The sequence below is a fragment of the Calypte anna genome, chromosome 1, assembly GCF_003957555.1.
Source record: "Calypte anna isolate BGI_N300 chromosome 1, bCalAnn1_v1.p, whole genome shotgun sequence".
In the NCBI taxonomy this organism is placed as follows: domain Eukaryota; kingdom Metazoa; phylum Chordata; class Aves; order Apodiformes; family Trochilidae; genus Calypte; species Calypte anna.
Genome location: NC_044244.1, coordinates 45,567,170 through 45,855,527, shown reverse-complemented (window position 1 = coordinate 45,855,527; position 288,358 = coordinate 45,567,170). Strand labels below are relative to the sequence as shown.

General features: G+C 37.6%; 1 protein-coding gene across 1 annotated transcript; it reads left to right on the top strand.

Moving 5' to 3' along the window:
- Window positions 1–111,015: 111,015 nt before the first annotated feature.
- PLEKHA5 (pleckstrin homology domain containing A5) lies at window positions 111,016–271,154 on the top strand. Its single transcript, XM_030450455.1, has 30 exons — window positions 111,016–111,113; window positions 111,252–111,328; window positions 114,410–114,467; window positions 204,777–204,860; window positions 206,274–206,394; window positions 212,680–212,784; window positions 214,700–214,772; window positions 218,018–218,118; window positions 218,924–219,039; window positions 227,295–227,762; window positions 232,423–232,891; window positions 234,387–234,470; window positions 237,102–237,221; window positions 237,901–237,954; window positions 244,311–244,391; window positions 250,107–250,169; window positions 251,300–251,380; window positions 251,515–251,664; window positions 253,054–253,155; window positions 254,197–254,308; window positions 254,530–254,576; window positions 255,476–255,664; window positions 256,228–256,345; window positions 259,645–259,760; window positions 261,254–261,463; window positions 264,058–264,216; window positions 265,433–265,560; window positions 266,362–266,507; window positions 267,708–267,792; window positions 270,738–271,154. Exons 1-30 carry the CDS (start codon window positions 111,016–111,018, stop codon window positions 270,754–270,756), a joined length of 3,834 nt encoding a protein of 1,277 aa, XP_030306315.1. The 3' UTR covers window positions 270,757–271,154.
- The last annotated feature ends 17,204 nt before the right edge of the window (window positions 271,155–288,358 follow it).

Here is a 288,358-nt window from a genome sequence, read left to right as displayed (position 1 = left end):
ACAATCTATCCCACACTAAAATACTACTATACTTAATCCAATTTGTTTATAAAAAGATGTAACTTATACAACTGAGGATATCTTTAGAAATAATATTTGATTAAAATTTTCATTTTTATTTATATTGAGTATATTTAAATGCTTCAATCATGTCAAAACCATGTGAAATATCTCTAAGAGTGAATGTCTGTTTCAAAAAACTGAGTAAAAGGTTGTGTATGTATGATTTTTGTAGTCATGACAATGCCTATTCAGAAACCTAGACAGAAGAGGGAATATAAATATTTATTACAGAGATGTTTATCCTGCTTATATATAGTAGTGCATATTCTCATAAATTCCCAAGAAGAAACTCTACTTATACCAGTACCATGCATCTTGTACCAAGCATCCATCTTATGGGAAGCCACATCTTAATAAATTAATATCATGGTATAGAAAACCTTGCAATTATATGCACAGATTTCTCAGAATAAAAATGTATAGGTAAAATATAATTTGGCTTCCTAACAAAGGACAAACAGCATCGGAAAAATCAGTTTCCACCTGCGAGGGGAATGAAATTGTAGCAAGTCATAACTCAGCCATAGGTAGGAAAAGCAGTAATCCCCTGGGGACAGAATCAAATCTGTCCAGAGAGATGAGGTGCAGTTAATAGTAGAGCTGTAGGTGCACAAATGCTGGAGGTTGCAGCAGGCTGCTCCTCAATGTGCCTTTTTTTTTAACACTTCACACTGTATGTACTGGACATGTGCTCTCACATGACAGAGAAGGAAACATCTGACTCTCAGGAGAAATGCTAGGAAAAGTATCCTGCTTTTATGAGAGCAATGTAACTGGCCTCCCTGAGGGATACTTGTAAACGAGCACAGAGTAAAAAAAAAACAACAGAGCCACAGCTTCTTCGGCCCCTGCTGCAGTGTTGGACCAACCTCGTGATAAAAACATTTTTTCTCATATGGAGTCAGAATTTCTCATGTTCCAAGTAATGCTCATCTTCTCTTGTACTTTTAGAGTGTGCTTCGAGGACACAGGACCTGTCCTCAACACAATCACCCACCAGGTAGCTGGAGGCAGCAATCACATCTCCACTTTGCCTTCTCTCTCTCTGTAGGGTTGAACAACTTCTGCCTCTCCTCGTACATCCTGTCCCTGAAACCAACCTGGAGAACCTTTGCTGGACTTGTTTCAGTCTGTCAGCATCTTTCTTGTACTGGGGAGCCCTTAACTGGGCACAGCACTAAAGATACTGTCTCACCAGTACTAACCAGAGTGGAGGGCTTCAGACTGTCATTACTGAGTAGGTTGCTTCCAAATTTATGAAGAACCTCCCTTGAAATTGCAGTTATATGTGGCTGAAAGCAGACAGACCATCTCTCCTTTGTTTTTACTGCTCTTATGACAGCAAAACAGGCAGCCTAGAAAAGCAGGAGTTAACTAGATTATAATGCAGAGAGCAAAAATTCCACAAAGTATAAAAGAGAGATGACAAGGGACGAGAAGTTAAAAAAAAATGGACCTGGATAAGGACTGGAAGCAAACAGGTTTTACAAGCAGCTTTCTCTAAAGCTCACAAATAATATTGGTTTATTTACATGCAGCTGAAATCTGATTTTTTTTCTACTGTTTGCATATAACTCTGAAATTCAATGCCAAACTATAACCTCATAGCTTATGGATAGCTTTCCATTTGCCAGTTTGCTATGATTTTTTTGTTTACTAACATGACAAACATGCACGCACCATGTAGATAAATGTTCCATTCTTGTGCAAGAGTGAACTTTTGATATTGTTTCAGATTTCAGAGTTCTTGGTTTGGTCAATGCAATATCTTGAAAGCAATTTGCTATATTCAGTTTGTTTGGCTGATGTGTTGTTTAGCTTCAGAGTTCTGTTTCATACCCTGTTAGATTCCCTTGGAAACCAGGGTTATAATTTAAATTTTCTCCTTTTCAACATGAAATGTTAAAATAAAAGAAGAACTTTACTTTGCAGTGAGCTATTTTAAAAAGATATTAAACCAAGATCTATTACTGCATAGAATGCAAAACAGAATGGTAGACTTTAGTAGCTCTGACTTTATCAGCAAACTATCAGCTCCAAATCACCATACATAAATGTTCATCTTATGTCTTTCCAAAAGTATATGAATGAACACTACAAATTGTCATTTCTGTCATAAATTAATTGAAATATTCTGGGTACAAAAGAAAGGCAGTTAAACCATTAGACCTTCAATGACATACACTTTCAGCTTTTCAGTGACTGGATGATTGTTCCCAGTCTCAAGAAGATGGATTACTTTCAGGAAATCGATTCTGTTCTCATTTAAGCTGAAGGATCTTGCTTTTGCTCCATATCCTGCTCTTTCTTCAAAGAGTTTTATTACAAAAGTTACAGAAATTCTAATGAGGCTCACTGAAAATTTAGATTCCCTGAAGGCAAAACCTGCAGCGCAAAGCCTCACTCTTGCAGTGGTGTCTTATCCCACAAGTCCCTAAAACGGGGGTCTTTTTTAGAGCACACAGGATTGTGAGGTAACCTCAAAGACAAGTCTTCCTCTGTACTGACTGCTGTTTTGAATAACCCCAGGCAAATTGATGTTTCACCCAGAGATTAAAATCAGAAGGATTTAAGATCAAAACATCTAATCTACATTGTGTTAAAAACATAAATAAACTTCTTAGATTGTTAGGTCATGCCCCAGAGCAAAGGAGGAATAACTTTTCTCTTTTAATAATGTGAGCTAACTAGAACAAATTAATCAGTAAAGTTTTCTTTGTTATTATTTCCAGATATATATATATAGTTAGGTGTAGGCATAGAGGGGAAATATAGATGAAATTGCATTCTTTTTGATAGCACAGCACTCTCTGGGCAAAAAATTATCACAAAGAAAACCAGGTTAGAATCACTCACCTTACTGTCTGCACTGCTATGGAACTCACTCTGAACTTGACCAGAAAGCTGAACATGTTCACCTTAGTGTACCTCTCCACTTTGCCAGCTCTTAAAGAGGGTAGAAAATGCATGAAGTCTAATTTAACTTTCTCTTTCTGCTGCTATTTGTCTTCTGAGAAAGCAAGCAGAGAATAATGAGTGGTAACAGAATTTCTCGATGTGATTTGATGCTATATGGGAGCTGAAAACTCAACTTATCTTTGAGGAAAGGCCACTACTAATAAAAGCTCAAAAGTTTTCAGGTAAGAATATATTAAGAGCAGTTACACTAATTGTAGGTTACCTTTACAAACTGAAAATATGTGACCTTTATTTCACCTGTTCTTTTGTGAATAAGGATTGCTTATGTTCTTGCTGTTTGTGAAAGCAGAAAGCTACCTTCCCCCAAAATATCAAACAAGTGTCGACATAAATAATTCTCATATTGGACTTCCTTGGACATTGTGAGCTAGAAAGTACAAGGCATGATGAGAACCTATAGAAAGCTTCAGAACATCAGCTCAGAGTTTTTTGCTACTAGGAATCTGGGAGAAAAGAGTTTTCGTCTTTAAGGAGACTTAAGTAATTAAACTGTGATTTTTAAACAAAATGCTGAAAAGTTGGTACCTTTGCTCATTTTGAAACCAACATTGGAGCAGAAGAAATTCAATCATTTCAATAGATGATAGCCCAGAATTCAATCCTTTATTCTTAAGTTTCAACCAGTCACCAAATCTTTTTAACTACAGGAATGGTCTTCAAGATCCCTTGTATCACCAGACAGAAGGGCACAAGACTTCTACAACAGTACAGGAATGCACACCAGGCAAGAAGATTGACAGATCTAACACAGAATCATCAAAAAAAAAAACCAAAAAAACCAAACCCTAAATCAAACCACTTCAACATAGCTACATTGCCCTAACCTGTGGTCTCCTGCTGGTCTCCCAGATCCCAATTCCTCTTCTTCTGTTCTACTAGTTCCATCTCTCTAGGTAGGGAAATTTACTTTGTAGAACTGATATCTTTAAGTTCTGCCATCCCTAGAAGGAACTGTGTTCTATGATCTGACTGATTGAAAAATCCACAAGGTCCAAGCGTCTGTTCTTAAAGCCATCTCAACAATTGCCTGTTGTCAGGCATGTGTTTATCCAAAAGTTGAATAGCTGTTTAACAGGCTGTTAAGAATAACACACCTTTTAGTATTTCCTATTTCAAGCCATCTTTTCATATTTTTGAGTCTTTATCAGAGATGAAGAAGATGTTATCTGATTGTTCTCTCATAAACAAATTCAATATATCTCATGAACAATGACAAGTTACTCTATTTTCCCTTGGTATGTCAGTGCTTTTTCCTGAAACTCTCAATATTTTTTAACAAAGATAGATTAACAATTCTTAAATTAATTTTCCTGGAACAATATTTATAGAGGTAACTTTCTGAGATACAAAGAAAAATAATGTAAGCTGATGGATAGGATGGGACATGGAACATTGTGGTTTTTTCCTCATGGCTACTGTTGGTAAGGCTGCTAATAAGCACTGATAAAAATATTAGAAAGATAATTGTCTTTTAATAGACAACCACAAGACAGCACTATATCAGGAATTGTGAAACAAAGGTGAGTTTTTTAATAGGTATCACTGGGACTGATTTGGGATTGAAGAGTGCTGGCAAGCTAATTTTCAGACACAGACCTGTGGGCAGACACATATGTCTATATGCTATGCTATTCTGGACAGAATAATCCTGGGTGTCAGTAGTTGATCGAGCTATGAAGTGGCAGTAAAGTTGATGCCTGAAGTTTAGTAAAATTTTTCTTTTTTGAAGGTGGCTGGCAAAGAAAACTTGCTTGCTGAATAGTTTGCTTTAAATTTTTTAAAAAGTGCTTGGCGATAGTTACCTGCATAATGAGTATGTGTACAAAAATACACTATTCTCTTGTCAATATAGTTAAAGATTTTATAGAAGACAGTATTTTTTTGTGTGTTTTGTAGGACCCTCAGACTTGTTTTACCATGCTGCATACTCTTACAACTAAAGTAACCATAAATTCTGCCTTCAAAACCATTGTCATTGAGATGGTATTTCTCATTATTTATCATAATTCATTTAGACTTGTCTTCATATGTGAAAAACAGTAAAAAAGGAAATCATGGAAAATATGTTCATATCAACCAAAAATTTCAATAAAATGTTTAGATATCCCAGTTTAAACAGTAATAGTTTAATGGCCTCATTGGCACAAGAGAGAAATTTAGTCTGATGTCTTATACACAAATTTAAACAGATGACCATAAATCTGCAGTATTATATTAGGAAATGAGAGCTCATGTATGAGGGAAAAGTCTCCTTGTTTTTCTATTTTTTAACAAAAGGGCAATGATTTCTGTAGCAATTTACCTACAATAAACCCACAGTAACTACCAAGAGTGCATTGTAAAACTTCTGAGTAGGTATTTGGGGAGAATTTAGCAAGTGTAAATACAACAGTTTTGTTTAAGTTTGATCTCTCTCTTCTTTGGTTTTCCTGCCTCATGAGATGTTGTTTTTTTACATCTTTTCTTCCTGTATTTCAGATGCTAGCATCAGATCTGAGGCCTATTTAAGCTGCTTCAGCGTAAATGCATAGAAGTAAATAATTTCCAGTTATGTAATTATTGTCACTCCAAATAGCTCTGTCTTTGTGGTTTGCTTTATAGCTGCTGTCACTTTTCAGTGACTACCAGGCATTCAAATACCAATAGTCTGGCTGAGAGCCATCATTAACAAAGCAAAGCAGATTTATTTGTATATTTTTTCTCCTCAGTCATCATAGTTCTCTGTATTGCTGCTACCTTAGCTTTCGGTTCCTGCCAAACCATTGGTGTCTTAGTAGCAGAAATGTTTTTGGCTCAATATTGAGATTTCTGAGCAAGTACTCTCCTCATAGTAGGGGCAGGATAGAATCATAGAATCACAGAATTATCTGGGTTGGAAGGGACCTCAGAGATCATCAAGTCCAACCCTTGATCCACTACTGCCATGGTTACCAGAACATGGCACTGAGTGCCACATCCAGTCTCTTTTTAAATATCTCTTAGGATGGAGAATCCACTACTTCCCTGGGCAGCCCATTCCAATGTCTGATCACCCTCTCCATAAAGAAATTCTTTCTAATATCCAACCTAAACCTCCCTTGGCACAACTGAAGTCCATACCCTCTTGTCTTGTTGAAAGTCGTCTGGCAAAAGAGACCAACGTCCACCTGGTTACAACCTCCTTTCAGGTAGTTGTAGAGAGTGATGAGGTCTCCCCTGAGCCTCCTCTTCTCCAGGCTGAACACCCCCAGCTCCCTCAGCCTCTCCTCATAGGATCTGTGCTGGAGTCCCTTCACCAGCCTGGCTGCCCTCCTTTGGACCTGCTCCAGGACCTCAATCTCCTTCCAGAACTGAGGGGCCCAGAACTGGACACAGGACTCGAGGTGTGGCCTCACCAGCGCTGAGTACAGGGGCAGAATCACTTCCTTGGACCTGCTGGCCATGCTGTTCCTGATACAGGCCAGGATGCCATTGTCCTTCTTGGCCACCTGGGCACACTGCTGGCTCATGTTCAGCTTCCTGTCAATCCAGACTCCCAGGTACCTTTCTGTCTGGCTGCTCTCAGCCACTCTGTCCCCAGCCTGGAGCTCCCCATGGGGTTGTTGTGGCCAAAGTGCAGGACCCGGCACTTGGCCTTGCTGAACCTCATCCCGTTGGAATCAGCCCAACTCTCCAGTCTGTCCAGGTCCCTCTGCAGAGCCCTCCTGCCTTCCAGCTGATCCACACTTCCCCCTAGCTTAGTGTCATCTGCGAATAAGAGTCTCTAGAATGGTTTTACATAGCCTTAAAGAAAGCCCCGTGGCAAAGCCATGATTCAGATAAATTTGACTGAGTTGGGTTCCTGCGAGACTGCTCATACCTGTTTCCTATTCCCTTGATTTCTTCCTGTGCCAAAAAGCCTTCCTTTCCCAGGTGCTGTCTAATCCTCAATCGAGGAACCACAGCACATTTACCCTCAGCAAAACCTGCTGTTTCCTACTAGGTTTTAGCTGTGAGTAGCTGGATTTTTTTTACTATGACACAAAATTTTCTTACAAAATTATTTTTTCCTTGTTTAGTCAGAATTTGCAGCAAGGAGATAGTATGATTAAGAGTTCTTGAGGTGAGATATATTAGATTCTTCACCAGACACTTGAGGAAATTACTCATAATTCGGGCCACAACTCTCTGTTGAATGAGGATGAAACACTGCTTTTCTTTTGCCCTTTTTTCATCTATTTGAACTGTAAGCCTCTTGGGCTGCAGGTGGTGCTTTACAAAGCATAAATCCTCATTTCACTTGGAGAACCTTCAGGACTCATTTCATCAAAAGGGCCAGGAAGAACAGGGACAGAGATTAAGCAGATTTAACATTGCAGAAGCACTAGTTATTGACAGAATGAACATATCCTAATAGCTAATTTTCACTGAAGAAACAAGAGAAATAAAAGCATTTTTCTGTGCAATCACAGCTCCTCGTTAACTCAGGAATAATCATATCTTCAGCTGGTGAACTCCTTGCAATTCAGACCTGCATTCACTCCTCTCTCTCCCCAGATTATTTTTAAAGTTCACTATAGCAATAAACCTAAAATAGGATGATTTTTGCATTATTCTATGGCCTTCATGCACTATGATCATCAAATCCATATCACTACTTTATTTCCTACCATAAATGCTGACATCTGGAGTGTGTAGATCACTAATATGTTTACTTTTTACATTAGAACAGGCACTTTTGCAATAAAAAACAAAGATGCAAGAAAAAACCCATCCTGATACTTTGGGAGGATATATTAAAAACCCAAATGCAATTTAGGGCATGATTTACTATAATATATATAGTAGCAATAACTCTGGATTTGGGGTTTTTAAAATACTTTTTCTGGTTCTGTTGCCTGCAGCTCCCATCAGCAAATAGTGTATATAGTTAAAATGTCTTAGTCTGGAATATGGAATAAGGTTCTTTGAAAAGTGAAACAGATTGGAAGAATATGGAATTTTATTTACTGAGGTAGTACTATTATTTTTAAAAGGCCAAATAACCTAATTTCAGTATGCGTTTTGGGAAAGGAAGGGAAAAGAAGGTGCTAAATAAGTAAAGAAAATATAATCCAGTCAGAAGAAAGATGATGAAAATCAAGAAAGGGCTAACAAAATCAAGGTGAGAAAAATAGTAAAAAAATTATTTCGTGGAATGACAACTTTTAATATGATTCATTGTTGTTCTGACTGCTTAAAATTACTCAGAATTTGTAAAGGGGCAGTTAAAATTTACAGGTAGCATTCAATAGTTACTGACTTTTACCAGAAAAGAAAATATTATCTCAATAATATTTTGGATGACCTTTTATGAAAACCTAATGCACTGTATATATATACAGGTCCTCTTGCCACTAAATGTGCCATTTAACAACATAAATGTTCTGTTTCTGAGTCCGACAAAAATGCCTTTTCAAAAAGACAATAAAATTGGAGAGGAAATACTTTTATTAGAGACTTGGGCATTGTAAAATTAGCTGCTCTTACTACATTGGCAATTCAAGAGGTTTGGAAAGCACTATAAAACATTCCTAATCTGCACTAATTGAAGGTACTGGGATTTTTACTATTGTTCCCTAGCTTGTCTTGTAAGGATATAAATTAAAATACTTGAAGGTGGCATAGTACAATATACTTTTGAGCAGAGTATAAAAGACAAAAGACTAAAATAATGGTCTGTAACACTTGATACCTAAGTACTGGGCACATAATGAATAACAGCCTCTGGACACAACATACATCTCAACTCCTTTTCTATAAATATGAGCAGCAGACAAAGCTCAGATTACTTAAAACTTCAGGCTTTGAGGAAGGGCAGTGCAACATCTGATGCAAATGTTCAGCAGACAGAGATGTGTCCCTCTGACTGTATTAGGACCATCCCTGCCTTGTGTGATACCTAAATTAGTGTTGAGGTGTCTCAGCTATTGTACCACCCACAATTCTTGCTGTTCATGTTTTAGGGATGATAAAATTGAAACACTGAGTCTGTAATCTTAAACTACCTGGTGTATTCAGCAGATTAAGCTAAGGACTCAAGAAAGGTCTCTCTTGTAACTAAATCTTAATTTTATTTTCCAGAAACACACTATGTCCTTCCTTATAACTGCTTTGATCTTAGCAAGTCTTTAAATAACTGTTATGAAGGGCTAAAGGAGATGATCACTGTTGGCATTTTTAGGGAGGAAAAAAAAAAAACAAAACACAGGTCACAAAGTATTCATACATAAAAGTTCTTGATAAAGTTTTTGGTGTTCGGCTATCCCAACAAATTCTGTACAGAGAAACTATATGATGACATACATATAGGTATATGATCTGCATACATAATGCTATACACAAATCTAGGCATCTGGGTAAGTAATCAATATAATACAAAATACATCTTCATTTCTCTTCAGTGCACGGGAGTTTGAAAGTATTGCACCTCAGGTCAGTCCCAGTGCAGTCCTTAAATGCTGAACTCTGAGTGCTCAGGAGTGTTCCTGCAGACAGCATAACACAACCCTAAGTGGTTTATTGAATTTAACATTTCATAGAACTGAATCAGATTTACACAAAACAAGTCCCTTGCTTTTAACTGGCATGCGATTATGATAAATGTATGTCACACATTGGAAGTAACTGAGCAATGGTAACAGGTAGGTTGTGAAAATCTCACTTCATGACATTGAGCTACTTTTGTGTTTTGATCGGTGAATATGATGGGAAGACTAACCATGAAATTCAAAGTAAACAGGTAGAGCCATGCAATATTCTATCTCTTATGGCAAGAAATACGAAGTACATAGACCATAGACCAGGCTCAGCAGAAAGAACTCAGATTATGTTGGGAGTTTGTATCTTTCAGTTTTCTAAGAGGCTACAAAGTGGCAGTGATAGGACATCTTCCAGCTGTCCTAGAAAGCAGAAATAGAGGAGTTTATTATCTGTTGAGTGTATAATAGTGAATGTGTCATTCATACTGCCATACAGAACATTGTAACATACTACTGGATAGACTAGCAACTAAATAACTTGCTCTCTGTTTTAAGCTACTAGGAAAGTAATGACTGCTGTGTATTCTTCATACAGATTTCATGCTCTAACAAAGCATGCATTATCTTTGTTTATAACAAATGAACACTGACAGCCACCATGAACAGGCCTAATAACTTGGATGTATACCTAGTGCCCTATTCACTGACTGACTGGAGGAAGCAAAATGATTCCCAGCTCATATCTGGTGGACTGCTTAAAAAAATTTCTGCTTTCTTGTTTTTTAAGCAGTTCATTTGAAGAAGTGAGGAAAATGCTCACCTGGCAGATATAGAGCACATCCTAACTAAATTGGGTCCTTTGTTGTTGGCTTTATTAATAAAATTACATTTTTGCAGTTACCTCAGTGAACATGATGCAATTGTTACGATTTGCCACTGTGAATGAACTACGTGCTGGTTAAAGAGGCTCAGCAGACAGTAAATGGAGGTGTTTGTTAGCAAATGCTGGGTTTTTGCTAGTGCTCTCAGAGTTCAAAAAAAAAAAAAAAATCATTACATGGATCAGAAAGGGTACTAAGTTAAAGAAAAGGAGGAAAGAGAGCAACTGTAGCAACACTTTTGTTGGAAACGAGTATGGCCTAGTAGAAAACCCATGGGAAATTAATAAACAAATCTTCCTGAGAAAGAAAGTCCCATCTTGCCCCTGGCAAGTCCATTTTGTCTTTATAAATAGCATCCAAAGGATGTAGGTCATGCATAGCAGTCTAGTTTAGCAGATTCTAATTCCAGGCATCTAAAATTTGAACACATTAGGTTGTGAATTAAGGTTCGTTGTGAGGATTACAGTGACTCCACTGGAGCAAGAGTACTGAGGAACAATCAAACAATAGTTCTCTCCCATCAAATTTCCTTGGGAGTGAAGAATAGACTGGGCCTTTCTTGTGTTTTTAGCCATTCATTACTTTAAATACGCCTGTTCAATCGAAAAGCAGGACTAATGGGAAAGGGAACAGTACAGTTTTATTTACTTCCATAGCTTGCACAGAAGGGAGACCACAGTCTGGGATTAAAATTATCTTGAGCTGTTTCTTTGAGTCACAAGAAGAATAAAACACCAGATTAATGAAATTTATTTCTCTTGTGGTGCCTTGTTCTCTGCTGTTTTCTTTCAGGTAGTTCAGCTAGTAATTTTAATATAGTCTTTATGTGAGCTATGCAACAGTAGTCAAAAAATAACTTCTGCAATGGAGTTCAAAGGGCCAAAAAGGTACAACTTTTTTCTTCATCAGACTTAACTTTCTTCCAGAGACTGCTTTCAGGGAGATAAACAAAGTTGTCCTTTTCTAAATCACTGTTGTCAGATTTTTTTCCTCAAAAATACTTATTTTGATTTTTAGATAACGAAGCTTGGTAAATTCTCTCAGCTCTGTCATCATTCATTTATATGAGTGTTAGCTATGTCACATCAGCTGTGGTCTTTATTCAGAACTGCACTCTTGCTGGAAATCAAGCTGGCAAGAACACAAACTGTCTTTTTGAAGAGACAGCAAACTTCCATCTGCTTTCAGATGATCAATGAGCTCTTCCTAAAGGCAGAATGGAAAAGGAAGGGTCCCTAGATGGCCACTGAAGAAACAGTGGCAGCAGAAACTAACCTCTCCAGGTTATCAGACAAATTACTGCATTTTCCCATTTAAAGGGCTGAGCCACATTAGTGGCAGCCAATATAATCCAGAGTGCCTGTCAGTGTTTATGTGACACTGTGTGTCCTGAATAATGGAGTGTGGTTTGTGTTTCTTACAGTGAGAGCTTGTCACAACATTTTTTGTAGCAGAATATCTATTTCTCCACTTCCTGACATTGTCAGTGTTGAGTGTAACTACTTCTCTGACTGTTCCTGACTCGGCTGTATCAGTCCATCCTCTGCTGATCTACCACCACAACTTTCAATTGGCTCCTATAACATTCTCTCACAGCCACCAACAAAAGCCAGTTGATAGAAAGACCAGACAGAAAGTTACTGAAGTGCCAGTGAGACTGGGCATGTGCTCCATAACTGATGTTAGAGTGATCTTGTTAGAGATTTTTAGGAAGATGGTAAACAGCATCTCAGATCCCAGCTAACAGAAAAGAGCAGTATTTTGCCAATTTTCTGTCAGGCATGATGGTTATTTTTGTTCCTTGTTAATTAATCATCTTTTGCCTGTCCAAAACTAAGAAAAGAAAAGAAAAAAACAAGAAACAAACAAAAAACCCAACATGGAATATTGCCTGTAATCCTTTGCGTAGAGGGTAATAAACTGCAGAGACAGTCTCTTCAGCTTGCTTTATTTTTCACTGTTTACTTGAAATGGTGATCAGTATTCTAAGTCAGGCCAACCATTAATTTTCTCACAGAAAATATGGATAAGACCTTTCAAAGAGCAGAAGAAACAAGCTGATTGTTGCCAGCCTTGATAAATTTTGCCTAATTGGACCTGGCAAAGGCACAGCAAACAGCACTGTGACGTGTGCCTAATATAGCATCTACTCTTAAAACGTCTGTAGTGCAATTGGCATAGCATATAAAAAGTTCTGCTCTCTAGAGTTAAAAGGGCTGCAATAGTTTATTCTAGAGATTCACAAAGGAATTCAATGGTTGTTTTTTTCTGGGGAGAAAAAAAAAAAAGAAAACAAAATACTCAAACCAAACCCCACATTTTAAACTAAGTTCCTATTTACCCTTTTCAGTCTGGTAAAAAATTGAGTGTCTGGGACTCTCCATTCTGGAGACATGACCCTGACTACTACTTCAACTGACCATTAGAAATCAGAAGAGCCTTTTGAGGCTTAAAGCTATTTCAGAACATTAGCACTTAGAGGACAGATGTAGATATTATTTGTTCCATTATAAATTTACAGTAGTGAGGGCTGAGCTGAGCAAGAGCAGATTCCTGTGTTACTGATCTGTACCAAACCAGCAGGATACAGCCTCTGTCTTATCATTAACCACTTCAAAAAGACAAAATGACACAATTGCTGTATTATTAGAGCTGTACAAGCATTTGACATGGTGCCAAACCAGGAATTAATCTTCAAATTTCTTTCACTTCTGGAACATGATACTCTGTGTACCACCTCATTCTGCAGCATAACAAAGTAAAGACTTCTGACAGCAACACAAGGGACTGCTGGGAGAGACATTTTACATCGTGTCAATTCTGTACAGAAATATTTTTTCCTTTTTTCTATTGTTTTTGTATTTATAAAGCTCTAATGGCTTCGTTCTTGCTCCTCTTGGAGCATTGCTGTTAAAAGGGAGAGACAGTTCTGAACTGGTTGTTAATATTTCTTCATAATCTGCTTCAAATTTTCTTGTAGCATACATTCAAAGATAAATAACATTTCAACATGTAAGAAATTAAAAGTTGTCTAGTTATCATATTCAGTGATAGCTTCAACTAATGCAGTTTCATTGATTTCTTTGAAATTTAGCTGGTTTATAAAAGCAGAATATTTGGCCCCACAGTCACAGAACAGCCATTCCACAACAGAGTGAATCCAATGTCTACCAAGACAGAGATCGTGAGCCTTAAATTGTGTTGGTTGTGTCACATTTATTTTCTCTGAGTGGTTCTGAGACTCTTGAGTTCACAGAGTTTTCTATTACTTACTTTGTCTTGCCTGCTCTCGCATCTTCATGCTAGGATGTCCAAGTACTAGATCATTTCTTCATAAATTTTACCCAAATCCTTGCTGGCAACAACCGCTTCAGACTAATTTGCTTTGACAGGAAAACTGTATGAAGGACTCATATTAAATAATTTAGTGGAAATGAGAAGCAAACATAGTGGCCTAAGGAAGACAAGTAGATTGTCCCTGAAAATGCTAGAATCACAAGTTTCCACAATGGTACATGAACTCTCTTCATGCAAGTTTCAGTATTACAAGGGGCCAGATTGAGAGACATTTGATTTAAATATAGATTTTGAAAATTTTTTGGCTTCTCTTTCAAGAACTTCTGGTTGTACAGTTGAAGAAAATATGTCCTTCTTCATCAGGTTTGCTAAATCCTGGACAACCTGGCTGGGATTTGTGCTTCATGATGAAAGAATCATATAACGCAGGAACTTATAGCTGCAGTCTTAGATAAAGATCCCTTGGGCAAAGGAGCTGTAAGAGACAATGTAATTTTTTAGGGGATTTTAAAGTGAGGGAGAAGGGATAAAGGATATACTTGACTTTGTGGAGTTTTTTTGGGGGCTTGGGGGGTTTTTTTGTTTGGTTGGGTTTCTTTGGTTTGGGTTGTTTTGTTTCTTTCTTTTGTGATAGAGTCTATGTTCTGCTTACCCCTTATTAAAAAAAAAAACAAACCAAAACTGGCATGCCAAAGGGTTATTCTGTGATCTATCTATCTCTGGTCAGTGCTTTGGGGAGAAATGGTCTTCAGAGAGCAGATTAATGGGAATAGGTAATAGCAAACCAGATTCGAAAGAACAAGTAACAGCAGACAGCACGGATCAGCAGCCCAGAACAGCAGCTTCATAGGCATTTTATAGGAAATGCTGACCACTAAATATGGGGTGAAAAGCAGCATTCTCAAGCCTGGATCCCAGCCCTTGGTGGAACAGACACCTCCTCTTGTAAATTGCTTTCATCAGTGTCTAGACACTGGTGAGCATGTAAGGTACTGTCAAGGATGACCAATAATTGGTTAGCTTTGCCCTCACTGAGTGCATTCAGAGGGTGATGGTCTTGCACATTTTGGGTTGTTTGCTTTTCCAAGTTGTTAGTTTTACTGAGTTTCCTTTTCATCTCTGTTCCCTGATACTGTTTTCTTCCTATAAACCAGTTTAACACATTGCTTGTAAATAGAGATACCCAAGTGTTTCTCACCAAGAACAAAGATTAAAAAATTTGTATTTGTGAAGAGCTCAAGCCATAGAAACATAGAACTGTTTGCGATGGAAAAGACCCTAAAGATCTTCTCCTTCCAAACCCCCCTGCATGGGCAGGGACACCTGCCACTAGACCAGGTTGCTCTAAGCCCCATCCAACCTGTCCTTGAACACTTCCAGGGATGAGACATCCACAATATCTCTGGACAACCTGTGCCAGTGTCTCACCATCCTCACAGGAAAGAATTTTTTCCTAATACCTAATCTAAATCTACCCTCTTCCAGTCTGAAACTGCTACAGCCTCACCAGTTTTCCTGTAGGTACCAGTCAAGTACTTGTTTTATGTTTTCTTTCATACAGTCTTCGGTAGTTTTCCAGTGAACCTGGCCATTGTTTTTGCCAGCTGGTGCCTGTCAAAAAGGTCATGACAGTTTGCAAAAATCTGGCTACCACTTTCCTGGCTGCAGATAGCTGGATTAGTGAATAAGAGATTTGCTGTACAATAACCACCTTTGTTTAGGGCTTTTGCAAAGTCTGGAAGTGCTGGCACTGTGCCTGGTTCAATGTAGCTATCAGACTCTTTTCATTGACTTTAATTGGAGCTGGATCAGGGCCTAATCATTAAAAAAATCTTCATCCTGCAGCGCACGATGGTCACATTTGACCTCAAAATTTCAACAGGAGGCATTGCTAGGGGGAAACTAGAACATCAAAGATAGAAAAATACAATTTTTCTGTCAAATGATAAGTGATAGATAACTACATGTAGTACAGTGACCATATGCCTCAAATTTGTCTTCAAGTCTCCAAATATTTTTCTACGTACGATCTGTCCAATTTTGATTTTTGGCAGATGCCAGAGCGCAGTGGATGAGAAGGCTGTTTGTCTGCCTTTAGCTGGTGTGGGATTTGCTGTTGGCAAGCAGAGATGACAAACACTTTGTTACCAAATGTCTTTGCCATTGTTTTTATGAGATTCTGTGATGTTTCGCCTCTTATGAGAAAACCTATTGCAGCATGATGAATGCATTATATATTAGATAGGAACATGTTTATCTATATCTGAGTATATTTTTATGTGTAAAAGTATGTTATACTCACTTGTGTGTTTATTCAGTATTCTGATAGCAAGAAATGGAAGCTGGTGCAAAGAAAATTTTTCTCTTTTCTTGTTTTGTGTTTTCCTTTTCTTTAAGGCAAATAATTCCAAGCTAATCTCTTTGATTCACGTAGTGATGGACAAATGTGTCAAAACTGCTGGAAGCAAATGCTGTAAGGAATGTGCTTTAAGAGGTTCTTGACTCATTTATGGACTTACAAGTTTTCTATTTTTATTCATGGCAAGCATACTTCACCACATCTGTCACACCAGCTCAGGGACTGAATTGAACTTTTCCTCTTTAATAGTTTTATCTTCTAAAATATCTGCAAAACATATTAGTTTCTTCTTTTTTAATTTAATCCCTACTGGATGCAGAGATACATATTTAGTTCACTATGACTACAGCACATCTTTTTCATCCTCAAATTTTTCTTCTCTTTATACCAGTTAGAGGTCCTTTGACATTTGAATAACAGAAACACAATTTTGACATCTGTTGTCTTCTACCTTCTTCAATTTTATCTGTTGTTTTCGGGGTTTTTTTAATACTGTCTTTATTAGCAGTTAAACAGACTCAAAACATCATCCTTACCTGCATGACAAACACGTTGCAATTCAGGCCAACTTTTAGGTGTCTAAATAAGAATTTCATTTACCAAATTCTTTAACTTTTTTTTTTTTTTGGGGGGGGAAGTTGGTAAAGTGTCCTAATTCTCATATTTATCTTAACAATACACTAGAAAACACAGGACTTATTTTAAGATTTAACTGTTGTTTGAAGCAAAAAAAATTATTGTTGGCTCAAGAAAAGTTGGTGAAGACCCTTGTGTTGTACACTAAGCATCTAAGGCTACAAAACTGTGGGTGTGGTGAAGAGTCCTTTTGGGGAAACAAAGTCATATACATCATTCTGGACACAGAAGGAAAAAGATTGTTTGTAAGAGACTTCAGGCAGTCAATAATAGAAAAGGAGACTGTGGGACAAGAAGAGTTGAGAAACACACAGCCATTCCTCATCTTAGAGCCTAGATATTTCTCTTATCTAACAAAAAAGCTTTGGAGATGAAAGGGACTGAACAGTTGAGCAAATACAGCGAAGTCTCAAGCCCTGCTCAGAGCTGGCCTTTCTCTCTCTGGTCTTTCTACTCTTGAAGCCAAGAGTAGAAAAATTAAAGAAGTGAGTGCCAGGAATTGTCAAGCTCTGGTAGACAGGGCTGGAAAATAACTTTTCAGGGAATGAGAAACTTGTGGGCTACTTTGGGTAGGGAAAAGAGCACTGCAGGCCCCTCCCAAAAAAAAAGCAAACATGAAAAAAAAAGAGGAACAGAAGCTCAGTCCCCAGAAGAGCTACGAATGCAAGGAAGCTCATTCACATAAAAATATATGCCGGGAGGGAACGTTCTTAATTATTTGTAATGTAGGAGAAGTAGGGTACCTGCAGATTTCTTCTAGACTTTGAAGTACTTCACTATGGTTTCCATGAAAAGCCCTGCAATTCTGAACTGGTGGTAATTGAAAATATGGAGTATATCACTCCATTTTGTTGCTTGCTTCTTGTTTACTACTTGCTACTTGATTACTTCAATGTTGACAGTTTCTGCTGTTTCTTCACCACATCATTTCTTAGTATCATTTCCTGTGTAGATGCTAAGGATGCTTCCTAGGATTGATAGGACTTGATAGAAATGTCATAAAAGCCAGAAGGAAACATTCCTCCAGTTTGTTGTGCAGCTTTGACTTTCAGCTATGGTTGTAGAAGACAATACATTCTGATACAAGCAAAATTTCTTTATGGATCATTTATTGCTATGTTCAGAAAGGCATTGCTAATTTTTCAGCTTTCAAAATAGGTGAATAAAGGGGAATTTAAGGTAACAAATCTGTGATATATAATAAAATGCATTATCTACCTTTTGTCATACAACTTTTCTGCCAAGATAAATTTTAGCCATCAGGATGTGGGCTGAACTTGTTTCTCTAAGCCAATATGATGGCCATTTGTCACAGTAAATCAATTCCTCTTTTTCCAATCACCACTCACAGCAAAATTCAGGTAGAGAACTGTTTTGTTAATGGAACTATTTGAAATTACAGCAGTGGTTTCTTTCTTTGTTAACTAAAGTAAAATGCACATGTTTCTCATATGGAAATTTGCAGTATTAATTGAGTGTATTATAGAACTCTATAAATATGTGTTTATTTGTTTTATTTGTCTCTGAAATGTCTGAAATTGTCTGAGCCTATCATCTTACTTCTAGTACATACGCAAGTCACGCCAACTTCAAAGAACCAGTACCACTGCCTCTTAAAAGCTTTAGTAGGACACAGTGATAGTAAAAATACACTCAACTATATTTTCAAAGGGATATTTTGAAAGCAGGCTCTAGTTTTACATGCCTAGTGAGCATAATATCCCAAGATCTCTGTGCACAAACAGGACAGGCATCACCAAACTCAAGCAAATAGCCACATCAGTGTGTGCACAAAATCATGTAATGAATGATGTAACATGCTTTATGTTTCTACTGTAGCACTCCATGACAGCCATTATGGTTATGTTTTGCAATCTTTCCAGAACCAGCTTCAGGCTTCTAAAAATTTGCTTCATCACAAAGCCAGGAGCTAGGGCTGGAGCTGCACTGCTGTTGTCATGGGAGGGAAAAATAAGATAAGGAGAAATGAAAATAAGATGAGGAGTACCCTGGGGCATTGAGCTTCCTGCTGCTGCCAACTGGAGACACTTCCAGCCAGGACCATGTTTGTAACCCTCAGACTCCCCCCAGCACAGCAGGAAGCAGGCTGGTGTGTCTTGTGAGATGGCAGAAAGAGGGGCTACGACCTTTGGCAAGCCCCATGCAGCCAGGAGTGTGAGCTGCTGCTCGGTGAGCCTGTGCCACAGTGTTCCTCCAGCTGACAAATGGGATTCTGTGATTATTTGACATCCCTCAATGTCCCATCGAGCAACAAAATCACTAAGTTTTGCTGCTTAATAAGTAGTTTTTGGCAGGTCATCGGACCAGATGTCAATGACAGTGGTGAATTTTTTTCCAGTAATTGTATCCAGATGTTAGCTTTTTAAAGCTTTCCTATGCATCCTTTTTAATGTTTCTGTTCAATTCCACTGTTGGCTCTGCTGACAACAGCAGTGCTGCTGGCAGCCTAGTGCAAGGACTGCAGCATTGCTGTGGTAGTACTTTGTCTTTCTGAATGTCCTCCTGCTTTTTATAGGGTGAAAAATCTGTGCTCTGTCATGCTGAGGTCAAATTTCTAAATTCTTCAGGAGCAGAAAAGTGTAAGACTTGAGCAGGTACTGACATACCCCATCCAGTCCCTGATGCTTTTCTTGTAACTGATGTTTGTCATTACAATAAAAGGTAGAATATGTTCCTGTAGAGGAGCTAATTGCAAACCACAATTTAAATAATGAGAAGCTGGTGACTACAAGTATGCACTGCAACAGACCATTTTTTAGCTGCCCAGAAACATGTTACAATGCACCTTTCCTCCCAGGCCACAGATTTTCACAAAATCACAGAATTGTCAATAGTTACCAGAATTTTCAGAGTTGGAAGGACACTAGAGATCACCTAGTTCAACTCTCCCACTAAAGCAGAGGAGATTCTATTACTCTATTTTTTCACTATTTTACTCTTGTCTACCCTCTATTTTTTTTGCTAGATGCCATTAGAAAGAGTTTCCCCTTCCCTTTGCCTATTGCTGCAGCCACCTGGAATTTTCAGTCACCACACAGAGGCAGAAGGTGATGGGGGGGAGGAAAGACCAATGGCTCCTCAAACCCTTTGGGAAGGTAAGAGGGACTACATAGAAAATGCAGACTTTTCCCTATTTCTTACTGTGATTTCCAAGTTGTAGGTTGAGAAATGTATAATGTGGTGCTATTGTGAATCATGTTGGAATAATATGATTCAGCATGTCCTGAAATATTCGGTTTCTATAAGTAAAAATAAATTAAGCCTCATTTCTTTAAATGAGACTGCTCCATATTTGTTATAGAAGTCCTCTAAAGGTGAGGAACCTAGGAGCCTGATAACTGCATGTGCTGTAACTGGATCCCACTGGGAAGTGATCAGGTCTCTATGTAAAAAGAGACATCTCAGGGAAAGATACCTTTTTTCTTTTCAGAAGATTCTAAAACTGGGGAACAAAATCTAAAGAATTTTTTAGAATAGGATAAACTAATGTGAATGCATTACACAGCTGAGTCATGGCATAGAAGGGGCAAGAAAATTAACAAAGTTGCTGTTTTGTTTCCAGGCACCTAGTTGGTATTTCTAGCATACATTTTGAACAGCATTTAAACTACTGATCTGCTACAATCTTTTGCTGTGTGTAAAATAATAATAAATTAAAAAAAAGCTCAATTCTCGTATAAGTCAGACACAGATATGCCAGTGCTGTTAGCTATAGCTTTATCTTTCTGACAGTAAATGTTGTGACAGAATGAGTCCTTGACAGATGTTCTGATTGCAGGCCACATCAGTAATAACAAATACACAGAACTCTTTTGCAGGTGTTTTCTCATGACTGTTCAAATATCTCCAAGTGCTTTGATTCTTCCCATGTTTGGAGGTTGCATAGTTGATTTTTTGTGTTACATGAAAGTAGAAGTGCTTTGAAAAGCTGTTTAATGTACAGTACTGTGTTTCAGTATGACTTAGAGAACTTCAGACTCCATTTAGCAGTCAGAAAATATGTACAGGTTATTCCTCTTAAAAAGAGTAGGTTTTTGAGAACCAATGCTAAGCTCTGCTCATGAATTCATGTGGTTATATTATTTTGCAAAACAGAAAATTACTAACCATGGTTTGGGCAGAGAAAAGTATATCAGAAACATGTAATTTCTTTACAGTAAATATATGAAAATCTGCATAATTCTATTCTTTTTTTTTCCTTCCTGACTTCTGCTTTATCCAAAGTAATGTATTTTCCAGTCATTCATCCTTTCATCTTCTATAGAGTTTAGCCTGAAAATGTAATGGCAGCATCTGTTCATTTCTCTTGTTTGCTGTGGTATTCTCACATTCTATCACAGACTAGAAATGCTTTAATAAACGAGAGGATTGATTGCTTATGTAGTAAAGATTCTATGACAAAGCAATAGCTGGAGGATAATGCATCTTCCTGGTCAGACTGATGGAGCTTTAAACTTTTACCTAAATCCACAAAGCCAACAGCTAATTATAAAGTTACAATTCACTTAGGTAAATCTTTGACACACATGCTGCATTTTATCACAAATCACAGCAATAATTCAGAGCTGTATCTTTTACTATTAAATTTAACACTCTTGTGCTCTGTGATAGAAAAGGCTACAACACTGTGCTGGGAAGTGAACAGCTACAGAAAAGGTTATCACATATATACAAAGGTAATCAGACAGGCAGACTAATTACTAAATTTTGCCAACAACACATCACCTGAGCTTTTATTAAAATAGTCTGTGAATGCCTTTGAAGGAACAGACAAACAGCCTCCCCTTCATCCTAAAAAACATGGTTAGGATTGTGGAGGTGGTAGCATTGGCAAGAAATGGTATTTATTTTTGTTGGAAATTTCCAACATATCCTGTCAAATGGTTTACTAGGCATAATATTTAAGGTTCCAATAATAATTCACGGGGGAAAAAAGTAGTATGCTGTTGTGGCTTCTGGAAGTGTAGTGGGTTCTGTATGCAGTGATCCAAGTACAGCCCTCAGAAAGAGTGAGGCATGATAAAATGAGCAAGATTCAAGTCAGGATGACAGCCAGAGACAGAATGATGAGTGACCATAAAGCACATACAATTAAGAGAGTTGGTAACAGCAGAAGCCTAGCACCAAGATGCTCTATAGCAGGTTTTGTAAATCCTAGGCTCTTTAGCCTGTACCTCATCCTTATCTTTATTCTTAATACCATATCAGAGAACATGATCCTCTCCTACAGTAAAGTGTAAGGTAATACCTGCCAGCAATGGATTTCTCAGATTTTGTTGTTCATTTGATGTTTAACACTAAACATTGTTTGTAGGTGCTACAGCCCTAAACCCTAACACCAATTTTAAGCCCTGTCATACCTCATAGTACATGGATATTTACAGGATCTATAACTAAACACTTAAGGTATTCAGTACTGCTGTAATTATCAATCCCTGTTGTTATATCTCAAAGCTAGGCCTAGAAATCCTAATTGTAGCCACAGCTCTATACCAGGACCTCCCCAAACACTCCACAAGGACTCAATTACACTGTGATAGAGAACTACAGTAGTGTATTCCCCACTATAACTAATGAAAAGTCACTTGTCTTTGTCTACACGAGTTCCCAATCTTGTCTTGCCTTGTTTAAACTCTGTACCACTTCAGTAACTCCTCTGTAACCCTACAGGGCTCAGCTGTGTAGTGAGAATCATTCACTGTGCTATTAATAAATGCGAATTAGGGGTAGATTCAGGAAATTGAGAGGACTTCACTTCTGAATGCAACTAGGTCCAGCATGTCTTGTGGTAAGGAAACTGCAATTTCGTCTTAAAGTTAATTCCAATAGGGATCCTTTTGGTTTATGTTGGACTGTTAGCTCAAAGTGGAGCCAGGCATCTGTGTCTGAAATAAAGAGTTTAAGACTTGGTCAGATTTGTACTTAAGAAAATACACACAGATTTTGCTAGATCTGTCTTCCAGAGAAGTGAAGCTGATGCTTTTTACCTTATGCTCCATCAATTCAGCTACAGGAGCACATGATGATTATCACAATACATACTTGCTTGTCCTCCCTTAAATTTCCTTCTCTATAGCAGGATAATGATAGAGGGAGATGTTTTTGTGATGTAAAAGATAAAAGCATTTGATATGCAATGAATTATTATTATGCCCAAGAGACAAATAGAGATGTTTTTGTCAGAAAGTAATTATAGCTCTACTGTAAGCACCTTAACTTCTAGCATCTAGCTAGTTATATAAGGTTTTGGGTCTGCTGGAAAGAATCCTTGAGGGAGACACTTAGCCCCCAGTTGCAATTTCTCTCACCTGACATCTCATTTCTATTTCAACAGAGAAAGGGAAGAGGTTGGCAAAGAGAGTGCCTCCTCATGTTCTGCACTCAGCCATGTTTGCAGCAATGTATTCTGGATGCATGTCCTTGCTTTCTTGAAATCCATTTTGGTCTTTCCCATTTTCCACTTGTTCAAATCTCATCTTTTTTTTTATTCAGCTGATTAAAGAGGTGTGTTTGGTCATAGACCTCAGTTTTCAGATCAGGGTGGCAGCAGAAGGTCACTGTTTAAAGAACCCCTACAAAATGCTACTCCCTCAGAGTACTTTTGCACTTTTACACTTTTTTAAAAAAGAAAAAAAAACCAACTGTTTTTGAAATGTTTTCTTTGTGGTGTTCAGTTGTCACAGCAATTAGACCAGTTAATTTTCCAAATAAAGGATGCACATTTGGGGTTAAATCTATATAGATGAAGAGAGAGGCTATATATGCCATGGCATAGGATACAGAGTATATCCTTTGGCACACACAGAAAATTTATGCCCTGATACATCATTGAAAGCCATTAGAATAAATATTTTGCCAGGTTACTGACTTCTGCAATATCAAATCACCCTGTGGGACTAGATATCCAGCACTTAGATCATGCTATTAGCCTACCATATGGTAATGAAATAATCATGAAATGCATGTTTAGGAATTCCTAAGTTAATGTAGAAGTGAAATAAAATGAAAACTGCACAAAAGTCCTCCTAGTGCAGTACATGTTGTGTAGTGGATTGGTTTAATGTTCTAAGCACCAAGATTTGACTCAAACTCAGACTGATTTAAAGACTTAACTGTGAGTAGAGCAAGTCCTGCTCATCTCAGAATGCTCTTAAAGTAGCTAAATTATGTATATAGCAGCTGTAGTTACCAGAAACCAGCTTCCCTAGTTCCATGGTATAATCTTTATTGACTGGATTACGACACAGGTGTGTAAGATTTTTGAATGTTTCTTGGTAAGGATAGTTCAAAGCCATCCACTTAATTTTTTACTATTCCAAAGAGGAGATAGAGGCCAGAAACTCCCTTAGTGATATTTGGCATCAATAAGTTTGCCTGAGATGTAATTTAAGCCAGAAACTCGGAGACAGGGCTAGTGTCTCTTGGGAGAGAGGAGGACTGCAGGGGTAGTTTAGACATCATCAGTTTTCATCTTATAATTCTCAAATACTGCTGTTTTAACACATCATCAGATCATCTATCAGTAGACCATTAAAGGAATTGTAATTTTATTCAGACGTAGGGAGTAAACCATAACTCTTGCAGTCTGTGAATGTATATATTCTTTAAATGAAACAACTACAACACCCAGGCACTGGGGAGAGGTGTCGGGGATGTGAATTCCTTGTTCTTCTAGCCAGCCAAATAAAGCCAGCCATAAACTGAGCAGCACATACATCTTACCTTAAATCACATTATACGACAACTATTTATGGTGTTTGGTCTGATGTGTCCTATTGCAGCGTTTCTGGGAATTTACTGGAGCAGACATTTTGGCATAATTAATCTTAACCTAAGTGCTCTGATTTGACAATTTAACAACTGCAGAGCAGGAGATAAGCTTTACAACTGTCTTTATCCTACTAATTCAGACCAGTATTATTGATAAGGTGAATGAGATTTACAGTAAGATTCTGGGAGATTTAAATTTAATAGCCAGGAAAACAAAATTTTGTTCACTCTAGGTTCACAGCAGAGAATCCTAGATTTTTTGTTTACTTTCCAATAAGCTACTTTGCACACAACACTGTAAATTTTATACTACAGCTTCAATTACCAAAGGCTTTAGACAGCTGAATAGAATAAGAAATTTGCATTCAGATAAATACACATAACATTCCTTTAAAACAAAGAAACAAAATGATTTACAATAAATAAAAGTCCAAGATCATCCATGGGTAAAATGTGCATCTCATACATATCGTAAGGAATATAAACAATACAAGGAAAAGGAACAATCTCATAAATTCTTTCCCAGGAATAAGTATGCAAGCATCAATAGCATCTTAGGGTTTTCAGTATTTATGGTATTTATATAATACCTTTCCCTCTCCCATTTCAAAGTGCTTTCTTTATATTAAGTTTCACAGAATACTTATGCAATAATATTATCATCATCCAGGTGATGGAAATGCAAAGGAAATATAACTGACACTTATTTTCTTCTACCAGCTCTTATATGCATACTCATTTTTGGTAGTGTCTATTCAAACACTTTTTTTTTTCTATTTTCACTTATCCTGAATTGTTTTAAGCATATATTCTTTCTGAAAAAAGTACAATCACCAAGTTTTTCTCTGTTAGCTCCAGTATATAGCAGTGTGTCTTTTTCATAGCCACATTAACACGACTAACACTAACTATTAATTATACAGGAAAATGGTTTTCTATTTGGGAAAGTATACCCAATACCTAAATACATTTTTCATTTAATTTGGTTTTGGTGTCACGTGGCATGGCTTGTGGCATAAAAATTTGGGGTCTTTGAGATCTGTATAGAGATGTAACCCCAAGATCAATATAAAAATCATGATATAATTTCTCTCTTGGAAATTTCACAGCAAGACAGAGATGTTCAGCATATTGAAAGTATAGCTGCATGCAGTACTCACTGAAGAATGAACATGTTACTACAATCTGAAATTTCCTTGGAAACCTTTCCTGAAGTTACTCTGGAGTATTTGCCTCACATGACCCTGTTATGTTTGAGAGATCACAGCTCAGAAATAAACAAGATACAGCAGCTTTAGGCATTGATCCTATGACTGCACTACTTTATAAGAAGGCACTATATAACTAATGCTGGCCTACAGTGTTGTTCCTACTACCAATATACCCTGGAGTGCTGGAAGCAACTATAAAAAAAAAAAAAGCTCAAAAATATCAGAAAGACTACAGAGAACAATTGCAGTTACAGATTGTGTCGATTCTTTCTGTCACCAGATCATCTAATTAGGAACTTGTGACATCACCAGACTTTATTTTGGCTGACATTTTCTGGAGTACTTGCCACAGGCAGATGTTGCTGTGGCTCAGTTTTCCATTGTAAATGGGAAGCCATAAGGCCATTTAGCTCACAGAAGTGTGAGGAACTAGTTTAATTAATATTGGTTAGGCACTGAGATATTGTAAGTACAAAAGTCCATGTGGAAATGGGAAAAAAAAATGTTTTCAGAACGTGGTTTGAATCACTGTAAGGCCCAGGGCTTTCAACTGAAGCAAATGTTGAAAATTCCTTAGGCAGCAAGCACCATACATTTGTGCATGACTGAGCCTGGAGTCTAGAGGAAAAATTAATATGGGATCATGTAATTAGACTGTAGAATAATTAATGTACACAGGGGAAGGATAACTTCAAACATAGGTAATCTTAATTCCTTTTTTTTCCTGTAGTCAATTTTGCAGCCTTTATTTTCTTTCACTCTGGGTTTTCCCTATGTGATATATGGTATAAAGGAAAGCAGAAGCTCACTACTATTAGCTTTTATTCCCCTGTATTAAATGTTAATGTAAAATCTGTAACAGAGAATGCAAAGGCCCATTTACTGTTCAACAACAGTTTAGCTCTCTTACAATCAAAAAGACCTTCTTGGCCACCTAACCAAAAAAACCCAAAGCCAGAATCTGCCAGGTTTCCAGCTCTTCTAAGTACTTGCTTGAACTCTGACATTCCTAGCACTGTATGCAGAAGCCACTATTTATTCCTAATTCACCAGGAAGGACACGTGTCTGTCACAAATATAGCTAAGTTAGGCTATTGCCTTACAACACTGTTACACCTTATCCTGATTTCTGCAGAAGATCTGTAGGGTGCTAGGAATTAGTTGTACTGTGACAAGACCAGAGAAACAAGTTTAAGAAAAGATAGTTTGCTTTTCCTAGGATATACTGCAACATATAGCATATCCCACTGAGAAAGCAGAATCATAAATATGCCTTTGAAGACAAAATAAGCAAGCACAAACATGAAGGTGTATTCATAGGGAAGGGTGTACCTCAATATAAAAAATACTACTTTTTCCTTATCTTTTAGTAGGCTTTTGTTCAGTGAAATTGCATTGAGAAATGCCCCAAAGCTATGTATTCAGTAAGTAACAAGCACTTGTTGCTTCTCAATCATGTTAGCTCCCATTTTATGCCTGGTTCTCAGACAGTTTCATGCTTCCCTGTATTTCCTAGAGCTCTGATCCTGCTGTTCATGCCCATGAACAAGTCTCATTAACATTTCTCTTCAAAGGCTGCTGGGAGAAAGCATTTGTGTGAATACTGCATAGTATGAATTCAGCAAACAGACTTGGCAGCAAAAGTAAATGTTCCAAAATACCCAAAGTATTGTCACAATGTCAACAGAACAGGTACAGCTGTCCTGGGGGAGTGGGGGATCCAATTCTACCTGCCCAGAAGTGAAATGCAGATTATATAAATGGATGTTTGCTCACATGCATTACAGACAAAGATAACACATTCATTTTAAGGATTTTTTGTTGTTGTTGTTTGGTTGTTTGGTTTGGTTTGGGTTTTTTTTTCTGGAGGCTTTAAATATAGAGATAGATGCTTATGGCTGCTTTCATTTTCCTGATCACCTTTTTCCCTTCTCACAGGACTGGAAATATGAGTCCACTGAAGCTGTAATTTCAGCTTCCAGTCCTGGCTAGCTCAGCTCAAAAAGGAACAGTTTGGCGTTTACTTTTCATGAAAGACATCAACACATCTATCAGAAGTCAACAGCAGATCTCTCACTGAATTAATTTATGCAATATGGAAAATACGGCAGATATATGCCAGTAACTGAGAGAAGAATTAGACCATTTAGGCAGACAACTTTGATGCTCTTATTTCTGTACTTCTATAATCAAAAGTAAGCCCTGTGGTCATTCTTGTGTTGGGCAAATAAATTATTTGCTTAGTAGCTTAAAAAAAATTAAAGTGTCCTCTTTTAAAAGTTGAAATTTAAGACCTAGAGCAGAAGTGTACTATTATAAAAGAGAGTAAAAAATAGTTTTCATAATTTTGAAGGGATTTGCTTTCGGTAACACAAAGAATACTTTTTTTAATTCCAGCTCTTTGTTCAATAAATTCACAAACTGTTTTTAAATCAGATGTAAACTCTAACTCTGTAGAAACCAAGTCATATGACTTAACCACCAATGCCACACTATTCTTCTGATATTGCATTGCAGCTAGAGATTGAGAAAACAAATCATATTAACTTCTTTTTCTGGGTCCATGTTTTTTACATTAGACAGAGAGTAGGGATGGCTAACATTCCTTGAAAGTCACTCATTTCACAGCAGTGTTTTCAAATATTTATTCTAAGTAATTGTTAATGTTTGAGCTATTTTGCTTGTTATTGTACACAAAGGCTACCTAAAATGACTCTCCTACAAGCTAAAGAAGTGCTGTAACATGTAAAAAAGTGAAGCCAATCTTTAAGGATTAAGGTCAGGAAAGTATATGTGCATGTGATATAACTGTTCATGTACTTAGAGCCTTTTTGCCTCATGATCTCTATCATTTTCATAGTTTACTTCAGAATACCTTTGTATTTTGCTGGAGACCATAACATCATCTTAAATGAGACTTTCAGGATTCTCAAAGGGAGACGTAATCATTGGAAAAATACAACTGATGAGAAGTCTCATAAAACATTAAGATTATATATTGATAGGAAAAGTATTGTGGTATCTGCCAGCTATCTTTGCACTGCAAAATCAGCATTCTGTAATGCAAATTGAGTCAATCAGTCAAATTTTTCTCTAAATGTAGTGCAAGCTCTTAACTTCACCCAAACCTCCTTGAAAATTCTCATTAAGCTTATTAAAACTAACATAGTTGTACTTTGGGGTTTGTAGCAAAATCTGAACCCAATGAATTTTCCTATCATTTGGGAATTCTAAGGAGAGAGTGGAACAAAACGGAATAGGGTTCAATTTTCATCGAGGATATAAAAGCAAAAATACTTGGACAGTTTAATTAAAACGGGTGAGACAATCGTTCTCATCATGGACAGCTATGGAATAATATCTGATCAAAAAAGAGACCAAGATTGTTCTCAGTCTCATTCAGAATTACAAGTTTACCATCACAATTTCTTCCCATGAAATAACTGAATGAAACCTAACAGGACATGGCCATAGACTGTGTTAGGAGCACAGCCTGAGTAGTCCCTGATGGTGTTGTCCTAGATACACAGTAAGTAATGTACCTTGCTGGACACACTTCATTTTTCTGGTGAAACTTACAGTTCTAAACATTCCAGCAGCTGATCGTCAGAGAAGTATTTACCAGTTAGAAAGAAACACCTAATTCATGCAATAAATTGTCAGATTATTACTTCGTGTCACTGAGACTTTATTAGCAAAGGTTTATTCCTGTTCTCTGCCATATGACAGGATTAGCAATTAAGGTCTTTGTTTAATTTCTTTAAAACATCATTCCCGTTTATACATCTTCTGCAATTCCATTTTCAAATGTGATTGCTTCTGAATCTCGGAGGATATTAATAGCTGTCTGAACTGATATGTTTTAATACTAAGAACTGTTATTTAAACTACTAATGCGAAAACTGAACAAAGCAAACTAGACATAATTCTAATCATGTTCTGGCAGCTGATTCTTTTTGTTTTCTATCTGTACCTCTGATTTTATTGCCTGAGATTCAGCTGAAGGTTTGCAGTTGCATAAGGCTACACTGTCTGCCTTCACAGGGGGCAATGTGACAACTTAACCAAGCCATTCTTCCATTAGAAGCCACCATTCCTTCACCTTTACATGAGAGTGAGGACACTTTCTGTTGACCAATCTACTGGAAATTGGATTGCATATTCCTGGTCATCTCATGTGTTTTTCTGGAGTGCTTTTCTGAGTGGGGAAGCTTGGTGCTACATCTGTAGATAGCTCTGTTCAACAGGAATTTAAGCAATTCATTTTTCAATGTCTGCTGTTAGAATTAAAGGACATGGCTCGTATGCAGATGCCCTAGAATGGCAGTGGAAGTTTCTTTCCTCCTTCACTGAGTCCAGTTTTCTGTTTTCTTCCCATCTACGTGGTGTAAAGGACTGTCTTTACCTTAGAAAATACCTGTAATATCATTCAAAAACTGAATAAATTTCTTATTCCAGAGAAAAAAAGAAATTTCATCCTCACCAGATTGGGGAAATTTTCCCCTGTTTTCTTTCTGTTTGAATAAATATCAGAAAGGCAGGCATGAACCCCCTGCATTTTGTGTATGTGTTTATTATCTCCAGCCCCATCATTTCTTGGAGCACAGTTCCTGCTCTATGTGAAGACACACAGGACACAATTCATATGGACACACCAGCGTAATCTTCAGAGAATGAATCTTGATACAGACAAAGATTATCAGTGATGTTTTAATAGCAGAATGATCCAAACAATCTTTTCCATACTCCAGCTACTGAAACTTCTATATTATCAGGCATTTTAGCAGTGGACCTCATTACATCCTCTCTTCAGTGCCTTGCAGTCAGGAAGCACAAATCTTTGAGGAGCTTTTGTGTATTGAGTCAGAGTTGTTATCTTTCTTGATTGATTTTTTTCCCATCCTTTTACTGTTCCATATAAAACACTGTCATTCTCATATGTCTGCAAGTATATGCATATATCATATGATAGATATTATTTTAATAGGGATGTTTTTCAAGGTTTTTTATGAAGTGTTCTGTACAGTAGGCAATCTCAAAGCATTTTGCAAATTGACTCCACCACCATGAAGACCTTGCTGGCGTCTGAATGATCAGATGAAAAGGCATTTATGTATTTTCTCTAAATGTTATTCTTTTTCAGTGAGCATTTCATGCTCACTGAGGAAAGTAACTATGACAAACAAACAAGAGCTGTATGTAGAGAAGCTCAAGAGTAGGTGGAGAGGCAGCAATAAACTGGTTGAACACTCCCTGTTGACAGATTAGAGCAGTCTCAGTAGCCCCTAATTGTGTGTAGCTGCCTATGGCTTGACTGAGTCATTTCATCAACCAGGGATCAGCCCTGGAGTACTTCACCTGCTGCTCTTTTCATGAGACTTATCCTCTTTTGCAGATTCTATAAAAAGACCGATATAAAAAGGTTTTGTCGTCTCTCCAGCATCTGTGACTATGGGCAAAGAATTTGCGCAACACCTGAGTCACAAGTTCTACTCCTTCTTTAGATATCTTTTTTTTTTTTTTTTCCCACTCCTATTAAAGTCTACAGCTACTTTCAGTCTCATATCTGTCCTGTCACTGTCTCTTCACTTGTCATCTAAATCCTTTTCTATGGCATTGCATTTTTATGCTTCCTGCTCTTTCACAAACATACAGCCCTTCAGAGCGCTGTCTCTTCTAGTTCCATCACAACCATTTGCTCACTTACATTTTTCCTTGGGTGATGGTTTTCTTCTGCACAGTCATTTTCTGATCTACTCTGCCTTACTGCATCCTGACTGTGCTTTCAGAATACAAATGCATTTTCTGTAAAGTGTTCTTGCTTTTCTTATGTTTCCAAATTTTTTGTCGTTTCCCACTGTTTGGGTCCTAGCTCAGCAATTTACATCCTATACCTATTGTCCAGTAGTCGTCTTAATTATGCCACACTAGGAACTTTGTTATAAAGCCTAGAATAACAAGATTTTGTAAGATGTGCCTATGTAGGCTAAGTGGAGCTGCTCCAGTGAATTACATGGGTGAAAATTTCCAGGTGGAAACACCCTCAGCTCCTCTGCCTAAGAGCTCAGGCACAAAGCTACATGACAGATGGTGCAAGTCTCAGATCAATAAGATCCTTCATTACCACACAAGGAGGCATTTAAGACATTCCTGACTTCCTTTGATTATAATGACCCTGGAGTTAACTCAAGAACAGAAATACTCCAGCTTTGACAGAATGGAGTTACATTTAGATTGATTTTCCCACTTGTTATTCACAGCTGTATGAGTTGTTTGCAGCCAGTGGTGTAAACACACCACTTTCCTTTCCAGGACTGATAATAAAGACACTCATGCAAAAACAGTTCTAAAATCCTGAGTGGGTATAAACAACCAGATTATACACCCACCTTCTTTTTACGTAGATCCATTACTTTCTCCACTGAATTCCACTGAGATGTTGTATTCAGTCTTCCTCAGTTAGGAGTGATGAGTTAGAAAAGTGATTTAACAACACTTGCATTAGCGGAGGCTTTGGGAAAAGGAAAACAACTAAGAGAAAAACTAATTTTTGCAACACTAGTGAGATATTTCATATAATTTGCATGTGACGGTGATAACCATTCTGAAAATCTACAATATCTTATGAAATACTCAATCAGAATTTATTGCAATTAAGTAACGAGTATTTGCAGAGGTGATTTGGGGATTATGATTAGAAAAGTCTCATTTCCCAGTATGAAGAATATTTTGGGAGGAAAATACATTTTTTTCAAATGCTCTTCCTTTTAGAAAAGCAGAAAAAATAAGGTCTTAGTTTTTCAATATGATTTATTTGAAAGCAAAAAAAAAAACCAAACAACTTTAAGCAGGATCCTTAGCTTTATATTAAATACACTAAATAGACCTCAGCATGACAACAAATGAAAATGAAATGAAGTGTGGGTAAAAGGGCAAATTAAGTAAGTAGTCCAGTGGTTTTGAATGTCATTTTGAGTATAAAAAAATCCATTAACAACTGACATTCTGTGTTTTTTATTACATTCATCAATACCCCCTGTGGTTCATGAGTTGGTATATCTTAAATAGCCAGTGATCCTTTTGGTTTGGACAAAAATTCTGTACATTTATCAAGAAAGCTAAGATTCTTTCAAAAGTTCAGGGTTGTTCTTTTTCTTTTTCCTTTTCTGCCTTTACTCCCAGCTCTCTGCAGTGTATCTTTTTTCTTACAGAGGTGTGTGTGATTATTTGGAAAATCTGGAAAGAAAACACTTCTCCAGTTCTCTTCTGAGTAATGTAGAGTTAGGAATGATGGCCATAGAATCACTTACATATATTACAGCTAACTAAAATGTTGCAGGGTGGGGAAAGAAGCCCTACTCAAAACACACAAAAAAAAGTGTGACAGTGAAAAAAAACATTCAGATAAACAGAAAATATTAGGAAAGCATATAGGTTACCTAAAGAGTAAATATATCTTTGATGTATCACTTCACTTCAAACCTGTTTTATTCTTTTGTTAACTGTTTTCTTTTTCTGTTTGGAAACTCTTCTCCAAATAGACATTGCTATTTTCTGAGTCCCTCTCAGCCAGAAAACATGCTCCAATGTTCATCCAGCACACTGCTAATTTATTCTATGGAATCCATTTTACTTCAAGTGTTCTGATTCAGCAAGTACACTTTCACAGCAAGTGGGGAAAAAAAGAACATTTTCATGCTCTCCAGTCTCCTCACTTCAGCTGGGGCTGTTCACAGAATTAATTTAGCAATCATTAAAGTGCATTTGAGGTCTTCAGACAGAAGTCACATTTGTTATAATCTCTGGAGCAGGAGACTTTAAAATTCCTTTTATGTCCCATAAGGTCATGACTTCAGTAGCAAATGTTGTTTCTTCCTGTGGTATACAATCTGTCCTGTCTGAGCAAACCTTTGTCAGTCTGTCTCCTATCTACAGCCTCACCCCAAAGCTATAATGCTGGTACTTCTCCCAGTGACATTTTTCTCCTGAGGCAGTTTCTTCTTCATAAGAGTGGTCAGAGCACTAACATTAGCTTGTAGCTTTTTGAAAAATTATGTCATATTTTCCAGGCTAGACACTTCACAGCATACTATATTTCATATGTGACTTAACATCTGACATGGCGTGAAGCCACTCAGTTCCTCTGCTTTAAATCCACCTTAAATCCACTTTTTAAATCCTGGATACCAAAAGGATAATTTCTGTAGTCTAATTCAGAGCATTTTCTGCTCAGACAAGAGACCCCCAAGGCTTCTGGAGACAGAAATTAGATAAATTGGATGCTGACATCAGGAAGCTCATTTGGTCCCTGTCTGTACCTGGCACCTGGCAGGTGCCACATTGCTGGGAGTCACTTGTGCTTGTGTGGAAAACAATATTGCACATTTAGCATGTCCACTGTCAGAGGATGTAGCAGGCTTGGTGCTCATATGTAACTGGACTGTTCTGAGGCCAGCTGGGTCTCCCAGGGAAGCAGCAGGAGAGCTGGCTTGTGAGTACAGTGAGTACAGTCCCTTACCACTACAGTAGCTTCAGCAGCCTAACCAAGAGGACTGGACATCACTGATGCAGCAGATGAAAAGGTAAATTCACATCAGTTATAAATGTGCCTCAAGAGGGGAACAGCTGGCAATGATTCAACCAAGCAAGGGTACAACAACCCATAAAAAAACACATGGCATTTCAGAAGCAGAAGAGCTGGGACAGCAGGAACACAAAGGGATACTTTTTTCTGTCATAATCTCAGTCACCTTGTAGAATTGAATATTCCCTCTTTTGCTTCCCTTCCCTTTTCTCTCCCTCTTCTGACTCAGATATTCTTTAATTATTTGTTTGGGGATCATCTTTTGGCCGCATGGCTGCTTGTTTGTTTTCCTTGCCTGATCTCCTGTGGGATCTGTCAGAAAGGGATTCTTATCTTCAGCCTATAATCTCTTCCAAATCTTTCCCAGCTCATAGAACTCTAGCGTGCTCCAGTCAAAGGAACCTATGAGCCATCTTAGGTCATTTGCTTTATTATAAGTTTATTATTCTTCATTAACTTCAGAAACCATTTCAAAAAACAACACTGAAAAAAAGAGAAAACACAAAATTATACAGGTATTATCTTATATTCAAGTCAACAAAATTCTGCCCTGTACCATAGTCTTATAAAAATGCTTTAAGTACATATCAAAGACAAAGCCATGAATAGCTCTGTATTTCAGAGTTTGATTGCAAATTGCTATTACTGCTGACTATTCTATCACTTTTATTCTAAACAAGGATCTTCAAAAAGAACTGAATATGTACCTACAGCCAGTTTAGACTCAGTTTTATTTGTGATCATAAATAATAATGACTTTTATCTTTGTGATTCTTTGAAAATCAGGTCAATATTTAAATATTGGAGGGGAGGCTGTCCCATATGAGTGGATTCTACTCCATTATATGCTCTGTTTGTGAGAACTGGGTTACACTTCCATTTTGCAAGCCGTTATGCATATTCTTTCATAAGAATATTTATGTCTAAATAAGTTAGGCCAAAACTATGACAGTCTTTGCTAATTCATTCCCATTGCAAAAAGGGAAATGGACACTCCTAGAAAGCAACAGTTTGAGGTTTTTAGCATGCCTGAAAATAACCATACAGAACAGTAAATATCTCAACTTTGTTGCTGCATTAGGCAAAGATAAGCCAAGAACAACAATAAAATTCAAATGCTGCTATTTTGATTCTTCAATTCAATAAGTCAGACATATTCCATGGCTTATAAATAGAATTTCATCCTTATTCCACCAGTAATAAATAAATAGCTGTTAGTCTGATCAGCAAATCCAGTTGTGGGCAAAATACAGTAATACAGAGATGTTTGCCAAATGGTATTTGGACACTGACTTCGTTCATGCAATTGTGCTAACATTTTTTTTCTCAATGAGATCTGACACACAGTTATTCAAAGCAATCAAATGTTTGCCAAGCAACAAACAGAATATACAAAGGCAGAATTCCTCCTTGGCACAGGAGAACTGTCAAACAGAGTCCTAAGGAATTTTATGTCTCTCTCTCAGACTGTACTGAAATATGTGTCTACTTGATCATCTGCCCTTTTTTAGAATATTTTCACATGCCATGGGTTTGTGTCAATGGATGAGGATACTAGAGAAATGGTTGTTCCTACTGAGCACCTTCTGAAGATGAGTTTCCAGACACTTTTGTAGGGAAACAGAGCTAATGAGTTGGCTTATTGTTCCATTGTATTAACTACAAATGTGGGAAGAAGAAAAAAAAAAAAAGATAGTAGTAACATCCAGAAATGTCATGGTTATGATACATGTGCATATGGGAAGATATAATTAAGTTCAGCTTTATTGGGCTCATCACCTTTCACTCCTTTAAGAATGGGTAATGAAAATGAGAAAAAAGGATTGCAGTAGCTTGTTTGAGGAAAGCAATTCTCTGCTGCATCAAACAATGTTAATGAAAGTTTAAGAACCCTTATGTCTCTTTTATAAATAAGCCAGTGATGTATATACTGATACAGTAATAAAAATGCTAATTATTTAATAGTGGGAAATAATAGATCTGCTTGCAGTAGCACCATGTTAACCAGTAGGATTCTTTTTTTCCAGTGCAATTTTATTTTTATGAATAATACTATGCTTTTTCAACAGAGAACACTCCTTCTTTCAGCTTTCACAGCCCTCCAGGGTACACTAAAAAGTGAATCAGTTAATCAGTTATGCCCAGCATGCAAAAATTAAGCAAACTGGAGACTCGTTGAAGTTATTTTGGTACCTTCTCTGTGATTTATGTAGAGTAATTTCAGCAAAATATCTAATAGAAAGTGTGCAGAACTTTCCTACACATTATGTGTTAAATTAGAATTACTTAGAGAAAACATGTATGTCATGCTCAATATTACTGTGGGGTATTGGTTTCATTTGGGAAACTATTTAAAACATTTTATTACTAAAAGTGTCTGAAGAAAAGAAAGGAATATCATTATAGCATTTGGTATATATACTCTAAGGTTTTGCTTATAAATTAGTAAAGCTTTATAATACTTGTGTGATGTAGGTATTTTTTCCTAACTTCTTTATACTTTGTGAATAAACAGAAGATTTAAAAAAATTACCTAAATAATACTACTTGTGTTGAAGCTATCTTTATTTCCCACTCCTGTAACCTAAACAATGGGATCCTGCATAGTGTGGAGGATCTCTGAATCCCTGCATCCTTCTGGGAAACTCGCTCCTAAGTTGTAAGAAATAATGAAAATTATCACCTATACATTGATATCCTGGATTGCACAGTAACATTTCTCTGATTAGACCCTCATAAACATAAAGCCAAGATCCACCTATCTTTTATTTTTGTTCTAAACTCTGTACACATTTTTAAATTTTACATTCACCTTCACTTCTGTTCTATTAGATGGTGAATAACTGCTCCAAACTGGTTTTCTCTGCTATTTGTTTGACTTGGAAACACAAGGGACAGAGAAACAAGATGCTGGATGAAACAGGAATATTTAAGAATGTGATGAAGATCTTTAAACAGAGCTATGGCAGACAGCTGTAATAAGTCTCTCAATGGCAGACCAAATTTGCTTGTTTCCCTGTAAACTCACTGACCTTGAAAGACCAACTACATGATCTTTTCTATTGTGTAGATTCTGTCCCACTGTGTGATCTGAATAAAAGCAGCCCTTAAAAATGTAATTTCATGGTGCTATTCTCAAATGATAAATTGTTGTGTCAATTATAATTTACTCATAGAGAGAAAAGATAATATAATTTCAAAAGAACATTACAGGGAAATTTTCCATAACAATCAAAGAAAATATATATATTATGAGTGACTGCTGGTGGTATTATTATTAAAATTATTATGTTTATTGTTAAGATTCTTGACACTGTCTGTTATAATACAAATTTTTTAATCTGGCAAACTTTTACTGAGAGGACTAAAATTCACCATCCTGGGTATCTGCTTCAGTCCAAAGGTTAAGTACAGCCTCAGCTACTTGAACCAAATGTATTAGTGAATGAAGATAATAAAAAAAATTTTTTTCAAGTTATGCTCATTGGGAAAGTGAAATGTATTAGTGGGATTTTCCTGCCATCAGGGAAGACAGAAAAGTGGTGCAGGGAAAGGGAGTTGCAGTGAGTTATCTTGACTTGATGCAGCACGGGATCTCAGAGAACATTTAGCAGGGATAAAAGAAAAGACATAGGGCCAAGCACAAGGAAGAAAATTTCCCCAGAACTCCATAAGAGAGAGTCTATGTGACTGGGAACAGCGTGGAGTGGAGAGTATGGGAACAAGGGAGAAACAAGCTGGACAAGAAGCTGGGGGAAACGGACTGGAGGCTGGCCTGGCAAAGAGCCCAGAAGAAGAGCTGGGAAAGAGATGAACCCAGTTAGAGTTGTTTCTGGGTCCTCTCATTTTTATCTGTTTTTTGTCATTAGCAGATAAATATCCAAGGGCAAAGTGACACATCCTTCCATGAAGCAGCTCTGTGAAAAGTGCTGGAGCCCATTACTGCTTGTTGGCTGGGATGCTAGAATTCAATTAAGTGGAATTCCCTTTTTTGGGGTTATTTAAATTTAAAAAAAAGGTGGAGAGGGCAAATTTCATAAACATTCCTTTCCCTCCCTTGACATTCAAGTATGGTGGCCTTCATCCACGTATCAGGGCTATTGCAGACCAGAAAGCCAACTGTATTGTGGTCTGCATCAACAGAAGTGTAACCAGCAGGTCAAGAGAACTGATTGTTCCCCTCCACTCTGCTCTCATGAGACACAACTGCAGAACTGTGTCCAGCTCCGGAGCTGCCAGCACAAGAAAAACATGGAGCAAGGACAGAGATGGTCCGTGAGGATGACCAGAGGGCTGGAGCACCTCCTCTGTGAAGATAGGCTGAGAGAGTTGGGGTTGTTCAGCCTGGAGAAGAGAAGACTCCAGGTCCTCCTTCCAGAACCTGGAGGGAGCCAACAGGAAAGCTGAGGAGGGACATTTCACATTTTAGGAGGGCAGGGAGTGACAGGACAAGGAATAATGGTTTAAAACTGGGACAGGGCAAATTTGGAAGAAATTCTCCACTATGAGGGTGGTGAGACACTGGCACAGGTTGCCCAGGGAGGCTGTGTATGCCCCCTCTCTGGAAATGTTCAAGGCCAGGTTGGATGGGGCTTGGAGCAACCTGGGCTGGTGGGAGGTGTCCATGTCCATACAGGGGTGCTGGAACTAGGTGATCTTTAAGGTCCCTTGCAAACCAAACCATTCTATGAATCTTTTTGTTCTTGTCCTTTTATTCATCATACATGAATGCCATAGCACAGCCCAAAAAATTTGCTTCTTTTCAGTAAAGTGAACTAATTTCCCCTCTTGCCCCAAAAAAGGTCTAATATGCTCTATGCATGAACAGAAGTAAAAATAAAGACAATAAAAAATCAAGGTGATAGAAAGAAGATTGCATAATATGGGAGGCAGAGAGTTTGTGGGAGTCAGACAGGGACTCAGAGTAGCTCAGAAGAGCATGAAGAAGTTGAAAGGGCAGAGCATCAAAGGAAGAGCAAAGCAAAGAATGACCACAGTTATGGGCATGAGTCATCAGAAATGGCATTTGACAGTCCATGCCAGAGGTATATTAGCATAAAAATTGCATCATTTGCTACTTTCTAAGTCTGGCAACATGAAAATATAGACACCGCCTCATGTTCCATTAAAATTAATGGCATTTAAGAAGAATTAATTCCATGAAAGGAAGAGATTTACCAAGGTGTCTTCATGCCTAGCTCTAACTAGGCATTTTATGTGCCTAGTTTTAGTATCTGTGATACTTTTAGTATCTTCTGCTACAAACTCTCTTTCCAGGGCTGGGAGAATTAAGTGCAATCTGCAGCCTTTATAACTGATAAATTAATTTTATTTTCATAATGCAAGCCCAAATGTAGATCATACAAATATTTGTGTCATTTCAATTGACTAGATATTTTAAAGTCAAGGTATTTGCACAATGGGAATGTAAATGACTTACACAGAAGTCTTTTAACAGTTCATTTAGAAACATTATAGTTTATTGTACAGAAATGTGCCTTTTTCAAAGAGAAATTTTATCACTATGACTTTCAGCAGCTGCTCTCAAGCCTCTGTGGTGCATTGCATGAACTGTGCCTGCAGTACTTCATGGCTCATATGCTCTAATTTGACGTCTTGTATATTTGTTGAATAATGGGTGAAAATGTATTTATGGTTAAAATTATTCACTGATCTATTCTAATGGGAACAGCAATAGAAGGACGAGGGCAAAAATGTGTCATTTTTACACAAAACGCAGCACAACTGCACCCTTCAGAGAGGCCTCACAAGAACTATGAAAATAATGCTGTTGAGAAACTCTTGGCTTCTCTCAGATTTTCTTACTGTTTCCTTTTTTCATGTGGTGGAGTTTTGCATGAAAACAAGAGGTCAAGTTCAGTGCACAGATCAGCATAAATTTGAAATTCAACAGAGTTCCCATAAACAAATAGCAGTGTTAGTAAGAGAAATCCCACTCTGGTTTTTGAATGTGTTTTCTGGCCAATGACCTGTGTGTCAGAACAAATTTTTACCCAAACTGCATTGTACTCAGACCTCTGGGATTATTGTGCTTCAGCCTAATTGTTAAGGGAAAACCTGTTGCCTTTTTGTTTTTGTTTTTCTTTTCCTGCCTTGCCTTGCCTTGCCTTGCCTTGCCTTGCCTTGCCTTGCCTTGCCTTCCCTTCCCTTCCCTTCTCTTCCTTCCTTCCTTCCTTCCCGTCTTTCCCCTCCTTCCCCTTCTTCATTCTTCCTCTTCCTTCTTTTTCCTTTATTTCCTCCTCCTTTTCCTTTCCCTTTCCTGTTCCTGTTCCTTTTCCTTTTCACAGGATTGACTCCTGTGAGAAGCTGCTGGAAGGTTCCAGCTCTGGCCCCACCTCTGGCCAAGGCTGAGCAGATGAAGCTGGATGCTCCCCTGTGAGAAACATATTCAAGAAGGGAAAACTGAAACTGCAAAAATCTAAGAAAAATTTGCAGAGCAGAGGAGAGGAGGATGTGAGAGAAATACCAGAGCAAAGACACCGAGGCTGCTGAAGAAGGAGGGGGAAAGGTGCCCGAGCAGAGATCTCACCACAACCCATGGTGAGATCGCAGCTGTGCCCCTGCAGCCCATGGAGCAGCATGGTGGGGCAGTCCCTGAAGGACCATGGTGGGGCAGATATGGATTTGCAGCCTTTGAAGAATCTCAGAGGGGCAGATGTGGATCTGCAGCTGTGAAGGACCCTGTGCCAGGGGAGGTGACTGCTCCTGCAGCAGCCATGACTCTGTGCGCAGCCCGGGCTGGAGCAGTTCCTGAAGGACTGCACCTGTGGGAGGGACTTGTGTCGGAGGGGTTCCTGAAGGACTCTCCCATGAGAGGGACCCCGTGTTGGAGAGGGGGGAAAGCTGTGAGATGTTCAGAAACAATGTGTGGTGAACTGACCCTAAACCCCCAGACCCCTTCCCCCTGTGCTGCTGAGGGGGAGGCAGCAGTGAAGAAATTTGGGCCTCGAAAGAAGGGAGGAGTGAGGGGGAAGGTATTAAGATTTAGTCATGTTTTCTCTTTCTCCTGATATTTTTGGGTTTTTTCCCCAAGTTAACCTCTCTGCTTTTGCCTCTTATTATAACCGTGGAGTGAAAACCTCCCATCCTTGCCTCAATTAATGAGTCTTTGGGTGGGTTTTCTCCTTCCTATCCCCAAGTGGGGTGTGGGGGGTGGGCAAGCAGAGGCCTGGCTGGGCCTAAACCATGCCAATGGTACCTCTTCTGGCCCAGACATTCTGTCTGACAGCAGACAGGTCAGCTAATATATTTCTCCTTTACTTTCCTCGACTTGGCAGGGACTCAGAACAGCTTTAACAAAAGTTTGGAGGACCACATAGTGACGTGAGAAAACAGCTTTGGCTGGAAGCAGCTACTGAACTGCAGGTATGGATGGAGCAACAGCAGAGTAGGTCCAATAATTTTTTATCCAAAGCATCAGAGCAAACAATGCAAGTTGGAACAAAGCACTGCTTCCAGAATGAGGTTTTAAAGAATGTATTAAGAAATGATGTTGTTGCTATGGTTACAGATGCACCTAAAGAACTGAAGGCACTAAATACTATTATGAAAATTAAATAAATATGAAGCAACAGTTTTAAAAAAACAGGTGGGTAGGAGTCAATGTTTTTATTTTTGTCATTTTCACTACTCTTAATACTTGTGAAAGTGGCAGCTTGAATGAGCTATCCAGAAAAGGATATTATTCCTGGTTAGTGTTCAGAAAGCAGATTTCTAGGGAGCGTTTGGATGCCAATAGCTACTTGGTGGAGGCTCAGAACTCTTCACCATTTCTCTCCATTTTTTTTTCATGAAGTTGTTTAATATGCAGTGGAAAAATGTTATCAGAAGAAATGTGAATACAAAATTCTTCAGTAAGAATTGTATTAAACCCAGCATGTTACCCATCAGGTGACAAAAAGCTTGCTCTTTTCAGCTCACAGATGAAGATAAGAAGCTTTGCAAGCTCGTATAGTCATGGAAATTGTGAGATGGGTGATATTTAATTATCTCGACCATTTTATCACTTATAGCCAGTAGTCAGTTTAGTATGGGCTTCTATGCTGTAAAGTAAGCAAACTCCCCAGCCTTGGTTACCCATTATCCATATTGCAGGTTTGCCAGGACATTTCTGGGCTCCTTTTCGACTGAGTAAACTTGTTTCCTCCAGGAGGAAACCAGGGCACAGTTGGCACAGTAGTTTTCTCCAGGGTTCACTCCAGGAAGAAAACATGAAATAGATGCTGCCAAAATGGTCACCTTCAGCCTGGAGGCAGACTTCTGACATGATGCCAAAAGGTCTTGTGCCTGCAGAGACAAGCACATATTCTCAGGACAAGCTGCAGGGCATATAACTCATGCTTTTGGCATCCTGATCTGGAAACTCAGCTCTGGTAGGCTGCAGTACAGTTTTCAGGTTGCTTTTTTTTCAGATTATCTCACTTTATTATCACTTTGAAAACACAAAATATACTAGTTATGTCTCGGGGCCACAGAGCCAGGAATTGCTTCCTGACACAGATGAGTTTAGTAATGCAGATGTAGCCAGTACATACTTTGTACTTGTCTTGCACACCATCATGGATGTGTTCCCTCTACCTGAATATCATTTTTTCAGGAAAAGATGGAGCTACTGATTATTAATGAACATAGAACGTTTAGTATGAGTGTTCAGTTTCTGTCATCATAAAAGAGACTTGTAATTTATAATGCATACATTCAAATAGATGACAAGTGGTGGTCTGTCAGAAACATACATGTTCTCTAAGATTCTGTATTTAAAAGAGTTGAGCTTTGGGAGAGACTCGGCATATGGTAGCTAAAGAAAAGCTGTTTTTAAAATTGTGCTGCCACTATATCTAAATATAATCCTAAAAAGAGAGGGAAAAAAATCAAAACCCAGAACTCCAATTACACTTACCAACCTACTTCACTTATCAAAGCACATTATAAAATGAGCAGAGAATTTGACTCAGGGAACATGTACCACTTTCAATTATCAGCCCTATTAATTACACAACCAGTGAAATGCAATGAGATTAAAGACTCTGAACTGTTTGATTTTCTTACATGAGTGGGTGACTACTGGGCACATCGATTACCCATCAGTGCTGAATAACTAGGACAATACTGAACTCCATACACATGGCACTGCTCACAGTAGCAGAGAAATGAACCAGTGGATACTCTGGAGGTCTGTTCAGCAACAGAAGGCTGGTGTACAGATAAGCAAATGTCTCATGAAAGTGCTAATGAGTTTGCCTTCTATAAGCATCAACTAAAAACCCTGGGGCTAATTTACTTTTCTTTCTCTCTTTAGAATATATATTATCTCTACAAACTGAAATGCAGTCATTTGAGTGTATTAAGAACTATTTCTAATTTCTAATCTATGCAAGGCATCCACCAAAATTTGGAGTATACCAGCATCAGGCACTGTATATTATTTCAGTATGTATTCATTACAGACTCTTCAACTCCATTCAAATAACAGACTTAAAGACTATTCAATTACTACTATTTCTTAAAGGCTATTCAAGTTCAACTTCAACTGGAGGATGTCCAGAGAAGGGCAGCCAAGGTGGTGAAGGGTCTGAAGCACAAGTCTTATGAGGAATGAGGACTGTTTAGTTTGGGGAAGAGGAGGCTGAGGGGAGACCTTATGGCTGTCTACAACTGCCTGAAAGGAGGTTGTGGGAAGGTGGCAAATGGCCTGAAGTTGTGCCAGGAGAGGTTTAGACTAGATATTAAGAAAAATTCTTTACTGAAAGAGTAGATAAGCACTGGAATGAGTTGCCCAGGAAGGTGGTGGGGTCACCATACCTGGACATAATAATAATAATAATGTATTATTACTGTAATATATATATAGTTATTACTATATTACTATTACCATAATACTATTATTACTATATAAATATATTATAATAATATATTATTACTATATAAATTTAGATGTGGCACTTTAGGGCATGCTCTAGGGGGCATGGTGTTTTTTTCTGGGGGGATTGGATTTAGTGATCTTAAAGGTCTATTCCAGTTGTGAAGATTCTGTGATACATGTTTTCATCATCTATCTGAACAAAGAGGATAGATGATTTTACAATATTTATTAAATTCTTTTCATAGAAGTTTTAGGAGAAACAATAGAAAATACTGCCTTTAGTTATGAAGGTGATCCAAGCCTACCAGTCTTCCTGTTTTCTTCCAATAGCTTTTACCCTGGGCATAATTGTACACCTCTGCTTTTTGAAGTTTGGTGGGTTTTTTTTTTCACATACTCTCCTCAAAAACTTCTATATACACAGAGAGAAAGGAGGCAGGGAGAAGAGCAGGGAAGGGAAAAAATAAGCCCTCTCATACTTCATGTGTTAAACAATTTGTGACTATTTCCAGCAATGATGGTGGTGCTTATTCATGCACAGTAATAGAGACAGGCATTGTAGGGTGTACAGGCATTGCACCGGCCAGCTCCACTGAGTTAGCTATCAGGATTTCAACTGATACCAACTCAGCAGACAGAGCCTTCTCCTCCCAGTAACAAGGACAGTAACTGAGAAAGCACAAACCTATCCTTAGTCTTGTCACAACAACTGTGCATCATTGCTAATTTATGGTGTACTATAAACAGTCTAGCTAGGCTTGTGTTTTCACTTGCTTTTACAGATAAAGATGGAGATTTTGCTGGTCACACAGCTGATCTGTGTGAAAATCTGTGTGTGCCAGACTGAGTTTTATACTAAGAAGATTTTTAAAGCAAAGAGTAGGCAAGCGGCAGTTCAACTTAATTAATGTCAGAGTTTATACAATCCATTTGTAAAGCACTATATAATTGCTAGGTATTACTACTAGTCTTGAGTGAGTAATTCATGTTGAATTATCTGTTTGCCAAATGTCATCTCTCTGTTTGTGAACTGTCACTGAAAGAGCATGATTTTTTCCCCCAGATTTGTTTAAAACTCCTCTCCGAATAGCTTGTCAGTAATTCTTAGCTTGCAGCTTATTCATGAGTAATTCATTGTAAGTGCCTGATAGTTGCAATTTGAGCTGTTTTGACTGTCCATTTAGGTACTTGATATGCTTCCTTTCAGACACTGGATGACTCTAACTTTGACTTGTGTAGTCAGCCAAGCCTGTATTAAATTTGCTTTCCATGAGTAGTGGCTAATATCTGCCTTAATATGAAATGTAGCTCTGTTTTAACATTCATATTGTGGTAGTGAGTAGAAGCCAATCAATATGAGAATACTTTATTTTGAGAGTGATACAAATATAAAGTGATAGCACCTGTTCCAAATTATTTACTATATGAGAGAAAGGCCTGATCTGTCTAACATTCCTGTCTGCAGCAGAAGAAATAGAGTCCCAGCAGGGTGATCTGAAATTGGAAATGAAAGTGAAATGTTTCTACAAGAAAGCATCCGGATGTATTCATCAAATAACTCCAGACTACTTTATTTCAGAAAAAAATGTACATATAAAATACACCCTAGCACATTATGCTAACTGGACAAAAACATATGGAAATATAGCTAATATTTTCTGAAGGGAGGGGAAATTAAGATGTAAATCTGGAATGCCAAAGGGATGTGCACTAATTTCTAGGGCATTTGATAATCATATCTCAGTTCTTCTCCACATTGAGAGTGCACCCAAGCTTTTATCAACTCCTATTTTCTGTGAAGCAAAACTAGTTGAAAACTGTGAACAAGTCTAATTTGAAAAATGACTTAATCTCTGAGGTCCCTAAAAATCCAAAATAATATCTCTGTGGATATCACACATTATTAAAGGAAGGGTTTTCTTTAAGGAAATAAAACTTCATGCTTGCTGCTTGCTGTAAGTTAAGAAAAAGAAAAAAAAAAAAAAAGATCAGAAATTCTCTGCAAGAGAGGGATTCCTTTTCAAGGAAAAGAAATGTTAAAGTGAGGATTAAAATTACTCTGTCAATATATTAGAGCATGCCTGTGGAACAGGCCAGTCCCATCAGTCTCAGTGTGGTTGGGGTTTTTTCCACCAACTGTTTTTTTCAAAACAGTACACATTCTTAATTCTTTTTAATTAATCAGTCTCTTTTAACCTGAATAATGTAATTTTTCTGTTTCTTAAATTTGAAATAACAGAGCATTTTTGAAAACCAGTGTACTTGCCTGAGGTAGGAAAAGAATACCTCCTGCTCACACAGAAGGTGCCAAGGAAGGTGGAGAGAATAACCTGTTACAGTTCATCCTTTATGTTATCATTCATATTCTTTACTAAGTATACAAATTGCTTTGTTCACTGCCATTCTTTGTACAAAAGAGGCACAGAAGACAGAAATCTTTTTGCTGTATATGACCATAAAAAAGAGATGCTAGTATCATTTGGAATGAGCTAAAACTTACTGCTTTAATTTTACTGAGAAAGATTATCTTCAAGAGCATCCATTTGAATGGAAGAACTGAAAGGACTTAATGTGACAACAGAATTTTCAGATTATGGAGGAACTCCACATTTCTAAGTACAGCTTATTCACAACCCATGGCATTTCAAGATTTTTGGAGTGCTTGTGCACCTAAAAAGGAGATAGACAGGACTGATATGAATCCTAACTACCTGGACCTGATCTTGTGCTCCTGGAAATGAGTGGCAAAATTCTGACTTCAGCAGAAATAAAACCAGGAGCTGTTGAAAACATATATTGATTTATATTCTACCCTGCTGGCTGGCTCATTTTATTCCTCTTCAATAAGAATGTAAAGAAGGCATTTATAAGTATTATGCCATCTGCTTAGAAGAATGAATAGATTTTTCATTTAAAAAATCCATTTCTCTTAAGTGTCTGGACTTACAAGAAAGTAAAATTATATAAAATACCAAACTAAAAGAGTTCATGGCCTTACTCTGTCATGATTTATAGCCAGTGCATATTTCTTTACTTTATTGGGGTTGCCCAGACATATGTTAGGACAATTAAGGGGGAAAATCTAATTGTAGTGCATAGAGAGGATTTAAGCTGACAGATAACAGGTTGTTATGTATAAAAGGTGCATACATAGAGAAACAACAAGTTAAATATCTCATTACATCTTGATAGGTAGATAGTGTTGGGAGGATGTAAATTAGAGTACCAATTATTTGGTTGTGGTCATAATGAAGCATTAACGTCTTTATTCCCATGTATCTATATTTGTGTAGTAAGCAATGACTCTCCTTAGGGAAGTAAATTGAATATCTTGATGTTGACCTCCAAATTATTGCTCTGACTTTTAAAATTTTGTGTGGTAAAGATACCTGTGTGAGGGAGGACACTAGTGACAGTGTAAGAAAACAACAGTATAAGCAGTACATTTTACAGTGCTTTATTTTATTAGAAAACTAGGAAAGACAGGACTCAAGGTAAAGGAAAACAAGGTATGGAAAATGACATACAGAACAGTGTTTCAGACAAGAGAAATACCATACAGAGCCAGGAAATTGTCATCATACGTAACATCAGTCTAGAACACTGATTCAGTGCTCTCTTTAGAAAGATTTCCTTAAGCATCTGCATTCCACAGATATTTGTCAGACTAACAAATGCAAGAACAAAGATTAAATGTCAGCAAATATATCAAGCTCCTGCCTTCTTCTGGATGCTGTGCTTTCACAACTGCCAATCCAATCTATCAGTTTTCCAGCTTGAAAGATGTAGCTTACTTCAGATCTTGTAGAACCAGATATTGCCAGTAGCAGTGAAGGGCTTGTTTTATGGCAAAAGCATGTTCAGGTTAGATAGAAGAGCAATTTCACTCCTTCTAAAATTATCTTTTAAAGTTGGATGGCTTTTTCCACAGATGTAAAACTTTTTTTTTACCTCTTATATAAAATACTATTAAAATTAAACCCCCCCTTCATATAGTAATAAAGAGCTCAGGCCACAGCAGAAAATACTTCACGCCCTCAGAAACATCAGGACATGAAGATTGCAGGCAACAAAGCTGAGTGAAAGCTGGAAAGCAATTGGAGGAGTGCAGTGGTCATCTCCTGGATTCATGTCATGAATTACAAAAGCCTAGAAGACAGAAGAAAGGCCCAATAAAACAGATTAGTAGAGGAATCTCAAGAAGAAAAAGGAAAAATTTTCAACAAAATTAACTGAAACACTGGAGGAAGAGCATATGCTCCATCCACCAAGGTCAGAGACCCAGACATGGAAAGGAAAGAGGCCACAGGACCCCAGTGAGATCCGGCAGGGCCAGAGGCAGACCCTAACTGGGGCAGGAAAAGCCCCAGTAGCCACAGAGGATGGGTTCTGCCTGCCTGGGGAGCAGCTCTGCCAAAAGGAGCCGGGTGGGCAATGAGCTGGGCATGGACCAGCAGTGCCCTGGCAGCAGAGACAGCCAGCAGCCTCCCTGGCCACACAGATGGGGACATGGCCGGTAGCTCTTGGCAGAAAGTGAAGAAGCTTCCTGTCTGCTCTGCATTTTGTTGGACCTTGCCCAGAATGCCATATCCCCAGTACAAGAAAGTCATGGACAAACTGGCATGGGGTCAGTGGGAGGTACTCACAAAAGGTATGAGGCTAGAGCAGCTTCTGTGTGGGGCTGAGATCCTAAAGAATATGTGGCTTCAGGGGTTCCAACAGTGGTGGTGGTGCACTGTCCATCCCTAGGGACAGCCTAAAGGCAGATGGACTTAAAACCCAAATCTGAAGAATTTATCTCATCTAAAAGCTGACCCTTTTTTGAGCAGGAGGTTGAAAGAGATGAGCTCCTGGAGACCCTTCCAGTATGAACTATCCTTTGATTTAAGTATCTACCATTTGGATAACATTTGAGAAAATCTTATTTTTAAGACTTTTTCAACAGCCCTGAATAATGTGGAAAGCTATGGCAGAGATCATGAGAGTCTTCTAACTTACCTTTTGCTACGTACCTAACTTTTAGGCAGTATATGTTAATTGCCAGTACTCTGTCCTCATGCTGGGCACATTTCAGGCAATACCATATGCCAGATATTGTTCTGAGCAGGATTTTGGATGTGATCATCCTGTTTTGGGCAGAAGAAAGCCCAGGCATGTCAATGCAAATTGGCCATATCACTGGATGTAGGGCCAGAGAGAGGGCTCATTTCTGTTACTAACTAGAACAGACTTAACCTATTAGTGCCTCAAGGATCTCCTCTAGTAAAATTTGCTTCTCAAAGTTATATAGAAATAGAAACTTACCCACTGCTTAAAGAACACAAGGAGCCCAGTTTAATACCTGGCCATAATTCTGCACAGGAAATAAAAACATTTCCAGTCCAGCTGAGACCATGCTGAGGGCCCACGTTCTGAAGGATGAAGTCTGATACAGTATTGTGGAATCCATCATCACATAGAGCAAAGACAAGTAAGAGATTATTCTCAGATAGGTGGTGAATTCTGACATTGATAAGGAATCTAACACCCTGAATATGCTTTAGGGTATGCTGAGAATTTCAAGAAAACTAAGGCAATAGCAGGGATTTCAAAGAAAGTAGGACGTTCAAATTCCTGCATTGCTTTTTGATTTCTTTTGGAAATCAGAACTAAAGAGTGTATCAATCATGCATTAGAGAAATGAGCACTGGAAAAGGACATGTGGCCTGGATACATCAATCTCTCTTTATTTAAATAACATTTTTTAAATAACATTTTTTATATAAAAATATTCAAAGTTTGAAATATCTCCAGCAATATGCAGAAATTACACCATAAAATGATAATAAAATTTGACAACAGTTGGTCTCACATGCTTCTGGTATGACATTAAAAGAAGGAGGGGTTTATTTGACATCAAGGTACAATGGAGTATAATATTACAGCTACACTGCATGTTTAGTCCCTTAAACTTGCTTTTAAATAATCTTTAGCATAATTTCATCTATAATTATCAAGTGGGAAACTTCAAAGATATGAGTGCATTACAGTGGATTTGTCTGGTCTTCCTTGGTTATTAGAAGAAATAAAATAAAGGAAATCATAGACAGATCATTAGATGTAATAACAGAGCCATGGAAATGATAAAGGGGAAGACATCTGTTTCATGCAGGATTTATATTTAGATCTGAACAGTGAGGATTTTTCCCCTGTAGTTCTGCAGATCAGGTCTCTGGAGGAGGAAAAGGTTTTAGGAATGCTTGCAGTGGTATACAGTATATACAGGTTTGAAATTGATGTATTGTGAAACACTGATGAAAATGAAGAGCTCTACAAATCACTACTGTCAAGCCCTTTTTGATCATAGTGAGAAGCTGACAACTGAAAAGAAACTGGCTACTTTCTAGAAATATATTGACATAGTTTGGCTTGAAAGTTCTTTGTGTGAGCTATTCCATCTCTTCTTTATGCAGTCATTATGAGAATGGCTTGAACTAACACTCTTCCCTCTGACAGCCCTGAACTTTGTGAAAACCCATATTTGAAATAAAAACTTCTCTGCTGCTTGGGATCATTTAAAATGATAAATGTATAAATACTTCTTCCTGTGTTAGTATTTTACAAATTCAGCTACAAACTAATTAAATAATAATAATTAAATACTACTAAATATTAAATACTATTAAAAGAATGGCATGGATGTGCAGGAGCATGTCCAGAGAAGGGCCACAAGGAGGATCGGAGGTCTGGAGCACCTCTCCAATGAAGACAGACTGAGAGAGCTGGGGTTGTTCAGTCCAGATAGGAAAAGTCTCCAGGAGACCTTATTGTGGCCTTCCAGTCTCTGAAGGGGGCCTACAAGAAAGCTGGTGAGGAACTTTTTAGAATGTCAGGTAGTGAGAGGACAAGGGGGAATGGATTCAAAACACAGGAGGGAAGATTTAGATTAGATGTTTGGAAGAAGTTCTTCACCATGAGGATGATGAAACACTGGAGCAGGTTGCCCAGAGAGGTGGGAGAAGCCCCATCCCTGGAAGCTTTTAAGGCCAGGCTGGACCTGGCTCTGAGCAACCTGATGGAGTAGGAGGTGTCCCTGCCCATGGCAGGGGTGTTGGAACTAGATAATCATAAAGGTCCCTTCCAACCCTGAAAATTTTATGATTCTGAATGTTAGTACGACCCTATGAAATGCACAGAAATTAATCTACTGTGTAGTAAAACAAAACACTCAATATTATATGTTTTAAGACAGAGTAGGTTACTCCAGAGTAGTTCCATCTCTGGTTAGGGACAAAACAGCAAAAAAAATCTTAAATGTTTAATTCCTAATACATCAATCCCAAGAAAAGCCTTGCCATAATCTTCATATTTGGTCTTAGGCTGCAAATGGCAAATATATTAATTTTAAATAGCCTCGTGCCTAGATAAGCCACAGTTCTGAAAAAAAAAAAAAAGTTTCTGTTTAGAATCCCAGAACCAAAATAAAGTAATCAGAAATAGGTCAGGCAGAAAGTGCAGAGAAGCTATCCAGAGGATCTGCCTGTTGCTCTCCAGATCAAAACATTCCATCTCTCTAGAGCAGTTGTCATCTCTTTCAACAAAATAAGTAAGGGCTGGTTATTTGGTCTCCAGAATATATGCAGTATGGGGGACTCTGTGGGTCTTCAGTGTGCCCACAGCATCTTCAAGCTCTCCAGGAAAAATTGGAGAGAGTGGTCTTGGTTCAAACATCCTCAAACTCTCCTTTGGTAGCCTCTGTCTTCTTGGCCAGTCATTAGGGGCTTCCTCTGCAGATACCATCCCCAGTGCTGCTGTCTTCTTGGCTGAAGTTGCCATATGAGGTTGTCAGCTAGGATAGCTTCCCCAGGGCAAGGAGGTTGGTGTGAGCACATTTAGGCAGCATGGTTACCTTTGCACGTGCTGAAAATTAGATGCTGACTCAATTAGCAAAAGCAAGATACAAGCAGGAAGTCATATGGTTAACCATATGATCAGTACCTCGAAGATAACGTATTTTAAAAAGAAGTTTTTAAAATACCACCATTCTTCACTCATTATGTACATTGAAAGTTGGCAGGTATTTTAACTTCATTTTGCTTAATGACTGAATATGTATTTGGTAAAATTGTCTTTCATCTGCTCACTGACTACTATAGATTTTATACAAAACATCTGGATGTACTACATTTGCTAACACCTCCTTCAGTAATGCAGACATCCAGCTTTTTTCAGTTGTGTTGGTGAATTAGATGCTAACAAGACTGATGTTGGCAAAGGAATCAAAAAGAAAATATGTGGCACTCAGAAGTAATTATGTCTGTTTAAAATATCACATCTTTAATGGGAGATTTGGACAAATTGGAATCTGTGATTAATCTATTTACATTTCAGAAGCTTTCCAGTTTACAAGAGCTTTTCAAATACCCTACATAATTACTCTAATGATTTATTATTGGATAAAAACAAAGCTTAGAAGAAAAGGTGATACCTTTATACACTATAATATAATTGGGTATACTAGCTCTGAGGGAACCAAGTTCTCATTCAGGAGCCACTGATCTCAATCTAAGCACAGCTCAAGACCTGTGAGTTGAAGTTACTTCATCACTCAGGCTGGGACTTGAGACCAACTTGAGTGGAAAAGGGGGTTGGAATATAAGGAGCCAAAGGAAATATTAGTAGGGAAGTTTGATAACTCCAGTAAATCAGAAGGATGGGTGGGCAATTTTAGCTGATGAGACACAGGGGATTCAGCAGGAGGTTAGGACCATATGTGCCATCAGACTAATACAGCTACTGAATCCATTAGTTTTGGACCAGACACATCTTCCTTTCTTAGTAAATGAGATTTCCTAATATACTCATTGAGAGATAATAATCATGAGCAGCACAGGTAGTTTATATATCCCAGTTTCCTTGCTTTCTTAATATTTTCTATGATATAGAGATTAGAAATAGAGACTAATAGAGATATGATATAGACAGATTTATAATCTCTACCTAGCTAGGTATAGTATGTTACATATAGTAGCCACACATTACGTTAAAAAAATCTTTGTCAGTGTGACATTTCAAAGCCTTTGGGTTTTTTTCTGTAACTAAATTGACTGCAATTTCTTTCTATAAGCTTCTGCAGAAAAATACTCAACTTTCTATCAGACTGAAACTTCACTTGTTCCAGGATGCAGCATTTTTTTCAAACCTTCCAATTCTTACCTTCCAAATTTTTACAGTAATTTTCCTTACAACTTCAAGGTTTTCATCAAGTAGCAGTCTAAAGTGAAGCCCTATTGAGGTACTTCCCGGACAGAAAATACAACTGCTTATTGTTAGTACTGTTCTGGCAGCAAAGGAGAAGGAATCTGTTGCTAGAAGCCAATAATCACAAACAATGCATAATGGTCCATAAAAGCAAAGGGGGTAGTGACCTTAAGAAAGCACTGACAGAAGGAAAGGTGTCCATTAATGGGGGCCATGGGGTTTCCCTGAGAGCACTGAGAGACACTGCAGTGAAAGTGTCTCCAAAGAGCTGCTATGTGATTTTGCCAACATCCAGACACAAATGTGGATTCTGGTTACTCTAATAAAGAAGAAGCTCTGAAGTCACAGTGGCGGATACTGAGAGAATATTCTGGACGCATAAACCATATATTTACAATGTCTTTACATCTCATGAGACTCCACCTACAATAGTGTGTCCAGCTCTGGAGTTCCCACCACAAGAAGGACATGGAACTGTTGGAGTGAGCCCAGAGGAGGGCCATGAAGATGATCAGAGGTCTGGAGAACCTCTCCTATAAAGGCAGACTGAGAGAGTTGGGGTTGTTCAGCCTGGAGAAGAAAAGACTCCAGGGCTTACAAAGGAATATAGTGATAGGATAAAGGGGGGGAGTGGCTTTAAACTGGAAAAGGGTGGATTTTGGTTAGATGTTAAGACGAAATTCCTCAGTGTTAGGGTGGTGAGATATTGGAACAGGTTACACAAAGAATTTGTGGATGTCTCCTCCCTGGAAGTGTTCAAGGCCAGGTTGGATGGGGCTTGGAGCAACCTGGTCTAGTGGAAGGTAACCCTGCCCATGCATGTGGTTTGGAACTAGATGATCTTTAAGATTCCTTCTGACTCAAACCATTCTGTATTCGTGATCTTCTCCTGGCATTTGCTAATAGCTGTGGTCAGAGCGTGCAGCCCCTTGCTGAGAGCTGTTGTGTCTCTCCTTACCATTCTAGGTACTTGTCTGATTGCGTTTGTAGGCTGAGTTGATAGAATACACAGATTTAGAGCATGAGAGGTTAATAGATGCACATGAGGATGAATTTTTTAACCAAGAAAATATAGTGTTTGTTCTCTGTATAGCCACTACTGAGCTCTCTGATTTATTCATGGTTTCTGACAGGTAAAACTGCCACAGCATTGTCTGTTCAGAACTTGCTGTGCTATGTGACCTGTATCACAGAATCACTTGTTTAGGATGTGAAGGAGATGGTGTTATGTTAACTACAGCTACAGAGAAAACTACTGCTAATTAAAATTGGTACTGTTTCACAGTATTAAATTTTAATTAGAGTGCATAGGTCTCTCTCTTGACTACTCTAAAGTTAACTAGTTAAATAATAATACTTTAATTACAAATATTAGCTTCCATCTCATTGTATTTTTAAAATCTTCAGCAAGCTTTCGAACACACTATACAAAAATACCAAAACACCCTATGATAAAACATAAAGATAACAGTCTTTGTGTTGGAGTGAATTCCTCTCTTATGTTCTTTGAATTTTAAATTTGCTTTTCTAATTTATCCTGCTCAATTATTTGTGAGTTCCCAGTCAGGGTTACCTGTCTCCTGTGATGTATTGAATCAACCAGGAAATTGTCAGTTGTCTAACAATTAACCAAGCTCATTTCTACTTCTAGCAATAAACCCTTAAGACCTTTGAACTGATATTTGCCTCTGAGCTTTTAAAAATTTAGATTTGAATAGCAAACAAGTTAGCTACCAGAAGGTTCTGATTTCTTGGAGATATTTAGCCAAAAGAGAAGAAATCACTTAAAAAAAAAAAAAAGACAAAAGGTGTTGCTTAGCCTTATGAGCTTGTCACTCTAAATCTACTCTAAAAATGAAGGAATGTTTTATTTAAAATGGAGGCTTTATCAATAAACACATGGAAATTTACTGAAAGCTTCCAACTGTGGCAACTTGGCAAAGCAACACATTTTGGCATTTTACTCTCTACGTACATATGTTTCACTCACTTAAATGTCATTGAGAATTAGCATGCACATTCATCAAGAGAGTCTGCTGCTTTAGGACCACATTTGTCATCCTTTATCTAACCAGTAGCCCCACTGAAGTAAGTGGGTGTAATATGAAATAGTTAAGAGGAGTCAGGAAGCACATGTGGGTTTGTATCACTGTATTTCCAAAGGAAAGAAGCTGTTTAAATACAGTAATCTGATGTTGTGGCTCCATCTTAGATTCTTGCTGTTATTAACCCAAATTCCTCTGAAGCTTCCCTTGGAAAGCCATGCATTTCTCTCTTCTCTTCCCTTAGCCCAAGTAGTCTAGTTACGACCTCCAAGAACAAGAACCCAGTGATTACTTGGGTTGATTTTTAGTTATGAGAAGAAAAAATAAGAGAGTACAGGCAGGCCTTTTTCTTTTTTTTTTTTTTTGTTCTTTCCCTCCAGTGTCCTGTCAAGTTTTAGCATTTTAATTAACCCCACACCAGAGCTTTTGCTATTTGCAACTGATATGCACGCTTTCTGCTACTAAAAAGTGAAAGCAAAAAAATAATTTATCTTCCCAAAAATCATTTTGCCAACTCTTTTCATTAAAAGGTATACCTCAGCTCTCCATATGTGAATAAGCAAGTTTGTTCTAAGCCAGACAGATCCAAGCTCTCAACTTGGCACCTGCTTTTTCAGCACACAGCATCCAACACCACTTGGAACGCTGCGAGCAGCTACTGAAGAACAATTCACTGCTTGGTTCTGCAGGACCAGACCAGTCCTTTAAACTGTATTAAATACTCATAAAGTGTGGGAACTTCCCTTTTATCAATTGCTTAACTAAAAAATTGGCTGTTTCTGACTTCCATTCCAACAGTGAAAAAAAATAGGTCTACATGTGGTTCTATATGTATACATTGGGCCTCATTCTTAGTTACTGATAGTGAATATGTGTAGCATGTTATTTTAAACTTTTGCAAGAAAACTGAATAATGCAGCCAAAATACTCCAGTCAGTCTCCATCACATCTTTATAATGAAGAGATCTTATAAATTTATGCTAGTACTTCTTATTATGGATGATAAGACAACATGCATAAAACTGAGTTTACAAGGAATTTTAAAGGCAGTAAACAGTAAGTTTCACTGCTTCCATATTTTGGATTCCTCTACTTCCATAACATAAAAATGACCTAATTTTCAGAAAACACTGAGTGCCTCTCTTTTTCTTGAAGGGTAAACAGACCTCAGAAACAAGGATGTTAAGAAGCCAGTGGATTTTGATATCACAATGTACACTTTGTATGAGGGTAGTCTGAATGCAGTGAGCTCAGTTCTCTTCTTTGATAAACCCATAATGAAGGGATCCAGTAAGAGTCCAAGAGGAGGAACTCCACATAGCAACACCATAGCCATGGAAGTTCAGTACTTCACAAAAACACATTAAAATACCCCCACAGGGGGTTAAATTTTTACTTGATTTCTACTATGATAATTTCAGTGAAACATTTTCTGAATTGACAGAATCAGCTCTGACTTTAAGTTCTGTTATGTTACTGTAAGGTAGTATGTGACCTTTTAGGATATTTATGATGTGAACTGAACTACCTTTAAAATTATAATCCTTCAACTGTCAGCACAGCCTTGCAAAGTTCAATAGATTCATAAATAATGAAAGTTAATATTCCACTAAAATGCCTATGTAAATTATAAAGGCAGATATATGTATGGGTTGGAAATAAAAACACAACACATTTTTCCATTACTATACCTTCAGGTTCGGAAGAGAAAAAAGTGCATGCCATATTCAGAATCGAATTTGTGCTTCTGATGCTAGACACTTATCTTTTTCTTTTACCAAAGTTCCTTCTTGCATTTTCCAGTGTGCTGAATTCGTCCTCTTGGCACTGACCCAAATTCAAAAGTAAAATAAAGCAGTAACATTTCCAGCCCCCTCTTTATCTCCATTGTATTGCAAATATTTATCCTTTGCTCTCATGCAGCCTCCCACTCAGAACAGTCTGCCAATCTTTTTAAAAGCTTAGGTCAGGAGATTCTTCTCGGCACAGCAAAGCTTTCTTGGAAACACAGGAAAGGTCATACAACAATAAGAGTAGCATCAACATTTTGGCTACAGGGCTTCATACCTAAACAGTTATGACTGCTACAAGCATAATCATTGGTTCAGTAATAGAAGCTTACAGTGAGGGCTGTGATGTGGCCTTTCAAAAACAGTGCTGATTTTTCCAAAAGTCTCAAGCAGGATCCAAAAAGATAATGTTTCCATGTATTAGTGGACATGTATTAACATGCTGGTTTTATCCTTTTTTTCACAGAGCTGGGAACAGAGGTTCAGTAAGATTAATGGTCCCTATCAAGTAAAGGACTTGCTTTTCCAGAAGTAAAAGTCTTTAATTTCTAAACACCTATGTAAGGCATACTGGTTGCCAGTATGTTGCATACAGGACATGAGGTAATTTGCAATAATATTTAGAACAACTATTATGCAAAAAATCAGTAGAGTGTCTAAAAACAGCACACTTAACAAGCCACAGGCTAGTGCCAAGCAGTAGGAAAACATGAGTCATCAGTCTTGCACATTGAAGGTGCTGGGAAGTAAATTCTTTCCTTTCAAGAACCTTCTCCTTTCCTTTTTCTCTTCCTCTTTCTTTATTTCCTTTTCCTTTTCTTTTTCCCTTCTGCTTTTTCCTTTTCTTCTTCCTCTTTTTCCTTTTCCTTTTTCCTTTTCTCATTTTTTTTCTTTTCCCTTTTTCATTTTTCTATTCTTTTTCCTTTCCTTCTTCCTCTCTTCCTTTTCCCTTTTTCTTTCCTTCTTCCTCTCTTCCTTTTCCCTTTTTCTTTTCCTTTTCCCCTTTCTCTTTCCTTTCCCCTTTCCTTTTCCTCTTCCTTTCTTTTCACCCTCTTTTTATTTTTTCCTTTTTTTCCTTTCTACTATTTTATTTTATTTTATTTTATTTTTTTTTATTTTATTTCCTTTTCCTCTTTCTTTTTACCCTTTCTTCTTGCTCTTTTTCTGTTCCTTTCCATTTCCTCTTACTCTTTTTTCTTCTGTTTCTTTCTCCTTCCCTTTCCCCTTCCCCTTTCTTTTTATCTTTCCCTTCCTTTTCTCATTCCCTTTCTCTCTTCCTCTTTTTCATTTTGTTAATTCTGAGACATTACCTGAAAGGAAGGGAGCAGCTTTCATCCACTTTTCAGAACCTACCATGGATTTTCAAGGGAGGCTTCACTGCTCATCTGCAGTCTTCCCAAAGGTAATGAAGAAAGAGAGAGGAAATTGAGGTCAGATGATTCATCCTATTGCACGATATATGACTAAGACAGACAGAAAACATTGTCACCAAAGAGCTTTATTACATGTGGTGCAGATGAGAATATAAATCAAAGCTGAAGGAAGGTGTTTGCTGCACCTGAGAAAAGGCTGTACACAGGGCATGCTGAGTCAGAATTGGATGAGTTGTATTCATCCATACCCAGTCTTGCCCATAGAATTTATTCTCTGCTCCATCATTCAGGAGGGAGAAGTTGCTGGGATTTTCTTTTGATTAAGAAACACACATGCATCAAGGTGGTTTCAGACTTCACTTGTCACAACTGAACCCTGCTGCACTGCCAAAAACTGGAACCCAGCAAGCCACACCATCAACAGGACTTCTCTCTGAACTCTCAAATATGTTGTGAGAACTGTTCAGTCATTTATGAACACCTCAGTGTCTTAATATTGAGCACTCACCTTCTCTTATTAAAAAAAATTTTAAAAACTTGGATATTTTATTATTATCCAATTATTATCCAATTATTTGGATATTATATTATTAAAAAAACTTGGATACTCAAACAAACCAAAGAGAGGTGCAAAGAAAAATAAATAAATGAAACTGGATGTAGGTTCAAGTAGGCTGAGTAAATAATTTTTATTTCATGCTCTGCTTTTAAGAAATCAACAGTATTAAGGCTATTTCACCATGGGTTATAATCAGCCTTGATGTGGAGATGGACTGGTAATCTTTTAGGGCGTCCAAAATCTTGAGAAATACCCTTTCAAGGAGTAGATAGGGTTTTTTAATTTTTTAGCTTTTCATTTGAAAACACTCACAATGGATAGCTTTAACTGAGCTTACAGCAGTCTGACCATCACTCAAAAAAAGCTTTTAGGCAATTATTTCATTGCTCAGTTACATTCTCAGGCACTGTCTGTTTTAGACAAATCACACTTTAAAAAAACAGCCATTTACTATGCTAGACTCAACCAAGTGCATTTCAAAAACTTCTTTAGGCTTTAAATATCCAATTTTATATACAGTGAAAATCTCTTCTCCTTTTGACCTATTCACCTATTTTGACCTACACTATTCAGACAGGGGCAAGACTTTCTGCCTGAATATTTTCCGGGAATTGCCAAAGCTTTTCACCCCCCAAAATTTAACTAAAGCCTGATCACTGTATGCTAAAGAAATTTTCTGCTGTCTGAATTTAATCACCAATCTGTTCCACAAGGACAATTATTTAAAAATCAAAGTTTTTAACACTTGTAAGAAAAATCATGACAGTCAAAATGGAAAAACAAAGTAAAACAAAAAAAAACCAACCCACAGAAACAACAACATTAAAACAATTAGAAAACCAAAAACCTTAATAACAAACAAACCTGATTATATACCTGTGTATTTGCCTTCCAAAATAAATAATAAGCCATACTAGTATTTTATCACACAACACTAAAACTATCAGGTTTGCCCCTTTATGCTGAGGCTATCCATCTCAGTATCATGGCTTACATTTGAGAAAATTTCCTTTTTAAAGAGGTGCTGGAAAAGCCCCAAGCTGTAAGCTGCATTATATGTTTATAAGGAAGATAAGCAAAAATGTGAGAAATACAAACTTCTATGAGCCTTTATTTCTAATAGAACATAATAATTGCTTTCCAATAACCTTTCCACTAATTCACTTACATGCTTGCAGCTGCTTCAAGTTCACTATTGGGAGCAAAATAGAAAATCTCTTTTGACCAACGAAAATTCTATAAAGTTCTTGGACTTCCATTAATGCAGTATTTCTTATTACCACATTTTCTAAGAACTATGCCAAAACAGAGCTTTCTATTTTCTGCCTTTCATTATCTTCTAGCAAGTTGAAGAGGAGCATTTATTTTCACTCCAATTTTTGGGGTGTTCCAGACATCCTCACTCCCTTTGAAAAATCCAGCCTTATTGATACATCTGCATTGCTGCAGATATTGCCCAAGGAATGCTGACAGAGCTAAAATTGGTACCTGGCCATGGGAGATGAGTTTTAGAGTACTCTGAGGGACAGTTCTGGAGAGGAGTTCCTATAATTATATGGGAAAACTTTGACATATAGTGCACTCTTTCGCAACATCCAAAACATAAAGCAGTTGCAAGCAGTCTGAAGGAGCTCTGGAGCTCAAGGTGTCCCATCTAACCTCTGAAGTCTGGCTTTTTTGTAAAGGAGTTCTAATGGCACCTACCATTACAACAAATAAGATTCCTGAGTACTGAGAAAGGCTAATTCCAAGGCAAGCCTCCCAGAAGAACATTTTCAGGACTAGGATAGACACAGGCAGACCATCACAAGTTCAGACCACTCCACAATTTAGTCTGTAAGTGCATGCCACAGTTTTTCTAAAAACTTTGTATTACACTGCCTGCCTCCATTGAATCTCTTCAGAGTTAAAGATTGCAAAGCTTTTTGGAGCTTTAGAAACTTAAAAAGCGTTTTTTAAAAAATGGGAGGAAAAAGAGAACTTTTCCTTTTTATTTGCAGAAGAGAAACTTAGTATCTTCACTTCTTTTTGAAGGATATCTGGATGGATGCATCTCTTGAAGCAGATGCACTGGAACTAATAGATAATGACTGACTGACGTTCAGTCCATGACTCTTCAGTGTTAGTTAGCCTAGATTGCTGAAGTCTTTGATTTCAGCTAACTCTGGGCATAATTGCATTAATTCTGTAAGTTTTGTATTGCTTTTAACAATTATTGTTGATTTTTTTTATTTGTTCTTCCATTGAGGCCAGAGAGCACTATATTTGCAAGTTCATTGTATGATAAAATGATTTATCAGTCTACCTCACACTTTCCACTATTGGCTGGCAGATGCTTTTTTTCTTTTCAGCTTCACTGGTTGATCAGTATCATAAAAGTTTTTATTTCGTCAAGCAGATTCCTCGCAGCTAAAGCTTAAACTGAAGCAGAGACATAGAGAAGAGTTAATTGTTCTGAACAACTTATAATGTGTGAGATTCTATGGCTTCTAAGTTGGTATCTTACACAGGCTGCACTCGTTTTTCTATTCCAAACAGCATGGGAACTTGATTTTCTTGGGTTTCTGCAAGAGTATCTTTAAGGAGAATGACAAAGAATAACCAAAAATAGAAAAAAGAAAAAATTCATGAACTGTACATGGGAAGTTTTATCAACTGTACGTGGAAAGTTTTCTCAGTGTCTTGAATAATTCCTTCCTCCCTTCTTCCTCTGGCAAAGGATGAATCAGGAGCTCATTTTTGCTGACAGCTATAAAAACAAGGCTAAAGCCTACCATTTGCTGCTATGAGTTAGTATAAGAAGGAGAGCCTGTTTCTTTTGTTCTTCACTACAGTCACTCTGCATCATCTTCAGGTGCAGTCAAACTGTCATAAAACTGATGCAAACAGCAGAACTTCTGTCTTGAGTTGGGCACTGACTACATTTTATGTAGAGCCTGCCCCATACAGCCCCATTTACTACACAATAACCGACAGTGATTCTGTGACCTGTGATTTATATTCTTCTGTGAGCTAATTTGAGGGGAGAAGTTTAATATGGTCACTGTCCAAAATAATACAGCTCCACAATACGTGTCTGCTCATAGATAGCAATTACAGTGACTTAGATGCACACCTATTAATCTTTGTTATTTGTAATTCCACAGGGTATATCAAAACCTCCTTTGCAAAGTGAAAAGTCAGGTCCAAAAGCTGCTTTGATGTGTAGACGAAAGGCTTGATTCTTCTTTTGGACTAGTTTGGAGTAAGTCTATTGAAGACTGCACTGGAATTAAAAAACAAACAAACAAACAAGCAAAAATCCCCTTAGTGTTAATTTCACACTCATTTACTTTTACTTAGCACCACAATTTAAAATACATTCTCAGGCAAGCAGTAGAAATCAAAAAAACTACTCCCCCAGTACTTCCCTCAAGAAATTACTTCTGTCTAGGAACAACATTATTAGTTTGCATCAATTTGCTTCAATAATTTATTCTTAAAACCACATATTTAAATATAATTATCTGCTGAGAACCTCAGAGTACAATCAACATTAGTCAGCAAGAGTTGTTTTGGCGGTTTTCTTTGCAATGAATAAGTTACAGAAATTGTTATTTTAAGCGAAGTCAAGGATGACTAAACTCACTTTTTTCCTTGTAGGGAGAAATTTTTCATCCTGAGCAAGCTTAGGTAAAAAAGACACTGTTTAGTTTCTCTGCAGGTTGACAGATGATCTGATAATATCTACAAAAACAGAGTTAGAGCTAGAATGTCTTCCTACTGTGCTATGGCTGACACAAGGCTGGAGTGCTACACAGGCAAAGTGGTTTCAGATCTGTGCTATGCCTTTGACACGCTTATTACTCCACATCACTCAGTAATCTGAGTTTAAAACTTGAGAGGGAAGATTTAGATTAGAAATGAGGAGGAAATTCTTTACTATGTAAGAGTGGTGAGACACTGGCCTAGGCTGCCTAGGTAGGTTGTGGCTTCCTCCTCCCAGGAAGTGTTCAAGGCCAGGCTTGGATGGGGCTTGGAGCAACCTGATCTAGTGGGAGGTGTCCCTGCCCACGGGAGGGGGTTTGGAATTAGAGGATTTTTAAAGTCCCTTCCAACTCAAACAGTTCTATGATTCTAACTCCTGAATGAGTCGATCACCAGTAAATTTGCAGATGACACTAAGCTGGGGGGAAGTGTGGATCAGCTGGAAGGCAGGAGGGCTCTGCAGAGGGGTCTGGACAGACTGGAGAGTTGGGCTGATTCCAACGGGATGAGGTTCAACATGGCCAAGTGCCGGGTCCTGCACTTTGGCCACAACAACCCCATGGGGAGCTCCAGGCTGGGCACAGAGTGGCTGAGAGCAGCCAGACAGAGAGGGACCTGGGAGTCTGGATTGACAGGAAGCTGAACATGAGCCAGCAGTGTGCCCAGGTGGCCAAGAAGGCCAATGGCATCCTGGCCTGTATCCGGAACAGCGTGGCCAGCAGGTCCAGGGAAGGGATTCTGCCCCTGTACTCAGCGCTGGTGAGGCCACACCTCGAGTACTATGTCCAGTTCTGGGCCCCTCAGTTCAGGAGTCCAAAGGAGGGCAACTAGGCTGGTGAAAGGATCCAGCACAGATCGTGTGAGGAGAGGCTGAGGGAACAGGGGGTGTTCAGCATGGAGAAGAGGAAGCTCAGAGGAGACCTCATCATTCTCTACAACTCCCTGAAAGGAGGGTGTAGCCAGGGGGGGGTTGGTCTCTTTTCCCAGGCAACTCTCAGCAAGACAAGAGGGCACGGTCTTAAGTTGTGCCAGGGGAGGTTTAGGTTGGATATTAGAAAGAATTTCTTTACCGAGAGGGTGATCAGACATTGGAATGGGCTTCCCACGGAAGTAGTGGATTCTCCATCCCTGGAGATATTTAAAAAGAGACTGGATGTGGCACTCAGTGCCATGGGCTGGTAAGCGCAACGGTGGTTCAAGGGTTGGACTCGATGATCTCTGAGGTCCCTTCCAACCCAGCTGATTCTATGATTCTGTGATTCTAAATGACAAGACAGTCTGCACTGTGGCCACTCAGCCACCATTTCACAGCAACAGTTCCCTGGTTAGAAGCCCACAATGACTTCATGCAGCACAAGGGATGACCTAACACCTTTCCTTTAAAAAATAAAACTTTTCTGTGCTCTGTGTGGATCTCTCCACCTTACACGAACCTTCCACTATAATTTCCCTGCTCAGGACGATGCTTGCCTTAAGGACCTGACCCAAGGAGTATCTCTCTTAATTAAAAGAAAATACATTTCTGAAATTAGAAGAAAATTAAATTATAGAAAAGAAAGAAAAACAAGACCTAAGGAAAGAGAATAGAAAAAGTAGAAACTTTCATTAGAGTGTAAGAATCACGTATGCAAAATAAATTGCTCAGTAAATGTATCAACAGGCATTTTCTGTGGCTATTGACGTGCTAATCATTTAAAAGTGAAAAGAAAGAATTCTACACACAGATGGGAGAATACAGACTGCAGGGGGTGGGGAGTGAAGGAAGTTGTTGGTATGTAACCAATTCTTTTAGACCTTTCATAACACATTTTAATCAGGAAGACAGAGACTGTTCAGGATACTCATACAGTTTACATGGAAGTCACACAAAACAGAGAATGTGCTCTATAAAATTAGGAGATTTTCCAGCTGTGTTTCTTTAGGTAGAATCTAAAGAACAAAAAAATTTACCTATTAGAGAAACAAGCTACAAGCATATGCAAAATCAAACAAGCTGCCACAAAGCTTGAACACTCTTTCTTCTTTGCTTAACAAAGATCACACACACTGTGAAACACACAGAGGCTTTGATTGCCTGAAAACTACAGTCAAAGCAAACCTACCATTACAAAATCGTATGACAGTTCTGCATGCTGTGGGCTGGGAAATCCAGTTTCACCTCAAGATGCCCATACATTTAGGAACATAAAGTTATTTTTGTTATCTCAAGCTAAAAATTGGTGCTTTTTCTTTTTTCCAAAAATGGACGGAACACTGATTTTTGTAAAATCATCAGCAAGCCAGGGTAGACCATAAAAAAATTCTGGAGACATTCTCCAGTTTCAGCAGTCCAGTGTCATCCAGACTAAGAAATTAAAACATATAACTGCTGTACAACACATCTTCAAATAAAGGAGTAGCCAAGTAGTCAAAACTATGAACTGCTTTTTAATTTAATCAAAACAAAAAATGCAGAAGAATAAGACTTTTAGTTGAAGTCACAAGGTGACTATTAAAAATCTAAAGCAAATCTGAGCATAAAATTGCTGTTTTCTTAATATCCACACACTCAAAAAAAAAAAAATAGGAGGGGAAAACAAAAGAAAAAATCATGTTAGCTGCAAGCAACTCAAGTTTAAACCTCAGTCTGCCACTGAGTATTCTGTATATAGTAGACTTACCTTGTTCAGCATTTCTAACTGTAAAATTAGGATCTGGCATTTTAAGAGCAAATCCTATCAGACTTTTTGAGCCATGTGTTTAGAGGGTACACTGCAAACAGTGTTTGACAAAAGAAAGATCATTAGCAAACCACAGCATAATCTAATGCATTACCTTTCTCAGTATCCTTATAAATAGGATCCTCCATAATGTCTACATATAGTAAAAGTTCCTGTAAGACTCCTGTGTGAAAAGAACATTGTAGACTGTGAATTGCTAGTAAACATTTTTATGGATACCACTGGTGTTTCATTCCAAGTTTCTGGTACACATTAAGCAGCAGCCTGTCTTAGGGAATAACTGTTATAAAAGAGGGCTATAGAATTAAAGCTAAACTGAGATTAGGTGACTGGTACTTTTTTTCTTTTGCTTTTTGATGAGCCATACAATAGATTATAAATATTCAATCTTGATAAAATACCTGAATGAAAAGAGATGACTAAGAGTGTGCTACCTCTTAGATAAGAAAAAAGTCTTGCTATGACATGCCTGAACCTTTTTTTTCTTTGACAGCCTTAGAGAATCTATTGCAAAATCCAGAAAGAACAGGAGCAAATTGTATTAATACTTAATATGAAATTAATAGAATTGTCTGTGTGTCTTAGAAAAGCAGTTCCTGCAACTGTCAAGCTGAGCAGATGAGTGTATGTAGAGCCTGGTTCCAGTGGCTAAGTACCAAAATCTGTTTTTCTTTCACACAGGAGAAGACCTGATTACATTTTAAGTTCTGTATTTCTCAGAAGTGCCTGAATTATAGGCTAGCAGTGCTCTAGGAGGATACCACTGCTGTGTTTCACAAACAAGTTTAACCTTCATTGACTACCAATTGAGTTACATCAAGAAACAGCTGAGGTTGCCAGGACTGGTTAGGCTCCTTGTGTTGACACAGCCTATCACTCTCTGCTGCTTGAAACTCATTAATGCCAAGGACAGCCATAACGATGCTTAAAAGTCTAGTGCCATCAGCCTGAAATAGCACTTGTTTTCTGCTCACAAAGAGTGACAGTGCCTTTAGCTTGAAAGAAAGAAATGCTTTTAACTGCTTTGTAATGTAGGGACAGGATAAACATATTTGGAAAGGTGTTTAAAAAGGCATAAGAGCCACCAGTTCCTCATTTTTTGGTACATCAGTTACTGCTATTACCTCTGTCTTCCACTGAGGCTTTAAGGGAAAAGGAAAGGCTTGGTTGTGACACACAGGCAGGAATATTTGCTTAAATATTTTTTAATAATTAATTTTGCTATCCCTAACATCAGTGTTATATTGGTTGAAGTGTCTTGGTACTCCCATGATGTGGCTACTGCATAAGACTTTATCAGATAAGGCATTGAAAGACCTATAATTTTATGTTGCATCAAGTGACTGGCATCTGCAAAATTACAAAAGTACAGTTATATTTCCATGCAACTAGTGGATTATCAGTTAGCATGGATGCTAACTACAGCAGGTGGTACTGAAACCTATTTTAAATTTTACAAAACATGCTCACCAGGCCATTTTTAATTTGGGAATGACAAAGTTTTTTTTAATATAGCCATCCCTCAGGTTTATAGCTTTCTAAACAGTAGGCACTAAAAATTATGAAGAACATGATGTGGGCAACTGGTTGATACTAGAAAGAGTGAATGGAAAAAGGGAAAATATATTTGGACTTAATTAAAATCATTTACACTTCGAAGGCAAGAATTTAAAAGCCAATGCATCTGCCATTCATATGCAAGTCCTGGGGATTTTTTTCTTCTGAATTAGCATATTGCATTTTTTTCCCAGAATAGAATCAGATGAAAAATAGAGACATAAAGAGTAACCTGAGAGAAATGAGTCAGTAGTTGCACAATTGAATTGGCCAGCAGTGGCAATGTGAGAGAAGAAAAAAAAAACAAGCAAAACATAATTTTCCAAAGCATCAGGAAATGTTAGCAGCTCTATATAATACAGAACTTTGCTCCCCTAAAGCTCATACTAGGCTCCAGTGTGTTACAAGGATTCTTTATGTCATATTTGTTTTCTTTTTAAAAATTTTGCAGCAAAGCCACATTTTCACACAACTCTGTGTACATAGTGGCTGGTCTGCTCACCAGGCATGTTTCTATAAACCAGATAAGAGGCCCTTCCTGCGTGGAGACAGGAGGCAGCCATGGGTTCAGCAAGCTAAAACAACGGAGTTAAAGCTTTTCAACTTTCAGACTCATTGGTAACTATTTGCACAACCCATGAATGCCCAAATTATTATGTCAGAGAGGAAATAACTATTTAGAACCCTAGAGGGTTGGAAACCCTTCTGCATAGAGATCTCAGGAATAGCCACACTTCCACCTGAAATTCAAACTCTAAATTAGATAGTTCTGTAAGGCACCAAGAAAGTCTTTCAGGTTGCACAGTCTCTGGGTAGCATTAGCAGATATCCTGAACCTGAACAATTTCAAAGGCTAAAGAGCCCTGAGGTTATCCAGCTAACAGGCATTGGGCAATTAGAAAGAGATCCAATAATCAGGCAAACCTAGGATTGCATTTATGTTCGCCGTCCTTGTTTACCTGCTTTTAGTAGTCTGGCTGATATCCTGGCATCAAATCTTGCTCAATGAATGCAAATGTGTGTAATTGTCAGATAGGGAGGGGGGAGGAATTATTCTAATACCCCTGTCTAATATTTTGAGTGCAAAGTGCAGTGAGTTACAAAAGGCAAACCCAGGTTACTCCACCTCTATGAAGGCAGCAACTACAAATAAAGCCAAAAACTTGGAGACTTTTGAAAGTTCTGTGTTTGTAGAAATATCAAAGGCATAAGCTGGTAGTATCTCTTGCCAAGAAGCTTAAGGTCAGTATGAGGGCTGGCACACAAACGTTGGGTATTAGGGACATTTCCTCCCTGGCAAACATAAACTGGAACTTAAATAACTGGAGTTATTTACTCCTCTGCTTTGAGGAAGTCCAAATAAACCTCCCAATTTGCTGAATAAAGTGCTGAAAGTGAAACTAAAATGTAGTTCTTGGCTTCTCCAGTGAAATACTTATTATTTCCACTGTATTTCCTTACATAAGCATCATTCCTAGAAATCAAGCCAACGTAGAACACAGCACCATTTGTGTCTTGGCCTCCAGTTCTCTCGCCAACATAAAGCAGAAAGTGTTGGTAGTCTTCCAGAATATATAACACAATGCAGTACCAAAGATTCTGTGTGCTAATAGGCAGAAACTCAGATGAGCAGATGAAGCAGTAACAGCTTTCCAGAGCTATTCAGTGAGGACTGGTGTGTCAGGTGCAAATATTGAACATGAACAAATGGGTGAAATGCCTGCTCTTCCTGGAGAGCAGCAGCACACTACATTTGCACTTACCCTGATTAAAAGGCTTGGAGCTTCTACACACCAGTGACAATGCTGGTGACAGGCACACCTTGTCTCATTTAATCAGATTGCTCCAATCTATTTTGCACAAAATATCCCCCTATAGAGTGGGCTACAAGGGAAAGGGGCATAGGAAGGCAAGATGAAAAAAACAAGGAGATCCAGGTAAGGGGCACTGTTTCCTTCTGTTTTGTCACTTGGTGGTATCATCAACTCACCTGCAGCAGCAATGCCTGGTAGTTTTGTACTGGTTTATGGTAAAAGTTAGTGTAGGATAATTGAAAAGGAGCAGATGAAGAATCAATGGCAATAGAAGATTTTCAACAGACTTGTGTGTAAATGAGGTGTGTTACTGGTTTTAAGTAGACAGTTAGGAACTTGGAGGAAAACCCTTGAGTCCCCAGATGTGTGCACCCAGACTTTTAGTTCCAATGGGGATATTTTCTGGCTGCAGACTGCTGGAGCAAGAATCATTTGTCTTTTTTATTAGCATGAAGCTTTCAGTTTCTTTTTTTTCTTTTTTTCTTTTTTGTTTTGTTTTTATTAGTTTTTCTGGTTTTTTTATTTATTTTATGTTTGTTTTCCTATTCAGTGTGGAATAAAGGCCTTAAATTACGATATTAAACCTTTGAATTGGCTTTGAAAGTGCAGGAATTCAACAGTGCACAGAGGGCAAAATGCATCTGCCAAACCTTCTATTTTTACCCCTTTCAAGCTATTTTAATACCACTTCACTTGGGAAAGAAAACAGAGTCTATTTCGCTGATAATAATATATTATTCTGCTCTTATAATCCTCATGTTTTGCTCTCTAATTACCTAAATGCCATCCAGGCCTAATAAATTGGATAAAGGGTATTGATTATACTTCTGGTTTTTGTAGTTAAACTACAGAGACGATTAATCTACATTATATATTCAGGAAGATCATCAGTTATGAACACTGAAAGGAGGCAGGCAAAATTAAACTGAGTATTTCAGCAAATGAGTTCGCATCTACGATATATTCATAAGATTTTCACACAGTTGTGTTTCAAAATAGTAAGCACTGGAAATTATTGGACACCTTCAGGAGATAACGGTTTCATGTTATACCTGCTTTGCAAACCAGGAAAATAAATAGTTTATCAGTCTTTTCAGAGTTTTGCCATTTATATAAATATTAAAAAAAACACAACAAAAAAGCACAAGACTTGGAGCTTTTGCTCTGAATATATATACTTAACTTTCTCAAATACAAGCTGAGATAGAAGGGGAAGATCGAAGATCTAGGCAGTCCTAACCTTTTGCTTTGCTATAGCAAAAAAAAAAAAAAAAAAAAAAAAAAAAAAAAAAAAAAAAAAAGAGAGAGAGAGAGAGAGAAGAAAAGCCTTTGCTATCCAAAGACCACATGATTATGGTGATGTACAAATAGATGGGATTAGTCTGGTCGAGCCAATCTCACTGCTGCTGGTGTCACTTCTGCTCCAGCCCTGCCACTACCAGTGTCCGGGGACGCAGTCAAGCGCCACAGCTCCGTGGGGCTGGTGGAGACCTGGGCTGGAAACCCTTTGGCATGTGGGCTCCTGCAGGTGGGCTGGGAGCTCCTGAACATCCCCCCCTCACCACCACCATCACCCGGTGCCCTGCAGGGCTGGGGCAAAGGGAAAAAGAAGGGAGGGAGAGAATGAGGGAGGGAGCCTGCGGTGCTCCTCCCAGGGTGGAGTACCCCATCCCAGCTCGGTATGTGAACGGGGTGTTAAATGAGGCTAATGCTTCCCTATCAGACGGAGGGAGAGCAAAAATAAACATATTAAAGATGTTCACTTACTGCAGCGCTGGCGGCTATATAAGCCAGAGATGGCTGCATAGATTAAATGCCAAAAAGCCCTTCAGCAACGATTAGTCTGTGGCTGCACTGACTGCTGCTTCAGCTGTGATCATAATCACCTCCCCCCAACCGTGATACCATCCCTCTTCTGCTCTTCAGCTGTTTTTCATATTCTGCTTAGCTATTGCTTTAGAAGTGTTTTACAGTGAGCTCGTCAGTGTGCTCGTACAGCACACACACAATAGAGCCCAGTCCCTGACTGAGACCTCCAGGCACTAGAAGAGCACAAATGGCAGCAGTAATTGCATCCTCCTTGAGCACTCAAGTCTCTCGCTGGAGAAAACATGAGTGATGCCAGGCAAAGGATGCCAAAGAACTGGGTTTGTTTTCTGCCTTTCTTTTCAGCTCCTCTTTATTGCTGCTTTTCCAAGGACTATCATTGCATTTTTCATGTTCACTCTCTTGTTTTCTTATTCTCTGAAATAATCCGAAGGAACCTGACAATCTTTAGTTTGAAAAAAACCAAATATTCCAATTTCAAGTATAATTTAAATTGTATGTTTTCAGAGGCAAATAGCATTCTTAACTTTCAGCCTGAGACAGCTGGTAGGGCATACAACAAAATATTCGCAGTTTTCATCTTTAATACATGCAATGGCTCCAGGGGAAATCTTCCTTTTGGTCTGAAGGATTTCTAAAATTATATGGAGTATTGGAAAAGGAATTTTCCCCCAGACTACCTTAAAAACTGTAAATTTTTGTCTTCTGTTCAGGGACTATGTCTAGAATCCTTCTAAATATTAGCAAATTCTACACGGTGAAAGGACTGCATTTTCTAATTGAAAGCAAATGAAAAATAGCAGTAAAGGTCAATTTTTTTTCTTCAGGTTTTATTTAAGCAAATAGTTAAAAGGGGAAGGTGATTAGGAAAAAGAGTAGATTTTGTTTCAAACTTACTCTTCAGTTTCCTGCTCCCACGAATACAAAGTGCTGTGTAAGGGATTCCACTTCCCTCAGGAGGAACCGAATCAAGATCCAGGGTTCACACAGCAGCACGAGTTCCAAGAGTCAATCCAATGCATGTTGGATGGGAACTCTGGAGATTTTCTGCTCCCCCTCAAAGTGGGGTCAGTTTGAAAGTCAGGTTGCAGCTGATTTGTAAAGCCTTCAAGGATCATAGAATTGGCTGGGTTGGAAGGGACCTCTGAGATCATCAAATCCAACCCTTGATCTACTCCCGCTGCAGTTACCAGACCGTGGCACTGAGTGCCACATCCAGTCTCTTTTTAAATATCTCCAGGGATGGAGAACCAACTACTTCCCTGGGCAGCCCATTCCAATGTCTGATCACCCTCTCGGTAAAGAAATTCTTTCTAATATCCAACCTAAACCTCCCCTGGCACAACTTGAGACCGTGCCCTCTTGTCTTGCTGAGAGTTGCCTGGGAAAAGAGACCAACCCCCACCTGGCTACACCCTCCTTTCAGGGAGTTGAAGAGAGCGAAGAGGTCTCCCCTGAGCCTCCTCTTCTCCAAGCTGAACAGCCCCAGTTCCCTCAGCCTCTCCTCTGATGGATGGAGGTTCCAGCAGCCTCACTCCTACATCATCCTCTTGGTGCGCTCTCCATACAGCAAAGTAAAATATTGAGGGAAGGAGAAGAGGGAGAGAGAGGGAAAGGGAAAAGGCAAGGGGAAGGGGCAAATCCCAGCCACTCCCAGCCATTTATGTAAGGACTCCTCTTTATCATTTATTTCTGTAATTAGTCTTTTTCTAACTCGCCAAAAATAAATTGGCTTTAATCGCTGTGGCTATCACATTTCCATTACAAATATGAATGAGAGTGCTGAACACACAACTTAAGACCATGCCCTCTTGTCTTGTTGAAAGTCGTCTGGCAAAAGAGCCCAACCCCCACCTGGCTACACCCTCCTTTCAGGTAGTTGTAGAGAGCGATGAGGTCTCCCCTGAGCCACCTCTTCTTCAGGCTGAACAACTCCAGCTCTCTCAGCCTCTCCTCATAGGGTCTGTGCTCGAGTCCTTTCACCAGCCTGCAAAACAGCTATAGTCTATTCCTGCCTACTCTGTTAATGAAGTACACCCAAGTTGTTTTATCTCCTTATGCTTTTCACCATTTCTTTTTTTCTAGGCCCTGAGCCTTAAAAAAAACAAAACACAAAACAAAAACCCCAAAACCCCCACAAAAACAACAAACAAAAACAAACCCCAAAACAACAAATCAACCAAACACCCCCCCCCCCCAAAAACAAACAAACAAACAAAAAAAGCAAACAAAAAACCCATAAGAAAGACTTGCAAGATTGTCAGCTTCACTGAAAACCCTCTTAGGGAGCCATTGTCTCTCACCACTGTTCTCCATAATGCCTCTGACTGTAACATGAATGTCACTGTATTTCTCAAGGCTACTTCCTAAAACTAATAATTACAGATAAAATTGAAGGATTCAGACTGGATAATTCAAAATATCAGTACAACGTAATTAATGCTTATTTCAAACCTCTTACTTCCATTAGTATTTCTGTCACATATGTTAAAGTTCATTAATTACCATACTTTGAAACCTTGGCAGGCAGTTTAAAAATAATCACAGAGTGTTTGGAGCATTGGTTTCAGAGGATTAGTTCATTATATACTCCAAGACTGTTGTATTATAGTTATCTTTGTGTTGTCTGACAACAACAACAACAAAAAGAAACAAAAAAAAAAAACACAAAAAAGCCCCACTCAAAACCAAAACAAACAAACAAACAAACAAACAAAAAAAAAAAAAAAAAAAAAAAAAAAAAAAAAAAAAGGAAACATTTAAACCACATTTTTTTCTTCCTTCTTTTTGTTTAAATATATTTTCATTGTCACTCCACTGTGAGGCCAGGCAGTCCATATGGCATGAAGGCTTAACTAGTCATATTAGTTGCTTCATGATACATACACACACAATTAAAATTTAAAAAATACTGAAAAGTATTACTCTCTTTTTTGAACTAATTGGTGTGGCATAGATATTTAGAAAAAGAAAAAATCATGCTTCCTAAATGTATAGGAATAACATTATAACACGGATTGAAAAAAAACAAACAACAACATACAAATACAACATAAGAGAAGTTTTTCTTTTATGAAAAAGAAAAATTACAGAAAGTTCCAGGCTGCTTCTAAAATAGACAACCAACATCCTTAAAGTGGCATTACATAGTGGATTACTTCTCCCATTACCAGTCTGGTTGGATTCTATCATTATTGATTAGTGTCCATAGGTTTCAGATTATATATTCTAAAAAGAAAATCTGTCAGAGGAGCTAATGATACCTGGGGCTACGAAGAGAAGGAAGAAAGCACAGGCAAAGCTAGTGGGTGAAAGCAAAACTGAACTGCAGAACTTCACTTTTTGTTGCATTTTTTAGTTCTGTTTGAGGTTTTTGGTTTAAAGATGGAATACAGACATTTTGTCCAAGTTCAGTACACAGAGATCACCATCAGAACAGTTGTTCTTCTGCCATAATATCCAGTTCCTCTGTGCAGTTCTTCTTCCTTCTTTCCATCATCCTCTGTGATCTATGATTCATCTTCCAGGGGGGAAACAGTGGAAAGGTTAGAGGGAGGCTTCGTAACTAGTATGGACTACACCAGAAAAGAGATGTGATGTCAGCAATACACACAGGAAGAAGAGCCTTGGTGAAACCACATGAATCTATGGGAAGTGTATTGGCAGCAGGTGGGATTAAAATTTAAATTACAAATTTCCTCCCATCAGGGCTGTCGTGGCTTCTGAGCTGCCTTTTTTCCTTTATAATCAGACTGCAGTGTGATAAATGGAGATATGATGGCATGAGCATAGAGGTTGGTATCTGTACAGTGTTAGGCATACACGAGTCTCTGGTGTTCTTTTGGAAGAACCACCACCCTTGTTCATCTCAGTGTGGAAGAAGGGGCTGCCCCATTTAGTTGAATGAGGCTTTGGAATGCAAAACTTCACAAATCAAAAACCCTGTAAACCAGGATGAATTCAATTATTACAAGCTTATGGAAAGTCAGTTTTGAAGAGCATCTCATAGGAACATTTAATACTCCAGATCCTCATCTGGAACAGGTCTAAAGTCAACAGAAGTATGCTGAGTGTCTGGGTCATGACATTACATTATATTACATTTTTCATTCCAAAGAATTAAAAATTACTTTACAAATTATATACACAGCCTGCCTAACTACTTAAAAGCAGTTGCTGATGGGGACAAGATCAAGAGCTGGAAGGGGAAATGTTCTTTTATATAGCAAGAAAATTAGAGATACAAAGCCACAATTTGAACTTAATCTTGCCACTTCCATTAAGGATAATCATAAGTCTTTCTAAGGATACATCAATGGCAAAAGGAGGGGCAGGGAAAACCTCCATTCTTTGTTGGGCATGGGGAAACATAGTTACCAAAGATAAGGAAAAGACTGAAGTATTTAACACTTTCTATACCTCAGTTTTCAGCAGTAAGACAGGTTGACCTGAGGACAGCTGGCTTTTGGGGCTTATAGAGAGAAATATTGAAAATTCTTTACAGAAAGGGTGATCAGGCATTGGAATGGGCTGCCCAGGGAGGTAGTGGATTCTCTGTCCCTGGAGGTTTTTAAAAAGAGACTGGATGTGGCACTCAGTGCCATGGTCTGCTAACCACAGTGGTAGTGAATTAAGGGTTGGATTTGATGATCTCTGAGGTCCTTTCCAACCTGGATGATTCTGTGACTCTGCAACGAAATGTAGCTGGTGAAAAACTGAAGCTCTGTCTTGTGTGACCAAGGTTCAATTCCTCCTCTATATAAAGCTGACAGCCACCACCTAAAAAGTGGTCACCACCGCATGGTATGATCCAATAAATAATGTAGAGGTGACCAGAAAGTTCCTTTTGGATATATAGCTAAAAATGAGAAAACTTTACTCAAATATTACCACAAGGTGATTATGTGGTTTTCAAGCTCTCATGTGAAAAGAAAACATATCAAGTAAATTGTGTGAAAGTCACTACCTGGATCTCAGAATGGTGAATGGCTCAATGGATCTCACAAGACTGAGGGTGTCTGGGTACTTTAAAGGTGATGCAGAGACAACTAAACTATCACATCTGGGTTAATATTTAAATTCCAGTTCACTTGAAAAATCTCTTACTGGCATGACAAGACAGGGGACCAATGCCAGAGTCTAAGGGAGGTATTCCAAGTGCTTTTCAGTGGTGGATAATGCACTAGACTGCTGTTATTTCATGTTTCAACATCACAAGGAAGCATTCCCTTCCAAACCTACTCCTAGAGCCACTGGAGATCACAGAAACAGTCAGATGGTTCCCCAGCTCTTTGTGTGTCATCAGGATGGCTGCTGTAAGGTGGTTGTGAGATGACTCTACAGTGAGATACGGGAGCCCTGAAGCTGAGAAACTGATGGATAAGCCAGAGGATTTCAGTAAACAAAATACAGATTCTGGAGCTGTAAAGACCATGAAGGAGAAGCTGCCTGGGATAGAATCAGCTACTACTTTAGCTAGTCCAAAGGGGAGGATACAATTGAGGGCTTAAAATACACTTGCAATTGTGGAGACTTTCTAGGGATTCTTTCAAATCCCTATCTTGTCACCCAAGGGAAAAAGCAGAATGCTGAACTCTCTGAGAAAACATCAAGTTGCTTTCTGACAAAGGGACAAAAGTGAGGGGCGTGTTTCAAAGTTTTCTCCCATTGAACAAAACATGATATGGTTCCTGTGTCTTACCCATTGCTACTTGCCAAAGGGACTTGTTCCTCCAGGTGACCAGTGTAGTACATGTTTCACTAGACTGTCTTGCTCTCCATATATCTTCTCATTTATGGACAGCTGTGACTGTTTTTTGCTCTGGCAAAGTCTGCAGCAACTACCACATTTTCTGCAAATACCAATCACAGTCCCCTAGTTAAAATCAGGGATATGCTAATTTGTCTTTTTAAAACTAGCAGCTTCGTGCAAATTAAAAACAGATGTCTGCACCTTCACTCAGTGCTAGTTATTTTATGCACTTACTCTTCACATAGCCTGTTTTACCATTTCCCCACAGCCACAGCCTCCTAAAACACAGCTCCACCACTGATCACAGGGCACTCAGCACAGCTCCCTGCATCACTAGTGCCTTATACACACTTCTGTTCTAGGGAGCTCTGTGGCTGGGCAGTAACCATTTCTGTCACTTTATTATTGTTTTCTTTAGTGAGGTCCCAACCTCTGATGATTTGAAATTCCGGGCCTGGAGCCAATCTCCCAGGCTTTTTGAAATTCGCTTGTCACCAGTGTAAACCTCAGGCCACTCTTGAGGACAGGTGACAAATTCTCCCTGTTTAAGGTTGTAACCAGCTCCCAGTGTACATGTTGCTAGTATAGTGCCTGCATGTAAATCAAACAGCTAGCACTGAGAATAAACACTGGCATAGCTTGAAAATGCTTGATGGTGTGGGGTCAGTGATGCAGACAGAAAAAACCTTTTGTGAGTTTTTCTATCACTGAAATTCCACACCCACACATTTTGGTTTTAACTCTTTTTTAAAACGCTACACTATTTGTAAGTAAAAAATATTAAATTGCTTTACAAAGGCTCTTGCTTAACAGTACCTGCAATGCTGCTTCATTATCATCCATAATACTTCAGTGACTCACAGTACCTGCAGAAAAATGACAACAATTCTGCCTTTGAAGTATATCTAATGGATGGGAGGAAATAAGCTTTGTGGAAATATAAATAATAGATCCTAATAGTCACAGCTGTCCATAAATAAGAAGATATATGGAGACCAAGGCAGTCTAGTGAAACAGGCACATTTCTCTTTGAGACTGGTTTGCTGGATGACTTTGAAGGAATCACTTTGTCACTTTTTGGCTCAGTTTCCAAATATGAAATATAAACTGATAGGATTCTTACCACTCAGGATAAATAAAACGCTTCAAGAATATGAATACAAATCAGTGCAGAAATGCTAATATATTATTTTTTAGCTACATCGATATTCTGCGCAGGTAACCAGAGAGTGAAGTTGGATTTTTGCTTTTTGCACATCTGTGCCACTAGTGGAAGCTTTGCAAACCAGATTAGGTCCTTGGGGACATAAGTGCATTCCTACAGCTCACAGTGTGTTTGTACAGTTCCAAAGTGGCTTAAACTACTCAGCAATTCTGCTCATGGGTGCACAAAAAATAACAGCCATCATCCTACCCTGTTAGCTGCGCTGGTTCTTCAGTACCAAGCAAGGGAAAAAAATGCACCCACAATATGAGAAACTGGAAGATACATGATTCAGAAAACACAGAAGGAGTTTACAGCTCTGTCAGGATGGGAAGAGACCAGCTCTGCCTGGAGAGGTTGTTGATTCAATGAGCAGAATATTTCTGCTAATTCTGCATGTTAAGAAACTGTTCTTCAAATAGCGAGAGGCTTCACTTAATTAAATGGTAGCTGGTTTCTGCATAATTTACATTTCATTTTGGTCAAAAGCCATCTGAGAACCCCAAAATACTGTGGCAGAGCTGTGTGTTAAATTCTGCCTTCATTTACACGGCTGCAGTTCCACAGAGGTCTACAGAATCCTGTGTGATGATTAGGTCTTGTTAAATTCATTTTACACAGCAGATGAAATATTGGAAAGCTGAATAACTTGCCCAAGGTCAGTGACACAACAGGGAGCTAAATTACCAGGAAATAGCAAGTCCTATTTCTTGCTGAATTCACTAGACTCCTTGAAAATTTAATTTCTGCTCTGCTGACTCATAGGTACTCACATGGGTGTGGCTTCAGTATAGGTCATAAAAGCCTTTCCAGGGATGCTGCTGAATCACATCTTCTGGTTTGGGCCTATTTTGTGTATATATTCAAAAAGAATTGCCAGGTCAGGTCACAGTGACAGCAGCTGTTCCGACTGAAATATGATGCTGTTCCTGCTCCCATCAAGCTCTACAGTTTTTCTATTAGTTAATAAACAGATATTCTCCTTTAAGGTTAACCACAAAAATGCCCTTAACTTAAGGAACAATACTTACCAATAAAAACAGAAAAGTAAAATTAGTGGTGTATATTTACACATACTCCGTTAAAACAAGTAATCTGAAGGTTTTAATGCACTTTTCACTTTTGAAGTGCACAGCATTTAAAGTATTTTTAGAATATGTATGACTCAGGAGAATAGTCACAGCATCTATGTACCTTTTTTTTTCCACTCTTATTCCAGTCCAGCCTGAGGTCATTCTGCTGCCAAGAGTTTGACAGCAAAGGACTTGGCATCGTCTCTCTAAGACATTTACACATCCTTATGCCCAATGACTGGTCCTATCAAAGCTAACAATAACACTTACATTGTAAAAACAAGCACATTAAATTTCTAGCAGATCAGAGTACTTATCTGTGCTGAATAAATACAGAAAAAACAAAATTAATCTGTCAATTTAAAAATAACTTTGCAAATAAAATCAGTCTATACTTTTGTAGTGCTGTAACCCCTTGTAAAAAACCAATCCATGCACACAGGCCATGAAAGCTGGTTCTCCCCTCCTATCCACTCTCATGAGATCTCATCTGGAGAACACAAGATATGGAGCTATTGGAGTGAGAGAAGGGCCACGAAGATGATCAGAGGGTTGGGGCACCTCTCCTATGAGGACAGGCTGAGGGCTGGGGTTGTTCAGCTGGAGAACAGAAGACTTTGAGGAGACCTTGTAGTGGCCTTTCAGTAGCTGGAGGGAGAACAGGAAAGCTGAGGAGGGACTTTTTACAAGTTTACATGGTGATAGGACAAGGTGTAATGGTTTTAACCTGGAAGAGGGTAGATTTAGGCTAGCTGTTAGGAAAATATTCTTTAGCCTGACAGTGGTGAGACTCTGCAACAGGTTGCCCAGTGAGGCTGTAGATGCCCCATCCCTGGAAGTGTTGAAGAGCAGGTTGGATGGGGCTGTGAGCAACCTGGTTTAGTGGAAGACATCCCTGCCCATGCAGGGTGGTTGGAACTAGATGATCTTCATAGTCCCTTCCAACCCAAACTATGATGATATCAGTGAAATTTGTTATTCACAAACAAACCAACTATTCATAATTATGCTACCTGGGAGGCAGAAAGTTGCCCCAGCATGGGAGATGCTTCTTTTTCACATGCTACCTCAGTGATTTGGGCTGCATGGGCTGCAGAAGCATTGGGTGAAGGCAAAGTTGGAGTTGGCTGGAGCCCAGGGAGGGTCCTGTGGGCTCATCTGATGGACAGCACCTCAACAGGGATCCCATGATCACACTGATGCTCTGATTTGACATTCTAGCTGCTGGCTGTCAGCGTATTTTTAATGCCTCGAGGACAGAGTTTGATCTGGAAGAGAAATCCAGAAATGGCAGATTGTACCTAACTGGTGATGTAATTAGCAACACAATTATAAATTGCCTAATGGCAGAAGTAAATTGTGTGAAGTAACAGTCTGTGCCATGAGAACACATTTGTATCCTGGCTCAGGCCCTGCTCCACCAGCAGGTAAAAAAGCCCAAATCCTGGTGGACCCTCTACTCAATGGAAACCCCAGTTGGTGGTGTAACTCCTGGAGCATTCCAGCACCATGGGAGGGCTGAGCTTCACAATCTTCCCCCTGCTTCTTCCCTTTTCTCCTTGAAGACCCAGCTGCAGAGCATACTGCCATTATTCATCTTACCCCTAACCCTAACCCATAGAAAAAAACAGATCAAACAAGAAGAAAATGGTTCAGATTTGTGCAAACTGGAGCAAATCCGAAAAGAAACGCAAAAAACCAAAAAACCCATTTTGGACCAGAAAAGAATGGAACAAAACAGAAAAAAACTGATCAAACCTGGACAAACTGATTCAACAACAAAACAATTCAAACAAGACAAGAGGGCATGGTCTCAAGTTGTGCCAGGGGAAGTTTAGGTTAGATATTAGAAAGAATTTCTTTACGGAGAGGGTGATCAGACATTGGAATGGGCTGCCCAGGGAAGTAGTGGATTCTCCGTCCCTGGAGATATTTAAAAAGAGACTGGATGTGGCACTCAGTGCCATGGTCTAGCAACCGCTACGGTGGTAAAAGGGTTGGACTTAATGATCTCTGAGGTCCCTTCCAACCCAGTCAATTCTATGATTCTATGATTCTATGATTCAAACTGGATCAGCTGGATTAAGCAGGTTCAGACTGGAAAAAACTGATCAAACCCGATCAAATAATTTTGGTCTGGAAAAAATGGACCAAAGTGGTTCAAACCAGAAAAAAAAGAAGATCAACCTGGCACAAACTAGTTCAAACCAGATCTATCTGCATCAAATTGGTTCAAGCCAGTAAAATCCAGTTCCAAGGCGAAAAAAAACTGATCAAACCAGTTTGGGCTAGAAAAAAACTGTTCCAATTGGATCAAACTGGATCAAACCTGCTTAAACCAAAACCAGGACCAGAGTGGTAGACAGGAAAAAAACCCTTCAGACCAGAAAAAAAAAACCAAAAAACACAAAAAAACCAAACAAAAAACAAAACAGAAGAAAGAAAAAACCTAAAACAGTGCCAAGCTGTGTCAAACTGCTTCAGACTGGAAAAAAAATATCAAACTGGTTTAGACCAGAAAAAAACAGATCAAACTGGAACAAACTGGTTCAAACCAGATCAGTTAGTATCAACGTGGTTCAAACCAGTAAAACCCAGTTAAAAACAGAAGAAAAAAACAACTGGTCTGACTGGAAAAAAATGTTCAAAACTGATTCAGCTGGGTCAAACCAGGGTAAAAAACAGGATCAAACCAGTTCAGACAGGGAAAAAAAAAATCAAACAAACTGCCTCTCTCATAAAAGATGTGTAACTAATTCATTTTCTACCCACACATTAACAGATTATCTAGTTTTTTTATAATGGCACTGAAATAAATGTTCAAATTAGGAAAAAAAGCTTTAAAATCTCTTATTTTTTCCTTAAAGGGAACAATATGACTTCTACTTGTCAAACCAAACTGCCACCCGCAAATCAAAGGCCAGCTAAATATCATGGAGAGGATCCTTTTGCTTACTCCAAAGGGCAGAAATCCTCCACTTTATACCATCTGACTATTTTAAGCACTCTCTGAGCATGGTTGTCACTGTGTCCCCTGTCCCACATCCACTTTTGGAGTGCAGATGCTCAGCAGCAGCCAGGTTCTTTCCAGCTTTTCGTGCTTTTCAGGAAGGGAAGACATTTCAGAGGTTCTGCCATCAGTTTAAAAGAAGTTGACAGTGCAAGTCTTTGAACATCTTTGAAGAAGCTGGTGCATATATCATGAATGAAAGCCCCCCATAGGAAATGGCTTGAGGAACAAATGTACTTTAAGTAATCTTCAGCTGTTTCTGGGATGGGAAAAGCTGTGGCATAGCTCAGGCGAAGAACAAGGTAGAGGTCCTAGGCTCAGACATAGCTACTGGGCAAAGATCGGATTCTCGCAGTCAGGTTTCTCCCAGCTCTTGTTCATCCAGCTCTTTGCCCAGCAGCCAAAACCCTTGGGGTAAGGAGAAGAGGTGACTGAGCCTCTGCACCTTACTCAGCAACCCGATGGCTAATGTATTAGAAGCCTTCTGACAACCTCTTCTTTGAAATTCCTCTTCCATCTTATCAGTGTTTTGGATGGAGATTGTCTCCGAAAGGGTTGGAATATGGAGTAGGTAATGGCTTGATAAGAGTGTGCCCCATTTTTGTGATAGGATGGTTTTGAACATGTTTAGATAAATCAGTACTCTCTGGGGAATGCCTGTCATTGTTGGATTTATACTTTAGAGGGCAGACAAATTGATTAAAGTCTATCAGAAGGTTAAGTACAAAATGATGAGGGAAATATTGCAGTCCGTGTAAGTATGTGAGAGCCTTTTTTTTTATATACCACCACTCTAGTGTGCAATACATCTTTGTGAAACAGACTACCAGGCATCCCAACATCACTGAGTGAGTAGCCAGAAGCAGGCTACTTCTTCTAAGCAGACCTGCAGAAGGCAGCTGGTTGTCTTGTCTAGGAAAAAAAAGGAAGTGTACAACTGTTTTCAGGGTTGCAGAGCAGCAGTGTTTCCTGCATGAATCTCACTTCACCTGAGAGCAAAATGGCATTTTCTACAAACCTGAAAACACCGCTGGTAAAGGTCATTATTTGCAAAATAACATTCCTTATAAAGATGACCTCTACATGAAAGAAACAAAACAAAACAAAAAATAAAATAAAAAAATAAAACCACCAAAACCAAAAACCAACAAGCCAAATCAGTTACTGAAATGGTGAACACGACAGCACAAAACAAATGTGGACAAGTACTTAAACCCATGGTTGATATTAAATTTCTGTGGTTATTTAGTATTTTGGAGAAAAGGCTGTCATGAGAATAGAAGATCCCCACACAGAGTAATAGAGTAAACAACACTTTTAACTGCCAAATTCAAAACTACCAGAAAACAAATGAAAAAAACGAACAAACAAACACACACACACAAAAAAAAAAGCAAGAACTTTCTATTTTTATCTTTCATGAATCAGAAAGGTCACAAGCCCAACCAAAAAAAAAAAAAATGCCTTGCAAGCATGAAGGATAAAATGCTGAACATGAGACATAGTTTATTAGAAAATACTGTACATCGTTTGTCATCAGAATGTATTCTTAACATAATAAAGAAAATTCAGGAGAGATTTGCCACCAGATTTTACCCTCTTACTTGACCACTAGATGCTCATTCTTCCATTTATTATTGGGCAATTTTAAAAGCATCGCCTTGTCACTGCCATGCTATTTTCCTGACCTTCCCTGCTGAGCTGATCCATTTACAGAACCTGAAGGAGCAGAACTGTCTCCTCTAAGTTACTGAACACATGTAGCAGTGCCAGCAGGAGACAGGCAGAGAAGAACAGTAGGGTTTTAAAGAGGGTGAGGAGATTTGAGGTAGTGAAGGACAGAAAGGAGAAGGTTTAACAAGTTTTTGACATCTAGGAAATTTAAGAGAAAATTAATAAATAGAGAGCAAAAAGGGGGAAAATCATTTGTGGATTGAGGTCACTGGGTAGATATTAAGATCTGAACGTGTTGGGGCCAAGGACAAAAAGGAATTGGAGACAACAGGCATAAGTGCAGATCTGAGGAGAAGTACAAAGACTGCAGTTGAAGTATTAACAGCTGTGCATTAAAGGTCAAATCCTGCAGACTGTAGAGTTTGGTTCTTGTTTCATTTATAATTGCTCAACACAGATGTAACTCTACTGACTTAACGATAGTAACCTTTATCATCTGACCTTATTTTTTTTTTTTTAACAGAGCCAGTGATTCCTATTTCAATCCAGCAGATCTACTGATATTCTGAATCAGATATTAGCCATAAGCAGGAAGTCAGGAAGTCCAAAAGAGCATTTCTTTTAACAACAACAAAAAAGTATTTAGGGCAAAGGATACGGGACATCTGGTACTTTTGATGGCTCTGACTAAAGAGAGACAGTTGAATCCCTGTGTGTATTCCTACCCTGTTAGTTTCATATCTTTTTCTCAATACTAGTGTGACAGGGATAGCTGAGCACATTCTTATTCAAACATTCTTATTCATATGTGGACAGGACCTGTAAACACAGATAATAAAAATTAAGCCCTCCTTTCAGTGAAAATGGAGTAAAATTGCGATAGATTTCAACAAACCTACTGGATCACGAAGGTGATCTGATTCCAGTTATCATGAAGGCAGAAGATTGTAGCCTATTGAATATAAAAGGTAGCAAATCAGCAGCCTAATAAGTAACCAGTCAACAGAGGCAAGACATTATTTTCTACAAAAACTCCATCTTTAATACCCACTGATTTTTACCCTAGGTTTACAGAGCTAAGATTCCATTATCCCAGGCTTTTGCCCAGAGAGGTCTTGCATGATTATGTGATCACAAATCTTTTGTGATTTTCACATCAGTCAGCAGCTTTCTCACCAGGACTCTAGCAGAGCCCCTCAGTCTTTCTTTCTTAGCTGCCTATCAGAGATGAGCTCATTTAACATCTGTCACAGATACAATTCTTGCACTTCTTAGTGAAGTGTAAAGCCACCCAAGTTAGCAACTTTACAGAGGAAACCATTCTGTGCAGAGCACATCAGCAGATGCTGCTTCCAGCACCCTACCTAATCTGTTCTTGAGTATCTCAGCTTGGTACTGCACAGTGTGCTGGAGACACTACTGCTTGCTTAACAACTTATCTGAATGCCTTGGCTTCTACTTCCAGCATCTTAAAATGGGGATAAAGTCACACATGCTACTGAAATTCTCAGTCAGCATAAGGAAAGAAGCCATGCAAAACTCTACTGGCATCCTTCTGTGGGTGGAGCAAGCTCAGAGCTGGTCCCTCAAGTGAATGTGTGCATTCCTCTGGCCTCCTGATGTCCCACATGACTTCCTCCCTTCCTTCTAAGCACAAGTCAAGCAGTGGATCAAACATGGAGAAATAAAATAAAGAAGGCTTTCTTCCTATTCCCAGTCAGACTAGTAGCCATTCAACCAGATAGCTTGAAAGCAGTATGCAAAGTAAGAAAAGAGAAATTAGTAGGCTGTGAAAGGGCAAGAATGGAGAGTAGCTTAATTAAATTAACTGAGGGAATATTTACACTTCACATTTCTGAGCTTTGCAATTCTGTAGAATAATCTCCCAGAGGTAGTCATGAAAACTTCAGCACTGAGACATTTTAAATACCTTGGAACAGCTCTACAGCAAGCTACAGTGTAGGGACTTATGGTGGACTGGCTTAGGGTTCCTCCCTCTCTTTCTAATCAAGCAAGCTCCCCTTATACCTCCATGGAATGAACTGTGGGATAATCCATATCAAGACATTAATGTGTTTGGGTTTTAAAACCTGTGTAGATACTTATCCCAAATAAATTAATAAGATTACCAACAGGATTAATGTACTGTTGTTTGGCATTCGTCTGTTTCCTGTGATCGTACAATGTAAATGTTAATTTAAAAATTTTGGCTCATTCTTTGAAAGTATTTCATGATGTGGATTGCCCATGCACACCCATATCTGTTGAAAGCTTTCCTGTAACTTTGTATAGTACTAAATATTTCTTCTGTTTTCTAATAATAGGAAACTCTAGATAAGACAAGACCTTTATGGGTGATGATCCTTTGTATTGGCTTAATTTGCCTCTTAGCATAGGCATTTCTGAGTTAAAATCTGAGTATTTCAGAGGATTTGAGTTGACATTGCACAGCCCCCTGTGGGGACAGAGGCCATCCTGGGTATATCCCAAAGGGATCCTCTGCAGAAGTGATGAGAACAGCTGGGTGGGAGGGAGCTCACAATTCCCAGTGCCTCATTTGGCATTTCTGTGTCCTTACCAAATGTGGAGTCTTATATCTGATAATTACCTAAACTGTGCACTGGATTTTTGGCCTCTAATACCTGGTGCTGCAATTTTGGAGTAGCTTTTTCAAGTGTCACATCTGTGTACCAGCTGAGATAAGTTACAAGGTCTAAGTATGTAGGCTTTGCATAGTATATAAGCTTACTCACCTCAGATTAGCTAATTCTGTTGGTACTCTTTAGAATTAATTTTACTTCATCTCACTGATAGTTTGTTTACTTTATTCAAAACATCTTGACTCTTAAGAAAAAAAATTATTAAAATTGAAATGAGAAAGAAGGATGAAAATTATATTACTAAGGGGAAGACAGCAGTTACTGAATCCACTGCAGCTTTCCTACTTTTTCAATTAGAGATGATATTATGCTTCACTTTCTGTTGGAAAATTGTGTTTAAAGTTTCCATGAAAAACATCTGCTGTATTCCATCCCAGCATTGGCAGTCTTTCAGTGATAGATTAAATCACTCATTCCATATATGCTAGTAAATTTAGTCTCTCTTCTGCTAAAGTTGTTCTTGACCATGACTTATTGAAAGATTCCTTTTGTGAAGGCTGATTTCTAAGTTTTTCCAGTTTGACTACTCTTTACAAGTAAATACCTTACTTTTATCTTTCTCTATCATTTACAACGTGAATGCAAAGGTTGCTCCAGACACTCAGTGTTTTGGAAAATCAGGCCATCAGACTTCCCCAACAAGGCTGAACATTTATTTTAATCTTGGCTTTTGATGATGATGATGCAGACGCTACTGTTCAGTACATTTTGTTTTATCATAAAGGTCTTATTATAACCTGGGCAAAGGTAATCAGGATCCCAGCTGATTGCTTTTTACATTTCCTATCTTGAACTGCAAGAAAATCTCATTAGAACAGGGCTGCAATACAGCAAGCCCCAGTTGTTCCCTGAGCAATAAGGCCCATTTGTGCAGCTCACACAGCAGTGGTGTTTTACAGATTTGAATGTTTGAGCTAAAAGTGATTCAGCTAGTTTAAAATTAAATATTAATTTTACAAGTGGGTTTCATTATTGCCTTTTTGCAATAAAAGAAACTGAGTTTTAAAGAACCCTAGCAAAGACAACATAGTTAAATTCCACCAGAAACCAAACTAAAACCCCTCTGTGGTTTCCTTCTCCTAGACAGCACAAAAGGAATTTCAAGGGGAATTAGAGAAGTTAAGCACCTAAGTCTTAGTGATATTGTCTAGACCAGAGGGTAGTTAATGCTTCATGGCATGTTTTACACTCCCACAGTTACCTTGAACTTTTCCAGAGTTCTGCAGCTCTCTCCTAGCCACCCATTCAGCTCTCACAGGTGCCCGCTCAGGTCTCATCCTGAGGAGGAATTTGGACATGACTGAATATGCACCTGGACAGGAGATCTGGGCAATGATCATGGAGTCACAGAACCCACATACACTGTTGAAGTAAATGGGATTGAAGGCACTGCCCTAGAAGTTGGAGTTTGTGATTTTTAAATTCTCTTGACATATTTCTGCATTCTGAATCACAGCTTTGCAAGAGTCAGAAAGAAGATCTTCTAAAATAATGACATAATTTTTGATGGTTTTCTTTATTCACCTCATTATTCAGCTTTATTCTCATTCCAAGTCCAATATTTAAAACCACAATAAGTTCTCAAACTAAAAATCGATTGATCCTATTTTGTGTTTGACTGGATTCTGAGTTTTCTACAATATTGATTTTTATGCCAACCAACACATTTTCTATTTCTAAGACATACACAGGTGTTTGAAAATGCTTAGATGCATACTTGAACCTTGTACAATAACTACTATTATTTCACAAAGACTTCTCTTCATTTTAGTGTACAAAGAATCAGTTGTAGAATACTATATGGATTGTAAGCAGCAAATCATTAGTATATATAGGTAAATTTTCTATCTGCCAATTTTTGCACTGCAGAAATAGCCCTTGTATGTATTTTACAGTCCTCCTACTGGTAGTTAAAGATTATTATGTTTCAGAAACTGAATGATTACTTCTTTCATATGATAATTCATGTAGTTTTATAGATTTCTAGGCAGAATATAAATACTGATATGTACGCTTGTAATTCTTCTATTGTGACCGCTGCAAGCAGAGAACTGTAAAATAAAATGTCTATTTACAATTTTTATTACAATAAAACCTTGTATAAGCTTCAAGAAATAGGCTGACTATACCTACTGTGATTAAAAAAAACAGATTGTGACTGAGACCAAACAGTATCTTTCTAAAACTACTAGGAAACTTCCTAAGACTGATCAACAAATGTATTTTATGAATGATGCCATGGATGAAGAGAAAGTAATGAGACATGGATATGATATGTATATAAAAGTAACTTGACTGGCAAGTACAAGCCTTATGCCTTTTTTTTTGTTTCAAATGCAAACTGTGGCTGAGTAAAGTTACCAAAAAAAAAAAAAAAAATCTGATTAGAGTGAAACCTCTGCAGCACACATACTGAGGCTTTCAGTCACCAAAAATGAAAGTAATGAAAATCAGGACATGAACACTCACTGAGTCAGGCTTTGGGGAAATAATAGATGTCTTTCAAATTAGAAGGCTTCTCAAAGCCTGTTAGTGAGTGCACAGCAGCAACCCACATAACTCTGCCCTCGTGCTAGGGAATCCAAAACGCAGTTCCACCAGAAGTGCTGCATGAAGGCTTCACAAATATTTGATTATATGTCCTCTAAGAGCCTAACAAAATCTAAATGAGCATGTGGGAAGGTGACTAATAGCTTAGCATGAATATGCCAAACCTTCCTAGGTATTTGTATAAGGCCACTAAAATTAACCTACTCTTTTGTGTGTGTCTCTACATCTAGATCAGTGCCTTTTCATAGACCTCTGTGATGGGCAACCATGAACTTAAAAAAAAATTACTTACTACATAAGAAAAAGCAATTAGCTTACAGCATATAGCATTAATATCCAGTAAACATTATACTGTAAGAATAATTTGTTCACCTTCAGATTTTTTTTAATTAGCTGGTCCTTTTATCAAGTTGTACCCATCAACCAGGTTACTCTACCATTTGCTTAATTTTAATATCTTATTAAGCATATGGTAGGCAGTCTGAGGCCTTAGAACATGCCACTCTTGGATATATCATTATCTTCACCCTGTGATAGCAGAGAGAGCTGAAAGAAAGATGACAAAAACAGCTCCAGTGGAAAAAGCTATTAAATTTTATTAACCAGGGCCCTGAAACAGGAATAATTACTGAAACAATGTGAAGCGGAGGTAAAATATTATCTCACTGGTGTAATTGTATTTTACTACCATTTTATACTTAGGTAAATTATTGTATATGTAAAAGTCAATTATGAATTTAAAGACCAACCACATAGTATCATCATGGATAAAAATATAAATTTACTTAGGATTCACAGAGTAACAGAGTAAAACTTCAAACTACAGAGAGATTCTTTTACCAGGAAAAGTTCTTCCTCACATTCACATCACACTCATACCTGCCATGAAATTCTATTATGCCTTCAGATGGATGTGAGAAAAATGTTACAATAAACAACATTTGTAATTGTTACAGGATGTATTGGTTGCTGGGTGGATACTACGGTTAAGACTCCAGTGAGCTGACAGTCTTTCAAATAAAAAGTTAAATTTCAGTTCATTAGAGTGTAGGAAAGGTAGGGTTTTGATGAAAATCTTTCCTGGATGACTGCTAATCTTTTTGTTCTGCACACAGGCACACTGCTGCTCATTGTCAGGGTAACAGGCAGCTCTGCTCTGCTTCTGCCTTCTCTTAGGTGACAGACACCCATTCACTTCTCCCCAGGTATAATCCTATGATTCTTCCCTTCTTGGAAGTTTTGCATTGGCCTTTAACTTCCACACTTGATAACCCACTCCTTCCCCAGGAAGGGACTTTTCAGGAACAGAATACAGTGATGTGAGTTACTTTTATTGTCCTGTCATGGAAGCTCATGTTCAGGCTCTGCTTTGCTGTCTGTACAACTGGATCACACTGCTTGGTTTCCAAATATCAAGCCAACACTGGAGCATATAGAATGAGACATAGACATAGACATACTGACCAAAACATTATCATAGAATCACAGAATGGTTTGGGTTGGAAGGGACCTTAAAATCATCTAGTTCCAACTCGGCTGCCATGGTCAGGGATCCCTCTCAGTAGGGAGGGACCCTCCCAGGTCACTCAAAGTCTTGTCCAGCCTTGCCTCGATATTTCTGGGGATCAGGAACAAATTCTCTGAGCAATCAGTGTCTCCCCACCCTCACTCCAAAGAATTTCTTCCTAATGTTTAACCGAAATCTGACATCTTTCAATGGTTCCACCTTGTCCTATCACTGGATGCCCTTTTAAAATGCCCCTCCTCAGTTTTCCTGTAGATCCCCTTCAGGTACTGGAAGGCTGCTATATGGTCTCCTCAGAGCATTCTCTTCTGGCTGAACAACTCCAGCCATCAGTTTGTCCTCATTGGAGATGTGCTCCAGCCCTCTCATCATTATAATGAGTAATTCTTATTTTATAGCTAGAATAATACACTAGAGAAAGGCAGATTCAAAATTAGCAGCCACATTTCAAGCACCATTAAGCTCATCCAGTCTTTCACTTGCCTGCAAATTCTGCCCACCTGGCTTCCCAAGCAAAACGCAGGGATGGACCCCAGCAATCGTCCATCCCACCAGCCAGCTTGCTCCCACCTGCCTGCTGTGCCTCCCCTCCCCTGCATTCCTTTTGCTATTTGCTCTGGCTCTGCACCTTGAAGACCCTTCTTTTATTTGGATGAAAGGACAATTTACTTCTGCCTAACCATGTAGTTCCACTAACTAGAGGGAAATATTTATTCTGCTCAAAATGCAAACACACCATGTGAGTGACAGCCTTTTCCCAACTATTACAAACCTCCCAGGATCACCCCCATGCTTGTCACACATCCCTGTTCTCAAAATGGAATTGCACACTGGAAGATTTTTCAGTCTGTTCAGTGAAGGGAAAGTGGTCCATAAGAAGCCGGAGGGATCTTCTAACCTACACCGACTGGCACTGCTCCCACAGGGAAAATACAGCAGCTGGGGAGGAGAAGCAGATGGGCTCCAGGCATAAACCTCAGCCTTTCCTCTCTGGGACACAAGAGAGGGGACAGTGCTGGACAGAGATGGGAATGCTGTGACTGCTAAAATCAGTTATCTACAAAGAGAACTGCCATCTCACCAGAGCCATGTACTTTTTTTACCTCCTTTGGATGACTTAAACAGCATAAAGACTGGAATAGACAGGGGCATGTAGCAAGAATATTTCACTATAGTATCAACTGAATTTTGCCTGCACTTCCAAGACTTGTATTATCACAATGTAATTTTTTGCACTGGTCTTGCACTCTGAAACAAATCGGAGTTTCTAATGTAAAAAGCACAGCAGGAAAAAAAAAAAAGTTGTTTCAGACCGTCCTTACTTTCCTTTAAGGAATAAAGCAGTGTGTGGAAGGTGATATTTATTTTCTTTTTCTGGCCACCTTTGTAATGAACAGGTTAGCACAGCCAAAAAGCATCTCTTGACTCATTTAGCTGTCATTAGCAGTAGTTTGTCCATGGTTTGTTTTTTACCTTGGGCTAGTCTCGGTGAAATGTAGGTTAAAGCCTGGATGGAGACCTCAGGCTTTGGCCCTCTATGTTTCCTGGGTGCAAATGGAATAAATAATCAATGTATGAAAACATATTTAGTGCCAGAGGCAATATTTGTCATATTTAATAATATTGTGTCCTTACCTAACACTGTTCATTTGAGGATCTCAATTCAGTTAATATTTGCAAGAGTTATACAGTATTAAAATTATTAGTGTGTTTAAATATACAAGTTGAATTAAGGTGCAACCAAACACCTTCCCAAAATCATATAACACAATGTAGATCTATGGATACTTGATAAAAAGATATGTTTATCAGTGACCTGGTTTTCCTTTTATCGTGATCTAGACAGTTGACCTTTCACTTGTCATGGCCTATATGATTTGTCCATAATTGTTAATAGCTGTGGAAACTCAAAAAGGCAGCAAGGATCAAAGAAATTATTGCCCACATAAAAACCTAAAATCAATAGTGACAGCCCCTGATGCAGTAGAATGTCAAAGGGAAATAAGTCTTTCTCAACAATTACAATCTTATGAAGCAATTGCAGGTGACACTGGGCTTTAGATGGTTAATAGAAAATACAGGAATAGAAGAAAAATTATATGAGTAGACTTTACTTCATTTATATTTTCTACTATAGTCCTTCTTTCTCTATATTTTTTCCTAGCCTGTCTACTCATCTGCCTTATGTGCTTACACAGAGAGCCTTTCTCAATACTCAAGGATTCTATTAAATCTTCTTTGGAGAAACTAAACATGCATGAGAAAAGATGCTGGTGTTATTCTGAACTGTCTTACCCAGCTCTCTGAATGCAAGTACAATATCTGAGCAGGAATAAATGACAGCAAGGGGCGGGTTCTCCATATGAGAAAGAGCTCATGCCCCAAAACACTTGTATCTGCAGCACAGTACTGCTTCTATGTTAGTGCAGCAACTGGTTCATGGATGGAAACCTGTTAGAGATGAAGTGATAGCTAATGGCATCAGAAGAAGGCAGGCAGACAGCACAGTTGTAAAATAAATAAGAAAGTAATTTAGGATGTCAAGAGTGAAGACCATGTGCTACTGATGATGTACAGAAGAGAAGTGTATAGAAACAGAAAGAAGAAATAGCAGTGTGCTGGCCAAGACAGAGGCAGAGCTCAGGGTGGAAGCTGTTCAGCAGGACAGAAAAAAAAGGGAATTTGCCCTCTTTTAAAAGCAGCTGTAGAGGAGAGAGCAGTATGCCACGCATCCCTTTTACGGCTGCTTCACAGAGCCACAAGCAGGCTTCTCTGTTATATATGATCTTTAATAATCTCACTCACATAAACACACACTCTAAACGAGAGGACTGACTGTAACTTGTTCCCAGGAAGCTTTGGGGCATATAATCTGCAGGCAGTTTCCAGACTCTGCAAAGGTGAAGAGGGACCTGCGTATTTTTTTGCATTCCTAAATTATGACTGGCTCAAATGTCCTGAATACAGATTAGAAGAATTACCTGATTATATTAACCTAGGAAAAGAGTTGAATAAAAAAAACATTATTGTATTTCAAGAAAGTGGTCTCCATTAGAGAGTAAAATCTCTCTCCTTCCCCCCCTCTCTCAATTACTTATATCCAGCATGTAGTGCTTTTTATAACCCATTTTTGGGGTACTTGAATTCACAGAATATTCTCTACTCTGCTTGAAAGATTATGAAGTCATTGAGGACTGTTCTCCCAGGATAGAAATAAACCAGCCCTCCTGCCAGTCATAAACACATAACATGCCTGCATTTAATGTTTGTTATGTTCCCTTTGAAATGTTAATCATCTCTATGTAAATTTTAGCACACTGAAACTCAGTTCCTATTAACTTCAAGTTACCTGATTTAGATACAGCAGAGGACAAGCATTTATCGGCCCTTTTTTAAAGATCAAAGAAGCTTGTCCCTAAAATATGACCCATAACATGCAAATGATTCTTAATGTCTCTAATTAGATTATAACTTGAGGGTGATTTCTGCTGTTGAAATAAAATTACTGTATCATAGGCTTAACACACTCCGAGGACCTGATGTTCCAAGCAAGTCACAACCACACCTCCTACCCAGGCCTATGACTTGCCCACCTGCATTGGTTTTGCTGCAAAAAAAATTCCACTCTTTTTTTCCTGACATCTCCTTTTCAGTGTTAACACTGATGACACTGTAGAAACACTCGGGGGGAAAAGACTCCCACATGAGAGGTGCACAAGTTACTGTAGCTCTGTTGTAAAACATGTTCAGCAACTCTACATGACAAGGTCTGGAGACTCCACGTATTTGACTGATGAGTAAGAAAGTAATTCACACTTCAACCTTATTCTCCACTGCTGTGTTTTATAGAGGGTGATAAATATGTCACAGTGGTTATCCTGCTTTAAAACCCCAGTGGTGAAAACCCTTATACTTCCACTGTCAGGCAGCAAAGTAAGGTCAACACTACATCATATGCCTGTAAGTGACTCCACCTGCTATGTTTCACTGTAAAATAAGAACTGGCTGTCTCCACAAAGTTTTAAAGCAGGAAACAAAAACATAGGGTAGTCATCATGCAGGAAAACATTTTGTTTAACTTGGAAAGAAAAGCCTTAGTCACGTGGAGCAAATAGATATATTTAAAAATTAAAAAGTGTGGTTGGCAACTGGTCTAGCACTTCCATTTCCATGGGGAATACTGCAAACTCTCAAACAGGAGCTACTATGGTAAGCAGGAGCTGAGAACAGAAAATGTGCAGAGCTGGCTGAGTATTTGTTACACATGCAGCTCTTCTTCATCTTCTTGCTCATCAATCATTTCTTAACTGATCCTGATTTCTTCAAGTACATTTTTTTATACGCTACAGGGTATATCTTAAAAGCAACATTGCTAGGCAGCAAGTATCATTATAAGATATTTGTACAGGAAATGGGAAATCTGACTCATATTTCTACAGTGTTATATCAACATGTAATAGATAATAATAATAATAATGTAAGGTTGCTGGGGGTTTTGTCTGTTTCTGTGTTCTGGTGGAGAGCTTTTTTTAATTGTCGTCTCTTATGCTACTCTTTAGTAAGCACTGAAGTTTTTATTTGGGTATCTCTTGCTTAGTAACAAAATCAATATAGATACTTTTCAATTAATTCATAAGAACTAACTTTAGCATTTGGATTTTCTGGTTATGCTGAAGTTGAATATGCATAAGCACAACCACTGGGTGTTACAAGGGCAAGGAAAGAATTTGTATCTAACAAAATCAGAAAATGGTGCTAATGAATAAGAATTGGGAAAAAATTAAGACCCTTAAGATGTGTGATTAGTCAAGAATATTCAAGTCTCCCTCACAGATGTTTGGACAAAAAATACCCGGGCTGCACAAACAGCAAAATAAACTGGTGATTGCTATTTTTCAGCATGTCAAAAACTCAGTTGTCCACTAAAATAAAATAATAGTTATAAAGTAATACCTGGCTCAGGTTTTAGACTCAGATGAGTTGTTTATTGTGTATTTTTCCAAGCATGTTCAGCACAGAAAAGAAAGAAAAAATTTCAGAGTGGATTTGAGGGCTTTCACTGGCAGCCTGCAAATTTCACTCTGAAATCTGTGATGTGCAAATGCTAACATTCTTACCATGAGTAATCAGATAAGCACCTGAGCATTATTAAAATACAAACTTTTGGTGAAAGATTTGACCACATAACTTTTTAATGCTTGGACAAGATCAGAATGGCTGTTGAGGTGGTTAGTTCGAATGTGACAGTCCCTGGGCAAGGAGAGGGTCTTCAATGGGGCCTGTGTGGATCATCTCAATCTGTAGGGACATGGGCAAGGACATGGGCATAGATGAGCTTTAAGAACACTGTCTGCCTTCCAAAATAGCTAATGAAAGAGGGTGGCAGCAAATCCCCTAAACGAAATAAAAGCTGTGAGTCTAGAAATTAGAAAAGCAGAAGGCTGTGGGTGAGACTTCCTAGAGAAAATGAGACTAGTTTCCTCCCTGAGAAGGAGAAGACAAAGAAATACCTGAGGTCTTTGAACAAATGTGTCCTAATATTTGAGCCTGAATGATCAGAAGAAGCTGGCTTATACAAGAAATGACAAAATGGATCTTCCCAAAAAGGAAACTTCTTTTCCATGAGTCATGGTTTTGCAAGAGCTGAGAACCTTATACTGACAACAGTGTGCAAAGAATGGGAGAGCAGGCAGATGAGACTGTGCCTGAGCCCTCCATAGAGATATGCAAATTTAAAGAGAATCATCAAAAAAATTAAAAACTTATGGTAATAAAGAAATAGATTTACATTCTAGCTCAATCTTCAATAGCAATCTCTCAGTGAAGGAGCCTTGCATGCTTCTCACCACTAATTTAAACCAAAAATGTAGTCGAGTCATGCTTGATATAGTCAGTATTACAGGATCTACAGGTCTAATTCACTTTCCTGTAATATAAGTTGAATAGCATTTAACCTGTACTCTTCAAGCTACTGTAGGCCCCTTTGAGACTAAGCATTTTAGCTTCTTGTCTTCATAAAATCAGTCATACTTGTATCAAGAGGGAAAATTGTAGTGGAAGAGAAGAGCTAAGCTTAATACATAACAAAAATTGGATATAATGAGAGTTTTTTTGCTCTTCTACCAAAACAGTTTCACTAAATTTTACATAAAATTCTTATGAATGACCTTCCATGATTCTATTTGATTAGCACAAAATTTGCTCTAAAATGCTATACGTGTGCTTCTAACACTACTTTAAAGCAATGTTGCATCAGATGCAGCTGAAGCATACAACAGTATTTTTGTTTCTAATATGTCAGAGTAAAAATGGAATGCTAGTTTTATTATTCTGAGGTTAAATTGCCTTTTGACTCTACTGTGGTAAATATTACTGAGATTTTTTTCATTCTAATAGCATCCATGACCTATAATGACACTGTGTCCTCATTGACCTAATTATGGTTGCAGCATGGATTCATTTATGTAGCTGGTGATGTGTGATAAAGATGAAACATTTGGGTTTCATTTTCTGGATGTTCAGTAAGTGGTTTCCAATTGTATTTCTTTGAACCAAATAAAAGAACTTATTTTGCAGTAAACAGGCCTGAATTTATTAGGCACTTTTCCTTTTTTTCCCATTTATGTCTTGAACCATTAAGTGTTCGTTGTTGACAGTAGCCTGAAGCTCCACCTGAGAAAAAATTATTTGTAACATCCCAAATTATTGTGTTTGGGAGCCATTTTCTTCTGCCTGAGTGATACCAGTCAGGGTCAACAGAATCTGCCCATGGTAATCTTGACTTCATTTCTGGCCAGTTGAACCTCTAAGTAAGCTGGAGCTCTGGCAATATCAGATACTTTCTGAAGACAGACCTTTAATTTTATGCTTGCATCAAGCAGGAAACAATGCACATAATGCATGAATATCAAAATGCTATTATGCTTTCTTCCACTGAAAGCTGATCTAAGTGAGTTTAAGATCTCTTAAACTATTTTGTGTTTGACATCTGGAGACAGTGATTTAAAATTCATTACATTATCCTGGATTAGAAGATATTTAGACATGTAAGTGATCTGGAACAGCTTTAGAAACCCATCCTAAAATTTCAGCTGTAAAACTCCCTGAATTGGCCTCTGTTCTGTTGAATCTGGTCACCAACAGGTGCTTATGGAGTTATAGCTTTCTTGGTGGGTCACCAACTGGAGACCTGGAATTAAAAAGCAAAAAGAAATAAAATGCATTCCAGTTGGCACTAAAGGTTTGGTTTCCTCTGTAATTTAGCGGACTGTGGTTAGTCTGCTTTGGCTTTGATCTGCTATGTAATTGTTCCTTCTTTATCACAGGTGTGCTCCTGGGAGCTTCTTGTTCCTGGCAAGCTTGAAAATCAGGCAATTTATTGTGGTAACTAAGTATGGACATAGGAGCTCAGCTTAAGATACCTATTTTTCCTTGCTGATAAATCACTGCTGGACAGCTTCCTGCCAGCAGGACAAATGCCATGAAGGGTGATACTGGAAATTAAGAGCTCTCGGACAAATCAGGACTTCACAGGTATCATGTATTGCAATATTGATTTCAATTTCCCTATGGATGAGATTCTTTAAGCATTGTTGCCTGCTCTGTGTATTTAGAGAAGGAAATAACCACAACATTTCCATTTCAGAAAAACAGTTTTGTGGTCTGCTTGCTGCTGAAATCCATTAAGTGACTCTGCAGGGTGGGGAAAGAGGCTGTTTTTCCTCTTTAGGTTATATATTTTACAGCTGCTTGATAGTGTCTGAGTCTGCCTGTGTGGTCAAGGCCATCCACCTAACTTCTGTATTTTTGTCCTATATGTTTTTTTATATCAGCATCCCTTGTGGATATCATAAAGCACTTAATTTCAAAGCACTGAAACTGTAAAAATACACTATTATTTCAAAACACATTATCAGTGACAAGGAGGTCATTGCCAAGAGGGGAGTGAACTTGGCAGGGACTTGCTCCTCCAGCTCCACCCAGCTTTGCACAAGTTTCCAGCAGGCTTCTTAACCATGCATCTCCAACTGGCTCCAGTCAGCTGGCTGATGCTCAAATTGCTGTTGTTGTAAGGTCAGCAAAGGCCTCGGGTTGTGTTTGTTGGGTTTTTTTCCTTGATTCTAAGCTCTCTCCTGTTGTGTTATTGCGTAACTGGAGCCCTTGACAAAACATGTCCCTAAGACTGCACTCCCTGGGAAGAGCTCAGTTTAAGAAGAAAGTTGCTAAGTTGCAGTAATAGCATTTGTATTCCAAGCAAAAATTTGTTTAATGATTTTCGATTCAGTTGTGCCACCAAAGGCTTAAAGAGTCATTTTTACAAGAGAAACAAACCACACCAAATACTTAGTAAGCTGTTCAATGCCTGTGTCATTACTGAGGTTTTCATTTCCACTGGGACACAATGCTGGGTTGGGTTTGTTTGTATGTTTCCAATGTTTGAAATACGTGACAGGCTTCTGGTTTCCCTCTTCATTTGTTCTTACTTTTTAAATGCAGTTGGTAAATGTTACAAAGACACACTGCTTTCTGAAGCTGCTGAAGCATACAGTGAATGGACCTTTTGGTAAGAAAATTAGTTTCTATACATTACCTGCATTTGAGATTCCCTGGAGATTTTGGTACATACAGAACCTCTTAAAAATAAATTTAAAAAACAAATTAATTAAAAGCAATTCCTATGATCCCATCTAAAAGTTATGAATGTTAAAGCTTGAAAAACTTCTCATTTCCTCTTCAGATTTTCTTGAGTTTTACATTTACTTCTACACAAGGCAAGGTTTTCTTGTTAGACCTGCTTGTAGTGAGACGTTTTGTGCACCTTTGTGTTCTCTGTCACTTTACAAGTCAGGTACTATTTTAGTTATCTGGTCCCTAAAAGGCTGATTCTTTATGAAAACTAATGGAGCACTGAAGAAATGTCTAAGGAACACAATGGTAAACAGAGGGGCTGTAGTTAGCATTGATTCTTTTGCAGGAAAGCATTTGGAAAAAGCTGCTTGTGTTTCTTATTTATAATAGTATTTTGGCTTTGGATATCCTAACAAATATCTGATGTGCTGAATGAAGCAAGTATCATTCCAAAGCCATGCTTGTATTAAATTCTGTGATGGCTTTGAAAGTGATTGGGTTTTTTACTTAAAAGATATTTATCCAATACTTTTTGTCTTGGAAGAAACTACAGAAACTTGACAATGAAAAGCAATTAAGAACTATGACACCAAAGGAAGTGGCAAATAATCTTATTTTGTTCCTTTTTTCTAATCCTGTGAAGACCTGTGAAGTGCAGTTATTTATAGATTCCTATGGCCAGTGTAACCAAGCTCCCCTTCTACAGCTAACTCTTTAATTCCTGGAAACAACAGTAAAAAGTCATAATGATAATTTCTCATATTATTCTTGGAACATTTTCTTTCCTTTCTCTAGTTTCTTTAGGAACAGGCTATAAACAACATAAATATGTGCAATATAATAATACTGCACATGTCCAGAATTGAATGAGGTCTCTTTCAGTTTGCAACTCAACAGGCTTGGGATTTTGTTTGTTTTCCCTGTGACAACTGTTTCAAAACCAATTGTACTTTCCACTTACATTCATTCCTCTGTATTGTGGTTCTAGTAGTTCCCTAGGAACTGTCAATCAACATCTAACATAGCTTTATGGGGTGAACATAGGATCTACAGTTTTTTCAGATATATGGCTGAAATATTTGTATTCTCTCGGCAGAATTGTGCCCTTTACAGTCATTCCAGAATCTGTTTGAATTCCTATCCATTTAGATTTATCTTTTGTGTAATATGGCATTGTGTGTCCCATTTGTTATCTCCCAGAGAAAAATGTAGAAGCACTTTCTGATCTCAGTTCTCTTTGGGTGGTTTCCACTATTTTTAGTTATTTGCATGCTGCTGCAATTTGGTTACACACTGTTGACACCTTTCTTCCATCTTGTCACCCATGCTGGGCGCAGCCCACAGCCATGTCCTTTTCCACAGCTTATTGTTATTATTCTCTTTTTCAAAGGTGTTCTACTGTCAGCATTTCTATGACACTAAACTCTACCATATTGGAAAGATGACTTTCTTATTTATATCATATTTCTTTTGTTTGACTTCACTGTGTTACTGGAAGCGTTGTATGTTTTGCTGGTGGCACAAATGGTGCTGCTGATTACATGATCTTTCCACTACCTGTCAACACAATTTTTAAAAATTGTTCCCTGGGTTAGCTGAACTGGTAAAACTTTTTTTTTTCTAGTCATGTAAACAGCACTGAACAACTCTTGTTTAAAAAAAAACAATATATTATTTCTCTGCTTGTGTTGCAACAGGCAATCTTTACAAGTGGGGATAGAAAGAAAATCTATCATCACGCAGGAATCAAGACTGTCCTCTCCTGTGCAAACTTTCTTCTTTCCTTTTGGCATTAGTAAAAGAACACACAGTTTATAACAACTGCATTGTCCCTGTTCCTACCACAAATATTAGGGCATTAATCTGATATTCTTGTGGCTTCTTTGAGAGCAGTTCAATACACCCACTAGAGTTTACGTAAGTTCTCCAGCAGAGCAGCCATGTGGCAGGGAGCTCTGCAGCCTTTAAGGGCCCCTGGCATACTGCAGCTCACTCCTGTTTTCTATTGAGCAGGGTTGCTTCATTTTTCTCTGCTTTTGCAATCCCCTCTGCAGTTGTCTTTCTTAAAGGAATTATTGAAACAACCCTCCCCCTGCCCTTTCTCAGGAATTCTTGTTTTGTGTCATTTCCTGAGATTTGGGATTACTTAATTTCTTTCAGTTTCCCAAGAGTTCTCTTGTCTTTCTTTCAAGCTTTCCCCAGCAGCCTGGCCTCATTGAGATTCTTGTGTCATTACTAAATTGATAATAGTGCCTATTTTTTTTCATGGTGGTAAAGCTCCAAGAACTTCATCTCTTCAGTTTTCAAGTCAGCCATATGCCTTCTTGCCCTCTCCAAAATCTGAAATATTAAAAAGTTACAGTAGATTTGAATGTTCTCAGTGGCCTGGCTAATGGAAGGCACAAGAGCTGAAGCAGCAGCAGGAAAGCAAAACAAACAGAGTGCTTATCAAGCAACTGATCTGGACTTAGGAGCACAGATCTCAGTGTAGAAAATGAAACCATCAGCTGCAGAAAAACAAAATGAGAAGCCAGGACTCAGTTCCTATGGAAGGCTTAGTAAGGAAGAGGAATGATGTCACAATGATGTGGTCACATTAAAATTATGAATTGTCTCTTGGTCCAGCTTTTCTCTACTCTTCTAAAATATATCAAAGCATCATGGGCATAGAAAACAAGTGGGCAGGTAGAAGAGAAAGCCAGAACAGACTGGAGGGGTGAAAGTCTTGCTATTCACAGCACAATCTGACTCTGCTGGAGACCACCTGAGGCTGCAGAGTTCTGCAGAAATTATCAAAAGAGAGGGAAGGAGAACAGACAGTATGGAGAGAAGCAGCAGCTCCTGGGAAAAATAAAGAGCAGAGAGATCATTCTGTGATAGCTTTTACCTGCTTCTGTGCTATACTGGTCCTCTCTAGAAGGAGCAGATGTATAAATGGAGTGAGAAATAAGCTGAATTAGAAGACAGTATTGGGAGAGGGGAAAAAGAAGAAGAGGAAGGAGAAGGAGAAGGAGAAGGAGAAGGAGAAGGAGAAGGAGAAGGAGAAGGAGAAGGAGAAGGAGAAGGAGAAGGAGAAGGAGAAGGAGAAGGAGAAGGAGAAGGAGAAGGAGAAGGAGAAGGAGAAGGAGAAGGAGAAGGAGAAGGAGAAGGAGGAGGAGAAGGAGGAGGAGAAGGAGAAGGAGAAGGAGAAGGAGGAGGAGGAGGAGGAGGAGGAGGAGAAGGAGGAGGAGGAGGAGAAGGAGAAGGAGAAGGAGAGGAGAAGGAGAAGGAGAAGGAGAAGGAGAAGGAGAAGGAGAAGGAGAAGGAGAAGGAGAAGGAGAAGGAGAAGGAGAAGGAGAAGGAGAAGGAGAAGGAGAAGGAGAAGGAGAAGGAGAAGGAGAAGGAGAAGGAGAAGGAGAAGGAGAAGGAGAAGGAGAAGGAGAAGGAGAAGGAGAAGGAGAGGAGAAGGAGAAGGAGGAGAAGAAATTTATGTGCTTGTGAAAAGCAGTATTTAAAACACCAAACAAACATAATGCAGTGTTCTTTTTCTGTAAAGGTCTCTTGGTGGTAAGGGTGACTGGTGGACTAGAGAGGTAACTGAATTAAAAAGTTCAGGGAACTTGATGTGGAGAATTCTTAAACAAAGAAAAATCCTCAGAAGCTTCTGGGTATGTAATGCCAAATAATGACAAGGAGGTGGCAACCTACAGGGACTGCAGGAATTCTAACTGTAAGTGAGCAAAAACTTCAAAAGGATATTTTAAATATGCAGAAATCTGTAGAAACAAATATTGGGATTCAAATTGCTCAATAAAGAAAATTTAATTTCAGAAAACTGAAAGTATGAGGATAAAAGGAAACTATTACAGATCAATCTGAGTTAACTTACGCTACAAGCTGGAACAAATGGAAATAACTAGAGAAAAAAGAGATGTTCTGACAGCTATATTTAACCAGGGAGCTACAGAATGTGTGTGAACCATGAACTACTCCATGTTTAATGAAAAGACAACCCTGAATTCAGTGAAAGCAACTTTGTGACACAGGGCTCTTTACCTCCCCTGGAAAAGAGAGACCCACAAATCCAAAGGAAAGGTTGAGCATTTGAACAACAATAGTATATGAGAATATACAGAATATACAGAGTATGACAGAACTATACAAACAAAAAACTTAATTTACAGACTAGCGGCTGAGATTATGCCAAGAACAAGACAGATGGCAGCAGGTTTATGGTTGTAACCAAGTGACCTGTTGCCTTAGAGGATGGAATGCTCTCCCTATACAGTAACTGTTGTAATTAATACCTGTTGCCAGTAACTGGCCTAGTAGAGTGTTTTTAGTTTCACTTTCACAAATTCCTTCCTCTCTTGTGTCTTTATAACTTTTACATATATGCAATTTACCTCCTTTTTTTTTTTTTTTCCCAGCATTTTCTTTAACACAGCTTAAAAGCCTTAGCAAAGGTAAAAATAAAAAATGGCACATGAAAACAAAGAACTACAGGAATGGTAAGTGGAGAAGACTATGGAGAAGAAACTGAAAAAGTTCAAAGCAGGTTAAATTCTCCAGAAGAGGAGGACATGGTTCAAGGAGTTTCAATTAAATAACACATTTTTTCTTAAAAAGGAGACAGGAACAATTAAAAGAAGGACAAATTAAAGTAACTGTCTTTCTGAGTGTTGCAAGACCAGAAGTATCAGATTGAAAATGAGAAATCCTGTGCTATAGAGATTTGAGAAAATAATGTGCTCTTGGAAAGCCTGAAATATTTGAGACACAGCAGTTGCGTACCTGAAATCTAAAAGGAAATCTTTCAAGAGACTTGCAGTGTTTGAAAGCACTGTCAATCATGTCATTTTCAAAATATCTGAGATCAGAATGCTGTAGGGATCAAGAGACCCAAAACTCAGAAAAGCTTCCAGAAGAACAAAGTTTTAGCTTAGTAAAGACTGTGAGAATGAACTTGGCTGCAGAAAAGAGCTACATCTGGTTACGAGGTTTGCAAAGGAAGCCAGATGATGATACAGAACCATGTTCTAAAATGAAGAAGCAGAACAGTTCTGAAGATTCACAGGTGAACTATAAAGAAGCGTAATAAGCCAAAGAGAATTTTGAAGGAATAACAGCAGAGACTGATTGGAAGAATATATACAGCTATATTGATAAGAAGCAATCACATTTTACAAAAGCTTCCAATCAGTGACTAGAAGTGCCTTTGAAAGAAATATTCTGTATCAGGAGTTCTTTGTGGGAACTGTTCAAATGATAGTTATGTCTCAGGCAGTATTTGTCTCCTCTGGTTACAGCAGTTTATGATAAAGGTCTCTACTTCTGCCAGAGAAGTGTCCGATTGCTGTAAACGGAGCACTAGGCAACTGTACTCAGAACAGTTCAAGGTGTGATTCAACTGGGCAGATTTAGGCTCCTACACCACTGTAAGAACTGCACCATAGACTATATCAGCTATATTGACTAGCCCACTGCTGCTGTATTAGTGGCCTGACATTAATTTTGTCAGAAAAATCCTAACCCAGTACCTGAAATGTCATGAGTTGGACACCATTCTGAAAGTGAGATTTTGATAACATGTTTTTTCAGTTATTTACCTTAGCAAGTAGGTAAAATTCATGTCATGGAGTGAACAAATAATTCTTAATGTAAATCAGATGTAAAGCAAACAGGACAAATCAACAAAATTCTGTCTTGCCTCCCATTGGGAGAGCTGAAACTATGGAAGGAAACCATGAAGATAAAAAAGTTGTGCATAGGAAAGCTGAAGGACATGAATATAAAGCAAAATAAGAATAGGACTTCTAGTAAACAGTCCAGGCCAGAAAGAAAGTGCTAAGATGATAAAAGGTGAGAGCTGTTAACAACATAACAAGTGCTGGAGCAGACACCAGCCTGTATCTAAATATACTTGGGAAAACTTCAGATCAACAAGTTAAGAGGGTTCGCCCATATTGCTGGGAAAGCTACAGACTAAGAATAGATTACTTTTCTTGTTATTCTGCTACAACACTATTAAAGAATACCACTGCTACACTAGTAATCTTATGTCTAGTCCATAAAGATTGGCATACATATAACCCGAGCTGTGGTAATTACAGAAAATGGACTGTGATTTGATTATGCTGTTAAATGTCTTCAAAAATAGCATCACTTAAAGCACTTCAAGGCCGAGGTATCAACAACATAACAGTTGTATGGAAAATGCCATCAAGACTGCAACAAGGGTGTCTACAAAAATCTCAGGAGTGCAGCACATTATTTTACCTACTCTGAAAACAATTCTTAGGAGAAATAAAGGTTGTCATCTTCTTCTTCCAGAACAGAGAGAGATTCTGCATCTCCTGGAAGTGAAAACAGAGCGGGGTTTTGAGGAGCTGAACAGCAGCAATGAAGATAACTATAAGAAGAAAAGCAGATGCTGAAATCTACAAGGTACTGAAGAGATCTCTGAGACAGAGGAGCCAGCTGAGAGGCAGATGATTTATTTGTGTTGTACTGTATATGATTTTCTTCTGGTTGATTCAGATGGGAGGGTTATTTGAAAAATGAAATATCCTGGCTTCAGCCAGACATGGATGACAACTGCTAGTGAGAGGACAGGTGAGATACTGAAATCACTGAATTCCCTTAATGAATTCTTTCCTTCCTAATACTATTTTAAACTAATCCTGGTAATAAATGTGATTTTCAAATGTCATTTGACTGTTGTGTGAAAGTCACAGACAACTGTTGTTATGGTAGTCTTGAGGGATTCCTAAACAAGAAGGTTGTGAAATGGTAAAAGGAGGAAAGGAAGGTTCCAGCAAAGCAGCTCCCAGCCAAGCAGCTCTTGATCTTATGGCCTTAATCTTTTTTGAGTTATTGAATATTATAAGATTAGCAAACAAACCCTGACAGTTCCAATAATGGTACCCATCATTTCAGGCTGGAAGACTATGTGAGAAGCACACCATCACATGCATGACATGGACAGAAAGGTAAACAAGTCTCCACGGAAAGACTTCTTACAAAAAGAAGGAATCTGTTCCAATTGCACCAAATGATCAATATGATTCTGACAAGATTATGCTGGTTTGGAGAGTAATAAGTCCTTTTTTCCTTTTCTGATGTTGTCTACCAGGAAAAAAGCAAGTCTCACACTCTAGCTTTGGAGTTTGTTTTGTATTACTGTGATATAGAAAAATAGGAAATAGGCCTTATATATATATAAGGGTTCATGGTCCCAAAGGTAACAACATCTTCACACAGCATAGCTGTACCTGGACATCATTAATTGCCATCTAAAAGATTTTTTTTTAAATCAGCAAAACTACTTTTTCTGTCATGGACAGATGGTAGAACTTGTTAAACTGTTAAATAAACACTTTCTGCTGTCTGAATAAGTGCAGGCTTTAGCTCTATACCTCACAGTCTGGGAAAACAGTCTGCTAGGATATCTCATGCTGATGACAGGGAGGCTAATGACCCATCAGATTGATGCTTTACACTATCCCAGAAGAAGACTACTGTGCCATTTGTAACAATGACCCCTACAAAAACTTGGAGCCTTCAGTGCTACCAGACAGGAGCCCTGAACTGTTATCAGGCTCTTTATTTAGAGCAAAGAGGAGGCTCCATTCTACCAACAGAGTTGTCTGCAGAGGCTGTGTTAAGACAGGATTTTCCCTCTCTCATGTCCTCTGACCTAGGCTAATTGTTTCTTTCAGCTACACAGAAATACCCTGACTCCAGAGAACATCCATCAACATGTATTTTTATTCCCTCCTCTCCAACCCCCCCCCCCCCGATAACACTGAAGTACTTAGCTTAAAGTGGTTCTTCTCTTCCCACCCCATGCATTGGATCTATTCATCAAGTGACCTCAGGATGAGTTGCATCAGCTTAATCATCTGATGGGAAATTAATTATTTGAAAGGATTTTTAATTTATTTTCTCTTAGACTAGCAAACTGATCTAATTCACCATGGACTGTACTACTGTTGCAGATGCAAGAAAACCCCACATTTAGGGATGGGTAAAAGGGAACCCACCCTTTGGAAGCACTTCCCTCATGAAAACACCTAACATAAAACTGCACTCCCATCAGTGGAGTTTTCTTGTAATGTTAAATTTTATATTGTCTTGGTAGCTAAAGAGCATTAAAAAAATGTATAGTTGCAGACTCCAGGACACCTGATTTAATTCATATTGACAGGATACACAGAACCAATCCAGACAAACAGAAATCTGTGAAGAGGTTCTAGGTGGAGCATTGGGATTGCAGTCCACTCCCTATTTCAGAGGCTGCTGGCTTTGTCAGATGCTATGCATATATGTACTCCTTTTTTTCTTGGCTCACCATCCAATCATTGCCACCTCATACCTGTCAGGAGAGGTGTGGGTGGATTTGAGTCTTACTCAATGAATGTTCTTCCATGGTGGTTTTTAATTAATCCTGTTTAAAGTGATTCATTTTTCTTTTTGTGGTGATGGTTCTTTTGGCTCAAGATTTTTAAATATTTTATTATGAATACATTATTAAGCCAAATAATATTTTTAAAAACATAAATAAACTTTGTACACCCTGACCCTGAGGGAGTTGCTAGGAAAGCTACCATCACAGGGACATGAAAGAGGAAGGAAAAAAGGTGGGGTCAGAATGAACTATGGGAAAAAGCTCAATGGGTTTTTACTTTATTACAAGCTTCCAGTGACAGGTGGCCAAAATACTGGTGGGATGCTTCTGCCTCAAAGATTGACAATTTGCCCCACATCTTCCATCCACTTCTCAATGGTGATGGGAGCAGCACATACACCAGGCCATACATGCAGAAAGCAAAGAACAGTAGTGTGAAGGGTGGTCACCACTTCAACAGTTCATCTTCAATGCTTCTGGGAGAAAATAGTGTTGGCCAGGTGAGTGCATCCTGGTGGATTTCTCTGAGTTTTACAAATCACATTGAACAAGTTCACATTTGGAAGCATTACCTCATTTTTATAGAAAAAAATATATGCATATATGTGTGAAAGGTACAATATGTAGAATCTTAAAATATGCATGGAGTTCTTACGGTGATGGAAGTTGCTTTTTAAAGAGATTTTAACTCCTCTTAGTGATGTGGCTTTTTAAAAAATATTATTCTCTAGTCGCTCTTATAAGAGCATTGAAGCACTTACCTGACCGTAGAAAAGATGTACTCTGAATGTTGTGAAAAGTCAGTGTATGATTTGTTTTTATCAAACTTTTAGACTAAGTTTGAAGCAGAAGTTTTAACAATGAAACCAACAGCTGCCTTCAGAAACAAAAACTGCCAGCACCAGCCTTACAAATGATGCAGGTGTGGCTTCCTGCATACACTTTGGAGTTCATGAGCTCTGTTCCACAAAATGGTAAAACTGGGCTCCCAGAAATCATCACAAGTTCACGGTACACAGCACCTTGCAGGATGAGTATCCAAGTGCACCTTCCAGGTGTTCCAGAAATTACACCACATTTTATTTGATGACTGTTTACCAAAATAAGTATGGGCCCCTTAACAATGGAGTAGAATCAAGATGTTCCATCACTCCCTGGATGAGCTTCCTATTCATATGACCAGCAAGTTTTGTCACCACCCTGTAGCCCAATAATTATATTTGCAAAACAATGTGACTTCAAAGAGGAAGGAGGAGCACCTTCAGTATACTCACAGAACAGTCTCAGCTTCAGAATAGCTTATGGCTTGGAGAAAAAGCATTTTCCTGGGAAGAGAGTGACATGGTTTTGAATGCTTTTAATCCTTCAGGATGAAGAGGTTTTCCGTAGCATTTGTGGTGGTGACTCTGCCACCAACTTGTTTGCAACACAAAATACACAGAAAATCGTCTTCTAAGTCCTTCTGAGGTTGTGTTCTGAATGTGGCTGATTTATCAGACCTCTATGGCACTTGGAGGAATTCCTTGGCTGAGAATTCAACCTGAATTCAGCACATGCCTTAGGTATCACGCTCTTGGTTTTACCAAGATTGTAGCAATTCTAAACATATGCAAAGCAGGAAGAATGCTGCAAGGCAAGGTACTGGCAAATTGTAGCTGTCTGCGGAAGGCATTTGTCAAAGGACATGCTTGGATTGGGCAGGATTTACACACCTAAATCCTACCTAAAAACTTTATTTAAGGATCTGGGACAATCTAAGTCTACTTGTGCTGCATTTCTTCCTCTGCTAGAGAAGAAAATGGATTCTGCATGGTGGAAGCTATCCCGTTTTCTGAGAGATCAAGAGCAGTTGTTCTCTGCTTTAGTTAGGCTGTGTGTTGAAGTATTGGGATATGATCGCTACCTCAGGAGCCCCAAACCCATGGGATTTCCCCCTGGCTGTTGCCAGGAAGCTTTCCACAGCCCTTCAGAGGAAGAGTCATTATTCACTTTTACTCATCATCCAAGGGGCTCTTGCTCTTAAAAGGGAACTGTTTATGGAATAATTTGTGTTTCTCCAGCGTATCTTTTTTCTGGTGGTCTGTAAATCTTAGATGCTGTCAGTGATGAGTGGAAATGAAGGGTATTGTTGGACAGGGAGGAATTCTTATATCCAGTTAACTAAAGATAATCTAAGATCTGCTCACATGTTCACTGCTCTTCAGGTCTGGAATATTTTCCACGAGGCAACTGGATCAGAAGGTTTTGAACAGTGTGGTGAAAGCAAACCACAGAGACTCGTTCTGCCAAATTTTATTTTTCCCAAGGTGTTCAGAATGGGAGAGAGGGCAAAGCTGCTATGCAGAAAACTGTCAGCTGTGAATTTCAAATGTTTTTGTGGACATAACAACATAAGACTTCTCAGCCTTACTCCATATTTAGAAACTGGTTTTGTAAGAAAAACATCTTAGAAGTATCAAGGCCGCAACAGTTTTAGTAATTTGTTATGTATAACTTAAAGGTGTGCATAGCTATGTGTAAAAACACCAGCAATCAGGTTATTCATGCAAATAAATGTATACACGCATACTTTCAATTTCTGAAGATGTGAATTTTACAACTACTGCCACCTCCTCAAATAGCGAAAATGCATATGCATGCTGTATCCTAGATCTCTTTTTTAGGACAGGCTACACGGTCCAAGACCGGCTTATTCACATGAAGAAAAATATGGCATCTCTCCCTTCCTAAGACTGTACCTTTATACGAGAAATTAGAAAAGAAAAAAGCTTACAGTTGAGGGTGTGAGAAGAGCGTATACACCCCTGGAGGAAATCCGACAAAAGTTTTAATTTCCTGTAGGAATGCGTGTCTTTAGAGACCCGATGAGAGACCTCCAGAGGTAGTGGCTCGCAGCTCTACTTCCAACCCCAGGGATGCGCCTTGCGCCTCGGTAGCGCCGAGGGTAGGGGCGGGTGGGATGGGGGAGGGGGACAGTGGCAAACCGGGTTCCCGGCTGGCGGGACCACCCCCGCCTCGCAAGGAGCGCGGGTTTCGTCCCCCGGCGAGACGGAGCGCATCCTACTTGGCTCAGCTCCCTATCTGCGCCACAGGACAGCCCCAGCCCCAGCCCCCCCGCTCCTCACACCGTTACCGGACCGCGCCGTCCGGCGAGCCCTCCCCACCCCCCCTTCACACCGCTGCCCGCCGGAGCCTCCGCACACCTCCCTGCGCGGGTATCGCCCTCACTGCCGCTCGGGCACTCCCTTCCCACCCCCGCCCCAGGGCCGAGCTCGCCGGCGGGTTCCCTCCGAGGAAGGCGCGCCGGTACCCCGCGGGTCTCACTGCCCGAACTGGGGACTCCGGACCTCCTGCCCGCCTCTCCCCTCCCCACCGCCCGCCGGAACCCTCTGCCCGCCCCTACCCCTCCCCGCCCCGCCCCAACGGCCGCGGTGGGGGCAGGCGGCGCGCCCCCGCGGGCAGCCAGCCAGGGCGCGCCCCCGCGGAGGGAGGGGCGGGCCCCGCGCGGGGCGGGGCGGGGCGCTGCCCCCCTCCCCCTCGCGCTGTGCCCTCCCCCTCCCCAAGGTGTTGGCGGCGGCGGTGCTGGCGGGGACGCGCTCGCTCGTGCCCGCGCCGCCCCCCCCCTCTCCCTCCTCCCCCCTCGCTTTCCCCCCCCCGCCCCGCTCCCCTCGGCTCTCCCCGGCTGCGCTGGTAGCGGCGGCGGCGGCGGTCGGCCATGGCGGCCCCGGCGGAGCTGAGCGCGGAGCGGCTGCGGGCGCTGCCCGGCAGCTGGAGTTACGGGATCAGCCAGGGCGGCCGCGTCTTCTTCATCAAGTGAGAGAGGGGCCGGCGAGGAGGGGAGCGGAGCGGGGCTGGGCTGGGCGGGCGGGGGGCCGGGAGGGGCGTGCAGGGGGGGGAAGGCGGCGGCGGGGCTGCGCCCGCTTGACTCGGTCCCTGTGTCCGTCCCCGCAGCGAGGAGGCGAAGAGCACGACCTGGCTGCACCCGCTCACCGGAGAGGCCGTGATCACCGGACACCGCCGCAGCGCAGGTAGGAGCCCCGCCCGGGGGACGGGGGCAGCCGGGGCCCCCGGTCCTTCCCGGGCACCGTCGCCCCCGCCCGGCCGCCCGGGCAGCGCCGCCCTCCCCGCTCCCGGGGGTCTCGTCGACCCCGTCGCTCCGCGGCTGCTGCGGCCGCCTCCGGAGCTCCTGCCGTCCTGCCCCCCCCCACCTCCCCGGTCCCTTTCCCCCGTGGCGGCCGAGAGCAGCGCCTGTGGCTTCGCCCCGCTGCCCCCGAGCCTCCCGACCCTAGAAGCCACCTCGGTGTCGCCGCAGCCACCCGAGACAACTCCTCATCCCGTGCTCTCCGTGCTCCCCTCACTTCAGCAGTTCTTTGCCCCCGGGTCGAGCACGAGTGGCATTACGATGCAGCCTTGCGTGTCCGGCTTGCCGTCGGTGTGCTCCTCACCCTCTTAAAACGCTTTGTTTTGCACCCGCGTTTTGTCTACGCGTCTGTAATTTTTCTTTCTTTGCTTTCTTTCTGTTGCCTTGTGTTACCCCTATGATACTGTATAGTTACCATTAGAGACCGCCCCGTTCCTCTTGTGCTTCTCACAGGCTGCCCCGATTGTTCACCTGCAGAGCATCCTTTCTCGGATTAGCATTAAACCACTCATCTTATTTCTGTTTCCAGCAGCTCCCAGATATAACCATGATAGGCACACTAGAAATGTAGAGGCAAATTTCACTAGTCACCTAGAAAACCTTTTCCTCCCTTCACTTCCATCTAGGCTGGGAGTGTGGGTGGTTTCTAAGTGATCGAGAGAACTGAAATAGGTAGGAGGAAAAGGGACTGAAACATTAGGAATAACTTGCAGCAGGGAGGGAGGGTTGGAAAAGGTCTTTGCTACTGCTGTTTGTTCCACTCTGGAGAAGTAGCAGCAGGAGGTGCTGGAGGAGGAGGATTTACAGGCAGACACTCTGAAGACCCAGAGCCAAACTCTGACTGCTGGAATTGCACACAAGCTACATATGCCGCTGGGAGGTGGTGGAGTGTAGTAATAAGTGCAGTTGGTTTTATGGATGTAATCACTTGGATACTTGCAGGAAAATCTGCTAGTGAATTGGACAACATCAGATTATTTGGTTTTTTGTATTTGATTAACAGTTATACATTACGAAATTTATATAAAAAAAGCCTTTTAAAAACTGTGCTCAGGTTTTTTGTTTTGTTTTCAGGGTTGTTTTTGTTTGTTTGTTTGTTTTAGTTTGGAATAATTTAAAAAGCATAAGTTTCTGGCTATTGTATCTCTGCAGGTTAATCTGCAATGTAGGGCTGCTGCTTAGCAGAAGTCATTTTGATGCCAGGAAGTAAAACCACTGCTGTCAGGTTCCTCTCTTCCCCACTATCAGTATTTTGATTAATTGGAAAACTGGCCTTCATCTACAGCAATATGCATGGGAGCAGATGTATGTAAAGTGCTTTCTTTGTCGGAGAAAAACATTAATTGAGCAGTAATTCTCCTTTGAAACTATTACCAGTGTGTCTGCTGACTGATGGTGATTTCCTAGCAATTTTCCAAGTGTCTCATTTATTTCTGCCATCAAGTGCTTTTTTTTAAAGGAAATGCTTTTGAGTATCTGTAGTATTGTATGTAACACAGCAGACTTACTATCAGATAAATTAAACTGGTTTCTGAGCATAGGAGTGAGCCATGATCTTGGATATACAGACCATGATTTGCTGATCAGATTTTGAAGTACCTGCAAAACAAACCTTTTTCTGTAGTTTTCCTCATTCACGTGTGTTAATGAATCTCTCCATACATGGATATAATAAAACATATTAATTATCTGGTTTATTAATTATCTGGTCTGCTTTCCCCTGTCCAGTATTTTGGGATCTTAGTCAAAATATGTTCAAGATATATCTTCTCTTAAGAAACATTTTTTGGGTGAACAGCACTTCTTTTGGAAGCACGCATTGTTTTAAAGCTCCTTATTTAGTAACAATGTGAGATATTTACTAGATTGAGAAGAAAGCTTTGTTCTCCATTATGAATTGAAGTGCTTTTTGTTCCTTGAGATACCCCGCACTGGAAAGCTATTTTTTTGCAAAATTCTTATAGCAGCCATAAATACTTATGTTAGAGAGTCTTCCTGTTTGCTGTACTTTGCCCTGTGCTGTTATCAAAAGACACCTTGATTTTTGTTCTAGAGAAGACAGGGGTGAAGAAAAAAAGCCAGACAGAGCAAATAAGCAAACTGGAGGGAAAGAAAAATGAATCATGTGACACAGACTGAGTATTTTTCTTTTAATTTAGGGAGTGCATTCTTGCTTTTACAGTTCAGTGAGTGAGTCCTACTTATCAGTTATTGGTTTTATTGAGTGGGATAAACTTTTAAGGGCAGGATTTCAGAGAGCTGCCGTCATCTTCAGAGCTTCCATTACATCAGGAAACTTAAAACAAAGACAATTAGTATTGTGGTGTGTTTGGGGTTTTTTTAAAACATGTATTTGGGCTCCTGACTCTTCTGGAGTAATAATAGAGAAGGAAAATATGTACCCGCTTCCTTCACTAGATTTGTTTTGAGAAATATTTTCATGTAAAATTGAATAGAGTTGTAAACACTGCAGGAACACTTGTTAGTCACAACAGTGGTGGAATTATGCTAATATAATGCTAATGTTCTGTGGTGTAGTTGATATCATGCCTGTTAAGATGCTTGTGACTTGCATGTAAAGCAAACTCAGTAAATTGATTTTCATTTAGATCTCTGTCTGTCAGGTAATTTGATGCTACAGAAGTTCAAGGCAGAAAGATCTGGCGAGGACCGTGAGTTCTAGTTAATTGTCTAAGGGAGGATCGTTGTTAAATAAGGACACACTTAAGCCCTCACTGTTGTTATTCAAGAATGGGAAATCTAAATTAGATTTTCATGCTTATAGTTTCTCTTGGATTACAGCTGAGGTAGTATTGTGAATCAATTCTAAAATGTTTGTTTATAGGACTAAGGCTTTTAACATGTGGAATCAGACACGCTGTAGTTTAACTACCTTAGTTTTAGGGAGTAGACCAGTATGGGTAGCATTTCAAAAGCTAATTGGAATGTTCTGCTGCTTGTTTTCCAGACTTACCCACAGGTTGGGAGGAAGCTTATACTTTTGAAGGTGCAAGATATTATGTAAAGTAAGTTGAATGTTTATCTGTCGAAATGCTATAATTTTCAATTAGTTTGTCTAAATGTTGCTGTAATCTTGACTGTATTCCAAACTAGTTTTAAAAGTTATGCTACAAGTCTAAAAGGAGTATTCAAACTTGTCATAGTGTATATAGTCCTTTGCTTACTGAATTTGGCACAGCCAAAGTAATTTATTGTGTTTTGGTGTTAACACTTTTAATTAAAGCTGCTTAAGGATGCAGATTCAAATGAAATTTTTGCTGTGAGTGTGACCATCTAGCAACAAATGTCCTTGCAACTCGAGGATACCTTTAGTTTGTTTGTTTGTCACTTCTGTGTATATGCTGTCATGCCATAAATGCTTTCAGAAAGGCATGATCCTCCTTTGTCACTGGGAGGAGAATCTTGATTCAGCCCTATTCTCTAGTAATTACATTGTTTAAAGCCATTCTGAAGGTTTAATGTGGCTGTTTTATTTGCAGACCTGTTTCTGCTTCTAGCATTGATTCTCATTATTTTCTTACTCAAGTTTTAGAGTGTTTTGAGGAATGTGTCTACTGTAGTAGGCTTGCTGTATTGTCTTGGAGACTGTCTGAATGAGAGGTGTGCAAATAGAGCTCTTATGTGGGAATCCAGAGGTCATGTTGATCAGATTTGCACAAATTTGAAAGCTTTTCCTCTCCAGATAGTGAGACCATCCTTGTCTGGGAAGTGCTAAAGTGGCACCTAGGTACATTTGCCCAGTTAATATGCTGATATGCTGCTTTTTTTTTTTTTTTTTTTTTTATTTAACAATTTGCAGGGTTTTTCTTTAATTTATTCATGAGTTTTTACTTCACTGTGTGTTTGGTTTGCCACCTTTAAATTAATAGTGTTATCAGTGTGATAACAATGTGGGTTAAGGTTACTAATAGTCATAGAGCTTGAAGGTTTTTCTGTCTTGAGTGAAAGGTAGCTTGCTCCATGTAAGTTGCATTGTAGACATTGTGACCTGCTATCTAGTGTTGTATGGTTAACTTCATATACCAATAGGGATGTTTGGCTTGATACTAAACAAAATGTAAAACAAAACATATGCTGAAGGGTAATGCCTTCAAAATCTGGTCAGAACTGGTGTTTGGCTCTCTAAAATGAAGTGGTCCATGCCATGGAGTGGCATGTTAGGTATACTGTTCTAGTCTGGTTTCTTGTAATTTACATTACACTGGTGTTGGAAAGCAATTGACAAGAACTACAACAGTCTGAGGGCAGGAATGCACTAAGGATTTCACCTTGGGTTTTCTGTTTAGTTTATTAAATGAAGATGAGTGAAAATTAAAGAAGCTGTATTTGTGTGTATAATATTAAAAGAAATTCATCTATCCTTGCAGACAGAACTTGTTCTCATAGAATAAACCTATGAGCAGCATGTTTAGCTATTGTGTCTTGGAAATATCAACTTGAGTTTTCTTGGAATAAAAAAAAGTGTGTGGACAACCCGTTGTAGGGTGTATGATGTGCTTATGCACAAACTTGCCAAGTGCTAGGTTGTTTGTATACTCCTGTCCCTATAAGATCTTGTGTTCAAGGTGTTATCATAACTGTTAGAATGTACACTAAGCTGATTGTTTTGCTGATAGCCAACACCAAATAGTTCTGTTTATATCTGAAAGTTGTGCTGCATCTTTGACAACATGTTGCTCAAACAACACTTCTCTGTGATTTGAGAGATGTAGGAGGATAGCAGGGAGAGTGCTGTCAAGCCTGCTGAAAGGTTTACATGGTATGACCAGTTTGGCGTCCTTAGTTAAGTACTTGTTTGTTGTGTAGGCTCTCAGGCTGAATTTAAACTTCTGTCCAATGATAGCTTTTCCTAAAGCTGACTAGTATTCAGCCTTACTGCTGCTAGAGAAGATGTGAGAGCTAACGAAGACAGGGTGACAGCATTATAATCACTATCTTGTAATCCTCAGCAGTGTAACTCCAGATGATGTGTTGATTATAATAATTCTAGTTGTCTTAGTCCAAACTACTGTGATGCTTTTGCATGAGTGGGAAACAGTGCAGGTTATTTTGACCTTGTGCTATACAAACACCCACACATTCTGGTTTTTCACTTTAACGTGCTCATTTGAATATGCTGATTTGTCAAATATTAATGTTTATTATGTTGATTACAGCATAATAGTTTAAAATGTTGAAAATTTGTTCATGGTCAGATCTGAAAGAAATACATTGTTTTATGTTCCAGTAAAAGCTACACAGTTACAAGGGAATGAATATGAATGACACTCTCTTGGTGCATTTAACCATGTTAAGCTTCACTGTTGGATTTCTACAAGGTGTGCAGTAAGAGTAGAAGACAAGGGATAGTCAAGTTTCCTGGTCACAGAAGTAATTTCACCTAATTTCTGAGGCACAGCTTCAAATATGTGGGTTGGATAAAAATATTTAACCACCTTGCTTTATGGCAAGATCTTACACTAGACTGTTTGAAAATAAAAGCCTTTTGAAAATTATTCTTATGGTTCTTTAATAACAGGTGTTTGCTGTTCCAAGTGGGTGTGTCACTGAATCTTATTACTGTACTTTTCCTGGCTTTGATGTAGTAAACACTGCATAATCAAACTGGGATAATGTTGAGGAGATAATCGTCAGCTAAATCTCGGCATTCCTTGGACTGGAATTTCAACAAATGACTCAGGATACAGACTACATTGAAATGTGATTAGTTTTAAGGGACACTATTTTTCTTGGGTTATGTACATATGTTTTCAGAATAAGTAAATACCAAATGGTGATTGTTTTACACCTTTTTTCCCCCATGACATTGAATTTATTCTAGCTTTGAAAGGGAAGATATTCTAAAACAGGGGTAGATACGGAGTTATTTCCATAGCATAATGTAGTTCTGCCTTTTTATAGAGTTGTACAGAAATACTAGGTAGGAGTTCGTCTTTTTTTCAGGTTTTTGAGTTTTACTAGTAGAATTCTATTACTTGGTAATGACAGAATCCTTCTCCCACACCTTCCCCATCCCTTGCAAGTACAAATGGCAAAAGGTGTTATTTGGTGTAAAAGAATAGGCAATTCTGTAATATATGGTATATGTTCTCGTGAGATATGGTTGCATTGTTAGTGTTTTATCCTTTGGGACTTCTAAAGTCTGGTTTTGTTTGCTTAGTGTTAGAAGTTTGCACATACAGCCCTTCCTCATCACTTGATGGGAACTCATCAGTAACTCTTCTGGAATAGTGCTTGGTTTGGGTGTTGTCTGTATTTACACAATAACTAAACTTTTACCTGGAACATGGAGCTGTATACAAATTTGACACTTTCAAATATAGCCTTTAATAATTAATTTACTATCAGTTAACTACTGAGTCTTCTGTTTTATGAAGTTAAGATACAGGAAAACTCAGTTTGAAAATAGTAGAGCTGTATGCTGAAAATTTTTAGGGTTTTTTTGTTTTTTTTTTTTTGTGTGTGTGTGTTCTTCTTAAAATACTTCACTGGATTATTTATGCTTAGTGTATTGAGCCCTTATTGAGCTCTGAAAAGTTGCAGACTTTATCCCCTAAACAGATTTAAGTTGTATTATAATACGGGAAGCTTAAGGTACTTAAAATATTATTACTACATAAGAAAATCTGACAATCCCAACATGATACTTGTCAATAGAGAAGACCTGCATCACCATGGGCTTCAGAATTTTTTAAGATCAATATGAATATTCAACTTGATGCTTTTAGTATGTTGTGATGTCTATGTAGGCATTAGGCACCAAAGTACTGGTTTAAAATGCTATAAAATTTATTTCAAAATGCTTTTTTGTGTGTATTTATATGTATTTATATTTTTTCTTTTCTTGCCTTTTTTCCTTCTTCATTTCACTAGTTCTGAACTTGTTATGATGTTTGTATTGACCTTTTTTTTTAGCCAGTTTTATATTAGTTAGGTTGTTAATTTGCCAAATAAATTTAAAATCAAATCAATCCAAGTGTGATATTTGAGGACTTTTGTATCATTCTAACTAGTTTAGCTTCTATGGAAGTGCTGTCAGATACATTGTTTGGGTGTTAGAATTTGCTATTTCTTAACTCTCTTGTAGCACCAATACTTTTTGGGCAGCTGACTAAGAAAGTGTTTAAAGACTTAAAGAATAAAAAAGGGCAGAGTTTATCTTTAGGGGGTTTTGTGTAAAAATTTATCTTTTTCTGAATTTATCAGAACCATTTTTTTTTAGAAGGGTGCACTGGCACATAATGACAAAGTACACTGTGCCTTTTACCTCTGTAGTGTGCCAAGCTGTTCAGAAAAGGAGAACTTTTTAAGAATGCCTGCAGATTTATTTCCTATTTTAACACTTACTTCTTCATTCCACTGAAATATTTAAAGAAAACCAAAACCACCACTGCAGTGCTGAAGCTGGATGTGGAGATGAAAGGGTTCTAGACATGTGAAGAAACAGGTGTAGGTCAGAGGAGGAGAGGTGGGACTGCGTCCAAAAAAGAGCTTATGGGGAGTGTGTGCTGGGAAGAAGATGGTGGTAGTGGTGTGCTGAAGGAGAGGGCTAAACAGGTGGGAGTAGTTGCAGAAGGATTGGAGACTAAATCATGCAGAAAAGAGCCCTGGCAATGAACGGGAAGTCAGTAAATGGAGTAGGGACTGGAGCCGATTTCCTAGGAGCAAATTCAATGGAATTTCTCCCAGAGGGAAGGGTGGCAAAAGTTCACCCTGTGAAAACATGTTGTCTGACTCGTGTGCAGGTCTGGCAGGGCCTGTTACCTCTGGCTTCTGAACCTGTTTCAAAGTTAGTCTGGCAGATAGGGATATAAAAAGTGAATGTTAGGAGGTACTGTGCTTATAAAGTCTGTTTTTTGACTGTGATGTCTGTAGTTGATATTTTGAGCTGTCTCTTCCCTAAAGTGTTTCTAAATTGGGTGTTACCTTAAATGCCTTAGTTTTCCTAAGATAGATTTGAAACCATGAGGGAATTTACCATTTTTTTTAACTGTTACCAAGTTTTTAAGCACTAGTAAGAATTAATGGAAAAATCTTTAAAACCACAAAAAAATCTGTATGTAAGTTGTTACATGAATTGTTGGAATCATTGAAGACACTGAAGCATTTTTATACCTGCTACAAATTATAAACTTTGTTAACTTCCCCACTTCTGGATCCTTGTTTTGCAACTGGTAGTCTATAATCTCTAATTTTGTCCATAATTGGTGATGGGGTTAATAATACTAGGTAAAACAAATGTAGATTTTACGATATTAATACTATGATGTGAATTCTGTGGTTTTTCATTTTTGCTACCTACAGTGTGTGAGGTGATGAAAAACAAAGGAAAAGCTGATAGTTCATAACTTTTGATGTAGATGGCTGCTGTGTTACTTTATAAACACAGTGAAGCACTTTCTTCCTCAGCCTCTCCCTGCTTTGAGAAAATAATTTTAAAAAAAGAGATAATTGAACTGATGTGCAGTCTAAGGATAACTCTGAAACCTGTACCAGTTACTTCCTCTTCCTGTTCTGTCAAGGTGTTGCATAGGTTCTTTCTCTCTTCCCTGCCTCACTGCCCATGTCCTGCAATACCTGGAACTGAGGGACTCATCCAAAACCACCTCAGTTCACAGGCAGGTACCTTGTAAACTTCCAGCAGGGAAGTCTTATTTGGTGTAACCACCACTCAGTAGAACTTTTACAAGTCCAAACTTTACCTGGTGTACATTGTTTTACTTAAAGGAGTTGCAAGTACTTTTTTTTTTTTTTTTTTTTTTTTCTGTGGCCTGCCAGTGTTTTGTTGTGCTGGATCAAAACTGGTGTTTGTTGTGGTGCTGCACTAAGCCTGTTTTTCCTGCATATGTTTATGTTACACTGGCTCTTATTATAATGAATTACACTTTCATTAAACCTGAGGTACACTTTCCTTGGCAGTTCAGAGTGATCTTCAGTATGCTTCTGTGTGTGTAGGAGAGAGGGGAAAAAACTTCTGTGAAGCTTGAGGCCAAATGCTGGCTGGAAGCAAAGCTCCACGGCCTTGACTGCTGGAATTTCTGCTTATGGTGTGCCTTCATATGTGTTTTTAATGTGTTTCAGTAAGTAAATGCCTAAATTTAAACGCTTTCCCCTTCACTCTTTCCCTTGCCTTTCTTTTGGAAGATTCTCTCTACTTCACTTGCTCTTGCACTTGATTGAAGGGAAGGTGTTCTCTGACAGCAACGTTGGGGGGGGGAAGAAGTTGCATTATAAGCCACTTTCAGAAGTAGAAATTTGGGTATGGGAGCTTTACAGCTACTCCCTAGTACTGAGTAGGACAAGGAGGTCTGCTTAAATAGTTGGTTGTAATGTTTCATCTTTTGCTTGGGACCTATAAACCTGGAGCTGAATGGTCGTTTGAAATCTGTGATGTAGAAAGAAAGGCTTTTAGTCAGCTTTCTGAATGCCTGTGTGGCCTGTGATGGTCATAGAGATTTGTATAAACAATTAAAAAAAAACACGTGCATATTTAGAAGTGTTTAGAAAGTTAGTTCTTCCTGGGTTTTTCCATGGTGACTTAGTAAGAAGAATTATTTGTAATGAAAGGTGTATTGCCAAGCAGCCTGTCCCTTAAAATTAGCTTCCTGTTTTTTCTCTTCCAGAATCTATTATGAATCATGTTTAGTAGAAACAAATAGTTCAAGAACTAATTTTGTGCTGTATTAGCTGGAAATGTTTCAGTGTGTCAGAGCAGGTAAGAGAGATCCTGTTAAACAGCTGTGTTTTAAAGGAAAATACCTACTCAAAGTTTAGATTTAAAATGCCATCTTTTCATGAATTACTGGCATTGAAAGATGGCAAACTTTTACATTTACATTTACAAACTTTTACGCTGAGTAAGTAGGACTACTGAAACTGTATAAATCCTGCAAAAAATAAAGCATTTGGTGCTTGTAACTGAACTGCACAAATAGCATTAAGAATCCAAATTATTTTTATTCTTAAATCCTACAGATGATGCATCTGCTGACAGATGTCTTACACTTCTAATTTTGAGGAATAATTTTAGAGATATGTATTTTAGGGATGACATATCACCTTCAAAGTTTTTCAGTGAATCTGCTTATGAGAATGACTCTTAGAACTCGCTTAGAAATAAGAGGTTTTAAGGAACAAGAATAAACAAATGGTGCTCCCAAATCCTTGTGGGGAAGAAGAAAACTTTTTTCATCTGATTGAATGTCAAAAATGACACTTGGTTTCTTGAAAAGACTGAAGCTGGCTAAGTCTGTTGGGGTCAGATGTTGGGATATTTTTTTGTTTAGTTGGATTTTTTACAGGTTGACTACATAATTTTGTAAGGCTGCTTTCTTTTGCATTTTCTCATATATGAAAAGTATCCTTGAGATGAATCTAAAACTCCTTGGTTGAAGTCTTTAAAATTTGATACAGAAGATTGAAAAAGAAAATTACAAACAAAAATATGTCTGAGCAATCAGTGTTGTAACATCAGAAGTTTCATTTAACAGTTGATTTTAATCAGAATAATGTTGCAAGTTTAAACTCATTAGAAATTAACATTATCTGTTCTGTTTTTAAATTTCTTATGTTACAATCTGTATCCTCTGATGTACATCAGTTGTTTACATGGTCTGAGCTGAGATGTTTTCATTTAATAAAACACACAAAAGTTACTAACTTCTTTTTCATGTAATAAAACTTTAGCTTTTATTAACTAATACATCTTTATTGTATCTGCAGAGTTAAAAGTATTTGGAGCAACAGTTTTTCAGTTAACTGACTTGAACACGTAAGAAGAATGTCCCTATAGTGAAGTTCAGGAGTGTGGGTCACCAAATTATCTTTGATCAGGGAGGAGGTAGTTATTAAAGTTGTTCTACAATTAATTTGAAGAATTTGTGAGCCTGAGAACTTAGACTCATCACAGAAAGTCTTGAGCCAGCTGTCTGTAGTACTGGTCAGTAAAAAATACTGACTTAGGGTTTATGGGGGTTTTTTTGGGTTTTATTTTTTGGTTTTTTGGGGTTTTTTTTTACAAACATACCCAGGGACTATACCAGAGACACTAGTATTTTCTGATATCTGCCATACAGTCTGTCTCCTGCTTCTGTCCCTCCTTTTCTTCAGCTTCAGATAAAAATGAAGTGACAATCACCAAGGCTGCTTAATAAACCTTGACTTGAAGTGTGGAGATGAGACTAGAAGGAAGCAGAGCGAAAATTGTGAGAACACTGCTGTAAGAGGTGGTTTGGCTCTTAAATAATTCTGTACTGAGCCTTGCATTTCTTTTTCTGAAGCTCTTGTCTGTCTTGTTTGTTTACTAAATAGAAGTGGGGTTTTTTTTCTAAAAATTAAATTGAAAACTTAGGCAGGTTAAAACTTTGTCTGCAGTTTTTGCCTCAAATAGTGTTGGAGGAAAATTTTGTTGTTAAAGGAAGATAAAGTGCCAACAAAACTATCAAATCTGTTTAGTTTTCTAACAGAGTACATTGCACCAAACATGGTTTAACAGCATAAAAGGTGAACTTTTGGAAGTGATGAGTGATACCTAGTATTTCTGTTAAAGTGAGTTCTGTTTAAATATAAACTGAGAGTATCCTTTTGGCCCTCTCATTGCCAGTGGTGGCTATATATTTTATATATACACACAAGTACACAAATATATAGGACACTGTTCTTTATGCCTCTTCCAAGGACAGCTTGCAGTTTGCTTATATTGAACTCTTGCGTTTTGTTTCACTGGTATCCAACTTATAAACACTTACATACAAAAAGATTTCTAGACTTAAGGAGAAATCTGAACTTTTTCCCGAACTTCTCTTTAATCAGGTGTCCCAAACTAAACACGAAAAAGATTTTGCAATGTGTTTCAGAATAAAGCTCACTCAGTTGTGGTTTTTGTTCAACTTCTGGCGAGAGTGCCAAACCTGTCTAACAGGAAATTCGGGATTTCTCTTGCCTTCTATTGCTCACTGTGTGGTTTGAAACAACAAAAAATGCTATCGAATTCAGCAGTCAATTCAAGCACCAGTGCCTTGTCCTTTTCATTAACATAGTCTTTTGTGGATAACTTCTTCAAAACATTTTTTGAGCTCAAATATGTTAGGTGAAAATCTGCATTCTGCAGATAGAAAAGAACTACATGAGGTGAGAATTAAGTGGAAAAAAATCTGATGATGCAAGCACTGATGTCCTATTGCATTGTAAGGGTTGTGTTTCACAGCCCTTGATGATTTGAGCTTGGGCTGAGGAGTTGTAATTCTTAGCATTTTAATTTTAAATAAAGAAGGAAGAGGGTCTTTTGCAGTCTTTACTCAATAATTGAGTTGTTTTTTCTTTTCAACTTACAGCCATAATTGTAAGTTGTTAAGAGAAGAGCACTCTCAAACTTTTAATGGTGATTGAAGGTACTATCATTTAGACAGGTATTATAATCAACATTTAACCTATATGAGAACTCTAGTATTTCAGTGATTTTTATTACTTTGTTTAAAAAATGCATTGTGCAGCTGGAAATAAGGCTTTCAAAGAAGCTATGGTGGCTTAAGGTTTTTAATTTAATTTTCCAAGGACCTGAGGAAATTAATGTGGATTTGGTTCAGAACCTGTGTCTCTTGTACAATTTAACCAGGCCTGATATAATAGGGGATTATGTAGGTGGCACAATAAGTCTGAGGAACAATCATAGATTTACACTTGTTTGAAGGTAGGATAAATAATTCTAGGAAAAGGTGGGAGTGGGATTTGCTGACTAGTCCTTGTATTCCTCTTCAATTTCTTTGTAGCAGTAGGGACCTAAATGGTAGTGAATTGAAGTGAGTGCATCTTGGATTTGATTTCACTGCTGGTGTATGTATTGCAACTGTAGTGGAAATGGTCAAAAGCAGAATTTATGGAGTAGTTTTATTGTTTGGGGGTTTTTTTGTCCAAATTTGATGTAGGTATGGCAACCACAAGAAACCAGATGTGAGGCAAACAAAGCTATAATTGGCAGCTGTGAATTTGTTTAGAGCAGAGATAAATATTTCAAGTGTTCTGATTAGTTTATTTTCCTTGAATTGAAGTAATTTGCTTTTTCACTGGTTGCAAACCCTGTCTGCAATGCTAATATGAAAAAAAAGAAAAGGACTTATATGAGAAAAGAAACTGTCTCCAACTCCTGTCTCTTCAATTCTTCTGCTGTCTGACCTTCTCTTTTCTTCCTTTTTTTTTTTTTAATTCTATATATGTGCCCTTATTGTTCACTCTACTTTCTTCATTGTTATTCTGCTTGCTTCCAGCACTGGTAGCTAGAAGTCAGCAGTGATAGCCTGAGACGTGATTTTCCCCGGTTGGACTGCCTGCCAAATTTTCCTAAGGGGAATGTAAATACAGTGAGGTCAGTTCAGTATCAAATGCCTGCAGCCTGAAATGAACCCTGCAGAATTTTGTGCTACTCAGTCAAAATTAGAACCTGCTCAGGATACCATAGTAAATATTGAAGAGTCAAGGCCTTTGTGTTACGACTTACAGATTTAAAATTTTTTTTCTTCTAACCTTTGTCCTTTTTATCCTTTTTTTCTCCAAACTAGAAGCAGTAGAGTTAGCACTAGGGACAACTCAATATAATCATGATAATTAACAGGTATGTTTAAAAACCTCTCTATGTGTACTGATGGATTACTTTAAGATTTTATGTCAGAGGAAGTGGTATATGTGTGTGTGCATCCTCACCTGCTAAATGTCTAAAATGACACAAAAGCAGCAAATGAGTGTGCTTTTGATAGCAAATAAACTCTTCAGACAATCTATTCCTCCTGTGTTTCCTTTCAATTCCTTCAGTTCTCTCTTACTCACCAAAAAAGCATGATGGGGAGAGTTTATTGTGGTAAACTCAATTAGCAGAGCAAAACCAAATTGTGTTCTTACTTTCTCCTGTACTTCATAGGAACCTATTTCAGTCATTCTTTTGAGTGAAGAATGCTCAGTGTGTTTGCTTTAGATGTTCTTTATTGGCCATATGGTAGTTTGAATTAATTGCATCTGTTTGCTGCTAAGGGCTTGACGTATCCCTACTCCTTTTATGAGGAGTAAAAATATAAATTAAAATTGGGGTTTTTTGTGTTGTAGAGCTGTCAGTAGATTAGTGTACTTCAGGCATATTTGTCTTTTCATCTGTTATCTATGAAAGATTGTCTCCTGTTAGTTTTGATGAAGGAATCCACCTAAATGGTGAAACCAGAAGTAACTCCAAATGTTACGGAGAAGTCAGGGATTGAACTGTTCTTTGGTATATTCTATTGGCCACACCATGACAAGACTGATTCATTCTCCATTTTATCTCCAGGTTTCTAAGTTATCATATTAATATCACTTTAAAAACAACAGAAAAATATGACTTGTGGTCAGGGATTTTTTGCTTTCTTTTTATCAAAGCTGATATATTTATTTATTTTTGTGAGGAGATAAATAGTGTGTTTGTTAGATAAGTCCAAACTGTGCTTTTATAATGTTCCTAGTAAAGGTTTACCAACAAATATGTGTTTTTGTGTGGGAGGCTTTCATGGTACTCAAAAAATATTTGATTATTGAATGCTACGCATCTTTTTTTTGTGTGTGGGTTAAAGTGGATGTTAAATTAACTGTTAGAGGTATTGAAAAGTGCTGAACTGAGAATAAAACAGGTTTTAAAATGGAAAATATTTGTAGCTGCCCTGTAAGTTAAGAAATGTTAAATGCAAGTTAGTACATTGTGAAATGGCTTATTCTCAAGCAATGATAAATGTATTGTAAACGCTGTCTTTGAAGCATGGTACTCAAATACATTTATTGAATGGTTTTACTTAGCTTACTTAGTACCATGGAACAAGATTTTTTAGTATGCTTAAAATTCCTTGTTTGGCAACTGACTTCAAAAAACATTTCTCTCTAAAAGTTAAAAGCATAAACACTTCTGGTTGGATAACACTTGAAGTATACAGGTTAATGGCTGTGCAGTAGTAGGAACGGCTAATCTACCAGTTCTGTGCTTTTTTAAAAAATAAAATAAAAAGAGATTTTTCTGACTTAATCAAAAGAATATTTTTTTCTATTGTTCATAAAATGATGCAATAGTGGTTTCTAATTTCCACTTGAAAATTATGGGAACTTCATCAGCAGGATTACAGCTGTGTAGAATTTGTAAGGTTTGTTTGGTTTTGTTGTTCTACAGCACTTTGCAACAGCACTGTTGAATTTCAGGAACCTTTAAGTCAGGGAATAAGGATGTTGTGTAACTTCACCATATGGATTGATTCTGTTTTGGTTTCTGGAGTGAATGACCTGGTGTCCATTCAGCTCATCGTTCCATCAATGCTTTTCCTGGTCTAAATCTGTAACCGCAGGGTTTATTTTGGGAAAGATCCAATACTGTTGGCTAAGAAGTCTACAAGGAAATGTAAGGTTGTTTGTTTTGGGTTTTTTTTATTCTATAAAATAGAATATTATTCTTTTTTAGAAGCTTCTTTTGAAGTATTTAATGAATCCTCCTCATGAGGTGTGATAATTAAGCGTAGTTCCCTGTGCATCATTAAATCCTGAAAAAAACCACACTGTTTTTTGGTGTGAATTTTTTTTTTCAGTAGCAAAGGTTGCAGGTCTGTTCTCTCAAGTTTGATTGCGTTTGCTGTCTTTTGTACAGCTACATTCTCATTAAAACCCTGCTTCTTAACCATTTCTGAATGAAAAATAACTGTTTAAAGGCTCTAAGGCCAGTTGTAGTTTCCTGCACATCTGAACTGTGTGGCCATTAAGTGTCCTTTGGGTCAGACATTAGATGCTGGAGTGTAGCCTCTGTAGTACTGTGTTCCTGCAAACCACTGTCAGCTCTTACATCTGTATTTAAGAAATTTGGCTACGCCTTCTTTTATGTAGATTAAATATTCCTTTTCCTAGTCAGTGAAGATGGATCCCTGGAGTTCTGCAAATGAGTTCCATTGCAGTACTAAGAGGAGGAGAGCCACAATTCCTGTACTCCAGGTGCACTTACAAGTTGCATATGTTTGGTTTTGTGGTTTTAAATAATTTAATTCCAGGCTAGAAGAAAACATTAGCATCCCTAAAAATATGTGGAGCTTATCGGCAACTTCTCTTTGTATACAGGTTTTTAATAACAAATGAGTAAAGCTATGCTTTTGAAAATGTGGGAGATTGAACCAAAAAAAAAAAAAGCTAGTTGTTTCAAATCCTGATTACACCATAGACAATAAAGTGTATCTGAGCAAGTACTGGAGTATCATCATGTAAAATTCAAAGTTGCAGGAAATTATATTGCTGTGGAAAAATTAGCTTGCTTTATTCCCACAGGCATTAATTATCATTGTTCTAAACTGAAACATGTACTTTTCTGCAAAGAATCCTTGTAGGGAAAACATAATCAAGAGCCCCTAAACTCTATTCTTATTTCTGGAGACAAATTTTGTTATTTCATTGGCTGTGTTCCAAGTTTTGTATTGAAATGTTAAAGTTGCTTGACTTAACTCCATATAATGGCACATATTTAGCACTCAGCACTCAAAAGAAATGCAAAGGAAGAAAAATCTAATTTTATATTAGATTTCTGTAACTTAGCACCTTAGGTTTCAAGTACTGTGTTCAAATACTTCATTTTTATTTTTTTTTAATTTTCATCCCAAACTACTGTTCTTGTTTCTTCCTTTTTCAAAGAAGCTCATTTTTCCATGCTCTTAGGCCATGTTTTGCATAAAATATAATAGAAATCCTAGTTACAGAGTTCTCTTGTGAAACAGAATTGAGCTATTTCTTTTTATGTTCAGATCTCTCTTCTTTAGTGTTTTGATAATTCTTTGGACTACCAGAAATTGCATGATTACCATTACTAGTCTATAAAATATACTTAGATATTTAATAAATGAATATATATTTCCCTGCTCAAGGTGTAATAAAGAGGAGTATATAAATAATATGTGTGGAACTACCTTTGAACTTCTGATTTTATTTTCAGTAAGTATCTGTACTCATCCTCTAGTTAATTCTTCATGCTTTTATGACTCACCTGGTAGTGTAGTAATGGCCAGCAGAATAATTTGAGGAGAACTGACTCACAAAAAGCTGAGGAGATAACCCTGATTCCATTATCTTTTTTGGGGGACTTGTATTGATTGGTATGCATCATTAACTGTAAGCAACCTATTGAGTGATAGAAATAATCTCTGAACTATGCCAGTGAATAGGCAGGGAGCTGAGTGGGGAGAGGCAGCACCCTTCTGAATGAACACATTTCTGCAGAATAAAAACTTGTTAACTGAGGGGAAAAATTAAAAACTGTCAGGGAAGATTGCTTTGTGCTTCTACAAATACTCAAGAACAGGATTGGTGTATAGTCCCAGCAGCTGAGAAGGGAATGTTTAATACCCTACATGAAATTAGGACTGGAATTTACATACACTTACTGTTCTCTTCAGCTTAAAGGAAACACCTATGTTTTCAAGATACAACCTGTCTGGGCAGTAGATGAACTAAATAGTGTGAATTCATCAAAAGTTTATGTATCTTTATAACCTGTTTTGAAGCAGCTGAAGTGGTTCATGTTAACCATTTTACATGGCTCAGATCTTCCTTTCGAAGAATTCGTTTTATCTAACCAAATTGAACCATCTGCTTCTAGGAGATCTTTGTGCTACAAAAACAGATTAAAGGTTTTCACTGTGGTGCAAGATGAATAGTTGGAAGAATATGAAGTTAGAGGCCAATTAAAATATTTTCTTGCTTACGTTGTGTAAGTAGTTCAGCATTAAAAAAATTATTATGAGGTTTGTAATGACAGTCTACAGAGAACTTATTTTGGTAAATGTTTTTTCCTCTTTATATACATGTTAATTACATCTCCTTAATTGACTTTCTCTTTCTTCTTTTTCTTTTTTCTTCTTATTTTTCTTTTTTTTTCCCCCTGTACTTCCATGTAGAGAGGGACTTTCCCAAAGTAAAGCAATAACCAGAAAAAGCACATCTGTGTAGTGTTATATACCAGATGAAGGGTCTTTTTTTATCTAACTTGTAGTGTTCATTCTTTAGGTAATGATTTGAAAATTGAAGTCCCTCTCCTTCCAGATTCTACCACTGTTATCTTTCTGTTGTTGTTTTAAATAAAAAAGTGTAATAATCTGCTGCTTATTTAAGGTAACTCATATTCAAGGTTACTGTATCTAAATGTGCCATGGTGAATTCTGATTTCAGCAGTAATATGCAGTGCAGAGGAGAATATAAGCTCCATGTGCTTTCATACTGTCTTTCAAAGTTTTTCATATAAATCCCAATTGTTCTGAATAGTAGTGCAGATTTTGTGAAGTGGGCACTAAAATCAAGCTGTGAGTCTTGTTTTTCAGAAGCAGTTAAGTAAAACCATTTTTTTGTTCTCTGATGTGATTTGGACATCTACACCAGCAATCTCCAGGTGATAGATGCTATTTTATCATTTTACTCTGTGGAGCCCCCAGGTCCTAAATTTTAGTGATGTTTCTCCAAAGCTAGTTAAGTTCTTTGGGGTTTTTTTGGGTCTTTGGTTTGGGGTTTTTTTGTTTTTTGTTTTGGGTTGGGTTTTTTTTTGTGTTTTGGTTTTAGGAAGCTCTACATACATTTAAAAAAATCACAAATCAGACAACCTGTGCATGAAACTATAAATTTGTTGTGTTGCTAGTATTTTGAGAAAGTGGTGGGAACTCACAAGTAGGTTATCAGCATTCCCACTGCAGTGGAAGGTAAGTGGAAATAGAGAATCTACACATAACCAGCATTATGACCAGTGCTGTCCGGACATTTGTGATAATTGACTGTTTATGGGAGACAAACAGGGATGGGTTCTACTTTTTGCCATGTGCCATGATCTCCTGGCAGTGCTGAGAGAATCCTAAGCCTCTTAGGCATGCATTTATATAAATAATTTAATTTGAAAAGGAAAAAGGAGATATTTGTTTTTTAATCCTAGGTGTGCTTTTTTTGGTCATGATGCCACTTCTTTTCGCCTGACCTTTTCATGCAAGGATATCTAGTTCTTTTTAACAAAATATCCTATTTGAAAGGCAGTGCTGCTTTCTGAAATGTGATTGATGTCTTCCTGATGTTAGGCATATGAACAGAATTACATGGCCTCAGGATAGAAAACATTGTATTGATATTCAGAATGTATTTCTTCACTTTCATTTAGGAAAAAATGAATCCTTGATTCAAAGTGTGGAGAGAGAAGAATTCCTAAAACCAGACTCTAGTTGAAAAAGCCACGTGACTGTAAAGGCTTAACATCTGAATTAATATCCTTCCAGTTAAACATGTCTGAAAATATGAGCATAGTTTTATGCTAAAGTATTACTGGATTAACAGGAAAATTATAAGAGCTAGAGAAGGTACAGAGAAGTTTGGCAAGGGTAGTCAAAGACAGAAGCTCTTCGTTTCCTGAACACCTATAATAATTCACTGAGGGCTGATGCAGAGAGTGTAAGTCTGTAAGATAATAAATGGTAGAGAGTAGAGAACATGTTTGCTGTGTATTCCAATAAGAGAACTCGTAGGAGGAATTATGAATCACAAAGAGGTAACCCTTGTGCCTGATGTTCAGAAGGTCTGAAAGAAATACATGTATAATTAAGAAAAGTGATGGAAAACATCTAGAAAGTGTAGGTCAGTATGCTGTGGAATTTAAGTCTGCATTAATGGAAGAAGACCATGTTGTCACCTCTTTCATTTAATATCCCACATCTGAGGCTTACACTTGCCAATAGCTCTGTGTGTCTTCTCTTGGGCTCTCCAAGATGTTTGCTGCTAATCACACTTGGTAAGAAGGCACTGTGCTAGGTGGACTTTTGATCTGACCTAGTTCAGCTGCTCTGAAGAACAGCACTACTCACCAAGTCATGAATATTCATTCACTAGCAGCAAATGAGAGGGGTGTTGTTTTATATTTTGGTTATGCAGACTGTTGGGTACAGTCTTGCAGAATATCTCTGGCTGGTATCTTATCTCTAAAGCTTTGATGGATGCTGTGTGTGCAGAAAGCTTTGCTGTATGGGGTGGCTTAATACTTTCCTTGTTGTAATGTGTTGGTATTAACTTGTTTTGGAAATAAACTGTGTAAACACGAAAATGCTACTGATCTGCCTACTTACCATTTACTACACGCAGAGATTTAATGAGAGGAACATAAAACTTATGAAATCATTAGATACTGTCTGTGAGCTGAGTATTGACTTAAGCTAATGTAACTGACTGAACTTCTTACACAGGGAGGTTTATGTGATTGAGGAGGTACCTGGCAAAAAGATTTTGAAGTTGCATTGTTTTCAGATTGTAAATGGAGTTGAAGTGCTAAAAATGCACCTGCTTTCAGAAATCCTGAGATCATTTTAGAGATATGTTGCAGAGAGTTGCAGATTAATATAGGTGATAGAAGCTTGACAAAAAAAAAAAATTGCCTTCTTTTCTCCATTGCTTCCCAAAAGACTTGTCTGTTCTATGTAAGCACATGAGCACTTGAATAATGATTTTTCTTAACTCTAAATCAGTCCATTGATTATTAGGAAATGTCTGTCCTTTCTATGCTACCCTCTCAAGAAATAAATTCTTTGGAAAATATAATGTGGAGTGCAAATATAATAGAACTTTAATCACAGTACATACAACTTTTTTCTCTAAAACTTAGATTCTATTACTTTTTCCTATTAGTGAAACTGTGGGAATTCATTTGAGCAATGAATCTGGAAGAATTTTTTTACAGGTCTCAATGTTGGTCATATCTGAAAATTGAATTTTATTTCCTCCATGTGTCCCATAAATGATGTTAAAATTTAGTGTTGCAGAATAACAGGCATATTAATAAATTCTAAAAGAAAATTACTTACCTTCCTATTGCTAATACTAAATCTCTGTAGGATGCAGACACAAAACTTCAAAAGGCTTTGGAATGCAAGAACTCTCAATTAGAAGGCTCTGTGAAAGGTTTAGTTTTTTAGAATCACTATTATCTTGTGTTATTAAAGAAAAGAGCCTGTGTTGTTCCTTTTAAACATCTTGAGGAGTAGTAATATAGACTTCCTGGCTGACAAAATAACAGGTTTTTTTCTGTTAAATTAGCACTTGTGGGAATAGACATATAAACCGTGTCAATGGATAGGAATAAATTCCTAAATTTGCAGGATGTGCTTCTGAAATATCTTCGAAGAGAATTTAGCTGGTAAAAGCTGCTCATTATGTAACACCACCTGGATTCCTAGTCAAGGATTTATTTGAATTTATTTATCATTTGGATTTTGGAGGAAGAAGATTAGGAGTAACTATAGAATAATTCTAAAAACTTGACTTCTCATGTTATCTACTAAGCAAGTAAGAAAGAACTTAGTAAGAAAAATAGTGGAAACTGGTGATTTATAAGTAGTATTTGCTCTTCTAAACTTCTCATCACCAAGAATTACATTTTGGAGTATTTTATCAATACTACCTAAATTTAATCCTGCCAAGAATTCATTCAGGCTTTTAAATGATAAATGCTTTCACAATTTTAAGGCTCTTCAATTTGGACTGTTTTGTGACTACTACTTTACCCAAAAAGTTGTCAGTTTAAATCCTGAATAACAATAGAAGAATTGTTTGGCAGAGAAGGCAGCAACTAGCGTCTTGGCACTGTCTTCAGCTTTATAAGCCAGGTTGCTGAAAGCAAAAGCATGAACAGAACTTGGAAAAAAAATTTCCACTCTCCCAAAAGAAAGCCTAGATGGAAAATGGACTCTGCTTTAGAGAGACTGCATCCTTCTCTAAAATTACTTGAAAAATCTTTGTAAAACAGTAACACTTGAAAATAGGAGCAACTTGACAATAGGTTCTGTTCTCTCTACCAGTTAATTAACTCCCATAATGTCTTAGACTTACGAAGTATGTAAACAGCCAAACCTCAGACAAGTGAATTCTATAACAAAAATTTCTGGTTGTGTATGGGATTGTCAGTGGAAGTTTCCATTTGTTAATCATAACTATTTTAAGAGAGTGGGAGTGCTGTGCGAAACAATTCTTTCATGCTTTGGACATTCTCTCTGAGCATCCATGAAATCAGTTACTCTTTCACAATTGTGGTAAAAGAATTGTGTAGTATGGATGTAGAGTTGCCAAGTCCAAAATTAATGGCTCACACCAAGAAGAAAGATGTTTTCTAAATATATATGTATATTTAGTGTATCTTTGAACAGTTTCCCAGGATAGGTTCATCTTAGCTTAAATCCATTTGAAACTATTTAGAAAAGATCAGTCCCACCATGCAGTTGGAGGGCAAGTCATATCTAACAATTTGTCTGTTACAGGAATAATTTTTGGTCAGATGTGCTGACTAGAATCTGTATCACTTTTAAGAAGTGCTCCTGTAAATACCAGTTCATCGGGCAGTATGAGCTATTCAGAGGAAATGGTTTTACGTTGGTGTCACAAGAGGGTTTGTTGATGCTGTAGTCTTTCTCACTAAAGAAGATGCTGCATGGTATGGTTATAAAAAGAAAAATCAGCAATGTAGATTTGCTGATAGGTTTTATGCAGTGTTCTTAATGTGCATACTTAAGTAATGCCAGCACAGTATTTCCCTGCAAGTCACTCATGTTTCTATTTATACTTAGTTTTCTTTGATTAGCTAAAACAGTAAGTAGGTGCTATTTCTAAAATAGAAGGCATATTGAAATAGAGATGTAAATATATTCTTTGAAGTCTGCTTTTATACAGACTTGAAAATCAGCAGAAGCTTTAGAATCCAGCAAAATTGATAATACTGTTAATTGAATTGAACAACTTCTCTTTCTGCTCACAGAAATTTGAAAAAGAATCCTGTAATATACAGCTGAAATGGTAAATGAGTTTAAAATGTAACTGTACCAACAGGAATGAATTAGAATAGCACAAATGCCTGTTCTGGTTTAGCAGGGTGAGTTCAGATTAAGAACTAGAACTGAGATGAGTTCAGAACCTTTCATTACAGTGGTAGGTACAAATCTAAATTTTAGTGAACTTTTTAATGGGACTTTGAGAATGGGGAGAAGGCTACTTCTTCATGTATTTTCCTGGCTGTTATGTATATATGTGTGTGCATACATATGAAACAAGTTTTGAGATTTGTATAGTTTTCGCTTGTTTTTATGTAAAAAATTCAGGTCCTCTCTTGGACTTCTAGCTGACAGCTAGAGGACTGTTGAAGTTGACATAATAAAATGAATCACAGTCTGACTGAACAGGTAAAGATTTTTTTCAGTCTATAGGTTAATAACTATTTTAATCACCAGTCTCTAGTGCACAAGTGTGAGAAGAGGTAGAGTTGTATTTAGAGAAAGCAATTAATGTCTGAGATCTCAAAAAATTCCAGCAAAACCAATGTTTATGTCATAAAGTGGGCAATGGAGGTGGAATAAAAGGAGGGGGAAAGCACTGAATGTAAAATATGGGCAAAAGGAATGTTCACCTTGGTTACAGATTCCTGGAGAGGTTTGAATCCTTAAATTGTCTTTGAGCTCATAATTATAATTAATATTAAAATGCAAAACAAATAGCAAAAGAATTTGGCTCCATAAGTGCCAGTCATTGGTCACATTGATAAAGGAAAAGACTTAATTTTTCTGACTTTTTCAAAATGCTGTGTTTGTGCCATAGGTTATTAGATATGTCTGTTGGTTTTAAAGGCAGAGAACATATGCCGTATTAGTTCTACCTTTTATCACATCATAGCATTAAAAACATGGAGCTATATGCCAGCAAGTACTTAAGTTATTACTTTGGATTGAGTAGCAGTAGTTTTGTTGGTTTTGGCAAGATAGATGACTTAAGGAAATGATTTTGTCTTGAAAAATACTGTCAAGAATAAATTTTCAGTGCAGAAGCTCTGCTGAGTGCTGCTGCTAACTTTTTTAGTGCTACCTGACATAGCAGTATGATTTTGTCAGTGGTGGAAGGGACTTCTGCCCACTCTTGGTAAGAAAATGTAAATATCCTAGAGAAATGCATGATCTGTGATTAACCTCATCTCAGCTTCCCCAGAGAGATCCATGGGGTCCTTGTCTTTGAAGACTGTCAAAACTTGACTGCACAAGGCTCTAATTTAACCTGAACAAGGTTTGAAGCTGGCCTTGGTTAGAGCAAGGGCTGGGCCTTAATAGATTCCAGAGGTACTTTCCAGCCTAAACCACCGAGTGATTCTTTTTTGTGATTAAAATGCTGGAACTTCCACAACAGGATAATATTGTAGTAGCTGCTTCTCCATTGTCATCAGCCTTTGTCTGAAATGTGGAATATTAGGCAAAAATGGAACTGTGTACATACATTTATTTTCTGCTTAGAGCAGGTTGAGTGGAGATTGCTCTTTTTCTGCTTCTGTGTTTACCAGTACAGTTTTAGTACAGTAAAGTACAGTAAAGAGAGTTGAAAATGTCTCTGACGTTGCAGTTTGTTCAGCAACAGTGCAAACTGGACACCTTCATGGGTCCCAGTGCAAAGGAGAGGTGAATTTTCAGTTTACTCCTCCAGAACTAGAAAATCAGGATGGACTTTGAACACAGAAATTTAAGGTTTTGCCTTTCTGTACTTGTGAGGGAACTGAATTTTAAGCTGAGGTTTTAGTTGACTGACTGACTCGGAGTTAGTTCAGAGCTACCTGATGTGATTCAGTCTAGACTGGGGTGAATACTATAAACAATCCCCATCCTCAGGCTTCTAGTAGAAGCTGTAGTTTTAATTTGTTTGTAGTAATGGCGTTTTATTGAATTGGCTGGGTTGGAAGGGACTTCAGAGATCATCAAGTCCAACCCTTGAACCACCGTTGCGGTTGCTAGACCATGGCACTGAGTGCCACATCCAGTCTCTTTTTAAATATCTCCAGGGACTGAGAATCCACTACTTCACAGGGCAGTATGAATGCCCATTGTATGATGTTAAGAGAATACTTAAAATGTGTTTTCACCCCTTCATGCCTGAGTGGATATAATGAAAAATTTGTTGTTACTACTTGCATTACGTGAAATTTTTGGGGTGATTTATGTCTGATGCAGTGCTTGTTAAAACTAAGCCTGGTATAATTTGTGTTTCAAATATAATTTAGAAATTAAACAGTTCCCTCTGTGATGAGAGTCTAAAGTGGAAAGAGCAGAACATGGACATTTTTTAGAAAATGTATGTACTAATGGACTCATCTTTTTTTGTCTGTTATAGAGGATCTTTGATAGAAGTTAGGTAATGTGAATTTAGTTTGAGGAGTGTTATCGTTTACATTTTGACCATTATTTTTGTAAGTGCTGCCTTCTCATGCCGATAGATTAATTTTCTGATCTTATAGGTATGTTTCTCATGGAGAAATACACTGGGAGAAGAGATACGGGATTGTAACTGTGATCCCACTGATCCATAGAGAATTAACTCAGTTAAGGTCACTTTTTGAGCTAACTGTGTAACTTCCCCCTGGCAAATGCAGATCACTTCATAAAATAATAGCTTTGCTTCTTTATGTGGGAGAGATGTGATTAGACTCAGTATAGCTACCTACGGATACATTCCTTGTCTCATTCTCTCTGTCTTCCTCCCATGCACGTCCCTCCTCACCAGTGTATATCTGGCCTTATTTTGTCTTATATCTATTTTCACCAGGATAAAGCCATTTGTGTACACCGTGAGCCTGTTACCAAAGGACTTGGATTAAAGGACTGTTAACTTGCATGGTTTTGTCTTCTTTCTTGTTTTTTAACCAAAAGAAAGTCAGGCTGAAAGATTATTACAGGGCAAATGAAGAGATTAATTGATACGCATCTCTGATTACACTTGAGTACAGCAAGTAATTTCAGGCATACCTGGCAGGGGTTTGAGCTCAAAGATTATTAATTCCTACAAAATTTTGTGAAAACGGATAGAATAATCTATTTGAATGGCAAAAAATATTATGGAGAGCCTCAAAAGTTATTTACTGTGTGAGATGTTCAAGAGTCTACTACTTAGTTAAGAAGTCCTTTCTGGAGCTTAAAGAGGATGTGTCTACTACTTAGGTTTTTTGTTTTTTGTTTTTTGTTTTTAATTTCTGGCATGTTTCTGTACTTGTTCCAGGCCAAAGCTGCATTGCTGCATAGTTCTGTGCTGTGTGCTAGTATTTCCAGTGGGATTGCTTTTAGAAATTTCCAGTGTTCTTGCTGATGTTGAACATATCATAAAGTTCTTAACATTCTCTAGTAGTGTGAATAGATGTCTTCCAAAGTGTGGTGTTCATCAGCATTCAGGAAATGGAACAAGTATGAACTTTTGGGCACCTCTTAGAATCTGTGTCAGATCAAGATCAAGAGTGTAGTTTTAGTTCATGCTTCTGGAAAAAAATTTTGGTAGCAGAGATGAAGAAGTGGTACAATGAAGAATAGACAGGAAGAAGTTCTAATTAATTTATAGGATGAATATATTACATTTTGACAGTTTTGGTGCAAGCAAACCCAGCAACCCATGCCATTGTGGCAGCAGCTGTTCTGAATAGTGTAGGGGGGAAATAAGTGAATTACCCCTTTCATACCCCCAGCCTCCAATGAAAAATAAGTTACACTGATTCATTTTGGAAGGGGTAGTTTCATATGGACAAGGCAACCTACTTGTGGATAGTAACAAAACTACTGAGAGCAGCTCATTTATGGAGCAGGATATTGAGAACCCCTTAACTGTTGAGTCTGCAACTTTTTCACTTGACCAAACCTATTTCTTTCAGAAATTGAATTAATGTGAGTCATGACTGCAATTGAGACATTATATGAAAGGCTTTGATCTTTTATCTGATTCATGCTAATTTCTTTGACAGTGGTTTTTGAAGTAAAATCAGTGTACATGTGTTGAGGGGTTTTAGGGTGGGTGGTGTTTTTGTGGTGGGTTATTTTTGAATATTCAAGTAGTGGGCTCCTGTTATAAATGTTGCTACTTGTGAAACAACTGCAGGAGTTTAGCAGGAACCACAAGTACTGTAGTTAAAGGCTGCAAATGATAGATGGCTTTTGAGGAGGCTAAATGGGCCCAGGACATTACCTGAAGGTACAGAGCTTGTAAAATGAGATTACACACACCTGTGCTTGATAGAAGTGCTGCCCCTTTTTGAAGGAGTGTTCCAGTTCTGAATGCATTGTTTGGGGTTTGTTTACCTGGAAATTTAATCTTTGCAGCTTGATTGCTTAAGAGGGTAATAATTGCCTGGATAGGAGTTCAGAAATTGGAGCAAGATTAATTTGAGAATTTCAGACTTAGATTGTTTTTTTGACTAGTAGTAGCAGAAGAGAAACAAAACTTAAGCTTCATGTTGAAATGACCCAAATATTAAGCTGTAGCCTCCACCTATTCTCTCATAAGGCACAATATCATTTGGGATGAAGTGGAGTCAATGCTTCTATTTTAGATACTTCAAAGCATAAATCAAGGCTTGCTCGTTTTCATCTCTAAGAGACTTGTGTTGTTATTTCTGTTGTGGCAATGTGTGAAAGTCTCCACTGAACTTCAGAGCACTATCTTGAATATGATCCTTTCTCTTTGATTTTAATACTGGTGGGTTTTTTTACGGCCTGAAAAGTACCTGAAAGCTTAATCTACTTTCCAAATTAAAACCAAGTCCATCCAGTGTTTTTCTTATATGCCTATCAAATATTACCTGGCCTGTGTTCAAAACTTCAGTATCTTTCTCATCAGACATAATGAAATCTCAAGTGCTTGTGAAACTTTTTCCATAGGTACTTAGCTTCCCTTTTTATGAGTATTTGATCAAATAAAAAAACCTCATCTTTGGGAGCAAGCAAAAAGTTATTTTTTGTATCATTCATTTTACCTGAACTCAGCTGGACAATTGAGGAGGTTGGTTGGCCAAGGTAGATTCATTGCTTTAAGACCAAGAGTATTGTAACTATTCTGAATTACGCAATGATCTGTGTTGAGTGTAGGGCTTAGTGAGATTTGTTTTAAGATTATGAGTATGTTGCACAATGCCATGTGTATGTCATTGGAGCTTTCCTGGGCGGTGGTGCAGGTGATGAACTTAGAGTTTACAGCAATTTACAACCAGTTTAGGACCTCGTCTTTCAAGTGTATAGGAATGTGTAGTTAAATGGGTAGTAGCAATAAAATGCTAGCTTTGCTGTTTGGGTTGCTTTGATTCAAACACAGTGTCTTATGCTTTTCACTGTTTTCTTTCATTTCTTACTTAAAACACATTCATTTCTTACGTAAAAAAGCATATTTGGGGTGGAGGAGTCTTAGCAATTAATTATTTTACCTCAATCTATACATGGACAGGGACTAGCACAGAAGGAAAAAGTAAACATCCTTTTTGTACTTAATTGGAGTGTGTTCTCCTACTTAATTGGAGTTTGTCCTTGCTGAACTATGAAATTTATGGTTGGTGTGATCAACAGGAAAACTTGTTTTAGGCCTCAGGGCAATTACCTGATGACTGCTGTGAACCTCTTGTGGGGTGTTTTGGTTTGGTTTTTTTCCTCTCTTTTTAAGTCATTTGGGGTTATACAAACTTTAATGCTGGTTTTGACTTTTCTGCTTTCTTAAAGAATGATGCATTATGCCAGTGTGAAGGATGGAATGAGTGAAAATTATATGCCTTCATAAACACAGCTTTCTATAACTGGGATTTACAACTCTTCTGAACAAAATATTTAAATAAATTTGGTTTAGTGAGATAAAATCTAATCTTTTTTGGAGAAGATACAAAAAGAAGATGCAAGAAAAATTCCTCAAAACAGGAAGTAGTATCATGAATATGTGTTTTGATATTTAACAAGGAGAATGGCATCACATTGGTATCTACCAGAAAAATGAGGCTAAACAAAATTTACACTATGACACCTTTCAAGCTGAAATAAATTAATTAAAAAACAAAAAAAGGAAATGCAGAAGGAATTTTTGACTCAATACAGTGATAATAAAGTTGTTAAACTTTAAGGATTTTGAGATTATGGATTCCTTCTCTGAGTGAGGGGTAAGGGTCAAGTGTTTTCAAGCAGGAGTATGGCTCTTGGAAGATGAACATTTTGCATTGGCTTGCACTTTCTAGATGAAATGTTTGTTAGTAATAATGTTGGTGATGCAATGGTTTCTCTTCCAGCACTTACCACAAAAAGTAGTTTGTATGTATCAGTCTGCTCTAGCCCTCCAAAAGTCTTAGATGTATGCATGTTTATTGCACCATTCATTATCAAAACAACACCTAACAAGATGAAAAAACCCCAAACAATACAGAAACCAAACACCCCCCCCCCCGTCTTGCTTGTAAAATTGCAGTCTTTCTTTTATTCAGGGTGTTATTTCTTTGGGGAGAAGGGTGGGAGATGAAAGTAAAATTTGAAAAGTAACTTATGCTCCATAAATCATCATCCTATGTGCAGCATGGTATTAAACTGGTAGTTTCACAGCATTTTTAATGTTTGTCCTGGTGTCGGGCAGCCCTGGTTTTGTGCTCTCCTCTGTCTCCATTTGATTGTTCTTTAGGTATTTTACCTGAATTGGTTAGAATTCACCATTATCAGTGAAATTACCTTTAAACTTCTGAAATAATGAAGTTTGGTAACACTCAGTGGTTTTCTGAAGGAAGTTTCTAATCTGAATATGACAGAAAAAGGACTACAGAAATGTATTAAATAACTGTAGAGAACAACTGTAGGGGGATAAAGATTGGAAACTTGCAAGAGAAAGGAAGCTGAGCTGATCCCTTAATGAGTCTGCCTTCAGGTAGAGTTCAGCATTTTATGGTGACTTAATTGAAGATCTTCACTTCCTTAGATGTTAAGTTGAAAAGTTCACCTCCCCACTCTTTTCCCAAAGATCTTTTTTCTGTCATCTTTTTAAGAAAACCTATACAGCAAGAGGACCTGTCTGTAATTTATAGCACAGCATAAAGAGGCTCCCTGGCTTAGTATTTATATTGATGTCTTAAGTCACTGTTAAGTTAGTCTTCTTGGAGGTCTAGATAGTTCTAGGATGAAAGCCAACAGATAGAAGTTGTAGCAAGGGAAAATTGATTTAAGTATTAAGAAAAAAAAAAAACAAACCACAACCAAACAAAAAACATGAGCAAACACTGAGAGTTATTATGTAGGGGGACAGGTTGTCCAGAGAAAACTGCTGAATCTACCTCCAGGCATCAACAGGACAAGATCCTGAGCAACTTGATCCATGCTCTCTCTGCAGTGAGTCAGGAGCTGTTCTAAATTATTTCCAGAGGTCGATTCCAGTAAAAATTATTCAAATAGTCATTTAGGATTCTAAGTGTCCTGCTGCAGGTGTGGAAACTCCTTGGACTGAGGTGGTGAGGGCAGCTATCTTTTAACCTGCCTCCAGGACTTGACTGCCAGAGTGCATCTCTCACCTGTCTGGGTTACAGGTTTCTAGGTATTCTTTAGACAAGGATGTATAGAAGTGTATTTGGAAGTATTCTTGTAACCTCAAGTAGCATAATGGTACTAACATTTCCATTTTTCTCAAGTATTACTAAAAAAAAAATCCAAAACCCCACATCAATTTGTTATGTAACATGTGAGGAGATTTTGCTCGTTTGTATTTTATCATTAGTAGATATCAACTGACAGCTTAACTAATTAGTTACAGATCCTTATCAGCTCTTACTGGTAGTACCTCTTATGTATAAAAATACTGCAGTGTCTTGACTTTTCTTCTGTGAAATGATAGGAAGAGTTAGTTTTGTTTCTGCAGATTTCAAGCGCTAAAAATATATTTTATATCCTGGTAATTTTAAGACTGTCTGGTAGCTGCAAAATGCATGTATGTTATGGATATGACTAACAGCCACCTCCTTATCTTCCCATATTAAAAAGAATGCCTTGGAAGTCTTCTGTCAGTCAAAAAGTAGTTCATAAATCATGTATGGAAGCCAGCCTCTGGGTTTTACTGCACCTTGGGGGTAAAGGAAGGAGCCTTTTAAATTTAAATACACATCAAAGGGTTCTTTCACAAATTGCCCAGCTTCAGAATGGTCACTCCTTCTCATTCACCCATCAGTAATTATCAAGTTTTCTTACAGAATTATAGAAAAAGATATAACAGTCATCCACCTAGATCTGTAGTGGCTTTTACACCAACAAATTCTACATTTTTTTTCTTTTTTTCCTTTAAGTCATGGTTACACCTTAAAACCCCCTTTAATAAAGACTACATTGTGAGATCATTTGGGAGCATGCATTAATTTGCACTGTTGCCCTCCCTGGCTGCGAGGTGCCAAGGCTGCCCCATCCTATGGCCGCTATTGGCCTGTAAAACCTACTAATTGGAAGAGATTACGGAATTTGAATTGCAGATCCTTGAAAACTTTCACCAGCTTCCATACCATTTGTATGCTGAAACAAAACACAACCTTCTGCAAGGCTGTTTTAGACACCAGCTCCTAGAGTATGCTTTGTGGGACTGTAGGCAAAAATAGAAAATAAGAGGCTGTAGACAAAAAAGAACTCTTTCTTTTTTCTTTTTTTTTTAAGGATGGTCATCATATTCAACTAAAACATTCCAAATAAAACTAAGTATCCAGCCTCTTGCTCGCCTTGAAGCTTTTTTTTGCAAAATAATTCTACTTTTCCCAGTTTTTAAATAGCCTGACTGCTGGTGTGCTTAAATTCAACTTCCTACAAAAGTGTGAATAAGTTCTGGGTGGTTGGTTTGCTGAGTTTTATTTTGAGAACAGTACAACTACCATACCAGTTTCTCCTGCTCCCTCTGTTGGGAACTTGAAAGATTCCTGTTCCATGGTGGGCTGAGTGCTGTGCTAAGCTGATGCTCTATTTCCCTGGAATGTTTCCTGCACAGTTACCTCCAGGAAATGCAGACTTTCAGCTCAAGGCTTTGTCAGCCAGGATGGACCATTGAAGGAAGTAATCAGTGGCTTAAAACTTCCTTCTCCTGTTACAACTCTGTAGCAGATGCTTGATCTGTGGAACTAATGTGCGGCTACTGTGAAGTATCTGAAAACCAAACTGAATTGATATGTGGCACCAGAAGTTCTGGTCTTAAGTTCTGCTCCATTTGGTTTCCTCTGCCTGCCACTGCAGTCACCGCTAAAGGCGGATGATTTTATATTTCACACAAGGTGTTAAAATATCCTTCTTCCTCACTTATCAGCAGAAAATAGCTGGTGATTGAAATAAAAGTTAATGATGTATTCCCCTGCTTATTATCATTTCTATTGAAAAGCTTTCTTGGATTGAGGCTGCTCAAGATTTTATACATTTTGTGAAGGTGTGTTCCTTTTTTGAACTAGTGAATCTTTCTAATTTAGCATACCCTTTGGCTGATTTGGATTTCTTTCCTCTTACAAAGACCTGATAGTCTTCAATCCTTGAGACTTCCATTATGCCTTTTTGGGGGGGATCCTTTGCTTCTGCTTTCTGTTCAGACCTTTCCTGATTTTAAAATGTGAGTGCTAATTAAGGCAGCTAAGTGGTAGGTTCTTAATTTGTTAAGCATTTTAGCTTGTCAACTGTTAAGCATTTTCATTAATGCAGACTTTTTTTCTCTTCCCTAGTTTCATTTAATTGATGCTAGAGGCCTTTTCAGCAAAGGTGGTTACACAGGATGTATTACAGTTACACAAGTATTAAATATTATGCAGAATCTATAAATTTTACACGTCCTGTAACTGTATGTATGTGCTTTGTTGGAATGTTTGATGTAGAAATGGAACAATTCATTGTCTTAAATATATTCAAGTGAATAAAGACTGCCAACAGAAGTTCTAACTATAGGTTGGTTGGTTGGTTGGTTGGTTGGGGTTTTTTTTTAGCAAAAGTAACTATTGTAGCACACTTAGCTGTTAAAACAGATCAAAAAGCCCAAATATATAGTGTTATTCCTTATGTCTTTATAGAACAAATGGATTAAATATGTCATGTTTTGGCGATGAACTGTTTTCATAAAAGAAGTTGACTTTTTAAAAATAATTTACTTCAAACAATGGAGTTGCATTTAAAAGGAGATGAAAACGCAAATTCTAGCAGCTCAGTTCCCTAAGAGATTACAATCTGAGTCCCAAGTACTGTGTACTAGCAGGGGTTTAGCTGAAGCTTGTACAGAAAAAGAGGTCCTTTCAGGTATGAGATGTCCCCTGACATAACCTGTAGTTGTCACATAAGTATTCATATGAATTTGTAATATCTGCTTAGTGCTAGAGTAAGTGGAATCACTGAACTGAAATATATTTTGGACCCTGGACACAGACTCACTGGGCAATTAGATACGACTGGGAAGCTGTTATACACAAGAAGAACAGACAGTCGCATACTGAAGCAAGTACATGAAATGTTTGTTTCACAGTGGAAGATACTGATTCGTTTACTTGAGCCTTTCAATTTTGTAAATGAGCAACTTTAAATTTTGAGTTTCAATTTCAACTTTCGCAATATACAAATTGGACTAAAATAAATCCAGAAAGTAAGCTTCTGCATAATAGCCCAAACAATGCCTTTCCACCAAAGTTTTGCTTGTACTGTGTGCTTACCAATTATTTTGGTTTTAAATTTTCCCTTTAAACATTTGGGTTCAGTAACTGTACCAATAAGACAACGATATGGTGCACTTGTGAGAAGTCTCAACCATGTGAAAGCTTAAAAATAAAGAGATGTATTTAAAAAAAAAAATGGTTTGATTAAAATGTTTTCATGTACGTAGTCACACAAACTCTGTTAACTGGGGGATATTTGTCTAGTTTTTTCCACACAAGAATTACAGCAGGTCTTAAACTGCTTAACATGGTGAGTTTGTTAAGGTTGTTAAGATATCATGAAGATATCTTAAATAACTGTTTTTTGTCTAAAATATGCAAAGTACTTTGTAAATCCATCACTATAGATTCTATGAATTTAGACTTCTGAAGAATTGTTCCTCTAAAAAAACACAACACAACACCTCACACTTCTGCTTCTCTTCTGATCATACTTTTAAGGTGTACAACCTTTCTTCCAACTTTCCCATTTTGTGCTTGGAAGATGTTTGTAAATGGAGATGTAAAGCCCTTCTGCAACCAACTGCAGAATAGTATTGTTTTTTTAAGTTTAGATACTCCTGCTAGGTGTTAATATCTAGTTGACATCATCAGTTATCCTACTGTGGTGCCCCATTCATGTTCTAAGCTTTTCTGGCATTTCATTTCCCAGTGTGAGCACACTAGTTCTTCTGTGGCCCCCTGGGTTTCCATATGAAAAGGCTTACAAGAATCTTGATAATTGTTATGACAATAAGCAATTTGTGAGGGACACTCCCACCTCCCAGTATTTCAGTATTTGTTTTTGCCAATAAAACACAAACACAAGTCTCAACTTTTTCTTAATCTTTTTCTTGTCTTGATTGTTTACTGATGTAGAATCACGCTTGAAAATGTCATTGTTTGAAGGTATTGGACAATCAATTTGTTTAGGTGTGAAAGAAACAACTCTGCTTTGTTATAAATGGGAATTTAGAAGAAGTGACAATTTTAAAATGCGTAGCAACTTCTAGTTGCCATGGTGCTTCAACTTGAAGTAATTTTCTTTGGTATTAAATTGCTTCTTGGGTGTCGTCTTTGCTTTTAAGTATTCACTATTTAAGAAGAAAATTGCTCTGGGGAGAAATAATGAGAAACTATTTTTTAATGTCTAATGTGACAACCCGTGAAGAAATGTCAAGAAAATTCCTTAGGATTTAGTAACCTGTTTGGGGCCTCTTAATTTTGGCAATATAGGCTTTTTTTGGCCCAACTTCAAAACACTAAAGAATGCTATGTTACTGCAGGCTGACTACAGCCCTGGGTAATGAGTCAGTTCTTCAGGAATCAAATATAATGTTAATTTTGACAAAACATGCTGGCAGTAGTCTGGATCAGTCTCCACTTTATCCTGTCCCTGTGTGAATCAGCTACTCCTGGTCTATGTGTGCTTTCTCTTCTCCTCTCCAGTTCTGAACTGCCAGGTTTTTTTAAGTTATGTAAAGGCACCTGTAACTCTTACTTCTGTGACAACCAAAATGATGCTTTCTCTGACTGGACATACCACTTTAGAAATACTTTAAGCTTCCACAGCTTTGATACCTCGCCTCAGTAATTTTTGATGTCAGAACTCTGAAGTGTTAGACTTGGGTCCCCCATGTGGAATTGAGCTGCACTGCGACTCTTTCCCAGCAGAGCTGCAGCTGATCACTTTTCTTTTTGCTTTTCTTATTTATTGGTTTTCTTTCAAATGACCTCCTTTTGTATGTTCTTATTGAATAAAGCTTTTCATTTTTAACAAAATAAAAAAATCTATCGGTTGCTAACACTTTTATCTGGGAAATAACAAGGGCTTCCAAAAAGCCTCTAAAGTGTTGCATGACTTTGATACATAAATAGTAATAACACCAAAATGCTAGTCTAGAAGCTGACTGTCCCAACCCAGCCAATTCTATGATTCTATGATTCTATGTAAATGAATTTGTATTGAATTTCATTTAGAGAGCTTTAATACTGAACACTTCTCTATGACACTAGCTACTTGGAATATTAAAATTGTGGAAGTATTTCTATAAATAATTTCTGGGAGTTGTTTTTTTACAAAGTAGTTTATTTAAAAAAACAACTTAATTTTGGAAAACTTGAGTTAAAATCCACTCATTTTCTCTAGTCACACAAAGATTGACTCCTTGACAAAGACTGACAGCTTGCACCATGTTTATTGAAACTATTAATGCTTTGTGAATCAAACATGGTTATTAACTCAAAATCACTAGATTTAGAGTTAAATTATACCACCACATTCTGACTGCTATCATGTATCTGCTGAAATTTTTGAGGTGTCTTGGCAGCAAAAAATATTGCAGTTTATAGGTTAAAAGCTTGCCCCCTGTGTTAGGGTTAGTGAACCATCAGGAGAGAAGTGAAATTACCACTATTTGTAGTAATAAAAAAAAATTGCTTCAGGTGGGTTATTTTAGCCTTGGAAGCAGCAATCATCTTTGTTTTCAGTGACTAAGGAAAAAAAAATCTGTTACTAAATATAGTATATCAGTGTTTTGAATGCCATTATTTCAGTCTTCAGGCTAAGACATAGAATCGTAGAGTTGTTCAGGTTAGAAAAGAGCTGCAAGGTCATCCCATCCAGCCTTAACCTAAACTAACTCTACCAGCCCACTAAACCATGTCCCTAAGCACTGCATCTATGTGATTTTTAAACACATTTATGGATGATGATTCAATCACTTGCTTGTCCCAGTGCATAATAACCCCTTCTGTAAAGAAATATTTCCAAACATCCAACCTTAACCTCCCCTGGCACAACTTGAAGCCATTTCCTCTGTCCGATTGCTAGTTACTTCTCACTAGTAGAGAAGTGACACCCATCTCCTCTCTGCCTGCAGTCCCCCCTAGTCGTTCCTATGTCTTCATAGCTTCACCTGTGTTACTTCAAATACCTTCTATCACGTCAGCTTTCAGAAGGTTCACACACTGCTCTTCTGTGCTGCTGCTGTCATGGTGAAGCTCGTAATTTCAAGCTTATTTGACAGCTTCTTCACTCCTTCGTTAACAACCTGTAAGTGTGTATTATTTCCTGATGAATTTTTAAAAGCTTCTGTATTTTGTAACAAGATTGCTTTGTGTTTTGTAAGTTAGAGCTGTGAATTAAATAGTCTCATTCATGTAGCTTCTCTAGTTTAATGCTGAATATTTCCAGAAGGAGGTTCTTGTGCTAAGAATTTCTTGAGTTTATCTCTTGTTCCTGCTTATCAGTAAGTGTCATTGATGAGAAGTGGAACCTAAAACTGGAAGACTTCCAGTCACTACCAGGGTGACACCGTCTTAAGAAAGAGGTTTATTTAAAGAAATGTCAGCTAGGATGTTAATTCTCTGAGTCACTATAGTGGCTGTCTAGGAACTGTAGATCTCAGTGTCCTAACAGCTGAGAGTGTAATAGCCTTATTAGATTGAGTATTCTTTACTAAACTGATTTGCAGTGTTAAGTGCAGTGTGTGATTATGTTGCTGCTTTAAAAATACACTGAACCTTTCAGTTTGGGAGGTGAGGGATCTCTTCACATCAGAATCACCATCAGCTTCAGGCTTCTGTTTGCATCTGCTCTTTGGATCCCTGCGGCCCTCTTGTGTAACTATGTAAACAAAAGTCTGTTTCCAGGATGCCAAAATGTGTTCAAACTGGCTTTTGAAATAAGAACGCCTTGCAGAAGACGCTGCCGTTGCCTTTAGGCTGTCATCTTGGATTCATTCCATATGAGGAAACACCTTATAACTTAAGTTTGGGTGTCAGATTTTATTTTGGTTTTGATGTCCCCCCCAAAAAATGCCCAAACTTTGTTAATATCAGAAAACTGGTGGGGGGTGATATTTACAAAATAAATCAGAATTTATTTATAAAGTCAGTAGTAATCATAATGTCTGAGTAGAGTATGAGGAGTAATAGTCTTAATCTGTGTGAAATGAGAGGCAGTTTTGGATGGATTCCAACCAAGAAACTACCTTCAAAATGTAGCATTTCAGTCTAATGTTAATTTTCCTTGCAAGAAGCCTATTCCATTCTTCAGATTGTCTGGTTCATTATTTTTTAGTATTAGGATGGTACCAAGAGGACCGAATCTGCTGGGAAGAAAGAAGGTAAATAAGAAAATGCAAAATGATGCAACAGGAAAGTCTGACACAGAAAGAGCTGCCCTGACTTGGAGAAGTTAATGCAGTTGTAGACGTGTGAAATGCAAAGTAAGTGAGAAGTCAGCATAGAAGAGAGAGTGAAGAAAAACAGAAGGGAAATAGGAATTTGCATTCTTTTCTTGAGGTGACTCGTACAGGATGTATATACACATAATAAATATCTCATCTACTGTAATATTGTAAGGGGAAACCTGGAAAAGAGAGTCTCAAAAAGGTCTCTGAGTAATAAAATATTTGGTCAATTAGGCTGAGTAACCCCAGTATGTCCCAATAGTCTACTATAGACTGAACTAAGTGGTAGTTTATGAGCTTGATTTTAGTTCAGAGTTTCTCCTTGTAATCTTGAGCTGAAGGATCAGATACAGAGACTTGAGATGAAGGATTGGCACTGGCTGATTTTTTTCTGCACCTGTATGGCTTATTGGGGTTTCCCCAGATTAGGTTGAGCTTAGTCCTATATAAATATTTGATCATTTCTTACATGTCTTCATACTTTACAATTTCCTCTTTTGATCTCTCTGTTCTTGTTATGAGATTTAATCCCTCAACTTGGCATTCATGGCAAAACCAGGGTTGCCACTAGAACAGTCTTGCACTCAACCCATTCTTCTTCTTTTCTGTTAATTTTCTTATCTTCTTGGTCCCACTCCAGTATATCATGGATAGGGGTATGTCAATAAAGACTGGAGATGCAGTGGATTGCTTCAATAGAGCCATATTGTTGTCCTTTTGGGAGATTTTTTGAGTGTCTCCATTTGCTCAAGCCATTTTTCTCTCATTTTTATGAACATTCTGGAGATTGACCCCTCTGGTCAGCCTCACTGTAGAAGTTGATATGTACTCAACTGATGCTCAAGTCCCATTAAACCAAATCTTCTTTGAAGTGCTTTTGACAGCAAAGGCTCTCTAAATGTTTCAGAGGTTGGTACTGCCAGTAAGATTTCCATGTCTAATTCTGTCCTTTTTTCTGGAATGATGGAGTACTCACATAAAAATGGAAGTCTACATGGATAACTTCTAAAATATTGTAATAAAAAGCAAAAAACTCTTCGTTTAAGAAAGTGTCAATATTTTCTTAATAATAATAATTTTTAAATTAATGTATAAAAAGGTCCTGGATTAGTGCTCTCTCCATGAGCAAGTTGTTATCTCCCTCTTTGTTCCACAATATTTGCTTTTTTTTGCAGTGGTTTTATATTGGTAAAATTGGGACGTTGAACTGGTGCCACTATTGCTCCTTTGAAAAAAGGTTGTACCTAAATACTAAACCTTGAAGAAGCTTGATTAATTTAGTACTCATTACTTACTCTAGTATTAGTAGTAGTTGCATGGGGGGATTATTTTAGCACTTAAATAAAATACTTAATCAAAATAAATTCTAAGTAAGGAAACATACAGGATTAGTAAAGAGATATAGATTGTTAGGGATTAGATCCAATGAAATGTTGTGATGCCTATAGTTCTGAAGCCTAGAAGCTAAAAGCCCTTTTGTCTGTGGGCTGTTCCCAACCCATCATATCTGCTAGCATCATGGTGGTTTGCTTGCAGTTCTACCACTGTAGGTTTCTTCACTCTCAGAAAACAACAAGGAAAGAACCTCAAAACCCCTTCTGTTTCCCTCTTTTCAAGGAAAAATCAGAGTAGTTACCTAAGAGGTATGAAGATCAAGAGATTATTTTGAATGTTCATACAATGATTGTTGCTTTGGAAAGGAACTCTGAAGCAGATTTTTGAGGCCTGTAGGATAGAGTAAGCATTACTGCACAAAAGAGAGGTTTATTAACAAGTTGTATATATTTTAGTGACACATTTGCTTTATTGACAAGAAAGTTGGTATTATTCCAATAGGATGTTATCCCACCACATATTGTACAGAAAGCTTTCCTTGTTGCAAGATAATTTTAAAGCCTTTCTGTAATTAATTGACATTCAAAAGCATCTTGATTTTCTCGTCAGCAGTGCAGTAGTTTCATAATAATAATTTGGTAATTCTTAGGTCCTTGGTTAAGGACAATCTTGTTAGTATTCTTTCTTGCCAGGTATTGATCATCCTGGACAGACTGGTAACTGAACCTTAGAGGTTGCTGTACAGTTTGTCTCATTGTGAGGGCACTGCATGGTTGCATCCTCAGCTGAAGACCCTTTTGTTGGAGGCAATCTATAAATAGAGCTTCCACTATAAGGCTGTTGGCTGAAATATGTGATAAATCCTGTGGGATGTAGCTAATCCTGAGGGCTAGTCAGCTTCTCTCTCCATAAATAATTAGTAACCTGTCTTTGTATTTATTTCTGTGTCTGTGTGTTAGTTATGTATAATCAGAGGGTTGCAACAGTTTAAATCTTGCTTGGTTTGGAAAATTCTTTAGAATTCATTTTTTTCTTAGTATGTTTATAATTTAGAGGGAGGGGGAATGTAAAAAAATCCTAGTATTAAAAACGTGGAGTGTGTGTGCTGAGAATGATACAGTTATTTCATCAGTGCTGAAAATCTTTTAATTATGGAAACCAGTTGTTCCCAGTCCATTTTTTTAAAGCAGCAGCCTGTGCAACATGGGTGAATGTGAGAATATGCACTTTTCTGTCTTCACCAGTCACCTCAAATATACTGAAGAAATTGGTAACATGATTGTAAGTTCACGTGTTTTCTATTTAAGCTAATTACTGATATAGTTTAATACTATGAAATAATAATCAGGTGCACATGTGAAATTACATCCAGTAGTGCAGACTTCCTGTGATACTAAACCCAGCCCACACCAGCTGGAGAGTTGGTTAGGTAAACACAGCCAGGAAGGAGAGAGAAAGCTGAAAGGGGACATAACTCCAGAAATATATTACCAGCTAAAGTGAAGTGGAAGGGAGTAATTGATTTTCTGTGTCTCCTGTAGTTAAGTAATAATAGTCTTAACGTCCAGCTGGGGAAAAACAGTCTAAAAGGAAGAATGTCCCTGATAGTTTCATAATCCTTGGTGGGACAGACTGCAGTGACAATCTGTATTTGTATACTTTTGTGACTAACACACCTGCACATTGCTCTTTTGTTTATTAACATGGGATGAAAGCTGTAGCCTAAATTTCTTATCCAAGAATACACTGCACGTGAGAGTTTTTGTTCCCCCTGTCAAATTAATGTCAGTTTAGACATATTAAACTTTATGAATCATTGTTAAGCTAGGGTGTTGGGGTTTTTTTAGGTTGCTCTCTACATTTTGAAAGACTTTATAAATGTGTATTACTTTCAGGAAGGAGTTTTCTTGTTTTTTGTTTGTTTTCTGTAAGTAAATCCATCAGTTGCATTCTCTTGCATATTGCCTCCAATTTTGGGTTGTCTTTTCTCTTTCTGTATCTGAATGTAGTCTCTCTAAAGCAGAGGTTTTATTCTATGCTTACATGTAAGGTAAGGCACTGGTCCTTGACCAGGATCCTATTTTTCTGTATCATCTGTAGTGTACAACTCAAAATTCCTCTTGGTTTCTGGAACAAGGAAGAGATCTTCATGGTAAAAACTGTCCTACAGTTGGTTGTCTGCATATGTTTGTAATAATATCAGGGTATTAAAGCAGCTGTGTTATATGGGATCTATTCAGTGGTTATTAAATTCTGGAAATAGCACAATGTAACTTACTGTATGGTATATTTGGGAATCAGCTTTGCTTTGCATGTTAGAGCAAGCATTTTAAGCATCTTTGCAGAGCTTTGTTATTCTGGTTACACAGTTTTATATATAATGCTCCTTTTGCAGGGATAGTATTTTTTGTCTTCTGGGAATTAATGTTCTTTTAAACACATAGAGCAATGGCTGAGTAGACTACCTGTGAAACAAATGAGGAGTCTTTCAGTGCTCTGTCCTAATGTTGCTGTGACTGTTGTTGATAAAGTTCTTCGTGGAAAGCACAGCCAGTTCTCATGAATTGCATTATTAACCTTGCTGTGATGTAAAATTATAAGTCCACGCAGTTTTAAGCATATTCTGTAGGATGCATCACAACTTTGCTTTTTTCGGTTTGAAGTCTGACGTGCCATAAGTGATTAAACTTTGCACTGAGGTGTGGAAATACTCCTGTTGGGAATAATGGATTTCTTATTTTTTGTTGTTGTTTCTTAGTTATCTAGTGAATTGGGAGTGCAGGTTCTATGCTATGACATAAATATCAGTTTAACATATAATTTTTAATAGTTGGAGGGGAGAAAAACCCCACAAGCATCAATTTTCTCCTGTAAAGAATTACATACTAGTTTTAAAACAATGCTAGTGTGTTCCCTAAGTGCACATTCCAGTGGTAGGATTTTACTGCAATCTTGAATGTTCTGTTGTATTATTACACTGATATCAGTGTTCCTATGGTAGAGAAAAACATTGTCTGCCTTAATGGTGTTATTTTATAGTCTGATCTTAATTGTCTAGTAAATGAGGATTTATTTTTTTATTTTTAATTTTTTTTTTAACAATGGTCCTCTAGAATATAACTTTAAAATGGCTTTACTAGGCAGACCAAAGAGAGGTGTGTGTGATGACTTAACTATGAAGAGTGTAGGTGCAGCTAAGAACTGCATCAGAGTATGTTGTGGTATCTGTTAGTCCTTCATTCTGCATATGTGTGTGGAATATTTTGTGATAAGGAGATCCAGAATTACTTCCGTTGCATTTGTTTCTTTTGTTAAATAAAACTTGCTTTTCAGTAAAGACACTTTTACATTACTGCTTTTTACACCTTCAAAAATGATGAATACTTCCTGTGTAGAAGTAGTTTTCAGTATCACTTTTTGCTATAATTTTGGATGATTTTCTGGCTTATCAGCACCACTTTTCCATGTGTCTCCTCCCTGCTCTCCAAGCTGCAGTCCTGCTCAGTTGAGCCTTGGCTCTTTTAGACCTTTCCAGATTTTTGATTCCCTCTTACAAAGTCCTTCAGTGCAGTAAGCATTTGGAGTTGAGAGCCAAGACTGGATCTCCACTCTCTGCGGAGTTCAAAGGTGATGTGTCTGCTGTATTAATTCCTCTGACATGTTTGCCTCTTTGACTGTCACTGAGCTGATGCTTTTTGAAGCTGCTGGGTAGATCTGCTGACCTTTTCGCAAAGGTGGCAGCTATTCCAATCTGATCTTTGTTTCTGTGCTTCTCCTTCCTGTAAGAAACACTTCACAATTAATGTGCTTGGTTTCAGGTGCTATCTTGAATCTTGGGCACAGGCTATTATGGATTTTCTTGGCTACTTTTATCTAATTTTGTCTGTCCTGAATAATGTCATATCAATTGCAAATTATTCCTATGTTGTTAGTATGTTTTTTTCAGATAATTTACATATATCTTGAGTGTAATCGGTTCTTGTATTTTGCATCTCCCTACCCATATGTACAGAGGGCTGTGTTTTGTTTCATTGCAATTAGGCTTCTTTAGGAGCTCTGAATGAAGGAGTTGGAAAAAATGGGACTGACTTTTTTTTTTTGAGATGAGCATATTGGTTTGATTTAGACTAAATATTAGGAAGAATGTTTTCCACCCAGGGAGGTGGTAGAGTCACCATCCCTGAAAGTGTTTGAAAACCATGTAGATGAGGCACTTCAGGACATGCTCTGATGGGATAGTGTGGGATGGTGATTTATGGGTTTTCTGTTGTTGTTGTTGGTTTGGGTTTTTTTTTTTTGTTGTTGTTGTTGTTGTTTTGAGAGATGGAGTTTGACAGATGGGTGGCATGATCTTAGAGGTCTTTTCCAACCATGACAATTCTGTGGTTAGTATGATCCCATAGCTGTAAACTTCCCAGGTGAGGCTTTCCTATACAGAGTTGTTGACTCTTTTGCCCATATACTGTATATATTCAAATATCTGTTGATTCTTTTCTTCATTTATAATACCTGATAACTCACCAAATACAGAAGCTAAACTGGAAGAAAGTGGAGCTTTTTATTGCACATAGGATCACCATTTGGCATTTTCAGTCTTCTGACACAAAATGAATTTATATTAAAGGTGTGTCTTTATGCTGTACTACTGGATTTTTCCATATTTCCTTAAAATTATTAAATATATATTAATTTGACCTGCTGGTTTTATTGCTATTTACTTATATCAGGTCTATAAAATAAATATTTTATTGACATTGCTTTGAGATAATTTGTAAAACTCTCTTGCCTATAAAGAAACACTTTTAAAAAATTGTCACTTTAAAAGGGATGTTGGTTTCTCCAATGAGAACAAGATGGCTAGCTCTCTTGTGGTTTTGTCTGTCTTGAGTGCTCCTTTTGCATCTTCAGATCAAATAACTTCTGATTTTGAGAGATTTTTGTCTGTTCAGAGAACATCTCTGTTCAACTTTTGTGCCACATGCCAGAGATCTCCCAAATTGTATCTTGATGTTTTTGCCTTCTGTACTTGGATGTGGGTTCCACTGTTTGAAAGCTCTTTTCTTGAGGGTTTTATTTAGAGGCCTTTATGTTTTAAAGATTAAAGCAGGATAAGATTTAGACTGCCATGTATATCCAGCAGCTTCCCCACATCCCCTCTACCTCTGTGCTTTGCTTACTGCCACGTGAAATGGAAAATTTTCTACTTTCTGGTTGAAGGCAGCAATTATTGCCTGTTCTCCTGCCTGGCCTGGTTCTTTGCTGAAGAAGCTGGGTGATGAGCTTTAGTTCTGACCTCTTTTTATAAGAGTAACAGGTTGAAGCGAGGGGGAAGAGTGGGGGAAATTTTTAACTTTCTCTGGAAGTCACAGTGAGCTCTGCCAAGTGCACGATACCAGCTGCGGTGATGTGCTTTTCTCTTTTTTTTATTTTTTTGCCAATCATGTTGAAGACACTTTAAAATCATGATATATATGGAAAGTAATATGTGAAATTGTCTCCTAAAATTACTATTTTAATAAGCAGTGATTTGTCATTTTAGAAGTTGTGAACTTGTTTTATTGATGACCTGTCATTTAGTTTGACAGTTGCTTATTGCCAGTAAATTGTCAGTCTGTATTCTGTAATGTTATCACTGGATAAATAATTCTGTATTGAATTTTGGCCATAACCAAAGCGTGTGATGCTTATACCATCTTAATATGTTGTAGTTTTCCTGTACAAAATGTCAAGTATAGGGTATATCCCCTTAAGAGATGAACCAGCACGCATGAGAGGGAAGAATAGAAATGGTGTGGGATTTTTTTCTGTTTGGTTTGTTTCTTTACTAATCATCTGACAAGCCTGGGTAGTTTATTAGGGCTCTAGACACAGAGTATAACATTTAGAAGTAATTATTGAACTTCCTCTCTAGGAATATAAAATAGAACCAGAAGGAATTCATGGTAATGGAAAAATTTATTGCACCTTTGTTAGTCTGAACAAGTCACGATATCCACTCAGATTGGAATCATCATATTTCCATTCCTGTTGCAAAACAGAATTTGTGAATAAAAAACCTGGAGTCTATTTTATAATTTATGGCTAATGATGGAACTTGTTTCAAATTGGCTGTGGCTACAGCAATGTTTCTTACATAAGCTTCTTAAATGACATATGGAAAGCATTCCTAGCTTTTAATTCCTTTTCAGAAGCGGTGTTGAGCAATTAACTGAAATAGGTATTGATGTTTTATAAATGTGACATACATGATTAGACACCACTGTTAATTAGTTAAATTAAACAAGTATCTTATTGGCAAAAATGTTTTTATTTCCTGACACATACATCCCCCTGATTAGCTGAGCTTTTTAGAAAGCTGCTTTTATTTGTTAGAGCAGTGTTTGACTATTAATAGTAGTGGACCCATATGCTGAGGTTTGAGAAACCCAGAAATTAGGAATGACTAAATGCTTAGTGACTGACTTTTTTTTGGTTGTTTTTTTCCTGGTGACAGTATTTAATTCTCTAATCTGGAAAGTTGATCTTAATCTTTAATGGCTTCATGGTGTGTTATTTTGCATCATGTGTGCAATTGTATTAACAGAGGTGTCTATGTTTGTAAATATGTGGAAATGCAGACTGCAGTCTTAAAAAGAAAAATTTTCATGTCAATATTTTACTTACCTGAAAGGCTAGGTCTAGAAAGCATGTGAACAGGAACAGAAGTGGTACCAAATGAGGGGGTGGGGTATGGGAGGCAGCTACAATAAGGGCTCAAACTCTGCAGGTTCTCCCTAAAATCTCCTGAAAAATCTGTAATTTGCTGACTGCTGAAAGAATTGGCCCTTACAGAAAAGTTTCGTGATACCTGCCACAAATGTTAAATTATGTATTGCTTTCCTAATGAACATCTCTTAACATGTTGCTCTTCCTTTGGGCTATAAATCTACTGGATTTATCAAATCCTTCTGTCTTGAAGGCAAAGGTCACTGGTGTTTTAGTATCTCAGTGGGAATCAAGCAAATAATTGATTCAGAAGAGGGAAAAGAATGAGTTTTGTGTGATAAAGTTTTGATATGTAAAGTAATTCTAAGAATAGAAGTTCGTGAGTCTATTTAATCCCTCTCTCCTTCTCCCTCCCCCCTGTTCCAACCTTGAAAAAACATTATTTTTTCCCAGGAAACCTGCTCTTTTTTACCCACTCTAGAGGCAATTTATATAAACATTTTTGTAGGTCCTTTTTCAGTATCTTTAAAACTTCAGATGAAGTCATGGATAAACACATATGAAAATGTTTTTTCTGAATAAACTTACGTTGTGTCCATCCTTGCCATTGAAGGTGCATGTGGTAAGAACTGTGTCTGTGGGAGCATTCCTGCTCTTGCTGTTGAAACTAGGAAGAACATAAAAGGCTTATCTTAATAAATACAGACTATCTGAAGAGCTTTGTCTTTTCAGTACAATCTAAATATTTGGATGTGATTTTGGTTTTGTTTGGGGATTTTTTTGTTGAGTTTTGTTGTGGGTTTTTTGTGGCCTTTTATTTTTTTTCAAGTTGCATTTGTACATTAATTTACACTGCAGATCAACTTACTTCTTTCAGATAGTTTTGTGAATAAGTTATGTATGTTCCACATTAAAATATTAATGGAGGAGATATTTAACTCCTTGGCACAGGACTAAGGTTTTCCAGGTGAAGTGACTTGAGGTTGCAAAAGTTATGCCAAGTAGTGCAGTGCCAAAGAAAAAGAGTAGCTTATGCATAATTATTTTCAGATGTACTTCCTACAATTAATTATTGCATCATACACATCGTGAATAAACTTGTAAACAGTCAGTTTTTCCAACTCTTTAGGTTATGTTTATACCACTCACTTAAATATGAATTATTCGGGCATACTGGTAAGGATTCTGGGGAAGGAAGCAAACACCCAAGTACAATTTCTTGAAGTTTTCAGAAACAAAAGGAGCCAGGAGGTGCTTTTCAGCACAATATTGGGAGCTGTTGCCACACGAACCTACATTCATACCTGAGGAGGCACAAATGATCTGTGCATGTCTTGAAAGCAGAATGTTTCCACCAGAGGGGACACCAGTGTATTAAGTTCAGCTTTCTAAAGTTGCTCCTAAACTTTAAAAATTGGATAAAATTTTGGATGGTTAATGCTGGTTTTTTGCTAATAAATTGACAGTTCTGGAGTAAATACACATCTATTACATGCAAACATAAATGCTGACATTTATGAATATCTTACAAAGGCTTAAAAGAACAGAAGGCAAGACTGTATTTTGTCTTTAAAATAAATATCTGTGGTTTTAGATTCATATCCAGAAGGAATAAATTTGATAATCATCAGGGTAAGTTCTGTCTTCAGACTCAACAGGAAATTCAAATGCCTGTCAGTCAGCCTACACAAGTCACTTCTCAAATACATTGGAGGTAGATGTGGAAGTGGATCGTTCAAAGACATCAAAAAGAAAAGGAAAATTTAATATGCCACAAAGTAACATTAAAGAATCAAAAGGCCCTGTATCTAAGTAAAACCACCCAACAGTACTGAGGGAGCTGGTAGAAGAACTTGCCAAGCCACTCTTCATCTATCAAGAGTTGTGCTTAACAGGAGAGGTCCCAGATGATGGCGACTTGCAAGTGTGATGCCCATCTGCAAGAGGGGCTGGAAGAAGGACCTGGGGAACTACCAGCCTCACCTGTCAGCCTCACCTCGGTATCTGGGAAGAATACAGAGAGGTTCAGCTTGAGTGCAGTCACACAACATGTGCAGACACCCAAGGGTTCAGACCCAGCCAGCATGGGTTTATGAAAGTCAGGTCCTGCCTGACCAACCTCATCTTCCATGACCAGGTGACCCACCTAGTGGATGAGGGAAAGGCTGTGGATGTTTCCTTACTGGACTAGAGCCTTTGACACTATCTCACACTGCATTCTTCTAGAGAAGCTGTCAGCTCATGGCTTAGACAGGTGTATTTTTGCCTTGGTTTAAAAACTGGCTGGGTATCTGAGCCCAGAGAGTTGTGAATGGAGTTAAATCCAGCAGGTGGCCCGTCACAAGTGGTGTTCCCTGGGGCTGATTTAGCATGGGTTCTGTTTAATGTCTTTCTCAATGATTTGGATGAGCGGATCGAGTGCACCATCAATAAGTTTGCAGATGAAACTAAGTTGGGTGGGAGTGTTGACCTGCCTGAGGGTGGGAAGGCTCTGCAGCAAAACCCAGACAGGCTGGATTAATGGGTGAGGTACAACAAGGTATGAGGTTCAACAAGGCCAAGTGCCAAGTCCCGTACTTGAGTCACAACAACCCCATGCAACATTACAGGCTTGGAGAAGAATGGCTGGAAAGCTGCTTGGCAGAGAAGGACCTGAGGGTGCTGGTTGAACATGAGCCAGCAGTGTGCCCAGGTAGCCAAGAGGGGCAACTGCATCCTGGATTGCATCAGGAATAATGTGGCCAGCAAGAGAAGGGAAGCAATTGTGCCCCTGTACTCTGCAGGAGGGAGGCTGCACCTCAAGCACTGTGTTCAGTTCTGGGCCTCTCACTACAAGAAGGACCTGGAGTTGTGGAAATGTGTCCAGAAAATAGCAGCCAAGCTGGGGAAGGGTCTGGAGCACAAGTCTTATGAGGAGTAGCTGAGGAAATTCTGAACTGTTGTTTAGAGGAGGCTGAGGGAAGACCTTATTGCTCTCTATGGCTGCCTGAAAGGAGGTTGTAGTGAGGTGAGAGTTGGTCTCTTCTCCTATGTAACCTCTGATGGCACTAAAGGAAATAGACTCAAGTTGTGCCAGAATAGGTTTAGATTGCATACTAGGAAAAATTTCTTTACAGAAAGAGTGGTCAGGTGTTGGAATAGGCTGTCCAGGGACATGGTGGAGTCACCATCCCTGGAGGTGTTTAAAAAACCTGTGGATGTAGCGCTTGAAGACATGGTTTAGTTGTCTGGAGGTGTTGTGTTGATGGTTGGACTTTGATCTTTTCCAGTCTTTAAGATTCTATAAAAACAAATTTGGCTTGATGTGTATAATTTTTAAAAATGTGAAGTGGTGATAGTAATTTTGAATGATGGTACAATAATGGCACTCATATCTGTATATAAGTAATTCAGATATTTGTATTTCTAGCAAGGTTTTACTTTTCTGTATGTACTCATTGGCTGAGTCTTATTTACATTGGTTGATAGTAAAATACTAGATTATTGCTTAAGGAGATTGATATTTATTCCTATTATAAAAAATTGAAGGAATTAACAGTTCTAAAATCTGGGCACACATGGGTCAAGGATTTTTGATTATTAGCCTTTCAGCAAGCTGTTAAAAAAACAAAAGAAACGCCTACGAACAAACCTTGCAACTCCTGTGTTTTGTTAACAGAAAGTTTTTAGTAATAAATACATTAAGTAATACTGTAACACCAACTTTCAAGAATTGGTAGTGTATGTCTGCCTGAAAAAGATTTAATTAAGAACAAAATTTTTAAAACTCATGGCAGAATTAACTTTTTAACTCTGCTCATACTTTGATCATTTTCAGTCTGATAGGAATGCTGGGGGAGTGTCTTATCTAGGCTAATCTAGATTTTGGAAACCACAAGTGACAAAATCTGAACACACCTTGCATCAGAGAGAGTGAGGGGAGGGATGGGATTGCCAGCAAAGATATAGTTTATTAGCCCATTAATTGAAACTTAATTTTTGAAAAGCACCTTCTTCTTTGGTTGTCAAAATTCCAGTTCTAAACAAGTGAATGAATTTTAGGCCCTGTTTCTTGCGCAGGGATGTTTGTGTCTGTGGGATTTTAAAAGTGGGTTGCATTCTGTGTGCTTGTTTTATCGGTGAATTAATTATTCAAAGGCACTGCTGTGCAATCATGTGTAACCCAGAACTTCTTGTTGGATTGAGGTGTTACTTCCAGTGAGATGGATGCTCCAGATGTGTGCCTCAGGACCTGCCCTTCTGCAAGTGGAAAAAATTAAAAGGCCATTAATATGTGATTAATAATCCCTAGTTAATATTTGAGGTTTATTTCACACTGCTGACTCATTAGTCCTTGCAGGTACAAGATACTGACAGAAGTAAATACTTGCAATACACCCTTTGCTAAGGAAATACAACAAAGGTTTTTTTTCATTAGTGGCAGAGTACTCTTTACAATTGAGAGCACAATAATACTGTAATATTCCTCAGATAGAGGCACTAAGGATTAACCAATCAAGAATATTAATCCATAATAAATGTTGTTTCTTCATACTACATTTGTATATACAGAGTAAATGAGATCATTGCTTCAAGGATTTTCAAACAATATAATTTATGTGCAGCATAAAGGATATTGAGTGGAAATCTGTAGTTATACATAAATTGCTTTTAAAGCACTTCAGACCACTGAGAGCTTTTTAGATGGAGGAATTCATGTGATAAAAATGATAAACTTCTGATTGTTTGCAGATGGTTTCTTGAGAATTTTGTAGCTGAATGTTACGTAGGGGTGATCTGGTAGGGTTTGCTGTGTGCATGATTGAATTCTGCATGTCAAATGAAACTTGCAAACAAGTTGATATAAATGCTGTTTCAGGTTTTGCCCGTTAATGTTGTTTGCACACTGACAGTGAGCTTGGAGTCACACTATACTTTGCCAAGATTCTGGTTTTCAAACATTGAATTAATACAGATAATTGAGTCTATTTAAATATTTTTGTTCTTTTTCATTTTGAGTAAAGACCATCAACAGCTTGTCATTCTTTGTTTTAATTTATTTATTTGAGGTTATGCAATTGTTTTAGCAGCTTGTTTTGAAATCTTGAGTCACAAGTAGCTTAAAAGGTGCAAAATCAGCAGCAGGCTTTAAACAAAAGCAAAATTCCACTTGTTCTTCTCATCTCCCCAGTAGTGGATTAAAGTAATGATATCCTCGTGTAATCAGTGGAGAATGAAGCATTTAGCTTTTCTTACAATTATGTTTTTCAAATAGGATGCCAAAACAATTATTCTTCCATTTTCATGTTCAGTATTGCTTTTTGACTGTATATCAATGTGTGTCTACATACATATATATGTATACACACACACACACACGTATATATATAGCACACGTATATGTCTAGCTTAAAAAAAAAGTCTTCCAGAGGCTGCTTGAAAGAGAAAAATAGAGCTGTGAATCAACTTCCTCTGGCTTGCATTGAAGCCACACATACTGACTCTCATGCTCATTGATTTTTCTTTTTCCTCTTTGGTCTAATGGGGTGGGGTTTTTTTGAGTTTTGTCTCAGCATATAGTATACCACATAGTTTACTACTCAAATATCCTGTGATATTTGGTTTTAAAGTGCTTGGAATGAGACTAAGTCTTATAGGAAGTCAAATCTCCAGTATTTACCTGTAAGACACTGTAAACACATATTAATCCCATTATCAGTGTGAGTGCATCTTAATTTTAAAAATGAGCATTTTGAGATAGTACAAAAAGCTTGTAAATTATTCCTAGTGTTTGCTATCTTGAATAAAATTTGCCTGTAGGAATCAAAATTGAAGAGAATTTTATTAGTTGTTTAAGTCCAATTAAATTGTTGATTTTCTTGTGTTTTAGTTTTTAGTTTATTCCCTGTGAATCATGTTTCAATAGTATCGTGAGTACAGATTTTGTGCTTTTTGAAGGACTTGAAATATTGGAGTAATAATGAAACTTTATCCCTGGGCTGTTGGCCTGAAAAGAAGTCAATTTAAAACGCACTTGAAGTGTTGCTTCCTCTAGTTTTTATTGAAGCATGGAGGCATATTGTGGAATATAAAACTCATTAGATCAGTTAAATTGACTTTTACAAAAGGAAAAGCCCTAATGTGGTGATTTTCATCTGTGCTGGTTTTAATTGTCACTTTGATGAGTTTTGCTTTCAGCAGGTTTAAGTGGTTGGTAGCTGACAGTAGGAGTTGTTGGTGAGAATACCTCTAGTAAGTGGCAGCTTGTACTGAAGAAAGCCCATGGCATCAGTGGGTAGTCCAGTGTTGTGCTGAGTCTGGTGGTTCAGCTGCAAATAAAAACGAAACAGCTACACACTAGCTTGTGAATTTGTTGTCCAAGTATCTTAAATAATAGTATCCCTGCTTTAGGCAGGGGAAACCCCCTGGTGAGGACTCTTACATCAAGCACCTGATTGAAAATTATCATCACACACCTGTGTTGTGTAGTGAAGTTCAACTGCAAATGAGCTGCAGATCATTCAGAGTTTAATTATCCTGTTCACTGGTTTAATAATCTTTCAGTGTCTGTGGCTTAAGAGTTACTTTTCTCTGCCTTTCACAATCCATGCTACATTTACATCAGTTTTTAGGAAACAGTGAACAGCCTGTAAGCCCTGGCCTGCTGGAGGAGGATGTTCATATTTGGCCAAGCTAGTCTAAACTCTATGACACAAGTTGGTGGATCATTCCCTGTCTTGTTGAAAAGGCATTAAAGAAGCCAGGGGAACAAGAAGAACTCTTGGAAGAAACTTGGAACTTTGAAAAGAAGCCAACTTCTAGATTTGTAGTAAACTAATACTATAATACTGTTCCTACTGGGCTATACAGTAGCTGAGAACAGCAGCCAGAGATAGGAGAAATTATCTTCAGTAGCTTGATATGTCCTGTCTTCGAGGTTTCAGACAGAATATATTTGTGGTATTTGTAGCAGTTGCCAGGACAGCCAGAGATGTGGATTTTTGTTTTGGTTTCTTTTGAGAATCTACATCAGAGCTCCCAGCCAACAGCCGTGTGTGATTCAGTGACTTCCAGGGGCAGAGGCCATACTGTTGTATTTAATAGCACAGGATGCTATTTCTGAAGCCACGTGAGCTCTCTGTGAGGTAACGTTTTACTTGTGTATCCATCCTCCTTTTTGAAATCAGGAGCCTATGTGAGCTCAAGCCTTTGCAGGATTTACTAAGTTCTTTCATTCATTTGAACCAGTTGCCACCTATGTATCAACTTTTGCTCTTGGCTTCTGGAAGCTTAGTTTCTTTGAGCAGCTTTTATGAGTAACCTTATTGGATGCTTTTTGGAAAACCAGGTCCTCTGTGAGCTGAAAGGTCCATTTCCCATTTTCTGTTTGCTTTCTTTGTTGGTTTGGCTTTTTTGGTTGTTAGATTGCTTATTAGCTACTAAGTCTTAAAGATCTTTGAGGTATGGCTTTCCTTTTCAACAGCTGTGGTGACTTTCCTTCTGCAACAGATTGAATATCTGTTAACTCAGTCATTTAGAATAATAATTATTGCTTTGCCTGGTACAAACCATAGGGTTTACTTGGTCTGTAGTCCTCTAGCTGATCCTAGAAGCTCTGTAGAACTTGACATAGAGTCAGGAGACTCTCCAGTCCTCTGGAACCAAGGCAATTTGGATACATCAGACAGTAGATAAGCTCTGGTGCTATAGACCACCTGGCTGCTTCACCCTATTCAACCAATACTTTAGAATTCATTCCATTACTATAAGAAAGCAGCTTAATGGGCACATGTGTACCTGTGATTCCAAATGAGTTTAAGAAGTTTGCAAAGAGCTTTCACTGGATTGTAAGAGAAAGTTGTATATTAAAGACCAGCACACAGTCTGCTTTTATAATCTGTGAAAAGCAGATGTAAACCATTGCATCTGTAACATTTAATATACCTATATTTAAGAAGGCGATGACAATATAAATGTTGATGCACGAACTCAAAGTTGACTGTTTGGTCCAGTTGTCAGCATATGCAGACTGGAAAACTATAAAAACATATTTACCAGGGGCTTGCAATAACTTAGGGAGTAGAATACAGGTCCCAGCTGCTGTAATAAATATAGTAAATTATGCTTTATTTGACTTTTCATGCCATGTCATGTCATTACCAAGTCCTGCACCATGGAACCTTCGAATGAAGGTTCTTGTAGTAGGTTCTTGGAGTCAGTAATGGTAATGACCCTCTGGTGGGTTGTGCAAACCCCACAAAATAGTTGAAGACTATCTGTTCTTTTTTCAGTATGCTGCAGGTGTGCTGAGGGTGCTAAAGACAGGTGGAGCAAGAAACTTGTTGCTTCTCTGATGTCTGGAGTTAACGACTCAGAAAACTGTGAAAACAGAGATAGTGGCAGAAATAAAATAAACATAGTGAATAATAAATGATGTGTTTAATATTAATACGTGGTCTTATGTCCCAGTCTGATTTTGAGATTAATCAGGTCCTTTTGCCTTTAGCCATGTAAGATATGTGCTGTGTGTTTCTTTTTTTCCCAAATATTTTTGTTCCTTTTTTTTTTTTTTAAGTTACTGTTTATGAGTAATATTCAACATCGATTTGATTTGCTTTCAGTACTGAAGGCATTGGGAGATGAAGAAATCAAAAGTAACACATTGAACAGAAAGAAAATCTGTAAACTGACAAAATTTTCAAACGGGATGGAAGAACAATCACAACAGAATAAAAAACTGAGAAATATACTTGTTAGTATAGGAAGACACATATTACACAGTGGGCACACTGGAAATACATAGCACAGGCCAAGCTTTTAATAGAAACAAGAATGCAAATGAAATTATGTAAATAAGAGAAAAATGACTCATCTTTTGAACTTTTATTATGTACTTTTTCTCTGGTGGCTGCCCAGACCCAGATATTGTTCTTAGTTTTGTGTGAAAAATGTTCTTTTCACTTGAATAAGTCAGCAGATAGTTAAGATGTGAAAATATAATGGCAAACAGATTTTAAATTGCTAAACATTTCTGGAGAATGTAGCTTTAAACTACACAGGAAAAGAAGAAATTTTAGACATCTGTGATGCAGTATTTGAGAGAGGCATTTTGAGGTATTACTAATGGCTGACCAAATCCAGGAAAGCTGCTTGTGTGATCCTGCCAAAGCCAAGAAGTGAGCTTAAAGAGCTCGTGTGTAAGACATATGATTGTGGAATTCTTTTTAGGATGCCAGAAAGTCTTGTGAAACAGAGCTGTATATAATTTACTGAAGAATTTATCATGTTCGGTTTGAAACATCAGATGCATAAATCAGAGCTTTTATAAAACCCATATAAAGGAAAGGTATAAGCTTGTAAGTGAATCATACTTCATTCTGAAATAGTGGTGAGTTTGATATTAAGACTTAAATGAACCTAAACAACATAATGCAAAACACCAGTCTTACCAAAATGAGCTGCTGGCAGAACAGGTTATAAAAGGTGTTCGTGTGTGAACTGGTGCTAAGAAGCTGTTAGGAAGGAGCAAAGATATTTTAAATATTGACCACCTTTTTTCTTGATTATTGTATTAAAAGGAAAAAAAAACCAACCAACCAACCACCACCACCTCAATCATTAAACATTTTCTATTGTGTCTTTTAATTGTGCTGAGTTTACTGATTTGAATCTGTAATACTCTCCCCAGGCTCGTTGGACTTGGTCTCTCCATAGCAGCACAGAGTAGTCTGGCACAGCTCTAGCATGCTGTGTGATAACAAGGATTTGCTTTGGATATCAATGCAGAAACATTAGGAAGGTCTGAAGATTGATTTTAATCAAATACCAGCTTTATCAGGTTTAGAAAAATAATAGAATTTCCAGAAAATAATTACAGGGTATATTTTCCTACTTATTAATTTTTATTTTTATGTTTTCTTTCAAGAGATGTTTACTAGATTGGCAAATTTATCCTCTGGCACTATAAAACTCTCACCAAATGTACAGATCTTGAAACTCAAATTTGTGCCATAGTAAAGGAACCTTTTGTCATGGTTTTAGCCAGTAAGTAGGTGACAAATGATCTCTGTTATTCCTCCACTGCCCGCCCAGGGGAAGATAGAAAGGCAAATAAGGGAGAAAGACATGAAAGTTGGGGAAAAAAGCTAGAATAGGTTTAGTGAAGTAGTAATAATGATGAGGAATTACAAATATATACAAATATATAAATATATAGATATGGAACTTGCACTCCTCAGTTGGTAATCACTCCTAAGGAGAAAAGCTCCATGCTGGAATCAGCAGCAGGTGGGAGGGTGCCTGAGTTCAGGGTCCCGGTGACAGCCTTGGAGCAACTAACCTGGTGTCCTGCTTGGGAAGGCAGGAGAAGGTGACCTTTCTAAATGAACCATGTGATGAGGAAATGAGGTGCAGGATGAGAGGGAGTGATGACAAACAGCCCCTGGTCAGCAGAGGGGTTTCTTGGGAGCCATTTTAATAGAATTCCCCATGGGCAGGAACACAGATCTGATCTCCCCTCCTGACAGGCACGGCTGCTCCCCCACTGTCACTGCCACAATCTGGCACCTGCTGGGGGTACCAGGGGGGCTCAGGGCAGTGCCACCATAGGCAATTCTGATCATGGTCCTCTCAAACCAGAACACCTTTCAAGTGAGAGAGACTTCTTTGCAATTAAGCATTTTGCATTAGTTGTGGAATCAGAGTGTTTGGGGTTGATGTGCTGTTCATAGCCCTTTTGCATTTTATTATTGTAGCTACAATTTGTAGGTCATTAAGAGAATAAAGTACAGATTCATCCAAAGAAGGAACAAAAACTATCTGGGAACTTCCTTAAGTGTTCTAAGAAAGTGAGCAGGTGTTCAAGAAATGCTGAGGAGTCTTTTCCATGAAAATTTGTCTTCTTGGGGAATATACCCCCAAAAATTTAACTTCAGAGCAGACCTTTTGAACTTGTAAATTGTTGTCTAGGTTGAATAAAATTCTCATAGTGGGTTCACCTTGATGGGATTTTGGAAGGCGAAGGTGAATAAGTTGAAACAGAACAGTATGTACTTTGATTTTAATGGATTTTACAGGTGACTTCTTTTTCCCCTTCATCTTCTATATGTGGAAACTACAGAATACTCCTTGGGTGCATATAGATTTGTACAATCAGACATGCCTGAGTGAAAAGATTTGTCATTTAGGAGACAACTCTTGTGTTAACAACATATCTTACATTTCAAAACATATTTTATTTCTCATGTCTGAATCTCTGCAGAAGTTTAAAAAGCAGTAACAGAGCAAACACTGATAAGTTGATGTGAGAAGAAAAGCATAGATTAAAATATGAAATATTATTTCATACTAATTTCCTTTTTCATTAGCTAGCAAGGACGTACTGAAATTCTTACCAAGAAGCAGACTTTATCACCTAATGGTAGACTGTAGAATTCATTTGAATTTGGTAACCTGGACAGATCTTGTAGCAAGGGCTGCTTTTTTTTTTTATATACACTGGTCTAAGAAAGCTAACTACAAAGATATTACCTGATTAAAAATCAATTGAATGCAGTTAGTTTTACATGATTATAAATAAACTTCTTTTTATAGTGATGTGGCATTATCTCTGGAATATGAAATGGGATGTTTCAGTTTGTTCATGCAAATCAGGTTTAACTGTACCATAGCTCTGTTTTGTATCTTGACTTCTGGGTTTATGCCTGGAAAGAATTTCTGAAGTCAAAATACTTCCTATCGTTTTGCCTGAGTTCAAAGACAAAGGGCAAGGATGAATTGTTAAAATAATTACTGTAGTAAATATTTTATTTAATGCCAAGGGGATTTTCAGAGCTTGACTGTGCAGTCTGTAAGTCTTAGACTTTATATCATGGCTGAAGTTGCATACTCTCATAATATATTAAAACCTTTTTTGCATATATATGAAAGCTTCATTTTAAGTTAGTTGTAGACATTAGTGAAACTAAAGAATAATGTCGTGCTTGTCTGCTGAATATTATATTAATCTTTATGCACTGTACTAAAAGTAGAGGATTTGATACCTGTCTCCCAAGTAGTACAGATTATTCCAGATTCAGATAAGTATTTCAGTGCCCATTTGTGGTACAGACCAGGAGGTGGGCTGTGTTGGTTTTTAAATAGCATCTTTTAAAATACAGCATTTATGAAGATGCATACCTGACCTCGCTATCAGCTTGAATGAGAAGCAGGAAAGCGTTTTTAAAAAAACAACCACCAAAAGTGCCTGGGGCACAGCTTTTGTCTTCCCACAAGAGGAGAAAGATGTGTTGTATGCTTTTGAAGAAATGAATATACAATAAATATGGAAAGAGGCCTGTGACATAGTGAAAACCAAAACACTGAAGACTTTTATACCAATTGTCTGTCTGTGGGGGAATTAAAAGATGTTAATCTCTAAAGAGAAAGGGTTTGAATATCTGTTTTCTTTGACACAGGATTTTTGCATGTGAATAAACTGTCTTTTGTTATCAAAATGAATAGTTTCTTTACAAAGCTAGATGTTTTCTTTATGTATAAAGAGATTTTAAGTGGAGGTAAACAACTTTGGAACATTAATCACTTATTAGAAAGTTCTCTAGCCTTCCTTCTTGCCTCTCCCCACTCTATAAAAGAAAAAGCTACTCAGAAATCACCAGGTAGGATAATTCTTAAATTGATTTGGAGAATATTAAGCAGATTTGTTGTCTTTGTGTGATTTATGGATTGTGCTACTTAGTGTTCAAATCGTATGCTATCCTGAAAAGGGTTTCAGTCAATTAGAGTGGCATCATGTAATTACATTGAAGCACATGATGATAGTGTTTAAGCCTCAGGATGCCTTGCAGGGAAGTAGTGCACATAATTATCTGTGAATCAGTGCAGATTTGGAAAAAAAAAAAAATCAATACCGCTTGGTGGCTGAGTTTTGCATTTTCCAATTAATGATTTTAGATTTGACGTAAAGTTCTGAAATTGTTTGGAAGTAGGCCATCTCATGCTGAGATGAAGCATCAGGCCATTTTAAATTAGATACTGAGCATGCTCATATCAAGTACCCACTCTTTCAGATTTTTCAGTGTGTGTCTCAGTTCCCTGTTAGGAGAGCTGTCATTCAACTGAAGTAGAGAAGAGCACAGCATGCCCTTTTATCAGCTTTATATCAGTGCACATATGATTTATCTTGGAACTGGAAACTTGCGTTGTGAAACAAGCCTTGCTTTTAGATCTCCAGTGGTTTTGGTGAGTTGATATTAATCGCTTTTCTAATACCTTTAGTTATCTGAGAAAAAACTCTGCTCCATACTTGGCTCTGTTCTCTGATAGTGGTATCTATTTGAAAGGTCTCTGCCGTCGCTCACTTCAGTAAAATAATTCTGGTATGTATATATTAATTTCTTTACTGGGAAGAAATGCTTTTTTGTTAGAAATGATAGGCTGCTTCACTCAGAAGTCAAAAAAATGGGCATATATCTTTTTTTCTTCTGACTTCAGATAAGCTAACTATTCTAAATATAGCAACAGTTCTTCAGCTGTCACTTCTCAGTCATTTTTTATTTTCTTTATGTTCTTGGTAAGCTGATATAAAACCTGGATTGTTTTGTGAAGCTCATATTTTAGAGGGAGTTTGAGTAGTCTTGCAGGAGGGAATTTTATTTCTGCAAGACAATGCTGAAGGGTATTTACAGTGCTTGGCTTCAACACAAATTGCTAACAGGGTAAGTTAACTGCTGTCATCTGTTGGTTTTGCTGATAGATATGCATGTATTCCCTTCTGTAACTAGCTAAGAAATAGAAAAAAGGCTTTTCTTAGTTCTTTGTTATGACTGATATTTTTCACTCTGGTAGGATATAATAGGAATTTCTGAACAAATTTATAGCTCTGTAGTTGCAAAAGGGAATGTTTGATACAGAAAGATACTGCAGAAAGGCACTATTTATGATTCAAAGTATTATCAAAGCTTACTTCTTGTACTTGATTTAAAATCTAATTTTCCCACAAGAGCATCTACAAAATGTAACTTAGATTTATTAATGCAGTACATTTAACTTATACCAAAAAGTCAGTTGAATATATTTTTAAGATGTCTAAATTTAGGTTGTAAAAAGCAGTGAGTGAATTGATAAACTCTTGACACCCGCCCCCAAAAAACCAGTTGGTTCCTAATTGCACTTATGTCCCAGTGACTAAAGATGATTTAATATCATGATTAAACTTCATGTGTGTTTTAAGGTTTCAGTTCCATCATACCAGATACTTCTGTCGCTGGATTGAGAATGGAGGTTTTAATTATAATACATTTACATGTATTTTGGAGTTTGGATAGTCGTTAGTTTTTACAGCAGGTACTCTATCCTTTTGTGATTGTGAGTATATACTTAAAAAGAATAATCTTCTGGACAAAAGATTTGAATCACAGTGGGAAAAACTGCTTGCAAGTGAATTCACTGAGCCTGACAAAAGAGATTTTTCTAAACATAACCTCTGTAATGGTTCCGATTGACCTGATTCATAGGAGTAAAATCAATAAATCTGTAAACTTCATCATTGCTTTCACAGTCCCAGTTGGAAGGGAGACAGGACAGTGGTGTGTGTAAACCTTGAGTACTTGAAGCTTCCTCCCCTAGGACAGGGTTCTCAGCAGAAATTCTATAAATGGGTGTAATAGTTAAGATTTTTATTAAAGCCTGAGGATCATGCATTTAACTGAAGTTTTACAGTGGCAAGGGGCTGTCATAACCAATCAGAGAGCCTACACTTCAGCTGCCAAAACAGGATTCTACTGTGTGGCTCTGATAAATGATGGAAGAGAGACAGTGAGGGGCAACTGTGGATGTCTGTTGTGAAAAACAGTGTTCTATTGACTAGTCTGCAAAGCACACTTTCTGATATGAAGTTTTTGCTCTTATAACTAGAATATGTCATTTGACAATGGTGGTGCCTTAAGGTGTCTGATATGACGCTGTACATAGAAAATTTGAGGCCTTTTAGGAGGGGAACAAAGAGATTAGAAAGATAAGGACTTGTAGGGTAGGCAATGGGAATGGCAACACTTATAAAATGCAAATGTTCAAAGAAAGCAGCATTTAGCTGTTTTGGCAATGTTTCTTGATCACTGTAAATGTGAAAAAAAGGAGACATTTCTGGATTGGATTGCTGAGGAAGTTTAAGCTTGTCTGAATCCAGTGAGATATCACTCTAAAATAACTAAGGGTAAAAGTATAAAAAGTCATATTTTAAAGTTTTTGTAAGGGAACAGTCTCAAGGAAGCAGAAATTAGCAAGTTATAAATATCTCAAGTTATTTTTATAATCTCGATCTCATATATTTTACTTTTCAGAATAATGCTTATCCTTCCTTTGAAGTAAATGCTTACTCTAGCTAATTTTGCAGAAAGAGGAATTCTTATAGATAAAAAGGTTAGCTGGAGTTTTACAGGCAAGATAGTATCTACTCTATAGTGCTTCTCCCATCCATCCCCATTTTATTTAGCATATAAGTACACTTTTTGTCATAGGTAATATGCAGAAAAAATTCATTGTGCTTATTAAAATAATGGTGATTGAGCATAAATAGATAAAGTTGATATCTCAGAGAATCTGACACCCAGATATTAACTCTAGTTTTGCTATAATTTTATGATGTGTTAGGGTTTTTTAGGCTTTTTAGATGTGTGTGTGTGTGTGTGTATACACAGACAGAGATATGCAGAGAGAGGGAGTAAATGTGTATAAGGGCTTCTATCTCTATCAGCTCATTCAGAATGCACTTAAATTGCATTGAATTGAGAAATAAAATGAAAAAAAGTTTTGTTCCATTGCTAAGAATGTTACAATTTAGTCATTTTATATATTCCACTCAGTAGGAATTTTTAATTTATCAGTAGGTTTTTTAATTTATTTGTATTACTTTATTGTGGATTGATACATTGTAATTCATAACAAAATACCAGAGATTAAGTTTTAAGTTGCTATGACTCCTCTATGTAGATCAGCCTCTCAGATTTTCAGAAACTGTATGTCTCTGGAAGGATCTTCGAGGTGCCCATTGCTGTGACTGGCAAAATAAAGCATATAATTCACCTTCTTCAGTTGTTTTTTTAAGAGGATGAAAACAATTTATTCTCTTCTCCACATGAATAAACATGAAATAACATGAAATAACATGAAATAAACATGAATAAAATGTTACTGTGTGGTGCTTTTTCACTAGGAGAACTTCATACCCATAAGAATTTAGTTGTGACTTTAGGCATTTTGAGGAAGCACTACTGCTGAAATAATGTTTAAATATACTTTGTGCTACTTGAATTATTAAAGTGTTTGTACAGAACTCAGGAAAAAAAATCAGAAAAGGAAGTTAGGGGTGTGATGTGAAGCGGAATTTCATATATATTTATATATGTATCAATATGTCTGACAATCATTTTTTTAATTATTAAAATCTTTTGGACACTGAAGGCTCAGTCTTTTCCCATTCACATGGCTTTCTAAATGAAAGATTTTACTGCTGCTGACAATTGCACATATTCAGTTAATGTCCCAGATGGAGAGCCTGTGACAATTTTAGAGTGGAAATTGTGTCTGCAAACCTTGTCAGCATTCTGCATCAAAACTTGACCCATTTTAGAGAGTATGTTACAATCTGACACTTTCAAGATAATACCATTTTTGGGGGTTTTGGTGGTTTTTTTTTTTTCCTAATAGAGTGTAGGAACGAATGGTGGTATATTAAAAGAAACTGCACAGTGGTATTCATTTAAAATAATTGGCTGCAGTGTAAGCATTAGGTCTGAGATTTCTATGGAAAAATAATGAAGATATTATTAGTTCTTTCTATATGCATGTAGTTTACATTGAGAAACAGGTTTATTAAAGTGAAAACCTAAAATGCTTTAAATTTTTTTATTTTTAAAAAGTGTTTAGCTGGTTTGTACAGAAAGTGTGGGAATGGTAAGGAGCTGGTGAAGTTCTGGCTTCAGAACTCTTCTGGCTCTGCTTCTTCAGTAACACTGAGGTTTAAAATGGGTTTTATCTAATCCTGAGCTCAGTGAATTGTGGCAGATTTTAGTCATGAATATACTAGAACATTGCAAATGAATAATGAGTAGGTATTTACGTGGAATGTCTGTCAATAAAAGTATCTCTCAGTTTCAGTTGTACTTTGTTGTTTTAATGATGGAGAGTATTTATATCATGAAAGTACAAACTGGAAATGGAAACAGGTTTTACTAAGCTGAGGTCACATAGAAAGCAGGAAGTGAAGCTAAAGAGAACCAAAGAGCATATCCTACATACAATTTGCTTGATGATATTATCCGTGAGTGTGAGTCTCAGTGAAATACCTCAGGTACTGAAGTGTATGTCAATGCAAAGCTGCATTGGCCCCATAGGAAGGAAAGGCAAATAGCCCCAGAGGAACTTCTTGCTTAGAAGACTGGACTGGTTCTGAAATTTTATCTACTAGCTTTGTGTTATCCCATCCAGAAATTTCAGACATTCAGTCTGTTCTGGTATCTGAACATGGGACTGCCCTGTGACATGGTTAATTTGCAGTCCTTACTCATTACCTTTGGACCCTGAATACTAAGGTGTTCTCCTTCTCATTGTGTCCTATGATGATTCTTGTTTGTAGGATATATTCCAATTGATAATTTGACCCATTGGATGCAGGTTTTTATTTCATAAACACCTCTGTGTTGTGATCAAGTAAGAACAGTTTAGATTATGTTTAAACAGATCTATTGGATACATTAAACAGTGTAAGACTTCAACAAAAGAACATGTATTGAATTTTGTTGGGTTTTATTTTAGTGGCACACCTATTAGAGGAGCAACGTGTCACCTTCTGGTAACTGAGTTGAAGTGATGATGAGAGATTCTGATTGCAGTTCCCTCCTCCATTTTCGTGTTCAAAATTCTGAAAACCTCTACTGCTCCTATGAAAAAGCTGGAATGAGGTTTGAGCACTATACAAAAGAGTAGTATAGATACCAATCAGGGGAATAAAAGCTAAGAACTGTTGACATCACTGCAGTGTCAGTGCATGAGGGTGTGTACATGTACATACATGTATTTGTACATCAGTATCCACCACCACGTTGTAGTTTCTCTAACACTTCTAGACTTTCTGGTCTAGAAAGCATTTTATCATCTCACAGTGGCTTTTTTTCCTCATGCTGCCTCCATAGTTTTATTTAAGAGATTAAATTGAAAATGGTAGAGCCATTTCCTTGAAAGACAGCAGAAAAGTAGTCTTAATAGTTTTTAAATATTTCCAGCTGATTCTCTGCAAAGCTCTGGTATCACTCTGGTATTGACCAAAAGTTTATAGTCTATAAAATTGGACCTTTTTTCAGTGAAAAGCGTTTTAGTCTGTCTGCAAATAATATACACATTTTTTTATTTGTGGGACCTCTTGCACCACACACCAATATCATTGTTATTATTGTTTTAATCTAGGCACTGCGACTGGTGAATACACTTGCAGCTCCCTACAGCTTTCTCATATGGAGAGAACATAGAAGCTTAATTAAAGAATTACAGTAACAAGTAATAATAACTAGTAAAACCTTGCTGCTTTTGATCTAGAAAGTAAATTAGTGGAAGGCAGAAGATTCCTTTGCTGCTTCTGTTGACATCGCAGTCCTTTGTCTGGAGGCAGAAATAATAATTTAGAGATGTTATGGTTTAAAGTTACTGACAAATAACTCATGTTATCTGTGTTAGAAACAACCCAAATATGTTGAGGAAAGCTTACAACTTTTACTAGATATTTTTTCAGAGTGTGCCAAATCCTTTATGTCTCTGGAGATGGTTACCAGTAGTTCTGCTTCTGTCAAAAAATTAAATTTATGTTTTCTGACAGGCAGCATTCTCTTGTGGAGCAAATAGACGTGTATCATGAGAAAATATTCTGCAGACAGCTGAACTGGTTGGAAAGGGTATCATCCTGTACTTATTGGAAAAAATGTGTCTTCACAGTCTTGTGTATTGAATATTTGATATCCTGATTGTTTTTGAGATACCCAAATTATTGGCCTAATGGTATTTTGTTTGATGTACCTCAGTGGAATGTACTAATGGAAACCTTGCCAGTGAAGCTGAACAACTGCTGTGCACTGGTATGAACACTTTGAAAAATCATTAAAAGAGAGTGGGAGAAAAATTCTTACAAAACTACATCTCAAACCATTGTCATAATCCTCAGGAATAGTCTGCAAAATACATTTGAAAGGTAAGCATGGAAATGAAGCTCAGAAATCTGTTAGATCTTAAAACTCATTTACTCAGTGATTTTATACCACGTATTTTCTTGTCCACTTCAGCTAATCCCACCATTTTACTACCTTCCCCTTTAGGGGTGGAAAAAAAAAGAAAAACAAAAAAGAAAAACACAGAAAACGAACCACAACAACAGATCTCTGATCCACTGGATTCTAACTCCTTTTCAGCTTGCCTGATAAACACACTTAATTTCAACTCAGCATAATGTTTTTCAGCATTCCTAAATCAATGAGCACTGCTGCTTTTATTTCAAGCTTGAACAATGTTTTTTGCTTTGTAAGCTTGTGACTCGTTTCCAGCATTGTCAGTAGATTTTACAAAAGATGCTGATCCTTGTGTAAACCTGTGTAGTAATGCTAATATCAACATCTGACATTATTGCTCCACATGGATAGCATTCATTTTACAGGCAGAACATACTTTTCTAGATGGGTTGGTTATTTCACTGTTTTGTTCCTGGGAATAAAGGAGGGATGTGAAGGATGGCTAGAGACACCTTATGACAGTCCAAGTGCTTTGACTTAATAGCACATAAGAATGTCAAAGTATGTGAAAATAATGAGCCATCATTTCAATGTGTGAGTAGTAAAAGGGTGATACAGAAATCCTGATCCTTGGAAATAAGAGGAAGACCTCCAGCTTATAAGCTTTTTAGTTGTAGTCTAAGCCATATTTATTGCAACATTCTTTGGGGCTACTCAAACTTATTAGATAGCTTTGAGTTTGTGTAAATATTATATTAAAAAGAAGTGTAGCATATAGTTCTAAAAGCTCTGTTAAATTTAGGAATTAAGTTTTAAGTTAATTTTCTGAAGTTGTTTATTTGCAATGGATTCTGTTGGGACCAGTGAGATTTGATAATTGATTCTTAAATACAGTGTTTAAAGTCTTGTGCTAATGTTTTGAATCTTTAAATGTGTGTTCCGTATCTCACCTCACTGAGTGCGTGAAATGAAAATAGCCCTGGGATTCTTCCTTGTAATTTCTTAAGGTTACTGAAGATAACTTTTAAGTGGTAACACAGTTATTCAGTTCAAAAGTGATGCATGTAATCAGTTGTCCAACCTCCTGGCCACAGCAGGGTCAGGTCTGAGCTCAGACCAGGCTGCTGAGTGGTTTATCCAGTATGATCCTGAAAGCCCCCAAAGACTCAACACCCTCTCTGAGCAACCTGTCTCACCAGCTCAGTCCTGCATGAAGTTTTTCCTCATGTCCAGAGTGAACCTTCCTGGTTTCCACTGATACCTGTTGTGTCTCAACCTTTAGCCATGCTTCACTCTAAGGAACTGGCTTGATTTTCATTATACCCTCCTTGTAGGTACAGGTGGGTTACTAATAGGACTCCTGAAGCCATCTCCTCTCAGGGCAAGTGCTCCAGAGGATGACCACCTTGGTGGCCTTCTGATGTCTTTGTGACAGTTTGTCAATCTCTTCAGTTGTGAGCAACAAAACTGGACACAGTCTTCCAAATGCAGTCTAACAAAGTTGTGAGCAGAGGGGATGATCCCTCACTCCCTGTGAGGAGCTATTGGCAGTGTCCCCATGTGTACAGCCCAGGAAGCTGTATCTGGCTGTCTCTGCTGCCAGGGCACATGCCCAGCTCACTGCCCACCAGGCTCTTTTCAGCAGAGGACCCAGCCTGTGTGGGTGCCAGGGCTCATCCTTGGATAGAGTCTGCCTTTTGGACCTGCTGAGCATCACTGGGCTCCAGTGATCCCTTCCCTAAAACCATCTGGGTCCTTCTGCACTGCAGCCCCTGCCCTGCAAGTTGGCATCATCTGCAAATTTGGTCTAATCCATCTATCTCTGTCATTTTCTTTAAGACTCCTGGCCTCCTCTTAGTCCCTCATTTGAACTTCAGCTTTTACCTATTGTGTACTTGAACCCATCAAGACTGTTTGGCTGTCACTTAGTGTTAATCTGGTCAGGTCATAGTCTCTAGTGAAATCTTAAATCAGTGGGTTGGGTGCTGGCTTCCGTGTCATTCTCTGGCTTTGTGCCATCTGCTTCCTTGCTGCTGAGACTTCCCTGGAGAGTGTGCTTTGAACAGTATTCTTCTGACTAAAACAGCAGTCCTTCCTCATTTTTGTTCCTTCCTAACTTGAATATAAGTTTGTCAAAGAATTGCCACATCAGAACATGTACTATGCTGCTTATTAACCACAGCTAACGTGAGCATTTGCTTAGTTAGCAAACAGCACTAGAAGCTTTTTATCATGCTTTTCAATAATACAACTGTCAGAAATGTTAAAATACTGATGTTAGTGGAATCAGCTGTTGCAATTTCTCTGTTACACAACAGCTAAATTTTGTCATTCTATTAAATGGTTACTGGGCTTTGCACCTCTCACCCATTATGCTTTTCCATAGCTGTCAGCTTCCTCACATTGAATTCAGCTTTCTGAGACTTAGATTAAAAACTGCTTTTCATAAGTGTTGTACAAATTTTATCTAGAGGTCAATTAGTTGTTAGACGAGGCTAAGTTGCACATGAGATATTACTAATATAAAACCAAAATATTTGAAATAATATAACTCTGCAGTCAGCCTATGGATACAGAAAACTGGTACTTACATAAGTGCTGTATCAAAAGTGTATCTATATCTAAAGTATATCCTCAAAGTCACCATAAATGTCAGAATTATTTTTTAATAGTCACTTGGTTCACCTTCCGGAAATATGCTCAGTTTCTTAAAACTTTTTGAAGCTTGTGAGAAGGGATACATCAGAATGCTGATAAGAGTAGACAAGTGGTATCTGTGTGGCAGCAGCTTTCTGTGAGTTTTTTCTTTAAAAACAAAAACAAAAACCAGAAAAATGTTACTAGTACTTTTATCAAATATATTTTTATTTTTAAGGATGATATCTTTTCTTTATCATAACCTGAGAAAATGGCTGTGAACTTTAGGATTATAAATCCATTTAAAATATGTTTTCATTATCAGCTACTTTATATTTATCTGTTCCCAAAACTTTTTGAGGTAAATATGGGTTCAAGATAAGTGGTGATTTAGACTGTATTTTTTTGTAGAATGAAACATTTCCTTTGTGTACCTGAAATGTTCTCCTTGAAGACCCTTCAACAGTACTGTATGAGCAAGTGATGCTTCTTTAATGGCCTTTTCCTGGATTTTTTTCTTTGCCACTGGGGGGAGCAGAAGACTCACAGGCTTCAGGGAATGGAGTCAGAGGATTTGTCTTCTGTTTAGTGCTTCAGGTCTTACTGCTAAGCTGTGGGACATTATTAGTCCTTCATGTCTGGCACATGATTGAAAATCCGTTTTACAGTTAATAACATTCCTAGATAATCAGGTTTCATTACCTTTTCTTCTTTTTCCCTCAAAGAGTTCCATTCTCAATTTCATAGAAAGTTGGGGGTTGGAAGGGACCTCGAAACAGCTAAGTCAAATTTCAGTGATTGGTGTTGGCTTAAGCAGAGTACTAAAATTAATCTCTGAAACGTTTTGTTGCCTAATGGCAAGCTCCCTCTCAGCAATGTAAGTGATTTATCACTTGGACTGGAGTGTAGTTTACTTTAGTAGAAGGTCCTATAGCTGAGAAAAGTGTAAGTTTTTAAGTTAATATATGCATGGTCTTTACTCCTACCAGACATTTGCTTTAATCCTTCTCTACCAGACGTCTAAACATACTGTTTCCTTCCACTTAAAGCATTGGAAAGGAGGAAACAAATTAATTTTCATTGCTTCTTTTCATGTTACATGTATGAGTCATGCAACATGAATCAAAGACTGAGTATATGTAGGGTACAATAAACATGTTGCTCTAGAAAGACTAGAATTCTAAATGATGGCAGATTATTCCCAACCTCTACTTAAAGTTTCTCTGTCAGTGTTTTACATCACTGTAATTGAGAAAAAAGCATCCTATGGGCTTCTGAGTCCTTGTCATCCCTGCTAAGGTTACAGGACTAGTAGTGTTTGTGCTTCATGCAGGTTCTATTACACATCCTTAACCTTTTTGATGTTTATGTAAGGACAAAGCATTCCAGTTGTAGGCCAAGGTAGTGCTTTTGTTTTGGAAAAACTTGTTCTGTGTGTTCTGCCATCAGCAAGCAGTCACGTTTCCTATGGGGACATTTGTTCTTCCACCTCTTCTTTCGTGTTTTCACAAATATAGCCTGCCTTATGGCTGTCCCCCCTTGCTTGTTTTTAATAGAATACTTAGTTTTAAGTTATTTTCTGACTGGTGTTTGAAAAGGCTATGGATTCTTATTCTAGGGTCATAACCATCTGAGGGTGCTGCATAAAGCTGGCACATGTCACTTTGAGACTTTCTTATCAGCATGGATAACCCTGATGACTGGTAAAAGGCAAGCATTACTATTTTCAAAAAAACAAGCAAGAAATAAAATTCAGAAGATGAAACACTGTTCAGCTCATCTCTTTTTCTGGGAATATCGTAGAATCATAGAATCATAGAATTGGCTGGGTTGGAAGGGACCTCAGAGATCATCAAGTCCAACCCTTGAACCACCGTTGCGGTTACCAGACCGTGGCACTGAGTGCCACATCCAGTCTCTTTTTAAATATCTCCAGGGACGGAGAATCCACTACTTCCCTGGGCAGCCCATTCCAATGTCTGATCACCCTCTTGGTAAATAAATTCTTTCTAATATCTAACCTAAACTTCCCCTGGCACAACTTAAGACCGTGCCCTCTTGTCTTGTTGAAAGTCATCTGGGAAAAGAGACCAACCCCCACCTGGCTACACCCTCCTTTCAGGGAGTTGAAGGAAATTCTCATAGAAATTATTTCAGGGGTTGTGAAGGACTGAAATATAATTGTAAACAGCCAGTGTTGCTTTATTGCTTTACTAAGGAAAAGTCTTGCTTGACCAACTGGACTGCTTTCTATGGTGACTGCCTCTTGGGGGGTCAGGGAGGGAGGAAGTATACTTAAGGAAAAGCCTTAAGTAAGGCTTTTGGTGTAGTTTCATGTCATGAGGAGTTTCATGTCATAAATGACAGGGTATACATTGGATGAGGGGACTACAAGGTGGGTAAAAACTAGTTGTACCATTTGGCTTAAGGAGCAGCAATCACTAGCCTGAAGTTTTAAAGGAGTGGCTGTTTACAACAAGTTTTTCTTGGAGTTGTTACTGGGGCTGAAACTATTTTAACACTCATCAGCAAGTAGGGCATCAGCAAGTAGTGAGGCAGAATGCACCATCAGCAGGTTCCTGGTTCCACCAGCACCCTTGGGAAAAGGGCTGTAGGGCAGGGCTGACATTCACTGGGATCTGAGCTAACTGGAGGAGTGAGCAGACTGGAACCTGCTGAAGTTCAGCAAAAGCAAATGTGTAGGTGGAGCAGCCAGAAAATGGCCTGTGGGTCCTGGTGGACAGAAACTGAATGTTAGCATTCTGTTGTAATGGTGATGGAAGCAAACCACATACCAAGCTTCCTTACTGAGTGGTGATTACCCCCTACAATTTGAAGCTTTTGAGACTGTTTCTGGAGGAATGTGTCCAGTTTGGTCACATCTGAAAAGAGAGAGAAAAAAAACCATGAGTCCAATGCCAGCATTATTATGGGACTAGGGATGTATGTTGTACAATAAGAGGCTGAAGAGGATTGGTGTGTTTAATCTGAAAAAAAGAAGGGCAAAGCAGGGACATAATTGTGGTCTTTCCCTTGCCTATGTGGGTTTTATAGACATCACAGACTCTTCTCAGAAGTGTACAGAGGAGGAACAAGATGCTACAGTTACAAGTTGCAATAAAGTGCATTCTAACAGGATGAAATAAAAATAATAATATATTGTGTTTGTTAAAAAAAAACAAATGGCAAAGCTGTTGAAAACAGAGGGACTATAGAATAATCATTCTTGAAGGTTTTTGAAGACCAACTGGACAAGGGCTTTTACAACCTGATGTGGTACTGAATTTATGTCTGAGCATGGAGTTGAAGTTGATGATGACTAGAGGTCTTGTCTCTTACCTGACTTACACTTTTGGATGAGTCTATTTATATGGAAAAGCTTTTTGACTTAAGGTTTTTATGTAGCATAGTACTTATCCTGAGACTGCCCATAAGACAGCTTGTTGCATTAATCAGAAGCACATTTCCTAAACCGTATGTCTGAAGAACTTAGTAATAACATGAGCATCAAAACCCTAAATTCTGTGGAAAAATATAGGTAAAGTTGCCATGTGGTCATATGCACATATGTGGTCATAGCAATTTTATTTTCCCCTACTCTGTTGACTGAGCTATGTTGTTTTGTATTTACATTGGATTGACTGAAAATTATTTTTTCTTCTTGCTTGAAAATAGCAAATTAGGTTTACTGAACAGTCAGTAACTTTCTCAGGTAGTATGCTCAACAGTGACAAATTGTGACCAGGACTCTGATTTAGATTTTCAGGATTAATCTCAGCTATCTTTGATTTTTTTTATATTAAGCTATTTATTTTAAATTACAGCGCTTCAGCACTGTGTGCTATCTCAGTTTGCAGGCCATTCAGACATGAGGAGGTAGATTTTTGCTGTTAGTAACTATTTTTGTTTTTACTGAAATAGAAAACTGGAAAATAGCAGAAAGTTTTCCTCTCAAGCAAAATTAGACCTTACCTGACAGTAAGCTACCATGTCCCAAACCTGATGGTCCTTCTGTGTCCCAGCTGCTTTGGTCCTGCTTGTTTTTGTCTTCAAACATCATGTGCTAATGCTTTATAAATTTGAACTCTGAAACTGGGACAGGAGGCTATTAATAAAACTTAGATTCTTCTGGAAATAGCCCAGCTCTTACAAAGAGAAGCATTAATGCCATGGAACTAACATTTATTACTTCTATTGTAGATCATTGTATGCTAACAAAAAGGAATTTCAAGCTGAATTTCAAGCAGTGGATCAATTTTGTAAATGAAATGTGCAAGCCAGTGAGAAAGGGAAACATTGTCCCTAGTAATGAGCACTTAACATATGACTAATGGTAAAACACTTCAATTTTCCAAGTGATTCCAATTGGATTGTTAATATTTGGCTTCAAGTCTCATACTCTGTGCCTTTCTGGAAACATCTCCGCTCAGGTTTTGCCCTTCAGACTTTTGGCTCTCGGTGTGACAGGTGAATTTTTTTCAAAATACATCACTTGCCTTAAGGGTTAGTGCTTGCAGATTTTGAAGCCAGCTTCTTTCTGACACAGAAAAGTTAGATGATCTCAGCCATTACCAAGATCAGCCTAGTTTAAAAACTTTATTTCCGATTTACTTCTCTTGGACAACTTTCATCTGTTTATTCTAGCCTGGAGCATTATGTACCTTCTCTAATGTTTTGTCTATACAGCTTGGAATCATCTTTATGTAGTGTAGTTCTATCCTGCTTCATACTTCTTGGCTTGGTGAGGCTTACTCCTCTAACCTCTATTAGAATGTATGGTTGTACTGGTAAACTTTTGGTTTTTTTCTAGTTTAAAGTAGGTATAATTAATTGCCACAGGTGCGTTATTTAGTTGTATTCTGATTCTGCTGCCTTTTAACCTTTCTTGGGTTATGAACCCGTTAGAAAAAGGGAAAAAAATATCAGTGGGAAGGGCAGACTTCTCCATGTTTTACTGTAAAAGTAGCTGTAGGACAAAAAGATTGAGAACTCAGGTTAGAACCACCTGCATGCCTACAGGATGCCATTCCTATTCTAGTCTGGTTTTAAGAGTTATTTTATTAGTTATGAGGATCCCCATATTTTGTGTGCTCCTGAAATTTGTACCATCGTTACTTTTTCTTCTTGGTTTCAATTTTTTTTATATGAAAATCATTTGTTTCTAATACTGTATCAAATATATCTCGTATATCTTATGATGCTCCTTGTATTTGTCACCAGCATACTTCCACTACTTAACGCCTTTCTTTTTCATAATTAATGAAAACACTGATTTTAAGTTTTCTGAACAGGGTTGAATTCTGGCAGTAGTCTTCTCTGCATGAGTTGATTCCTGGTTTTGCACTTGGCTGCTTCTTTTTAACCATCTTATTCCCTGCCCTGATGGCAGGTTGTTCCCATGCATTTATTTCTGTTAGCTCATTCTGCCTCCCAGGTCCCATGATTGATACTGTTCACAGTGGTAACAGGGGAAAAATATTACTCAAGTTTTGGTCCCCATCTCATCAAACTCCTGTTTTGACCCCTTTCTGAGTGCATACTTGTTTTAGGCTTTTTTTTTTTCATGTCTTTATGCTTGCTATCAGAAGAGGGGTTTTAGCATGTAACTTGAGTTGTTATTTCTTTATTTTGAAGGCCTTTGTGTTCTTTCTGGTTTGTTCCTTTATCCTTTAGAATTTATGATCTTCCTTGTGGTAAATAATTTCTAAAAAGTAGTGATTTATCTTGTGAATGTAGAACCTTTTGCTGCAAGATTTTTCTCTTCATAGGTCACAGATAATTTCACTAATTATAATGTACAAAAATTTGGCCTTTTCTGTACTGAAAGGATTGCACTGCCCCGAGTCTGGTTGACTGCAGGCGGTAGTTCCCCCCCCCCCAACAGTCTCCTTGTTTGTTACTAACCAACTCTAAATTACCATACTGGTGGTTCAGGCCTCTTAAAAATCTGTGGGCTGTCATATTCAAAGATGTGTGATGTTAAGTTGAAAATACAAAGATAATCTTAAGTGTTTGTGATTTTAATATGGAAGATCTCTGTCTGCATTCGACTGTAAATTTTTGGTTTGTACAAGACCCCAGCCATCCCTGCAGTTGCAGCTCTAGTTTTTACTTTTGCAGAAGTGAGCTTTGCATAACAGATAATTTATTCCTGCTGTTATTTTCCTTTTTGCATTATATTTTTAAAGTAGGGTGTAAATCCATGTGTTTCTTTCCAGTAGCAAAATTTCCTGCAGTACCTCTGCTACAATCACTCCTTCCCTTTCTGTAATGTTCTTCACAGTGTGTGTATCTTTACAGATTGCATTAGTAGTCTGGATGCATACATTTTGGTTATCAAAGTTCCAGATCTTAGCACACATTTTTGCTGTTTATTTACTTGTCATCCATTTTCTAAGCCCTTTGTTTTCTCAACAGAAGTAGCCAAATGCTTTCTGAGATCTTAGAGTCCAGTGTGATTCCCTGTGACTGGAACAAGGCGTGCAGGATGAGGGGTAGTGGGGAAAATGTTGGGGCAGGAGGAGGTTAAGAGAGGGAGAAAGCTGACCCAGCTAGGGGCCACCATTCCTGTGTCCAGAACTTCTTGGCTGCCTTAGCTACAGAGGGGTGCCTCATGCTGTGGTGGTCTCTGCTAGTTTTTGCTCTTTCCCTACAACTCAAGAAGTATTTTATTGCTGCAACAAATAAAAACTTTGCAGGTTGGATTTAGATCGCATAGGCAGCATTTCTTCTTTTTTCATTTCATCTGACTGCAACATCTAACCCTGTGGAACACCCATAAAAGTCTTTACTGTTAGCTCCTGTTGCAACTTAATCCTGTTATTAAAAATGTTTTGTCTTCCATCGTCCAGAGGTAGGGATTTTATTGGCAGAATAGAGTGGATAATTCGGAGCTGCAGTAACATTTCAGAAGTATGTGACATCACTCCGGTATCAGCTTTCTCAGAGGCTACCAATCCTGACAGCTAAGTTGCTTTTTCTCTGGGTTAGGGTTGTGCAGTGCTCATTGGGGAGCAGCTTCCAAGAGGAAAGTGTTGTACCTCACAGCCCTAGGTGGTTTTTGTTGTTTGCATGTCATGCTTTTGGTAAAGAATGAATTTCCCCAGAGACTGGTGAGTAATTCTTATGTTTTTAACCACTGTTTATATTTAGACATAATGTCCTCCTTCCTTGGAAAAACACTTTTTTTACTTTAAATAATTCACAATACATGCAAAGTAGCACATGGAATTTATAGCATTCAAGTTAAGATTTTAAACAGAAACCTTATTTTAGGTAGAAATTAAGTGTTTACTGGTTTGTTACTTACTGTAACCGTGCATCACTTCCAAGATTTTTTATTCAGACATGCTTGTCTACTAGATTACATGTCTAAAAGATTGAATGTTGCAAGAATTTGAGCTTTTTTAATTAGCTTGCAACTCTGAATGTGGAGTATTCCTCAAATAGACACTTGTAAGTTGCCTTATTTTAACGTGCAGCTCATACGGTAAACTTAATAGATAACCATCTTTGAAATGTTATTTTTAGGGTTGTGTATATATGTGGGGGGAGAGGGAACCAAATGGAAAACCAGATGCATTTCCAGTCAGTGTATGTATCTGTATGTATATCATCTGCCAAGCTGTATCTTTATTTCTATATGAATGTCATGTATTGAGCTGCAAAATCTGTCAGCATAAAAATTATTTAGGGGAAAAAAAAAAGCAACAGCCAAGCTAAAAAAATGTATCTGGTTGTAGGTTAAGTATTAAATAACTGAAATACACTTAGTTTACACTTCATGGTAACTGTTTTCTCATTGCAGAAGAAATATAAAATACATGCCTTCTTTTCTCCTCCCTAGCACTTAAAAGTCTAATCGTAAAAGTGCTGCAGTACCATGGCATTCAGAAATCCTGGCAGATTTCAATTTGCAGAGGGTTTTTAATATAATATGCTGATAATCTTCCATATTATTGCTCTAAAATTACAGCACACCTATGCATAGGGAGGTATTTTGCAAGACAACCCCAGAGCTTTGCTGTGTCACTTTGGTTTTGGTTTCTTTTGGTATTTTCTTTAAGGATGACAAGTCCTGATGGATGAATATATGCAAAAATATATGAATTATCTGTCTGAGGATTCTGGGAAGTAGTGAAACTCATCTTGATAAAAGTTAGATACTGATTTCCATCAGGATATCATTTCCAGACTGAATTTAGATTATCTGAATCAGAGCTGTAGGTAGCTTCGTGTATGTAATATGTTAACTTTCAGAAGCCTGAGTTTAGGATAATTTTATTAATGACCCAACCAGCAATTTTTATGATGCAGTAGCGTGGTGAGGATATATTGCAGGCACAGAATTGATATCATATTTATGATTTATGTGATTTGGCAGAATGCTGTTATCATAAATGTTCTTTTGTAGCTCTGACTCTTCATGTAGGTGGTCGGCTTCCAAACCAGAACTAAAAGAAATGAGCTCTGGGAAATGTTTGTTTTTTTTTTAATTTACATCGTCATGAATAGAGCTATTTTCTATGTTGATATAGATTCCTAATAAATTTTAGTGTTGCATTTAGATAAATTTTAATATTTATTTGTAGTGAGGTGTTTATCATACTTACTTTGCTTTTTTTAAAAAAAAAACTTTATAAGTTAAGTTTAATTACCAGTTTTACTACTGTTTTCTTAAATGTAATTTGGGTTTATGTGAAATAGGTTTTTGTAGGCAGTTACATTAGACTGTCTTCAAAAATCTTTACAGTGTGTTGTTCTCTTTGATATATGTAAACCCTATTAAATGTGCTCTTAAATGGAAAAGGACAGAGAAGCTGTATTAAAAAATGAGGTTCTGGCAGCATTTGAGGTTAGGTGTCATATAAGTTGAAATAGATATTTTCCTGTTCTGTTGACTCAAATATAGGATTGTGTATAAACTTCCAATTTTCTGCCTTTCTTTTCCAAAAGAAAACATGCAGGTATACTTTTAAATTAATCGGTATAACTTGCTACAATAATTTCTAGGGGAAAAACGAGAGTGAAATAAGAAAGCCCATTCGTACATATAGGTCTAAAGATATTTATTACATTTGTTCATAAAATTTTTAATATGAAACTTTTTGACTAAATAGAGCCATAGTGTATTTGAGTGGTGTGGTGGCTGCAATTTTCCAGATACTTTTTCCTCCCTTTAGAAGTAACAGTGTTCCTCGTTAGTTTCCCAATCTCTTTCAGGATTAGATTTTTTCAGAGCAGAAAAGGATGCAGTTAAATATGAGCAAGTATTTTTTAAACCTTAAAACATATCTTGATTGACAAGTGTTGCTACCTAATACAAGGTAAAGGATGTGTTTAAAGGCATATGATTGAAAGATCAAATGATTGAAAGAAACTTCTGGCTTTGCTTCTAAACTGAGCCAGTTGTATCAATCTGCCTGCTTTATTGTGGGGGAGGGGGCTGGGGATGGATGTTACATGTGTTTTTTCTGATTTTTCTTCTCCTTTTTTGTGTAAATAATATGATCCTTAAAGGAACACAAACTCAACCTTTAGTGTGATCTGTATTTTTACTTATATGCCTTTATAAAGGAATTTCCTTCATTAAAAGAGTGAAACTATCGTTCTGCTAGAAATTTTCAAAAGCTTGAAGTGTTGTATTTATTTTGCAGGGGTGTAGAGAGGAAAGGGTGAATTTCTGATTTCATCTGAGCAGTGAAATAGTTTAGAGCAATGATCACTGAACAAGTTCTTTACCTCAAAATACCTTTTGCTTAATGAGGAAAAGTATGAACAGCATTCATGGCAAGGCATTACCACTTGCTCACACTTGCTTTTGGGGAAGCTGATGAGTTTATTGTTTGGCTTTAACATTTTATTTGATTTGTCTGATATATTAAACTGTTTTCATCTTCTAGAATGTTTTGGGTTTGTTTTTTTTCAAAACACTGAAAATGCTTATTTTGTGAAGATCATCTTTGCTTCTATCAATTACATACTATAGGACCAAACTTTTAGCTTAGCATTAAATCATTCAAAACTTCATCACGTATCATTGCCAATCATTTTCAAGGTTGGAACTATCCAAGCAAAGGAGAAAATAATTTACCTGAAGTTTATCTACCAATATAAAAAGCATAAAGCAGGTTGAATTATTTGATTTGGATGTCTTTTGCCTCAATTATCATCAGAGAAAGTGTTTGAAGATGGAAGAGACCATGCCAAGCTTTTTTGCTGATTTGTCTTTGGCAGAGCATTTACAGACTCCCTGCCCAAGGCAAGCAGGGAACAAGAGCAAATTGAGTGCTGGCACACCCTGTCAAACTTCTCAGCTTAAGGCAATAATGGGGCCAAACTCCCTACATTCATACTTGATGGAAGAGTTATTTAAGTGGCATTTTGGTTTAGACATGAAGACTTACTTTTGTGATGTTTTTCATGTGGGATGAGCAATTGCTGGTTAATTGTCTTTTTTCCCCTACCCCAGCCTTCCCCTGTAAAATCCCCAGCCCTTACTTTGGGACGCTCAAATGGGATAGAAGGAGCTGATACTACAAAGAACTGGTATTACAAATAGGAATTACAAATAGTAGCTAATTCTACCAAGTGAAGACCTGGGTTATGGAGCTGTTGTCTTTAAAGTTGGTGTTGCTTTGTGATCTTTCTATTCTTAGTGGTCAGTCCTAAACATGATACAGAAAGATTTGCCAAGGCCGTATATTCAGATTACTTTTAAAACTATTATTGTTATTGTAATGTCCACCATTAAGGAGTAGCATTATTGTATGTACAAACTCTAGACAGCAGCTCATGACCACGTTGATCAGAGCAGGCATGTGCAACAGGAAGGCTGATAAGGCATTAGAGCTGGTCTGTGATATCTGTTCTATCATCTACAGTGTTTCTGAATCTCTAGTAGATACCAGGAATCCAGATTTAAAGCAAATAAACAAATTAACAACACGGTTTTCTGCCTGGAAGGACCAGAGGTCTTTTTAGTGCAACAGTTAGGGTGTTGCTTTTTCTCTTTCTACCAATGATAAAGTTTTGTGCTACTATACACCTGGTGGCCATAAATATATTTTTAACCCCCCATATTTCATAGCTAGCAGAAGAGTTATGTCAGAAGGTACATACTATGTTGAACAGTATTTAGTAGCTGGGGTTCTGTAAACATTCTTCATAGCATAGTTACTTCATAGGTCTGGAATATTTCTAAAATTTGTGATTCTGGAAATGTCTATAAGGTGAGAAATACTGTAAAAACAATTTTTTGTACAAATGCTCTATTTTATAGTCTTGAAATGAATCCTAAAATCTGCTTTTCTGATAGAATGTGTGATCTAAAAAGAAAAAAATGAGGGAAAGAGTTTTCACTTTGGGGTTTTCTATGAAAATGTATGAAAATCTTTTCCTTATGTTCATGTTTTCTAGTGGTAAAAGGAAAAATGAGTAATTCTCCATATGGTAAATTGCAGTTAATTTATCTTCTTGGGTATGGTTTTACTAGCCCTTTAAAATTTTTTATAAGGCCAGATCCAACATAAGAAAAACAAGCAAGTTCTGAAAGAAGTTGATAAAATTCTTGCCACCCAGTACAGAAGGTGGTACTGGATTTTCATAGTCAGTGAAAATTTTGATTTAAATTACTTTGACGTTGAGGGTTGTTTTCATTTAGTGGTCAGGATGAACCAAAACCCAGAAAACAGAATTGCTCTGTTACTCCTTCTTCCACCCTCCAGGGGAAGATAAAAGGGGAGTAAGAAGAAAGACTTCACGGTTGGAAGTTAAAACTAGAATAGGTTTACTAGAACAGGGAGGGGATAGTAACATGTGGGATTATAATGAAAAATAGACACACATATAAACCCCAATTTCAGTGGTTACTGATATCAGTGTCTGAAAGACCCTACTGGCATAGCCAGCCTTTCCCTCAGGAACAGAGAGCAGGACTCTTCCCAGCAACTGGTGGGTTTGGATCCCGCAGAACATGTGGCAATCTGGAGACAAAGAACACCGGTCTCACTTTGAGATGTCCGTCAGACTAGCCAAGGGAGAAAGGAAGGAAGAAGACAGCAGGAAGACGTGGACTTTCCTTCCCTCCTGGCTTTTATAGGGTGTGGCAGGAGATTGGAGACAATACTGACTCCTCTCCATTCTATTCCCTGAGGTCCTAAACAACACCCTCTCTCTAGGTTCTCATATTGATACCATAAGGTTAGCCAGGGCCTGCTCAAACCATCACCAAAGTGATGTGTGCCATTCAAGTGGTCACTTTTCCCAACTTCTTCATAGAATCATAGAGTGGTTTGGTTTGAAAGGGACCTTAAAGATCATCCAGTTCCAGCCCCCTGCATGGCCAGGGACACCTCCCACCAGACCAGGTTGCTCAAGGCCCCATCCAGCCTGGCCTTGAACACTTCCAGGGATGGGGGAGCCACAACTTCCTTGGGTAACCTGTGCGAGTGTCTCACCACCCTCAAGTTAAAGAATTTCTTCCTAATGCCTAACCTAAATCTCTTCTCTTCAAGTTTTAAACCATTCCTGCTTGTCCTCCATGTAAAAATCCCTACCCCAGCTTTCTTGTAGGCCCCCTTCAGATATTGGAAGGTTGGTATAAGGTCACCTCAGAGCCTCCTTTTCTCTGGGCTGAACAACCCTGACATCTTTAGCCTGGCTTCATATAGGGGAGATGCTCCAGCCCTCTGATCATTTTAGTGTCTTGCCTTTGGACACATTCCGGGAGCTCTGCGTCCTTCTTGCTGTGACACAAATGAAACAAACTGGTTTGTCATTTTGACATAAGGTGATTCTTTATGAAATAAGTCTTCACAAAGATTTTCTCTCACTACCATGTAGTTACACTCTCAGAAATGTCTAGTACAGCTCTGACCTTAAAAACATCACTTTTGCCAGCTTGTAGCTGAGGTTATATTTACAGCAATCCAGTAATCATCTGTTGTCAAAAAGGCCAGTTCTGTGTCCCCTCGCTGCATCCTGTGCTGTGAGCCTGAAGGAAGCTTAGTGTCATGAAAAAAAAATTAATTTTCAGTTGCATCAACTGGATCACTGTGTGACTGCTTGAATCCTGGTGCCAGCACAAGAGCGGGGAGCGAAGTGGGCTAGGGGTGGCTAAGCCACTCTCACAAATTAGTTGTAAAAGTTTGTAAAAATCCCAAGATCTGGATTTAAGCAGAAGGCATGGACCTGCAGACAGAACATACCTGCAGAAGTGGCAGCTGTCTCAGTTTGGGTGGGACAGACAAATGGACCCCCAGTACAACAGCCACGTACATACCTGCCTAACTCTGGCACTGAAGCCTATGGAGGTTCTGCTCCAGTTGTAGGCTCATATATTCATTTCAGTGGTTTGTGGCAGGTGTTTGACTGTGTGTGTGCTTCACATCAGGAATTTCTAGCATCTGAGATTAAAATTCAAGAAGTTGTTACCAGTGCTGTTAGCATTTTATTACTCAGTATGTGAGAAAGCAGCCTACCAGAGTTGGCCCAAGATGGCTTGCATGTAGACTTTTTGAATGTCATGTCACAATTCCAGCAGTCCAGAGTCTCACAACAGCTTGAAAAAAATCTACCTGTGAAATAAAACAGCCCCCAGCTTCTGGCTCTTGCTGAGGTATGAATTTAATGCAGCAAAATGCTGGCAAGGTCATCAGGGTTATCACATCTATTCTAGAGGAGGTATTCTCCTGCAGTTAACCTGTGATTTTAATTGGAAGAGACAACCTGGTGTGCCATTTTCTGGGGTTGTATGTGTTGCTGGGTCACAAATAGTTTTCAATAGAAATTTAATGTTATTTCAGTTATGTTGTTGGATAAGGATACAGTTTTGAGTATCAGGATATAAAACTAAGAGACTAATTTGTAATAATTTTTGCTATGCATGTTTCCTGCTTAACCATCAAATCTGATGCCAGTTAATTTTGTAAGTATTCTGTAGTTTTTCCTTTGCATTTATAAAAGAACTGGACAATGCAGAACAATATGTGTAGGTGTTGAAATTGAAGATGTGAAAATACAAGGGAAGACAGTGAAGAAATACTTTTCTGAAGTGGAAATTTCCAAACCTCTAGAGCCAATGGTTTGACTAAATGAGAGCAACAGGCATCAAAGTAATTTTGCATGCAAGCACTGGGTGGTAGATGTAAACTCTTGATCAGATGAGGTACTAAAATTTCATTTGGTCAAATGAATAATGATATAGTCTACTACCCAAATGACCTTTTTCTTATGGTACTTATTTGGCCAATTCATCATTTGAAATACCTGACTTTATGCTTTAAAACACATTCTAAAAAAAATTGTTCCATCAGTAGAGTGCAGCCATTTTCTAGGAAAAAAATGCCTTAAAATATCCCATTTGTGTTTACCAATCATACAGATTTTTTTTTTTATTTAAGAAGACCAAATTGCTTAAATCTACAGAAAAAGGTTATTGTAGTTACCCTTCATCTGTTCCACTTTGTTGCCTAATAATGAATGTGTTGCTTCAGTAGTCATAAATTGTTGCTACTACTTCAACAGTCTGTCTAAATTGTGTTGCTAACTTATTTTGTAAAAAACTTAGCACTGAGATGAGAAAAAGCAGCTAAAACATTATGTAAAGAAAATAGTACCTAATCTTGCTGACTTTTTTTTTTTTTAAATATTTTTTCAATAGTCTGGTTCTAAAATCGATGGATTTTATCACGATAATTTTTACTGTGAATAATCTTTATATGGAAGAATCATTGTAATTGCTTTCTCATTCTTAGTATTCTTCTTTAACTAAGTAGGCACTTTTGAGATCATGTGAGGGAAGATGTTTGAGGTAAAAGTTTCTGCACAGCTAGGAATTTTAAATATCAGATGAAGACATTGGATAACACAACCATATCGATGCTAACTTTTTTCCGGGCATTCTGAAATAACAGAAAGATATTCTAGTTTCTGGAGCTCCTGCCACATATATATAACAGTTTAAGACAAAGCAAACCAAAACTGTATTTGAAAGAGAGTTTGTTTTGATTTTTTTTTTTTTACATGTACCTGGTAATCACCTATCACCTAACTCTGGACATTTTCATTTCAGCCATTGCCTCTATGTGCTTCCACTTTGATTTTCTGCCTAGTAACAGAAGGAGCTCACCAGTCTTCATCCTGCCTAATTTTTAGAAATACTTGAAACATCTTGATAGATGAACAGTAGGGAATGATGAATTTAAAACCAGAGGAAAGAGAACTGTGGCCTCTTTACATTTAGATCAGTTCTCAAGGTTTCTTACAAGCCTGATTGGTGTCCACATCTGTAGGTAAAAATGTTATATTGGCACTGGGATCTTTAATCTGAAATATGAGGAAATGAAACTATGTGCAAATGTGATCATCAAGTTTGGACATTTCAAGAAAACAATGTAGTGGGGGGGTTTAAAGGATGCAAGTGTGCAGAGAAGATCCTACGATAATTTCTGACCTACTTGTGTTTTCAAAGAAACCCCAAACCAGGTTTATTTGTTGCTAAGGTTTCAGTCTTTTAAAGCTTTCTTAAGCAACTCGGTGCTATTATTCTAAGGCAACAAAAATTTTATGAAATGATGAGCTCCTGAAGCTGAACCCAAATGAACTGAAAGCTGAGTGAGACTGAGCTGTGCCCTCAGACCTTGGAGATGGCAGCTGACATGTTCAGCATTCCAGTTCAGCAACACACTTTGTACCCTGTGTGTCTCTGTACTTGAACTCTACGTCATGAGCAATGAATATTTTTAATAGACTTAGTAGTCTTTTGTCTGAGATGAATGCAGGCCCACACATGGTGTAAGCTTCAATTAATTATCCTCTGGGGTCTGGTGCACATATTTGCATATGCATCATCAGTGGACCACCAGGATTATTCAATTAAATCCTTATAATGGTCTTAGGAAGGCCAGTGATTAAGTGTTAGTGATGATTGTTCGTTTATAAAAGAATTATTTTTATAAATTTCAGTGTCTGCATTTACTTCTTGCAGATTAGAATTGATTGTGAGAAAAAAAACTGAAATACAGGGTGTGTCTCAATTGGTACCACAGTTAAAACTGATACACAGCTGTGTATCAGCTGCTTTCCTCTGTCAAATTGTTGAAATCAAGTATTTTTAAGCATTTCCCAGTGGTAATGTATTTACTTTGCAGAAGCTTGCCAGACCATTTTCCTCTCCCAGAAGAATGAGGGAGTGTCTAGTTGTGGCCTAGCATATTCTGATAAGTGTTTGATAAGCATGGGTTTATTTTTAAAAGTTTTACTGGGCTATTAGTAGAAGTGTTTTGTTATTCAATAATAATGTCTGTTTACTAGAGATGTGATTGTGGAAGTATGCCAGCTTCTAAGGCATTGGGAAAGTGATCAAAAAATAATGGAATTCATGTAGATGTATCTGAAGACAGTGTTATGTTACTTTGCAACCCTGACTAAGAAGGAAAAGGGATTTGCTTCATAGACAGCCCGTACTGTGGTTCACATAATCATTAAAAAAAAACCCAAACAAATCAGAGTAATCATAAATAATTGTAGATGGGATAAGGGGAAGATATCCCTAGAAATATGTCTGAAGGTAGAAAAATTGTAAGAGAAATAAGGTGTTTAATTACTTTTGTTAATACATACCAGATTTTGATCATAATGTGCTTAACTAGATTTGTGAACCCAACACAGTGTGATTTCACCAAATGTCTCTTGAAAGTCTGCTGTTGCAGTACTAATTAACTGAAATTACCTTGTTGTTATGGGTTTTTTTTATATATTGCATTTGTAACTCAGTAGAATCAAACAGCTTTACTTGTTTGTAGTTCTACAGTAGTTTAATTGAAAAATTGTCTTGTGCTGTAACTCCTTGCACTTATTCTTTGAAGGCTGTCACTGCTGTAAGTAGCTTCAGACTTAACTAATCAAGACTCTTGAGTTATACAGGAGTGGAAAAAAAAATACTAAGCAGGTTTTACCTTTTAACAAACCCAAAAGCAGTCTTGAGTGAAAATAATTGACAGTTGAGATCTAAGGGGCCAACAGTAGAAGCAAAGTAGAACGTCAGTTTTGAGATAATGGGAAGCCACAAAATTGGGGTTATTTCAGTAATAGGTAATTAGATGCCATTATTGAAGAGTGGAAAGTAGGGAAAGGAAGAAGGCAAAATAGTGAAAGCACTGAAATCATTGAACAAAAAGAGTGGAAGGCTGGGGAAGGAATTACATGCACACTTAATAATTTTGTGATCTGCTGGTTTGTTATCTGGGAAAGAGGAAGAGGCAGAGACAAGGCCCTTAAGTGCTAAATATTGAGAATAGGAGGGTCATGCAGTAGGTGATGAATATATATTCATAGTGTGCTCTTTTTTTTATATCTTAAGCAAAAAAAAACCCAAACAAACCCCAAAAACCAAAATATCACCAACCCCTCCACAATGTTGTGAAAACTGAGATAAAAGAAATTTGATACATAATCTATGTGGAGGAAACAGATCACTGATAAAAGAACTATCAACAGGAGAAAACTATAGTGATTTACTAAATACCTAGATTTTATGAAGGGCAATTGCTGGCTGTTCCAAAATGCTTGTTCTATATCCGAGCTGCTCCAGACTGGCTGAAAAAAACCTGAGGTGAATGGCTGCTTGTAGGTTTTATTTTATTCTTGTTAGCAAATGCACAACTGTTTATGAATGAAACCCAAAGTTTTTTTCTCTTTTTTTCCTCTCTTATCTGATGACCAAATGCCATTGAGATTCCTTTTGAATTTCAAGTGGAGAAGATGCTGGATTCAGTGACAGGACAGTCAAGGCTGTCAGTCCTTGAGAGGTGCAGAGAAGTGACAGAGTTACAGGCTCTTCAAGCTGAATTGAAATTAAAACATTGCAGCACAGCTTTGACTTTTTTCAGGGTATGCCAACTGGAGACATCTTGAAACCATGTGAGCTTGCAGAGAAGTCTGACCCAAGTCAGTCTTTAGTTGGAAATAGTTTTGGCAGCAAGATTTTTTGTTTGCATAGGCCATGTATTAATGCATTTTAAAATTTATATCTACATATGTAGGTATTGTGCTTGCTTAATTTCTCTGCATTCAGTTTTCTTTCACAAAATGTCTATAGATTTCATACAGTTAAATTGCAGCATAAGTCAAAATTGCCTTTTGAGTTTGTCTGTCACTCACTCGAGCATATTTTGCTTCATGCTTCTAACATTTTAGTAAATCACAAAGGCCAAGGCTTGCAGAACTTAGTTTAGTGATACGTGTTGGGGATAATTTTCTGTTGAGCAAGCTTTGAAAACATTGAAAGTTGGCATGCAGCTATCAAATCATTTGCTAAAACTTTTTACTGAAACTGGTGCTTGGAGCCGTGGAGGGGGAGACAACCGAATTCTCTAATTTATTTGGTGTGATGAATTGCCCTGAGCGGTGTGGTACAATAGGGATCATGCAATTACACAACCTGAAAGTGCTTTTTTCTCTTGTAAATTCAAGTCTGATTTGCATCCAATTCTGAAAACCTTTAACATCTATGTGTAAGGAAATATCAATTGGTGTTTCCTAATGAACTCATTTTAATGCAATGCAGCAGACATTAATCTGCTAATCTTGAGTGGTCTAGCTTCAGCAGCAAAGAGGACTTGCTTTTTGCATAGGAACTTCTGACTGTGGCTTTTTCTTTCTCTCTCCATGGGCTAGTTTTCACTTCTTACATCCTCTCCCCTCTTCAGGAGAGTCTGCAGTGTTCCTCCTGGTTTTGGGGAGGGGGTTTTTGGGCAGCATTAGCTGACCAGACCTCTGCTGTCAGTCAGTCTTTGACAGGAAGAGGCAGTAGCAGCCAGACTGGAGAATCCTGTGCTGCTTCTGGGCCATAAGCTGCCTGCTGAACCATGTTACTCCAAATCCCATTTTTATTTAGAAAACAGATTGTGGGTTTTAACTGCAGAATTGTTATGTTACTCTAGTTCCTGGAGGCTTTCCAGGCAGTTAGCCATTAAGAGATGCTTCGTTTTCAACTATCAAATCTGAGACTTACAGATTGTTTTGCCTTCTAGCATCTACCTCACTATTTTCTCAAACTTATGTCAATTAGCAAACAATGTATTAGTGATTTTTACTACAGCCTGATACTTACAGAGTTGAAAATTATCTTCATCTGGAGTGTTATTATCAAGGTACTTTAATAGAAACTGTGCCCAGAGTTTAAAATGTGTGTAGTGAAATGTTATCTGAATTGATGACACTTGCTGGTTACATCTCACAGATTGCCACCCTTCTATTTAAAGGTGTCTGGCTTTTGTGGCCTCTACTGAGTCTCAGTATCTTATAAATTCCCAAATACATAATCTGCAGAGTGAAAGGCATCTTCTGGCAAAGTTTTGAGAAAACTGAAAACAGTAGCACTTTATTTCCTGAAAATGCAATGCTTGATTAGAAAGAACAGTTAATTGTTAAAAGTAATTTCTCAATCCACAGTACAGTATATGCTGTTTTAGAAAGTATTTCATCTTAGCATTTTGAAAGAATTTTTAATATTTGTACTTAGTTACATAAACTTACACTTTTACATTGGAAGTATCTCACGAGAACATGTTCATCGTGTCTGCTCAAGTGACAGAAGGCTTTGTTTCTATGTTAATATTTTAATTGGAATATGAATAGTGTTTAGAATGGTCCCATTGAAAGAAAAATTTAAAATTTCAGGGCAGTAGTGCTTAATATTTTGGAAAATGAACATCAATGATAAATTAGAAACTGGAGTACAGTCAGTTTTATAGAAGTATTGACATGCTTTTTCCATACAGCAGCAGCAAGGTTACCAAAACTCCTAAATCTGTGACTGGGGAAGGCTTAAAAGGAATTCTACAGCACTGATGCATTGCCTGAAAAATTAAACTCGTAGTAGACCAATGTTGGCAGCAGCAACTATAGTTTAAGTGTTCCATTGTCTGAGTTTTGTATTCACCTTCCTAAGTGTGTGCGTGCACAAAGGACTTCCCTCTTAGCAGCCTTTGTGATGTTTTACAGGTCTGTCAGCATGTTGCTTTAAAACTTGCTCTCTTTACATCCTCTTTTGCTCAGACTCCCTAATGTTAAGTTACCACACATATGTTTTCCAACTGCAGAGACAGGCAGCCTGGTTTCCAGAGTTTTTGTTTAAAAAGCTTAATTGAAAAAAGGCTTGTAATTCTAGGGTATGATAGCACTGACAAAAAAGTGCTTGCATTTGCTATTCACTGTGCAATGTGGCATTACAGATTTAGTAAAATAGAAGAGCTGGTAGAGCCACAGACCACATCCTTGCTAACAGTTGTGTAGGGATTGCATTTACTTGACTTTTCCAAGTGTAGACAACTTTTTGTTAGATAAATGTAAGTTGCTGCACTTACTTCCATTAGAAACGAGACATTTTTACAGTAGAAAGCAGGCATACAAGGTAAAAATTGCTGATGTGATTTAATTTTTTATCCCCTACTTCAGGAATGAAGTGCTTTGCAGAAGCAGAATAAAATTGGCCTAAACTTGTCTTATGATTGTCTCCATCAGAACCTTACCATTAAATGTCAGTGAAAAAATTTAACCTTAGTGTAGAGAAGATTACTTTATTGCTGTAGTAATTTTGGTCTTCTTACCTCATCTGTAATATTTTTAAGTATTTTGTCACGAAATAGGTATGAAAAATGCATGAAGCTGCTTGACATAAGAAATATTTCTATGTACTCTGACTTTATTTCTGATATATAGAGTCTGCATGTTGGTCTAATAGAGATTAGAATGTCACACTGTGAATCTTATCTAAGACAGAATAAATATTAAGAGGCAGATACTTGGTGTAGCATTCTTCTGAAATGTGTTTTTGAGTGTTCACTTGTCAAAAGGAACAGTCTCTCAAAATTAAAGATACGGAGGCCTGATGAAAGTTGCTTATGATTTTGTTTCTATTCTTTCAGTCAAGTAGAACTCAGCATTTGCTTTGATGGTCATGTTGAGAATGAGCAAATGAGAAGGCCCTAGCATTTAGGAAAACATAAATAAAGCCTACAAAGAAAGGGCATGATAGAAGCTTTGAAGTGGCATCTAGTTTTAATTTTAGTGGGAGAAAACCAGATGTGTCCTAGGGAGTTCTGGCCCAGCTTGGGGTTTTTGAGAGGGCAGGGAACTCAACCAAGTCATACAATGGAGAGACCCCAAATCAACAGTCCCCACCCTAGTACTTTGTTCTGTCTTGCCACTTCTGAACTCACTGCTCTCTTGCAGAGGAAAGAGGGTCTAACCCGTCCCTCCTCTTTCACAACTGCCCTACGTATCTGCCTTTTTTCAATTCCAACTACTATTGTTTGAGTTTATTCCCTGTCCAAGAAATCTCGTTAAACATGAGAGCAATTTCAAAATGGCAAAACTGGACTGAATCTGGAATTTGCTAATATTGTTGTGGTGTGTGTTAAATATTGGTGCACAGCAGTTTTGGGCCAGTAGTCCTGTAAAACACAAGGCAGAATGAGAGCAAATAGTCTTGCTTGTGTAGGACTTCTGTTGACAAGAACTGCTCCTGGAATTGTGTATTCTCTTGTTACTTACAAATAGAGGAATATATTTAAATGATGTATTTGAGGACTCTTTGTTTAATAGTCCTTGGGTCATCTTTTCTCCATCAAAAAGATTGCTGTTGACTGTATGTTTAGTGAATAGATGAGAACTACACAACTTTTTTTAACCTGTCTACAAAAATAAGTAAAATAATGCTGTCTTCTAAAGAGATTAAGGGTCTCAAGGGATGGAATGGAGGAAGACACTGAGTAAGGAGGCAAATAACATTAGTAAAATTCAAGGTTACTGTTAACTTCTAGCCTGAACAAGAAAAGCCCTGTTGCTCTTAGGGCTTGTCCATGTGCCAGAGGTAATCCACCTGCTAAATGATGCCAAAGCTTGCAGTGTTCAGAGGAAAGGATTGTGAGGGAGAAGTTTAAAAACTTCAGGAGAAAATAAATCAAGTTAAGTTGGTGCTTTTAAATTGGTATTAATTGTCTTGCACTGAAATAGCTAAAAATGGAACTGGTATTCACCATGCAATGAGTACAACCTAACTATGGATGCAAAAATTGTAAGGGTCAGTTATATCGTTCACTGTAAGTGCAGCAGTGTGTGTATAATTACACGTTTTCAAACTACATTCAGATGAAAACCAGATAGGGATGAGAAGGAAGAGGAGTGTTGTTTCCATATACCTCTGGTATGCTGTATCTCTGCACGAGCAAAAATTTACACACTGGCTTCTATCTGTCTCTGTGAATCACACTTTATGGCATAATAAACGTAGAGACATAAATATGCAGAGTTGAAACTCTGAATTGCACTCTGGAATTTGTAGTACTCGGTAAAATTAAAATTAGAGTTGTCAGCTTAATAAAACCCATCCAACCAAACAACAAACAAACAAACAACCCCCCCCCCAAAAAAAAACCACCACAAATTATCCAAACCAAACCAACCAAACAAAAAAAAACAACCAACAAAAAAATCCCAACAAAAACCCAACAACTATTTTTCCTTTATTCTCCTTGAGATTTACTGGTGAGATATATATTATTACAAGAGTATGTGTGAACCCGGAAATTTGTGGATAACTAAACAACTGTCTAAATCAGATGCTGAAAATTGGGAATACCAAATTATACCTTGGTTTAATGAAACTCTTCAGTCTGCAAGATTGACTTTAAAACAAATGCCTCAGCCGACTGTTATGTGGGAGGATTATGACAATAATTATCATGCTATTCTACACCTTACGCAAGTATTTTGAGGAGTCTTGTCAAAATATCAGCTAAATTAATGCAAAAAATGCAAGGACTCAGAAGAGTAATGAGTAAGTTTTCAAATGGAAGTATTGATAGTCTGTTTATCCAGTTCAACATATTTACAGTTTTCACACTTCTTAGTTGTACAACCTGAATTTCCAGTGTTTGCTCATGAGATTTTACTTGCATCTAAGCTGAAAAGAAGGAAAAGCTTGGGTTTTTTTCCTTCGCCTTGCTTCTTGAGAATGAAATGACTGTGAAGGTCTCTCAAGTGCTAGAAAGAAAGTGCTGGAAATCCCATAGGAGTGTATTCCATATCTACAGTTTTTTGTGTGTCTTATGTCAGCTACGCCTCTGCACATCTCAACATCAGTCTGAGCTAAGTAGGGAAAACTGTATTTTGTCCAAAAACGTTTTGATGTTTTTGGCATACTGACTTGAAGCATGACTCAAGCCTGAAACAAAATATTCTTGAACAGGTTTTTGTAAGTACTTCCTCTCCCTCTCTTTTCTTTTCCTCCCTGTTCTGCTTCTCCTTCCTGGTTTTGTATGACCTCCTCTTGGCAGTCCTTGAGTGTGGCTTCTCCCTGTGTCAGTGTGAGCTGGATGTACTCATAAAAAGGATGGAAAGTGCCTTTTCTGTAATGTGTTGATGGTCCTTACTCAGAAACCATCATCCATTTATTTCCACATGTCTGGATGTCAGCTGATAAGTTGTCAGGATTTAACATGAACAAGGTGGCAATATTTTGGCAAAGTTTGTAGGGTGCTAGCTCATCTCCATAATTAATTATTTTTCGTTGTGGTGTGAGAGTTTCTTAAATGTCAAAGGAAACAAAGTTTTTGTAAGTGAAAAAAAAAAAAGAAGAATCACAACAAAATCTGGATGTTTCCTCAGAATATTTTGAATTTTAATTCTCTTCAATCTGGGCCATTTACACTTGAAAGTCATTATAAGACCATGGCAATTTGAAATAGCATAGGCATACTCAGGTCAGCTTTTTTCTGTCCCCTCATTGCGATGTATTAATTTCTGCAAAAGCAGCTTTTTTAGAAGCTAAATTCTGTTGAATTTAGTGGGAAGATAAAGTACCAGCATTTTCTAGTTCATTTGTTACATTCCATTACACATCTATCCATTAGATAGTAGCAGGCTTTTGAAATCCCAGTGAAGAATGTGCAAAGAATTGGGCTATCTCTAACCTTGCCTTTTAGGTTTATGCAGATTTATCCAACTATCCACTGGCCATGAACATAGTATGAATATTTTATTAGGCTTTTGTTTTCAGGTAAGTTTTTATTAGCAACACTCCATGACTTCAAAATGGTAAAGTCTTGGTAGTTTTAAAAAGCAGGGAGGGGTAGAGAGCATAAAATTAGTGAGATGAGCTGCGCTTCATAGTTTTGGAAGCTTCAAAGATGAAATGAATAGGCAATAAAAGAATTGGGTGTTAGTAATACAATGCTATTCAAAGCTGTTGTTGTTCTGCACCTCTTCTGCTATCTTGCAACTACACTTTTTTTTTGATTCAGGTTTGTTCTCTGTCCAAGAGTATTTTTCAGGGCTAAACTTGTGATAAGAAAGGCATGGTATTATATGTCTGACATGAAGAAGATTATCATCACATATTCTTTGCAACAACAAATACTATCAGATGGAATTATTTTCGTCATGATTTACAGTGCTTATTTCTGATATATTATTCTGGTTGTAAATATTATTTAAAGTCTTAAAACCAGAAGAGCTGAGTTTGCTTTGCAGCATGTGGCTTATATCCAAATAAAGCATCTCTGTTATATACTTACCACCTTTCTCAGTCTGAACTCTGTTTGTATGCTTTATAATCCCTGAACCAGGTTTGAATTTCATATGTTCACCTTTCCTGCTCTCTTTCCTATGTTTTGGGGTCAGTGAATGTTCAGGGGGGGATTGTTGCAATTCAGCCACCCTTGCCTCTCCTGATTGCACAGTCTGATTGTTGTGCCAGACAGTGGCTCCATCCTCCCAGATGTGCTCATAGCTCAATGGACTGGGACCCTGCTGCTTGTTTGGGGTAGCAGAAAAGCTCCAGTCTGTCAGCTGATTGACATATCTGGTAGACAGTAAAGGCAATTCCTCCTCTTCCATCCCCTCTAGGGCTGGAGGGCTCAAGTCAAGTCAAATCATTTCCTTCTTGAGTGGCAGCAGCTGATAGTTGATGAATTTTGGCAATTTCTTCCAAACAGTGGGAGCTGCAACACCTGCAATTCAGGGAAAGGAGATACTGCAAAGTGAGCATTTTGTGCTGATGAGGGGGAAGCCACTTAAGAGCGCTCCCAAGATCGCTGCAGGGGACTAGCACTCTGAATTAAAAAGTCACCAGCAAAAGTAGGGCTGTGATTGGGATGCATCACTCATGTTCTAATCACTGAATATTTATCTGCATTGGAGTTTTATATATTGGAATTTTCAACTAATAACTTCATGTTATATATATATATATACATATATATATCTAACTTCTAAGCTCCTGGACAATTGGTTTTATGGTAGTGATATTTTATCCCTAAAGAGCAGTTGTTTATGTCTTACATTTAAATTGTCCCTGTCTAGTTGAAATCCTATTTATGAATATATAAAGACTCAGAGAATTATCAGTGATTGTACCTGGAATAGTAACAGTCTTACCGCTCTGTTCTTTTAAATCAAAGCCATTACCAAGCCAGTACTAATGTTTTCCATCTCTTTCCAGAGTATTAGTGCAGATGCTTTAATACAATACTTACAGTGCTTACAATATTTTATTCATTTATATATATATATATGCATTTGTGTGTACACATGCATTGTTACACGATGTAATGAGATATTTATAATGGTTTTCACTGAGCTGATACACTCATTGCACTGCATTTATATACTTAAGTTGGAAAATCAAAAAACTGCTGTCTAATAATTCTCCATCTCTCTATTCCACAGTCATAATGAACGAAAAGTAACCTGCAAACATCCAGTAACAGGACAGCCATCACAAGACAACTGTATTTTCGTTGTGAATGAACAGTAAGTGGCATCTGTTTCAATCCATAGAATGCATGGTTTAAAAATGTTAGTACTGAAGTAACATTCAGTGATTACAAATTGCAGTATTTTTTTGCCAGCTCAGATTAGAATATAGAAAATTTGGCTTGACTACTATATTTGAAAACAATATTAAATATTTAATACTAATTTTTAAGAGAAAAAACATGGCCCAGATTAGTTATATGATAGAAGTGCACTGTATTTATGCACTGTGTGAAATTTTTTTTCATTGCTTTAACTATTTTTTAGTGTTAGCAAACAATCTGAATATTATATGAGAATGCAGAATAAATTTAAAATCACTTAGGAAATCACATCTTTAATCTGTCATGTTTTGCCTGATAGTTTCTCCTCAGTTGTTTCTTTTTCTTTGCCAATTGAGTCGCTTTCTGAATCATTGGATAACTTGGATTTTGGTATCTTTACATTAGTTTTGTAGGTGACAACAATATGAAAACGTATACATGGAAGACATACCTGACCTCAAGATTTTATATGTGGTTAGGTATTGAGTGTCCTATTTGCCGCCATTGCTACAACATGGTATAGAGTGGCTGGATTTAAAACCATCCAAACTGCAATATGTGAAACTTCACAAACATGAATGTTCTCACTGACTTGATATAGAATCATAGAATCGGCTGGGTTGGAAGGGACCTCAGAAATCATCAAGTCCAACCCTTGAACCACCGTTGCGGTTGCTAGACCATGGCACTGAGTGCCACATCCAGTCCCTTTTTAAATATCTCCAGGGATGGAGAATCCACTACTTCCCTGGGCAGCCCATTCCAATGCTTGATCACTCTCTCCGTAAAGAAATTCTTTCTAATATCCAACCTAAACCTCCCCGGCACAACTTAAGACCGTGCCCTCTTGTCTTGTTGATAGTCGTCTGGGAAAAGAGACCAACCCCCCCCTAGCTACACCCTCCTTTCAGGGAGTTGTAGAGAGTGATGAGGTCTCCCCTGAACCGCCTCTTCTTTAGGCTGAACAGCCCCAGCTCCCTCAGCCTCTCTTCATAGGGTCTGTGCTCGAGTCCCTTCACCAGCCTGGTTGCCCTCCTTTGGGCCTGCTCCAGGACCTCGATATCCTTCCTGAACATAAATCTGTATGGGGGCTTTGAAGACCATTTCTTCCCATTTCCATCTCATGTTCATACCTCTCCTTTTCTGTCCCTCCAACACCTGATGCTAATGGAGAAATCTTATTTTAAAAGAAAAAAAGTAATCTATAATCAATTTAAGTAGAGACCACAGTGCAGGTAACTTTTCAGTGAAGTGTGAATTGCTTTCAGATTGGAAAGGTAGGACAGAGGCTACTTCTAGGGGTGCTTTATAATAGCAGTTGGCACACACAGCATGTTCTGGTGCTATTACATATTCTCCTTTTCAGGACTGCTGCAGCAATGACATCTGAAGAAAAGAAGGAGCGACCAGTAAGCATGATATGTGAAGCAGCTAACTATAATCTCACATCAGATTATGCCACTCATCCAATGAGCCCTGTGGGCAGAGTAAGTCTTTATATCCAAATTAAATTAAAATCAATTAGTTGTGCCACAAGGTGCTTGACAGTGCATTGAAAAAGAGAAAGAAAGCCTCTGAATGGTTCAGGGCATTTGGCTCTTGTTTAATTTGGAAGCTGAGGTGTCTGAAACAAATCATCATTGCAGCTGTATTTTTTATCAATCAGGTATCTCAGATCTTATGACTTGCACATACTTAAATTGTTTACAGAATCTGACCTTTCTAATCAGTGTGAAGGAGCAAATTCTTGGGTGACTGATGAGACATCTGGGTAAGCATTGTTATGGAAATTGCTCTATATGCAAAAAAGTGACTAGGCTTCTTCAGGTAAAATAGAGCATTGTCATTGTGTATGAAAAGTAGTTACAAGAGAGATAGAATATGATCCTGTGCTAAAATTAAAGGGCAGATAACATCATTTGCTGTCATTGAATCAGAAGTCAAAGCCCTGGTTTCCTTCAAAAAACTTCTTGGAAATTCCTAGACCACCAGAATTTGTGTCCCAGTTTCTCCATTCACCTAGCTTCACACAAGGTTAAGGTAAATGCCCAGATGTTTATTGAGGTGATGGATTCATTTGTATCTACTTTAAGTTTATTGGATAAATCTGATAAAGCTATGGCATGCAGTTTTTCCATTTCAGACAACTTTCATAAAAGGAGTGCTCACTTGTTACAAAATTAAGAATTTCCTCAACTTTGCTGGGATACCAAGGTAACACCTGTGATCAAGGATGTCAGACAAGAGATCTGTAATCTTTTCTACTCCGTTGTTAACATTTAAACAATTAAATAAAAAAAGCCCTGTACTTCTGCTAGTCATTGAAAACTTTAATCCTGACAAGTGCTTTTTAGCAGATTAATCCAGCCTGCAAGGAGAAATTAACCTTTGGAATGTGTTTTAACTTAGCAAATTCCTTAATTTCAGAAACTTGGATTGAAATAATTTGTTTTCCATGTGGTCCAGTAAACATAGTGAAGTTTCTGTAAGAGCATTTTAGAAACCTAATTTTTTGGTGGTTTACATGTCACTTCAAACATGCAGAATTCCTGACCTACTTTAGAAAACTATTATTTAATGAGAAAAGTGTTTTAATCAATTAGTGTTGCTGGAAAAAACAAACAAACATAAACAATCCAGTCACAGATTAATTAAAAACAGTAACAAAATCCATCTCAGCTTTCATCTGCTCATGTTTAAGTCCATGCAGGAAAGCCAGTATAAAGCAAAACCACCTGGAAGACCCCAAACAACAAGGAAAACAAACACAAACTCAGATAAGCCCTAAAACAGCCAAGCAAGCAAAAAATCCTAAGATAACTTGGCTTTAGAGTTGTAATAGTGACATAGATTGCAATAGAAAATTAATCAGAACTAACTAGGAAGCACTCTTAGGCTAAATGTAGGAAAGCAAATAAAATTTAAGAGCAAACACATTTTGTTTTGCAAACGTATATTGCACACTCTTCTTCCAAAAGATAAAAAAGGCTCTTTAGCATGTTTGTTTCATAGTGTTCTAGAAAGAAAATTGAGATTGTTATGGCCTAGTTATTGTCATTTCCTTACTTTCATTGATGGATGGCACTTTAGTTTCCTGAGGAAATTATTATATTTTGAGAAAATAGACTTTTGTTCTACTTTTCATTTCTTCTCTCTGTTCTAGTTATTTAAATGCACTTAAAGTCTTAATACGATTACTGTGACAGTTTTGAAATGTAAATTGGTCTAAATTACTGCAACTCTTAAATTACTTTTAAGAGTTCTGTTTTCAGGAGATGAATACTTGCAAAGTAGAGCTACAGCTAATATTAGTCAGCATATTGTGGTGGGTATTTAAGGCTAATGAGTTGAATTGGTTTTAAAGATACTGTATAGAAATCTTTCACTGGCTGTACCAGCAACTGATTTTCCTGTTTTTGTTCCTGTCTCCCAATGGCAGAACCTGATATTCTCATCTGTCTTCAACCTTTGCATGTAATATGTAGAAGCTCAGTATATTGCAGCACAGTAAAATAGGAGTAAAATATTGGAAAGCAAATTACAGAGCAGAAGTTGTGCCACACCTATTTTTTTAGATATATCTGTTTTCAGAGATAACTCACAAACACACCTAATGTTGGAAGATAATCAGGAATGGAAGAAAAGTTTGTGGTACAACTGAAGTTTGAGACAGTTGAGGGATATAAAAATAAGTTCTTACTTTCATTACTGTTAACTGATTCTGAATAGAAACTCTGAGAAGTTTGTTTTGTGACACCAGGACTCAGTGGAGTCTAATGCTACTGCTATCTGGAGGGCAATATGAGGTGAAGCAGTATCAGTCTTTCCCCAGTAAAAGTCTTATTTCTACTCCTCCTTCCCCATGATATTCATGAAGCTGGCCTAATCGCACACTACAGCCCTGTTAAGTGATGCTTCTTCCCTGTTAGCTTGAAGGGTATTTCTAAACTTGAAGCCACTAGCACAGACTTCTGACTGTGAAAAAGATCAATGTAGGCTTGAGATTACTACAGAGATACAGATTTCTGTCTTCTTTTAAAAATGTTGAGAAGTTGGTCTTGTAATTGTCTTCTTTTTACTTTTTTTTTTTCCCACTGCCACTGTCTAGACAAATACATGTCCTGAAATGCAAGGAATCAGCTTTTTAAGGTGTAAAGTCAGTCATACTACCCAGTCACCCTCCACAGTTCATCTTCCCTGCTCTTCATTGCTGTCCTGATTGTCAGCAGGACAAGGTTAACAATTATCTCCCAGAAAGTGGAATGGAGTCTTAGCCCAGGACAGCTGCTGCAGAGTTCCTCATGTTTCCCTTACAGCTAGAATGTGTCTCATTGATGATAAATATTGATCAATTTGTTTATAGGTATTTCATACAGTGCTTAAGGTAGTCCAGCTTCAAGTGGCCAGTTCAGGAGTAGCCATACATATCTTCTCAGGATCCAGGTTAACTAGAAATATTACAGTAAGTCATGATATAAATTAACAAATAGCATAGTGAACAGGAGTAATATGCAAGGAGTATTTGTGTTCAGGGCTCAACACCTCTATTGTGTTTTCAGTATTTGTAGTCAGAGTAGCCCAGTACTGCTTGGCCATCTTACATTTGAGTCTTATTTAAAATAAACCCAGTTTGCTTTACTGCGCAAAGCAAAGCACAGTAAGAATGAATGACTGGGAGATTTGCTTTGAGAGCAGCCTCCTGGACAGTCTCAGCAAAAATGCTGAGGTAGAAACCCACTCAGCTCATGGAAAGCTGCAGCATTAAAAGACACTGAAATTGCCTATAGAATCCAGGAGGCAGCATAATGTTGGTTTGTGGTTTGGAAGATAATGTAAGCCTTGAAGGCTGGAAATATTTTTAAACAGAAGTTGAAAGTAACAGAGATTTAGATTTTCATTCTTTGAGCTCACATGCAAAAAAATTTCCTTATCAGCAAGGTTTTCAACCCATGTTTTTCAAATATAGATTCAGTAAATTTAGAGCTAATTACTTTTGTGCTAGTTCTGAAACTGAGGAAGAAGCCTCATGTGAATGCTGTGAGCTCTACCAGCTCTAAGCAGAGGGAGGAGCAGCTTGGAGTCACAAAGTGGGCAGCCCCAGCTACTGATCATTCTGTTGCCCAGAGTTCAAAATCCTGCCAGTGTTTGTTTTCTTCAGATTTGGGAAATAGTGCCTTTTTTCTCAGTACTGGGACTGTACAGGGCCCCTCCTGTAGGTTCTGGTTTTGTAGGTGTAGCAGTTGCTGGGACCATACCTTAGAACAGGCCAGATGGTATCAGATCTAACTATACATTTGCTAACTGTCTTCTAAACCTTCCAGCAAGTGGCTAATAGTTGGACTTTTCACTATCCTACTTTTCTCTTTGCCTTCTCCAGAAGCTGGAGCTGTGCAATACATCTGATATTTTTAGTGCTGTGGGGTAAAATGTAGTTGAACCCTTCAGTTCTTATTTTATCCTTTCTTCCTGTTTCCCCAACTTGAGATATATAAGATTGCCTTGTGCAAGAGAACATGAGATGGTACAAGATCCCTGGCAATAACAAGAGGTGGAATTGATCTGAGAAGTTTGAGAACTCATAAATAGTTTATATATACACCTGCAGTATTTCAGTATCCTAAATACTCATCGGCTTGAGGCTCAGAATTTGTTGTAAGCAGTTATTCTCTTATTCAGTGTGTGGTAAAATAATCACAAGTCATTAAGGTGTTCTCTGTACTAACTAAGATTAGAAAGTATTTGTGATACTGTGTTTAATTAAATAGTTTTTTTCACATTTGGTCAGATGTAACCCATTAAAACTCTGTGTTGAGCTCAGGGAAATTGGAGTCAATATGGTTAATTATCAGATCTGCCGAAGAGATACCTATCTAAATTATCTGGATTTGTTACTAGACTTGACATTATTGGTACTTGGGGTTATCTGGATTTTTTGATGCATCCTTAATGCATTAAGCCATTTTACAAGCACAGGAAGTCTGGAACACTTGATGTTTCAGACTTTTAATACCTAATATTAGAGTAGGCATCAATGTTACAAATTACTGCTGATCAAATCTTAGCACAGCTCTTGTGTCATATGCCAAGATAGTATCCATACTATATCTCAGGTTAACTGAGATAGAGTCAGTGAACTGTATTACGTGCTATGGATTGTTACAGGTTCTCTAGGTATTCCTTTTTTACAAGTGGGTGCCATAATCCTCTTGGTTTCTTACAAACCTTTTTGCATTTTTCACCACTAGGGTTTTTCAGATAAAAATGTGAAAGGTTTTTACTTTTGTTTTTAATTAGCTTTCTCAATTGCTTTCCAAGTGGAGTTGAGTCACATTTCTGTATCTCCAAGGGGAATTAAAAGTGCTCTGATTGTCTTTATATTCCCTCCTGATTCTTTCAAAACAGAAATCTGATTCTTTCAAAACGGAAATAAAAAATGATCTTGTTTCATTGTGGTTTAGACTTCAGGCAAACACAGTTTTTTGTAATAGTATTCTTTTTTTCCTAAGCTATGTTGTATTCTTCAGTTAATGGCCTCACTGACAAATGCTGCACATAATTTTAAATTGCAGTTTTCAGTTTATGATGTTTAACCGACTGTGGAATTCTTTCTGGAGCAGGTGTAAAACCCAACACAGTTCTGTCAGGTGTGTTTAAGAGAACTTCCTTAGAGAAAACCCATGCCTTAATTTGCAAAGAAACCTGAATCTTTAGCCTTCCTCCTTTAGGAACTTTGCATAGCCTTATGATTAGTCTCAGTTGTAGAGGTGTGAGATCTGAAGCACACTATTATATTGACTTAATTCAAATGGTGGATTTGGAGCAGAGCCATGAACACAGCTTAAAAAATTTTACTTGGATTTTACTTCTTTTGCAGAGTGGGATACTTTGCTTTATCACATCACATGGTCTCTGAGGCACCAGTTCTTAAAGAATTTAAAACAGGAGTTGATGTTCAGCTCATTTAGTTGCAGAACAAACTTTCTAAGCATAGACTGAAAAGAATAAAGTGTGAATTGGAAAAACGCTGCATGTTTCTTTATCCCTTTTCCGATTTCTTTTGGTTACTCAAGTAGAAGAAGGATAAAATCTAAAATGGGCTATTTGTCCAACTTCTCTTAAGCATCTGTTACCAATGCGTAGCTGTAAGGTCGTAAAAGGTGTAAGGAACAGCAGATACAAGCAGTGGAGTTTCAGGGCAAGTTTCAAACTAGGCCTTAGTGCAAACAGATAAAATAATGAATTTTCAAATCAGCCCAGGGCTCACAGTGTGAAATATTCCTGAGAGGGAAGAAAGAATTTTTAAAATGTAATATGTATTAGGAAAGGGCAAGTTACATCTTGTTGAAATTATTCCAGTGTTTGAAGCAGGAAAAAGTAGATTTTCTTGCCCTGGTGATGTAATTTTTCATAATTAATATTAGTTCTGCTAGTTTTACTTATCTTTCTACAGCTTGGTAGGGCTTTTTGCCTAGACCTGTAAGAAGACCAGATAAAGATTTGTTGTTTTTTCTTTAAAAAAGTAAAAATTAAAATCTTTTAAGTATTTGTCTTCAGAGTTGTCTTTAAATTTTATGCAGAGGAAAAGGAAAACAATGCTGAAACCAGCATGATCAGCATAGTAATTATTTATCTGAAAGAGTAATACAGTTTGTTTTCTGCAATACTCCAGAGGAACATGTACCAGAAAAACATCTTAAAGAAAAGAAAATGTGTTATGATTTTTCAACAGGTATTGATGTCATGTTTTCTTTAAACTGTTCAATTCAATTTAGACCTCGCGATCTTCAAAGAAGGTTCATAATTTTGGAAAGAGATCAAACTCAATAAAGAGAAATCCTAATGCACCAGTTGTCAGACGTGGCTGGCTCTACAAACAGGTACTCTTCCCCTCCTCACTCCCTCCTTTTTTTTTTTTTTTTTTTTTTTTATAAGGTATATAATGTACAACAGATGATTGTTTGCATACAATGATAGCAATATCAGAATGAAGGACTGTGAGGAACTTACACTTGATATTTTAATAGATTACCTACTTATTGTTATAACATTCTGATAAAAATGAGTATGAGCATCAGTCTACTGCAGAGAACTGATAAAAATTTTTCACTAAAATACACAAAGGGCTGAAAAAATCTAGTTAGATGTTTTAATAAATAGCTGAATTAATTTATTGCATGTTGAGATGATAAGACAAGGATTTAAACACACTGGGTTAATTTTTTTAAATTCTGACATTTCTTTTGTTAGGCTGTATCATTAATTTTTTTAATTAAAAATTTGAAATCAGTTAATTCTTTTGCATATTAAAAGACAGAGGAATGCCTGTTTTCTTAAAGATAATTTTAGCTTTTCCTGTTGAATGTAAACTAATCTATACTCTTTGTCTATACTCTTTAATATTTAGTGACAGTGAACCTAGCCTACTGTAGATTTGCTATTCTGTATTACCAAAACGCTTGCACTGTCTTGTTCTGAAGGAAATCAGAGTAATTTTTTGATCAGAAAAAACCTTGATTAGGTCATATTAGGAATATATTGTATAGGTCCACCAAGAACCCTGTAAGAACTTGTCATTTAAGCTCAGATGAGGCAAATGTGTATAGGAAGTTTTAAATCTGCAGTGTCATTCACTGTACCTACTGCAATAGACTGGTATGTCCCAAGTTGGGTATTTTCAAATGATAGGGTTGATTTTTTTGTGGCCAGTGTCCTTTTAGCCAGGTATCTGGCATCTCAATTCTTTACTGAATCAGTGACCTTATCAGAGAGGTGAGGACAAGAGCCTCCCCTCCTCCTGTCTGCCTTTCCAGCTGTGGAGTAAGAGCTGACTCCTACAAACACTGTGCTCTTCCAGACTTCATTAGTGTTTTTTTAAACCCCTTTGGGATGCTTAGGAGGAAGGTGCTATAAAGTGTTTAGTTACTCTATTTATGAAAATGTGGCTGAGGATTTTTTTTGTTTTTCTGGATAATATTTTTAGCTAAAGCTTGCTTTATCCTTTCTTCTCCCTCCCTCAGCCCATTCCACCATTACAAAAAGAGCAGAGCTTGAAATGTGAAGCTAAAAATGATGCTGATTTTTTCTCAAAAAAACAAAAATCACAGAAAAACCAAAACAAAAGCACAACTCCAAAACCAAACCCATCCAAACAATTTTCATTATAGTATCCCTCTTCTAGCTTGTCACAAAAGCTATTTACTGCAAGAATACTGTTAATTCACACATACCATTCTTCTTGGAACAGATTAACATATTTATTAAATTTGATTCTTCTAGGAGGTGCAATGCTTTGACTTATTTACACTGCAGTAGTGGTGGCAGTCTTCCATTCTGAGTTGTGCAGTCTAAATTGGTTATAAACATAAAAAGAGATGAAATTGCTTTAGGAATAAACTTTATTTGCAAAAGAATTTTTCTCTAGATAAAAGTGGTAGTAGAAAATGAAGTTCAGCAGAGAGCTTCCTCTGAAAACAAAGGAGAACATATCCCAAGTACTCATTTCCTTTTTTAAAAAAAGCATACATTTTTTAATTAACTGTAGATCATGGTCTCTAGCATGTAAAAATAGTGGGCTACGATTTAATTTATTCTTGCCTCATCCTAAGTTCAGGCTTCCTGGGCTATGATCTTGGTTTGCAGTGTCAAGTCTATGATGAGAAGTCAAAGATATTATTAGTATCTTAGCCAAGAAAATGAACTACTAGCACACCACCACAGTTATGTTGGTTTACTTTATGAACTATAACTATTGACAGTCTGAATGTTCTCACTTGATCACTTTGGTTAATACAGGATAGTACTGGGATGAAGTTGTGGAAGAAACGATGGTTTGTGCTCTCAGACCTCTGTCTCTTCTATTACAGAGGTAAGTTCCACTCAGGGGAGCTTAAGTTTCCTAATTTTTCTGGAAGCATATAAATTTTGACACCACTCACATGGGAGACAGAAACAAGTGCTACTTAGTTTAATCAATAAAATAGTTGCATAGCTGTCAATATCCAGGTTGTGTACTTACTTTTTTTCTTTTCTGTTTTCTTCTTTTTCTTCTCCCCCCCCTTCTTTCTTAATTATCGGTTTCACCTAATTGCTTCCTGCCTGTCAGGTACATTCAAAGGGCAAGCCCAATGACAGCCAACCCTCTTCTATCAAATTTTCTGTTGTATTTTTCTCTCTGCTTCTGTTCTTAGGAGCTAAATTCACCAGGTTAAATCTGTTTTTTCATCCAAAGGAAGTAACTGAAATGGCGGTAGGAAAGGGATAGTGCAGGGCAGCTGCAGCTCTGGCTTTGGAATGATAAAGAGAATATAATTTCTGTTTGAAGTCTTTTGGGAATCTGACCTGTGTTTATGAATACTTATAAACTGAAATATTGTCCAATTCTATATGAGTAGAAGCCTCTGCTGTACTTGGAACAAGGAAATCTGTTAGTACCTTTACGTAGCTACATCAGACATAGTCATGGGAACATTGGCTGCTTATAATTCTGGTCTCATATATATATATTAAAAACCTGACTCCTTCACCATTACAGATTATTAACTGTAGTGCTCCTGAGGGGATAAACAAAGGAGATATGTGGAACAATAATAGTATAAAGGAGGCTAGTAGCAAAGAAAATTGTAAAGCATGAGAGAATTGAGGAAAATGATCAGCTAAGGCCATCTGCAGCCTAGTGAAGGGTAAGAAAGTGTTTCAGTTTAGGATGAAACTTTGGAACTGGTCTAAGTGCTGGTGATGCTGAAAGCACTGACTGATGAATTTAACATGTACTCTTAAAGTGCAGCATGGTTCTGTTCAATCAAGACATAACAGGTCATGAAAAACAAAATCTTTGTGTTTTAGTTTAAAAATTCTGAATTACTGAAATACAATCATTAGGGCTTTGTTTCTTTACCCTAGGAAGTACATGTAGCTGGATAAAACTACTGCTGAGTCAAAATTTGGCTATAATTTCAGTCATGGAGACATTGATTGTGATACAATTAGACTGCATTTAAATGGTCATTATATACCCTGTGCTTTCTTACAGGGTTTTCTTATTTTAAACAAGTCCTCAGGCTCTCTCTCTCTTCCAAGGGTTCTAAAGAAAGTGCTGCTTTGTAGCTGCCTTAAGAACAGAATAAATTGATTTATCTGCACATGAATTAGCTCAAAATAAAACACAAAAGCTATAAACAAAACCGACAACAGCTGAAACAAATCCAGCCATCTCTATTATCTTACTTTTTCATTTCTACGTGTGCCAAATAAGCTTAAATACAAACAGAATAGTCTAAGTTGTTTAGATGATAAACTTATCTTTTAGCTATAATTTACTTACTAGAAAGCAGTCAAAGCTGATAAACTGTAATTAAACATGTATAGTGATAGTCTTAAATGTATTAGAAATGCCTACTAAAGTATAAAAAACTTGCACTCAAGACCCTGTGCTTTTATGTCTTCTTTAATTCTGTCTTAAATGCTAAATAAATTGAAAGGAAATAGCCACAAACTTACTCCTAGGTCACAAGCAGTGTTTCTGATTATGGGACTGTGCTTGTTGTTGGCTTTTTTTTTTGTTAATAAATCATGCTCAAAACTTTTACAGTCATGTTACAATGGTAGCAACTGATATCTAAATCCCAATTATGTGGTTGCAGTGTATTTTTACAGAGTTTAGAGAATGCTCTGTTTCATGGAGCCATAAAAGACTTCCCACTTTTGTATTGCAAAGTTATTGTTGCAACAAAGAAAATATCTTAGAGCTGGACAGAGGATCTGCTCTTTTTCTCTTGTATTATTCAGACACAACATACAAGTAAAGATGGCTATGGAGCAGTGTAATGTGTAGGTAAAAGCTAGTCTGATGGGACACAGGTTTTTAAAATCTGGAAATGGAATGTGCCAGTATGTCTTTAACAAAGACCAGAGCCCACCAGACATGCAGCTGTTCATTGGAACAAAAATGCTTGGTGCTTTTGTATGGCACTAGTGGGTGTGACTTACTCTAAGTCAAAGTATAAACTAGAAGAAGGGAATTTTCCCCCAAAACAAGTCAAAATAAAGAAAATCCCATCATCTATCTATGTTTTCATCTTAATTTCATAGGTACGTAGTCATTTGGTTAGGCAGTATTTTCAACTAAGAGAATTGTTATAGGGAAAAGCCTCTTAAGATACTGGTGGTGAGTAGAAATTTTGTATGTGAAATACAATTAAGATTGACTTTGTAGATTGCATCCAATTTTCCTATATTAAAGTATAATTGGATTTAAGAGTTGGTTGTGATTTCAAATTAAAATGTCGTTTATATTTACAGTAATAATACATTGTTCTCAAATCTCATGCAAAACAAGAGTGGATGGGTTTGTTTTGGGACGAGGGTTTGTTTTTTACAAATTATCTCAAACACATGCATTCCTACAAACAGAAGTGAAGGTACAAAATGGAGTGTACAGTCTTCATGGGAATTACAAAAACTCATAGGTTGGTATGCCTGATACCAGAAGAAGAACGTGCAAATTTTCTGAAAGTCCTACTGCCATAAGCAGTATTTTGAAATTCTGCTTTCATAGGTTATTTGCAATTTTTACTGAGCAGGCAGTAAAAATTCATCAGGCACTGAAAATTCTTGTCACTGAATTAAGAGACTTGACTTCCATCTGCTTTTCAATTTTGAAGTCATGTTCAGGTAAGCACTGAGCCCCTGAAGAACTCTCTGTGAAGCTATTTCTGGAGTTTTCTGCAGATTCCAAAAGGTAGCCCTAAACTTTTACAGAATTAGTACACTCTGGAGGGGTTTTATACTTCTCCAACTTGGGAAAATGTCAAAGATGTCTGTTTTCAGCATTTCACAGCTTATCAGTTTTTTGGGGTGCAGTCTGGAGTGATACACATCCTGGGGCACGAATAGGCAGAGAGGGGCTGCACAATTTTTCTTATGAACTTCAGGCTTCTAAGAGTGTTTGCAGACACCTTGGTAACGAAGGAGTCTGCCTGGCTTTCTGTTCCTCCAGTGCATTTTCCTCCAAGGTAAACATTGTGTTATTGGGCATGTGTATTTTTAAGTACAGTTTCACTGATAGATCTGAATGCAAGTATTAAGTGTCAAAACACTTTGTTTCTCTCACAGATGAGAAAGAAGAAGGAATACTAGGTAGCATACTTCTACCTAGTTTTCAGATATCTGTGCTTACTCCTGAGGACCATATTAACCGCAAATATGCCTTTAAGGTAAGGGAATTAATTTTTCAGTTTAATTTTGTGTCTTAGAGCTCAATAGCCCAGTGATCAGAACTCATTTTACTGAGTTATCAGTGCCAGAGATTGATATTTTGCATAGTGCAGTAGTAAAGGCTTCAGGTGTTTAGCCTGGTGTAAACAAAGACATATTTACTAGGAGGAAATATCACTTATTGGTAGTGTTTTATTTTTAGTTCATGGGTCTTAATAGCTCTTCAGTTATTTAGATATCTTTACATATAAATAAAAATAAAGTTTTATTATCACTTAAATCACAATATTACAGGAATAAGGAGTGTTTCTCTGCTAACCACTTTAATCATGATATATGTCACTACTAAATATTTTAATTTTTTTGTGTTTTCTTTTTACGAGCTCCTTTTGGCTCTTCTTTTGGCCTCCTAAGCATCACATCATTTATGTGCAGTGGTAAGTACACATTAAAACTTACTGTATCATTCAGACTGCAAAAATCTATGCCAAAATCTATAATAATTATATTAATTTACATTCATGGGTAGTTGAGAGAGTTTTTTGTAGACTGAAGTAATTGAAGGGCTTTTTATTGAGTGTATTATGATGAATAAACTGTAATTGAAAATTACAGGCAATTGTTTTGAAAATTTGGATGCGCTGACAGAGAAACAGTGAAGTATTCTCTTTCATATTTTTCTGATAAATATTATTTGCAGAATTCTGATTTAAGACATTAAAGCAAGTATAAAGTAACATTCTTTGTCTCTTTTCTTTTACAGACTCTTATTTTTATTGCAATGACCATGTCATTTCCAATCAGGCAGCTCATCCAAACATGAGGACCTATTATTTCTGCACAGATACAGGGAAGGAAATGGAGTTGTGGATGAAAGCCATGACAGATGCAGCACTTGTGCAGACAGAGCCTGTGAAAAGGTAATGTGCGTTTTCAAAACAGTGGCACAGTGTATTTCCTTCTCAAGGTTAGTTTGCTTTATTTAAATGAAAGGGTGTACCTTAAAACAGAATGCAAGTTTACTGAAATAATTTCTCCTTATATTGAAAAGCCCTTTGAATTTAACAATGTTGGATAAAATTTTGAAGAAGAGAAAAATAATCAAAGTTCTGTTCTGAATATGGATTTAGCCTTTAGAGTAAGGGGCTAAAGGGCCAAAACCTGATTAGCTTCTTTAGACAGTGTCATCAAAAGAAGGGCAAAGGCAAGTCCCATGTGCAGGCAGGTTTGACTTCCCCTGCCCTCCTGACTGAGCAGCTCAACTGGTGGTAGCCTTTGGCTTAAACATGTCCTAAGTCTCAAATTTACAGCCGTAGTTTCTGGATAAATTTAAACAGTTGCACATATGGGTAACCTGTGGGAGACATTCTTGTTCATCATTAATCATATAAAATTCAATTTTATACTTACCTGTTCTGAAGCCTTATGCTTTACGTATCCTTATACTGACATTGAAAGCCAAGTTATCACTGGAAGTCTTGTGTTCTCAGAAGCTGAATATTGTCTGCTGCTGTCTGGCTAGTAAGAATCATTTTCTCCCTAAATGTTGTCCTTTGGGCCATCTCCATGTCATCTATAATGGAAACCCCATCAATAGAAGACTGAAAACTTCCTCATTATTGATGACACAGAATTTACTGCTGATGGCTGCTGTCATTTGATCTGCTTCTGCACTCTTGTTAGTTCCTGCTACACTGGAACAATGTGGCAGCAATTTTAAATTTAAAAGAAAAAAAAAAGTTAAAAAAGTTACACAGGCACAGGTATCAAAGAAGGAAAAAGGCACAGTTTTTGAAGGTGGAGCACATAGAACTTGTTACCAAAATACAAAGCAGACATTCTGATTTTGCATCACTAGTGCAAGACATTCCTGTTAAGTTGTTCCTGCTACTTCTACATCCTGTGTTCAGTGTGGTGCTGACAGAAGCACAAAATGGAAATGGAATGCAGAATGATAAGATACTTTCTAAACAGTCTTACATGTTTTGATGTTTTCTGACATAGAATCATAGAATCATAGAATTAGCCGGGTTGGAAGGGACCTCAGAGATCATCTAGTCCAACCCTTGACCCACCGGAGCAGTTGCTAGACCATGGCACTGAGTGCCACATCCAGTCTTTTTTTAAATGTTTCCAGGGACGGAGAATCTACCACCTCACCGGGCAGTCCATTCCATAGCCTAATCACCCTCTCCGTGAAGAAATTCTTTCTAATATCTAACCTAAACCTCCCCTGGCACAACTTAAGACTGTGTCCTCTTGTCTTGTTGAAGGTCGTCTGTGAAAAGAGTCCAGTTCCCACCTCGCTACAGCCTCCTTTCAGGTAGTTGTAGACAGCAATGAGGTCTCCCCTGAGCCTCCTCTTCTTCAGGCTGAACAGCCCCAGCTCTCTCAGCCTCTCCTCATAGGGCCTGTGCTCGAGTCCCTTCACCAGCCTGGTTGCCCTCCTTTGGACCTGTTCCAGGACCTCTACATCCTTCTTAAACTGAGGGGCCCAGAACTGGACACAGTACTCAAGGTGTGGCCTAACCAGCGCTGAGTACAGGGGAAGAATCACCTCCCTGGACCTGCTGGTGACGCTGTTTTTGATACAGGCCAGGATGCCATTGGCCTTCTTGGCCACCTGGGCACACTGCTGGCTCATGTTCAGTTTCTTGTCAATGCAGACTCCCAGGTCCCTCTCTGCCTGGCTGCTCTCCAGCCACTCTGTCCCCAGCCTGTAGCGCTGCATGGGGACCTTCTTAGTCAAACATAGTGAAACTTTTACTTACCCAAATATATGGGACACTCAGAACTGTGAGCTTGGTGCACTTTTAAATTTATACCTGTACAACTGTTTATTCAGTAATCTTGAACAAAAGCTTGAAATCTTAGCTTTCATCTCTAAGACCCTTTAAAAATATAGGTAGCATATGTAGTATTTCATTCTTTACATTTGACACCATAGTGGAACAGCTTAATAGAAGAATATATCGTCTGCATTATGGGGGGAAAAAAAAGATGTAAATCAAGCTCTCAGCTGGCATGTTTGTTTTTCAAAAAAATTGCTAAAAATAAAAGATTTTGACTTATAGAAAGGAAGAGTAGTAGGTCACATTACTAAAGTGAAATCTGATCTGATTATATATGGTTTCATATTATATATGAAGATGTTATGTTCTTTGTCTCTTGTAACCCTCCTTGTGTTTGGGAACAGTAGATAATATGGGGAAGGAATGGGCAGTGATAGAGATCATAAGCAAGCAGATACTTACCAGCATTCTCACCTTTTAATTTCTTTTCAGAGCTTTTAAGAGGTATTACTTAAAAGAAAAATAACATTGAAAAATAAAATATCTTGTTTAGTTTAGTGAACAATAAACTTAACCTGAAATATCAGTTTGGTTCACATTGTAAGTGCATTGCAGTTAACTGTGGCAGGTTACAGATGGAGAGTTGATTGAACAAAATCAGCCCCACTGTACTTCAATAAATAATAATACTGAAGTGGGCTATTCTGAATCTCTTTGAACCAGTGAAATGACCTTTGTTTGGTATTTGCAATACTGTGAAGATTGAGTGTTTGAAGAGGACATCTTTGTAGTAGAAAAAGATTAAAAACTGTATCTCCATCTGACAGAGATATGGACTCTCCCACTATAGTCTGTGCTCTATGAAAGATATTTAGTGAACTTATTTATAAAGTCAGATGTTACATTTTTACTGGTGACATAAGAAGCGATACAAAACGTTAAGGTAAATATCCAGTCTTTTGTGCACTTCCTATTGACAAAGCTGCAGTCATGTTTGCTGCCTTAGAGCCTGGCAAGACAAGGTACTGAGCTTGTCCTGGAGCCCTGAGCAGCTTTGGAAGCCTTTTCCCTCCTAGGCTGAGGGCTGTGGCTGCTGTGAAGCTTCCCAGAACACTTGTCCATGTGCTCCCTACTCCCATCTTTCAGCCCCAGTGCCTGTTTTCAACACCCATGTCTGCCTGTCCCAAGTGTTTGGCAGTGTGTAGGCAAACGGTGAGGATTCCCAATATAACTGAGCTTATCTGAGGCTTTTTGTCCTGCTGTAAGTGCTCCTGCAATCTGCCTGACCCTGCTTTGGGTGCTTATCTTACTCCTGGGGGAATCAGCGTAGCACATGAAACTAGGAGGAAAGCATTCAGCAGCAAAGCCAGTAGTTTTCTGCCTATCACAGGCAGAACAAGCTTATCAACAACCAGAACAAGTGTCAGAAAAGCAGAAGGAAAGGCGAATGGTGTAACACTGTCTTGTTGTTTTAATTCAGACAAGAAACCCCGGAATGGAACATGAGACATGACCTCTTTGAAAAGTTTGTTATTAGCCTTGCAATAATTGAGAGAAAATATGTTTCAAGACCAGTGAGGGCTTTCATGCCTGTTAGGCTGGGGAAAAAATCCCTCAGACATCTGTTTTCTGAAGAATCCATCTTCTGGCTATCAAACCAGTTCTTATATAAAAAACATGTAGCAGGATATGATCTTATCCAGAAGAAATACGGCTTCTTCCCTGTAAAAATCTGTTATGTATTAGGTATTGTATTACCTAATATCTAAGTAACCTAATGTTAGACGTGCACTTAGCTCTAAGCATAAATTCTTTCGGTTCAATCAAATTCAGACAGCGCCTTTCCTTCTCAATTCTGTTTTTTCTAGAGGTTCTAAGATTGAATGCAGTTTTCAAACTGACTAGGTAGCTAAAATATAATAGCTAGATTTATCAAGAACCTCTTTAAGTATTTATGTAAACTGCTGTTGAGCCACACTTAAGTGCTTGTAAATATAAATTGCCCAATAAGTCAGTTTTTACAGTATAGTTCTTTAAATGTAGAAGTCAAGGTACTTTACTGCTTATGATACTGTGAAAATCCAAACCCAATGGTCTGTTAAATGGAATGTTTCAGCTTTAAATAATTTCAGAGCTCTATCTTTATTTTATTGGGGATGTGAGTTGCTTAGAGAGGAAAAAAAAAAGATAGAAGAAATATGTAAAACATTAAGTTGTAGGGGGTTTGCCTGTTTTTTCATAAATTATTCTTACTTTCCACATATCCTTAACTGTGTAAAATAGAAGTGAGACTGAGCTTAGAAAATTAAAATATGACCATTCTTTTAGAACTGATCTGTAGTTGCAGCAGACAAACTCCTTTCTGATGTATTAACTGAAGGGAAGGACAAGTATTATTTGGTCCCATTGACTCACCTGTAATTACTCCTTTCCAAACATTTTTGGTTTAGTGTTACCTAGATAGTAAATTCAAGTTCAATAATGTAGTGAAAGACCTATCAAAATAATTAAATGCAAATAGTTTAGTTAGTGAGTAAGTTTAGTTAAGCTTATGACTCTCAGTATGTTCCCAAACAACCTCTCTGGATTAGCAAAACGTATTCATTCCATGCTGTATCACTGCAGGCCACAGTTAAGTTGTATCTATGAGTATTGTTTGCTTGTGCTTGTAGATGCTAATATCCACCAACATGCTGACTTTATAATTTTTACCCTAAATGCTGATATCTCTACTCTCCCATGTTTAAGAGCATCATTTTTCTATCCACTGTCAGCTGTGTGTGCCAGAGCTTTTGTTTCTTCTGAATAGTGCAGCATGTCCTAAGAAAAGAGTGCTTCTTTTTTTTTTTTCCTCCTTGTGTAGTTACTCTCCCTGAACAGCATAAGCTATGCTGCCAAAAAAGCACTTGTTAGCGTAATGACATCCACAGTGGGGTTTACTGACATCACTGTGTTTGGAAAAGATGGCTTTTTCATTTCAAATGCTGCTGCCTGCTCTATTAAAACAGTTTTCACATCTGTCTGATACTTGATTATATAACCACTCCTCTTACACATATAAGAGAAGGGGTATATATACCATATATAATATGGTATATATAAAACACCAGGAAACAGTATTTTTCTTGTGTTACTGTTTCATTTTATATTATTCCTGTTTTGGTTTAGAAACCTATAAATTTTATTCACTGTATGCTGAAATGCATATGTTCAATGCTCATTCTCTTTTGTCTTCTCCCTCTCCCATCCTCAAAATACCCTATAGGTCTTGCTGAATATGTCTTTGAGAACCAAATATAAATATGGATTTGTGATTTTTTAAAATTTACCTATTAGTTTCTGATAAATCTTTCCCATTTGGATCCTTTGCTCTGTAGAAAGAGATCTCTTGCTCACACCTAGTTGACTGGTTTGATGCACAAAGTTAAAGCCCAGAAGTCTGTTTGCATCTCAGACATTCAGCTTCTGCACCATTGCACAGAATGTCAAATATAAATGCTTGGCTCTGCTGTGTATAACCATAGTAACAAGTGATACTGCATAGAAATCGCATGGAAAAACAATTCTGTGATTTTTGGTCTGTTTGGGGTTTTTTGAATTAAAATCTACAGTGGAAAGTACTGTGGTAGTGTGAATCAAACACTGTGAAGTCTTGTCTTTGCCATCTTGCTGATCAGTGTTTTCAGAGAAGCCACTTTGCCTCTGCATCACAGATTTTCCATCTGTCAGTGGCAACTGCTTCTCTGCTGTAAAGCCCTTTAAGAAAAAATGATGTGAAATGCTATATAAGGTGGTACTATTATGGCATGTTGCATATATACATAATCCTCATGTGTTGAGGATTATTTGCAATGTAGTCCTTACCTTTATTTGTCAACTCTTGAGGGTTGTCTGAAACCTCTTAATTTTCACATCTTGTTTAATGTATTGATAATTGTATGAAATTGAGTTTTTCATTCACTTTCCCTGTTTGGAGAATTCTTTTAGTTTGTGGTAGGTGGGAGAGAGGAGGTGATGCAGCTTTATTCCATACCCCTGAGGAGGAACCTAGGCAGAAATAGTTGTTCCTGGGAACAGTTTAGAGTCTTGGGAGGGAAAAAATAAAAATAAAACCAAAACACCTCGAGTTTAAATAGATTACCACAGCATTTCTTCGGTGATATTTAGAAATTACAGAAATGATGATGTAGGTATAGCTGTTCCACCACGTCCTCCCCCACAAAAGTGTACATAAAAACTGCTTCTACATTAAGATTTTATTTCTCTAAAAGTTGTGGTTGGCAGAAATACTACCCTCTCCTTTGTGCTAGCAGAAAACAGCAGGTGTATCTAACCTCTGCATTTTGTAGTGATGTATGAGAAAAAAACCCACTGTGTTAAACAGTAATGCTGATGCATATAGCCCAAGAGGTGTTCATGTTAGATTATTGGTATAAATGTTTTCATTTTTGATACCTTTGACGTATGCTTATGCATTCTTGGCAGCTCAGGAACAATCACTGAAAGAAAAAGACTGTTTTGAGCTACTTATATCAATGAAGTGTATTTTGGAGGATAACATGAAAAATCAAGCAGAGATTGGGATCATCACAGCTATGACAGAAAGAGGCCTGGGGAGGCAAAATTCACATCTTTTATTAACATGCAAAGTGCATGACCATTTCATTCTAACTCATGTACAGTATGTAAAGGATGTTAATGTCTTGTTTCTGGCTGATACTTGTCAAATGGAGTGCTTGTCAGGGCAGGAGTTTCATGATTCCTTTTATCTAATGGAGAATTCATAGTGGGAGTAGGGTGGTAATGGGAAGGACATTTCTAATTTAATATCTAATATTATTAGCAGCGTGTGATATTTTGTAAGGACCTTAAGGTTTCCATTCCTTTATCTAACTGCTGGGGTTCTGCCTCAAATAGTTGTTAGCCTGGTTAAAATTCATGGCTTAAAAAAAATCTGCTGGAAAAGTGTACTTGTTAGGCATTTAAGCCTCTTATTAAAAGATGGAAGAGAGTAAAAATGGTTAAAGCTATATATTGAAGTTACTGGGAGTTAGAGTATATTGTGGAGACACAGTCATACTTGTGCACACTTGGTCATACTTAGTTGATTATGTATGTGGTGGCCTTTTTAGACACAGATTAAGCACGTGAACTGGAAACAGTTACACAAATTAATAAAACATTTGCAAAAAAGATGCAAAACTTTTATGAAAGGTTAATTTGACATCATCTTAAAATAAAGGTTTGTTCTTGGTTTGGTTTTATACAGAGGTGTAATCTTAAAGAATGATATTTCTCCCTCTTCTTTCAGCCAGGCCAAAAAATGGTGATCAAAACTTTTCATGGCTTCTGTGTTTTCTGGAAAAAAAAGTCTCTGTCTGAGCTGGATGTTCAGTTCATACCCCACTGCGGAAGATGCTGCTTCTTGACATTTTGAAATTCTGTAAAGATAGCTAATAGAACTTCATACATTGAGTACTTTTATAAGTACCATAAAGTGGTAGCTGTTCTAAAAATACCATTATTTTTGTGGTACAGTTCCCTCAGTCAGCAGCTTATTTTCCCCCTTAAAATTAGGGAAGCCGCAGTTATTTTCCACAAAATGTATGCCAGCTAAAGTGATAACATACCAGAGAAACCTAATTGATTCCAGTGACCATGAAAAGTTGTTTGCTTTCTTTAAAGGACCTCATTATATGTTAAATTTACCAGTACTGTGAATCAGAAGCTGGTCAGCAATGAAATCTGCTACCATTTTTAAAGCTGGGTTTAACAATTTTCTGAATTTCAGACTGTTGACATCTGGAAGCTTTAGCTCTTGGAGAGCTGGTGAATATTTTTACTGTTTGCATGCCCAGCCCTCCAGGAGCTGAACATCCACTTTTTCAGACTCAGACTTTATTTCCTCATGTGTCTTTTTTTTCCTAGGGGGCTAATGTGAAGCGGGCTTAAAAAATTTACCCCATGCTATAAACTCTTCTAAAATAGCAAAGAAATAGAGAAGCATAGAAAAAAGAACTCAGGCATGCTCTCCAACCAGAATCAATCAACCAAACCCAAAAAAACAAACCAGATGCATCTACCACTCCTAAAGCAAAATAAAATAAAATAAAAACAACCCAAAACAAAACCAAAATGAAGAACAAAACAAAACAAAAAAAACCCAAAAAACAAACAAACAAAAAAAGCCAAAACAACCTTTCCTTGATTATTGTGGAAAATATGTCCTGGATTTTTCTCTCAAAGATACTTGTGTAAAATACCTGGACAGGGATTCACTGCAAGAACTCCAATAAACACAAACATTTTAGCTTTTCAGTTTTTGTTACTATTTTCAATTAGTGTTTTGTTGATCATACAGCCTTTTGTATCTTCCTTTCCAGAGTAGAGAAGTTAACCACTGAAAATACACCACCTCGAGAGGCAAATAATATTTCTAACCACCGGGTGCTAATTAAGCCAGAGGCACAAAATAACCAGAGAAACAAAGAAGTGAACAAAAATGAGGAAAAGAAGGCTTTGGAAGCTGAAAAATACGGATTCCAGAAAGTTGGGCAAGATAAACCATTAACAAAAATTAACAGTGTGAAGCTAAATCCTCTGGGATCTGAATACAGGACTTTACCCATAACCACAATTCAGGCTGGACACTTCAGACCAATTCATTTAAATGGGTCTGAGAATAAAGCTGTTGGTGTTGTCCTGGCAGACAGTGGAGATGGAGCTCAGCACAACGCAGTTCAGTCACATATGGAGTCTGAGCGAGTTATGCAGAGAACTAATTCAATGCTGCAGTTGGAACAGTGGATTAAAATACAAAGAGGAAAAGGGCAAGAAGATGAAACAAGAGGGTAAGTACCATGGAACTATTTTTAAAAAATCTTTTGCTGCTCAGAACAGATTTATCAAAGTTTCTCTTCTATTAATATTTGAGTTATTATTAATAAATTAAGCTATTTTAATAACTTAGTAAATATAATGGCCAGAAACTGGTTTGGGGTGGTAGAAATTTCTCTTTCCTAGTGGAGAGACAGTGTCATCAATCAAAACAATATTTTTTCCTCTTAAAACCTCTTCTTGAAATTGTCCGTCTTCTCCATTATTGTTGACAGATTCTTCTAATAATATTTGATTTTAAATTCTTCAAAAATATTCCAGGGAGCTTTTAAGCTTCAAATAATCTTCAATTGAAGAGAGACAGAAGCTTTACCTTAGAATAACTCATAGAAACCTAAATAACTTGGTGCTTAAAGCATCTTTTCTCATTAAATTACATATCTCCCAGTTCTAATATTGACTTCCAGTGCTTATTCATGAAGGACTAAAATTATGCATGATTGATATTGAATCTTTTGCTGATAGCAATTTTTTCTGTCTGCCCTAAGTGCAGGGACATTGCTTCTAGGCTGGCTTACAGACAAGCAGCTCCAGTAGTAAATATAAAATTTTTTAATACTGCATTAGATAGGAAATAATGGAGATGCTATCACTGCATATATTTTGAAGAGCTGGAAGCTAAGGGAGTTTGCATATAGAGGGATCACAGACCAGAGTTTAAGACAGAACCAAGATCAGAAAATTCATGTTCCACAAATTTCAAAAAATGAGGGTTTTAGGTTTTTCAATTTTTGCAAAACCTTGAATAATTTACGTTAGTTTGACTTACACTTGCCAAAATTGGCTGAACATTTCCTTATTGCCTTCAGTCCTTCATTAAATAAGTAAGGGATTGTTATTGTGCTGTTTCATGAAGTACTCAACGCAAATAGTTTGATCAAGTTTGAACTTGAATTACAGGGAGCACCTTGCACACTTTGACATTTATTTTATTATGTGTGCTTGCCTAATGAGCACTGGGGGGACTGATGCAATTGGATATTTTTAAAATTGGGCTGTAAAACTGGCAATAATTTTTCAGATGCAAACAAGTTCATAAACCCTAAAACTGATTTTAATGGTGGGAATCAAATGAAGGCAAGTAATGTTAACAGTTTGTTCCTAATTAACAATATTTATTCTTGATTATGTAGTCCACTTGTTCCTTAAATAAGGGTGGCACTGATAACACAGTGTGCTTTCAGCTGCAGAGCTCCATAAAGGTAGCAAATGGAAAAATAACTGACCTGGAGCTATCTTTATTTGCTTTGTGTGGAAGTGGTGTTGAATAATGTTTTACATGTCTAATGTATAGCCATGTCTTTAGAATGTGGTTCCATTTAAATTTTAAGTTTTATTTTTCTTCAGATTATCAATTTCTGGCTAGAGACAGAGATTTAAGTAGAATTGACTTTGGCAGATGAGAGTAGAAAGAAACTCCAGTTTATGGTAATGCTCAAGGTTGGGGTAAGCAGACAGTAAGGTTGTTTGTAGTACAACCTGTTTAACTCAGAGCTTGAATTATTTTGAGAGGTGTAGTCTTCACTTAATGGGCAAAAGTTGATCTCTTGTAACAAAAATGCTTTCCATTGCATTGTCCCTCTCATTGCCCATGTGGCCTGGAAGGCCAATGGCATTCTGGCTTGTATCAGGCACAGTGGCCAGCAGGACGAGGGATGGAATTCTCCCCCTCTACGCAGCGCTGGTGAGGCCACACCTTGAGTACTGTGTCCAGTTCCAGGCCCCTCAGTTCAGAAAGGAGATTGAGGTCCTGGAGCGGGTCCAAAGGAGGGCAACCAGGCTGGTGAAGGGACTCCAGCACAGATCCTGTGAGGTGAGGCTGAGGGAGCTGGGGCTGTTCAGCCTGGAGGAGGCTCAGGGGAGACCTCATCACTCTCTACAACTCCCTGAGGAGAGGTTGTAGCCAGGGGGCGGTCAGGCTCTCCTCTGAGGCAAGTAGTAACAGGAGGAGAGGGCATGGCCTGAAGCTGTGCCAGGGTTTATGTTGGATATCAGGAGGCACTTCCCGGAGAGAGGAGAGGGTGATCAGGCATTGGGAATGGACTGCCCAGGGAAGTGGTGGACTCACCATCCCTTGTGGTGTTTTAAGGAAAGACTGGGTGCGGCACTTAGTGCCATGTTCTAGCTGATGTGGTGGTGTTAGGTCATAGGCTGGACTTGATGATCTCAGAGGTCTTTTCCAGCCTCAATAATTCTGTGAATCTGTAATGTGTTAGAGAAATCATGGGTGACCAACCTGAGTATCTAGCATGTCGTACTAAAAAAACCCAAAAATTAAAATACAAAAACACTAACAAACAGGTTCATTCAAATAACTCCATATAAAATAGGAGTTGTTAGCTGTCTTTAATACATCCAACTTGGACAGCAGAATCAACATTGCTACCCAAGAGTAATCCTAGAAACAACCTCTAAAGGTGTCTGTGAGGAATTTATAGTCTTGTGTGGAAGCCTTTTTTTCTTTTTTTTCTTTTTTTCTCCAAATGGGGGCATTTGTGGGGAGCTCTGGATGATAGTTGCAGAAATCCTTTGCAGCCTCTCTGTGTGCATGACTGCTCGGTGGGCTGCAGCACAGGATTTGACTAGAATGACATTTTTACAGGTATCAACTGGACATTTGTAAATCTGGTTTGATTTTTGTCAAATTATGAAAAACAAGGTTTAATATTGAATTGACGGGGCTTGTTACAGTTTTCATGGTTTACCAATGGAAGATGGATATATTCCTAAATATGCTAGAATATAAGTAATTGCAGACAGACTTTAAATTGGTGTCTTTATGTAGCAGATGCTTCAGGCAGCTTTTTTCTAAGCTTTCAGGCACATTTAAAGGAGCCAACAGAACTACACTGCCCATTTATTTCATCAATAAAATGGAAAAGAAGCCTCTATGAGAGAGGTATATCTAGCTACTGGTTGTGTTAATGACAATACCAGGCTTTGCTGTACACACTTGTGAATAGCTCAAATAGTATTTTGGAAGTTCAAAACCAAACCCAGAAATGTCTTGATGTTTTGTTTTGTTTTTTTTTTAAATATGGAGCCTTATCATTAGTGGTATGTTATATAAAGAAATTTAGAGGTATTTAAGCAGATTTTGCAGAAACAGAATTGGATTTGAAATTCGTTTTCCTTTTTGTGTGTTTTGGTTTAGTTTGGTTTTGTTGTGGGTTTTTTGGTTTTTTTGGGGGGGAGGGTGAGAATGAAAATCCATCCAATATAAAAATGGGGATTCTTGGAAAGCTTCAGAAACTGTAGCAGATTCGGTAGATAAAGGCCTTCATAGCAGTTTTTGTCTCAACTATTTTACAGGTGACTGTGAATACTCAGCTACTTTCACTATTGATGGCTAAAACCACTTTTCAATTTCCTTGATAGTTACTTCATGAGGATCTAACATACATACCTGATAATGCTGGTATACATTTTCATTTACCCTGCATCATTCCTTTAATGTATTTGTGGTGCTGAAGCCATTCAAAAGCACCTTCAGATTCTGGTGCCTGGTCATTGCAGGGATTTTTGTTTGAATTTTTCTGGGGTGCAGCTAGAAGCTGCTGCCCCCTCATGGCTGAATTATGAATAATTTGAGATCAGTTTTGTCTCTGGGCAAGCATCTATCACAGCTGTGATCAGTAGCAAAAGGCTTTAAGGGGTGCACATCTGAATTTTAGATAAGGGTCGAATGAATCAGTGTTTATGACCTAGATACTGTCCTCTGGAAAAAACAGGAATGCTTTGTCATACTTAGGTATGCATCCATACTTGTTATGGAAATTTTGCATTTCAACTAATGCTTGAAAGGTGCTAAATGACTGTAGCACTCCAGAATTGTAATGTGGCAACAAATTGCTAACCCTTTGGATTCACATCCAATAAGCAATAAAATATTATTATCAAAGAAAGAAAGATTTTGCTATTTGTTTCACTTCAATAGCTGGTACGGTATAGCTTGTCCTTGACAACTGCAAAATACAATTTCATTAGGTAATCATTGCTATTTTTCCTTGGCCTGTTGTTAAAAGAATCATTTTTTATGTCCTTAATAACTGCTTGAGGGTTTTTTTAGAGAAGCAACAGGAGAACTTTTCACTTTTGATAAAGAAAGCATTTAAAATGGCCTCATATGGAAACAATATAGTACTTGAAATCTTTCAGACCTTTGGCACAATCAGCATATAGACTGGTTACAAGATTTGATCTAAAGTTGTCATGGCTAGAATGGTAAAAAGATGAAATGAGAATCTTAAAATCAAGCAGCAAATCATAGAATCATAGAATCATAGAATCGACTGGGTTGGAAGGGATCTCTGAGATCATCAAGTTCAACCCTTGAACCACCGTTGCGGTTGCTAGACCATGGCACTGAGTGCCACATCCAGTCTCTTCTGAAATATCTCCAGGGACGGAGAATCCACTACTTCCCTGGGCAGCCCATTCCAATGCCTGATCACCCTCTCCATAAAGAAATTCTTTCTAATATCCAACCTAAATCAGAGATGATAGGATAAAAAAAGGTAAGAGTTTGCTAGCTAAACCTAACCAATATTGAAAACCTTGATATTGCCATAATACCAACGCTGTCCACTAATAAAACGAAAACTTTTCTTTCAGTATAATGTCTTACCAGACGTTACCAAGAAACATGCCAAGCCATCGCCCTCAGGTTTTACCCAGGTACCCAGAAGGCTACAGAACCCTGCCCAGAAACAGCAAGGCACGGCCAGAGAGCCTCTGCAGCGCGGCGCCGCTGGCGTATGACAGAGCCATAGGGCCAGTGACAGCCGAAGAAAAACGGAGGTCGATGCGGGATGACACGATGTGGCAGCTCTACGAGTGGCAGCAACGCCAGTTTTACAACAAGCAGACGACCCTCACGAGGCACGGTACCTTGAGCAGCCCCAAAACTATGATCAATATTTCTGATCAGCCGATGCATTCGATCCCCACCTCGCCTTCCCATGGCTCGATCGCTGGTTTCCAAGGATATTCCCCGCAGCGGACCTACAGATCAGAGGTGTCCTCACCGGTGCAAAGGGGAGATGTCACTATTGATCGCAGACACAGGACACATCATGCTAAGGTAAATCAGTTACTTTAAATGTTGAAAATCTTACACGGTGTTTTGTAGAAAGCGTACCATTTCTTTATAATAAAATACCCTACAGCGCAACATGAGTTTTATAGTAGAGTAAATTACACTGGTATTTTGGAGAAAGGTTCTGTTTTAAAGAGCATTTAAAAATCTAAAGGTTTGAAAAGGTATTTTTCTAATATGCTAGGTGAAAACTTGTTCTAGTATTACTGTCTGTGATATTAGGTTTCTCTAAAGAAAAGGAGTCAATTCTCAAATTATTCAGAATACCGTGTTGTATGTACAGACATCTTTCTCCCTTGTAGCTTTTTTTAGCCGGAACTCCTAAGAGGACTGAAAATCCCAGACTTCTTTCCCCTGATATTTTCTGTTCTTCAGTAACAAGTTTGCCTGCCTTGGGTTTCAGCAGAAAGCTGAGCATAGCCATTTCTTTTGATGCCTTTGAGTTATTTGGGAGATCACTAAAGACAATCAAAATCCATTTGAACACAAACTTAGCATCTGGCTAGCATAACTTTGCTTTTTTCCCCTCAGTGAGAGGGACAGAGAATTAACTGGGTACTGTAGGTGGCTCTGTGATCATAACATCATGCTTATGTTATGCATATTTACTTAATAGATTGGACATTACATAAAGGTTGTTCTTTAAGCTAAATGTAAAACTAGAATTTTTATAAAATGCTCCCAAACCTTTTTGCTAAGTCCTTATCTCACATGTCTTTACGTCTCTTGATACAGGGGAAAATATTTAACTGCATCTTAAAGCAATTTAAAGATCTCACAGTTGTTTACTAAGTTTTCTTTTTGGAAAGTTCTTAGGTCCTTAGCAACAAAGATGTAATTTTCATTTGACATCCTTTGTCTGAACTGCAGTGGAAATGTAATACTCAGTGCTTCTTACACATCTTAGAAACACCACTCGGGACACTGCTGCAGGGCATGTTCTTAGTTGTCCTTTCAGCCTCAGTTTGCTTTCTCATATTTTTTTCCTTGTGGAACACTTTATGCTAGTATTTCAGTTAATATTAAGCAATATTCTTATTTTCCTTCAGTTTTCATGCAGTTTGGTTTGTGTTTCTTTAAGTTACATAACCACCTTTTTCTGTTAACTTGGAAACAAACCTCTTAAGAGGTAGATACATAAGACTGAAACCAGTAAGGCAAATTGAAGATTTAAACTCCAGTGGTGGGAGAAAAATAAAATTGCTCCTCTTTGCATGGGCTGTGATTAGTAGTTGCAAGGAAGAGCTATTAATTAAATGAACAATGAAAGACAGGTTATTTCCAGACATTAGAGGTAGCCTACTTGAGTGACCTAGATGGTAAATTGGCAGGGAGCATGACTGGACAAGGCTGGAACAAACCATTGCAAATTTGTCATGAGTGTGAAGTTGGCTTGGCTTTTTTTTTATTTTTAGAATATAGTAACTGTTGAGTCTTTAGATAAGCATGGATCATACTGTGCTATTTTGTTTTTTTACAGCACGTCTTTGTGCCTGACAGAAGGTCAATGCCAGCAGGTCTGACTATACAGCCTGTTACTGCTCAGAACCTCCAAGGCAAAACAGTGAGTTGCATCTTTATTTGGTACAGCAATTTCTTCTTAAAAGCAATTTTATTAAGTAAGAAGAGACAATACTGAATTCTTATTCTCTTCAAAGTTTTCATTAAATGTAGCCTTTATTTTTGTTGTCATGGCAAATACAGTAGGTGCTCTTGCTACATTGAATCCTGAGATTTTTTTTATTAATAATATTTGATACATTACAGAAATTCCTGGGAGACTGTAGAATACCTCTCAGAACACTTACTTCTACATTAAGTATTTAGAAATTTCTAGAAATAAAATCTACCTTTTTCTGGAAAGCTTTGTAGTAAAACTACATTTGGTAAAACTATGTCCTTTATGACACCTCTCGTTTTTCTGTGATTGAGTTTAAACTCTCACTGAAGATGTTTGATCCAAGTAGTATGAGGGAATACTTGCCAGCTTTCTAACTGAAACATGACTCTTAGTGGAAAGCTAAGAAACTGTCCCAAAATTTACCACATTCATTTGCCAGATTTTGTCTCCTTTCCTTAACCTTTCTCTGTCCATCCCAAATTACTGTTTTGAGACAGTCATGAATCAAAAACACAGATATGGAATCATACTGTGGGCAGGAGATCCTCAGTCAGTCCTTTGCTTGTCTTGACCCCTGTTTCTTGCACTTCCCAGCATGAATCCCTGGCATCTTCAGCAAGTTATGGGTTGGGCTTTGGCAGCTGGCACCTTATCTCTGTGCCTTGCCTTCTGCAGAGGTTTCTTTGGGTTTTTGGCCCCCTCAGCTCTCTTGGCCTCTGGAGCTGGGCCAACGAGTGGGGTAGAGGGCAAGGGAGGTCCAAGTGTCAGCCTGTAGAGACCAGAAGTTCTGTCCAAAGCGCAAGTGTTGCAGGGGCAAGAGGATGAAACCTGTGGGTAGCTCTTCTAAACAAAATCCACTGTTGGGGTGGTTGCAGGAGTCCCAAAAGCTGCAGCAAAAGCAAAATACTTAAAGCATTGTCAAAAATGTTTGCAACATTATGAATGTCTTGAGAGAACAAGACATTACTGCTTGATGGGCTCTGAAAAAAAATTTGCTTGCAAATACTGCTATTAAGTACCATTAAATAGTATTCCCAATGCTCTAAAATTGGCTGTTTGCACAACGTACCAAGAAGAGTTTTGATCTTGAAAAGAGTGATTCACTATTCCTTTTGTTTGAAGATGCTACTTTCAGGTCTCTTATTTCTAAAAATAAGTTTTCTTGTGCCTTGAAATGATGTTAGTGTTCAGACAGGAAATATTGTCACTGATTTTTTTGAGAGAACTTGAAAATACCTTATTATAGGAGTCCATATCCTTATACTTACTTTCTGAAATCAAGTATTTCAAATCCAGGTGTACAAAGATTACTGTAAAAGGAAGATTGGCTGTTAGACAATTCGGCTTTAGTGTTGATTTTCCCTCAAAGCAAATGGTTTCGGCCACTGAAGCTAAGTGAAAATCCTGTGCCCCCTCTTGTGGGCTACTTTGGTACAAGCTCAAAACCGTGCCAATGCCAGGCTTATTCTCAGAAATTTTTCTTCTTTTTTTAAATAAACTAGAATTAGTTTTTCAGTAATTTAATATTTTTTTCTCTGGAGCTTTTTTCTTTGCTTTGGGAAAATTCTGTGACTGTGGGAGAGAGAAAGCAGAGTTTTAGTTGGGGGGTTTTTTTGTGCTTGGTAGTGTTTTTTTTAACTCACAGAATGTGAGAAAATTAACATGCTGGATGAATATTTAACCTCTTACAAGACTGACTTCTGGAGAAGTGTAATGAACAGAAGCAAACAGGAACATAACAAAAATCCTTGTGATACAAAGTTGTTTTTTATTTGAAGAAATGGAAGTGCCTACCAGGATTTATTCAGATAGTTTCCCAAAGTGACCTAAACTCATCTGCATGGAATCACCTGACAAATACCTCTTTGAATGTGACTGTATTTCCATTATATATATATATATATATAATCTTGGGGTTTAAATATTATTCTTCACCTCTTCCTAAGGCTGTATGGTATATCTTAGTCATAAAATAAAGCAATAAATTACCTGGTAGCCTTAAACCTGTGGAAGGTGAGACAGAAAGTTATTTTTGTTGTGCTTGTGCAGTGTTATTTTGTGAAAGATGATTGTTTCTGATGTTGGTCTGTTATCATGGGAGGTTTATTTACTTGGAATTTTGACATATCCTTTTGAAGAATTAGTTTAGAAACTAAATCTTTTTGAGGGAATTTTTTTTAATCTTTCACCAACCTTGAATGTCTGTCTGTATACAGATAATGCTATAGTAAGAGCTGAAATTGTCTCCCCTCCCCTTCATCTAAGTCAATATTGTCAATTTGATATGCATGTCTGGAAAAATTTGTGGGCTCTGGACTTTCTCCTGCAACATCCTCACATTTTTGTTCTTAATATGGGATGTTAAACTTTATGGTCTTTCTGAGTAGTTGAAACCCAACGCTTCATTATACAATTGAAAGCGTTCAGTTCGGGGGAATTACGGGGTATCTGTTGTATCACTATAGAGAGTTTTTGTAAGAAAGATACTAAGAACCCTTCTTTTAATCAAGTGTTGTTTAGGATACCAATTAACCTTTTTTCTACTCTTTGGCTTCTGACACTGCACTGCTTCAGCCAGAGGAGCTCACGCTGCTGCTAATAAAGCTGAGACGGCAGCAAGCTGAACTGAGTAGTATCCGGGAACACACACTAGCACAACTCATGCAACTAAAACTTGAGGCCAGCAGCCCAAAGGTCAGCTATAAAGCAATGTGTGTCATGTACCATTCTCACTAACATGTAGTCATTAACTAATCAAAGTTTACATTGTGCCATTAGTGCAAAATTTGCTGTTATGGGAGCAGGCTAGAGTAACGTTTCTTTATGTATGTGATGTTCTGCTATTAACTCTTTGAGGGTTTACTCGTGGGTTTTTGATATTAGCTGAGTCAAAAAATGCATAGGAATATTTTAAAATATGTTGTAGTTTAAGCTTAAAGTTAAGGGTTTATGACCTATCTAATAAACAAAACTTGTAGAGATAGATCATGAGATAAATGTTATTTATACTGCCTCAAGTCAGATGCAGACTTATTTCTGATCTGTGTACAAAAAAGTAGGACTTGTTAAAAAAAATTTGTCAAAGGGCTTATAGTTGTCTGTGTAGTAGACATTTACATGATCCTGCTGTATTTTATATGTAAAGCCAAAATGTAATGTAGTAGTCTGTAGTCAGATTCATGGCAAACTTTATTCACTTCTGTGCCTGGATCAAAACTGGCTAACAGTTCAGCAAAAAAAAGCAGGTAAAAGCAGCATTATATTTCTATGTAAAACAGAAAGATTGCTGTCTAGTTTATATCTTTAAAATCTCTTTTCATGCATTCTGCACCTTCTGTCCCTTTCCTTTTTCTACCTGATTGCTGCCTGCTAGAATGAGATTCTTTCACATCACCTTCAAAGGAATGCCATATATTTGGATCACCAGGTGGGATTTGCAATTTTCTTGTGTGTTTTCATTTCTTAATGCTTTTTGCCTGCTTCTATCAAGCTGAAAATATTTGGGGAGAAGGATTTTCTACGTTTTTGAGGAAGTTAGATACTTAATACATGACCTTTTTAAGTAGCACAAATGTCTTAATTGATTACAAATTTGACATGTAATGGGAAAAAAAGGCTCAATTTCAAATTTGTCAAAAATTGAGTAGCCATTTACCAATTATTTTTTCTGTTCTTCAGTACCTTCTTATAATAACAGTAACTGTAGCATTTTAGCATCTTTAATCAAAGCTGAAAAGTATTTCCAAGTTGATATGACACATGTGCAATGTATAAAAAATTATTGCTTCTGATACTTTTAGTCTTCTAAATTTAGAAGTTAGATGTCTCTAAAGGGCATTAAATCAAAGGGAGGCTTAACATGAAAAAATATTTTAGACAAATCATAGCATGGCTCATTTCTTTTTCTCAATTTTGAAGACTTATATAAGATTTTACTTCTTTACAATTTTATAACTTAGGAAGTCAGGGTACAATTATGTCTTCACTAACATAATTGAGTGCCAAGTGAAGAACTGTGATATCAGATACCTCTTTCTATGGCTTTGTTGCATGATCCAATGGGACTCTGTACAAGTTGTGTGTAAGTTTTTATATGGGAAATTTTTGCCTATAGGAAAAATAAGCAACTAGGTGACCTGTTAATTAAAAATATAAAAATTGCCTGAGCTTTTTCTTTTTCTATTATTGTTTCTTCTAACGAAATTTTTCAGCCTTGCACTTTCAAACAATTGTTCTTTGAACTTTTATGTCCTACATATTATTGGAATAGGATTTTAATGAGTTACAAAAAACCACACACCCACACGGGCTTGGTTCACCCAGCAGTGTAGATTTTCTGTTATCTCTTGGAAACAAGGTGTGAATTCTGACCAAATCAGTTAGATGATGATTCATTTCTAAACATCTCTGTCTTGTCTTAAGGGGCTGCAGGAGGTCTAAAACAGTAGGGAATAAAAGCTTTCAAAATTAAGCCAAAATACTTCATCCAACTCAAATATTTCCAGTGTATAATTTTTTGAAAAAAGGGAATAATTCTGTCTTCCACAATGTAATTCATATCCAAGAAAGGACAAGTGTCCATGTGAAGTGTAAAACTATGTGCCAGGCTGTTACTTGATTAGCCCAGTTTGTGATTATAACAGACTGGATTAAATTGAGAGTATTGCCTATGTATAACATGAGAAGTGGTAAAATGGATTTTCTTTTTAATTGCATCAAATAAAATTGAGAAATGTGATGTGATAAACATTAACTTAGGGAAGTGCCTAAGTATTAAAAATGTGCCATGAATGCATCTCCCAGAGATGCAAGAAATCACTGCACTTCTTACAGTAGGAAAGCATTATTAAATGTAAAATCTATTACTAATAAAAAAATCATGGAACATCAGATTGGGAATACTTGTCCCAATTTCTGATCAGTTTTTCAGTTTTTTCCTGTGTTTTAATATAATACTGCCACCTAACAGCATATGAAATCAGACCCTCTGAGAGTCTTCTTTCTTTGAGTACCATTTTGAGGGGTCACCTCACCTCATTTGTATCTTATTTCTTTGTCCATGATCAGTTTTCCTTTAGGCTGGGAAGAAAAAAAATCAATGCTTCTTTTAGTCTAATTATGGCCTTTTCTCCTTATATCTGCATCTGAATAACAAGCTTGCATCATCACTTCCCCTCTTTGAATTTTATATGTCCAGTGTACTTAAGTTAGGTATTTCTACTTGTGCTTAAACTCTGTCAATAGTTTCAAAACCTTCTTTGGCCAAAGCATGTGGTGGATCTCTAGTCCTGTTATCTTCAACTCTCACGTTTTTAAACACAAAAAATTGAGCCCCATACATAACAATAATCAGTAAGTTTATACTGAGGTTTTACAGGAGAATTTTCAGGCAGACACACACATTTTCAGTTCATATGTAGGGAAGGTCACTCTTCTGCTGTTGCAGTAAATTCTTGTTCACTGGTTAGGTGGCTTTTTTAATCAAGACTCAAGAATATTCCATAGCCTGTTTTTAAGTCATGTTTCTATTTCGTACAGCTGTTTCCTTTCGAGATTCTTAGAAATTCTTCTGTTACTCTTTTAGATATTTTTGTATTATGGTTTAAGAAATTTTTGTTGTTGCTGTTGGAGGTCAGAGGAAAGGAACAAAAAAAAGATCAAAGGGGCTGACACATATATCCAGCCGTATGGGGTTTTTTCATGTCTTTTGGTTAAAAAAATGGTTGTCCTGCATCCTTTCTTTTTAAAGTGAGATTGTGAACCAGTTGTCTGGGTCAAGATTTGTTGAAAGGCAGGAGAAAGACTCATCAAAGAGGAAGCAGTTCTTTCAATGCAGCAAGAAGCCCTAGGCAATGATTATTTGTTTGCCAATGTTATGAGAGCACATATATTCTCATTCTTGAGCTTTATCAAATTTTAAGAGATCAGTTACTTAGTATTACAAAATCCAAGCCAGCAGTCTTCTTAATGTGGTTGTACCCACTAATTACAATAACAGTAATGAAAAGTAGGAACATAAGAATCTTTTCCAAATAAATGCTAAACAGGCTTTTTACTCCCCTCCTTTGCAAATTAAGTCATGGCAAGGGGTCCCATTCAAATCATCCAATTACTACAGAGGATGCCAGCAAACCACTTCTGAATTTTATGTTTATAGTAAAACTTCACTGAAAAGCTCTTTTATACTGAGCTCAAGCTCTTTATTTAAAACACAACATGCAGGTTGTTATGTTGGTCTCAGCATATTCCAGGTTGGTTTGTCACAGTAGAAGCTTGACTAAATTTAATTTGGTCTTTTTTGTTGTTGTTGTCGTTGTTGTTTTTGAAATGGCTATTTTTGTGAATAGTTTAGGTGTTAAGTTGTTCATATACTTCTGCTGGTATTTTCATTTTTTGTTTCTTTTACTTTTCAAAGAGCACATAAAAATAAACAGAATTTGAACAAGTTTGTCAAACTTGTTTGTTTGTCAAACAAAGGGGTGATTCCCACAGCCAATGTCCATACTGTTTGGGAGTCTTTCTTCTGTTTTGTCCTCTTCACCACCATCTTTCTGAGATTCTGAAGCTGGTTCTGGGAATAGGTAGTAAATTAAGGGAGGCTGGAATAGTACAAGGGAGCTTGGATAGAGCTGGCAGATACCATCTTGTGTATCTGGTCTTGTGTTTCAGCCGAAAATACCATGTTGTATGTTAGGAACTTAGAGGATACTGCTCTTACGTGTATTTTTCAGGTTATCTGGAAAAGGTAGAGTGAGTTGACCTAGCCACTACTGTTGTTCCTTCTGCTGCTTTTTTTTTTTCTTTTTTCTCCCCAGAGGAAAAATAGAGGCTCCAGATCAGAGGCTCTGAAGAGTGAAAAAAAAGTCTGAGCCAGAGGCAGTATAGTTCTAAAAAGAAGGCAGGAAGGAAAAGGGCTTTCAACTTCTTCTTTTTGGATAGGTAATCAGTGAAAGGACCAGAGAACAGCTTGGTCAGGTCCTATTGCCACTGCTTTTTCTTTCAGGAAGCTTGAGAGGAAGTGGCTAAAACTGCCAACCCGATCTCAAAGTTTTGTCACCCTTAACATATGGGGTTGTGTCATCAGTGAGATCAGCTGTCCCAGTAGGGAGGTACTATTCCTGCTGGTCACTGCAGCAGCACATGGTGAAATGGTATCTGTGTAGGGTATTCCCAAGCACAGAAAAGATTTTAGGAAAAGAAAGACAAAGAAGAGCTGTCTGTTGCTTGACGTTACATTTTAAAGCACAAAATACCCACTCAGATGACTTCTTGTAAGTAACATAGCTGCTCACATAGATCACATGTCAAGGAGGTGTTTTTTCATTGTTTCCTACTGCAAAAAGCTTTTATATTCTACAGCAGTAAAGAGCAAAATGAAGCATTACCTCCTGGGAGAAAGAGCTGTTTGCTAAAAGCTAGAAAGACATAAAGCCAAGACTGGTGGATTTTTTGTTTTACTGGTGTGTTGCTGTGTGGCATCAGACAGCTCACACTTCAGTTTGCTTATGAAAATCCTAATTCCTATTTTTGTGACTTCTTTTAATTGAAGAGACTCTGTGAGTAAATAGTATTAGTGTTATACGTAGGATCTAAAAGGTGTCCTTTACTGTACAGTGCAGTAAGAACACAGAATAGGTATCCTCCTCTTCTTATATAGCATGGGATTTGCAATTGTGTCACACATAACCCTGGTTTGAGTACTTTTTCAGTACTCTTTGCCTTGTGTGTGTTCCAGCTCTAGCTAACAGAAGGCTTGTGACATAGAGCCTCAAGAACTTATAAATGCCAGTATTGTTTGAAACGTTCTTACCTAAGGAGAAAAAAACCTTGTTATATTTGACTTCTGCAATGGCTCTTTGGTTGGCATTATTTTACCAATTATCTGGTTTTTTAATTTTTCTTCCATAAAGGCTTAAGGAACTGGAGCTTTTCTGGGAATAACTGGCCTTTGGAAATAGTGGTAGATAAGAATGGTTTAGCACTAATGGTAGTAAAAATAAATGAGAAGTCCTATAAATCAAGTTAGAGCTAACCAGACAAAACATTACTCCACAACATCTTTTGTGCAAATCCACTCTGCTTATTTTCTGATCTGGATGAAAACAATCTCTGAAGAGTTCCACAGAAGTAAATTCTGGCATTGTCTGTTATCAGTAGGAAAGGAAAAATTTGGAATATTATTTTAAAAGAATTAGCCAAAGAGCCTGAAGCTATTGAAATTTTCCTAATAAAAATGCATTCTAACAAGTATACTCCCAATAAAATATTTCATTCTCAAAGTAATTTTTCCTTTATAGAAGTTGCAGTTGGCTGTAGTTCAATTGCTTGGGCTTTGGACCTTATTGTTAATCTTAATATTGAAATATCTTTTGGTATCCATTGGTGCACGTACTCTCTAGACAAAATTTTAATGTAAAGGGAGAACAATTCTTGTATCAGTTCTAATTTTGTGTTTATGTGTACTGTAGATAGAGCAAATAGGAGGACTTGTGTGGGGTTTTTTTTTTCTGGCCTTGAATAGAGCATCATGAGCTTTCCTTCTTAAGACACAGTTATCCTGAAATAAGATTATCTTTGATAAGGTATTTTAAGATTATCACCCAATACTCTTTACTGAGTGATTAATTTATCAGCTGATCAGACTTTACTATGTATAAACAACAACAACAACAAAAAGGTCATCTATCTGTAACAACAAAAATGTGTTTTCCATAAAGTGAAAAAATACACTTTTCCAAATGTACCAGCTAAGTTTTTTCCCAAATAATCAGGGGCAAGAAGTTCCAAATGGCATAAAACCATCAGGCTTTCTGTTGCATTTCAATCTGTGAAACAAAACCTTGCCATTGAAATTCATGGTGAGTGCATATATATAAATTACTACAGAGTGAAAGATCATAAATATTCATACACACATTTCCTTCCTGTGTAACCATACTTGAAACATGCATTCCTAAAGTTTCCAAGAGGTCCTGAAGTTTCCAAGAAAAACAGGAGGGGAATTGTGCATTAAATGGCTTTTCAGTTTCTTTTGGAGAGGAAAGCTATCCATTTTCATAATTTTTCCCTTACTTTTAGGAAAGTCTCCTTTTTTAAAGCTGAAAATCCCAGACTGTTTTCTGTGTTGCATACTTCTGTAAAATCCTAAATTTATGCAGTTTTTACTGTAATAATCAAAGTTTTGACGTTTGCATGCATATCAGTAAATACTAATCACTATAGAAAATGTCTGACCAGTTTCAAAATAGTTTCAAACCTGTATGGAGGATGAATAAATGCAATAAGTAATGATTCAAACTTTATAAGGATATAAATCAGTGCTATAGCTATTCTGTAATGTAAGTCTAAGCCTTGCTTCAATGTGCAGAGGCTGGGAATGATTTTACCTTTTTAAGGTACATTGAGTTAGTAATCTATAATATAAAAGGTTTTCTGATAAAGGTTTGAGTGTTCCAGTCATAATCTAATACTTTTCATTTCAATGTCGTGCAAAGCCAGCCTTATTTGAAGCAATTTTATTTTAAAAAGGGATAGTGGTGGTGACTAAATATTACATTGGTTTTGAGCATTTATGTGTTTCTGATACATTTGTTTGATGTTATTAAACTTTTCAGATGTTGATATTACTGAATGATGGAATATATAAAAAGCATGGGATAAAATGTAATCTACTGCATTATTAGAAAAAAATTAAAGTAGAGGCTATATTTTACAGTGTCGTCTTTCAAATCTAGCCATGCTGTAAACTGATGTTTGCTGTATGCTCCTCCTGATTTGAAATAGATGAAAGAGAATGAACCTTTAATCACCATGGTTCACACTATGATTGAGAACTCGGCGCTAAGACCGCAACTGTACCATCAAGTAAGGTCTTGGAGAGTGAATGAAATTTGCTTTATCATCTGCGAAAATTTTCCTTAGTGACAGTTTTGGTTGTTCCTCAGATTTATTCATAACATCGGTGTTTCTCTTATTTGCTTTGGAAAACCACAAGTCATCCATGCTTTATAAAATGCTGCAATATTGTTAGCATGGCTTTTGCTGCGTATTTTTTTGTTGTTAAGTATTTAATTTACACTTTTGAATAACTTTGTCTGTCTAGACAATTTGAATAGTTGATGTTTTATGCAGGTGTCCAGTAAATTCATAAAACTTCAATAAGCTTCCAACATTTGTCTTAGCATGATTCTCTGCAATTAGTGTTCAAAGGTGCTTCTTTCTTTTGACCACGACAAAAGCATGTGAGTGGTGTTTACCTGGTCATTTCTGGCAATTTTGTTTTGTTCTAGGAAGTGGATTTACAAGTTTTTCTTTGAACCTACCAAGCCTTTAGCCACTGAAGAAAGGAAGGATCAAATATTACTTTGATCTGGGGACTGTAAATCCAAAAAAGCAGTGTCTGTTCATAAAGTCACAGCAGACTTAACTGTGCACACTTACAGAGTACCTCGTGATGGTTGTAAATTGTAAGATGGAAGAAGAATCAGAAAAGTGAATGGAAATATTGTCTGTGAGTTGAGACCTTCATTAACTTATGAGCATGGCCAATAAGTATCTGTTGGCATTGCAGCATCTTAGGAATTCTGGGGCTTAACTGAATAGCTCCTGTCACATCAGGGAATATTTAGGAAGCTTCTAGCCTCAGCTGCAGCAAAGATGTTGTTTTTACTTAAATGATTCTGGTATTTTGTAGTAGACAAGCTGTGCAATTCTGGCTGCTAGTTAGAAGGGAATGTCTGACCAGTACCCTTACACTTGCATTTTTGCATCTGTGAACCAAAATGACGTATAAAGGTTGCACAGAATGAATAAAATGAGATGCTCTGCCATGTTTCAAAAAAATGCTGCAACTTAATTTCATGTTTCAATTTTTTGGAAGTTAACACCACATTGTAAATTTCCTTGTGATCCAGAAAAGTTGCATGAAAAATCTCAGCTTTCTGAAGGAAGTCAGGTTGTGAGTGACTTTGATTTCAGGATGGTCCAGTCTGTGCTCCTGTGTACAGAATAGTAGCTTTAACTTGGAACCTGAAGAAGCTGTTTGGGAGAGGAACAGGAGAAGTAAGGTGACCTGAAGTCCAAAATGAAATTGGTTTTTTGTTGTTTTTTTTTTTTCCAAAGAAGCCTAGCTGTTACAATTTAAAAAAAAAAAAAAAATCCAATTTCTTTAATAGATTATGTAAGACAAACCAAAGTACATATAATGAACAGAGGTGTTTTGGATGTGTCAGGATTAACTGCTGAAGCTTCTAAGGTTACTATCACAGAATCATAGAACAGTTCGGGTTGGAAGGGACCTCAGATATCATCCAGTTCCACCTCTTCTCCCATGGATCCATTCCAGGTATAGCTCTGCCTGTGCTACTTATTTAGGGATACCAGTACATTTTGGAGTGCTGGCTTGAGGAAGCTGTGCTGTCATTTACACACCTGCTGCTTCCTGTTTGGGAACGAGTTAAGCACTTGTTTTGACATTCGTGTCAAAGAAGCAGTGACTTTAGCAGGTCATGAAGATTAAATAACCTTTTTTCACTAGAGATGCAGGTTTGCAGCATGCTGGCAGGCTTGTGCAGAAGGATGCATGTAGTGCATGAAGTGGAGAATTAAAAGACCTTCTGCTTCCATGTATGAAGCCTCTTACACAAATTACTGCAGTACCTAAATATCAGGAAAGGATAAAAACACATTGGAGATTTCACTGCTTAAATTGTCTTCTAAACTTTTGTAATGCAAAACCTAACCTGTTTAAAATTCTGGCAGCTTCTTTAACCAACTTAATTTTTTTTATTCAAATGAAATAAATTGGTTTTGCCAGTCATCTTTTGTACTGCAGCTTTAAAGAGATGTACACAACTGGGAGAAGTCTCTGCTTAAGCAACTGAAACCTGTTTTGTTGTCAAGACAATAAACTAGTTTCTGATGACTGTAAACATTCCTTTACAGAGAAAATGATCTTTCTTTGCTTCAGTTTATTCAGTTTGGCTTTATCACTGAATTAAGCAAAGGAAAGCAAGAAAAGATTGTATTTAATTAAAAATTAAGGTGTCTTGCTTCCTACTTATGATTACCCGTTGTTTAGTAAAAGAGATAAAATGTATGATTTCAAACGTGTTATTTTTAAGACATTTTTGTTTGTAGTTTGTTTCATCATCACAGATAAATCACTTTGACTTACATAGAACAATCTGCTCTGCAGACTGTATTGTACATTTAGAAGTATAAGCCAGGGAAGTAATTCCATGTGTACAGGCAAGACATGGACCCATTCTTTCCTTGTTTGTTCAGGGTTTTTTTTTTTATATTTTCTAGTGCTTGGTGAGGAGTCTTAATCTTGTTTTCTAAAGCTGTATATGCTGATTTTAAGAAGTAGACTTATTCTCAGTTCCTCTTATGTGAATAAGTTTCCCAGAGGGGGAAAATTGAAAATCTGAGTGCAAAAAGCTAACATTCAGGTCTTTGCTTGGATAGTTGTTCTTAGTACACTAAAAACATATTAAAATTTGCTTTTATGTTGCTCCAATAGGCATAGGGAGGTGTTCTTACGGCAAGATATACACACATTTAAACACAGGATGGACATGAACTTGTATTTGAGACAAGAATCTTGTGGTTTAAATTTGTATTTGAAATGTTGCCTGTTGCATTATGCAAAATTATAGGAGATTCCTTGTTTCTTCAGTGTAAGAAGTGCTTTCAAAAAGAAAAAGACAAAGAAAAAAGTCTTTAGGAAGTCTGACTTTAACCTTGTGCTTCCCACAAAATGCTATGGATTGTGCTGTTTTCATTTCCTAAGTGCAGTAATCTTTCAGAGATGTTTAGTGTTCTCTGTGTGTGTGAAATTCCCTGCCATATATTTATTGAATCAAAATGGTTAGTGGAATCTGAAAATAGCTTGCAAGGTAATGAAATAATGCTGTCACTTAGATGTTTTTAATACTGAGTGCTTAAATAGGCTTAACCCTTCATGTTTTACAAGATTTGCTTAATCTGTGCTTATTTGGGAAGAAATTTTGCACTAAGGACATTTTATATGGTATCCATTGTGGTGGATATATCCACTTCTGTGGTTCTCTGGTACTGGCATTTGATGGAGATGGGACTGTAAGGTAGATAACAAATTATTTCTAACATAAGATGGAGATTCAGTTAAGGTCACTTATCTTTTTGTATGCAAGATACACATTTGGTCTTTAAAAATTGTAAGTTCCATTTGTAGGTGTTTAGGGTGCTGCTCCTTAATGCTTGGGATCTGTGCAGTGAATTTCCCCATGTTGAGGCATGGGGTTTTTTTGTGTTTGAGTAGGCATAAATCCAGGAAAAGTATAGAAGACAGCAAGCAAGCCATGTCTTTGGTGCAGTAGGTGGCACTCTTGCCCTGAAATTACTGTCCTGGTGTGTGGAGAGGTCGTTTTGGTGACAGAGGCATTTGTTGAACGTGACATAAAATACATTTCGATAACTTGATCGTTGGAGCTCTTATAATGCATTTTCCAGGGTTATGAGGTTGTTAACCTTGCCTGTAATGTGTAATTGTATTTTGTCTACTGAAATGCCTCTTGTAAGTCCAGTAGGAATTGATAGCATCCTGCACTTTTTGCCTTAAGCTGATTTATAGATGTGACGTGGAAAGAGAAGCTGCTGGTTTTTTCAGAGGTGGATTAAGTGTTTCGTGCTATTTTTAGAGGTTTTGCACTAAGTCTACATAAAATGTTGGAGGAGAAATGTTGACATGAAGTGGCTCTCCAGCAGTGCCTATTGTGGGAAACCAGTACCACTGACAAAAGCAAGAAGTTGTCAGAAATTTTAAAAGTCTGGTAGGATTTTAGTAAGAAGAAATAGTATGTGTATAGAGTTATTTGAAAATGTGTTTCTGTTTTCTGAATACTTAAAATATATCCCTTTTAGGAGGTAGACAGGGATATAAGGATCCTTAATTGGCAAGTTATATTAAACTTGTCTATAATTTAGGTTGAAATGCAAAAAAATAAATGTTTCACAGTTTTTAAGAAAAAATCTAAAAGTCTTAAAAATACTTGCTTGAAAAAAATACTACATTTTCCTAGGCAAACTCTATAAAATGCTAAGCAGTGTCTTGGGAACACATATTTATCTAATAGGTGGTAATCTTTCTTTCATAAATTTTTTCTTTTGTGAAGTATAACTAGGTGTTCTCTGTAAGCTAATGACATTTGGCCATGTTTATTAGTTTGTTTTAAATATTTCCATTCCTCATTTTTCTGTCATCGTGATAAAATCAACAGTTAAAAACCACAAGTCTACAATAGCAGGAGTTTAAATAGATACCTTAATTTTTGTGACATTCATGAGGTGCAAAAGTGCTGTGGCTTTTTTCATATCCCAACACTCATTTTCATAAAATGTCCATTTCAAAGAAAGTTACTGTGTGGTTTTAATACACTATACATACTTTTAAATTGTCACCAGGTGCATTTGCATGAGGTATGTGGACATAATGTCTTGAAATGAAACACTTAAACGTGCTGAAGCTTTACTATATGTTTGGAATGCTTGTCTGATTAACCCTTACCTAGTCCTCTTATTTATAAGTGTCCTTCAAGACAGACTGGTGATTTATAGTCTTTCTTGTAATATTAAGTCATGATGACCTAATTATGACATACATGGACTTAAAGCATCTATGTTAAGACTGAATGCACATGTTTTTAATTAAATAGAATACCAAAGTTGATAATGTTATGTCAATTGCTATATAGCACATTCAGTAGTTACTGTTATAAGATGAGGGGCTTCCTTTTTGATGTAAAGTATATTTAAATATTATTAATAGTTCAGGGACTGAAAGAGTTAAGAACTTAGTATAAGGAGCTGTATGAAAATAGCTTGAAGATACCTTACATAGTGACTGACATGAGGAGGGCAGTTTGCTTTAGTCCAAAGATTAAATAGAAGGGCTTCCACTTACAGCTTTTCTGGTGTAAATACTCTGTTTAAGGGGAGGGAATCCATATGATTCATATGTAGGCAGAAAGGTATTTGGTGGCACTCACTGGGCATATGTTTGTAATGAGATATTTCACACATATCTGTATATTTAGGTCATTCTGTTCTGATTGGAGATTCTGATGTGAATCTCAAATCAGAAGAGAATGACCTAAATATACAGTGTGAATACAAGTGTGAATACACCTGACCTCAGTGGGCCTAGAATGGTCAATTCCAAGTAGAATGAACCCCTGTATTTATAACGCATTAAAGAAAATGTTCATAATTCTGGATAACTTTGCCTAGGTGTGCTCAGGCAGTTTCATCTTCCTCCATAATCCATGTTTGATTGAATTAGTTTTACATCTTTAAAGTCCAGTTTGCATTAGAAGCGTAGCCTGTGTAAGTCAATGCAACTTTATACTGACAGTCGGCTTAGCATTCCATTTACTTACCTTCATTAATGTGTATTGGCTAAAGATATATTGTTCAATGTGGTATGTTTGACTTCCAAGCAAAAGCTGATTTTCTTTCTTAAAACTCTTCAACTGAAGAGTCGTTTCATTTTCATAGTCCAATTAAGTTGTTTTATGGCAATATTATTCTTCCTTATAGTTAACACAAGAAGAATGTAGGGGTGCACTATACAAATATAGAGCTGAAGAGCTGGATATTGATGTAAGTCATTTGTATTTCTTCTTCCTTGGAAATGTTGGTATTTGTCTCTTTATTCGGGTACTGATTTCCCCCTTGACTTGTGGGATTGAAACATACTTCATACCAATTGAAACTGCTTTGTGAAATTGAGAAGCATAAGGCTCTTTCTGTAATAAGCTTCTAACTTACAGGAAATATTACATCTGAGGCTGAAATTTCAATTTTTATATTTGCTCAAAGGTTAATTGCTTCTAGGAACAAATGAATTACTTTAGAATAGAAAAGCTCTGTAGTTGTAGTTCACTTATAAGCATGAGAGATGTAATTTCTCAGGAAATATGACCAATACTCCAAAACTGAAATTTGTCATGGGGAGTTGCCATACAGAGTATTAGGTTGCTAGTTACTAAACAAAAGGGTCCTGGTGCAAAATTGGTGTTAAAAAATACACACTGTAATACTATATATGCATACATAGGCATGTCTAGTCATTCTTGCTCAATGCAACTAAGAATACACATGTTCATGTAAGGGATGTTATTCTAAGCGTAAAACAGAAAACAGGCTTCCAGCATTATCTTCCAGTTAAGAATTCAGAGCAACACAAACTCAACCAAAAAGAAATAGAAAAATAGAAAAGGAAGGTGCTTCAAATTGGTAAGCATGCACTAAACAGTTATTTGCTCAAGCTGGAGCTGGAACAGAACAGGCTTAATCATAGCCAAGCCTTTACTGGAACTAAAACAGAGCAGAGTATGGATAGTACTAGTAACTAACTATTAAAAAATACCACCTGAAATAAACCATGAGAAAACTGTGAATGTATACGGTATTACTTGCAATATTGAGGAATGTGTAAATAAAAATGGTGTTTAGTACTTATTAGGCTGTAAAGATTTAGCTGTAGAATAATAAAACACATGCTTTGAGCCATGCTCTGTCAAGCTGTGATAGCACTTACTTCATAGCATCTTAAGAGGGTTTCTTAAGGTTAATTTGAAAATGCAAGATGCCCTCATAATTTTAGAATTCATATTTTGTGGAAATAACATTTTATATAGATTCATACAATGGTTTGATGAAGCTGTGTTTTGATTAATGAAGGTGTTAAAATAAAACTCTAATTGTGATAATTTTCTGTTGTCCACTAGGCTAAGCTTAGCCGTTTATGTGAACAAGATAAAGTTGTACAAGCACTGGAGGAGAAGCTTCAACAGCTACACAAGGAGAAAGTAGGACAATTGTATTTATTACCTAAAGTGGCTGTTATTTTACATGCTTATTGGCAGAACATTGATAACTGAAATAAAATGAAAATCCGTCCGATGATGCAGAACATTAAAAATTATTCTTTTTGTTACAATAGTACACGCTTGAGCAAGCTTTGCTATCAGCAAGTCAGGAGATAGAAATGAATGCAGATAATCCCTCAGCCATACAAAATGTAGTCTTACAGAGAGATGACTTGCAGAATGGACTACTCAGCACTTGCCGGGAAGTATCGCGAGCTACTGCAGTAAGTAACACGTTCTTGCCAGTAAAACACAATGAAGTGCTAAACAATTATCTGCATTTTGATTTTCTTAATTTGGTTGTCAGTAGATATTTTTTCATTACACTCTGCGAAAACTCAGTTGTCTTTTACTTGCCTGTGTTTTTGTCAGAGGCAGCTGGGGATATGCTATATTTTCACTATATTCATTGAGGAGTGGTTTGTTTTTTTTTTCTTTTTTTGGGCAAAGAGTGAGTGCATACTGACTCTTCATTGATGTAGTAATTTTCATCTTTATAATACAAAAAACTGATTACAGGAGAAGAAACTAATGCATATAAGCTATTTCATGCCATGGCAAAACAGTAAAAAGCACAAACTTGATCAGATATTTGATCAGACAGGTGACTTATTTTCAGCAAAGCAGCTACAGGGTTAAAAGAAGAACAGATTATACTATCATGGTCTCTATTAATAGTAGGTCATTATATTTGAAAGATACTTCAAGTTAATCACTTTCAAAGACCTAAAACAATAAAAAGGGAAGGAAGGGAATTGCTATTTACTATCCTTTGTGCTGGTTTCTACACTGAAATACAAGGCAAAGAATTATTTTTGCCTATTTACACAGACATCCAAGAAGGTATTTTAGTGTCAGATTCCAGTGGTTTGCTGGGGTGAAACTGATACTGAAGTAGACCCTGAGATACTGTGTTTAGTTTGAATGTTAGAATATGTTGTAAAAGCAATTGGTTGGGCCAGAAAAGGGGAATTAGAGGAAAGTCCATAAAATATACTCTCTCTCATTAACTTCTTAATTTATGCTAAATTGAGTAAATTGCTTGATGTAGGCTTAAAAAGTGAGATGGTGGACTTGACCTAAAGGATTTTCTTTTTGCACCTTCTCCCTTCTGGTGTTTGTAGTTTTACATATGTCAAATCATGGTGCATTAGCAGGCCTGGGGCATCCACTGGTAACCTCAACAGGCAGGGCTGGTTGACTTAACATTTGTCTTGCATAATACATTGTGTTTACACACACATGCTGTGCAGTCACACATATGTATTCTGTGTGATAAAAGAGACAAATTTGCATCCATTTTTGTCAGTTTTCTGCCTTGGTGGAAGGACATTTTAAGTCTCACATGCCTGCTAACTCTAAAGACATTCTGCAAATTTTGTTCTTGCTGATCTTTGCCTGCAAAAAGGCAAAATGCTGTCTTGTTTGTATTCCATTAATAAAAAAAAACAACAACAAAAAGCTGTTTGAACACTGAATTCTCTAGAATACATACTTCCTTATTTTTTGCTGATACCTACTTATGCATTACTTCCTGAAGTTTCATGTCACTTCATTAAAGATAATTTTTTTTTCTTGAATGTACATTTGTAATTCTTTTGTTTTATACTTAGGAACTGGAAAGAGCTTGGAGAGAATATGATAAATTGGAGTATGATGTTACTGTAACAAGAAACCATATGCAGGATCAACTTGATCGGCTTGGAGAAATTCAGGTGTGGCATATATCTTAAAGTATATATAAATCACTTTCATTTTTTATGTTTTTGTGTCAAAACTACAAAAATGAAAAAAAGGGGGACATATAATGCTATAGATTAGAAAGTACATGTATATTTATACTTATGAGTATAGAGTATAAGAAGGAAGTATTAGAAGAAGTTAAAACTTTTTAAGATCTGAGGAGGTCTTCAGCTTTTCTACTGGTTTTCCTGTGCTTGGGAGCCTCCTCTTTCTCTTTCAGTGATGGTGTCCAAAGTGGGGTCATTTTCTCAGACTCACTGCTGTAACAATCACAGTGTGTGACACAATCAAACAAATCTTTCCATTATCGATGGCAAATTATTCTATCAAAATCCATCATCATAAAAGATATTCTAAGCACTGCTTCTTAGATGTGAACAGTTCTGTTGTGCATCTTATTAGCTTGCTGTGCCCTGGAGGGCTGTGCAGTTTGCCAAAGCTCTGAATCTCTCAGGAAATCTTTCTGTGAGACACTCATGGATGTGCACAGATTCTCTAGAACAGGAGAAGGGTGTGGTCCATGCTGGGAGGCAGTAAAGACTGTTTGCTCCGGGGACTGATTTTCTATGCAGCTATGAAAGGGAAATTACAAGGAAGACCAAGAGCTGAAAAATCTGTTATGCAGCCCAAAGCAGAGTTTATATACTAGTATGCAAACACACCACGTTTATCTCCACCTATTTTAGGATTTGAATTGATGATTCCTTTTCAAAGTTTGCTTGAGTTTTCTTTGGAGGAAGTAGATGCTATTCTGTTCTTAAGTGAAGTTTCACCTAGAAAAATTGCTGTCATCAATTATGAAATTACTTCATCTTACACTTCTGGTTTCTGACAGTATTTGAATGTTGCTTTTTTATGAGAAAGGAGAGTGTCTGCCATTACTGCATTTTGTTTCCCTTCATTGAGAAAGGATGTGCAGTGTAGTATAAAGAAAGAAAATAGTTTTCTAGTTTTTTTCCCACTTGCACTGTGTTGTGATTTATCACCTATATATGCTATTTATTTACTGACAGACTGAGTCAGCAGGGATACAGCGTGCTCAAATTCAGAAGGAACTGTGGAGAATTCAAGATGTCATGGAGGGTTTAAGTAAACATAAACAGCAAAGAAGCTCTTCAGAGACAGGTAAACTGACTGCTTTTATCTCTTAAGAAGGATCATTACACATTTTTAAACCAGAAGATCCATAGCTGCTTTTGTATGTTTGAAAAAATGTTACTATTGTTACAATAGTCTTTATTTAAGTTAATACTTTGTCTATTAGTTTGATAGCAACAGGTTGTAGTTTATAGTTTAAAAGTAATTTTTTACATCAATTTTTCTCTCTTTTTTTTCTGCCCAAACAGGCATTATGGGATCAAGGACGTTTTCAGCTATTAAATATAAAAATGAGGTATGGTTTTGAAATATTTACCATTGTGGCATCACTGAGTTTTTAATGACATGTGCATATGACAAAAATTAGCATTATAATTGTTTTAAGGATGTCTGAAATTTGCATTTAGTATGTTTCTGGGAAAATGATGCATTGTGAATTAGTTTGAAAGTAAATCTTAATGCTTCCAGTTGTTCCCTGTATATATTCTCACTAGTATTATTTCTCTTTTATGTTTCTCACCTTTTCCTCTCCTTAGGCTCTTACCCTAGAAATATAACCCCTGATTTATGGATTTGTTTTCTACCCACAACACTTTTTATGGGAAGAAGTACATTGCTATATATGTGTATTCACATAATGAGCCTGGTTCTCAGATGGTCCAAGCACCCACAAGAACAGCTGAAGTTGTGGGAGCTCCCAAATGTTCAATTCCTCTGAAAATCTGGCTAGAAATTACAGTTTTAAAGGGACATTGTCATGGTTGTCTGAAGTTTATGGAATCTGTCTTACAGAAATTTCTGAAATTCTTAATGTATATATAATCCAAAAAGATAATGAATTGAATTATTATAAGGATGGTTCAAGTTCATACGTGTCCAACAGCAAGTGCAAGTGTTAAAAGGTGTTAAAATTAAAAAACTGAAAATCTTGGTAAGCTAAATAATGAAACTGTTACAGCATCTCATTCTAGGTGGTAGCAATAAAATAGAAGGTGAACAAAAAACCTCAAAAGAAATTTAAAAAAAAAAACTGTCTTGGCCTTTTTTCTTTTTTTTTTTCTTTGTGTGACATTGTCCCTCTAAATCCCAAATCTATAGCTGGTGTACCAATGGTATTATATTTTTCTTTTTGAGTTATAAATAATTGTAACAGGTGTGCACATCTAAATAAGGTGACTATTCTACAATCTTTAGGAAGAGGAAGTAGTCCCACCTCGTCCTCCACTTCCTCGGTCCTATGACTTTACAGAGCATCCTCCCATAATCCCCCCTCTGCCCAGTGATAGCAGCTCCTTGCTCTGTTATAGCAGGGGCCCAGTACACCTACCAGAAGAAAAGAAGATTCACCAAGTTCAAGGATATCAGAGAAATGGATCTTACTGTGTAAGTGGCTTAAACTGCCACATTGTTCTTGAAGCATCCCCCTTCCTCTGCACAGTCACGATTTTTATTTTGTCATCTGGCTACTTTTGTGTTGTGTTTTTACTTTTGGCTACTTTTTTTTGGCTATTTATACCTCCATCGTGTGCTTTTCACATTGTCTTGCCATATATTCTGTCCATACATAAAATGTCCTAAGACTTAAATGCCTGTATCTGAGTAAATTTCAGCAAATTAAATTCCTCGAACTTAGCATCTTCAAAACACAATCAGTTTTTGATGAAACCTTATACAAATTTGTTTCCTGAAGACCGGTTAAAAAACAAAACAAACAAAAACCCAACTCTGCATTTTTATGGCAATTTTTTTGTGTAATTTCTGAAAGTCTGCAAATGTTGTTACTTAGATTAACTGCACGGAAATACTGCTGCAGTAGAACTTGAACAATGAAACACTGTCTTAAAGCAAGAGTAGAGTTATCACAAAATAACTGAGTTTCAGTCTTAAGACATAAATGCTCATATAAAAATGCCTGTGTATTTACCTTGTCACTTGTTGTTCCCCAGGGTCCTGATTATAGGCTTTATAAGAGTGAGCCGGAGTTAACTACAGTAGCAGAAGTGGATGAGTCTAATGGGGAAGAAAAAACAGAACAAATTTCAGAATCAGAATCTTCAGTTAAAGGTTTGTCCCAAGACATGGTGTTTACAACCCTTCTCCACAAGGAATACAAAGCTTTATCTGTGTTAGAGAACCTATCTTAACCTCTGTGTTTTTTGTAGCCTATCCATTTCTTAACGTGATGAAACAGCTTCCACATTAAACTAATGATATAATTACATGACGAGAAAGATTTCATCAGTTACATTGCAGAAAAATCAAACATTAGACTCACCAACAACCCTGAAATCCTTATTGACACCATGTCTAATCACATCACTCACATTCCCCACACACCATTCCCTTGAACAATTACCCATTTATGTTCTTGCCCTTGAACAATTATTCAGTTTTTGAATCAAGCTCCTGATGTTATGTCACTGGAACGTCCAAAAAGGCAGCACCACAGAATTTTCAGGCTCTCATAAGGCAGGGACACAATGCCTTTTTCTTTTTTTCTCATCTTGTAATTGTTGAATTGCCTTCTGTCCTCTGATATAATAGGAATAATGATCATGACCTTGGAGTGTACAGACAATAAAGGTCTTTGCAATTGCTAAATGCCTTAGATTCTTCTCTTCATCTAGCTTCCATAAAAGCTACTAATTGCTTGGTAGAATCTTTTACCAGGAAGTGCTTCTCAATTCTGTTTGTTAAAACACACAGAATAGTTTGTTAAAGGTGACCTCAGGAACAGCAGTTTGAGCACCTCCCAAAATCCATACTAAGAGTCTTTAGAAACAGTAACTAAACTTATCCGTTTATATTTGCTATAGCAGTTGATACTTCAAGTACCAGCAAGATCACTCCCTGACAAAGCATGAATGTGCTAGGGTGGTGCAACAGTACCAGAATTTGACAGAGAACTATGATCTTGTAAGGAAATAATTTCCATCTGAATGGCAGTGGAGGTTTTAAGACTAAAGATTAGCATATAGTTTGGGTGTAAACAATGTGAATGGCACCGTCATCTATGATCATATTGCACTTGCCAGGCAATTACTCAATTCGGATTCACAATGGTATTGCAGAGGTGGAATGTTCACTTAAGACAGGTATTAAATCTCTTCTAACTTGGTGGTGAAAAATGCAAGGTTTAGCCTGAGATTTGATAATCATCAGCCACCTACACGGAGGAAGTTGTCTTTCTGACAGCATGCCTAGGTCTTATTAACCTGTGGGGTTCCGGATTGTTTATAGCAGTTTCTGACAAGAGGGAAAGGAAAGACAATATAAGAAAGCCTGTTCTGACTACATGAAGCAAACCAATATTTTTTTAACACCCCACTCTGTTTTCTATCTTCTGTAAAGACAGGAGTAGTTTTACGATGTCCATTTGTACAGTCCTCAGTAAGGGAAAGCAATAACACAAATTCTTCTGATATAAATCATAATTAGGGGGCAGGGGAGAGAATAGCTGCAGTGGTAGCAAACAGTAAGAGGCATTTTTATCTTGAACAACAGTGTGAAGTGGGTTTATTGTAGCTGTGTTTTATCCTGTCCATGCTTTTGAGCATGTGAATTTTCAAATGGGTATTTTTTGTCCTGGGCATTCATTTATTTCATTAACAATCCCCACGCAATAGGAAAAATACAACCATTCCTGGGTTTTTTGGTTAGTATTTTCATAATGTGTATGCCATTACATGCTGTTTCAACAAACATTTTTATGCAAATCTGCCTTTACAGATTATAAACTGAAAAGTAAACTAACTGAAAGCCAGTTCATCTCTGCAACTTTTCTTTCTTGCTTTTTTGAGGACTAGGTAGTTTCATATTGAGGATGGTTATAAAAATTATTACATTTCAGAGGAATTTAATTTTTTTTTATAGTTCATTTTGCACCTTACCATACTAGACACTTCTCATGTTTCTTGTATCAGCTATTTCCCCCTCTTTTCAATGTCAGCAATCAGAGAAAGCTTTTAATGGGACTATGTAAAGTAGTCCTTATAGCTGTCTGCAAGCAGGGAAGCTGAGTTACAAGCTGAGTGGTGCATAAAGGTAATAGAAAAGGAACATTTGACTTCTGCAGTTTTATCCTTTTTAGATGTAAAGGACACTCAGACTCTTGATTTATATTTTTTAAATTATGAATTTGACATTCAGAGTATCTTCAGACTATTTTGTCAGCCTATCAAAAAATTTGGAGAAGTGTTGAGCCATTGCCAAGTCAATATATCCTCTGAAATCTGTGCAACTTTAGGAAAATAAAGGAGGAATAATTTGGACATCAAGTAAGCTACTTTATCAGTTTTTTAGACCAAGTCAGTGCACACACACAAATGAGTCCCTCCAAGAGCTGACCAGACCTCACCTATCTTCATCTGTCAATTCTCAGTACCTCTGGCCCCTGAATCCTAGACCTAAGGTCTCCTGGACAGCTGGCCTCCCCACCTTGTGTTCTGCTTGCCATCTAGTCTTGTCTTAAGTTTTTTAGCATCTCACAGCCAAGGTTCTCCTTGGCAGCAGATCCAGGCCAATGGTCCCTCCAGTAACCAACCAGCAGACAGACAGCCTTTCCAGTCCTTGTGGTTTAATACTGACTCCTACTGTAGCTGTCTGCTACTCACAAGCTAGCCTGGCTGGAAGGGCATAAGCATCTTCTCGTGCTCTTATATCAAAAAGGGAAAGCATACTCAGATGGAAAATACTTAGGAATAAAGTTGAATAAGAAGGTAGGACAGGCAGCAATGCTAAGATGTGGGGCTTGGTCAGGCAAGCATACTGGCAAATGGTTTGTTTGCAAAGCTGGCCCCTTCTATTTATCCTTCCCTACATTATTCCATGTTTGTTCTTTCCCATCCACCTTGCCCCTTCCATTTCTCATCCAGAGTTGGTTTTCTTGGTCCTACTTTTGCTAAATTTTGTACTTTCCACACCGTTGCCTGGATAAGTTTGGCTGTAACTGGAGGTACTGATAGGATTACTCAGGCACTCAGCTGGCCTTGCAAACTCTTTTCCACAGTCATCAACACTGACATTCAGTTGTCTGTGAAGCTTGACCATCTTTCATCTAATTCCCCCTTAACCATATGTGAATGGTTCCACACAGTGATAGAGAACTTCTGGCTGTTTCTCACAGTCAAAATTTTTGTTTATTTTTTTATGTCAAGCAATTTCTTGTGCCATGTGCATTGGCTTCTCGTGGGGAAAGTCATCTGCCTGCAGCCCTTAGTAGATGTCATAGTTGGCCATTAAAATCCTGGTTGTCTTTTGAAGAGTAGTTGCCAAGGCTGAGAAAAGTACATGTTCTAGAAAACATTAAACTATTTTGGCAATGTTTGGCATAGCACTTAGTATATTGCTTAACTGTTTTGCAGGGTCACATTTTCCTGTGGGAGTTGTACCGCCCAGAACCAAATCACCAACACCAGAGTCTTCAACAATAGCATCTTATGTCACTTTGAGAAAGAATAAGAAGATAGATCTAAGAACGGTACTTTAAAATAACCTTTCAAAATTGATGGATGTGTTCATTTTTATGTTTAGGTTTTGGAGTTACTGCAAAAAATGTAGTTATATTTTTAATTGTCTTTACATAAAATTCATTGTTATTAAGGTACTAGGTTAATGGAGACAGCTGTAGAAAGAATGACAAAGTTATAAAGGTTGTGTATGTTAAACTCTAGAGATTTCTTTACAGTCAAGCTGGGCAAGAACTCAGTGGTAACAATAAATATCCCAAGCTTCTGAATCTCAGGCTTCAGTTGAAGGGACAGAAGACATCTTCAAAACTTTCAAAAATTTTGAAGGACTTGTATTTGGCTTCTGGGGCAATTTAGCAGCACTTGCTTAACCTAACCAAAATTTGTGTTATTTATTTTATACTGAAATTATTTTGGAAAAAAAATAAACAGCAAGAAAATAAGGATACCATAAGCAATATATGGGTAGTAAGCCTAGAATTTCTTATTTAAGATTTCTTTAGTCTCTGGGTTGAAGACAGAGATTCACCGGTAGTTCAGGCAAAAGGGAGAAAAGTTTTGCCATAGTGGTAGCATGAATAAAGGAGGAAAAGTTAAGGAACAAATGGGAGAGGAGACAGAAACTCACAGGATATTGACTGGAGAAGGAATAGCATTTGTCAGAAGGTAAATCAGTGTAGTGTGAATCCATTGAATGCAGCAGATTAGCTAGAAGTAGATTTTTTTTCCATCATACAAAGTACAGATGTTTCTGACAATCAGAGAATTTCAAGAACAGAGTAGGCAAAGTGATGCTTGTTCTAATGAGAATGTAATGCTTAGAATTACAGATTTTTAAGTCATGAATCATTTACATTGGAAAAGACCTTTAAGATCATGAAGTCCAATTGCAAGCCTAGCACTGCCAAGTCCACCACTAAATCACGTCCCTAAGCACTACATCTATACATCCTTTAAATACCTCCAGGAACAGTGACTTAACCACTTCCCTGGGCAGCCTGTTCCAAAAGGAATCCAATTTGAACCCCCCCTGGTGTAACTTGATGCTGTTTGAGCTCATTTCAGCTTGTACTTGCTGTTAAGTAATGCCAAGCTGGAGTTATTCATTAAATAAAAAGGCAAAAAAATCACTATTAGATCAACCGGTATAAATGTCCTAGATGATTAAATTTTGATTAGGTTTTTGTATCAGTCAAGTAACTTGTGTTTGCAGTTGTAGAATGTCTGGTAAATTGTTTTAACTTTGAGAGAACATCTACCCATTAGTGATTTTAATGTTTATCACTGGTGATGATAATATCACTGTTCAGAAAAGCAAACTATTCCTTTTCTTTCTAGTTTCAGTGTTTATTTGTTAATAATCGGTTCTCTTCACATCGGAGAGCTTTGCTTGCCCTCTGGTTTTCTGCTCTTTAGTAAATCATTAGGTGATCTTTCCTTATAAACTACAAGTTTAGAATCTTGCTGTTTTAAAAATAAATATATATGTTCTCTTCCATTTAAGGAAAGACCAAGAAGTGCAGTGGAGCAGCTGTGTCTCGCAGAAAGCACACGGCCTCGAATGACTGTAGAGGAACAGATGGAAAGAATAAAGAGGCACCAACAAGCTTGCCTGAGAGAGAAGAGAAAAGGACTCAATATTCTTGGTGTTTCAGACCAATCTCCTTCACAGAGTCTGTCATTTGTCAGAGATAATCCCTTCAAATTGGCACAGGTGGGACCCCACATTATTCAAAAACTTTTTAATGTGTCCAAACTTTTTTTTAAGAGTTAAAAAAAAAAAAAAAGTTAAAAATTTTATTTTCCAAAATTTCATGAAACTGCTATAGGTGCTTATTTGAGACTGCTTGAATGTAGAATAGCAGTCAGTTCTTGCCAGACACAAGAGAAAGGGAGATGACAATCTTCATTATTTTCTTTTTAAAAAATAAATAGTCCAAATCTACATATATTTAAGTATGCTTAGTGATGCTTGTTAGCAGATTTTTTTTGTTGTTGTTGAATTCAGCAAACAACAAGAAATTGCAAGCTTTGTAACTAAACCACTATTCAGTTGATGTATAAATGATGATTTTTCTGCCATATAATACATCCAAACATCTGTTACGTTTTTAGGTTGGAATGTATATTTATGAAATGTATATTTATGATGATAGCTCTTGACTGGTGCTCTTTTGCTAAGGTTTTTGAGTCCATAATTAGATAAAAATAGAAGTATCACTTTTGTTTTCTCTAATTCTAAAACAGCTAAGGCAAAGAAGTGGGTTTTTTAAATAGTTATAGATGGGGAGAGAGGAGGAAGATATAACTGCTTGCTATTAACCAGGAAACACTTTCCTGAGTATACATCTTAAAAAAAACACTCAAAACCCTAAAATAATCCAAAACCCAACTAACAAACTAAAAGTACCATACCACTTCAGGACAAAAAAATAAATAGATTAAGAGAAGGGTATGTTAGGCAGCCTGCTACTTTCTAACTTGCAAAGAATTAGTTTTCTTTTTCAATAGCTTACTGAGCTTACTGGAGTTGTTTTTCTGTTTTGTTTTGGTGTTTTGGTTTTTTTTTATCTTTTGGCATATACTTTTCCTTAGACCACAGTGCTTTTTGATTTTCTTTTCATTTGCTTAGGTTTTATTTTAAACTGACCTTCTTTTATGTTTGTGCACATTTTAACATCTCATTTTCCAAAACCAGATTAAAGGCATTGCACTCTGAATAAGTCACATATTTCAAAAGAAGTTTTAGGTTTGTTTTTTTCTTCCTCTGAGCATGTTAAGTTGCTTTCGGAGCTGTAGAAAACTTACTTTTCCTTCAACAATGTTGATTCCCTCAGAAAATGATGAATTCAAGTTTTGCCTTTGCCTTAGAACATCTGCATTTGGGCTGACATAGTGAATGCTAAGTATGAAGGAGGCTCCTACAAATATTTTTGTCATTAACACTGCCTCTCTGCAAAAGCAGACATAGAAAGCAAAGCTTTGCAGAGGTTTCTTTTTGTAGTTTTTACAGAGCTGTTTGAGCTTTGCCTCTTACCCTACCTTGAGGTGAGGAAGCTGCAGCCATGATGTGCCATAACCTCGTTGGTCAGGACGTTGAGACCACAGTGTGAGGAGCAGCCAAATCCTGTGCCAGCACTACATGCTATCCAGAACTCAAAAGAATTTTGTTCATGCCAGCATATTCTTCAGTTTTCTGTGTGAAATCAGTGTTACACGGATGAGATTAAGAAATGTGTAGAATTTGTGAGAACATGTCTGAATTAAATATTTAGCTATGAAGTCACTTTTTCTATCACAACTTTAATTCTTCCAGAATGGTGTTTGGGCAAAAAGCCCCAAGATGAGGTGTTACATGGCAGTAATAGCTCTCATTTTTAAAAGCATAGTTTCTATGCCTATTGATTTTTATGCAGGAAAATGATGCAATGGCATTAACTGCTGGAAGCCTTTTCAACAGGACTTTGGTTTGGGGGTTTTTTAAGAGTTGGAGAGGAAAAAATAAGCAGCCAACTGTGTGATTTTTAAGTGATTACCAGAATACAAAAGGAAGTTCCTTCACAGTTATTGCTTGGGACAGGTTTATGGTATAGGTGCATACTTTGGTAAAGAAAGTTCAGTGATTTGTGAACTGACTTACATGGAATTTCCTCTTAACAGAATGCATGTGCTAAATTTCAGGAAAACAGCCACAAGATTTCCTACTTTCAAGGCTCCTGTTTTTCTCTGCTGTAGCACTTGGTTTGATACAGATCCTATAAACCTCACTTCAGTTCAGTTTGTGACTCTGACAACATGATGTTCACAGTTCACAATATCAGATCACCTCTACCATCTTTCCTAAAAAATTTGCATCCAGTAATTCTCTGTGAAATGGATTTTTTTTTAAGCATAAGGAGTATTCTGTTCCATTATCAGATGCTGTGTTGTCCTCTGTAAAATCATTTAACAGCATAGACTTTAAAGTTACCCAAGATTTTAAGAAAATCTGTGCTTATGAATGCAAATAAAAATGCTCCCAAGCCTGTGTGTGACTGAGCTAAATAGAAATGGAATTTTAGAACATAAAAGTGACTAATAGGGAATACTGGCAGCTTGGCACAGAAAGTACAATAATCTGAGAGGAAAAAAATATCTGAGAGGAAAAAAAGGTACAAAAATGAGAAAATTCTAAGTCCTTATTGCATTGTGGTATGCTTCAGGTTTTTAAGTATATTTTTATCACAGTCAGAGGGCAGCACAAGACTCAGAATTGGAGCTGTGATAACCTTTTAAAGAATATGTCTATATATCAATTTGGTTCCACAGAATCGAAAAAAGGATGATACTGTATCTAGTAACATGAAGGAATTGGAGACCACCAGTAAAGAAAATAATTTGAAACTAAATAATGAAAGCCCTGGAGAAGAAATAGTTCAACTAAAACCTGATGGAGAACAAGGACATAATTCAGGTTTTACTAAAGAGGTACTTAATTAACCAGTTAATTTTTGAACAGTCCGTGAGTCCTTTTTGCAGTAGAGAAAACTTCTGAGCCATAGACAGCAGAGTATGGGAAACTGGGGCAGTTCCCTTTGCTTGAAAGATTAAGGTACCTGTTTGAATATAATAAATATTCTATAGAGAAGCACAAAATTGTATCAGATTTGTCTATAGCTGAGATTGGTTTTTCTTTAATTCCTCAAATTCATGTAACTTAACTTTATCTGTTAATACCTTGATTGACTGGAAAATTACAAAACTGAAGTCTTTACTTCTTTAGAGGCAAAAAAGATACTAATGCATCTTTAAACAATAATCTTTGTTCTGTTCATTGCTTAGGATACTCCAGTGTAGTCTTTGACAATCATTTAATACACCTGACTTTGTTGTTTAGTTGGCTTTAGTGCACCAAATAGTTTATAGGAAGGAGAATAAAGCTGACAAAACAATCTATACATGGAACTGAGCCATAACTGTAGCTTGTGATACTTGCTCACCAGATTGGTTTCTGTTTTCAAATAGTCTCAAACTCACTTGGCAATGACTTAACCTTGAAGGACACTCAGCAAAAGCAGACTGCTTATTTTTTAAAATTTTGTGTAGAATTTTTGTTTTGTTTCCATATTCTTTACTCATCCTTTGCTTTTCCTTTTCCTCACTCATTTTTTTCCTTTTATTCTCCTGTTTTATACTTATCTTGTTTAAAATGAGTCTAATCAAGAATGGTATAAAATCAAATAATTAACATCTGTTGCTATCTTTAAAATCTCTTTGGACTGATAGTTTATTGCTTTGTTAAGGATGCAAATCTTTTCAAGGCAAATGATGTAATGTATTTTTACTGGTTGTATCTAATCAGATCTTTAAGAGCAGTGTTAAAATTCATCAGCAATAGATTCCAGTAGCTCTGCATTGTGAAGAGAGCATGAAAAAATAGGCAGGCTACAATCCAAAGAGTTCATATAAGTTCTGGAAGTTATTAAGCCAAGCCCTGCCCGTTGGCTCTGGTATAAGTTCCAGGATAACTCTATTAACCTGAATGGTATTGATAAAAGTTTCTAAGTTATGTAATTTTGAGTTACTAGGTATACATGATGGCAAAATTTGTCTGTTAATAAAAGTGTTTCCTGATGCTGTATTTCTTATCTGCCACTTAGCATGTGTTCCAGCTTTTTGTTTCATGATTTCAATTTTTTTATAGTTGCCAAAAACTGATGATATTTTATTAGATGCACATGTTGTATCTGACTCAAAAGAAGTGAATAATGAAGAGAATGCAGAAAAAGAAAAGAAAAATCAATTGGAAGAAACACATGATGGTGATATAAGGTAAAAATAAAACATGATGTTCAGGGGCTATTTTAAACTTGCACATTGTGTTCATTAGCTGAATGGACCAAGCAACTGTCATAAATATTTATGAGGTATATTTACGTGTGGGTTTGAGTGGTTTACAGATAGGAAATATAGTGAGAAATGGAATCACTGCAGGGGATCAGTAAGAGGTGATGATTTCGGTGGAGTAATGTTTATTTTCAAGTACTGCCCCAGTTATAAACAGAGTGTGTTCATAATCCTGGCTTTGGGATAAAAAAATGTATTTAGTAATGTCAGTTCAAGCTTTGTATCAGATTGTTATGTAGCCTGGGGTTTACATAGCAAGCTCTTTACCTGTAATATTTAAGGAAACATTACATTCAGGAGCTGACTTAAGTTATCTCCTGATTGAAGTTTCACCTCACTATTTTGGAGTGTTGCAGAGTTAGAGGAATGTTTTATCTTGAATATTAGTTTTTAAGGATCCATAACTTTATTTTAAGTTGTACTGCAGATCCTATGTGAGCTCTTACATTAGGTCATAAAGTTTTCAGAGCACCCTTCAGCAAAACAGATATTGCAGAGTAGGAAATGGTTTGAGTATGTAAAGGAAAAGAATTCAGTTTCCAGTACTTCTTTTTTTTCAAGTCTAACTTTACAAGATAGAAGGGTTTCAAAAGACATGCCTAATATACATTACACAAACTTGCAAGTTTCAACTTTTTTCTATTAAGAAAATTGTGACTCCTGTACTTAGTGGTTAACACCTGAAATTAAATTAAGGGTTCTAAGTGCTGTGCTTTTTTTAACCAGCTTGCAGAGTGTGACCACAGTTACAAACCACAAACCCAAAACCAGCTCAGAAAAAAGTGAAGTAGTTAGCTTTGAAGACCAAGGAGGGATTATTTCTTCATTTGAATTAGCAGCACAGTCTTCAAAAGGAAATCAGGCAACAGCAGGTATGGAAAAAGAGTTTGAAGAACAACTTATACAGTATAAATGTAAATTTCTGTTTCATTTTGATCATGGATTTGATGCTCTAAACCCTTGTGAATAGAAAGTGCTGAGCTAGTCTGGATGTCAAGTATATGATTTTATAACATAGAGAAAAATAGTTTCCCTGTAGACCACTACAGAAATTCCATTCTTCTAAGGTTTTAATGTGGATTTTATGGTTGCATGAATTCAGGGAAGTAAATAACACTTGCCAGATACTGAGTCATAGTGTAGTTGTTGATTGGAGGAAATCCTTTCACTTTCATCTTACAGTACACCATCTCAGTGCTAGATATGTATAGATTATATAGCCTTATCTTCTTGCTAATGGATGGCCTCAGAAATCCCTAAAATTGTGGACTCTTTGAGAGCTTCTAATGCATCTGTTAGATGTTGATATAGCAAGTAAAAGACCCCAGTTTGTCATGTTTTCAGGAGTAAGAGAAGAACCTGAAAACACCAGCTGACTGGTAAAGTGACCAGTGTTTGTTGTCCTACTGTGCAAGAAGATAAGGCTGGAGTAAAGCAAAATTGTTTGCAAAGATTAAAAAAAGAAAGGGTGTATAGGGAAGGAGGAAGGAAGAAGATAGGATTTAAGGCATTATAAGGATATTTGGTGATGGAAATGGTTAAGTTAGCCAAATGGTTCAATTGATTCAGATAAAAGTTGGCCTGGACCTTTGTAGTGCAGTCAGCAATCTTTTCTGTGACTTGATAATCAAAACCAGAACTTGTAAATACATTTTATGGTGCTCAGCAGAATAAAAAAATACTTAGTTAATCTGAGCATATATATAAAGGTGGGTCTGGGCGTACCCAAAAATTAAATTTTACATTGGGTTGTTGTTTGTTTTTTTTTCCTCTCTCTTTGCAACATAAATAAGACATCAGCATTCCTGTGCTTGTTGCTTGTTCCTTAGGTGTTCTATTAGTCATTGATATGATTGAGTAGTGATCTTTCTGGAGAACAGCTGTGCTTTCCCCTGAATTTGTGCTCACTGAGCTGATCAGATTTCTAAGTCTTTATTTATGTAGTATTCATTTGGTTCTGCTTGTATTTATTCTGCCTTGAAATTGTGAATTGCAAGCTTATATTTCTTTATGGATGGAAATAATGCTTTATGTAACTTTCCTTCTTATTTATCTTGCTGTATGACCTGCAGTGAAAAGTTTGCCTTCTTCACCAGAATCGTCATTGTCACCAGCTCCCTCTACGCAGACACAGCTCACAGAAGGATCGCATTTCATGTGTGTATAGTTACAGAGAAGTACGTCCTTTTTTCCCAACCCTCCTGCCACTTTCCTAATATTTTCCTAAGTGTGTGAGTTCTACTTATTTTGATGAGAAACAGCTGCAGACAATACTTGGAAAGGCCAGTTACCTGTAATGCCAAATACAAACTAACCAGAAAACAAAACAAATACATGTATTGATTTGCTTGCAAGTCATGTATTCTCTATCCAAGTACAAAGAGAAAGGACTAATTGGCTTATCAAGCACATTCTCCACAACTGGCAAGGTAATTTAAATTACATGGGAGACCTGAGCTGTTACAAAACAGAGACCCAGTTAAGGTATGAGCATCAGTGCTCACGTGCAAATGAATCTTGATGCTTTAAATTGTGCTTATAGGCAACCAGAGTTAGAGATCCATAGGAGGGAATGGGCTAATGGCCCTGAGAGTTCATGGCTTGAGGCACAGATGAGTGAGGCAGGAAAAAATGAGGGTGGGAGAAATGTAACAATTACAAAACTTCTTATTTTTTCTTTCTGTAGAGATAGGCCTGCACAGCTTCTCTTCCCTTTTCATAGCAGGTAATTTCTTTTAGGAATCAAGTTAGAGAGCATGTGTTAAGATAGATATACGTGTTCCTACCTACACTTGTTTATGCATGTGTTTAAAGAAATTAACAGGATACCAATGCGAGTGTATTCAGCACATGAATTAATCCATGTTGTCAGGAAGTAACTGTTTAAACAAGTTTTCTACTAAAAGAATTAGCTTTGTTTCAATTGTAATGGTAAATGCCATAGCCAATGTAACCTAAGAAAACTTGAAATTGAGGCATTTTCAGTCATTTAACATGTGGAGGTCTGAAAATGCGTTTTTTTCTTTTACTCACACAATCTCCGTTGCCAAGTTTTCATCTGAACAAAATTAGATTTACTGTTCATCAGACACCTTTTTTGTATGAACTGTGGCCAGGAAACTATTTATATTCTTTAAAAGAAAAAGGAAATTTTTTTCATATTTTTCTCCTTTTGAGAGAGTGGCAAATGCTCTCCTCACATGCAGTACTGACACCTCTGTTGCCAGCTCCATAATGGATGTGGTCCATCATAATTAGATTAAGCTTGGACTTTTATACTTTTATTCAAAAGTTCTGTTTCAAAAAAGGTAAGGGAGACTGTTCAGTTTTACTGGAAACACCATTTTGTGTTAATGCTTTTCAGTTTGATGCATTTGCCATGCATCTTCTTTTTAAATAGGACAAATGTTATTCCATCCCACTGTGTTTCAAGTCAGTAGTGAAACCAAAGCTGCACCACTAAATTCTGTCCCTAGCCACAGCACTCCTGGCTTGTAAGAGGAAGCAACCTGTAACCTCACCACAAATGTATTACCAATTGCATTAAGTTGCTCTCAGCTCTTGCCATCAGCTCCAGTGATCAAAATTCAGATTTTATCATGAGCAAATTCTTTTTTAGAATGCTGAATATGAGACTAGCCAAAGTGTAGCACTCTTCTGCTTGTAGCACTGTAGTGATGTGCTTTGTCACTTAATGCTCAAAACTTGTCAGTCCCATAGTTTGGTTTATCCTTGTAGGTGATGCTGTAGCTGTAACATTTCCATGTTAAGTATAATTCTACAAATAGACCTTAAGTGCTTGGGACAAAATGATGCATCTGGAATGGCACCTATAAAACTAATGCTCTGCATACACTGGCCTCACTATAATGAAGAAAGGATTCCAGAACTTAAAATCCATCCATTTTGGCTGTTTAGTATTTGAATTGAGTTGGGAAAAACATTCAACTACATGTGTATACATTCCACATTTCTTTGCTGTGCTTGGTGCCTCTGTTGTTAGTTTTCTAGGAGCTCCAAAACAACTTCATGTGAGGAGCTGGGCTTAGGAGATGTACGAAGCTCAGTCTGCTTGCCCTCAGTATTTACTACCCCTTGCCTTCTGGGGCCCTCATTCCAGCGTTCCAGTACTTAGTGCTTTGCTGGAAAATAGGTCTTGTAATGTGCAGGAGCTCAGTGGCACTCAGATGCAAGAAATCCTATGTGGCACAGGGAAATTCAGAGCTGTGGGATCAGCCTTGTCCATATGCAACCAAAATTTTCAGGCCACATCTGGAAAATGTATGACAAATAATGAGGCAGTACCTATATTTGGCTTTTATGGTCAATTAGTAAAATTACACTCTTGGCACACCACCAGGGGAATTTGGCATAGAAAATCAGTGGCACAGGATATTGTAGGACTAGGGAAAAACCCATTACCACAAAACTACCTTCTTTGTCATGGCTTTTAGTTTGCAGAGACAAATCTGGATGTTTACCTCTACCATTGTTACCTTACAAGCATGACATTTACACTGAGTAATGGGAGGGATAATGACATTTTATACAGCACCTGGATTCAAAGCTCAGAAACATTTTTACTACTGAACTGTTATTTATAGAAGTCCTTTCAGCACTTAAGCAAAATTCAGCAGGCTCTGGGTGGAGCCCTTGAACTTCCTAACACCTTACAGCTACGCTGCCATTATGGCATAGCAGCTGAATAATATTGCATCCTTCTTCAAGCTGGGCCTGTCATTTGTAAGAGCAATTAGTCTTCACTGCTATTACTGATTATTTATGAAGAACATTCAGAGATAGCAATGTGTCACAGGATAAACCTCTCAGAATAAACTGACTTCTGTAGGAAATTGTGTACATTTAGAAAAAGCTTGCTTTTGCTTCTTGCTATTAAAGTATCTTGACAGCAGTATTGTTCGTCAGGAGAACTCGTTTTGGAAACAACTGATTTTTAAGATAATTCATTATGTTCTGCACCATTGATAACTACTGCTAGGATAAGGTCAGAAGTTTCTTGCTGTGTTTAATCCCAGGAGCTGCTTTATACAATATTCTGTTGTTGCTAAAATAGAGTAACTTAATCTTTGTCTGTCTTTCAGCACTAACGGCTTCTGTTGAAACAATTCATGCCTGAGATGTATGGACCTGACCTATGAAAATATGAGAAGATATTGTACAGTATATTTTAAATCTATGAAATTCATAGTTCTGATGCTTTTGGCCACAGAGCATCATTTTATCACTTCCTGGAAAATGTTTATTCCAAGAGAGCTTTAAATGGCCCACGTGTATACTCAACAACCTTCAGATTGTTCTCCTGATACCAGCTTGCTGCTATGATTTCTGTGCACATAAAATAAAGGCTTTTTTTATTGTGCAGCCTACAGTCAGAACTTCATTTGATATTCTCCAGAATTTAATGTTCTTTTAATTATGGATCCGTATAAGTTTACTGGTTAGCTTCTTTTAGACACATAACTCAGTTAATTTTACATATCACTACTAAATCTTGTTTTACACCTTTTAAACATTACAATTTATTGTTTTAACATTTTATTTGTAAAAATTTTATATATATATATATATATACATATAGATATATTTAAAATGTGCCATTTTTATTATTGCTTAGTAAAATATGTCCTGTAATTATTTCTTGGTCAGGTTGCAATGTCAGCATTTACTGCCACACTTCTGTCAAAATATACATTAATGTTAGTGGTTGCTTTTTCTTAAATAAAATGGAGTGTAGGTATTTTGAGGTACTGGGCTTTTCCTTCGTCGGGTTAGGGTGTGTACAGCAATAAGCAGGTTTTCAATCCAGTACTTAGTTTGTGTACAAATGTAATTATGTTCATTGTGTATATATATACAATGAGCACATACGATGTAAGTATAAGAAGCCACTTATTATTGTTCAAACACAAATGTTCATATCCCATTTCTTTTATATCATATTAAATAAATGTTGATGTTCTTAAGGACTCGTATGGTTAGTATTCCTTCCAGCAAACAGATATCACCCCGTGTTCCACTTTTTGATGTGGGCAATGCAACAATTCTTATCTCATTGGCAGCATCACCTGTCAACCAGAGCAGCAGTGACTGACTCCTAAGAGATCCCAGTCTTCCTCTACAAGAAAGAATAAGGCTGCAACACAGAACAAAAAGACAACCTGAGACTGAGATGGAAATACAGGTTCAGCTCCTGACTCTCCCAGACTTGAATCCTAATGTTGAAATAATCACTCAGTTGTTCTGTGCCTCCATTCCTCGGCTGCTCACGTGAGAGGTAACAGCCTTTCTTACTGGGGTGTGGTGAGTAGTAATTCACTATTTGCAGATGTTGAATGCCACGTATAGTAGGGTTAAGGAGAGATGTATGATGATTCCTGGAGGCTTTGACATCTGCAAAGCATCTTCCAGAAACTGAGAAAACCTGAGATAATTTGTCAAGTGTCATCATACTACAGATGTTACTGGCTTCACTTTGCCATCTCCCACAGCTGTATCAATTTGCCTGAGACAAAATAGGTCTAGAAAAGAATTAAAAGATTTAAGGGAAAGCTTTTGAATCTGGGATGTAAGGCTAAGAAATATTTTAAAGGTTCAGGCAACTGCTGTGCGCTTCAGCGCATGTGTGCACCATAAGTGGTAAGGCAAGTTTCCTTGGAAGACAACTGCCAGCTCCTATTGCACATTTTTTATCATACAAATCACATCCTGGTTAAGTTACTATCTCTCTACTATAAACCATGTAGTTTATTTTGCTTTTCTATAGAGGAGTACCTGAGACTGACACGCAGCTGGAAATGGATTCTTTATCGTTGCCTCCCCAAGCAGGGGTTTGGGTTGGTGGTACTCCTCTGCCACTCCCAGCTCTCTGCTGCAGTTCTTCCTGGGGCACTGCCACAAACACACAGGGTACACTGCCTGTCTACCTATTGTTTTGCTGTTTTCTTTTAAAAGTGAAGAAATAGGAAGCAGAATTTAGCAGCAGAGCTTGGAGGGTCATAGTGAAAGATGGCAGAAGGAAAGAAGATTAATGACGATGCAGGCAGACAGCGTGCAGCTGAAAATTTGACCAAATGGTCTTTTTTGTTTTTGGAACAGTAGCCCCAAATTAGTGCATGCTTCTATCCAAAACAGAGAGAGAGGAGGAGGAATTTTTAGCTGCTCAGCCAGCCTGAGGGTTAAGTTCAGTGGCATCACTGGAACACCTGGAGGAAAACAAATAGGGCGCACCCTGGTCTCTCCCCAACCTCTCTAGAGAGAGAGAGCTGTTCAGCTGTCAAGCTCTGCAGCCTCTTTCTGTCCTTACTGCCAAGAAAATAATTTCAGCCAGCAGAGGAAAGAATGAGTAAGTGCTTTTTGGATATTTATGGACCTTGTCTGTGTCTAAAGCAGTTGTCAGTTTGCTATATCTCCAAAGGACGTGCAGTTTATAATGCAGCTAGGGGAGGGTGGAAGAATTAGCAAGATTTGCTGGTATTACTGTTGGCAAAGACAGCAAATGTAAATGATGCAGGGATGTAGTGATGCTCATAGGTTAGGACTTCACATCCTGTGGGCACTTGCAGCAAAGATTTGCAGTTTCACAGCTCTCTTCCTTGTGTCTTACAGAAAAATTGTATGGCTTTGTGTTAACACAGAGGATCTGCTGTTTCTTACCTCTTCAGAATAACTCATCCCAGTGATCATACTCCTGAGATATAAAAATATCAGAATACTGATATTGTCAGCCTTCCTCTAGTTTGTATCTAGGATATTTTTATATTTCTGACTGATTGCTTTATTTCCTATTGCACTGACACTTGTATATATGGAACATGTGCTTTTTTCCAAAAAGCAAAAGTCCCTAGGAATAATGCAACACGTTCTCTACAGATGTTCATGCTTTTCAGAACCAATTACATCTATTTTTGTCTTTTGTTCAGCATTTGCATTGTCCCAAGACTTCTTTTTTATGTCCCTTAATAAAGTGACATTACTCACAAATTTAGTCGGTGTCTTGGCAGTGTTTGTATGTTGTGATCTGGCTTAAAGGGAAAGACCTCACCAGACTTTGAAGGTTTTGAAGCCCAAACCTTATTTATATTATTACTGAGAGGTTAAAAGTAATCATCAGTTGATATTTCCTCATAAGTATATCTGTCCTAAAATGAATCCAATAAGGTTGTATTTTCAGGAAACCAGAAAAATTTTATTAAACATATTTCCTATCTAAATGACCTTAAGCGGACAGTCTTGGAAATAATTGTTACCCTCCTTATTGGATCCAGTAGAATTAGTAACCAGGAGTACACACATGAAAAATGTGTATGGATTGCACTGTTAGATCTAAATTTTCTAGTACTTGAACTGGTGGCTTAAGCTATGTCCTAGTGTGAGTAAAGCATTAGAATAGATCTTTAATCAGTGTTGGTGCTGGATAACTCTTAAGCCGGCCTTTTCATTATATTGGAACAATATGGGGGGTTGGTTTGTTTGTTTTCTTTAAATAAAATGAACCATAAATTGTGATCAGATCTCATAACTGGGTCATCATGTCTTTCCTGCACAGTACTTTTTTTGTCCCTGTCATCGTGGGTTTTGCTATTCTTCTTAAGTTATTCTAGGGTAGCTTAACCTTGTTTCAGTTTGAATCCTCAGTTAAAATGTTATTTTCCATCCTTTGGAAAGTTGACATTTAAATGGCCACTGAACAAATTGCCAATACCTGGCATTAATAATACATTTGAAACAACTTAATTTACCTTTTTTAAGGATGTATGTGAAGATAACAAAGCAACATCTGGCCTTCATTTCTTCTAAGAAACATTGTATGTACTCGCTGTTACATCCTTGGAGTTGTTTAGCTTCTCCATATGGGAACACTGAAGAAGCTGCTACAAAATAAAATGGAATATAGTGGTGACTGAAAGCAAATGTCTGGCCCAAAATGAAGGCTAAAAGCAGCTGTTTTCTAAACTTGACACACACAGCTTGTTACCCAGCTGTTCCAGCTATGTCAGTACCCAAATGTAACTTTTGGCATTAGGAGTTTTTTGTGTTTTTGTGATGTTTTTTTATTCTGTCATATGCCAAAGAATATGTTTTTATAGTCTGTCTAAATATTATCTAGTGGCTGTTGTGAAAGTGTGAGCAGCTCTTTAATTGGAGGTCTGGGTAAGTAACACCAGCCTAGTGCTTGCTAATTGGATCATGTGGCAGTCTTGCCATGGATATGTTTAAGAACACTTCTTAGATTGGGTCAGGTTCTGTTTAGAACAAAAGAAGAAGCTGTAAGCAAATGGTGTTTGTTCCAGTGAACTGCTGCAGAGTGCATCAGGACAAAACCAGATGTGATCTCATTAACTTCTTTATTGCTGAAACCAAACCTAAAATAAGGAACTAATTTTTTGTCAGATTCTATCCAGATCCCTGCTCTATGAAACAGGAATACTTCAAAGAATTTCAGACTAAAAATGGAAACACCCTCTTCCTCTTTTGAAGGAAAAAAAAAAAAAGCAGAACCCACAGGTTTATATGAAGAAGAAGCAAGATTTACTTGTGGCCTAGAGATGTTATCAATTAAAAATCTGGGAAAATACCTGATTCTCATCTGTTGTCATCTCGTAGTTTTCCTGAAACACAGAGAAGTGACTTTTCCTGAAACACTGGCACTGTGCAGGATTCTTCTGCAACTTTAAATCCACTCCAGCCCAATGTGTAAAATATTCTGCATTCCTTGTATGGAGGAAAAAAAAAAAGCCTTATCCATACAACAGCTGTCTGTCCCAACTCAAGCAGCTGAATCCAGGCCACCAGTTTCTTGCTTGACATTGCTAGAAACTGCAGGTGCTTAGCACCTTGACAGAGCAAACTCAAAGCACATCATGTGAGGCAGCAGACATTTCAAGTAGCTCGAGTTAGTTACCTAACAAAGTATCTCCCTTATTTTTAGCACCAGATCTATTTGGAAGAAAGATCCTTTTTTTTTTTCCCAAAGTATAGTCACATTGATAGAAATCAAATAATTGGTACATACAAATAAATATAATGTATTTGATAAAGTCATCATTAACTAACAAGAGTACATTTCTAAGCAATTGGGAAAAGCAATTGGAAAAATTGGGAAAAGCTGCAAAATTCAGCAAATAATCTGAATTTTAAACTCTTCAAAATATGAACTTCAACTCTTTAAAATATGAGATCCAGACAAGTCTTGCCACTGGTTACAGGTGTAGTCAACTGTTCTGAGTTGTGCAACTTTCTTTTTGGTAAAATCCCAAATCAGAAAGAATGTAGATGTTGTTTCAGATTTTTCAGCTTTAAAGATGATTTATTGTTTTTTTTAAATATTTTCATGCTTATCCACCACTCTTGGAAACAGCTGTTAGTGGCTATTGCATTTATGCTTTTTATACATTGAAAATGGTCATCTTTAGACAGAGAGAAAAAAGACAACTGAATTTTCTGATTAATATTTCCTGATGGTTGAGACTGCTGCTGTTTCAAGTTTGATTTCTGGCTGCCTGGAGACAGTCTCAAAGAGTTTACACATGCAAAGGCTGGTACTGTATAGAAAAAAACGTATGTATGAGTGAGGGCTACCTGGAGGCTTTTGCCTGGAAAACTGGGATTAGCTGATCTAAAGCATATTTGAATAACATTTCTGGTTGTTCTTTTTAGCCGCTGTCAACATCCCTGTAACATTTTTAAACTACTGTTTCTAGTGTATTTTGCCTACAAATAATAAATATTTTTAGTTAAGACAAAGTGCCTGGATTATGTGTGAAACCTGACTGCTTTTTAGGAAGTAGCAGTTCTAATAAGTAGCAGTTCTAATAAGTTCTAATAAGAACTACTAAGTTCTAAGATATGATTTAGGAGACTCTATTTGTTAGTGAAGAGGAATTGGTTAATACTCAAATAAATTGGAACACTGAAAAAACCATACTTGCTTATATAATTTGATTCTTTGGAATATGAAAGGGTAACTACTCTGATCTCACAGCAGTTTATTTTAAAACTTGTATTTCATGATCTTAAACCTATTCCATTTTGTGTGATCAGCTAAATACAACCCAGCTAATCTCCTCTTCATTTCTATTATCCTGAATTTAGGCTAAAGAGGAACAGAGGTCATGACACTTTTATTATTTTTGCCTCATTAAAATCTTGTGCACCCCAAGGAGCACAGTTAGGTCATGTTTGTAAAAGGTAGGAGTCTAAAGCCTTGCTTTAAGCCATGCTTATTTCAGAGAAGTGCTCTGCACAAATTACCATACATCTTTCCCTGCCTGCCTGGTTCCAGGCTACAGCACTTGAGTTATTTCCCCTTTGAACAGAATCCTTAATTTTACAGCATTTTCAGGCAACTAATCGTATGCAGTCTCTGAAGTCTAAGATGTCTCTACAGCTGATGGCTATAAACCATTGGGAGGATGAGTGTATCCTGGAGTGAGTCCCAGGTAAAGCCCAAGCACTCCAGACTTCCTAGGCAATTCCCAAATCTCTGGGTGCTGTAACTGCATCTTTGTTGGAATGCAGCAAACAGGATTTCTGTTCAGTTGGTCAGATGGCCTCCTCCAACAACAGCTGAGGAGCTGCTGATTTGAAGGTTGCCCAGCAAGTTGGATTTGTGTTTTGCAGTAAATATGACTGTGATAGGAGGCATTCCCTCCCACACACCTCCCTTTTTCCTGCAGCTGTCAGTAGGCACAGGCTCACTGGCTTCTGCTGTCAGAACAGTGTTATTACCTGTTGACCTTGATGCAAAATCAGCCAATCTAAGCTTCCTTCCAGAGTCTGCACTGGGAAGATAAGTTGTGTTAACAGGAGAAGCAGAGGATGAAGGCCAAGTGCGTTATCAGTCCAAGTTCAAGTACTCGCCCAGAAGGACCCTGAAAGAACAAAGTTATCCAGGCTGCTGCAGCTGCTGCTGCTGCTTTCCTACTTCAGCTTTCCTCCTTTTTCCTCTCTGCCTGTGCTTTTGTCCTCATGGCGTGGTTGCTATTGTATAGGAGTTTTAATGGATGAAAGCAAATGATTGCTGATGGGTGACATGATAGTGCTTTAAATGGGAATGCAGATTGGTCCCAAAACCCAGCAATATAGTAAGGCAGACAAAGCCACTGGTGGCAGCACAATAGGCTTAGAGCAGGAGCCATACCCATAAGTGACTGACAAAAGAAGCTGTGATATACAAATACCAACATGTGTTAAAAAAAAGAAAAAAAAAATCCCATCCAAAAACCAACAACAACCTTGATGTTAAAATGTCCAGAATTGTCAAAAGATTCTGTGGTCTGGGAAAGTGTTTAACTTGCAAGCTGTCCAGATGCAGCACAGACTGCAGCTGAGCTGTCATCTTAGCAATATTTAGTCTCCCATTCTCTTCTGACATTCTGGGACTTCGGGTGCTGAGCACACGCAGGAAATCAGGATTACAAACTTGTGTGAACTTTTCATTGCCAGACATTAACATGCGGATGCAGCAGCCTGTATGTAAATTCTGTTATCTGAGCTGTTTTCTGCATGTGTTTCCAGGATAAGAAAGGAGATTATTTCATTGTGTGAGCTAATTACCTGTGAAGAAAAAAATTACAGCCTTTTTAATGTTGATGCTAGGCTGTATTTTTATTAACCTTCATCCTCGATGATCCAGTGTTGTGTGTTCATTGTGTATTTTCTAATATTAAGGACTTGATCCTTTAACCTACATGAATGAAGTTCTTGATGTGACTTTGCATAAACAGGTTTCTTTGCAAGGTTTGTAGCCACTTCTCAGAGCCTTCCTTTGCTCATAAAATGGAGTTGCGTCACCAACCAGAAAGACAAAATTACTTTCTGCTGTCATGGTATTGCTGCTTAATCATGGACAGCAACAATTAAAGATAAACATGTTAAACTGGAACTACAGGACTAATTACTGGGAAAAAAAAAAAAAAAAAAAAAAATTTGGCCTAATCTGGAGTTGCATACAACCAGGGCAACAAAGTTCATGTTCAGATATCACACCTGAGCCCAGATGGGAAGAGCCCTTTGGGCTTCAGGTGGACAGCTTGTATGATTAAAAGTTAAACATGTTCCTACTGCAAAGATTATGAAACAAGAGAAAATCTGTGCAAGAGCCTGATCTCTTGTGATTACTACATCTCAGATGAAATTCAGCCTTATTCAGCCTCAGTTACTTATTAATATTATAATTACTTAAGGGAGGAGGGGAGTAACTTGCAAATATTTCATGTTTTAATATTTGTAGAGCTCTTAAATCAGCATTTATTTTGTCGTATTTTGTTAAGGTTGATAAAAAGTGTGTTGTTGAGGTTTGCATATATATTTAACTATAGAGCATAAGGTGATGATAATATGTTGCAAGTAAGGGAAATCCATATCTATGCAATATCCAAAGGAAGTCACCACAGTACAGTGGAAGTGATGAACTGAGAGGAACTGGTGCAATTAAAGTCTCAAAATCTGACCATATTAGTATGAAAAAGACCTCCAAAATGTATGCTAGTTTAACAAAACTGAAAGAAAAGTGGTTCACCATCACTGGTCCAGCATTTAATATATGTAAGAATAGTCAAGGCAGTGGAAGGGGTTCCTCTTTACATGGAACTTGTGGTTGTGGCACTGGGAAGTCAATATGGCTGAGGAACATTTGTGTAAGTTTGACTCCTCAGGGCATCAGGAAGCACAAAAAAAAAAAAACCAAAAAAACCCCCCCAAAAAATAAAAAATGGCCTGAAGTGGTGCTAAAGGATTTTCCTTGGAAGTAAGAAAGAAAGCAAAAATAGGTCATTGCTCTCTACAGGGATGATACCTTAGCACTTTTCAGTGCCTGAATTACACTTCTATAATCCATGTCTCTTTGTTGTACCTCCCATGCACTAGGACAACCTAAATCAAAGAGTTTTCTCAAGAGCCCCCAGTTTTCTGTGAAGACACATAGGCATAAATGGTTGTAAGATGTACCACCTTTAAAATTTGATGTTTTTTCACTTTGCTCAGAAGTGCTATAACAAAAATGTTTCCTATATTTGCCAGGCTTTAAACAGTTGAATCCACTTCTCACCAAGATGAAGCAAATGCTTAGCATTGCCATACTTAGCTAGAAATTCAACAGTCAAGATGATGGTTCTGAGAAATTATCTAGTTAAACATAATATAAAGTCAAAGGGCTGCCATGTGCCTTGATAGGAGGCCACTATGGCTACAGAGAGCTAGGAATTTATAGTGGCACATTTTCCTACTATGTTTTAAGTAGTATAGTAGGATGTTTGGGGGCGCTGAACTGCCTAGTACTGGACAGCATTTGTTTCTTGCCTTCAGTTTAAATGTGTCACTGGTCAAAAATTATTAAGCATATAAGAAGTGTTTATCTTCACTGAAAAAAAGTTTTAAAAGACTGAGTAGAATCAAAAGTGTTATTTGACAAAAAACTGGGCCCATCTCTATTGAGAACAACCCAGGCATGTGTATGGCAGCAGCTTTCACTGGAAGGCTTCAAAGACAACTGTACCTCGGAGCCATCCTGGGAAAGAGACTCTCTAATGCACATCCTAACCAGGGCTAAATTGCTGTGTAACAAAAGGATAAAATGGTTTTGTAACTCCCTTGCAGTGTGTAGCTTTGGGGAGTCTGTGAGCAACTGATCTGGGAATCACTCCTTTGCCCATCAGAAAACATGCAGCCCATCTGTATGGCTTGTCATTGGGGGATTAACCTAATTTAGGATTTAGGTCTCCCCACTCCGCAATGTATTCCAGGTTTCCTGAGACAAGGACCCTCTGAAGTCTGAATTTGGGAAGGGTAACTGTATAACTTAGACTTTCCTGTGTGATGCTTCTGGGGTTGTATCCTCCTAGCAGGCATTTTCCATAGGCCAACAAATGCAGGATTTGCTACGAGTTCCTCAAAACTCCTTGTTTCTCCACCTCTTGGGCTGACTTTGACATTCTGGCCCCACTGAGGTCAGTGGGAATTTTGCACTCAATACCAGAGAGGCCAAAGTTTCAGAGAAGTCTTGTAGAGTTCATCCAAGAGCAGACATCTCTCACAATTTAGCTGGAAATAATAAGAGGTTATTGTGAGACTGGGTGTGAAGCCTTTGATCTCAGTTTCTGTTCCATTAGTGATAATCATCAGGAGCATAATGCAAGTTTCCAAATGTTCCTGTTTATATTTCCAAGTGTTGCCAATAAACAGTATTGGAACTTGATCAACATGTGAATAGTCAGAACTTGCTTTCTCCTTCCTTGTTTACATCACGAGGATCTCAACCATACAGCGACCATTTTCAGTAATGTCTGTAAAATCAAAGCTTCCCTGTGAATAGAATAGTCTCACAGGTCTCCCAAAACTGGTGCTTGTGGTGATTACAGTGGGGCAATAGACATGGATGGCAGGTTATTTAACTGCAGCGTGGAAGAAAATGCATTTACTTGGAACAGAATGGCCAGAGCTGACCAGGTGAGATCCCACCATTGTCAAGAGTAAAACCCCAAGCAGCTGATGCCGCCACAGAAATCCTCTCAGCCTCTTGCCCCAGAGCTGCTGATCAAACACCAGAGCATACAGATGTGCTGGCCCACAGCAGGGGGATTACAGGAGTGGCAATTGTTGCATTGATGGAGTTGGAGTGTAGAATGTTTCCTCATTTGTACTGTTTTTTTACATATTACTGCTGCCTTCTACCTGGCATTGGTGTTGCCAGGGAGGGGCAAAAGGGAGTACAGAAGGGATAGGTGCTGCCCCAGTTAAACCAGATAGCTGAACAGAGGGTGTGGGGGGTACTGATGGGGGAGGAGGGGGGCAGGGGAGTTCTATTTTTGCCAGATTGCAACTATATTCCAGCTCCAGAGGGCTGGATGGAGGGCTGGATGCAGTGATGGAGTTGGAGTGTAGAACATGCTCTTATTTGTACTGTTTTTTTACATATTACTGCTGTCTTCTACCTGGCATTGGTGTTGACAGGGAGTACAGAAGAGATAGGTGCTGCCCCTGTTAAACCAGATAGCTGAACAGAAGGTGTGGGGGGTACCGATGGGGGAAGAGGGGAGCAGAGGAGTTCTATTTTTGCCAGATTGCAACCATATTCCAGCTCCAGAGGGCAAGAGTGGGGAAGTCTGCAGAGTCAAATCAGGGAGATTTGACATGCAGGCATTCCCCTGGCTCTGTTGTCAGTATGTAGACAGGCAGCACAGTTCCTTTGGCACAGAACTGCTGCAGTGAGCTGATGAAGATCTTTTCAGTCCCTGGTCTTCCCAGTGCTGTCATGACAACAGCTACTTTCTCGGTCCTGCTGAAACCTCTTTTCAGATTCAGTGAATGCAACGCACAGCAAAGTAGGTTGTTCTCATCAGTCTCCCTCTCTCAGATTTGATTGATGGAGAATAGAGAGAGACGCTGTGCCTTCTATGGGCTTGGCTTATTTTCCATGATCCCTTATTTTCCCTTGATCTTACAGGAAAAGTTTTGAAGAGTTATGAACGGGAGACATTTTTCTAATAGCTCAGAAGACAATTACTCCAACTGTAATAACAAATCATTGTTAGTGGCAGATGACAATGAAATAATCCTGCTGGTTTTGTGATTGTTAAATTAGTTTTGATGACTTTGAGTTTGACTTCTGCTGTTCACTGAATTCCATAGGAATGGAAAGGCTAGTTTTGGGATACAAATCTGAACTTCTCTGAAATTCAGGTGTTTGCTCATGCTTAAATCTACCTAATAATAATTTCCATTAACTAGACTAATGCTGGGTATCTCTAGCTGTTTGATAAAGAGTCCATGATCTGAGTTTTTCTTGTAACATAAGCAGAGCAGTGGGGAGAGAAGAGGAATCCTTCAGCTGCTAAGGTTTTGGGAAATCAATACTTTTGGGACTTCAACACCTTGTCCACGACAGTACCTTATCCAAGGCTGACCCAGCTGTGAATGCCTCTCTTAAGTACAGCCTCTCTCCCTTAACTACCTTGCATGCCAAGACATGGCAGTCATGGAGAATACATAATCTGCAGGGCTTAGCAAGACCCTAAATTTGTCATGCACACTCCCATGGGAATTCTGAATGGAGCCATTAGTCTTTCAGGTTGTATCCAAACCAGGTTGCATCTGCAGGAACGCACTGCTTGGTCCCAGTCATGCAGCTCATCTTCTGTGATCATCATCTCCTGACTAGGCTGCCCTTCCCATCTTTAGAAAACCTGATGCAAGACATGACTGGTGTGAATATGGATGGTTTGTATCCCCACACGAAGCTGGGGCAAAGCCAGAGTCTATGGTTATATCTGGGAACTCAGAAAAAAAAAAATACCATTTTTGCATATTTGAAGATGTCAATGTCTTTGTGCAATGTGGGAATAATATCTCAGCTTTAGAGATTCACAGAACAATTGAGGTAGAAAGGCACCTCTGAAGTCATTGTATCCAATCCCCCTGCTCAAAGCAGCATCAAGTAGAACAGGCTGCTCAGGACCACGTCCCTTGCTGTGAAAAGGTTTTCTTATGTTTAAATAGAATTTTCCCTGTTACAGTTTCTGGCCATTGTCTCTTGCCTTTCACCACTGAGAAGAATCTAGCTCCATCTTCTTTACTTTGCCCTTCAGATATTTTTACATCTTGATAAAATCTCCCTGAGCCTTAGTTTCTTCAGGCTGAACAGTCCCAGCTCTCTCAGTTTCTCCTTGTCTGACATGCTCTACTCTTTTAATTATCTTCAGGGTTCCTTGCTGGGCCCAACACAGCATGTTCTGGGAAGCTGAGATTGTGATTGGAAGGACATGTGTTACCAAGAGCTTGATCTTGGAAAGACAAGAGTCTTGTCAAGAGAGAAAAAACAAAAACCAAAAAACATTATAAGTAGATTTTTGCAATGGAATTTTCATAGAAATTTTATGCAATGCTACTTGAAAATAAAAAGAATTAAGGTTGTTCTATTGAAAAAACCCACCAAATTCTAGTTATGACCACAAATTAAAGAAAGGGAGTTTCAAAGTAATTGTAGAAGAATGTAGAAAAGCTGCTGTAGTACTTGTACTCCTTCCAAGCTGTGATTTGTATTTAATTAGCATTCAATTCATTATGCATTTCTATTTGGTTTTAATGGTTATACACCGGTTTTGCAACATGTGAGATCTTGATTATTTTCATGGTTTTGAGAAGAAGTTCCATGTGTGCAAAGAAAGACTCTGCTCTTGACTTCATGTCTACATTTTTAGAAAAATACCTGCTGGGATTCACTGCCCAGGGGGCTTGTGTAGAATTGCCCCCTCCACTCCCTGGAGACCTCCCCCTGGTTTTATTGTAGTGCCCTGTAATAGCTGACATGCAGAAAATAAATGGACACACTGGTGGCAGCCCTGTCTTTATGGTCAGATGCACACCTTCATTTACAGCTGGAATGCAGCTCTCTTTTGCATAAGAATGCAGAAAAAAAACACATTCCCTGAATCAACAGAATGTAAAGACTCTTTAATCTGGAAGCAAATATGTTAATTATGTCTGGTTAAAACTAATCTAAATTGCACCCTCTAAGAAAAGTGGTTCTTCTTAAGACTTAAGAATTTTGACTGCTTTTTATTGAAAAGGAGCAAACTGTGCCAAGTAAAAATGTACACAAGGAGGTATAGGATACTTTGGGAGGAAAACAAAATATCTCTGATAATTTATGTTTGTTTTTTTAAATCATAATATCAAAATATAGGCAATATTAATGACAGAGAAAAGATGCTCTATTTGCTTACTCAGTACTGCACATATTGTTTTACCTGTTCATGTGTTGTATCAGCTGTAAAATTTTCCATTGTGGCATTTGGAAAGGTTTCTGGACATCTGCAAAGAAAAACACAAAACACATTTTTTAGCATGTACTTATGCAAATACTGGGAACTTACAACAGTTTAGAGACATGGGATGATGGGATTAATATTGATAGACATACCAGTGTGGAAGGTCTGCAAGTATCTTTCGCTCTTGAAGTAAATTCTGAGTTGGTTCTCAGTGGTATCTCCACTAACTAATAGCTTATCATAGCTAAACAGTAGCTCTGTTTCTGTGCCTGTATTTCAGATTTTGCAACAAGCTGTAAAGCATGAAAATGAACCCCATTATGAGGCCTTTTAATACCTTGAACTCAACACTTTTTATCTTTCACTTCCAACAAATCTGCACGCTTTCTTGTTTTGCTTTTTGTTTTCCTTCAGTGTCAAATCAGACAGCAAATTTAACATCAGTCAGGATGCACTTTAGAGAAGAGGCTTTAGGCACTTGTGAAATAACTGATTCCTCTCAGTTAGCTCGCGGCGTCGATGGAGCATGGGCTTCCTCATACTCTTCATGTTTATAGACGGCTCAATGCAAATATGCCCTCACCTCCACTTGGCTTGCAAGTTGTTACGATAATACAAATGCAAATAAAACGAATGTTTGGATGTGCTTTTTTCATGAGCTCCAGAATGACAGAATGGGGTTTCTCATTCCTGAACAAACTTCTGTTCTGTTGTGTCACCTTAATAATTTCTTAGTTTTTTTCTATTCGTTTTTTTTTCCCGTCCTTGGGGCGGGCAGAGACATTTAATTGAGCTGCCTGGAATTTTCTGAAGTTTCCTAACCTAGCAGCCACAGAATGACATTTCATTTGGTTTTATTTTTCTCCCAGTTACCACTCATAGCAGTTCCTCGATCGAGCTCACGGCATGGATTTCAGAGACAATTGTGCTGGCACAACACAAGTGTGTCACCATGAGTGTGTCACCATGAGAGCTGTAACAAAACAAGGCCAGGGAAGAGGGAGAAGGACCCAAAGCAGCATCCAGAATTCACAGTGCTGCAGTGTTTTACAGAGCCAGTGCACTGCCCCAGCCAAACGTGCCTTCCCAGCAGCCTTCTTTTTGTTAACCCCATCTAAGCTATGCTTGAAGTTTCCTGTTTTCCTACAGTTATGGTTTCTAAGCAGACTGTATGGGGAAAGATTAAAGGCAGCTTTAAAAATACAAAAAAGCATAGAAGTCGGAGCTTAAAGGGAGAATTAACTGGGTGCTGCAGGAGAGGGTGGGGTCAGAATTGCAGAATGAGGCAGTTTCGGTTCGGTCTGAAGGGAAGGGTGAGAACCGAGCGCTGGGTGCTTACTTGGAGCAATGGAGATTGCAGCCTCTTCCTCCAGACCTTGAATTTGGATGGGGACGGGTGGGGCAGAAAGAAGGGAAGGGTGCAGTTTCCAGAGGCTGCTGAGCAGGCAGAATACTCTCAGCAAGGTGAGTCATGAGGTTCAGGCAGCAGGAATTTCCTGCAGTGCTTGAGACATGCATGCGGAGGCAGGAGGGGCAGGAGGAAGGAGTTCAGATCAAGTGTTTCGTTTCACAGAATTTCCCCTGCTGTCCTAACAAGTGCAAGGCAGGATGTCACTCTTCCTATATCTTAGGCCTATGGTGGTTTTTTTCCACTCACCATAGATCTTTCTTACTGTTTTGAAGTGTTTTGCTTACATATCATACATCATAGAATTATGATGCTGATCAGCATTAGAGAAAAAACTCTTAAATTGTCTTCCATGTACAAAATCTTTTGATGATCTCACCTAACTCTCCTTCAAAAAACCCCCACGAAACAGAACAACTCTTGTGACTCAAGAAAAGAAGAAACCACTTATTTGGAGTGTGCTCAGTACTGCTGTCAGTGTGATTGCCCTGCACCTGGTGTTCCTGAGGTAAGAGAATAAAATCTTAAATTTCCTCTTGCTCTGCTGTGTTTGCAATGTTGTTTGTTCTTGTACTGGTGGTGAATGGTTTTGCTTGGACTTTGCCTATGAGCAAGCTTCTCCTCATTTATCAACTCACATTTTTATTTTGTAACTTTGTTGAGAATGTCTTCCAAGTACCACAGATTACTATCCCTCTACATAAGCATCGTCCCTGTTTTAAGGTGAGCATATCAAGTTAAACTGAATATTCCAGGACACCTTTGTGTGAAAAACACAGTAAAAATCCACCCTCAAAGGCCAAGGGGACGTGTAAGTTCTTTTTTCCAAAAGCATTTCCAAAGGCATGTTTCCTGCTTTGAGCTTTTATCAGACTATTCAAATGAAAGTGATTTAGATGCCTTTGCAAGTTCTGGACTCACCTGTTCTCAGGCAGATCTCTTTCAAGAGGGCTGAAAAAGTAAAAAACCTTGGAGTAAATGGAGATTTAACTGAGTGGTTTTGTACAAAGAAAGCTCATTAACAAGAAAGTCAAGTAATCATTGCCACCTGCAATGGATATATAGTACTCGAAGGACCAAGCCTGGATGCAGAATTTTGTGGTTTGATAAACTGAGAGCAGGACACCAAGAGGTTTATCACAGAGTATTTCTTTGATGACTGCCCGATGCAGTAGTGACCCCCTTGATACCGATCTCTGGCTTAAATAAGGAGCGATTTCCATTAGGCAGGTTCACACCTTCCAATTCATGTGTGCCCTGAGGTTTCCTCCCCTGACCCTCTCCGAATACACAAATTACCTAATGAGCTGGCGTCTCTACTGCTCTACTTAGGGAAGTGGAAAGTGGGAGGTCTGACTCACCCTGCTTGCTCTCCTAACACAGCTACGAGGAGCCCTGCGTGTACGCACGACCTCAAGAAACCCAGAGAGGCTTGGGGAAAAGTATATTGAGGGGCTTGTGAACACACGGTGCAGTGGATCTGAATAATTTACAGCAGAGTACACGGGATTCTTTCAGATAACTCCCCCGCTCCTCTTTTTCCTCTCATACTATTAGGCTGTGAAAGGTGTCTGTTACCTAAATCCTTTATATATTTTTGGTTTCTCATGACGATACATGATTCTGTACCTTGCTACAGCAGAGGACTCCAAAAGGGAAGATTCACAGAAATTACTGCAGCTACTGCCATCTTCTGACTTGCCAAAGGGTGTCGTTTGATTTTGAGAGCTCATGCTTCGTGTTGGATAGGACTGGTGACAGCAACACCCGCTTAGGAGTCCCTCACCTTCCCGGGTGGAGAGTGTAGAACCAAGCAAGTTGCTACCAGGAAAGGGGAGGAAAGGCAGAAGAGGATGTAGAACCTCAGGGTCTGGTGACTATTGCAGTGAAGTTAGTAGACCACTAGCACATTTATTACACGGATGAAACAGCATTACAGCTATCCTTGTTTTATTCATCCATTTACTTATTTATTCTCTTACTTATTTTCTTTTGATCATTTTTACCTCTTCCACTTTATAGCTGAGGCTGGTTTCTACAAGTCTGGGAAAGTATCATCCCCTTTTTTGCTGTTGTTGGTTTCCAGAGGTTGCTTATGCCCCTCTGCAGGTTCAAGGTGTCATTGTTTGCTTTCCAAGATGAATCCACTGCCCTGTCCCTTTACTCATCTTCACGTTGCCATCTCAGCACCGAGGGATTCTATTTTGATGCAGCTACACCACAGGTGGTTGGTGTTGCTGCTAAGAGTTTTGGTGATGGGGTCGGAGGCATCTCCAGCTATGCTGGTGGAGGTCTTCGGAGCACCCTTTGCGGGCTTTAATCCTACATGGATTAATTTGTCCTGGAACCGAGCCCCTCTGTGGATATGCCAGATACTGCCTGCTGTGACTTGAGTCGGTGATGTTCTTCCTGTTGTGCAGAAGGCACGTTGTTTTTCAGGACTGAGTTGTGGTTCTGTGTTTTGTAGTATGTTTTTTGGTTTTAGATGTGGCAAGCTCTGCAAGAGCTGAGTAAAGATTTACAGATGTAC

Excerpts from the sequence above, each read along its gene's own strand:
- PLEKHA5 (XM_030450455.1), top strand. The coding sequence starts at position 111,016 with ATGGCGGCCCCGGCGGAGCTGAGCGCGGAGCGGCTGCGGGCGCTGCCC. Across the intron at positions 251,381-251,514 it reads AACAGCTACACAAGGAGAAA|TACACGCTTGAGCAAGCTTT; the intron begins GTAGGACAATTG and ends TTGTTACAATAG. Across the intron at positions 253,156-254,196 it reads ATCGGCTTGGAGAAATTCAG|ACTGAGTCAGCAGGGATACA; the intron begins GTGTGGCATATA and ends ATTTACTGACAG.